A 288,358-nucleotide genomic window follows, 5' to 3' on the forward strand; every position below is an offset into this window, starting at 1 on the left:
GTGCCACATGGGTCAATGCTGGGGCCTCAACAATTTACAATTTATATAAATTATCTGGATGAAGGGACTGGAAGTATGCAAGCGAACTTTGCTGATGACACAAAGATAGGTAGGAAAGTTAGTTTTGAAGAGGACAGAAAGAACCTACAAAGGGATATAAATAAGCTATTGAGTAGGCCATGATCAGGACAATGGAGCAAAATGTGAGAAAGTATGTCAACTTTGGAAGAAAGAATAAAAAAGAACCATATTATCTAAATGGTGAGAGGTTACAGAACTCTGTGATACAGAGAGATATGTGTGTCCTAATGCATGAAACACAGGTTAGTATACAGGTACACCAAGTAATCAGAAAAATGATTAGAATGTTATGTTTTATTGAATGCAAGAGTATGGAGTTTATGCTTCAGTTATACAGGGCATTGATGAGACTGCATCTGGAGTACTGGTCACCATATATACAACAGAACGTTAAAGCACTCAAAGCAATTTAATAAAGGTTTACCGACAAATACTCAGAATGAGCATGATTTGGAGATGCCGGTGTTGGACTGGGGTGTACAAAGTTAAAAATCACACAACATCAGGTTATAGTCCAACAGGTTTAATTGGAAGCACACTAGCTTTCGGAGCGACGCTCCTGATGAAGTAACGTCGCTCCGAAAGCTAGTGTGCTTCCAATTAAACCTGTTGGACTATAACCCTGGTGTTGTGTGATTTTTAACTCAGAATGAGCAGATTGCCTTATGAGGATAGGCCTGTATCCTCTGGAATCTACAGGATCAGAGATGACTTAATTGAAACATCTATCTTGACTTTGTGGATGTGGAATGGATATTTCCTTTGGCGGAGTAATCGAGAATTAGGAAGAAAGCTTAAAAATAAGGGGTCACCCATTTAAAACAAAGATGAGGGAAAAGCAGAGGTTTGTGAGTCTCTGGAATTCCCTTTCTCAAATAATTTTTCACTATTATTGAGGCATGGGAAATAGATTCTTGATCTCCAAGAGGATGAAAGATCATCAAGGATGTGCAGGAATAGAGAGTTGTAGTTGTATTCAGATCAGCTATGATCTTATTAAACCGTGGAGCAGGCATGAAGGGCTGAGTGGCCTGCATTTGTTCCTTGTGTCCATGATCGTATTCACTCACTCAGATCTCAAGTCTATATTCGGTGTTAACTCAACACCATAATCATCCTTGTTTAAAATTCTGCGATAAATAATTGTGAAAAAATGTGTTCCCCTTTATTTACAATGCCATTTAAACATAGAGGAAATATTTTACTTCTGTTAATTGCTTTACCACATGGTAAAAATGGACATTCTTGCATGAATGCCATCATCTTTATGAATTTTATTGTTTATAGTGAGACAACAATTACCTGATTAACATTTTGAAGTGGCTTTCTTAAGCATTACATTGATGACAACTTTGACCCTGTTATCTTTAAAGGTTGAGTGGTAATGAAGGATTCAGGTTCTGGTGCATAAAGTGACAGAAGAGTCATATTCAACATGAAATTTCCTCATCCATTGCAGTGTAAATGCCATGGTGTTCACTCATGGTTATACATTTAAAATTATTGACTTAGTGGATAAAGTTTGCCTAATTATAATTCTATATTCAGAGCATATAGTTAATTGAAGAATTACTTCCAATTCATATGTGCATGCATTATACAATAAAGAATGAGTTGCTCAACTATAAAAAACAAAATAAAAGTCATACAATTCTTCATGGTGTCTCACAACTGAATTATATTGTAAATGTCCCTACTGGAATAGACAACAGGTTCCAGCTTAATATAATAATGGTACATTTCATATTTCTTTTAAGAGATACAGGGCAATGTGTAATTAGACCTGAATAAAGCTTTTTTTTAAATGACATAGGATAAGTAGAATTAAGTTTGCATAAATGAAAAGTCAACTGCTTTTCCACTCCAGACACAAAGTGGAAGTTGGCTGGGGATAAAAGTGGTGGTGAGGGTGTAAATCTAGCAATCTTTTTGTAGGGCTGAACATTAGCTGTGACATGGCAAAGAGGAATAATTGAGAGCCTGCATACACAGTTGGAAACAATTGGTATGCTATTAAGTTAGTTGCTAAAGCAGTAACTCCAAATTATGTAAGACCTAGAAAGTTTTCAAAATCATAGTGGCACAGTACAGTCAGCAAGGTTTGGGAGGCTACTTCCAAGGCAGACCTGCCCTGGATAGAGTCCAAGTAATCAGTACATTCTCTATTTAATATGGATTGGAAAAGGAAGTGTTGGAGCTGTACATGGAAGGTGAGCAAGGAGACAGGGTATACTCATTAGCAAGTTAGGGACAACTTAAAACTCTGATACCACTGGCATATTCAATCAGGGTCCCAAGAGGTATTCCAGAAGAAAGGAATGCAGCTACTAGATATATGTGAACTCCGGAGCACCTGGAAGCTCTCGAATCCGTTTGCAGCAGTTGTGTGAGACACGATGAGGATCACTGGGCAACAACGTCAAACCTTAGGATTGAAGGGCAAAGATGAGGAGCAGATAATGCCCTGGGTTGGGTAAGCAATAAGCTTTCCTACCTGGAGGTGTCCATGAAGCCCTTGCTGTCCAAGCAGATGGTGAACAATCTCTGTGCCTTTCTTAATGACCACAAACAGATTAACTCATTGACAGACTTTTCTGGTAACACTGAAGGTGCCTGGATTCAAGATTTGTGTGGTGCTGGAAAAGCACAGCAGGTCAGGCAGCATCTGAGGAGCAGGAAAATCTATGCTTCAGGCCCACTTCTGCCATGAAGGTGCCTGGAGCCCACACAGACTTCAGCTTATGGTGCTGCTGCTGACCTCCGCAGAATATCTCAGTTGTTTCTCACCACTGACTCCACGCCATCACAGATGCTCTCTTTGCACTTCATTGGCTTCCTTGCAGATGTACTTTGTGTTTGTGAGGCTGCAATGGGTTTTGCATCAATAGTTGCCTTACCCCAGGTCCTGGGTTGACAAACCTGAAATATTTCCTAACACCATTCCATCTGTCTCTCCAAATGGTGTGTGAATGCACAAAGACATTTCTGCACATCTATTCATGCTTTCCTGGTGGCTGCCACAATGCTGGTATACTGAAAAGGTCAAGTTTACCCAGATCTTATTAACAACCACCCAAAAGTACGTGATATATTCTGGGCAATAAGGGATATCAGATTACTCTCGGGTTGCACAACAAACTAATTTTTCTGCATTACTGAATTCTACATTTCTGCATTCTCCAAAATTCTGGTGATTCTCGGAAGAAAACTGTTTGAATATCTGTATGTGTGAAGCATGTGCAGCATGGATTATAGTGGACCAAAACTTCTTCAGAATTCAGCATGTCTTTGATTTTCTGGAAGGTTTCTTCTTACCTAAGTACAAACACAGATATAAATTAGAAGGGGGAGTAGACCATTCAGACCCTACCCTGCCATTCAATAAGATCATGTCTGGCCTGATCGTAAGACCAAATCCACATTTTCACATACCTCTGGTAATCTTTCAACCCCTGGCTTCACAAGAAATGATCTGCTCAAGGACCATGTTTTTACGACATTTTCATGAAAAGTGTTCCAAAGACTCAAAAGGAAAAACTGACTTCACCTCTGTTTGAAATGGGCAACCGTACTGGAAACAAAACCCCTCAGGACCATATGTCTTTCAATCAGGACACACCTTATGTTACGCATCAGAGATACAGAACAAGCCTGTCCAACCTTTCCTCATACAACATTGCACTCATTCTAGTCATTAGTTCAGTATGTATTCTCTGAACAGTCTCCAACACATTTACATCTTCTTTCAATATGGTGACAGATACAGTGAAAACTGCTATTGATGTAGTCTCACCAGTGTTGTCTTTAACTGAAGCATACTCTCCCTATTTTCATATTGAATTCCATGGTGATAAATGATGGCATTCTATTACCTAACCTAATTATTTGCCGTCTCTATTCTAACTGTTTGTAATTCATGCATGAGGACACCAGATATCTCTGCATCTCAGAGCTCTGCAATCTCTCACCACTGCAATAATATGCATCGTTTTATTTCTTCTGTAAAAATGGACAATTATACATTTTCTCACATTATTCTTAATTTGATACATTTTTGCCCACTCACCTAAACTATCTATATCGGTTTGTAGCCTCTTTATGTATTCTTTACAACTTAATTTCCTATCTATCTTGTATTGTTGGCAAATATGGCAGTCATTCCTTCCACCCCTTCATTAAATCATTGATGAAGTCACTCATAGATAAGTTGATATTCCAATACTGATACTATAGCATGTCATTCATTATAACTTTCCAGTTTGCAAAAGACTTAATTACACTTAATCTTTACTTGCTGTTCATCAACTAATCTTCTATCCATGCCAATGTGTTACCTTATCTATCGTGTGATTTTATTTTCTGCAACAATCTTTGATGTGGCACCTTATCAAATACCTTTCAAAATCAAAGTACAGTGCATCCATCAGTTCCCCTTTTATCACAGCATATAATGCCTTCTCAAAGAACACTAAGAGATTGGTCAAATATGATTTGTCTTCAACAGAATTATGTTGATTCTGCCTACTTACCTTGAGCTTATGCAAGTGTCTTGCTATAACTTACAAAGTTGACAAAGTCTGATGACATTCTAGCTAGGTTGGCTTCTACACCCATCATTCTCAGATGCTTTTTCAGACTTCAGGTTCTGTCACTACCTGGAAGTTTGCCAGGATGGGATCCACTTTTAGTTGTAACATTTCTGAAAGAAATTCTGATGACAATTTGTCTTGAATTAGTTCTGAATCTAAATCTCCATAATACAAAATTCTGCCAATGTGTAAAGATCATGAATAAAGCTGTCAATAGGTTCTTGTGACAGCTGTGTTCTTTTATTAAATCTTCCTCTTTCCATTATACAATAATAGGCCCTTCATGTAAAGTAATTTTCAAATATTCTTACAATATTATCAAAGATATTGGTTTCAGATTGGTAGGAGTGTGCAGCAAGTAAGCATCGCTGTAGAGTGGACTTAGAGGAGGGAGAAAAGGATGTGACTGTAAGTGAGGCAGGTTTTGGGATCTAGAATTCAGAGGTGTCTAAGCCAGTGCTTTTATTCCATAGAAATGTGGTTTTTGCCCCAGATTTGGACAAGGACACAGACTGCAGGCAGGTGATGAACTAGTGGTATTACTATTGGGCTATTATTCCAGATACTAGATAGTATTCTAGACACCCAGGATCAAAACCCACTATGGCTGCTCTTTAATATTTTAGTGCCTTTTGGTTATTTTCTGTTGTTCTTTATATTTTGACAAATCACCTGACCTGCTTCTCACCTGTGTGCTTTTCCTTCATTTGACGTTTTCCTGAACTTGTTTAGTAGTATGAATATGCTTATTCTGATTACTCTAAAATATCCCTTAAATAGCTGCCTCTGCTTCTTTATTGACCATGCTCCCAGCTCAAAACTTATCTGAGCTAGCTCAGCTTTCATGTCCATATTGTCGCCCTTATGCAAGATTAAAATATTTGTCTTACATCTACTGTTCTTTTAAATGGATGTAAAACTTAATTGTATTGTATTCACTGCTAACAAAAGATACCCTTCGTACTGAGAGGTAATTAAGTAATCCTGTCACATTACATAATACCAAGTCTAACATAACTTGCTCTCCAGTTGGATGTAGAATGTACTGCTCTATAAAACTGTTTTGAAAATAGTCTATGAACTTTTCATTAAGCTACTGTTGCCAGTCTTGTTGTCACAGTTCATTTGCAGTTTAAAATCAACTATGAGTAGTGTCATCCTTTTCTCACAGTTCCATGAAAATCTGGCCCATGATGTGAAGACAATGCTAGCCTGGTCTGAAGTCAGTGCTATCTCTGGGGTGCAGAGGAGTAGCCAACAATGCCGAAAGAAAGACAATGAACTCTCTTCTGCACCAGGTTGGGCGCTACACTCTTCTTTCAGCTCCTCATACTCACTCGATCCCTGTGAAAGTTGTAAATTTGGATTTAAAGTAATCTTCCTCTTCCATGATGTGAATAATAAAACCAAAAATGTACGTGAGACACTTTTATTTTAAAAAAAAAGGATTTCCAAGGAGAAACAGCTTCTCCAATTATTGCACACACAAATATGGAAATTTTATGAAAAATATACAAATATATAGAGGAGGCCACCGACCACCTTCATCCCCACCCTCACTCACCTACTTTCTCCCCACCCCCACCCCCTTCTCATTTATCTCTCCACCCTGGAGGCTCCCTCCCTCTATTCCTGATGATGGGTTTTTGCCCGAAACATCGATTTTCCTGCTCCTCGGATGCTGCCTGACCTGCTGTGCTTTTCCAGCACCATTCTAATCTAGACTCTGGTTTCCAGCATCTGCAGTCCTTGTTTTTACCTATTCGACCCTCAGGCCTATTCTGCCATACAATATGATCAAGGCACATCATCCAGCTGAATATCCTAGTCCCAACACTTCTCAATATTCCTTAATCTCTTTCGCCACAAGTGTTTGATTTACTTCCTTGAAAATATGTAATGTTTTGGCCTCAACTCACTTCCTGCATCTAACCTGTCTAGGTGAAAGTGAGGACTGCAGATGCTGGAAATTAGAGTTGAGAGTGTGGTGCTGGAAAAGCACAGCAGGGCAGGCAGCATCCAAGGAGCAGAAATTCCTGATGAAGGACCTTTGCCCGAAACATCAATTTTCCTGCTCTTCAGATGCTACCTGACCTGCTGTGCTTTTCCAGCACCACACTTCTGACTCTAACCTGTCTAGTCCTCTTTGAATTTTATGGGTTTCTATGAGATCACTCTTCATTCTAATAAATTGCAGTGAATACAGTCCTAACCAATTCATCTCTGCTCATACCTCCCATTCCCAGGAATCAACTTGGTAAACCTATGCTGCACTCACTGTACAGCAAGAACATGCTCAGTTAAGGAGACCAGAACTGTATATAATATTCCAGGTGTGGCCTCACAAAGACACTGCATAATTGCAGAAAGACATCCTTGTTTCTGAACTTGAATCCTTTCGCTATGAAAACAGCATACAGTTTGCCCTGCTACAAAATCTCACTGCTAAGTAAGTGCAGTTTAATTTGATGCAAAAACATGATTGAAATTGCTTCAGCATGTGACTTTGGCTGAATGAAACTTTTTAAGAGAATAAGTGCTTATTGAATTCCTGAAATAATCCTGAAATATGCTTAACGTATTATAAGCAGGACCTATAAATTTACTCTGCTGGCACTAATAAATGGTTGGGAGCATCCAAAGTTAGTGACTGACATAAGTGTGGACATTTTAGACAATGCAGACATATACTGGTGAAAACAAAGAGAGAAATGTGGTTTTAAAGTTCTAACACAACAATGTTTCACCCATTTAAAAACATTGTAAAGTAATACTTTGGAGAATATTGCAGTGATATAATTCTTGTTGAAAAATACTATTACAACCATCTATCACTTATATTGTAGAGCAATAAGATTCACGGCTCTTATTGACTTATTTATTTTCTCCCAAAACACTACTACTAATAATTCATCTGAAATTACTGAAATTGAGATTGATAGACCCTTTTTTTAGACAGGTTAAATGGATGGAGAATTAAGAAGTAAAAATGGAAGTTAAGGTATGGAATACAGTTCAGGCCTTATATTGTTGAATGATGGAATCAGCTTCAAAAGTTATAGGAGTGCTTCAATTCTTCCATTCTTGTATTTTAAAAAAATGGCATGTAGATCAGCTCTTTGGAATAGACATGTGGATGGTGAATCCAACTTGATTAAAATCAGCATAGTCATTTGAAGTAATCTCATTTGGTTTGACATAAAAACAGTTTTGCCATTGCAATACAACTTACAGTTAGTACCTCATTCCATAATCAGACACTCTCATACTCTAGGTGTACATGACACTTGAGAAACTTTAATAGGTTATTGGTTGAGAAAACGGATTATGATTCAAACATTTTTCTCCCCCTAGATTTGCAGCAACCATGATATTTTACTTTGGAATAGTATGTATTGTTTATAAAGCAACAAAACATTGTGTTAATTGTGAAATTGCAGAGTAGCTTAAAGTAATATCAGCATTTTGCTTAATTTTACTTAAATTATTCCATTTAGTAAAATATGTTTCATTATGAATACTTAATAATAACTTATCAACCGTGGCTGTCAAAAATGAAGTAATATTTCAAAGCAGTTATATTATTCATTGCTTTCTGAATACTGTCTTTAAAAGGAAAACTATTGGAAAGAGGCAAGCTCTCTACATGTATGAACCAATAACAAATATCACACAATATCAAGACAGAAGCTCAATTCTCAATTACAGATACTTTCCAGTTTTCCAAGAGAGTTTAATTCAAACAGTACAATACTTAATAACTGGGCAATATTGAACAAGCATTGCATTTGATGAGAATAGATTGGTTCAGGCAAAACACATTGACTTGTCAATTTGAATGTGCAGCTGTGGAATGCTGTTCAATTATGTCATAAGTGAGCATGGTAATTTTTTTAAAACAACTTTTTTACACCATTTTGGGAAAGGAAGAATCTTCATCTTTAACATTATTTAATAGTCTGTTGCCACATCTTTCCAATAATGCAAATCGATCATTCGGGATCCCTTTTCTACTAGAATTATTGAACTGAGGCAAACGTAGGACTACTCGTAAGAATTAGAATCACAGAATTGTTACATGTCTGCACTTATTCTTCACTTATTTCCTTCTCTCTGCAGAGCTTTATTTTCTCTCTAAGCCTTAATTGAGCCTTGTATCATATACATCAATGTTTAAGTCATGAATATATATCAAGAAAAGCAAGGGTCCCAACATTGGCTCCAGGGAGCTCCACTACAAACCATCCCAAAACAGCCGTTGACAATTATTTGTGGTTTCCTATTCCTCAGCCAACTTTGTATCTTTTTGATGCTTTTTGTTTATTCACTCGTGGGTCTTGGGCATCACTGACTGGTCAGCATTTATTGCCTGTCCCTAGCTGTCCTTGAACTAAGTGGCTTACTAGGCCATATTAGAGGACAGAGTCAAAAAGGGTGGTGGTGCTGCAAAAGCACAGCAGATCATGTAGAGTCTGAGGAGCAGGACAGATACGTTTTGGGCATAAGCCCTTCATCAGAATTGTGGAGAGGGAAGGGAGCTGAGAGATAAATGGGAAGATGGGGGTGGGGCTGGGGGGAAGGCAGCTGGGAAGGCGATAGGTGGATGCAGGGTGGGGGTGATGGTGATAGATCAGGGGGGAGGTTGGAGCAGATAGGTGGGAAGGATGATGGACAGGCAAGACAAGTCAAGAGGGTGGTGCTGAGTTGGAGGGTTGGATCTCGGATGAGCTGTGTGGGTAGCAGGAGTGCTTTGTCAGGGTGGAAGATTTGGAAACTGGTGAAGTCGATGTTGACGCTGTGTAGTTGAAGGATCCCAAGGCCAAAGATGACACAGTCTTCCTCCAATCGCTGGTTGGCTTGAATTTGGTGGTGGAGGAGGCCCAAGACTTGCATGTCGTTGGTGGAATGGGAGGGGGAGTTGAAGTGGTCAGCCACAGGGAACATCTCTGGGACACACACACCAAACAACCCTACTGCCCTGTGTCCAACCATTTCAATTCCCCCTCCCACTCCCTAAGGACGTGAATGTCCTGGGCCTCCTCCACCACCAAGTCCAACCCACCCATCAACTGGAGGAAGAACGTCTCATCTTCTGCCTTGGGACCCTTCAACCACATGGCATCAACACTGACTTAACTAGTTTCCAAATCTCCCCTCCCACCTCATCCCAGATCCAACTTTCCAACTCAGCACCACACTTTTGACCTGTCCTACCTGTACATCATCCTTCCCACCTATCCGTTCCACCCTTCCCACCGACCTATCACCATCACCCCCCACTTGCCTCTACCTATCACCTTCCTAGCTACCTTCTCCCCACCTCCAGCCCCATCCCCCCAATTCGGCTCTCAGCCCCGTTCCCCCTCCACATTCCTGATGAAGGATTTATGCCTGAAATGCACCTCCCCTGCTGCTCGGATATTGCATGACCTGCTGTGCTTTTCCAGTGCCACACTTTTCGAGTCTGATTCTCCAGCATCTGCAGTCCTTGCTTTCTCCATTTCGGAGGACAGCTGAGAATCAACCACATTGCTGTGGGCCTGGAATCATGTGTGGTGAGACCAGGTAAGGATGGCAGATTTCCATCCCTGAAGGACATTCGTGAGTCAGATGGGTTTTTCTAACATTCAACGATGGTTTCATGGTCATTAGTAGATTTTTAATTCCAGACTCTTAATTTCAGTGCTTACCCTTTTATTCTATGAGCCATTACTTTTCTTGCAAATGTGTTGTACATTACTGTATTGGACAATGGAAGACCATATATACCAAAGGCATCACCTTCATTTACCTTCACTGTTAACTCTCAAAAAACTCCAATAAGTTAGTGAATACAGATTTCCCTTAAGAAATCAGTCTGTGCAAATAATAATTAAAGGATATTTATGACATTGCTTTGCCTGCACTCAATGCAGAGGCATCACGTTATTTATTTTTGATGGGTTCACACCTCAACTGAAGTAGCAGATATAGCACATGAATATCCATAGTGTCATTTCAAAGATTTTACATCGAGCTGTTCTATCTCAAACTTTCGTGCATTAAAATGTTTAACACAGCTATGGTCAATTTTTCCAGCAGGAACCACTGAAGTACTCCAGTGACTCTGACTATGTGAGACAGCTGAACACTTCCTCCAATATAATCCTCAACACTGGTACCTCACAGAGCTGCATACTCATCCCCTTACTTTACTCCTTATACACTCACAAAAGTGTGGCCAAATTCATCCCTAATTCCATCTACAAATTTGCTGATAACACCTCCATAGTGGGTCGGTTCTCAAACAACAACAGAATATAGCAAAGTGGTAGACAGCTTAGTGGCATGATGTAAAGACAAAATTTTCTTCCTCAATATCAGCAAATGAAGGAGCTGGTCTTCGACTTCGGAAATGGAGAGAAGGACATGCCTCTGTCTGTATCCATGGAGATGGTCGAGAGCTTCATGTTCATAGGTGTAAATATCAATGACCATCTATCCTGGTCCATCCACACTCAAGAAAGCACACCAAAACCTCTACTTCCTCAGAAGGCTAAGGAAATTCAGCATGTCTACGATGCTTTACCAATTTTTATAGATACATCATAGAAAGCATCCAATCTGGATGCATCACAGCTTGGTTTGGCAACTTCTCTGCCCAAGACCGCAGAGAGTTATGAATGCAGCCCAGTCCATTATGGAAACCAGCCTTCCCTCCATTGACTCCATCTGTACTTCCTGCTGCCTTGGGAAACAGCCAACATAACCAAAGACACTTCCCACTTCGGGTATACTCTCTTTCAACCCCTTCTATTAGGCAGAAAATATAAAAGTTTGAAAATACATTCCAACAAATTCAAGAACAGCGTCTTCCACATTGTTACCAGACTTATGTTTTGACCTCTTTCATATACTAGAGTTGATCTTTCTCTGAACCTTCTCTGTAGCTGTAACGCTATACGCTGCATTCTGTTCTATCACTCTGATGTATTTATGTAATGTATGTCTGATTAGGAGGCAAACAATACTTTTTACTGTATCTCAGTACATGTGACAATAATATGTCAAATCAAATCAAAATTAAGTCAGTCAGCCTAAAAGAGTGCAATCTTAATGAACAAAATGTAATTTATTTTGCAATTACTTGCAAACAATGCTGTGGTATTCATATATTGGATTGTTTGGACATTGTCCCATTTGTAGTGGACTATTATGATGACAATGATGCAAAGTTCTTTATGTAGTACAGTTTTCCCTAACAAATAAAGGCTCAACAACCATAAAACCATAAGAAATATGAGCAGGAGAAGGCCATGTTATGCTGTGAGACTGGTTCAACTGGAACATAACTGATCTTTCACATTTTCTTAATTGCTTTAGCCATGTCCCTATATGGCTGGCTTTAGTTTCCAAACATCCACCCATCTTAGTCTTCAATATAAAATTCACAATGGAGTTCCTGAGAGTTTAGAATTCCAAAGATTCATAATCCTGTGAGTGAAGACATTATTCCGTTGACATTGCAAATCAGCTAAACCCTTAATCTGACATTGCAACCCTGTGTTCTAGACCTTCCAACCAATGAAACATCCCCTCAGTACCTATCTTGTCAAATCTTAATGAGATCAAAGTCCACAAACCTCCAGGTCACTTCAAAATAGTAGTCCTTAAATAAACCACATCTACATTTGAATTTATAAAACTTGTATTATAATCAGTCAGGAACAAATTTTGCTAATACTCCTTTAATTGGCAGGAGAGCATCAACAGCACATTTCATCCAGTCTTGCTTTAATGTGTAGGTTGTAATCATTTCTCTTCGACCATCTGAAATAAGTATGCAGTTTAATATTAATGATGCTAAATACTCATGCAATTACAATTTTTCACATGAATGTTAAGGTTAAAAAGATATGAATATGAGGTGTTGAATTTAATTCATTTTCCCTCTTTTATTTAGTTTTGGCACAATAATAACAGATGAAAATGAAGAGCTTATACCAATCAATCCACCCACAATCTGCCTCACAATGTGCTCTTATGTTTCCTACACAGTATACAGGCCTATGGTGCTACAGAACAAGGAGAGATTTGTATTTATATTCCTACTAATGATTGATCTGGGATTATAACAGCCAAGCAGTGCACCCTCTGGGGCCAAACCCCTCCTCTTTTGACATTTGACCTTATTAACAGACTCCGAAGATTCAGTCTGGAAAATGGATAATTGCTTTGAGAATGACCAGAGAAAATAAGGCACTCAATGCTTCGATACTAATTATCTGACTGAGGACTAACATGAACTAACTGCACTCATTTCCAGTAGATTAAAGGAGCTACAGAACATAGCAATGAGATTGAGAATTTTAATCAATTATAAACTGAGTCTGGCAAGTGGAGGTGAAACTGCAGACTCCAGCTTTAGCTCATCTGTATGTAAACCACAGAATTCTATCTGAGCCTCTCCTGATTATTACTTGCAGGGGAATGTAACTGTAGAACAAATGCAGAATACTGTGGCTGCCAGACATCTTAAATAAAAACAGCAAGTGCTGGAGAAATTCAACAGCTCCAGCAGCATCAGCAGAGGGAGAAACAGAAGTAACATTTCGAGTCCATTATGGCTCTACTTTGGACTAGGAAAATGAACTCTGGATGTAGTCATGTAAAGATTTTGACAGCAAATTTTATTTGGGCAGATTACCTGAGGGTGTTCATAACTCAGATAATGATTCCCAAGAAAAAAATGTCCTTCAAGGAAGAAACAAAAGGAGTAAAAATTATAAGTTAAATGTTAGTCAACATTAGATGGAGCATTCTTCATAACAATGCTATCAAACAATTAAAGTCAACTTGAAAACCAATCAATATTTTCTTCTTACATGAAAAATGTTACCTCTTACATTGGAATTCTTGCAAATTGTCCTGTAAGATGAAAAGCTTTGACCAAAAAGTGTGTTACATTTTGTACTACTTAACCATTAAACCCTAATAAAGCAAAACATTATGTTAATGATATGTTACTAAACAGCAATACAATAGAACCACATGCACAATGAAGTCTGTGCTCTCAGCTATAAGTGAGATCTTTGTCTGACATCATCTACTGGATGAATGGAAGCTTCTGCCAAGTAAATGTTAGGAAGATTAAGGCCATTGCCTTCTGTCTCTGTTGAAATCAATTCCCTAGCAATTAATTTACTCCCCACCTGCCAACTGTTTGAAATCAGACCAGACTGTTCGCAAATTCAGTCTTGTGTTTTATTCTAAGTTGAGATTCTGACCCCATATCTGTGTCATCAACAAGAATACTTAACACCAAAAGTCAAAGGTTCTGAATCAGTTATATTAAGTATTGCTGAGAAACGACACACTTCGTCACAATTTTACCTGTTGCACTCATCAGGACAATTCTCACAAACACAAATAAAGGGAAATCAACATTTATACAGTATGACAGGAGAGCGCTAATTGGGAGAATTTGATATGGCCAAGCATTGTTTTCGAGAATGTGGCAGTTAATGATTAATGGTTCATTTCCTAGTTTTGTTTAGATTTTGAACCAGGCAGATGAACTTTTCAAGACTGATGATTAGAGATTGCTCATTAATGATGACATTCTGTTTATAACTTCCTATGTGTATCAACTTACAAAGCTTTCACTCAAGACCACTGATGATAGAAAACGTTAAAATAATGTCTGTTTTCACAACAATTTTAATCTAAACCAAATATTGTATGTGAGCCTAATGTTTCATTATACTATAGTATCATTTCTTGGTGTGCTTAGCTTACTCTAAACAACCTAGTTGTAAATAATTGTACCTAAGAATTTGAAATATAAATGAAAAAGGACTTTCAGTCTTCCAAGTCATAACTCAATATTTTTTCAATAAAATTATTGAGTTCTCGGGTTACCTGTGATGGATTCTACACATTGCCTCATTTTTTCCCATTTGCAATTTGTGTCATGGTTTTATCTCACTGGCCCTTTGTTGAACTGCCTTCTCTTCCACACTGGACACTGAGACGCTTAAGGTGATATCAGGACTAATAGCCAAAAGCTTGCTTAAGTAAGTAGGCTTCAAGGAACCTCTTAAAGGAGGGAGAGATAGACAATGTGATAGAAGTTTAGAGAGGCAGGCTGAGTTTAGAGCTTAAAGAACAAAAAGAATAAAGAATAAAAACAGGAACCAGCCCTTCAGCCACCAGAATTGTGCTGATGTATGATACCTATCTAAGCTAAACAATTAATACCTCTACACTGTCTGTATTCCTCTATTCACTGCCTATTCATATATCTGACAAGATGCTTCTTAAAAGTTGCTATTGTATCCTCCTCCACCACCTCAACTGGCAGTGCATTCCAGGCACTTATCACAGTTTGTGTAAAAAAACTGCCTCTTACATCTCCTTGAGACATATCTCCTTTTACCTTCACCTATGTCCCCTAGTAATTGACATTTTTCCCTGGGAAAAAGACTCTGACTATCCATTCTATCAATGTGTCTCATTAAATTGCAAATTTCTATCAGAACACCCCTCATCCTTCAACATTCAAGTGAAACAGACTTAATTTGTCCAATCTCTCCTCATAGCTAATACAATTCAAACCAGGCAATCATGGCAAACCATTTCTATACCCTCTCCAAAGCCTCCACATCTTCCTGGTAGTGTAGTGACAAGATCCATACACATCATTCCAAATGTGGCCTCACTAAAGTTCTATACACCTGCAACATGATTTTCCAATTTTTAAACTCTATGCCCTGACCGGAGAAGACAAATGCCTTCATGACTACTTTATCCACGTGTGCTACTACTTTCAAGGAACTGTGGACCTATATTTCTCTATATGTTGGTAATATTAAGGGTTCTGTCATTTACTGTCTGTAAAGAATTGTGAAATCACTGCCATCAATGATGGAGTAAATGTGGTAAATGAGCAAGAGTCCAAAATTAGGAGAATACAGAAATCTTAGAGTATTTGCCGAGAGGTGCGAGGGAGGAGCAAAGGACTTCTGGGAAGGTGAGTCTAATGGTTTAAAAGACTTACTTTAGGCGTCAGGACCTCCATTTGCCAAGAGGTGCAAGGGAGGAGCGAAGGACTTCTGGGAAGGTTTTTAAGTGGGCGAGATCTAAACCCGAGACCCTACACCGTAGGGCGTCCCTCGCACCCACCTCCTCTAACCTTACTAAGCATCTGTAAACTAGGTAAGTTTTCAGGTTTCTCTTTTTTTTCTTCTCTTCCTTTGTTTAGTTCTGTGCGGGCTTACAGAGTAGCAGGATATGGATGTTAGGGCAGTTGCATGTTCCTCCTGCAGACTGTGGCAGGTGAGAGACACTTCACATGTCTCTGCCGACTACATCTGCGGGAAATGCACCCAACTCCAGCTCCTCGAAAACCAAGTTAAGGAATTGGAGCTGGAGCTGGATGAACTACGGATCATCCGAGAGGCTAAGGGGGAAAGTGAGAGGATGTACGGGGAGGTGGTCATGCCCCGGACACAGGATAAGGACAGCTGGGTAACTGTCAAGGGGAGGAAAGGGAACCCCAGTGGCCATTCCCCTCAGCAATAAGTATACCATTTTGGACACTACTGGTGTGAACGGCCTACCAGGGGAAAGCCATAGTTGTCAGGTCACTGGCACTGAGCCTGGCACTGTGGCTCAGAAGGGAAGGGGGGAAAATAGAAAAGCGCTAGTGGTAGGGGACTCAATAGTTGGATGGATTGACAGGAGTTTTTGTGTCAGGAACGGGACTCCCGGAAGGTATGTTGCCTCACTGGTGCCAGGGTCTGGGATGTCGCCGATCGGGTTTACAAGATTCTGAAGGGGGAGGTTGAGCAGCCAGAAATTGTGGTAAATATTGGCACCAATGATATAGCCAGGAAAGGGATTGAGGATCTGAAAAGTGGCTACAGAGAGTTAGGTTGGAAGCTGAAGAGCAGGACGAACAGTGTAGTGATCTCAGGTTTGATACCGGTGCCATGAGATAGTGAGATGAGTAACAGTCAGCGAATGCAGCTTAACACGTGGCTGTGAGGCTGGTGCAGGAGGGAGGGCTTCAGATATCTAGACCATTGGGATACCTTCTGGGGAAGGTGGGACCTGTATATGAAGGACAGGTTGCACCTGAACTGGAGGGGCACAAATGTCCTGGGTGGGAGATTTGCTTGTGTGATTCGGGAGGGTTTAAACTAGTTTGGCAGGGGTGTGGGAATAAGAACCACATGTCTGAGAGGGGGTCAGTTGCAGACGGAACAGTGACAGAATATATTGAATCTATCAGGGAGGTTTCTCACGCGAAGAAACAAAGGGATCGGTTAAAGTATGTCTGCTTTAATGCCAGGAGTGTCCAAAATAAGAGTGACGAACTTAGAGCATGGATCAGTACTTGGGGCTATGATATTGTGGCCATAACGGAGACGTGAGTTTCACAGGGGTAGGAATGGTTGCTTAATATCCAGGGTTTAGAACGTTTAAAAAGAACAGGGAGGGTGGAAAAAGAGGAGGGGATGTAGCATTGCTAATCAGAGAGTGCATCACAGCTACAGAAACGAAGATTTGTCTACTGAGTCAGTATGGGTGGAAGTTAGGAACAGCAAGGGAACAGCCACCACATTGGGAGTTTTCTACAGACCACCTAATAGCAGTAGAGAGATCGAAGAACTCATAGGCGGGCAGATTCTTGAAAAATGCAGAAGTAGCAGGTTTGTTGTTATGAGTGATTTCAACTTTCCCAATATCGACTGGAACCTCCTAAGTGCAGATGGTTTGGATAGAGCCGTTTTTGTCAGGTGTGTTCAGGAGGGTTTCCTTACTCAGTATGTAGACAGACCGACGAGGGGAGAGGCCATTTCGGATTTGGTTCTCGGCAACGAGCCAGGACAGGTGTCAGATCTCGCGGTGGGAGAGCAGTTTGGTGAAAGTGATCACAACTGCCTCACATTTAGCATAGCCTTGGAGAGTGAAAGGAGCAGTTACCGAGGGAAGATATTTAATTGGGGAAAAGGAAGTTATGATGCTATCAGACAGGAGTTGGGAAGTACAGACTGGGAGCAATTGTTCCTCAGAAAGGGCACAGCAGACCAGTGGAGACTATGTAAGGAGCAGTTGTTGCGAGTGATGCACAAATTTGTTCCTCTGAGACAGGTAAGAAGGGTTAAGGTTAAGGAATCTTGGATGACAAGAACAGAGGAACTTCTTGTCAAAAGGAAGAAGGCAGCTTACATAAGGTGGAGGAAGCAAGGATTTAACACAGCTTTAGAGGATTACAGGCTTGCTAGAAAGGAGACCAGAAATGGATTGAGGAGAGCCAGAAGGGGACACGAAAAAGGCTTGGCAAGATGGATTAGGGAGAAAGGCAGTCAGCATGGCTTTGAGAGAGGCAGGTCATGCCTCACAAATCTTACTGAGTTCTTTGAGGAGGTGTCAAGACAAATCAACGATGGTCAAGCAGTGGATGTGATGTATATGGACTTCAGCAAGGCATCTGATAGGGTTCCCCATGGTAGGCTCATTCATAAAGTCAGAAGGTATGGGATACAGGGAGATTTGGTTATCTGGATTCAGAATTGGCTGGCTGACAGAAGGCAGAGAGTGGTTGTAGATGGAATGTATTCTGCCTAAAGGACAGTGTTGAGTGGGGTCCCACAGGGCTCTTTTTTTTGGCCTCTGCTCTTTGTAGATTTTATAAATTACTTGGATGAGGAGGTTGAGGGGTGGGTTAGTAAATTTGCAGATGACACAAAGGTTGGAGGTGTCGTTGATAGTATAGAGGGTTACTGCAGGCTGCAGTGCGACATAGACAGGATGCAGAGCTGGGCTGAGAAATGGCAGATGGAGTTCAACCTGGATAAATGCAAAGTGATGCATTTTGGAAGGTCGAATCTGAAATGCTGAATATACGATTAAAGACAGGATTCTTGGCAGTGTGGAGGAACAGAGGGATCTGGGTGTGCAAGTACATAGATCCCTCAAAGTTGCCACCCAATTGGATAAGGTTGTTAAGAAAGCATATGGTGTTTTGGCTTTCATTAACAGGGGGATTGCGTTTAAGAGCCATGAGGTTTTGCTACAGCTCTACAAGTCCCTGGTGAGACCACACTTGGAAGATTGTGTCCAGTTCTGGTCTCCCTACTATAGGAAAGATACAGAGGCTTTGGAGAGGGTGCAAAGAAGGTTTACCAGGATGCTGCCAGGACTGGAGAGCTTGCCTTATGAAGAAAGGTTGAATAAGCTTGGACTTTTCTCTCTGGAGAGAAGGAGGAAGAGAGGAGACCTGCTCAAGGTGTACAAAATAATAAGATGAATGGATAGAGTCAATAGGCAGAAACTTTTCCCCTGGGCAGCATTGACTGGTATGAGAAGTCATAGTTTGAAAATATTAGGAAGAAGGTATAAAGGAGATGTCAGAGGTAGTTTTTTTATGCCGTGAGTTGTGAATGCATGGAATGCTTTGCCAGCTGTGGTGATGGAAGCAGAGTCATTGGGGACATTTAAGCGACTGCTGGACATGCACATGGATAGCAGTGAGTTGAGGGATGCGTAGGTTAAGTTACTATATTTTACATTAGGATTAAATCTTGGCACAACATCGTGGGCCAAAGGGCCTGTTCTGTGCTGTATTTTTCTATGTTCTATGTTCTAATGAAGGGCTAAAGACTGCTACTGAAATGGGGAGTGATAGGACCATGGAAGGACTGGAAATGAAGGATGAGAAGCTAAAAATTGAAACAATCTTGGACCTGCAGTCAATGAAGTTCAGCAACAAAAAGGTGATCAGTGAAAAAGGCTTCGTCTAAGTTAGTGATTGAGCAGCATAAATTTGATGAGCCAAGATGACTGAAAGATGAAATATCGGAGGAAAACCAGCCGAAAGGCAACTGGGATAGACAAGTCTAGAAGTGAAAATGGATGAGGGATACAGCAGCAGGATCTGATCTAGAGACATCGCATCTGGAAATGTAAACAGCTAGTCTTGTCGATGGTGTGTAATGTAATCTGGAGGTTCATTTTAGTTTCACATTCAGTGCCATGATTGTGAACTGTCCCAAACGTCAACCTGGGAGTGAGGGATAGAGAGAGACAAAGAGAGCGAAAGAGAGAAAGAGAGATTAATTTGCCATGGAGGGAACAGAGTTTGTCATGCATATTAACCCAAGATTTAGATAGAGAAAATGTCTGCACATCCTGCATTCTGCATGATTTTTGACAATGTCTCAATTTAAAATCAGTGGTGAGGTAGAGCTAGGTGCCAGCATATGTTTGGATATTGACACTATATTTTCAGATAATGCTGAGTGGCAACATATATATGAGAAACATAGGGGGAAACAAAAGATAGATCTTTGGAGGACACCAGATGTTCCCAGTGTGGGAGCAGGAAGGGAAAGTATTGTAGATGAATACCTTGCTATGACTGTTAGATAAGAATGGAATCAGGTGAGTTCAGATCCATAGAGCTGAATGGTAAATGTGTTGGAGGAAGATGGTTGTTTGTATTATTGTAACATGTTGCAGACTGGTCAAGAATGATGAAAATAATTATTATGTTGCTACGTAAACAGAAATCACTGGAAGATGTGGATGGTCTGGTGGTATCTGAGGAAAGAGAAACAGAATTAACATATTGGTCTGAATGTTTTATTTATTTGGCTAAGTCCAAATTACATCAGGTTTCTTGGATGTGTTCACAATGAGGCTTGGTGAGATTTCCCACCATATCTCACCAAACTCACCTCATTAATTAGCCACACCGGCCTGTGTTGTCCCTCTCAGCTCTGATGCTTTCCGCATCATACCACAGGCGAACAACTCACCACTCAGCGGATATCCACCAAAAGACTAGCATCTCTTGTGCACTTAAAAGACTGCTCTGCACCTAGACAAGGTGTTGGTAATGCAGTTTAGCTCAGTCCCAGGAAGTGTAATCAGGGGTGAAGACCTGTGTTGTTCTCTTGATTCCACACTGCAATGTCTGCCTGAACTGGATGCTCCTTGGCTTTGATGATGGCTTGTTTACATTCCAGGGCTTGCCATCAGTCCTGGTTCTCCTTGATCTGCCATTGTCTTCTTACGAAAGGAGCCTCATTAACCAACATCCAACAACTGGGCATATGACGTTTGCTGGCAATGACCTATGTTGGGAACATAAGGATCTTAGCTCTGAGAATAATCAGTGATGGCATGCTGTGCGGATGACAGATGCACACGCTCTTCCATGCAGTGAGAGATGCAGTACCCTTGTCTGCAACAATCAATCAACTTTCCATTATATTCAATAGACACCATTCTTAAAAGTACATGAAAACATTATAGTAGTTATTTCCACCTCCCACAGCCTTCTTGCAAATTTCAAAGATTATAGGTCACTTCTGGTCAGTATTTGCCTTTTTTGTCATTGTTGCGAACTTTGCATCATTGAAATACAAATGTTCAATTTGCAGGGAACAGTGGCATGGCTCAAATTGCTGTTGACCATCATTTGAACCCCAAACACCTCACTCTGCAAATATTGCAAATTGTTGATGAAATTATTGCAAATAAATTCGAGCTGGGGTCTGAAAATACCTGCTTCATGTATTCACCTCTTCAATGATCCAGCACCCAGTACATCTTGATCCCACCCTAGTCATTGTTCCAGCCACTTTCTCATTGCATTTCATACCTAAAAAATGGCACATGATGGTGGGGATGTGGTGGCACCATGATCACCCAGTGCCTCCAAGTCACATTTTACCTCACACTGTACCAACAGTCCATTTCCATACACTCACTGCCCGCACTCCATGCAGAGACCCATCACAATGAACTTTGCCCACACCTGTCCTTCCTGCCCCCTAAGCCTTGACATTACACCTTAATGATGCCCAACCCAGTCCTCCACACACTCTCTGTTGTGGTCACAGTAGTGACAGTTGCTAACCGTGCTAACCGTGGGCGGCACAGTGGCACAGTGGTTAGCACTGCTGCCTCACAGCGCCAGAGACCCGGGTTCAATACCCGCCTCAGGCGACTGACTGTGTGGAGTTTGCACGTTCTCCCCGTGTCTGCGTGGGTTTCCTCCGGGTGCTCCGGTTTCCTCCCACAGTCCAAAGATGTGCAGGTCAGGTGAATTGGCCATGCTAAATTGCCCGTAGTGTTAGGTAAGGGGTAAATGTAAATGTAGGGGTAGGGGTATGGGTGGGTTGCGCTTCGGCGGGGCGGTGTGGACTTGTTGGGCCGAAGGGCCTGTTTCCACATTGTAAGTAATCTAATCTAAAAAGTCCCCTCCTGTTATCTACTATGACCTCTAATGTCATTTTATCCACCTACATACATGGGAAAGTTGGTTTTGGTTTTGCAAGTTAATCACTTCAGATCAAGGAAAAAGGTACAGTTTTAGCAATAACTTTGCCTCCATCATATGGTCAGCAGTGAGAATGTTCACTGAAGATTACACAATGTTCACGACCATGCACTGCTCCTTAGATTCTGAAACAGTCTATATCTGAATGCAGCAAGATCAAGAAAATATTCAGGTTGGTCTGATAAGTGACAAGTATCATTGACACCACACGTGCACACCACAATGACTATTTACAACAATGGAGAATCCAATCATCTCCCTTGACATTTAGTAGTAGCAACTAAATCCTAATTATCAACATCCTGTTGGTTGTCATTGCACATAAACTGAACTAAACCAGCCATATATACACTGTGGCTACAAGAACAGGTCAGACGCTGTCACAGGTATTGCCGCAAAAGTACGTGCTCTGAAATAATCAACCAAAGGTGAAGAATTTGGGAGGTTCTGCTTCCACTAAGTTAACCGTCATCCTGAAAAAGTTAGAACATTGAAACCCTAGGACTGGATCTTAACAGAAATTGGCTAAGTTCCATTTTTTTGTCACGTTTGAAAGGTGCTTCTTTCCAGAAGGCCTGATGAGTATCTCACATTCTATTGTCCCAAACTTACTTCATTCACCATGTGCTCCAGCCCTATAACACCCAGGTCACTTGATTCTCCCAATCTCTGCAGGCAACTGCCAGGATCCCCCAGGATTCCTGGCACCGATGCCATCTTTAAAATGCCTTTAGACACCCAGTGAAGTTCTGAAAGTTCAGAGCTGCTCTTCACAGTCCCTGTGAATTCTTTTGAAGGTGGCAGATAAGGGTAAGTCGGCACCCCACTTTGCGGATAGGACCTTGAGGATGGAGTGGTGCAGAGGAGGGCTGTCTTTTCCCACAGAACCAGCAGATAAGGTCATGACAGCAGACAATACCAGCCTGTTCTAAGGTTGTCATCCAGGTAAGTGTGGTCTCAACCAGCCAGCAGTGAGGGTAGTGGAAATGCCCCAGTGACTGCCATGTTCTGAGTGGAGCTCCTGAGTAATACCAGGCAATGTTGACCACCATGGCACAAAACCATTCTTAGAAGACAGAAAAACATCATAACACAATATTAATGAGAAGTTCATAAGATAAACTGTTTTGAAAGGGTTAATAACATTAGTGGCACAGATATAAACCAGGTAGAAATGCACTTTTGGTACCAAAGAGAGAAAAATTCCATTAATTACAAGGGAGATTTTGGAGCCTTATTTATCGAAACCGCCTGTCAGAGAAAGACTAGAATCTCGAACTGCAAAGTTGGGAATTGCGCTTATTGTCGTCAGGTTAAGGGAGGTTAAGTCACAGTTACAGTCAGATCAGTACCTTTAAGGATAAAACATAATCAACGTCGCATGACACGCAACTATAATTGTCCTTTGTGGTTAATTTGTGATGCGTGAGTGTAGAGGTTGTCATACAATCTGGATAAAAGTAAACAAAGGAGCATTAAGATTCTCAAGTCAACTCAAAAATGACCTCAGATTCTTATGTTTTTGAGATCTCAACCAACACTTGTGTCTGTATCTCATCTTTTAAGTATAATGGCTAAGTACAATTTCTTGTACTATCATTATAAAATCACATGCTTCATCTCAATATATTTTTAAAAATTAGTTCTGAAGAATGGACAGAAAATCTAAATATAAATAAAAGTTTACCTACAAAAGATTGTTTTTGGCATGTCAATAATCAGCCTGGTAGAGCCTCAGTTACTGACATCTCCCTACTAACAGGGTCATGGCAGCTTATCAATATAAGTAGCAGAGAGACATCCACTTGGGAAAAGTGATTTCTGAGTAATTTTCTTGCTATTCCGTATGTGCACATTGGTCTGCATTCAGTATTCATAGAATCCCGACAGTGTGGAAGCAGGTAATTCAGCCCCTTGGGGACGCACCAATCCTCTGAAGAGCATCCCGCCCAAACCAACCTTATCCCTGGAACCCTGAATTCCTCATGGCTAATCCACCTAGCCTGCACATCCCTGGGCACAATGGGCAATTTGTCATGGCCGACCTACCTAAATGGCACTTCTTTGGTCTGTTGGAGGACACCAGAGCACCTGGAGAGAATGTGCAAACTCCACACAGTTGCCTGAGGGGTGGAATCAAACTTGGGTCCCTGGCACCATGAGGCAGCAGTGCTAACCACTGAGCCACCATACCACCCAGTTTAATTTATAGGTACTAAATGATGCAAGAATTGGTTAGACAAAACAATAGCTTTTCTCTCTATTCGAATACTCACATAAACACTGAAAGAATTTTACTTTAATATCATGAGATACAATAATGTTATTCCAAAAATTGTTGCAAATGTGCAATCTGTCTCACATTGCTTCTGTTTCTCTCTTCCTGTTAGTCTTGAGCTCTCTCTCTCTCCCAAAACCATCTCACTGATTCTTTGGGAGCAATTTTGACTTGGAGTGATATTGTAAAACAGGGAGTATCAATTTAATTGGGTATCTCTTGTTATTACTGTCTATTGACTTTTTCCTAGAAATCCAAATTATTAACAAAATTGCAAATCATTGTTATTGTTGCATTTTGAGTAATTTGATTGGTTTGTATTTTCTTATCTTTTTTATTGGGACTTTCTCTCCTTTGGATATTTAAAAACAGTTAATTTTCCAACAACTTTCTTGAGTTTTGATTTGCCCTTTCCTACTTCTTTAGATCAGAGTCACTGCTGTTTTGGAATGCACTGCCAGCAATTATAATGGAGATTCAGGCATTCAAGAGGATGTAAGGCAATTATTTAAAGATGAAAATATGCATGGTCAAGGAGAAAAGGCAGCATTGGCGCTAAGTTAAAATGTTCAGGAGGATGGTGCTGTCGCAATGTCGCAATTCTGTACTGTAATAATTCTGTGAATAAGATGAAGAAGGTCAATTATCTATTCTGCCAAGATAAGTGCCACCATTTTCTCTCTGCAACCTCACATGCTATCTCTACTACTTCATTCAGCTCCCACCAAGGCTCACACTTTACCACCCTCACTTTTGGATGTATTAATTCCCCGATTCTACTAAGCATTGTGCCCATGATCATTGCACTGCCTACTCACTCACTCAGAAGACTTTGTTACTTTTTCCTGACCTGAACCAGTCCTAAGAGCTCCAGCCACTTTCATCTAACTCAGTCTGACCCTTTCTCTCATTCCAGGAGAAAATGGACAAGTTGTGGTTCACCCAGCATTCAACATCTCACTCTCTATGATGCCAACAAGGACATGCCCTACTCCACCTCTGAGGAAGAGAGCATTGATGCCTCAAAGGAAACACTAGCAAAGTTGCCTTGTGTACTTCCACCGGCTCAGATACTGACACCTTGATGAATATATTATCCAGAATCATGTTGGAAGCACCTGCTGGTGAGCTCACTGCTGCTACATCTCTGCAACTGGTTGCAGGAGTAAAGCCCCAGGTTGCTGGCTCTCAGGAAACGGCCAGTGATTGGGCACCTACTCAGCCCCAAGCAGGAGAGGAGTCCACGATGCTGGCAATTAGTGATGTTATACGCAAGCAGATATGGGGCAGTGGGTAGGTTTGTCAGAGAAACTGGGAAAACTGATACAAAGGCTGCAGGATTTGCAGGATTCCTGCATAATGGTTAGGACTTTGCTTCCTCAGGCATGTGGTACTGTAGCAGCACAGTGTCTTAGTGGTTAGCATTTCTGCCTCACAGTGCCACAGACCTGGGTTCGATTCCAGCCTCGGGTGACTGTCTGTGTGGAGTTTACACATTTTCCCCGTATCTGCGTTGGTTTCCTACCACAGTCCAAAGATGTGCATGTTAGGTAAATTTACCATGCTAAGTTGTCCATTGTGTTCAGGGATGTGTAGTTTGGTTGGAAGAATCAGGAGAAAAGTAAAGGAATGGGTCTGGGTGGGATATTCTTTGGAGGGTTGGTGTGGACTTGTTGGACCGAATGGCCTGTTTCCACACTGTAGGGATTCTATGTGGGTGTCTGGCTACCTCCATTGGCATGCTCGTGCTTCCCATGAAGAGTCACGTTGAGCGGTGTCAGAGGCTGCTGAATGTACACACAGAACTGTAGTCCATCACTCTAGTCAGTTGATGTTTGTTGCCCATGTCAAGGCAGCCAAGAGATGAGGGATCTTGAGCTCATCCCAGGTACTGCTACCTCACAAGGTGTTAGTGTAGTGCCAATAGGCACCCAACCAGAGGACTCAGCAAGTAGACCCCCTTTCCAACCCCCTTGGAATCCCTTCTCACAATACTCAGATGTGTCCTTCCACCTGCCTATCACCCCTAGCCCTGCCGAAGGGTGCACCTTCTTTTTCTGGGCAGGACACACTCAGCATGTTTGGACCCTGTGGACAGAAAGTCCCTGTCGTCACCCACGAAAGCTCCAAGCCCAATGGTCTGCACTGTTAGGCAGGTGCACTTCACCCTAGCTGTAATCCCTAGAATGGGAGGATAAGAAATATAAAAGGTACATCATTGTTGTTGGAGGACTCATCATTGTAAATTTATAAACTCAACACCATTCCACTGCCAGACCTGACAAAACCCCTCACCAGACCTAACACTACCCTTTTTCTCTGCTGGTACTGACTCCATCCCACTCACTCCAGGATTTCCACATCTCCTATCAACCTCAGCATACTTGTGTCCTGCCAGCCTCACAGCAAAACTGCACTGGTCCTGAAAGCACCATCCCTCCCCTCACTAACGACAGACCCATCACATTGCATTCTTCACATTTTAGATGGAAGCTGAAGCCAAACTCCTGGCTATGTGGAGTTCAGTACTGATGGCAAAAATGGAGCAATGATTTGTATGAGAGGAGGGTGGTAATTGGTTGGCAAGTTGACTCTGATTGGTAGATGCTGTGCAATGGAGAGTACTGCAGTGAATGATAAATGACAATTAACTACCAAGGTTTATTTAGATTTTAAATCAGATCAGTTGACTCAGATTGGTCAGGACTGTGATAGCAAGTGCATCAAATGAACCACATGTACATGCACTGTGCCTGTTTCATCTTGACAAACTGGGTGACAGCCAGGAGCTGGTTCATTTATTGCCACTTGCTAACCAATCAGCACTCTCCTTTCATGCCATATCAATGTTGGTTTTCCCTTTTATTGGTAATTCTTCCTAACTGTCCTGATGAGGATAAAATAGAAGGCTTTGACAAATTGTGACTTTTTTTTCAGAAATACTCATTAACTTTAGAATAGAACATGATGTAATGTGTGGCTGAGTTCTCTAGTATATTCTGTGACTAAATTTTCTTGTAGGTTTCTACACTCCACTTTCATAACAGCAGAGCTGCAGAAACTGAGGGTATAAAGGTATTTCTGAGACAGTATGGTTACTTATAAGGGTAAGCAGGACATCCCGTGCAAAAATATGTTCCTTTATTGCCTTTGATTTCTAAATATTTATTTTGTATTTCATTCAAAGGTTAGGGTCAGGAGAATTAGGTTTCCGCAAAGGCTTTGTCTGTCATAGACATTCCTCAAAACATTCATTAAACTTCGCACAACTTTGAAAAATATTTAAATTATTCCATAGATTTAAGAGGATGCACTGAAAGATATGATTTTAAATCTGTTTAGCTGGCTGAAGAATTGATTATGTTTGTGAAAAGGCAGTTATGCATTGAGAGCTCAAGAATGAAATACATATACACTGAAATGTCAATATTCATCAATAATAAAAACAAAAAAAAGCCGTGGGTGCTGGAAATGAAAAACAAAACCTAAAAATGCTGCAAAAGTTCAGCAGGTCTGGCAGCATCTGTGGAGAGAAATCATTTCGGGTCCAATTGTTTCATCAATAATATTTTGGCAATGTGGAATTAGCACACACAGACAAGCAATTGGAATGCTGTTCACCAACTACCTATAATGAATCCAAGCAGTTTAGTATTGTTGGCAAACTTTATTGGGCAATCTCAGTAACACTGCAATGAATGTTAACGTAATAATTAATCATCAGCTCAAGTCTTAGCAAAACACTGAATGAATTTTTGTTTCCAGAAATAAATGCTCACTCAGGGGGCCTCTTGTGTTGCAATGGTAGTGACTGGGAGGCCTAGGTTCAAATCCCACTTGCTTCCCAAGGTGTGTAATTACATTACGGACAGGTTGTTTACAAAAATAGGTTAAATTTTTAAAAACTCACCAATTTCTATCATATTAACATGCTGATAGTTTTGCTGTTTTACCTTGAAATCCTTGACATAATAGAGGTATTTAAAATTATGAAGTGGATAGATAGAATCGGCTTGAGAAAAGACCAACAAAATAGGAATAGGAGTAGGCTATTCAAACCTTTGAATATGCTCTGCCATTCAATTGGATCATGGCTGATCTGATATTCCTCACCATACTTTCCTACCTGTCCCCATAATCCCTGATTCCCCGATTGATCAATAATCTATCTTCTTCTGCCTTAAATATTCACAAGGGCTCTACCCCGCAACCCTCAATGGCAAGGTGTCCAAAGATTTCTGAGAGGGAAATCCTCATCTCATTCATAAATTATCACCCCTTAATTCTGAGACTATGACATCTTGTCCTAGACTTTCCCATGAGGGGAAATGTCCTCTGAGCATTCATCCTAACAAACCCCTTAAGATTCCAAAGAGGTGCAGGTTAGGTGAATTGGCCAAGCTAAATTCGAAGGATTGTTGTGGACTTGTTGGGCCAAATGACCTGTTTCAACACTGTTGCGATTCTATGATTCTATGATTCCTATATGTTTCAATGAGGTCACCTCTTATTCTTCTAAACTCCATTGAATGAAATGTCAGCCCGTTTAACCTTTACTTACAAGACAATCCGTCCATACCTGGCATCATCCAAGTGAAACTTCTCTGAACTACCTCCAATGAAATAATATCTTTCCTATAAATAAGGGGACCAAACCTGTTCACAATATTCCAGGTGTGGTTACACTAGCACTTGCACAGTTGCATTAAGACTTCCCTACTCTTATACTCCAATCTCTTTGAAATAAGGGCTTATATTCCATTAGGCTTTCTGATTACTTGCTGCATCTGTGTGCTGGCTCTCTAAGTTTCAGGCACAAATACTCCCCAAGTCTCTTTGTGTTGTTGCTTTCTACAGTTTTTCTTCATTTAAATAATATGCTGTTCTTTGTACTCCCTTCCAAAATAAAAAAAACTTCTCATTGTTTCACATTATGCTCCATTTGCCAATTTCTTGCCCACTTATCTAATCTATCAATATCTCTCTGTAAACTACATCCCTCTCCCAAACTGCTTTTTCACTTATTTTTTGAGTCATCTGCAAAATTTGGCTACAGTACATTTGCTTTCTTCTTCCAAGTCATTAACAGATATTGTAAACAGATACTAAAAGTAGGGTTCATAAATGTAAGATGATCATTAATAATTGCAATCAAGATTGCAAAATCACTTTTGGAATGTGGAAATTATTACAATATGTAGTAAATGGGATAAATAGCCTAAATACATTGTAGAGATAGCTAGATAAGTACATGATAGAGAAAGTAGTCGAAAGATCGATAGGGTAAGTGGATTCTCTTTTTGAATATAGACATCAGAACAAGCCGAAAAATTATTTTTGTTGTTAAATATGTTTAACTGTGAAATTTGGAATATTGGATATTTATTGAAATTCGAGGTTTTCATCCAGTAAGTGATATGCCAACTATCAATATAAAATAAATATCCAACATTAGCTCTAACCCGGCAAATATTCTGTGTCTATCTTTATCATTTGGAGATTGGAGATTCCATGAAAGGTGTCAAAGCTTCTGTGTTTTACAGAAAGGTTCAAGTGAATAAATGATAAACATAGACATACTTGAATTATTGAATTTTCTATTGTTTTCAGTGATATTTATAGGCCTATTTTCTGACTTAGTGCTTCCAGTGAAGAACTTTGCCTGCTAAAATTGCATAGTTAGTATTCAACCATGAGGTGCTTGATTTCTCAGCAGTGTGATTGGAAAATTATTTGCTGAATTATTCTCAGATTGATCCGATGTACCTATCCATAGCAATTTGAAATGACATTGGCAGAGGCTGAGGATCAGGCCTGTTATTTCTTTCCATTATCAATATCGAGCAGCTCATCCCCATTGCAGAAAGGTGCAAAATATCTTTAGAGCGCGATTCACATATCAACATGTCACTTACCCCAGGAAGGTTAACACAGAACCTGGGAATCCTGTGAATGGTTTGTAGCTTGTGTATTATCTGTTATTAGTGTTCTAAATAATCATGTAGTGAAGATGTATTTAAATAGTTTGCAAGAACATATGAGAGTTTATGGTTTCTTTCACTTTATCGGTCGTGAGTTTTGTACCCTTTACATTAAGAAACACTTGCAAAAAATAAAAAAATATATAAACAAGAATAGAATCCCTATAGTATCGAAGCAGGCCATTTGTCCCATCAAATCCACACTGACTCTCTGAAGAACATCCCACCCAGACCTACCTCTTGCCTTATTTATGTAACCATGCATTTCCAATGGTTAATCCACCTAGCCTGCTCATCCCTGGACACTATAGGCAATTTAGCATGACCAATACCCCTAACCTGCACATCTTTGGACTGGGGGAGGAAACTGTAGGAAACCCACACAGACACAGGGAAAAGGTGCAAACTCCACACAGACAGTTGCCTGAGGGTGAACGCAAACCCATGTCCCTGGCACTGTAAGGCAGCAATGTTAACCACTGTATCACCATGCTGCCACAAGCATAATTTATTGAGATCCTGTCTGATTTAAAAAGGCCTTCACTCCGCTTGCCTATCTGCTACCCATAAACCTTTGATAATCTTGAGAAATGAGTCACTTTGTATTTCAGTCACAATATTAAAGTAAGAAAACAAAATAAAATGGAAAACAAGAAAAATGTGCAAGAACTACTGCACAGCTCTAAGGCTGGTCTGACCTGTCTTATGCCAAAATGTACGCTCCATGGGAACTTTCACACATCCTTCCTAATGCAATTCTCTCAGCACAACCTTCACCACATCCATTCCCTAAGGTTGTTACATGACGTTCTCACACTCTCTAGATTTATATTCTAAAATTCCCTATTTGATATGTTAGTTACTATCTCATTTTTATGCCCTCTGTTTTTTCTTTTCACAGGAAATAGATGTATTTTCTGTATCTAAAAATTTCTAAAATTTTAATGACCTCTTCTCAGTCACCTATGAACCAACTTCTTTCAGGATCTATTTGCAATTAGATAGTAACTCCTACCAATGATATGGATTAAATGTTTGCTGCTTTTTTATGTTGGGGCTATAAGAAATAACTTTCTAATAACTATGAAATATTAAGTAATATATTGTATATTGCAGAATTGGTTCTCTCCCTCTCTCTCTGTCTCATCCCCTCTCTCTTTTATGAAGAAATGTCCATAACAGATTGCAGGGCTAACAAACAAAGGGCAGCATAGGCCTATTATCACTGCCAAGGCCATTTCTATAGCACAAGATCTGAAACAGGACCTTCCTAAACCTGGTAAGGTTGAATCTCATGATATTGTGTAAACCACTGTCTAAGTTAATGTTAAACAATGGTATCCAACACAATGAGAACAGGAGACCTATAGCCTCCAGTTTCAGAGATCAAATGAATCTGACCATTTGGCTGATCCAAAACCAGTAAACTGCTCTCCTGTGATGGATCATATGCACTGAGTACTTATTTAACTAATGTAACATATCTGAACTATTGCTTTTGAATAAGACACTTTGAAATCACATTTTTCCACCCACCATCTCCCTTTTACGTATAATCCGTGAAACCTGTCTCAAATCGTAGAGAAGAAGAGTGTGGTGCTGGAAAAGCACAGCCGTCCAGGCAGCACCCGAGGAGGAAGAAGGGATAAGCCCTTCATCATTGGGTACGGCTTATGCCTAAAACGTCGATTCTCCTGCTCCTCAGATGCTGCCTGATTGGCTGTGCTTTTCCAACACTACAGTCTTCAACTTTGATCTCCAACATCTGCAGTCCTCACTTTCTCCTATTCAACTCTTAGAGAAGCCCGTCATTACATTTAAGAATGTTCATTGCGATTACATTGAAGGAATAATATCTTCCTCAGAACATTCTCAGTTTATCATTTGTTTTTGGTTGGACAGAGAAGTGCAAACAGCCCTGGAAGCTGATAATGCATCTCAAGAGACCTTGGCCATTCGGGAAACACACAGTCGCCATGATAATCAACCTCAGAAGCTCATTCCTTAGTTCTTTTACACAGCTGTGTATCTGATAACCTTTGTTTTTGTGTAAGATATGCAGAACTCCTGGAATTACTTCCCTCAGCAGAATGCTCTGCACAATAGAGAAGACCTATCTTTCCCTGTATTGGACACTGCCACCATGCTTGTCAACTCCTGCATAAAGTCGCTGTGGGGTGTTTTATGCTTCAGATAGTCAGCAAGTATTTCTCTTTGCATGTCAGCACCTTTGAAATTGTTCTCACAATGTTTACAATGCTTTAAATGTAGGCAGCTGATACCTCAAGGTTCAGCTGCGATAAATCAACTATTGGCTTTGAGTGTGAACAGTGCCTTAACCAATTGCCATTCCTCATCTAGGCTATACGCAATGACCTGAATTCACCTGTGCTGGCTGCAGTTATGAGTGATGGGTTTCATAATGGACTGGGTTGAGTATACTAGATGTTGAAACTTTTATCATTAACTCCTTCACTCTCCCTGCAGCATCCTTGTTTGCTTCCAATTTGTCTGGAAGAAAACCGGGAAATGTAGAGTTTACAGCTGTTGCTTTTTAATTTCTTTTTCTGTGAGGCCTTTGTAAGTCCAAAGTACCAGTCATCATAAACCATCTGTGAGCACTACCCTTTCCACATTGCCATCATGAGGGTTTGGCTGACTCAATCCCCAGGATTTTCATTATCTACTCCTCCTGCTGTGTCTCCTTCTTTAACTTGTCCTTTTCAGGAATTATACACAATCTTTCTCCGCATGATATGTTTGTTAATGTCAGTTAAAAACTACATAACTTGACAACTTTTTGTGAATTTCTATATTTTTTATGGAACTTGCATGAAGGTAATGAGGCTTCAGCAGGCTTGAATGTATTGCAGGATAATGTATCTACTTAATTGAAGTCTTTCTTGTGAAGGTGTTATTACAGTTCATTTAGTACACTGAGTGTTCCTTTGAGAAGATATACAAGTCTATATTTCGAAATCACATTCACACTTGCTGATGTTATGAGATCATTAAGCATTTTTTCCTCCATTGACGTTGAGTGCTAGGAATTAGATATCTGCCACCTCCTTTCACATGGTTTTGGTTGCTATGATTTTGTATAGTTTTCTTAACATACTCTCTCACAATTCTATTATTCTGTCCTCCCCCTGCAATTTCCCACTCCTACACCTCTAACCCACTGTCTCACCAGGTTTCTTCATTTATTCATGCCATGTTCTGAGAGATTTCTTATTATCTTCTTCCAACTTCCTTTCTACTTCTTGCTTTTTAAATTTTTGCATGCTGGTACTGTTTAAAGAACAGTATAAGTGCAACAGTTTTGACTTTACAAGGACCTTCTTCATTTTTCACTGCTCCAAGATTCTCTAGGTCTTCATATTTTAAGTAAGCAGTTATACACCTTTCCTCAGTTGCTCAACAATTGTTTATTAATGACCATGGATTTCTGATTTACAGTCTTGAGTCAAATGGGTGGATGAATGGAACTCCACTTATAAGCTAGTAATGGGTTTTTGAATTACAGGACTTATGTTCTGTTTATTCATCGTATGTGTGTATAATGAACGTATGCACAAAACTTGTTGGAACTAGGATGTTGACTAATCCATCTTTCAAAACATAGAAAACTTGTTGACATGTCCAAGATCCCAGTATCCTATCCATGCATTTGGCAAGGTGCCACATAAATGACTGATCCAGAAGGTTAGGTACCAGGGGGTTAAGGATACAGCATTGGCTTGAATAGAGGATTGGCTAACAGAAAGCAAAGAGATGAGGTAAATGGATCCTTCTCTGGATGGCAAACTAACTACTGGGTTGCTGCAGGGTTCAGTTCTTGGATCTCAACTATTTATATACATATATATAAATAGGGACAGAGTGTAATATAGCAAAATTTGTGGATGATACTCAAATAGTTGGGAAAGCAGGCTGTTATGAGAAGAGTTTACAGATGGATAGTGATAGGCTAGGAAAATGGGCCAGAATCTGGCGGATGGTGTATAATGTGGATACATGCAAGATTGTCCATTTTGGCTAGAAAAATAAAAGGATAGATTATTATCTAAATGGGTAGTAAATTCAAAGTGCATCAATACAGAGAGATCTGGACGTCTTTGTGCATGCAAGACAGCAAGTGGGTATACAGGTGCAGCAAATAATAAGTTCGGTCAATGAAATCCCGTTATTTGTTGAAAAGGGACTGGATTACACAAGTAAAAAAGTATTGTTACAATTATATAAGGCATTAGTGAGGCCTGGAGTATTGTGTCTAGTTTTCATCTCCTTACTTGAGGCAGGATGTGATGGCAGTGGAGGCAGTTCAGAGGAGGTTCGCCATGGTTGAAAGGGTTGTCATAGCTTGGGTTGTACTTGTTCGTGTTCAGAAGAATGATGGGGATCTGATTGATGTAAATAAAATGCTAAAGAAGATTGATTAGATGGACATTGAACAGAGACTCCCCTTGTGGACATTCTTGAAGTAGAGGTCATAGATATAGGGTGAGAGGAGGTAGGTTCAAACCTGAGGTGAGGAGAAACTACTTCTTTCAGTTGTGAATCTGTGGAATTCCTTGCCCCAGAGTGCAGTGGAGGTAGAATCAAATAACAGATTCAAGAAAGAAACAGATATGTTTCTGATGAAAAGTGATGTAGAAGGCTTGGGAGAGCAGGCAGGAAAGTAGAGTTGAGATTAGGATAGGATCAGCCACGATGAGGTTGCATGGTGGAGCTGTCTTGAAGGGTTGAATTGCTCACTCCCAATCCTAATTCCTCTGTTCCTGTGCTTCATTGGCATGTTTTATTGCTTTAGCACTGAGGCCACACTGCCATTCAGTGAGATTTTGGGTAGAAGATTTATACTTTGAAAATAGAGGATGTGAAATCTCCTTACTGAAATGACAGTAATGCAATATCTAGTACACAGCTGAAATTTGCAACAACTGCACAAAAGGGAAGGTTGGAAAGGTAAGAGGAGATTTCAGGAGGGAAGCTGATAATTATGGGAATTTGAGATTCTCTGCAATTTGCTTACAATTAGTTATACATTGATGGGGCACTTGAGATTTGGAAGCAGGAGAGGGATACAGATACCCACTGAAAGGATTTATAAAATATCTCCTTAGAGATAGCAAAGAAGATCAAAAATAAACATGTGTGCATGCAAGTGGAGACATAAATAAAATAAGCCCCCGTGTACTAGCATTACATGATTGAATAAATATCCCTTAAGTAAACATCATTTTTTAAAATTATTTAATGGATTGAGCCATACTGGCATTTGTTGCACATTCTTAATTGTCCTTGAATTAATTGGCTTGATAGTTCATTGCAGCAGAAACCAAACCAGGCCAGGTTGGCAGATTTCCTTCCCTAAAGGACATTAGTAAACCAGACAAGTGGTTAAGACAATTGTTACAAAATTTTGTAGTGACACTATCACTTTAATTCCAACTGTATTAACTGAATTTAAGTTCCACCAGGTACCACAGTGATATTTGAACCAATGATCCTAGAATGGCCTGGACCTCTGGATTTCCCTGCTGAGCTATTTTGTCACTGTGCCATTCATCTTCTACTTACCACAACCAATTGAGTATGTGGGATGTATACTAACAACTGGAGATTAACAAACAAAACATGTTTCAAAATTATATGCACTCACATCTCAAAGTGTGCTGTAACTAAGCTATCAAATATGTGATATGCAAGTTACATGTCTGAAGAACAACAGATAAAATTCACAAGATTAAAAAAAAAGGTGTTAATAGAAACTTCATTGTTTGACGCGTAAACTCCCATTAAAATAAGTTAGTGAGACTCTATTGAGTTTAAGTGTAAGGGAAACACAAAACTAGAAATACATAAAGTGCAAAATTAATTAAGTTTTAAAACATTTGTTATTGAAATAAGGTGCAATTTATTACCAAGTTCTAGACATACAGTTAATTTTGAGTGTAGTGGTACTCTCCTTTCATCTTCTTTCCCCTGACTAATTTTGACAGCCTGTAAGAGTTTTAATAAAGCAACACTTCCATTTTTTTCCTGTCTTGTCTTTATTAGAATTAATACTAAATAAATGTCAACTGATGATCACATCTACCAAGATGTTTTCTGATTTCCCTCCTAGACGCTTATAGATGCAGTTGTAAAGCAAAATGAAACATAGCTTCAGTACTGTTTTAATTTGTTCATGGGATATGAGTATTACTGACTAGACCAACATTTATTATTCATCCCTACTTGCCCTGGAAAGGTGGTGTTGAGCTGCTTTCTTGAACAGCTGCCATACTTAAGGTTCAGGTGTATTCTCGGGGCTGATAGGAAGAAAATTCCAAATTTTAACCCAGTGACTTTGAAGGAATATTGATATAATCCCAAGTTAGAGTGGTGTGTGACTTAGAGGAAACGTGGTGGTATTCCCAAGCAAGTGCTGCCTTTGTCCACCCAGCTGGTAGAAGCTGTGTGTTTTGAATGTGCTATCACAGGAGTTACTGCAGTATATCCTGTAGGTGGTACACATTGTTGACATTGCATGTCGGTGGGTAACAAAGAGAATTTTGAAGGTGGTGGTTTGGGGTGTGCCTATGAGGAGACCTGCTTTATCTTGGGTTGTGTCAAGCTACTTGAGTGTTGTTGGAGCTGCACTCCTCCAGCCGAATGGATCGTATCCCATCTCACATGTGCTTTGCCAATGGTGGACAGGCTTTGGGGAGTCAGGCAATGAGATATTTGCAGCACCATTCTTACCTCTAATCTTAAAAATCACACAACACCAGGTTATACCTCCGAATCATACCTCTAATCTGCTCTTGTAGCCATATAATTTGCATATTTGGTCTAGTTCAGTTTCTGGCCCATTATAACCCCTGGATGTTGATAGTTGGGGATTCAATGATAGTAATATTGTTGAAAATGATCATAGTCTGGCACTTGTGTGCAATTTTGTTTTGCCACTAATCAGCCCAAGCCTGGATATTATGCAAGTCTTGCTGCATAAAGGAATTGACATTGTTAAAGTCTATGATGGTACAAGTAGTGTGAAATATTGTGCAATCATCAGCAAACATCCCTATACATGAACTTGTGATGAAGGACATCATTGATGAAACAGCCGATGTCCTTCATCAATGAATGACTGACTGAGTCTCTGGTGTAGGTTGTTCAAACTACTGCCTTTCTTCTACTGTTTCTTTTGTTGACATTGCATTAATGTCTAGAAGTCAATATTTTGGAAAATTGTATGCAATTCTGGTCCCCCTCCTATTGGAAGGATGTTGTGAAACTTGAAAGGGTTCAGTAAAGATTTTCAAGGATGTTGCCAGGGTTGGAGGGTTTTGAGCCATAGGGAGAGGCTGAATATACTGGAGCTGTTTTCTCTGGAGCATTGGAAGCTGAGGGGTGATTTTATAGAGGTTTATAAAATCATGAGGAAAATGGATAGGGTAAATAGACAAGGTCTTTTGCCTGGGGCGGGGGAGTCCAGAATAGAGGGCATAGGTTTAGGGTGAGAGGGGAAAGATTTAAAAGGGACCTAAGGGGCAACTTTTTCATGCAGAGGTTGATCCGTGTATGGAAAGAGCTGCCAAAGGAAATGGTGGAGGCTGGTACAATTACAACATTTAAAAGGCATCTGGGTGGGTATACGAATAAGAAGGATTTAGAGGGATATGGGCCAAGTGCTGGCTAATGAGACTACATTAGGTTAGGATATCTGGTCAACATGGATGAGTTGGAACAAAGGGTCTGTTTCTATGTTGTACATCTCTATGACTCCAAGTCAAGACATTCATCTCAGATGATAGCACCAAGAAGGTGATAATGAATTGGCTGCTTATTTTGTTCTGTGCCTGATGTCCTTTTATAATCAATTCACTGAGAAAAGACAAAATATTGTGTTACATTGACTGTGGAATCACTCTTCCCTGCCTTGTGATGCTGTCCAATCTGGATTTGCCAATCTCATGAGAGCAGCTAACCTATAGTTGCCAATCTGGCTGGATTAAGACCTGCAGTAAGATAAAATTTGACCTTGCAAACAACAAACCTCTTTGCAGACAGATAAATATAAAGGATTAAATTCGACCTCATGCCGGAGCAGTCAAATCTCATCACATTCAGCAGCAATAATTTATGGTTTAATCTCACATGCAGGCATATTAAATTAATATTACTCATCAGAACAGACTTATTAATAAAACAAGCTGAATTAGTCACTGGAGAATCATATTGAGAAATTCAATGACAACTTTACATTTTTAATAAGGGGCACAAATATTATTGCAGAGCATGTGGTACACAAAAATGTTGACAAATTTGACATTCATTAATATTTAAACACTTGCATAATATGACAGTTTGAAAATTGATATTCTTTTCTTCTAATATTTGGAAGGGTTCTGAATAGTAAATAAAATGAGATAACAAGGTGTATCAAGTCTCACTTCAATCTTTGAGCATTTTAATCACGCTTTGAATTATTCAGAGTTTATGGGCTCTCCAGTCAAATTCATTAGAAAATGCATTAAACCACAGTTTCAATCATTTGAGGCTTTGGTTTGAATTTTTATTAAGGCTTATTCAATGCAAATCTATCTGGAGCTAACAATGTCAAAAGAAACAAACAGTCATGAAAAAAACTGAAGAGACAAGTGTCAACATTGTGGTAAATTCAAATACTAATACTAAAGGAAACTTTTTTGTTTCATTTGTATCAATATCAATCATCTTCTTGGTTTCTATTCAATTTTACAAGCTGATATTTCATAGTTTTGACAATATTGCCATGACCATATTAAAATGTAAATATCTATTCCACCCAGTAGAATTCTGTGCAACTAATTCATCAACTTTTCTGCACCAGGAATGCACCGGGGAAATTCATACTGCACTTGTACATCAAGTTATGACAGCAATTTTAATATTTTGTTTTCTACAGGTTTTAATAGGTGTCAGAGAAGCAAACGCTTCCACTCGAGTAGTCTAAATTGAACCTTGTATGCCATTATTTCTTGACGATGACTTCCTCCGGATATACTATTCACCTTCATTTTCTATTCATTTCTCAGCAATTGCCTAAGTTTGACTTACGCAGGAGTCATGTATGCCTCTAGGCTCTGTAGCACATTGTGCTAGCTGTATGACCTGCCAATTTCAATATTCACAGAACTGCTTGTAAACACCTAGTCATCACACTAATAATCCCAGCCTAGTTCTAGAAATACTGCTGTCTGAAGAAGCACAGTGACATCTTTGCTAGCAATGCTATCCTGCTGGCTGCAGCAGAAGTTCCCAAAAGGAATATCTCATGGGAGTAAAGCAATCATCTACTTGAAAACAAAAGCCTCCTACACAATTTTCTTTTCCATACTCAAAATGTATAATTGTCCTCTCTCTCCTATTTTTTCTTCCCTCCTGTTCTAAAACTAGAAAAATAGTTATGCTGTTTTTTAGCTCCTGTTCTATAATATTTTGTACAAAACTTTCACTGGTGTTAACTATGAGAATGGTATCAATTTTTAAGACTGGTCCAAACTAGCTCACAGAGAGGAAGTGAGGACTGCAGATGCTGGAGATGAGAGTTGAGAATGTGGTGCTGGAAAAGCACAGGAGGTCAGGCAGCATCCGAGGAGCAGGAGAATCAATGTTTGGGCATAAGCCCCTCATCAGGAACTAGCCCGCAACCTACTTAGTATTCCTTGGCAAATTTTGTTGGATCTGTTCAATTGAATAAAGCTTTGTTTTTTGTGCAATGTTTACCAAATGAAGGATGTAGGAAAAATAGCAGCAACTTCAATGTAAAAGAATGTCTGTACATAATGGTAATAGATGAGGAGAGTATTTGTTTTGATTTTGAAATGAATTTAAATATTTCTTAGTCTTGCTGTAAACTAAGGGAAAAAATGCCAAAGAAGAATGAAGATACATAATGAAGAGACATGAGAGTCCAAAGATGTGCAGGTTAGATGGATTGGCCATACTAAATTAACCATAGTGTACAGGCTAGATGGACTTTCATGGTAAATGCAAGGTTTGGGTGGCACAGTGGCTCAATGGTTAGCACTGCTGCCTCACAGCGACAGGAACCCAGGTTCAATTCCAGCTTCAGGCAACTGTCTGTGTGGAGTTTGCACATTCTCCCTGTGTCTGCAAGGGTTTCCTCTGGATTCCTCCCACAATCTAAAGATGTGCAGGTTAGGTGAATTGGCCATGCTAAATTGCCCATAGTGTTCAGGGATATGCAGGTTAGGTGCATTAGTCAGGGGCAGATCTAGGATAATAGGGTAGATTACTCTTCAGAGGGTTGGTATGGACTTGTTGGACCAAAGGGCCTGTTCACACTTTGTATGGATTCTATGATTCTGTAGAGGTTACAGGGATTTTCTTTCAGATATTTTCTAATCAACCTATTCAGAAATGTTAATACACACCTCTGGGAGCAGATAAAATCTCAACTCAGACCTCTTGGCTCAGAGATAGGGACACAACCACTACACTACAAGAGCCCTGCCTGCATTCTCTTTCACCCTGTTCCATATAAGCAGTTTTGCCATTGACCTTCTTGTTTTTCATAGGACCATTGATGGGAAACTTTGGATCTCTTGCTGGACTTCCATGGTAAATGCAGGGTTATAGAGTTACGGCTGGGGCTTTGTGGTTGGGTGGAATGCTCCTTAGAAGGATGATGTGGACATAATGGACCAAATGGCCTGCTTTTGCAGTGCAGGGATTCTATGATGATTCTGTGAAATTGTCTGGAGGCAAATGGCAAAACTGCCAAAACATCTGAGCCCCTGTCTGATACCTGTAAGACAGAAAAATGCTCCATGGTGTGAGATGAGGATGATGGTCTAGTTTGGTACTTTATGTATCCTCTTCAGAAGGTAGCAGAACACTTTTTTCTCCAAACTGCATCCAAGTGAAAATGTTTGAGAGTCTATGGTGTTATCTTCTAGGGATTATAATCCCAGGCAGCCACATACAAAAGGGATTTATTTTTCCTGTCTAGTCAATGCCTTCTTTCAATGACAGCAAAATTTAAAAAATTTATTCAATAACGTCTCACATTGTAAAGCAAATGAATGTGTTACACAAGAGACTTCTCAAACAGACTTTCACACCGAGCCATATGCAATATTAGAAACATGGTTAAAGAGGTTAATTTTAATGAGCTATTTAAAGAGGCAAGAGAGCTTGAGTAAATTAAGGAGAGTATTCCAGGGGTTAGAACCTAAGCAGCTGAAGACAATAGTGCTGAAATCAAAGATTAAAGGACGCCTGAATTCAATGAATACTGAGATCACAGTTTGTTGTACAAATAGATGAGATTACACATAACAAACACAGAGAGCATCAAGTACTTGAGAAATATCAAGAGATTTGAAACCAAGCGAAAAAAATTGTAATGTTGAGGTGTTGTCAGACCCATGTAGGCTAACAAGTGTGGGGGAAGGGTGATCAGGATTTGATGCAATTTAACATACAATCAGTACAGATTTGAGTGAGATGACAGAAGGTGAAAAATGGAAGCTAGACCAGGAAAACATTAGTATAATCCAGAAGTAACAATATTATAGATGAGTGTTTCAGCAGCAGATGCACTGACACAGGAACAGTAACATAAACATTTAGTTATGGTGATGGAGTGAATATCGGCATGGAAGCTTTTCTTAGGGTCCATTTGAATACTAAGGTTGGAAACAATCTGGTTTAGCTTCAAACAGTGGCTGTGAAAAAGCATGGGTTCAGTAAATAGGAAATGTAGTGAACGATGGACAGTCTTTGACAAAAGACAGTCGGAATGTGTTTTGTTAAAGGACCATTGTGATAATTAACAAGGTATTGTGCTGCAAGTTTAAAGTTCCCATTGCCCTTTTATAGTCTACACATGTGGTCAGATTCTTGGCAGCTGTCCATGACTGGCAGATGAATGGAATGAAAAGGGACTAGAAGAGCTAGACCTGAGGATGTGGAGGCAAGAGCAGCAGCAAACTCCATCTGAGATTCCAGTGAGAGGAGAAAGGTAAGGAGCTGCACTAAAGACTAAAACACTTAGTAGAAGACTCACGCCATTCCATCCACTCTACCCAAGAATTCCTTAAGACTATTAAAGACACCAAGATAGAAGAGGATTGAAATAATAGTCTCCTTTAACATAACAGCCCTATTCACATCCATCAACATCAACCTGGCCAAGGAAACACTGAATACACTATTAGAAGAATCAAAGACACATAGACCAAACACCACCAACTTCATCAGCAAGGACAGTATCGCCAAGCTAGTGGACCTACGCCATACCACCCACTTCACCTTCAACAACAAAACCTACAGACAAACCAAAGGAACACCCATGGGATCTCCAATATCAGGGTTCTTAGCAGAGGCAGTAATGCAGAGAGTCAAACAAACAGCTCTGCCAACCATCCAACTCAAACTTTAGATCTGCTACATGAATGACACCTTTGTCATCACTCAACAAAACAAATTAGAGGAAACCTTCGAGACCATCAATAATACCCTTACTGGCATAAATTTCACTAAAGAGGAGGAAAACAACAACAAATTGCCATTCCTAGATGTTGGAGTAGAATGAACAGCCAGTGGGGAACTTCAAACTAGCGTCTACAGGAAAACAACACATACGGACCAAATACCGAACTACAGAAGCAATCATCCCAACATCCACAAATGTAATTGCATTAGAACATTATTTCAACAAGCCACCACACACTGCAGAACAGAGGAACTACGAAGAGCAGAGAAAAATCACCTATACAGTGTATTCAAAAGAACGGGTCCTGAATGAACACAGTCTGCTGATTTCTTAGCAACAAATCCAAACAAGCAGACAAAATGCATCCAGAAACCTTAGCCATGCTCGCCTACATCAAGGACATCTTGGAAATGACTGCCAGACTACTCTTGGCATCATGGTAGCCCACAAACCCACGAATATACTAAAACAGCAACTAGTGAATTTGAAGGACCCTATACAGACAACAAGCAAAACTAATGTCATTTACTAAATACCCTGCAAGAACTGTAACAAACACTACATTAGACAAACAGGCAGAAATCTAGCCACCGGATACATTAACATCAACTAGCCACAAAAAGACATGACCTCCTATCACTAGTATGCTTACATAAAGGTGAGGAAGGATACCACTTCAATTGGGACAACATGCCAATACTAGGACAAGCCAAACACAGACACCTGCGAGAATTCCTAGAAGCATGGCATTCCAACCAGAACTCTATCAACAAACGCATTGACTGGGATCCCATTTACCACACCGAGAAAAAAAGCAGAAAATGACATCACCACAGGAAATGACATTACCAACCCAAGGAAAGCTAAACACATAAATAAAAAGTGGACCACATGACCAGTGCTTCATCTGGAGGATCACTGATGATGTTATCCAGTATGGTGATGAAACATCTGAAATTGAACCTTCCATATCAGCTGGCAAATCTACATCCAGATCCAAAGCTGTCTTTAGTTAAATGTGGTGCCACATCTTGACAGGTACACTATGGAGGATCTCTGGGTGAAGAGGTGAGCCAGTTAGGAAAAATTCAAAGGAAAGTGAGAAGGCTCTGATAGGAGTGACAGAATGCCAGAATCAAGGACATTGCATATTTGGAAGGGGTTCCCTCCAGCAAGAAGGAGAACAGGAGAAAGAAGGAAAGGCAGGACAATAACTAGGAATATTAGCATTCTACTGACCAGCTGTGGGTATTTGTTGAGGTGCTGGGGTCACCGCATCACTTCAGGAGCCATTATTACCCTTAGCAGAATCCTGAGGAGAGCTCCCAGAGGAAGCGTTTTTCCATCTGCTGTCCTCAGGCAGAACTGTACCAGCCTACTTTCTTCAGAGGGAAATGAGCAGAAAATAGGAACTGATCAAACATATCCAACAAAATGCCAAACATCAAACGCCAACTCCGCCAAACAGCCAACGCAAAAGTTCCATCTGGCCGAGTCATCTTCTATTTTTTCTGGAAATTTGATTCAAACCTGCCATCCAAGACATTAGAGCACATCTTGAGTACCCAGCAAATTGGGGAATCTGGAAAAAATAGCTGCAGATGACCCCTAGCAGATTTTAATGCCCCATGGACACAATGTTATGGTGACCCCAGTGACTCCACATTATGAGGGACTAAATTGTAAAATAAATTGAAAGAAAATGGAGCCTCTTCAGGGACAAAGCCCTGTTCTGAATTCCTAAGTTAACCCTATAACCACTCCAGTTCTTAATGTCTCTTCTATGTGACTAGATGGAACTACTTCTTCTAAGACCCCAAGGTCCACTATACCTCTTAATAAAAGCCATGTATGTGGTGGTCATTGAGAAAACCTCAGCAAATAGTTGTAACCTGGCATATCAAGGTCTTGACCCATTTCCTTGTTGGTTAAGTGTCCCCAGCGAAGATGCCATGAAAGGAGTGTGTAGATATGGATATGAATTTTTGGGGTCTAATTGCATTTCATCAATGTAATGTAGAGTAGCATTTGGAACGAACAAAACAGAAATAAATCCTATGTGGCCTACATTTCCGCAAGTATTTTGAGTGGATTTTTTCTCCATTTATGATATGAATAGTTACTTGCAAAAGTTCTCTGTCTTATAAAACTGACACAAACCTTTCATTATCTTGTTTCAAAAATAAAGATCTCTCCAGTGGTTTTTACTATTTTTCAGTGTTTTGATATTCCACCTGATTATCTTTTAATGATTTATTTTAATTGTCCTTAAATGACCAAATATGCAAACAAAACCATATATTATTCCTTTCTTATATTCACCCACATCCTCCTACTCATGTACTTGAAAAAGCATTTGTAATGATTTGTGTCATGTACTTATCTTCCAGCACTTAGAAAATTGTATTCTCTTTCAGATATTTTCAAATCAACCTGTTCAGAGATGTTATTACACACCTCTGGAGCAGATAGAGCTTAAACCCAGGTCTCCTGGCTTAGAGATAAGGACACTACCTCTGCACTACAACGGCCATGCCTGCATTTACTTTCACCTTGTTCCATGTAAGCAGTTCCTTCTTATTCTTCATGGGATCTTTAGTTTATATCTCTCATTGGTTACAAAGACACATTCAGAATGGTTATCTTTAGAGAAAGGTGATAGGACCATCCTATTCTATTGTTGGTTGGTTGCAAAAGGGTCTCCCAGGACCCTTTAAAAGGAAATTTTTAAGAAGACAAAGACACAATTAAAATGACAAAAGCATTTGTTATAGCAAATTCCGGACTGGCATCGATCCCTCTTTTCACAATGAAGCTTCAAATGATCATTTATTTTGTTTGATACAATATGCTAAAAGGTGGTTGTTTCTGCTGACTGAATTGAGATTGAGTTTATTTTGTCCCAGCATTTTGTGTAATGCTTTGAAATGAAGAGAATTAATGAAGTGATGCAATGACCTGGATATTATGAGTCACTAAACAGATCAATTTTTTGATACCATGTACAAAGAAACCTTGATTATCTGACATTCGATTGTCTGAATTTCAGATTATTAGGCAAGATCACAAGGTCCCAAAGCTTGGCTAAACTGTGTTATTCAGCATTTGATTATCAGAATAATCGATTATCCGAACAAAATACTCCCTGCCCGTGTCATTCGGATAATCGAGGTTCTTCTGCAATTATTTTAGGATGCCAATTTAGATGAAATTATCAAGCTTTATTAACTGGATGGCAGACAAATTATTAACGCTACAAATATTTTAAAATGTTTAAAATGTTAAATGTTGAAATATGAACCGAAAATGTGGTACTGTAATATCACATAGCATGGTTAAGAAATTTCATGTTCATGCACCATTTTTCACATGACAAACAGGCATGCAAGCCTCCAAAATGATGAGCAAGAAATACATTGCAAAATAAGGACAGCCGAGCCCCTCACTGCAAACAGGGGTTGGCTGCCCTACCAATAGTTGAGGAGAGACGCCTGGGCTTTCCCCTGTTCAGGATAATCAATCACTTGAGGATCGATCCAACATTTATGGAGATGAATTTGATTTGATTTGATTTATTGTCACGTGTACCTAAGTACAGTGAAAAGCTTTGATTGCGAGCAGTACAGGCAGATCACAGTAATCTAGGACATACAGATCATAGGATGAAAAGAACTTGGACAGAGTAAGGCATACAGGTTACACTGGACAGGAGGTACACAAGGCAACATTAGCAAAATCAGTACTATATGAAGTTACATAACCCATTCATTAGTCTAATAACGGCAGAGAAGAAGCTATTTTTGAACCTGCTGGTGTGTGTGTGTGTGTGTGTGTGTTCAAGCTTCTGTATCTTTTGCCTGACATAGGAAAGCACTGCCAGGATGGGAGGGGTCTTTGGTGATGTTGGAAGCCTTTCTGTGGCAACGAGATCTGTAAATGGACACCACCTTCTGTTGTTTCTTATGGTCCTGGGCAGTACAGTTGCTGTACCAGGACATTACGCACCTGGACAACACACGGTGCATCTGTAAAAGTTGATGAGGGTTCTTATGGACATGCCAAATTTTCGAGGCACCTGAAGAAGACGAGCTTTGTTGTACCTTCTTGACCGTTGCATCTACATGGCCAGTCCAGGATAGATTGTCAGTTATTGTCACTCTGAAGAACTTAACACTCTCAATCATCTCAACCTTCGCTCCATAGATATGGATGCAGGGATGCGTTCATCCTTTCTTTCTGAAGTCAATTATCAGCTCTTTAGTTTTGCTAATATTGAGAGAGAGGTTGTTATCATTGCACCACATCACCAAGCCTTCTCTCTCCTTTCTGTATTCTGACTCATTGTTGTTTGATATCCGTCGCAAACTTGTAGTTGGTGTTTGTTCAGAATTTGGCTACATAATCATGGGTCTATAGGGAGTTTTATCTGCCACTTGTCATCTCAAGACTGGACATTGCTCAGGCCCTGATGTAGACCAGCATGGACTGCTTCATAGAGTCATAAACATGCACAGCACAGAAACAAACCCTTTGGTTCAATTCGTCCATGCCAATCAGATACCATGAATTAATCTACTCCCATTTCCAGCATTTGACCCATATCCCTCTAAACTCTTCTTGTTCATGTACTCATTCAGATGCTTAATAAATGTTGTAATTGTACCAGCCTCCACCACTTCCTCTGGTAGTTCATTCCATACAGGCACTAGCCTCTGTGTGAAAACATTGCCTCTTAGATCCCTTCTCGCCTTAAACTGTGATATAACACATCAGAAGAATTGTGATTCTAGTTTAATACTAAACTTATGATGGAAGGAAGTTTTTTTTAAGGAGATGACTGAGTTAGTTGGAGTGAGAATTCACAGAGAGGTGGAGTTGCATAAATACTGCATTATTTGAAAGAAGTACCTTCATTGTTGAACCATTAAACACCGACATGACAAATAGTTTTGTTGAAGAAAAGATGTACTATTTCAAATATATTTTAAAAACTGCTGAAATTCTCATTACATCAACACTAACAAAGGATTTGATACATTAGAAAAAAAACTTAATTCAGCTTGTGGACAAAGGCATGTCATACAACTGCATTAATAATTTCATTATCAATATTCCACAGCGTGATATGATCCTCGTCCAGTTTTAACACTGATTTACCCTTCAGAGAGTGTGCAACCCCTGAGGGGGTTAATTTGGTCAGAACTGTAAGAACAGATCTTCTCCAGCCTTAATATTTTACACTCCATGGGCCACATCATCTTTAATCTTTTATTTATAATGATCCTCATATTAATTTCTCAATAGTCCCTGTGGCAGCAGGGGAATCGGGCATTGATCTTGTAATTTATACACTGCTCTTACATATCCTGAGGTTGAAGCAGCTGGGGAGAGATTGATGGGAAGCTGGCAAGGTGCCAGCCAATGTGTGTGGAACTTGTATGAAATCAACAACAGGAAGCTGAAATTTGACAACTCCTAGTAATATCAGCCCCCTTCTGTAATAAATATAACAGGATGCTCCTCAATAATTTAATGGGGAGGGGGGAATTGTATCTTTTCAGTTGGTAATGAAAAATTAAGCTGTTTGTGAAATGTAAGCAATCCACTGGCTGCTTCAGATTTTCCACAGTGTAATAAATTGGGATGACAGCAAAGAGCTTAGAAATGTGATTTTCCAGGAACCATCAAATAGGAAAGTGGGACAGCGATATATATTATAACTAATTTACATGATTAATTCTTGTGAGAAAAGTCCTTAGGATAATTTTTGTATGCCATTGTGTCAGCCATTTAATTTTTTGGTTAAATGTGTCTCTTGGTGAAACATTACACTAATGTTAATATATGGGGCTGTGGTGAAACGGTTAAAAATTATGTCCCAATACATGTGTGAATCTAACCGGAATGGAGGTGTTGCTTAGTCCCGTGTGAATCTTATTACACACCTCCCCGTGTGAATCTTCTTATCTGTATGTAACCAGAATGGAATGTGTTTTTTAGCCTTGCTCTGCTGTTCACATGAATGTTTATATCTGGAAAAGAGTATATCAGCTGGAAAAGTCTCCAGTTCGGTGAGTCTGCTCCGGGGTTACGTTTAACCGCCGAGCGTGGGTTGTTGGCAACCGCTCTACGAGAACTGACGGCTCCCAGTTCCGGTAACATGTAGAGTGAGTATAAGCCAGACCCGTTGTGGCGACGCTGCGGGGAATAAAACACTTATATTCTAGCAGACTCGCCTCTTGGCTATTTGTTCTGTGTCAGACTACTTTCCTGCGAGCCTGGTCCTTGACCTTGAGAATTTTTTAAAACAGGGGCCAAGTTATCTTTTTACTTGAACTCTGGATTAAGCTATATTTCTATGCTGGTATGACTGTGGTAAAAAATGGGCAATCAGTTTTCAATTTACATCGTCCGATTTTTAACACTTGCCACCCTTTCTGAAAAAAATATGCTGCAAAGAGGAAAAGAACCACTGACCTAAGATGGCAGAAATGATCACCTGACCAGTTTGAGCCAAGCTACATGAAATCATCAACAAAGAAGATGCCAGTCTGAACTGAAATGAACATGTTAACAAATGATTGAAACTAATCACTCTGTTACTCCTGCATGACTTCCACTTTTCTGGGTAAGTTTGATATAATGGAGATGAAAGTCACCTGCAGGCGGAAAAACTTGGAAAAACGATGGAGCCAAACATGGGAATATGCAAATGAACAGTATTTTAAGGAACTGCTCTTGGGCAATTGAACTGCTCTTGAGCAATCCATTGAACGACAAATTTGAAACAGCAGGAGTGGAGGAATCACTTTCTCTCCCTCTCTCTCTCTCCCTGTTTTATTTTTCAGCCGTTCAGAACGCAACACAAGGCAAATCAGAAAAGATCTCTGAGAACTCAAAGACATCTATAAATTTTGTTCCTGCTGAGGCTGCAATTCATCAATTAAACAATAGTAATCTCAGGTTCAAACCTAATACTTCACAACTCTAACGATATCTAAACTACATGATATTTTATCTTCCAGCCTATAATGTGCACTCATCCCCTTTTAAGTACTATACCTGTGCTTATGTGTATGCTTGATGTCATATTTAATTTTTTTCTCTTGATCAGTATGTAATAAAACCCTTATTTTCACTCAACAAAACCTTGTAAGTAAATTCTTAAATTTTGATTTGGCAAACTACATTTTAGTTGAAGTATGATATAGCTAGATGCTAAAAATAATTACAAGTCCAAAATGATGGGAACTAATTCATTTCTCTTCACCTGGTCAACATTTTGCACTTTAACACTTCACATTGATTTTCTATTTATCGAATTGTTCTGTGTGGAAACAAATTGTAACTCCAGTAGCGATGAGAAAACAAATGAAATGTTATCCTTTATTTTAAGGGAAATCAAAAACAAAATTAAGGAGGATATGTTCCAATTTTATTGGGGGGGGAACCACATCAAGAATACTGTGTACAGGACTATGTTCCTTATTTTAGGAGGGATATGAATATGTTGGAAGCCGTTCAGAGGAGATTTATTATACTAATAGCTGGAATAGGTAAGTCATCCTATGAGGAAAGTTTGGACAGACTAGGCTTGTATCCACCTGAGTTCGGAATAAAAGAGGTGGCATGATTGCAACTAGATCCTGAGCTGTCTTGTTCAGAAAGAACGTTGAACCTAGGGACACTGTCTGAAAATAAGGGTTTTCCCAATTAAGAAAGAGATAAAGAGAATGTTTTTCTTGCAGACGTTCATAAGTCTTTGGAACTCTTTTCCTGAAAAGGTGGTGAAAGCAAAGTCTTTGAATGTCTTAGGGCAGAAGTAGATAGGTTCTTAATAAGTAAGCATTATCAGGAATGGGTGGGAATGTGGAATAATTTGATCAGCCATGGTCTTATTCTATGTCTAAGCATACTCACAATGCCAAGTGGCCAACTCCTGCTCGTAATTTATATGTTTGTATTTTTGGCTGGCTTCGCTCAAGTCCAGGGGCTATTGAATGCACACATGTGGCTTTCAGAACTCGATGGTATCATCTAGCTGGTTTCTTGAACAGGAAGGGAATTCATTCCATCAATGTCCAGCTCCTTTTTGACATCGGGAACAATTCCTACAGCCCGTCTGCCCATTGTCCAGGAAGCTGTCACAAAGCTTACATTCTGCATAGCTTCCAGATTCTGGAAATGTTCATTCCTCTACATCATCTCATTGGAATATATGGAAACATAAGAACATAGGAACAGGATTAAGCCATTCAGCCTCTCAAGACTGTTCTGCCATTTGAAGAAATCATGGCTGATCTGCACCTAACTCCATATACCTGCCTTTAACCTATATCTCTTAATACATTTGCTTACCGAAAAAGAAAGATCTCAAATTTAAAATTAATGACTGATTTAGCATCAACTGCATTCGTGGAAGAGTTCCAAACCTCTACCACTCTGTGTGCCTCATATCAACAAATTGCTCATGGGTAACAAGGGGTGCCTCAGAAGTAGTGGCTAAAGAACTCAATGCATGACCTTCAGACTGATGCCAAACAGTGCTTTACATTGCCTGTGCATCCATTAGAACCATCATTGGACAAACAGTTTGTCTTCTCGAAACATGGTTCTGTTGCCTAGACCACTCAGGAGTAACATCCCAGTACTCAGTGGACAGGGTTTCCACAAAAGCACCCTGCACAACCGAGCTCAAAAATAGGATGATCACCCAGGGACCTATCTCCTCGGGTAATGTAGAAAGGGGTGTCTGATTAAAATGCTAAGTAGTGAGGCAAGTCAGCTTGAGAGAACATAACAAGCAGGAGACTAGAAGAACACAGCAAGCAGGCAACATCAGGAGGTGGAGAAATCTGCAGTTCACCCAACCCCAACCTACACTCCTGAAGAAGGGTTACACCCGAAATGTTTATTTCTCCATCTCCTGATACTGCCTGGCTTGCTGTGTCATTCCTGGCTCCTGCTCGTCCACTTTGGATTCAAGAATCTGCATTTTATTTTACCTCTAACTCAAGTGAACATGTTAGCAACTAGATTTGATGGCAAATGCCTTTACATTAACTTAGGTGAATAATCATAACTACAAGCCAAATATGCCATCAAAGGAATCCTTGTACAATACCTTTAAAAGATTGAGATACTTTGTTTACAATTAATTGTGATTTAATTTATTTTCCTTGGCACCAATGAATTTTTGTTCAGTTTAATAGTCAGAACATCTTTCTGCAGGATTACATTGGGACTGTACTTATGCCAACCAACCCAGTTTCAAAGGGGCACTCATCTATCACTCAGCACACTTACTCCTAAAACCCAAAAATCCAGGTGAGGGTTCTGCTTTCCTGGTGATGTTCTTTCCAGAGACCAGCAGATAATTACATCTTCAGCATTCTTTGTATTGTTCCACATGATATGTATGCAATGGTGTGCAATGATCAGTGACCCTCAAGGTAGTCTGTAATTAAAACATGAATAGTCAGAAGACTTAGTGGATTGAAAGAGACCAGATGGATGTTTGTAAAGTGCTACAGTTGTGTCATATCAGATTGCACACATAGTTGACACTCAAGTGTCCAAAGTGGCTTTAATGTTGTGTAATCTTTCTTTACCTCCAGCTACTTATTGGCAAAATTCGCCAGCTGCAGCTGAGCTAGGAGAAGCCTGCTGACTGTTTTGCTGGCTTGCTTCAGATGATTTTGCTGCATAACCTCGGGTAGCCTGGTGTCTAGAGAGTTCCAGCCTCCTGGTTTTCACTTATACGTGTGCACAAGTTGTTCCAGTACAGTTACAGCACTGGCATCTACACAAATGTCAGGCAATGAGTATATCCAATAAAAGACAATTTAAACACCACCCCTTGACATTCAATGGCATTTCCATCACTGAATCTCCACTATCAGCATCCTGGGGAATCCCATTGATCAGAAACTCAACTGGACTTGTCATATAAACACAGTGGCTAAAACAGCAGGTCAGAGGCGAAAAATATTGCAACTCATCTCCTTACTCCCCAAAGTCTACATGTCAAAAGTTAGGAGTCTGTTGGAATATTCCCTACTTGCCTTGGCGAGTGTAGCTCCAAAAATACTCAAGAAGCTTGACAACATCCAGAACTAAGCATCCCGCTTGATTGTCACCACATCCATAAACGTTCACTCCCTCTACTACCAACATTCAGTAGCAGCAGAAAGCAATATCGACAAGAAGTACAGCAGAAAGATGTACCAAAGACCCTTTGACAGCACCTTTCAAACTCATGACCACTTCCATCGAGAAAGACAAGGGCAGCAGATATAAGGGAACACCACCACCTTCAATTTTAAACCTCCAAGCGACTCAACATCCTGACCTGGAAACATATCGCTGTTCCTTTACGATTGCTGGATCAAAATAGTGAAATTCCTTCCCTCCCATCATTGTAGGTCTACCTACAGCACATGGGCGGCAGCATTTCATGAAGGCAGCTCACCACCACCTTTTCAAGGCAACTAGGGCATGCGATGAACGTTGGTTTAACCAGAGATGCCCACATTCCGTGAGTAAAGAAGAAAAGGTTACACCTTGAAAAAGGCATTTGATAAAGTGTCACATTAAAATTTTGACAAAAATATTCGAACCCATGGAATAACAAAGACAGGACCAACATGGATACAAAACTGGCTGAGTGACAGGAAACAAAGGGCTGTTGTAAATGATTGTGTTTTTGAACTTGAGGAGGTGTTACAGTGACGTTAGAAATATAGAAATTAGAAGCAGGAGGAGACTATTGTGCATGATCTGCTATTGGCTGATCCTCTATCTCAATGCCGTACTCCCGCATTCTCCCCAAATCCCTTGACACCTTGAGTATCTACAAATCTATCCATACTGTTATGGACTAGGCCAGACCACTCAAAACATTCTTAAAAATGCAGTGCAGCCCGTAAATTTGCAATTTGTTTCAGTAAGTGTACAGTGAAATTTATCTGGAGTCAGTTAATGAGGTTGACTACCAGGTGTTAAAACAGACAAAATTTAATTCACAAAATTACACAATGATACACAAAGAACACTTATAGAACTCAGTCTATCCAAACTAGACTTAATTATGCTGTTCTGAATAAACACAACAGTCCCCCAAAGTAACCCCCCTTAAAACACAGTGAAACAAAAAATGGAACAGAGGCATACAAGTTGAAGTTAGAAAGGTAGAACGAGAGACAGCCTGTTCACACAGTCCACTGCTGAACTCCCAACTATTTTAGGACTGAACTGCTCAGCTCGAGAGCAGACCACTCCCCTTCCATTATACAGGTCATTTCTAAAACATGACCACTTTGGCCTTAAGTCACATCTGTTTATATATAAACAAAATGGTCTCTCAATACCTTTTAATCTCTGTACCAAACTAGTCCAATGGGAGCTCGGCCCGTGTACAACCTCTCTGAAAAAAATCAAGGACACAGTATCCTTGAGAAAAGGAACAGTTGTTAGAAAAAAGGAACCTGCTTTGTGGCAATACCTTTCTTAAATATTTTATATATTAGCCTGAGCTGGAAGGTTCATTTCAGACATTTCATCACCATACTAGGTAACATCTTCAGTGAGCCTCCAGATGAAGCACTGCTGATGACTGATTTCTGCTTTCTATTTATATGTTTGGGTTTGTTTTGGGCTGGTGATGTCATTTCCTGTGGTGATGTAATTTCCTATGGTGATGCCATTTCCTGTTCTTTTTCTCAGGGGTGGTAAATCGGGTCCAAGTCAATTTGTTTGTTGATAAAGTTTGGTTGGAATGCCATGCTTCTAGGAATTCTCTTGCGTGTCTCTGTTTGGCTTGTCTTAGGATGGATGTGTTGTCTCAGTCGAAGTGGTGTCCTTCCTCATCTGCATGTAAGGATACTACTGAGAGAGGGTCATGTCATTTTGTGGCTAGTTGATGTTCATGTATCCTGGTGGCTAGTTTTCTGCCTGTTTGTCCAATGTAGTGTTTGTTACAGTCTTTGCATGATATTTTGTAAATGATATTAGTTTTGCTTGTTGTTTGTATAGGGTCTTTCAAGTTCATTAGCTGCTTTTTTAGTGTGTTGGTGGGTTTTGTGGGCTACCATGATGTCAAGAGGTCTGAGTAGTTGGGCAATCATTTCTGAGATGTCTTTGATGTAGGAGAGAGTGGCTAGTGTCTGGACATGTTTTGTCTGCTTGTTTGGGTTTGCTGCTGAGAAATCTGCGGACTGTGTCCATTGAGTATCCATTCTTTTTCCTCTGTGTTGCAGAGGTGGCTCGTTGGAATAATGTTCTGATGCAGCTTTGTTTGTGGATTTGGGGTGATTTATTCTGTAATTCAATATTTGATCCATATGTGTTGTTTTCCTGTATACGCTGGTTTGAAGTTCCCCATTGATTGTTCGCTCTATTGTGACACCCAGGAGTGGCAGTTTGCTGTTGTTTTCTTCCTCGTTAGTGAATTAGTTCACCATGGCTTGAATGAAGAAATGTTCCTCAATGGCTTGAAATGGCTTATCCTGTGTCCTGAGGTTGTGACCCTTATTGTGGAATCCCATCCTTGCATCCAGTCTGTCCCACTCTATCAGAATTTCTGATTCGGAGATGTCGGTGTTGGACTGGGGTGTACAAAGTTAAAAATTACACAACACCGTGCCGTTTGTGGGCAGCACGGTGGCACAGTGGTTAGCACTGCTGCCTCACAGCGCCAGAGACCCGGGTTCAATTCCTGCCTCAGGCGACTGACTGTGTGGAGTTTGCACGTTCTCCCCGTGTCTGCATGGGTTTCCTCCGGGTGCTCCAGTTTCCTCCCACATTCCAAAGATGTGCAGGTCAGGTGAATTGGCCATGCTAAATTGCCCGTAGTGTTAGGTAAGGGGTAAATGTAGGAGAATGGGTCTGGGTGGGTTGCGCTTCGGCGGGGTGGTGTGGACTTGTTGGGCCGAAGGGCCTGTTTCCACACTGTAAGTAATCTAATCTAAAAAAAAACAGGTTATAGTCCAACAGGTTTAATTGAAAGCACACTAGCTTTCGGAGCGACTCTCCTTCATCAGGTGATTGTGTAAGGAGCGTCGCTCCGAAAGCTAGTGTGCTTCCAATTAAACCTGTTGGACTATAACCTGGTGTTGTGTGATTTTTAACTTTATCAGAATTTCATATTTTTGAATTAGATACATAGAAAATGGGAGCAGGAGTAGGCCATTCAGCCCTTTGAGCCTTCTTCACCATTCAATAAGATCAAGGCTAATCATTCAACTCAACAACTCATTCCTACTTTCTCCCCATATGCTCCAATGCCTTCAGCCCTAAGAACTATATCTAACTCCTTCTTGCAAATATTCAAGTATTACCTTCAGCCTCATTCTGTGACAGAGAATTCCACAGGCTTACCACACTCTGCGTGAAGATTTTCCTCATCTCAATCCCTAACGGCCTACCTTATATCTTTAAGTTGTAACCCTTGGTTCGGGATGTTCAAATCATTGGGAATAACCTTCCAACATTTCACTTGTCATTCTTCTAAATATCAGGGAATGCAGGCCCAGTCAACACAATCTCTCCTCATACAATAAACCTGCCATCCCAGGAATCAGTCTGGTGGACCTTCACTGCACTCCTTTTATGGCAATTATACCTTTCCTTAGGTATGGAGACCAAAACTGCGCACAATACTCCATTTGGTTTACAACTACTAGTGAGTCTTAACCACATGAGTCTCTTATCTTAAACAAAATTTTGTTTATTGTATGGTAGCAGCCAGGTACAAGCTACATTAGTAAGTTAATATTGTTACTAAGCCAATGAACAGACCTGAGAATAAAAGTATGCACTCCATAAAATCCTCAAGTGTCCTGCCTTATCTCCACCAAGATAGTATGACCTCATCAGATTGAATCAAACTTAATGAAGTCTCCAGTACTTTCAATCCTTTCTCCAATACTTATCCTACATAATATTTTTCGCTTCCCCCAGATCTTTCCCTGTAATTAAGATTTATGCATTCATGTTTAATTTTTCTAATTCACTTGTGGGATGTGGGTATCATTGGCTGGCCGGCATTTACTGCCTGTCCCAAGTTGCCCTTGAGAAGGCGGTGGTGACCTGCTTCCTGATCCATTGCAGTTCACATTCTGTAGGTTGACCTACAAAGCCATTAGGAAGAGGATTCCAGGATTTTGATCTAATAAAACTGAAAGACTGGCAATATACTTCCAAGTCAGGATGGTGAGTGGCTTGGATGAGAAACTTGAGGGCGGTGGTGTTCCCATGTATCTGCTGCCCCTGATCTTCTAGATGGAAATAATTAAGAGTTTACACTTACAATTTCTCCATCTCTGACTTCACAAATTCAGGTGGTCTAGAGATTTCACAATTCATTTAGGATATATTCTGTTTGGACTTGGAAGATTGATAGGCTTTTAGCTTGAGTGCAGTTGAGCCATCTTCAGTTTTTGACATGGTGTGAGCCAAAAAATATCTCTTTAGTGGAGTAGCTTTGATTGTCTAGAAGTCCTTTGTGGAAGACATTAATACTGTTAAACTAGGCAGTCAGTCAGACATTTAAACTCCTGGTACTTGATCCCATATCAACATGGAAGAAACTTTTAGTGTCATGAATCTTCATCAAAGAAGATGGCTGTTTAGTTGATCGAAGTTTTATTCTCGTTTATGGCATTCCGGGTTTCTGCCTCCAGCACAACCTAAACAGTTTTATCCAAAGTCAGACTTTCTTTATATAATAAGCCTGACAAAGAATTACTAATAATTCTAACAATTGTCTCTTATCTGTGATCTGTAGAGATCCTTAAATAACTTATTTATGGATTCTTACAAGGCTAAAATCTTCTGTTAAATCTTACTTTTTCAAGAATTTTATTTATTCTCATATTAAAATAATTAACAGAAGTTGATAAAAGATCTTTCCAAGTATCTGTACTCGATGAAGTTTTAGAAGGATGCGGAGGGATTTCATTGAAACTAATAGAATACTGTGAAGCCTAGATAGAAGAGATGAGGGAAGGATGATTCCAATCATACAATAAAGACTGGAATCCAGGGCATAGCCTCAAAGTGACCCTTTAGAACTGAGATGATGAAGAATTTTTTTCAGAAAATGGGTGGTTAATTTATGAAATCCATTGTCGCAGAAGGCTGCAGAGACCAAGATAATGATAGATAGGTTCTTGGTTAGTAAGGGGATCAAAGGAAAGTATGAAGGCATTAAATAAAATGCAGATATGATTTATGAGAATTGCTGTAGGAATGAAGGGCATCAGTTACATGGATAGACTGTAGAGGTTTAGGAGGTAATTTGAGAGAAGTGTTCAAAATTATGGACACATTTGTTCTCTTTGACTAGAAGATCAAGAGCTAGTAGACACCAGTTTAAGATGACTCACAAAAGAAGCAACAGTCACATGAGGAAGCCTTTTTTTTTGCAGGAAAAGTATTTAAGTTCCAGAATGCACCCTCTGAGGGTACAATAGAGGTTGATTCAATTGTGGTTTTCAAAAAAACTTGCAGATCTATGGGTGAAAGTACATGGAGGGAGAGTAGGGTACAGGTAGACAAGTTGAGTTCTTGTGCATAAACTTGGCACAGGCATGATCGGTGGAATGGCTTCTTTTTGTGCTGTAACCATTCTACGATTCTTTAATTAAATGGTAGCATTAAAAAACTAGCGATCAGAAAATTTCAACCTTTCTTTTTGGGTGAAATGGTAATATTCATTGCCTATTCCTAGCTTTCTTGAGAGTATTAAGAATCATCACAAATTTTGGGACTGGGTCACCTGAGGCGAGATAAAAATTCCTTTCCTAAAGGACGTTCTTAATTTAGTTGGGCTTTTATAACAATCTGACAGTTTTCATGGTCTTTTTTTGATGTCAGCTCACAAATTACCAGATTTATTGAACTCAATTTGTGAAGTATCCACAGTGGGAACTGAACTCACAAGCCATCTCAGTTTACGAAAAATATGAATTGCAGGATGACATCTGTTTATTACTTTATGTATTTTAGGAGCGATAAACCTATTGTGTAGGCTGCTGTGATATGTTGTATCATCTTTGCCACTGCTTATAAATTATTAACAAACTTGTTCTGTATTTTGTAGCCTCAGCAGCATGGTCAGTTAACAATGCTTAGTATAATGCTTCCTGAAACCAAGTAGGCTACATGTGGAATTGTTATATTTCCAATGAAGCAAATGGAATGCTTCCAGGACGGATCTTTGGAACAGCTTATGATGGAGCCCACAAGGGAGCAGGCTATTCTGGACTTAGTGCTATGTAATGAGCCAGACTTTATAAAAGATCTTAAAGTAAGGGAACACTTAGGAAGCAGCGATCATAATATGGTAGAGTTCAGTCAGCAGTTTGAAAGAGAGAAGGCAAAATCGGATGTAATAAAGGTTAAATAAAGGTAATTACCGGGGCCTGAGAGAAGAACTGATGAAAATCAACTGGATGCAGAGCCTAGTGGGGAAGACAGTGGAGCAACAATGGCAGGAGTTCCTGGGTGTAATTGAGGACACAATACAGAGATTCATCCCAAAGAAAAGAAAGATTATCGGGCGGGGGGGTTTGGTGTGGGGGGTGGAATTAGACAGCCATGGCTGACAAAGGAAGTCAGGAAATGTATCATAGAAAAAGAGAGAACCTATAAAGTGGCCAAGACCACTGGGAAATCAGAAGATTGGGAAAACTACAAAAACAAAAGAGGATAACAAAGAGAGGAATAAGGAAGGAGAGGTTCAAATATGAAGGTAAGCTAGTCAGTAATATTAGAAATGATAGTAAAAGATTTTTTCAATACATAAGAAACACATGAGAGGCAAAAGTAGAAATTGGGATGCTCCAAATTGATGCTGGAAGGCTAGTGATGGGAGATAAGGAAATAGCTGAAGAACTTAATAAATACTTTGTGTTAGTCTTCACAGTGGAAGACATGAGTAATATCCCAACAATTAAGGAGAGTCAAGGGGCAGTTTTGAATTTGGTAGCCATCACAAAAGAGAAAGTACTAGAAAAGCTAAAAGGTCTAAAAATTGATTAAACTCCTGGCTCGGATGGGCTACATTCTAGAGTTCTGAGGGAGGTGGCTGAAGGAATAGTGGAGGTCTTGGTTGAAATCTTTCAAAAATCACTGAAGTCAGGGAAAGTCCCAGATGATTGGAAATCGCTGTTGTAACCCCCTTGTTCAAGAAAGGATCAAGACAAAAGAAGGAAAATTACAGGCTGATTAGCCTAACCTCAGTTGTAGGTAAAATTCTAGAATCCATTGTTAAGGATCAGATTTCTAAATTCTTGGAAGTGCAGGGTTGGATTAGAACATGTCAGCATGGATTTAGTAAGGGGGTATCGTGCCTGACAAACTTGTTAGAATTCTTTGAAGAGGTAACAAGTAGGCTAGACCAGGGAAACCCAGTAGATGTTATCTACCTGGACTTCCAAAGGCCCTTGATAAGGTGCCTCACGGGAGGCTGCTCAGTAAGGTGAGGGCCCATGGTGTTCGAGGTGAGCTGCTGGCATGGATTATTGGCATTGGCTGTCTGACAGAAGGCAGAGAGTTGAGATAAAAAGTTCTTTTTCGGAATGGCAGCTAGTGACAAGTGGTGTCCCACAGGGTTCAGTGTTGGGGCCACAGCTGTTCACTTTATATATTAATGATCTGGATGAAGGGACTGGGGGCATTCTGGCTAAATTTGCCGATGATATAAAGTTAGGCGGACAAGCAGGTAGTTCTGAGGACATGGGGAGGCTGCAAAAAGATTAGACAGTATAGGAGTGTGATTCAAGAAATGGCTGACGAAATTCAACATGAGCAAATGTGAGGTCTTGCACTTTGGAAAAAAGAATATAGGCATGGAATATTTTCTAAACGGTGAGAATATTCATAAAGCCAAAGTATAAAGGGATCTGGCAGTGCTAGTCCAGTATTCTCTAAAGGTTGACTTACAGGTTGAGTCCATGGTTAAGAAAGCAAATGTAATGTTGCCATTTATCTCAAGAGGGTTGGAATGTAAAAGCAGCGATGTACTACTGAGACTTTATAAAGCTCTGGTTAGGCTCCATTTAGAATATTGTGTCAAGTTTTGGGCCCTTCACCTCAGGAAGGACATACTGGCACTGGAGCGTGTCCAACGGAGATTCACACGGATGATCGGTGGAATGGTAGGCCTAACATACGATGAATGGCTGAGGATCCTGGGATTGTATTCATTAGCGTTTAGAAGGTTGAGGGGAGATCTAATAGAAACTTAAAAGATAATGCATGGCTTAGAAAGGCTGGATGCTGGGAATTTGTTTCAGTCAGGCGGGGATACTGGGACCCGTGGGCACAGGCTTAGAATTAGAGGAGGTCAATTTAAAACAGAAATGAGGAAACATTTCTTTAGCCAGAGAGTGGTGGGCCTGTGGGATTCATTGCCACGAATGCAGTGGAGGCCGGGATGTTAACTGTTTTCAAGGCAGGGATTAATAAATTCGTAATCTCACAAGGAATTAAGGGATATGAGGAGAGTGCGGGTAAATGGCGTTGAAATGCCCATCAGCCATGATTGAATGGCGGAGCCAGCTTGATGAGCTGAATGGACTTACTTTCACTCCTATTTCTTATGGTAAATGTTTCTATTCAACCTCTGGCTTACAATGTTATAGAATAACACAAAGTAGGTGAACTTCAATTTATAGGATGTTATGACTGGTTATGGAAGTCATCTCTGAAACACACCAGAAGAAATATATCAAGTCAAATCTAAAGACATAATAAGACATCCCTTTAAAAAACTAACTGAAAAGACATTCTCAAAGAATCACAGAATCTCGAAAGAGCAGATAGACCAACCTTCCAAAAAGCATCCCACCCAGATCAACTCCTTCAATCTATTCCTGTAACACCACATTTCCCATAGGTAATCCACAAGGCTGCATATCCCTGGAAACCATGGACAATTTAGCGTTGCCACCCACCTAACCTGCAAATCGTTGGACTGTGGGAAGAAACCACAGCACCTGGAGGAAACACATGCAGACACAGGGACAACATGCAAACTTCACACAGACAGTCTCTCAAGGCTGGAATTGAACCTGGGTCCTTCGCGATGTAAGGCAGCAGTGCTAACCACTGTGTAAAGATTTAGCTATGTCAAGGAATGTGTTCACAAATTTCCTAATCTTGTTAATGATTAGCAATTAAGACAATCTATAATAATGCATCAATTAGTTCAATGAACCGCTTGCCAAAAGTTGTCAGCTGTGAATTTATCACAAGAGAATAACTTCAGTAATGACAAATTGAGAATGTTGTATGTAATAATTCAAAACTTGGAATGCTCTCAAAGACAGTGGGCTGGGTATAAGCATGGAAGTGATGAGGAAATGAGGGCAGAATGGATCTCTTGAGAAATATTGGCTACTTTCAGGGATTTCTGATTTTAATGGCATGATATGAATATCATTTTATTTTTACATTTCCGTTTTCCCAACTGTAACCAACCAGTTTGAAAAGCTTATTGTCAATGAGGGGGAGTACCTCTTTGACACCAAACCTCATCCAGAGGGTCGAGGGAGGGGAGGATTGTAATGGTGAAGATGATTGGAGGCGCTTGTGAGAGTGAGGGAGGGGAACATCAAAGATTGGGTGGAGGTTTGGGATAAGATCAGCATGTGATGGGAAGACCTGAATTGTCAATAAGTAAATGCAGTATATGAAAAGGATCTTTGACTGTTTCCAATTCTGCTTTGTTTGAGTGATTTAGAGTACAGGTGAAAGCTAAGCAACAGTGACTTTTTGTATGAGTTTATCTGATGCATTATTTGAACATCAGTGAGACTGAGAGTGTTCAGGGAATTGTGAACATCCTGTGTAATAATGCATACTTGCACATCACCTTTCACCTCCTCCTATTCAAAACACAAGATTCTGTGCTTTGCACTCTTTTCCTCCTGCAGATGCAAACCCCATGGCAACACAATGTAGTGCAGAGTGGAAATCAAGATATTTGTGTGTAGTGAGGACCATTCAGATTAGTCTCAGCACATAAAACATGTTTTTATAAAGAAGATATAAAAGTTTAAATATTGTTACGAGCAGATTCAAGAACAGCTTCTTTCCTGCTGTTATCAGGCTTTTGAATGCACCTCCAAATGTTAATGTTGATCTCTCTCTTTATCTGCACCTTTTCTGCAGCTGTAACACTATATTCTGCACTCTGTTCTGCTACCTGATGCACTCTGTATGGTACAATTTGCCCATAGTGCATGCAAAACAATATTTTTCACTCTATTTTGGTGCATGTGGCAGCAATGAGTCAAATCAAATCAATCAAACAATGGCGTTTTCAGTGATCATCTAGTGCAATGTACATGTATTGTAGAGCTCCTAGACTTCATTCCTCAGATATCTGAAAGGTGTAATGATCCATCTTTTTAGTTGGGATTCATAACATGGAGCAGCCAACCGATAACTTTGCTTCCCAGTCCCAAGATGAAAGGGAGTGTGGACTGTTGCAGGATGAAAAGCATCCTAGGTTTCTCTCACAGAATCTTACACATTCTTGTGTAAAGATCCTTTTATGGTCACTCACCAGCTGTAAATTGGTGGGCTGGAAATCCTTGCTGCCGATGAGCTTTCCTGAGTGAACTATGAATCAGTTGGTACCTTCATTACCACACGTGTACAGTCAATGATACTCTTCACTTGTGGGAAGCCAGCCAGAGCTCCAAGCCTGAGTACCTGCTTATTCCAACTGGCTCCATTCCTGGTAATGTTCATACATTTGCCAGCCCTGGAAATAACTTACCTGTCGTATGCAAAACCAATGGCAAGATGCTACAAATACCTCCCACACAACAAATAATCCAAAGTTAGAATAGACACGGGCAAAACATGGCCACACAATCCAGTTGACAGCAGGCTTTAAATGATTGAGATTTCCTTAGTCTCCCAAAACACTGACATTCTGATATAATAAGGTAGTTTGTCCTCCACTTGTCGATTCTGAGTACCAGGTGTGGCTTTCTCAGCGCTGCTACTCTCAGCTGATCCTCTGTGTCCAATGGAATGGCAGCTTTGTAATTGGCAAATGCTATTGTGCTGCAGCGAGATGTCTTAATCCTCATCTGATGATCAATGATGACAATTGCAGTCGGACATTGCAATGTGGACTGTGAGATTATCGAACTTTTTAACTGCATTGCTTCCTGGCTTTGACTCCACAACTGCCTCTCCCACTGCCCTTTCAAACATCCTCATAAGTGGCACCTTTGCTGATCTGATAGATCAGAGCATTAAAGTGCAGATAGAACATAGAACATAGAATGTGATAGCGCAGTACAGGCTCTTCGGCCCTCAATGTTGTACCGACCTGTGAAATTAATCTGATGCCCATCTAACCTATTATTATCCATATGTATGTTCAATGCCCAGTTAACATCCTTAATGATGGTGAGTCTACCACTGTTGCAGGCAGGCCGTTCCACGCCCCTACTACTCTGAGTAAAGAAACTATACCTGATATCTGTCCTAAATCTATCACCTCTCAGTTTAAAGTTATGTCCTCTCGTGTTGGCCTTCACCATCCGAGGAAAAAGGCTCTCACTGTCCACCCTATCTAACCCTCTGATTGTCTTATATGTCTCGATTAAGTCACCTCTCAACTTTTTTCGTTCCAGTAAAAACAGCCTCAGTTCCCTCAGCCTTTACTCATCAGACCTTCCCTCCATATCAGGCAACATCCTGGTAAATCTCCCCTGAACCCTTTCCAAAGCTTCCACATCCTTCCTATAATGTGGTGACCAGAACTGGACACAATACTCCAGGTGCGGCCTTACCAGTGTCTTGTGCAGCTGAAGCATGACCTTGTGGCTCTGAAACTCAATCCCCCTACCAATAAATGCTACACACCATATGCATTCTTAACAACCCTATCAACCTGGGTGGCAACTTTCAGGGATATATGTACCCGGACATCGAGATCTCTCTGTTCATCTACACTGCTAAGAATTTTACCATTAGCCCAGTACTCTGCATTCCTGTTACTTCTTCCAAAGTGAACTACCCCTCACTTTTCCACATTAAAGTGCATTTGCCACTTCTCAGTCCAGCTCTACATCTTATCTATGTCCCTCTGTAACCCACAACATCCTTTGGCACTATTCACAACTCTGCCTACCTTAGTGTCATTCGCAAATTTACTAACCCGTTCTTCTATGCCCACATCCAGATCATTTATAAAAATGACAAACTGGAGTGGCCCCAAAACAGATCCTTGCGGCACACCACTGGTAACTGAACTCCAGGATGAACATTTCCCATCAACCACCACCCTCTGTCTTCTTTCAGCTTGCCAATTTCTGATTCAAACCACTAAATCACCCTCAATCCCACACCTCCATATTTTGTGCAATAGCCTACCATGTGGAACCTGATCAAACACTTTACTGAAATCCATATACACCAGATCAACACTTTACTTTCATCCACCTCTTTTGTCACCTTCTCGAAGAACTCAATAAGGTTAGTGAGGCACAACCTACCCTTCACAAAGCTGTGTTGACTATCCCTAATTAAATTATTCCTTTCTAGATGATTATAAATCCTAACTTTTATAACCTTTTTCCAACACCTTACCCACAACCGAAGTAAAGCTCACTGGCCTATAATTACTAGGGTTGTCCCGACTTGCCTTCTTGACCAAGGGGACAACATTTGCTAACCTCCAGTCTTCTGGCACTACTCCTATCGACAATGATGACATAAAGATCAAAGCCAAAGGCTCTGCAATCTCCTCCCTGGCTTCCCAGAGAATCCAAGGATAAATCCCATCCGGCCTAGGCTCTTACCTATTTTCAGATCTTCCAAAATTGCTAAAACCTCCTCTTTGTCAACCTCAATCCCATCTAATCTAGTAGCCTGTATCTCCAATATTCTCACAAACATTGCCCTTTTCTAATGTGAATACTGACGAAAAGTATTCATTAAGCGCTTCCCCATGTTCTCAGGTTCCACACACAACTGCAGATGAGATCTTAAAACTTTTAAAGTGTTCATGGCATCCCAGAACTATGTAAAATAAATTCTCAGCGTTAAGTACCATGAACAGATACTTTCCCAAAAGTGGTAAAAAAGGAGCTGAGGGAACAAACTGGCATTTCCTTGTTATGATAACCAATTCTCTCAATGCCCCCCTCTTTTCACCTTGCTTATATTCATGTGATCCAGGAAGCCTGGAAAACACAATGTTAAAGCTCCAAAAATCCACATCAAAATCGTTCTGATCGAGTGGTGATTATATGTTAAGATTACATGTTACTTTGCCAAGAATTTATTACACAATAGTGATGTGCAGAAGTTGGCAACTTTCAACCAGGCGAAAGTGAGGACTGCAGATGCTGGAGATCAGAGTCGAGAGTGTGGTGCTAGAAAAGCACAGCAGGTCAGGCAGCATCCGGGGAAAATCGACGTTTCAGGCAAAAGCCCTTAATCAGAAATGACTTTCAACCACCTTCCCAACTAACGGTCATTGTCATTGGTTTTAACATCCAAACCCCTGCAATCCGGCACATTATAAAATCAAAAAAAGCTACAGATGCTGGAAATCAGAAACAAAAACAAATTACTGGAAAGATCTGGCAGCATCTGTGGAGGGAAATCAGATATAATGTTTCAAATTTAATGGCCCTTCCTCAGAAGTTCTGGGGGAGACTGAACCCGAAACATTAACACTGACTTGCTGAGCCTTTCCAGCATTTTCAGTTTTTGTTCCTGCACATTATATTGCAGCCCAGTATATCAGTAAATGTTTAATAAATCCCATCAATCATCAGCCATGCTGCTTAACTGCAAAACTTCATTGGAAGTACTGTATAGGGTAAAATATTAAAATGCATTTTTGCACTTCCTTGCAAATGTGTCATCTGGGGTAAATTGGAATGCCAGCATTTTCTTTTGACCATTTGGTCTCACAGGTTATATGTTGACATAGGATGTACAGGACTAATGATGGCACAAGGCAGCAGTTGAATATTTCAATCTTTATAGGGATCCTGTTCCAGAATCAAAATGAACCTCTCCAGAAAACAGAAAAGATGAATTTGATAACAAAAGAGTACACCTTACTTGTTTAATAACTGTATCTTTATTTAAATAGATATAGCATCTATTTGCATTATAATTATACTCCCAGCAGGGTAGCTGTGTATTAAAATATGTTATCAGAACACAGTATGATGACAATGAGTGAAACTCATTTGATAATCTAATCTGAGTCTAATCTGTAGATACCAATTTATTCATTATGTCTATAGGTAGAAATGCAGAAGATTGCATTCAGAATTACAAAGGATTTCATCAGATCACTTAACTGAGGAAAGCCTTTCAGCCTGTGTATTTATGGTGATAACAACAACAGCTTGCATTTATATAGAGTCTGAAACTGTTAATCCGTACTTGTTGCTTTGCATGCTTGCAACACACAAGCATCCTGCTCCCTGCTAATTAAAAGGCTGCAACCAAAACCAAGTGCATTGCACATCCAAGTAGGGAACAAAATCATTAGGGGCTAGCACAAGTTAAAACTACTTTGCACTGAAAGCTGGCACCTCTTAAAGAAAATGAAAATTGTGGATGGAGCTGTAGCAAGAAGTTGTTCCAAAAGTGTCATGGGAAACACTCAATAATGACACGACATGGCAAAGAGCAGATTCTGAAATGTTCTGACTCTGCACAATATGGGAAGGAGGTGCAGAAGGTAGCAAGGTGCAAAGGGGTTGTCTCCTCACAGGGGTCCAAGAAGCCATCCAAACAAAGTTTGAAAGGACAGTGAGAGAGGCAGCTGTGGAGGTCAAAGTCAGGATTCCAGCCTGGAAGCAATGCAGTTAAAAAAGTTTGATAACTTCACACAAATTGTTAAGGTAACTGAATTAAATTTCAAATGGCATTCTACCAATTGAACCACTAACCTCACACTGCACATTGCAACAGCGGAAATGGTTGTCATCATTGGAGTTGTTACAGCTGAGGCTGGAGTAAAGTTGAAGTACCTCAAATATCCAACTGCTAACATTACACTTATCCCACATTGCAATCTTCTCTGATTTACAAATTATAACAGTAGGTATGCATCTCTTATTTTCCCCAACCCCTCATCATGAATTTATACTTGTAGTTTCATCCTTTCACTCAATAATTACAATGAGACAAAACAAACCAAAGAAGAACAAGCTTTGGAAGAGTTGTGTAAGAATAAAAACATCATGAATGTTCTTGTTCTTTTAGCTACAATCTCAGCTATTGACACTGCATGTACTTTAGAGAATGACATGGATGTGGGATCTTCATATGATGGGACACTGAGCTCACCTGACATGCATTCAGATCAGGAGTCAAGGGCAGTGCAATTCACACAGGGCCCTGCTGTATGGTACTCCGACAAAGTCATTGATAGGACAGCAAACAGTGGAGGCTGAAAGGTATGCAGAATGAACTGCTTGATGCATTGATGGATCTGCTAGAACATTTGTGCGCAATGTCATGAAGTGCCTGCATCAATGTAGAACCCAGGATTCACAGAACCCGGTGTCCAATCTTCTCAATGTTGCATACCACCTTTAATGAGCTCTTAGCCAATTACTCTATTTCTATTGAGTACTGGCAGAAGCCGGTGGTTCCAGTGTCTATAAGATCATAAGAATACAAAATCACATGAAATATGAACAGAAGCAGGCTGTATGACCCCTTGACCCTGCTTCACAATTCAATAGGATCATGACTGATCTGACATTCCTCATGTCCACTTCCCTGCCCATTCCCCTTGATTTCCCCTACTGATCAAGAATCTATCTAAGTCAGCCTTAAATATACACAAGGACTCTGTTCCCACAGCTCTCTCTGACAAGATATTCCAAAGATCCACAACCCTCTGAGAGAAGAAATTCCTCCAATTTTAATTGGCATCTCTTTATCCACTGGCCTTAGACTCTCCCATGATGAGAAACATCCTCTTAGCATTTATCCAGTCGAGCCACTTAAGAACTTGGTATGTTTCAATGAGGTCACATCTCATTCTTCTAAATCCAATGAGTGGAATCCAGACATGTTTAATCTTTACTCATAAAATAATCCCCCCCTCCCCCCCCCCCCGTATTATTAGTGAACCTAGGATGTTGCTGTGGAAACTCAGGCTGATGATATGCAATCTCTACATGCTATGCAAACACAACTTGCTGCCATGCAGACCCAGGCAGCTGCCATCACGTTTCTATTCCTTCACTGTTGCTGGGTTAAATTCCTTGTAATTTCAACAGCATTGTGGATGAAGCTACACTCCAAGGATTGCAGTGGTTCAAGTAGACAGCTTACTACTCCCTTCTATAGGGCAATTAGGGATAGTCAATAAATGCTGGCCTAGCCAGAGATGCCCACATCCCATGAATAAATAAAAATAACTTGGTCAAAATATTATGATAACATCTTTAAGGAAAAAAGAAGTGGAAAGATGAAGAGATTTAAGGAGAGAGTTCCAGAGCTTAGATCTGAGGCAGTCAATGCCTTTTGCTGAAAACTGGTAATGTAGCAGGTGGCTGAATTGAAGAAGTGCAGAGGTCACAGACAGGGGGAGGATTGGAGGAGATTAATGAGAGGGATGGAAAAGGCCATGGAGGGATTTCAAAACAAGGATGAGAATTTTGAAGTCATAGTTTTTCTGGATCCTCACTCATACATCCAAAGTTAAATGCAGGTTAGAAGTATAAATAGAACCAAAGTTTAGAAGCCCCGAAGAGACCATTTAATCTCAAGTTAGCTATCTAACACAAGATTTAAATACTAATCCCACGGCCCTACTCTTTCCCCATTGCCTAATCATGTCCTCTCCTTCAATGTTTGTCTGTGTTTCCTCAAGGACCACAATGTTTTTTGACTCATAAAGGTATGCTTTTATCAATTAATGATTTTTAATTCAATAGCTGGAAACCTGAACTTTAAAAAAGAGACATTTTAAAATGACAGTTGAAAAAGAAGTTACATCTATATTACTAAGCTGTCCACTTCATAGGGAAGGAGATGCTATGTCTGCAAAGGCCTTACTAGAGACAAGAAATCCCTGAGGAATATGAAAGACTCTTTCTCCTGTGCCACTAACATGACATCAAGACAAGCTTCTGAGATTTAACTGTCTCTTTGGTTTCAAATAGCAATCATATTGGATTAGAAACAGTGGACTGAGTCTAATGTTACTTCGGCTAAGTTGAGTTTGTAGAGCGATTTTTGCCATATTTCTGAACACAATTTCTTGCCGTATCTTACCAAACTCACCTCATTAACAATCTACCCTGCTCCAGTGGTGTTTCTCATTTTACCACCTGCCACTCCTAGAATTACTTGCCACAGCCTCGGATATTCTTGCATTGACAGGCATCCCTGGATGGGAGGTATCCTTAAGAGTGTATTGTGCAGCAGGACAAGTGCTGTTTATACAGAGCTGCCCTGCATTTGACCAGGATGTGGCAGACAGGGGAAATGTGGTACCCTGCTTTGTGGAACACAATCTGGAGGTCCTGCTGGATGGTGCCCCGGCAAGAAGTCCTCTTCCCACGGAGCCAGTACCAGACTATGCCAGCCTCGTCTGAATTTGGCACCCAGGTCAGTGCAATCTCAGATGTTTGGAAAAATGCACAGTAATGTGTGAAGAACATTAATGATGTTCTCAACTCTGCTGGTGTAAGTGCCATTAGCTTCTCTTTAATAGCTCAAACTCACTCTATCACTGCTACTGTACCCATCTCCCACCATGGCTCATGCTCTACCACTCTCACTATTGCTTGCAGCATCTTCCCTCACTCACTGTCTCCCATACCAAACCCAGACATCATTAACTCTGCAAGCCTTCTGCATTGCCTACTCTCACCCAGGACATCTCCCCACCTGCACCAGAAGTAATAACTGTGCCATCCATTTTTGTTTCCATCAATACTTGCCTACCTCTCATTCCAGGAAGAAAACAGTCCACAATGGGGCAGGAAGAGTCAGGATGGATGGTGTGCTGCATGACATTCAGCTTCTCACCCTTATCTGAAGAGAATCCTGACTCTGACCATTTCACATGGCTGACTGACCATGTCCAAGGCCCTGCAATGGTATTCCAGCCAGCTACTGACTTACTATACTGGAATATCTGAGCAAAAGCTGAACCTGAACCTGAACTGAGGCCAGCTGATGACCAGAGCAAACTTCCTGGCTTTGTGTCTGTACTAACCAACAGGCCTGGTATCGCTGGCAGGGGAGGTAAATTGTAAAACGGCAAGGCAATGCAATGCAGGGATGCTGTGAGCATGCAAGTGAACATAATGACAGCAAGTGAATAGACCAGAGGTGCAGCCTGCTCTAGTCTGAGCTGGAATGCAGAAGTGTTTATATATGGATCGGAGCTGTACCATAAGGATTGCTGAAGGCTGGAACATGTGGATGTTGGGTGGTGTAACTGGTGCCTACAGATCATGCCTGAGATGTTGGTGCCCAGTGACAACATCAATGCCCCTCAGACCAGCAACAAGCTATGGTTGTCAAGTATTCACACTGTTTCCCTTTCCCAGAAGATGATTATGGTAGATGGGAAGTGTCTAGACATGATAGTCCAACTATCATGAATCTTAAACAGTTTTAAGGGGCAAGTTGATCTTCCTCCAGCTATCATTTCTGAATGTTTGTATGTAAATCTTACCAGGCACATGTCTGCGTGGAACTGTTCAAGTTCATTTGCATGTCATTCAGGAACATTTGTGAATAGAGCTCGACACTGGAATTATTGACAACCCCACATCACAGCTTAATACAAAGGGAAAAAAGAGTTTGTATATTATTCATTATAGCATGAGCAGATTGCTGTTGCTAATCTTGAGTGTTGCTTGGTGATACAGGTAGCTAATGTATCCCCACTATTTAAAAAAGGAGTTAGAGAGAAAATTGGGAATTATAGACTGGTTAACTTAACATCAGTAAGGGGGAAAATGCTACAGTCCATTCTAAAAGATTTAACAGCACAGCACTTGTAACACAGTGGCTGGATCAGATAGAGTCAGCATGGATTTGAGAAAGGGAAATTATAGTTGACAAATTTATGGGAATTTTTCAAGGATGTAACTTGTTGAGTCGATAAGGGGGAGCCAGTGGATGTGGTCTACTTGGTCTTTCAGAAGACTTTCAACAAAGTCTCACAAAAGAGATTAGCTTGTGATATTAAAGCTCACAAGATTGCGGCAATGGACTGGCATGGATATAGAATTGGCTGATAGACAGGAAACAGAGATGAGGAATAAATGGGTAATTTTCTGTATGGCAGGCAGTGACATGGTTACTACAGGCATCAGTGCTTGCATCCATCTATTTGCAATATACATTAATAATATAAATGAGGGGATAAAATGCCATATCTGTGAGGCTGCAGTCAGTGGGAAGGTGAGCTGTGAGGATGATAAAAGATACTTCAGTGTGATTTGGACAAGTTGAGTGAATGGGCAAAAACATGGAAGATGAAGTATAATGTGGAGTAATGTGAGGTAATCTACTTTAAAAGCAAAAGCAGAAAGGCAGATTATTATCTGAATGGCAATGGATTGGGAAAGGGCAAATCCAATGAGATCTCAGCATCTTGTATAACTGTTGCTAAAAGTAAGCAGGCGATAAAGGCAGCAAATGACACGTTGACTTCATAGTGAGAAGATTCCAATACAGGAACAGGGACTCTTGCTGAAATTTTACACAGTTTTGGTGAAAACAAACTTGGATTATTGTTTACAATTTGTGTTTACTCGTCAAAGCAAGAACATTTTAGCTATGGAGGGATGGAGTGCAAAGAAAGTTGACTAGGCTGATTCCTGAGATAGGATTGGATTGGTGCTGGTAAAGCACAGGTCAGGCGGCATCTGAGAGGCAGGAAAATCAACATTTCAGGTAAAGCCTTTCATCAGGAATGTATGATGAAGGGCTTTTGACTGAAACATCGATTTTCCTGCCCCTCGGATGCTGTCTGATCTGCTGGGCTTTTCCAGCACCAGTCTAATCTTGACTCTGATCTTCAGCATCTGCAGTCCTCATTTTCGCACGGCTGGTTCCTGAGATAGCAGGACTGATGTATGAAGAGAGATTAGCTTGTCTAAGAAAATATTCACCTGACTTTTGAAGATTGAAGAGGATCTCACAGAAGTTGGGATGTCATGTTGTGGCTGGTGAGGAAATTGGTGAGGCCACTTTTAGAAAACAATTCTGGTCCCATTTCTATAGGATGGGTATTGTTAAACTTGATGAAAAGGTTAATAAGGATGTTACCGGGGCTGGGAATTTGAGTTATAGGGAGTTATAGAGCTAAATAGCCTGGTGTATTTTGCCTAGAGCTGCAGAGCCTGAAGGGTGACCTTATAGTGGTTTATAAGATCGTGAAGTGCATGGATAGGGTGAATAGCCAAAATCTTATTCCTTTGGTGGGGGAGTCCAAAACTAGAGGGCATTGGTTTAAGGTGAAAGGAGAAAGATTTAAAAAGGATTGGAAGGGTAATCTTTTCACACAGAGGGGATTACATGTATGGAATGAGCTGCCAGAGGAAGTGGTGGAGGTTTGTACAATTACAGTATGTAAAAGGCATCTGAAAAGGAGGCTTTTAGAAGGATATGGACCAAATGCGGGCAAATGGGAATGGGTCAGATAGAGCTGTCTGTTTGGTGCAGACCAGTTGGCTCCAAGGTTCTCTTTCCATGCTGTATGGTTCTAAAAGATTGGACAGGGCAAATGAGGGAAGGATGTTTCCAAGGAGTCTAGAACCAATGGTCACAGTCTAAGGATATAGAGTAAGCCATAGACTGAAATGGGAAGAAATTCCTTCACTTGGGGAGTGATGATCCTGTGGGATTCTCTGCCACAGAAAGTGGTCGAGATGAAAATATTGAATATTTTCAAAAGAGAGTCAAATAAACTCCAAGGGAAAAAGGAGTCAAAGGAAATGGTGAGAAAGAAGGAACAGGGTACAGACTTGGATGATCAGCAATAATCACATTGAATAGCACAGCTTGCTCAAAGGGCTGAATGGTCTACTTCTGCTCCTTTTCTCCTTCCTGAAGAAGGGCTTATGCCCGAAACATCGATTCTCCTGTTCCCTGGATGCGGCCTGACCTGCTGCGCTTTTCCAGCAACACATTTTCAATTCAATCTTATTGTTGTCTTATTAGATTCTGCTGCAAAAGTAACCCTGAATTTGTTCACTAATATATCTCACAATGAATTTCTCAACTTCAGCCTTCAGTTTTGTTCTTCTGATAATATACGAATACAGAGTTTTCAGTATCATAAATCTACAGCAATAAAATTAGCTCTACTTCAGGCCTAAGCAAAATATTCCATCATAGATTTATGAGTATTTATTGGTTTCTTGGCAGGTAGCATTGATTTGCTGGCACAGAGGTGCATTGCTTAAAGCCATACCCACAAAGTCAACAGCAGGATTCACAGTCCAGAATTAACAAGGAATTATCAGATGTCTTCAAATGAATGTGAATTTTCATGGTGTAAATAATCTGTGAATAAACTGACACAACACAGGAATTGGAGTAATCAACCGAAAATAGAACTTGAGTTCAAGTATATTAAATGCTTCCTTTTATCAGACACAATTCAATGTGTTGTTTAGAGAAATAGGAGAACTTTTGAACTTCTAGTTTTGGCAACGGTTAATTAATGGAGATTGCGAACGCACCAAATTATCCTCCACGTTAATAACTAACTTATAACTTTACAGATATTCTTCGCTAATTTACAAGCAACTTGGCTTAGAGCTGTGAACCTGTCAAAAGATCACTGGTTGTTGTAATATTTTCAAGGCTTGTGACACAAATGTGTACACAATGACAAATTTTCCATTTGCCATTCCTGCCACTGTTTGCTCTGAAGGAACAAGTGAGATCAGGAAACAAGGTAAAGGTAAAAGTCAGCAGAGTCTTGATAATTTTGCACAACATGTGATGTTTGTTTGGTGTTCCATAAAAATCTGGAAAAACTTCATTTAAATATTGATGTTTGTTGTGACATTTATAAGTAAGATACAACCTAATCTTCCATCCACTTAGAATAGGTTCAGGCCAGCAAATTAATGTTCACCAATTTTGAATGGATTTATAGAGAAATTCCACATGCAGTCTTTTTTAAAAAAAACTCCTTGAAACAGAAACTCCTTAAAAAAGACAGAAACTTTTTTGAGTATGTTTTAAAGTATATTTTCTGTTCTTTATTCCCAACTATTTGATGTATTTGCAGACTTCTACTCCAAGTTTAGCTATTTTTATCACTCATTCTTGATTTTTAATATGTCAGATCATCAGAACAGAGTAAATAGCACACCATCTGTCATCCATCACAGACAAGGTTGGCCAAGCTGTCTCTTCCCCGCAGCATCTATTTCCAATCTCCATTTTCCTCTTGCCTGTGAAGGATTTTGGCAGCCATTTTCTTTTCCCCAATGAGCTTTCAGAAAGACTGAAAAATACAGCAATAGCTGCAGAAATTGGCACATTTCAAAGTGGCGTGCATTCCTTTGAGGAATGGTAGTGATTGGGATTTCTTGCCTCTGTCTCTCTCTGGTGCCAGGGCTTGGTCCAATCAGGCCAACTGCTTCAGTGCTAGGCTGAGGAAAACTCTCCAGTGCTGGGCACTGATTCCAATAAGTTAATGCCAGGGTTGGCATGGAAAGAAGAAACAAAGAAGCTGCATTTAACTAGCACGTTTCATGACTTCAGGGCATCCTAAAGTACTCTGTAGTGAAAAATGTATTTTGAAGTCACTTTCCTCAGTGTAAGAAGCTCAGCATCCAATTTTACAAAGCAACCTCCCACAATAGCAATGTGATAATAACCAGATATTCTCAGCATAATTGTTTTGTTTGAGGGATAAATTTAGCTAGGCTCTGATGAGCACTTCCCTACCCTTTTTCGTAATGGGCCAATAGATGTTTTACACCCACCGGAAAGGATAGACAAAAGCCTTGACTCATCAGCGCATTGGAAATGTAAGAACATAAGAAGTAGGAGCAGAAGTAGACCTTCTGGCCTGATTAGCCTGCTCCGCCATTCAGTGAGATCATAGCTGATCTTTGCATGGACTTAGCTCCACTTACCCGTTCACTCACCATAACTTTAGCTCCTTTACTGTTCAAAAATCTACCTACCTTTGCCTTAGAAACATTCAACAAGCTAGTTTCAACTGCTTCACTGGGCAGAAACTTCCACAGATTCACAACCCTTTGAGTGAAGTAATTCTTCCTCAACTCAGTCCTAAGTCTGCTCCTCCTAATTTTGAGGCTATGCCCCCTAGTTCAGGTTTCACCCACCAGGGGAAACAACCTCCCTGCTTCTATCTTATCTATTCCCTTCATAATTTTATATGCTTCTATAAGATCTCCCCTCATTCTTCTAAATTCCAATGCATAGAATCCCTCCCTACTCAATCTCTCCTCATAAGCCAACCCTGTCAATTCCGGAATCAACCTAGTGAATTTCCTCTGCACCCACTCCAGTGCCAGTACATCCCTCCTTTAGTAAAGAGACCAAAATTGTACACAGTACTCTGTCTGTGGCCTCACCAGCACCTTATACAGCTGCATAGCCTCCCTATATTTAAACTCCATCCCTTTAAGCAATGAAGGACAATATCCCACTTGTGGCAGAAAAACAGCATAAATTACAATCCAGTGGTCAATTTTCTGAAACGGAACTTGAAATTACAGCCTACTGACTCAAGGGTGAAAATTTGATTTACCTCATATAATGTAGTGATAGGATACTGTGCTTCTCAAACCTTAATGGGGCTGAATTCATTAGCTCCTAAAAGTAGAATTGATTCTGATGCAACATCTAAAATTCACCGTCATCATCCCAAAATCAAGCGAGTTGTATAACAGAATGCAATTATCAGCAGAGTTTAGTCTGTTAGAGTTACTTAATCTGTCTGGTAGTAAATATAGTGAGTAGGCAAGCAGGAGGCTGGAAGAACACAGCAGGCCAGGCAGCATCTGGAGGTGAAGAAGTCGGCATTTTGGATACAACCCTTATTCAGGAATGGAAATGGGGGTTGAGAGAGTTGCAGATAAAAGTGAGGGTTTAAAGGTGGGGAGAGGGGCGGAGTGGTGAGTTGGTGATAGGTGAGTACAGGCAGTACGTACGACCTGGGGGGTAGGTCAATAGGAGGAATGAATCTGGTTGGTAGTCGGAAGGACAGGTTGGTCAGAGGGATGGAAGGGAGGACATGAAGCTGGAAAGGGAGTTGGGGGATGGGTGGGAAGGTTATTTAAAACTGGAGAACTCAATGTTAAGTCATCCAGGCTGTAGGCTGCCCAAGCGAAATATGAGATGTTGCTCCTCCAATTTGCGTTTGATTCGCTGTGGCCATGGAGAAGACCAAGTATGGACATGTCAGAGAGGGAGTGGGAAGGGGAATTGAAATGGGCAGTCACTGGGAGGTCAGGCTTGCCCTTATGGGTCTGGTTTAGATGCTCTGTGAAACGTGCCTTTGGTTTATGTTTGGTCTCATCAATGTAGAGAAGATCACATCAGGAGCACTGGATACAGTAAACTAGGTTAGAGAAGAGGCTGGTGAACTTCTGACTCACTTGGAAGGACTGTTTGGAGCTTTGGATGGAAGTGAGGGATATGGTGGTGCACTGGCAGGTTTTACATCTTTTATGGTTGCAGGACAAGGTACTGGGACGTGCGGGGGGATTGGTGAGGAGGGTGGTGTGAACCAGGGATTGGCAAAGGGGATGGTCCTTGCAGAAGGCAGAGAGGGTGGGGAGGGGAAGATGTTCTTGGTGGTGGGGTCTAGTTGGAGTTGTCAAAAGTGTTTGAGGATAATACATTGGATGTGTAGACTGGTGGGGTGGTAGGTGAGGACAAAAGCAACCTTGCCTTTATTATGTTTGGACTGGGTGGGGTTTAGAGCAGTGGAGCAGGGAATGCAGGAGGTGCAGTGAAGGACTACCTGGATGACGGAGTGGGAAAAACACATTGTTTAAAATAGGTGGACAACTGGAATGCTTTGGAGTAGAACATCTCATCACAGCAGATGCAACGGAGAGGGAGGAATTGAGAAAATGGGATGGAGTATTTGCAGGATACGGAGTCAGAGGAGGTATAGTCCCAGTTGTAATGGGAGTCTCTGGGAAAGACCAAGTGAATTTAAGGGCTGGGTGGAAATTGTTGGCATAGTTGATGAACTGCTTCAGTTCAGTCTGGGTGCAGGATGCAGCAGAGATGCAGTAATCGATGTAATGGTGGAAGAGTTGGAGAACAGTACCAGCGTCTGCAGTTTTGTTTTGTCTCTAAGTAAATATAGTGAGGCTGAGACCATAGCCTTCACTGCAAATCAATGAAATCTGCTAATATAATTTATTTACCATCCCATATAAAATATGTTAAGTAATTTGTTTTTGATCTCTTTTGTCTCAAAATCAATTAGATATTTTCTGACCTAATCTTATCCATCCAACATGCTTCCTCTTTCCTCAACCATATTGATTCATTAGGCTATGATCAAGCATAGCTTTTCTCTCTTGTTGGTTCCCTCAACATCTGCCACAGATTCAATCTAACAGACTCAAATAACATGGTCTAAAGTGCAGCCAGTACTGATGGTGGGCATTGAAAACCCCCATCCAGAGTACATTCTGTGCCCTTGTTTCCTCCAAGTGTTGCTCAATATGAGCGATTGCTGATTCATCAACTGACTGGTGGAGGTATGGAGGGCAATACACAGTAATCAGCAGAAGGTTTTATTGCCCATATTTGACTTGATGCTAGGAGACTCCATGGCATCTGGAGACAATGCTGAGGACTCTAAGGCAGCTTCTTGCTGGTTGTACACCATAATGCTATAACCTCTGCTGTGACTGACCTGCTGGTGGGACAGAACAAATGCAAGGACAAATCTAGGAAATCACATGTGTGGTACGATTCTGTGAGTATATGTATATGCGACTGTTAGAAGGGCTTTTGCCCGAAACAACAATTCTCCTGTTCCACGGATGCTGCCTGACCTGCTGTGCTTTTCCAGTTTTGACTCTAATCTCCAGCATCTGCAGTCCTCACTTTTGCCTAGTTTGCAAGACTGCTGTCCCAATTTTGGCACTAATCACCAGATGCTGGGAAGGAGGACTTTGCAGAGTCAACAGTACTGAGTTTGTCATTCTTGTTTCCAGTGTCATAGTCAGTTTGGCTTTACCACTTTTTTGAAATGTTGTTGCTGTCTGACACAATTGAAGGCCCATTTCAGAGGCAGTTAAGAGTCAACTACATCAATCTGGCTCTGGGTCACATCTAGGCCGGACTGTTAAGAATGACAATTCTCACCTATAAAGGATATAGTGAACCAGATGGGTGTTTGCAACCATCAGCAATGTTTTCATACTCATTACTAGACTTTTAATCCCAGATGTCCAGGACATTATGCTGGGCTTACTAGTCCAGTGCAATACCACTACATCATCACCTAACCTCTCACTGAAATCCCATACACACTTGGTAGGTTTCCTCATATTCTACTCGCCATAAACTTGAGGTTATTCCAATGTCTGCCACCCATGGCTTAAATCGCATTAAATCCCATTCAGCCAACATGCCCACATTAGCTCTTAGTCAAATTATATCTTCATTTTTAATCTCTTCTTTGTTTTCAAATTCACCCTTGATCTTACCCAAACCTACCTCTATTAGCATCCATAGCCCTCAAGCTCTCTTGTGCATATCTGTCTTAGAATCTCATTACCAAATCAAGTGTTAACTGTCCCATACACGTCGTTACATCCTATAGCTTCTGTATTTTGGATCCTAATTTTCTAAATGCATACCTGCCTAGGATATCGTAGGATTAGTTTGTTTTTTTTGTATTTAAGAAGTGAAAAGTCTAATAGTAAGATCTTTATGACACTTTCAAATAAAGCAATCTTATAATATTTGCTTATAAATTAAAATTATAATAACTTTGAAATGTATCAGATACTGCATAAAGGCAAGGAAAAATAAAGTACAACAGCTGTTTGTCAAAGCACAATGTTTAAAAATGTATCAGCCACATTAGACTTTAGTGGGGATGTGTCGAGTTCTACTAGAATTGGACCAGATCTGTGGGAGTTTAAAATGCTTGTTTCTTTTTTATATGAGATTAATATAACTTTGTTCAATATCAAAGACCAAGCTAAGGTACAGAGCAGCTATAAACCTCTTGGGTCATGGAATATATTTCGGATTTACTCCTGGTCAAAATACCGTTCATTCTCTATCAAAAACAATTATGATTTTAAAAAAAATTATAATACTTTTACTTATTTACTTGGACTGTTAGTCCAACAGCAATGACTATTGGTTCCTTACTCAATTAGTAGATTTTTCTCCTGACAATTTCCCTTCTAGTTCTCACTTTTCCCTCACTTTCCTGAAAGTGGGGACTGTACAAAAGAAAATTCAGTAGCCTTCAAATTTCTGTACTTGCGAATTTAAGCAATAAGTCTTAAGCAATTCAAGTATCGAGGCCACAGAGACTAGGCATTATCTTGTCCTTACATTATATTCAGACATATATTAAAATACCTTTTTCCCTTCGCCAAGATGAGACAAACTGCTATATTCAGATACAATTAGTGGGCGGCACGGTGGCACAGTGGTTAGCACTGCTGCCTCGCAGCGCCAGAGACCCGGGTTCAATTCCCGCCTCAGGCGACTCTCTGTGTGGAGTTTGCACATTCTCCCCGTGTCTGCGTGGGTTTCCTCCGGGTGCTCCGGTTTCCTCCCACAATCCAAAAAGGCGCAGGTCAGGTGAATTGGCCACATTAAATTGCCCTTAGTGTTAGGTGAAGGGGTAAATGTAGGAGAATGGGTCTGGGTGGGTTACGCTTCGGCGGGTTGGTGTGGACTTGTTGGGCCGAAGGGCCTGTTTCCACACTGTAGGGAATCTAATCTAAATCTAAAACATTCAACACTGTTACAACCAAGAAGCTTAGCTTATTCAGCACAAAATGGGATTCATGTCAGGAAGCTTCTTCGACTTTACAATTAAAAGTCACAACACACAGTGCACTAACATTGTGATGTATCAAAGATTTTACTACAGCGACTAATCATTTTGTAAGATGGCAAAGCCAAAGCTATCCCCTGTAAGATATCCATAGTGAAACTATGGGTTGGTTTCTGCCATGCAATTGTGCCTAACAAATTCACCTTAGAGGGTAACATGCTAATTGCTCAATGTGTCTCCACCCCCAAGTGATTTTTCCAGGGGCAGGATTTTGGGGAAGAATTGACAGCTGTTCACTGGGAAAGCTGTGGCACATCGATTAGGCTGATTATTTATCAGATTATGACAGAATTGTGCTTGGAGGAAGTGAGGACTGCAGATGCTTGAGATTCAGATTCAAAAGATGTGGCACTAGAAAAGCACAGCAGGCCAGGCAGCATCTGAGGAGCAGGAGAGCCAATGCTTCGGGCATAAGCCCTTTATTAGGAATGTGGAGGGAGAAGGGGACTGAGAGATAAATGGTGGGGGGGGGGGGGGGGGGGGGGGACTGGAATGAAGGTAGCTAGAAAGGCGATTTTATACAATCCCTTACTCCCAATGGATGTGATACCACATACTGCTATGTCACAGCCAGGGCTACCACTGAACAGACCTGAGGCTTTCTGAAACTGCAGTCCCAGTGCCTTGACCAGCCAGGTGTCACTTTTAGTATAGGGCACACTTTAGAAATAAGGGGTTTTGCTTCTCAAACAGAGTTGAAGATGAATTTCCTTTCTCAGGGGGTCATTAAACTTCGGAATTCCCCTCATCAAGCACAATTGGAAAGTACTGAATATATTCTAGGCTGAATTAGACAGCATATTTGGCAAAAGAGTCAAGGATTATGAGGGGCAAGCAGGAAACTGGCTTTAAGGTCACATTTAATTGGCCATAATCTTATTAACTGGTGAAGCTGGGTCCTATTGACTGGGGCTGAATGGCACACTTCTATTTCTTATGTTATTATTGAGAAGGACCATGGATAAGATAGTGATGTGTGATTGGATGTAGAAGATTTTAAAGATAATGAGACAGTGACAGACAAAGCCATCCAGAACTCGGTTTTTTATGTCAACATATTGACTAAAATAGCCCTGAGACAAGTGAATGTGACTCTGGAAAGGAGACATCAAGCTTGGTGTCCAGATCAGATGCTTCCATGCATGACAATCTGTCATACTCAGCACAACTGACCTGGAGATCTGATGTTTTTGATCTCAGGTTGATTCTCCTGAGCATGACCGATTGACCAATGGAAATATCTGGGCATCAAGCTTGATGGATCCTTTGCAGAGTCACATTCACTTCTCCTAGGGCTTTGCAAAGATGATTCAACATGTCTTCGGTGAGTTCACATTGCCCAAGTTCACACTGCCCAGGCACGCCCTTGTGGTAAGTTCACAATTGCAAATCACATTGCTAACAGGCCTTTATATGACATTGTGAGCATTGAATTCATTCATAATCTGCCTCTGGATATAACTACTGGCCTCTTGGGATAGCTCCTATATGGAGCTCCAATTGTAACTGGAGCAGATGTGGATACAAGCTACTTGAGAGGATTTCCTGGCAGTGGAGATACCAGTGTACCCTGCCTGAGGGTTGCAGGGCATGTGATACAAATGACAGGCAGTGCCAGCTGCATTTGTGCACAAAGTCCTCAATCATGGGGTTATGAAGCTTATCATGTGCTTCAGTCAGATGGGTAACTGAAGACTTAGTCCCTTGAGTGGTATCAACATCACTTTGTTGCCTTAGCTCTTCCATGGCACACCTGTATAACTGAGAAATGATTCTGGCATGGAATCCCAATGGCTGTGTTACAATCCTCTTGGTGCAATTCTTTATAAATCTGCTGATGACTTTGCTGTAAAGAGTCCGAAGATAAATCACAGCTGACAGTTTGCCCCTCTGCAAGCTGCCTTACATATTTGGAGTAATGCGACAGAATTTTATCTGGCTTCACCAATTTCTGTAATGAATAGACTGAGAACAATACTCGACCCAGTCTCCATGTTGACCTGGTCGTCAGAAACACTGGGATCAATATGCTGTTATTTTGCAATGAGACTGTAGGTCAGCAAGGACAAAGTGTCAGCATTGTTCAAATACACCTGCTTTGCTAATTCACGATGCAGTCAGCCAGAGACGAAATGGAGGTGAAATAGAAGGCCACAGATGAAGTTTAACATGTCCACAGAGGAATGGAGAGAAGCAAAAGCTGTCATTCTCCGGCCAAAATCTCCTGTGTGATGAGAGATTGTTATGGCAGCTGACTGAGCAAGCAACATTGTAGGGCTGAGATAGCTGCCAGGCCAAGGGAAAAAAAAATCTGTGTAACTAATTCAATTTTGCTCACATCTAATGATGTAGTGAGCTAGAAATGCTGTCAGTTGTCCTTTCCCTGTGTTGACTCCTTTTTCTCCCCCTCTGAACATTGAATTATTCTTGATATGCAAATCTGTTACTGTAAGATCATTGGCTTTTCTGCTAATGAGATTTTTGTGCTTTTACAGTGGCATGTGCTAACCGTCCTGTTAAATAATTCATGAATGTAATTAATTTGGAAGAATCAGATAAAGTGCCAGGAAAAAACACACTTCAAGCTGAATTTGAGTTGTCTGAGGCCTGCAGCAGTATCTCTGAAACCAGACGCTAACGTCTTTATTTAAAGTGTTTGTAACTAATTATAAACCTCACAGCACTGTGGCTCTTGTTTCATCAGAGTCAGAGCTACAGGGAATGTATTGCAGGTTTGAGCACCATGAGAATGAGATAATGAGATAACTGCGCACAGAACGATTTCATAAGTCAGCTTTAAGTTGCTGACTCATGAGTTAAAATGTGTTTACTCTTACAATAACATGCCCCTCAAAGTGCAATACTGTAAATGATTCACTTTTATCTGTTGGCACAAGCTGTGACTTTGATTGCATTTTCATGTAAAGGCTTCCCGTCAAAATCCAGTAATGTTTTGCAAACATATTTCCCATTTATAGCAAGAAAGTATAATAAGATCAGATGCAATGTCAGATGCTAAAGCTGTCTGTCATTGCAATTTTTTTTTATTGCTGTGTATCTGTACATTGAGGCAGCATCTTGTCATCTCATCAGCTGTGAAGGTGAAATGGTGTGAGTGATAGACTTTCTCCAGGTCTGCAGCATTTGAGCCCTGATTTGAACTCTAGCCTTGACCCCTATACTAATGGAATGGGGCATGTAAAGGATTACAGTTGGGCAGAGTGTGTATTTCCCAGTTTAGCAGACAAATTTAGTACCTGCTATTTGAACATTTTTTTAAGGAGCTCTGTCAAGTCCTTTAGGCCATGTCGAGTAATGCCTGTGCAGGAAGGTTTCCTACCACGTGGCTTTAGATCTAGCAGAAGCCCACTCAACACATTGATTTTACACATTTAATAGAGTCCTTGTAGTTAGAAGAAGCAAGCTTTCACAAGGAAACCTTGTTTTCCCAATCTCTCCTCTGAAAATAATCTCTTGACACAACCTCTCAACACCTCTATAATTCTAATGCACTTAACTACCTGGGTGACAAGGTGGCTCAGTGATTAGCAATGCTGCCTCACAGTGCCAGGGACCTGCGTTCGATTCTACCCTCAGCTGACCGTCTGTGTGGAGCTTGTACCTTCTCCCGGTGTCTGTGTGGGTCGCCTCTGGGTGCTTTGGTTTCCTCCCACGGTCCAAAGAGGAGCAGTTTAGATGGATTCGCCATGCCAAATTGCCCATGGTATGCAGGCTAGGTGAATTAGCCATGGAGAATGCAGGGTGACAGGGAAAGGGTAAGGGCTTTATCTGGGTGGGATGCTGTACAGAGGGCTGGTGTGGACTCAGTGGGCCATATGGCCTGCTTGTACACTGCAGGGATTCTCTAATACTTGTTGGGGATCCCTGATTAGCAATGTCTTACTATCTGAAACTTCTCCTGCCCACTTGCCAAGTAGGTTTGGGCATGGTATCATGGTGTTGCTTAGGCATGGGGATCAAAATAGCCTGAGTTCTCAGAATTTGTAGCCGAACCCAATTTTGACACCCCAGGACTCGGATGCTAATAAGTATTACATTTAGCATTGTCCATGATTTATTTTCACTTTAGTGCCGTTTTTATCGTAATTGGACTTCACCTGCAACACAATACAGGCTGAGAGATTCAGTGTCATCTGCAAAATTAATATTACACCAACAATTCCTGTGTCCAAATGATTTATAAAGAACAACTGATATGACTTTGAAGATCAACTATCAGCCTAAGAAAATTCACTTCACACTATGTCAAATTCATAATGTGAATAAATGCATCTCAAGTCCTCATAAATACTTTTCACACTGCTTGTTAACACCACACTCCCATTACACATGCAGCAACACTCCCTGGCACTCAGGACATAAACCAAACATTCACAGGCTCCACCTAACCCTTGCATAGCTTCTAAAGATACTCACCTTCACATATACAGTTCACTACCTATAATGGAGCTTCTTGAAGTGCAGGTCATTCTGCTCAATTGTGCATTTTGTTAACGTGAATTCGCTGTACTGCGATTGATGAATTGGGGACACTGTTTCTAAAGCACGAACATTTAAAATAATCGTTGGCTGTAACGCAATTACTTCATCAATACTTTGAGCACTGTTTCTAAAGCGTGGTTTTTCTATAATGCAGGATTGCACAAAAACGCAGCCATCACGTTATAGAAGATCTACCTGTATGGTTCATGACCATGACATGGTCTGGGGGACAATGGTTGCTGTGGAGCTTGCACTAATTTCTGATAGTTGTGAAGACCCTAAATATTCTCACATTTTATTCTAATAGAGGGTGTAGTCCAATGGACTGTTTACTGAGGTTTAATTGCTGCAGAAAGAGGCTTGTGAATAGGGATGTGTTTTATTTTGTAGGAACCCTGTCTTGCATTCAACCACACACACTGCTCAGCAACTGAAACCCCTCACAGCTCTGAACAACCAAAGCCTCCCACACTGCTCAGCAACTGGACCTTCCTCTAACAGCCTCTGTTCAATAACCGGTGCCTCTACCATTCCCCCACCCAATTCCCCCACTCAACAGCTTTCTAACAGCCATCCACGGCTAAATTTTGATTCATGGTCACATGAAGTCTAATGGGGTCACACCAGGAAGACTTTTGGAAAGTATTGACTTTCACATGCTTCCAACTATTCAGACATTGCAGGCAAATCTCAACCACTGTCAATCACACACACACTGACAATCTGCATCCTTCCTTTCAGGTCAGGATTGCCCATGACAGAATGCAGCAACAACAAACCAGCAAGGGGGAAGGCATGCCATCATTCACTGAACTCAGTGACAAAGGTTATTATCAATCTCATGCCACCAGCTGCTGCAACTGAGTTTGCAGCACCAAGACCATTCAATATGACCCCATCTTGCTCTGTATACAGCTTCTCGCCATTCATGTTACCTGGCAAGTGAGAACGCTGCAGATGGTGCGAACATGGTCCTCTTACAATCCTTCTCATTTTCCAACCATCTACTTCTGATTTTTCCTTCAGGTGCCCACAAATAGCTATCTGCTCTGGCAAAGCTTCAGGAGGCAGACAGAGCAAATTCACACCAGTGATGAGAAAGGACACTGATAACTGAACTGACAGCGATAACTGCCACAGCTAGTGCTGACACTACACATAGCTTAGAGTTTAGAGATGGCATCACCAGTGGTGAACCATTCAAAGTGAATGTACTGCCATCAGACCAAGGGGTCTGGTGCACGTCCTCACCCTCCAGTGGACAAGGTCACAAATACATCCTGCTACAGGAGACCCAGCTGAGGACTTAAGGCCTACAGGACAACTCTGATAATAATGCACACTGAGGTGCTTGCTGGTTTGTCAGGTACTGTCCTGTCATTACCCAGAAGCATGCAGAATTCAGTTCCAAAGCAGCAGAAGGGTTTGTACAAAGCTGGGAGCCTATTCTGCCAGTGAGGAAGTGGTGGCCAATTCCATTGAAACACTTGCCATTTGATGCCATCATGATGGAGCACTCAATAGCTGATGTGTCAGCTTCTGTTACAGTACAGGTGGAAGCCATTCAACACCTCACAGAAATCATCATTAGACAAAAAAAATGTGCTTATAACATGTGTAAGGTGGAAAATACAATTAAGAACCAACAGGAATACTGAAGATTTAGAAGGGAGTTGTAAAAGCAAATAAATGAAGCAAAGAGGACTTACAAGAAAAGACCAGCTAACATAAAGGGGAATCCCAAAGACTTCAATAGTCATTTAAATAGTAAAAGGGTGGTTAAAGGAGAGGTACGGTCAATCAGAGAGCAAAAAGAAGAATTTACACACAATAACAAGGGTCATGGCTAAGATATTAAATTAGTATTATGTATCTATCTTTACATGATAAGAGGTTGCTGTCAAGGCCATAGTGACAGTGGAGGAAAATCTGCCCCAGAAATGTTTGAAATTAATAAGAAAGAAGTCTTGAATTGATTGCTTGCTGTTAAAGATGACTGATGCAATATATCCAAGGTTTTTAAAGGGAGTGAGGATAGAAATGGTGGGAGCACTGTCCATAATCTTTCAGTCTTCTCTGGACTTCAGGGAATTGTTAAGAGACCGGAGGATTGCAAACATTATGGTCTTATTCAAGAAAGTAATTACAAACCAGTTAGTTTACCTTTGGTGCTGAGATCACTATCTTTGAGGTCCTGGTTTTCAGTTTATTTCCTAGCTCTCTGACTTGGAGGATCCATCTCTCTTTTCATCAATGTCATTGATATCAACATGGATCACAAACTGCTTTTTTCCCCTTTCCCTTTAAAATGACAAAAGTTAGAGGGCCCAGCACCGATCCTTGTGGCACTCCACTGGTCACAGGCTTCCAGTCTGAAAAACAACCCTCCACCACCACCCTCTGTCTTCTACCTTTGCATAGTTCTCCCTGTATTCCATGAGATCTAACCTTGCTAATCAGTCTCCCATGGGGAACTTTGTCGGATGCCTTACTGAAGTTCATATAGATCACATCTACTGCTCTGCACTCATCAATCTTCTTTGTTACTTCTTCAAAAAACTCAGTCAAGTTTGTGAGATATGATTTCCCACGCACAAAGCCATGGTGACTATCCCGAATCAGTCCTTGCCTTTCCAAATACATGTACATCCTGTCCCTCAGGATTCCCTCCAACAACTTGCCCACCACCGAGGTCAGGCTCACCGTCTATAGTTCACTGGCTTGTCTTTACCGTCCTTCTTAAACAGTGGCACTACGTTTGCCAACCTCCAGTCTTCCGGCACCTCAACTGTGACTATCAATGATACAAATATCTCAGCAAGAAGCCCAGCAATCACTTCTCTAGCTTCCCACAGAGTTCTCGGGTACACCTGATCAGGTCCTGGGGTTTATCCACTTTTAACCATTTCAAGACATCCAGCACTTCCTCCTCTGTAATCCGGACATTTTGCAAGATGTCACCATCTATTTGCCTACAGTCTATATCTTCCATATCCTTTTCCACAGTAAATAGTGATGCAAAATATTCATTTAGTCCTCTCAAAATAAATGCCAACATTTTATTTGCTTTCCTAACTAGCAATTCAACCTGCAAGTTTACCTTAAGAGAATCCTGGACTAGGACTCCCAGGTCCCTTTGCACTTCAGATTTCTGAATTTTCTCCCCATTTAGAAAATAGTCCGTGCCTCTAATCATCCTACCAAAGTGCATGACCTCATACTTCCCCACATTATATTCCATCTGCCACTTCTTTACCCACTCTCTTAACCTGTCCAAATGCTTTTGCAGCCTCTCTGCTTCTTCAATATGACCTGCCCCTCCACTTATCTTCGAATCATCTGTAGATTTAGCCAGAATGCCCTCAGTTCCTTCATCTAGATAATTAATGCATAAAGTAAAAGTTTATGGTCCCAACACTGACCTTTGTGGAATAGCACTTGTCACCGGTTTCCATGCTGAAAAGGTGCCTTTTACCCCCAGTTTCTGATTTCTGCCAATCTTCTATCCATGTTCCATCTTTGCCTCTAACACCATGGGCTCTGGTCTTACTAAGCAGCTTATAGTGAGGCACTTTATCAAAAGACTTCTGCAAGTCCAGATAGATAACATCCATTGGTTCTCCTTGGTCTAACCTGCTCATTACCTTTTCAAAGAATTGTAACAGATTTGTCAGGCATGACCTCCCCATGATGAAACCATGCTGACTTTGCCTTAATTTACCATGCATTTCCAAGTATTCAGAAATCTCATATTTCACAATGGACTCCAGAATCTTACTAACAACCAAGGTCAGGCTAATCAGCCTGTAATTTCCCATCTTTTGCCTTACTCACTTCTTAAAGGGGGGTGGGCTTATATTAGCAATTTTCCAGTCCTCTGGGACCCTCCCTGACTACAATGTTTTCTGAAAGATCACCATTAATGCCTTCAATATCTCTTCAGCTATCTTCTTCAGAACTCTGGGGTGTCACCCATCTGGTCCAGATGATTTATCCACGTTCAGATCTCTCAGTTTTTCTAGCACCTTCTCCTTGGTGATGGCCACCATACTCACCTCTACCCCACGACTCTCTTCAATTTTTGGGATATTACTTGTGTCTTCCACCTTGAAGACTGAAACAAAGTACTTATTCAGTTCCTCAGCCATTTCTTTGTTCCCCACTACTACTCCTCCAGCATCATATTCCAATAGCCCGATGTCCACTTTTGCCTCTCTTTTGCCTTTATATATCAAAAGAAACTCTTGCATTTTTTTATATTACTGGTTAGCTTACCCTCATATTTAATCTTCTCCCTCCTTACTTCTTTTCTCATTGTCCTCTGTTTGTCTTTGTAGGCTTTTCAATCTTCTGACTTCTCACTGCCCTTTACCACATTACATGTTTTCTCTTTTACTTTTATGCTATCCCTGACTTCCTTAGTCAGCCATGGTTGGCTCATCCTCTCTTTAGTATGCTTCTTTTCCTTAGGGATGAATTTTTGCTGTGTCTCCTGAATTACTCCCAGAAACTCCTGTCATTGTTGTTCCACTGTCTTTCCTGCTTAACTCCCCTCCCAGTCAATTCTGGTCAGCTCCTCCGTCATGGTTCTGTAGTTGCCTTTTCTCAGCTGTCATACTGTTACCTCTGATTCTATCTTCTCCCTCTCAAATTGCAGAGTAAATTCAATCATATTATGATCACGGCCTCCTCAGGGATCCTTCACCTTATGCTCGCTTATCAAGTCTACCTCATTGCACAACATCAAATCCAGTATTGCTTGCTCCCTAGTGGGCTCCACCACAAGTTGCTCCAAAAAGCCATCTCAGTGACCTTCTACAAATTCCTTTTCTTGTGGTCCACTACCAATCTGATTTTCCAGTCAACCTGCATATGCCTCATAGCTTCTTATGAATGTGGTCATCTAAAGCAGTTATTTGTTGTTGATCATCCATTATTGCTTCATACACACTTCCATCATCACTGCAGGGCTCCATTTCTTTTCCCAAGAGCTTCCATTCCAAAGGCTTCAACTGGTATAGAGGTCATCATTAATTGAAGTCTTCCTGGTATTTCCTCTTCAAAAAAGTCACATTCATGCTCTTTCCTGTGGTACCTGCTGACTAATTTGTCAATCAGCTGTTAACTTTGTTTTCTGTATGACATGAGTAGAAGTCTATTAATCCTGAAACTACTTTTTACCTTGAACCGGTCTTCAAAAGCTTTCCAAATCCTTTCTGGAACTTTATGATTATTAATGGAAATTGCAAATTTGTTATTTCTGCAAATCCCAGCATTGCCAACAATAATCAATACTTTCAGAGTTCTTTTCTCAGGATGATCTATCACTTGATCTGTAAACCAAAACTGTATATGTTGTTTGTAATTCAATGAAGATTTCATTATATACCTAGTCCATAAATAAATGTTTGCCTTCCATTTCTTTATGGAGGTATTTATGTTATTTTAGAAGCAGAGTTCATTTCTTTGTTTCTTTTACTGGGTTTGCTTCTTTCTCATTTTATTTTCTCTTTTCTGTTTCTGTTCCCCTTTATTTTTCTAATTGATGCTCCTTTACTGCCCTTTGTTCTTTTAAGAGATTTGTTTTAAGAACTACAGACTTTTTGTTTAAAATTGCAGACTTGTAGTCTGCACACCAAATAAGGAGTGATGCAGTCATAATTTATATTTGCTTTGATGCCAATTTGAAGAAAGACAATTATAGAAACAACTGACTTCTGAAAACAGGTAAGCCTTTTTAGTGTAGAACACCACTTTCTGGTGTTTTAAAACTGTGTTTTTCTTTCTTCTGGCACAAAAATAGGATCATTTTAACTGCAGATTTTGTTCACAAACATCAATGCAGAAACTCATTTATTTGAAATAGACACCAGGAGAGAGGTAGAGTATCGCTGTCTCAGGAAAGGTATGTCGCCTTCAAACTTGCTTGTATTTTGAATGTCAACCCTTTTATTTTTAGGTAAGGCACTGTTAGAAATTTCTCCCAACTTAAAGGACCGGATTAAATTCTGTGTCTTCCAAATGGTCAGTGCCATATTTACACACCTGTATTGCTGTCTGTAGTCACCGAAGCTAATATTGCTGACTATGCAAAATCATTTATGTCCAGTGCAATTATAACATAGAACATAGAAAGCTACAGCACAGAACAGGCCTTAGGCCCATGATGTTGTGCTGAGACTTAATCCTAATGTAAAATATAGTAACTTAACCTATGCACCCCTCAACTCAGTGCTATCCATGTGCATGTCCAGTAGTCGGTTAAATGTCCCCAATGACTTCGATTCTGCCACTTCAACTGGTAATGCATTCCATGCATTCACAACTCTCTGCGTAAAGAACCTACCTCTGACATCTCCTTTATACCTTCTTCCTAATATCTTCAAACTATGACTTCTCGTACCAGTCAATGCTGCCCAGGGGAAAAGTCTTTGGTTATTGACTCTATCTATTCCTCTCATTATTTTGTACACCTTGATCAAGTCTCCTCTCTTCCCCCTTCTCTCCAGAGAGAAAAGTCCGAGCTTATTCAACCTTTCTTCATACGGCAAGCCCTTCAGTCCAGGCAGCATCCTGGTAAACCTTTTTTGCACCCTCTCCAAAGCCTCTGTATCTTTCCTATAGTAGGGTGACCAGGATTGGACACAATCTTCCAAGTGTGGTCTCACCAGGGACTTGTAGAGCTGTAGCAAAACCTCGCGGCTCTTAAATTCGATCCCTCTGTTAATGAAAGCCAAAACATCATATGCTTTCTTACCAACCCTATCCAATTGGGTGGCAACTTTAAGAGATCTATGTACATGCACACCCAGATCCCTCTGTTCTTCCACACTGCCAAGAACCTTGTCTTTAATCCTATATTCAGCATTCAAATTCAACCTTCCAAAATAAATCACTTTGCATTTATCCAGGTTAAACACCATCGCCATTTCTCAGCCCAGCTCTGCATCCTGTCTATATCACGCTGCAGCCTGCAGTAGCCCTCCATATTATCGACAACACCTCCAACCTTTGTGTCATCTGCAAATTTACAAACTCACCCCATAATCTCCTCATCCAAGTCATTTATAAAAACTACAAAGAGCAGAGGTCCAAGAACAGAGCCTGCGGGACCCCACTCAACACTGACCTCCAGACAGAATACTTGCTATCTACAACCACTCTCTGCCTTCTGTCAGCCAGCCAATTCTGAATCCAGATAGCCAAATCTCCCTGTATCCCATACTTCCTGACTTTATGAATGAGCCTACCATGGGGAACACTAGCGGATGCCTTGCTGAAGTCCATATACACCACATCCACTGCTTGACCATCATCAACCTGTCTTGACACCTCCTCAAAGAACTCAGTAAGATTTGTGAGACATGACCTGTCTCTCTCAAAACCATGCTGACTGCCTTTGATCACATTATGCTTTGCCAAATAGTCATAAATCCTATCCCTCAGAATTCTTTCCAAAACTTTGCTGACTAGGAGAAAGTGAGGACTGCAGATGCTGGAGATCAGAGCTGAAAAATGTGTTGCTGGAAAAGCACAGCAGGTCAGGCAGCATCTAAGGAGCAGAAGAATTGATGTTTCGGGCTTAAGCTTATGCCCAAAATGTCAATTCTCCTACTCCTTGGATGCTGCCTGACCTGCTGCGCTTTTCCAGCAACACATTTTTCAAAACTTTGCTGACCACAGACATAAGACTGACTGGTCTATAATTGCCAGGCATTTCCCTAATAACCTTCTTGAAAAGAGGAACAACATTTGCCTCCTTCCAATCCTCTGGTACGACCCCTGTGGAGAGTGAGGAGGCAAATATCCTCGCCAGCTGCTTAGCAACCTCCTTCCTCACTTCCCGGAGCAGGCTCGGATAAATCTGGTCTGGCCCTGGAGACTTATCAATCTTAATGTTTTCCAAAATTTCTAGCACAATTGTTCTAGCATCAATTGTTCAATTGATCTTCAATTTGTTTTCTGCAACTGAGATTGTGAAGTATTTTTCTTTTTTTTAATGGAAGGCTCTGCTGCTAACTATTATATTGGTTTGTCTCCATCAGGGTATTTTACCTGATGCAATAATACTAATGTTATCCCTCAAAACATGAGAAACTGGGTGTCATTGATACAATATTAAAAGATTCAACATATCTTTATCACAGTTGGATGCTACGTACACTTACAACATTCACATACACATGGTCAGTTTTAAACAGTTTGGTTACTAAGAGCAGTATGCTTCTATTAGTACGTCATGCTTCAAGTCATCCGAGTTAATATGGAGCCTGAAATCTTTATACTGTCAGGCCACATGCAATAATACAGAGATGATTTCATGAGCATGGCTATTAAATATATAATTTATGCAGATTCTTTAAAATATATACTACCATACAGTGTCTCAAAAAGGTCTACTGACATAGTGATTATGAAACAAAAACTCAATATTCACCAGAGTTACTTGGTTAGTGTCCCTAACATAAGAATGTAGGAAAGAGGAGATGGCTATTTGCCACTTGCTAAGGCATTCAGCGAGATCATGACTGTTGTTCCACTTTGAACCATTTTCCCATGCTATCTCCATACTCCTTGGTGGCTTTGAACCATCTAGAAATTCATCAATATTGTATCTTCAACATATACAATGATGGATCCTCTGGTGCCCTGTGAGATAGAAAATTCCAGAGATTCACCACCTCTGTGTGAAGAAGTTCCTTCTTATTTCAATCTTACATGGCTTGGCTCTTGTTCTGAGGCTGTTCCCTCTACTCACCAACCAAGAGAAACATTTTTACTATATCTACCCTGCTGTCCTTTGAAAAAATTTTGTATGTTTGAATGAGATCACCTTTTGTGTTTCAGTTTGTCACTCACACCAAGGTGACGTAGTTCAAAGTCAGACTTTTAAGGCCCAGAATCGCTTAGGGATATCCTGCAAGGTCATCTGCAGTCTCTCTCAATGAAAGTCACACAGTTGCCATGGTGCAGCCAGTACAGCATCTCAATGCAGGAGAACTTGGACTGGAAAAAGCATCTGCCAACAGGCACGAAGTGACCACAGAAGTGTGCATGGTTCATTTCTGTTTCTCTCTTAGTTGTGACTTCTGATAAAGATATTAGTGAAGATATTTTGCAGGGACTTTTATGTTTGGATGACGGTAATACTGCCAGATGGATGCAACGCTGAAGAATGCTGGTGTCACGCTGGTAAAGAAGTAGTTTTCTTGAAGCTGGAGGCTGAGAAGCCATCTCTTGACAACCCTGTCAGGTGTCTGCTCTGGGCCTTTCCCTTGAGTTGGCAATATAGTTAAACAATTGCTTGAACAAGCTGTTCCAACTAGATCATGTGGGCTCTGTAGATTTCAATATGTGCATGCATTACTCCTGTGGTAGGCAGTAGAGAAATGTCATCAGTCATGTGTACATTAAATAGCCTTTTTCCTGACCAGCCAGCCTCAGACTTTCAATAGACAACCCTACAATAGTAGGAGAGAGGACTCCAATGCTGGAGATCAGAGTCAAGAGTGTGTTGTTGGAAAAGCACAGCAGATCAGGCAGCATCCAAGGAGCAGGAGAATTGACATTTTGGGCAGAAGCCCCTTCATCAGGAACCCTACAATAGTACACTAACAAACATGGTATAATTGTATAGTGGATTGTCACTGATAAGATGTATTGGCATGGTCACATCTTTCAAGAATCTTAGGTCTTGCATTTCTTGTGGTGCAATGGTATCGTCCCTACCCCAGACCAGGAGGCCTGTGTGATAAAACCTCTGAATAGGTTGATTTAAAAAAAGGTTAAATTAAGAAGAAACAAATATCACTATAATCATGGGAGTCATTAGAAATATGTGTGTTTAATTGATGTGCTCTGGGAATCCTGCTGACTTGGCTGAATTGCATGCCTACTCCTTTGTTTGTCCCTGCTAATTTATTAAATGAAGTATTTCCCTTTTCTGGGATATATGACTTCCTTGACATCCCAAATGCTCCCATGGATGGCATATGTTCAAGATATCACTTGTAAATAACCTGTAAATATCCAGACACAAAGTTCAATGCTACTGAGAATGACACTTCAACATTGTGTTGAAGTTGGAAAATGTCCTTCCCTGCAGTGATATTATATGGGCCATACCAGAAGTGACCATTTTCATGTATCTGGGCTTTTTTACTCAAGCACCAACATCATTATGAAGCTAATTTGAAGTTGTTAGGATTGAGTCAGAGCAGAGTCAGAATGCAGCCCTATCATTATGATATACACTAGACCTAAATGTCCCTGAGGGAATATTAATACATATTGAGTTCAATCCTTGACTATGGTGGACCCCAGAGTTTCTTTCTGGAGTGAGGCTTTTTGAGAAATATGTAATCTCTCATGTTTATTGCTTCTATGCTGACATGTATTTTCAATTAATGAATTTAATTTATTTTTATTTATCCCCCTAGATCCTATCATTCCCACAAGAGATCGTAATTCTAAGAAAGTAGACCCTGCTGAGAACTTTTGACTCTTTCAGAATCCCATGATTTCTAAAGTTGGATAACTGGAATTCCTCCAAGTTAAAAACAAGAGACTGACAAACACTGTATTAAGACAAAACTATATAACTGAATCGATATAATATACATACTTTTAATGTCAAAGGTACCAATGTTTTCTAATGGGGAATGATTTAAGGTCTGATAATCTGTTATTTTGAACATGCAAGTCATATCAGGGTGACATTTTCAGTTTTGTAATGGCTGTCATCATTTTTGCTGATTTGCTGGTTATCCAAAATGTTCTCACATAAGCAGTGACAGCTTAGTGTGGACATTCTAATGCTCATTAGAGTAGCTGATGTTGTTACCATATTTTCTGGACTAAGTATTAATGCAACAGAAAAATCTAAAAACATAAGACTTATGTTGAGTCTTTCAAAACATTGCAAACTTTTAAAGGTTAGATCATTCTTCTAATGTAGGAATTGTGGACATTTATAGACATTAAGGCCTCACAAATAATGGCCAGATCATTTTTGTTAAATAGGCGTTACTTGAGAATGGATATTAGTGAAGGCAAAGGAAAGAACTCATATTCTCTTCTTTCAGGTAGTTCCATCTTTTCTGTCCACTGAGAGAACATATTACGCTTCAGTTTAATAGTTTATCCAAAATACAGCACTTTAATATTACATTACTCCCTCAGTACTTCACTGAAGTGTCAGTTTAAATTGGTTCTCAAATTTCTGGAGTGGGACTTGAAGTTACAACCTTCTAACTTAGAGGTTTGAGTGCTATCACTGAGTCACGAAAAGCACTCTTAACAACAGAAACTTAAATATTTGTAAATAAAATTCTGTGACAGCTGGAGTCTCCTCCCCAGCCAGGAATATTATCAACATGGAAACTTATGATAGTTAGGATTCCAGCTTTATACTCACTTTATTGCTAGTCAATTTTAATACTGGGTTAGATGTCTCCACTTTGTTTTTGTATGGTTGATATTCTTCAGATTTGTCATGAACAGACACAAATACTTTTAAGTAATTAAAATATTTACATTGTCTTCATACTGGCAATTAACTGACATTAATTGACATTAAAAAATATATATTTTATCGATTCAGTTATATAGTTTTGTCTCAAGTAATTTCTTTCAGCAGAAGACTATTCGATGTCAGTCAGAAAAGTCTCACCTTCTTCTTCCTATTTAAGTTTTAAAACAAAATCTGGTTTTAAAGAAAATATACTTAGTCTGTTTGTTATTTGTTTTTATTAAAAGATGGTCATCATTAGATTAGATTACTTACAGTGTGGAAACAGGCCCTTTGGCCCAACAAGTCCACACCGACCCGCGTAACCCACCCAGACCCATTACCCCTACACCTAACACTACGGGCAATTTAGCATGGCCAATTTGCCTAACCTGCACATTTTTTGGATTGTGGGAGGAAACCGGAGCACCTGAAGGAAACCCTTGCAGATACGGGGAGAATGTGCTAACCACTGTGCTGCAACAATGCTAACCACTGTGCCACCGTGACGCCCACTATTAGTGACTGGATTCAACTGAAAGTAAAAATAGAAGATCACTAGAAGAATGCGTCCTGTGCTTTTATGAATTTATTTTCTCTTGGTATGTTTGATTGGGTTTATGAAGAAAGATTGCACAATCGTACCAACATTCTTTTCGTTATATGCACCTCATTTAGTTGCTAAATGTAGACCTCTTCTCTGAGAAGTTGTTGTTCAATATTTCTCCTCCTGTTTTCATTGCTCCATGTCAGCAAGTGGCTAATTAATCTAGTATCAATCCTTCAGTCAAAAATATGGGACATCCGCAGTATTATCATTAATATCTGAGAAGAAAAATAGTCAATATTATGCCTGATAAATCCCAAGTTCAAAATAATCACTCTATTTTACATAGATACAGCAGCAAACATCAAATGTACTTCTCAGATCTTACCACCTGTTATAGATTGACATAGACTTTAGTAATTTACTAAGTGACATGGCATTTTGGATAATTATGTAGAGGATGACATTGTTCCTAACTATCTTTGAATAACGCAACAGTGTATCAGTTGATTAGCATTTTCAACAAAGGGAAATTAGTCAAATCACAGCCAACCTAAATCTGACAAAGAAGGCAAATCCCTATAGAGCACTGACCAAACTGAATGATTGACCAAACATTAATGGTCTTAAGTAGAGAAATACTGATTGTTCCAAGTACAGTGTTTCGCAAAAGTTCTCCTCCCAGGTTCTCATGGCAGATCTGTAAAAATCGTCAGCAATCACATTCTCCCACTGCCCAGCCCCTACCCTCCACCCCAACAATCAATTAACCCTCCCTGTGATCATTTCCCCTGTGGTTACCAAGCCCCAGTCACTAACTGTTCCTATCTTTCCATTTAATATCACTTAACTTTTTCTCATCTCTCTCACTGTTTGTTTTTAGAGATGGTAGAAAGACTAGCAAGATGCTGCTCATTGACTTGTTTATTTACTTGCTGATTAAAAGTTGGTTAATGATTTCTTAATCATGGCATTAGAACAATTAATCCAACCTGCCGATTATTCTCCTTTAATCAGAGCACAACACATTCTTAAAACACATTAACAACAGTCAGAAACTTGCGTTCAAAGTGCCTGAACAAGTATATCAGTATTGGAACATTTCCCACCGCATACCATTCACAGGAATAGGTATTGACATTATTTATTATTCTCTGCAGTGCTATTTCTTCATTTTAGTTTGCACGCCACCCAAAGTATATCAAAAGGAACTAAATTTGAAGTCTTCCAAATAATTTGAAGCAGCATGGATTCATTGCTGATCCATTATTGATATTTATTGCACCTTAATGGAAGATCAAATTCAGTTCTGAGATATTGATTCAGGCTCACTCTTCGGCCCTGTTTACATGGAAGTTTTCCAAAGCAGGTCATAGGTCAAACTGTATCAAATCACTGTCAGATGCACATCCTGTGATCTAGCAGCCAGGCAGTAAACCAGCAGGGAATTCAAATAACCCTTTACAATGGGCCTGATTCAATGGACTGTGATTCCCAGCTGCTTTTGCAAAAGCAGTAGAATCAGGTGTCTATTTCTGCTTTGTGGTAAATGGAGCTGAACATTTGCACAGTACAGCTCACATGATGGGAAATTGAGCCTTGCCTCGGGTCAAAAGCTAAGTGGTATTCAAAACTTCAAGTGTGCTGAATTAAGGAATATATGTGCTTTCAACTTGGAGATTCAATTAGGTCTAACTCTTGAAAGAATGGCCCCATTTTTGTGGAGGGAAGCAAACATTCCTCTGATCATTGCTTGCTGCCCTTTTATACATTTTATCACTTTTCCTATTGTCTTGAGCAGCAACAGCAACTTTGATTCATATTGTGGAAAAATGAGGCACGTTCACAATGGTTTTCATCTTGCATTGAACAGGACAGGTGCAAGAATGCCAAATTTCAAAGCAATCTACAATTTCTAATGAATGGAAAAGGGGATTGAATTGTTTGGCAAGTTGAGGTCCTGCCTATTGCGAACCAATTTCAATTGGGTGCTGACATCAAACCAGAACAACATTCTGCCTACTGCAGAAATGAATGATGAGTTTGAACCTGGTGCAATGCTAGGTCGATAGTTTGTATCATCCAGTGAATTGTACACCATATCTAACATTGGTTGAAAATCACAATGACCAATATCTTAGAGAAGATATAAATGTGGGTGACCACCCAGGAGTGCTTTGAAACTTTAAAGTCTACATGTAACATAGGCATGGGTGATGGTTTCAACAGTAGATATGGCTGAAGTGAACTGATGCTATAGAAGTGGTGAACATGCCATTAAGATTCTGAATAGACTGGCTAAATCTCAAACTGTTGTCAGGAAGAGCAATAGAGTTCTTGATTAGGGAATGAAGTTTGAAAAAGAAATGGAAAACAATGATGCCAGTCTTCCCAAAATTTAATTGGAGGAAACTTCTGCTCATGCACTCATTGATGAATTTGATATATAAAGTTGTCAGATAGAAAAGGCAATATGCGAATACTCAGATTTGAACGTCTCTGAATTTAAAGTGCACTTACAACAAATAATACTAAAGTAATACCAATACTAAATAGATAAGCTGCGATAACTCCCTCGATATTGGGTCTGAGTTTGTGGAGCATCCAGTACTTATTCCATTATGATGGAATACCATTGTGCCATTACTTTGTCCACAAACCTGAAACTATTTATTTCAGATAAATGTAAATAACTGTGATGCTGGAACACGATGGAAGTACTCAGCAGCATCTGTGGAGAAAGAAACCGAATTACCATTTATTGTTGATGTCTGATCATTAAAACTGGAAGAACTCAGAAGTGTGACGGGACTTTCACAGAGACAGGATGCTTTGAGAATGTGAGGGAGAAGAACTAAAGGAATGGCCTATGATGGGGTAAAAGAGAGAAGAAATTAAATAACAAAAAGAATGAAAGTGCAAGGCTAAATCAGTTGGCAATCAGACAAGCGAAGAATCAAACATTGGGACCAGAGGAGAAGTAATTGGGAATGTTAGACACATCACTGTTAGTTGTATCCTCCTGCCCTAACCACAGCATCCCACACCACCCCGCCCCCCCCACCCCAGCAGCCAAACAGTAAGGTTACAGTCTCAAATTATTAAGATGAATGCTAACTCCAGAAGGTTCATTCACTGAAAATGGGAGTTGGTGGAATGGATGATGATAACAAGGCAGACTCTAACATGGTTGTGACAGGGAGGCAAGAGGATGAGAACAGAAGTGCAGTAAAAGCCAATGTCAGCCATAATGACAGGAAGTTTTGTTTGAGGAAAAACGAAGGCAAATCAGGTGCGATGATATTGTTTATGAGGCCCATACAATCAAGGACAAAGAAGCAGAATCAGGCCATTTAGCCCATTGGGTCTGCTCCAAAGTTCAATTAAATCATGGCTGATCTAATAATCCTCATCTCCATTTTGCTATCTTTTCCCTTAATCTTTGATTCCCACATGGATTAAATGTCTATCTCAGCCTTGAATATACTAAATAACCCAGCCTCAACAGCCTACTAGTAGTAAAGAATTCCATGGATTCAATACCCTCTGAGAGAAGAAATTCCTCCTTACTTCTGTCTTAAAGGGGAATCCTCCTATTCTGAGATTATGTCTTTTTCCTAGATTGTCCCACAAAGGTAAATAACATTTCCACATCTAATGGGTCAAATCCCATAAGAATCTTATATGTTTCAATAAGGTTGCCTCTCGCTCATCTAAACTTTAATGAGTCAGTCCCTCCATTCCCCGAATGACCCTCATGAAACCTCTCTGGACTACCTCCAATGCCAATATATCTTTCCTTAGTTAAAGGGACCAAAACTGTTCATAGTATTCCAGCTGTCGACTGACTTCTGCCTCGTATAGTTTTAGCAATACTTTCATATTTTTGTACTCCAGTCCCTTTGAAATAAAGATCAAAATCCAATATGCTTTCCCTATTACCTACTGAAATTGAATGCTTGCTTCTTGAGATTAATGAACAAGGACCTCTAAATCCTTCTATTTTGTAGCTCTCTATAGTGTTTATCCATTTCAATAACATTCAGCTCCTCTATTCTTCCTGCCAAAGTGCGTAATCTCACATTGTTCTATATTATATTCCATCTGCCAAGTTTTCCCCACTCATTTAACTTGTCAATATTCCTCTGTAGACTCTTTGTGTCATATTCAGCACTCGCCCTCCCACCTCTTTTTGTGTCATCTACAAACTTGGCTGTAATAATTCCTTCATCTAAGTCATTAGCATATATTGAAAATATTTATGGCCCCAGCACTGATCCCTGTGATACTCTCTTTGTTATAGATTGCCATCCTGAAAGCTTCCCCTTCTACCAACTCTCTGTCTTCTATTAGTCAATTATTGCCATAATAAATGTGACATTGGTAGCGAAACTGGAAAAATGTAATTGAGTTCCTACACAGCAAACACAAGATAGCTATGGAAGTCAGTGAGTATTTGAGAACTCAGAGCTTGGGGTTGTCTGTCCTCTTAATTCACCATCCTGATCTGACCTCTCTCTCTTCAATTTTCTAACCTGTTGGATTAAAACTACAATGTTGACTCTAGGAAAAACACCTCATCTTTCAATTAAGCACTGTTAAGCATTCTCGCTTCAGCAGTCAGTTCGCTTATCTCTGATGGTAACATCTATCCCATTTTTACAGAGAGTGTTATAAAACGCAACTTATCGCTTTGAAGATAATCAAATTTCACTCACTGTTAAAATCAAGATAACATTACAGAGCATTATATGACATGTGGGTTAATGTCATTTTATTGTATCACCAGATATCTGGGAAGTCTCTGCCCATCCTATTGTCACAGATTTAAAAAACTCCCCTAATTTACATTTCTTTTTCCACTTTAGTTCATAATTGAGAAATCTATGGAGAATGATGCTTGATACCCTCCCTTTCTCTGATGTTGCAACCACCCAGGCATGTCCAGGATTGGTTCATGAGCTGCAAATTCACATAGGCCATTCCCAGTCCCATTTTAAGTTTGAGAGTTTCAACTTTGAAAAAAAAAAGAACCAGCAGGAAAGCTTTAGTTAATTTTATTAATTTATCACAAAACCGGTGCTATAGTAATTCAAATAAAAAAATTATAAGGTTATTAACTAAAATATAAATTTATAAAGATTGACTGTAAGTATGGATAAATGATGTTTAAAAACATTAAAAATTCAGTCTCTAAGACCACTTCTGTCCTAGTACCTTCTTGAAGATTCTATTTTCAAAGTGAAGATGTTAAAGTCATGTTTAGTAGCTATGACAGCTTTTACAGTCAAATAGTTAGAGGTTATTCCCACAGCTGGACTAAGCAGAATGGTTATTGGAAGGGAGTAATTTTCTTTTACACAATGCAGGTTGTGGTCAATGTTCCCTCTGAGCAACTTAGCCACTCAGAGAGTATACGGATACAGGATCATCTGTGAATGCATAGACCTCCAGTCTAGAAATTTCTGCTGTGTATGGAGTTTAGAGATCTATGCAGTGGCTCACAAAATTAGAGGGAATAAACATTATGGCCTTGATCGCCTTATTCAATACAGCAGGACCTTAGCTAGTTTATCTTCTTCCATCTATTTTTGGAGAATTTATCACTGCTAGTGCCTCTGTCTTCTCATACAAGCCAAAGCTTAAAAAGATTGCCAATCCAAGACTGGCAAACCTTGTTCCCATAATAGATATTGGGTCGGTCTAGGTGCAAGGCAATCACTCTTTTAACTTCTTAATGTATTAGCTTGGATGCTCTTGTGTAAAACGGTGGTGAGAAAGAATTGCCAAAGTGAACCATTGCCAAACAGTTTAAAGTTTATCTTTGGAAATGGTCACTGATTTCCAAAAGTCCTCTTGCTGAGGAAAAAAATCTAAATCCAATGCCAGCTGAAATCCACAAGGTTAGTCATGTGATTTCTGAGAGCCACATTGTGGGAATTACTGTCTATTTTAAAGAGAGATAAGATTTCTTAATAAATAATGTAACATAATTCCCCAGTTGTGACAATAACCTTTATGTTTTCTTCTCTGTCAGTGTGGGAAAGAGCAGCCCTATGATTTATAATTGAATGTCTTCTTCCAATAAATGCAGTATATTTTATGGAGAGGTATGAAGTGACATAAAACTTACAGTGATTAACTAGTGGATAGATTGATGGAGGTGAGAAGAAGAGCCTGGAAAGAGAATGGTGGCTGCACTATGTGGGTGTGAGGAATACAGTAATGAAGTTGTCTTGACAAAGAAATGTGAGGGGTTGAGGTGATATGTACACCAAAAAATAGGCAAACGTGCAACTATATTCATCTTTCCTGATGTGATGAGAATGTTAAAGAGTTCCTTGCTCTGAATCCATGAGCATGGCACAATGCTCCTACTGCTCTCCTCTTGGGTCACCACCATCAATACTTGATATGTAGCAGCAGGAAGACTCTGCCTCACATTGCTGAACAAAAATATCTCTCCTTGACTCCTCATAATTTCCAGCAGCATATCAAGTATGACAGCATTGAAACTGAACACACATTTTAAGTGTTCAGAAATCATTGTAAAAGTTCCTTCTCTTTTGCTTTCAAATCCAAAGTACTCCAAATTTTACGTTTGGAGTGTCCCTTTAAACACCGGAGTTGAGATTTGGATCTTCATCCTACTTGGTGTCATGCAATCAAACCAAGCCTGATTATAAATGATATTAAGTTGACTCCATTAAATGCTTTGACAGGGGGTTCTGATTGTATGCCTGGCCACTTTCATGCATATCCAACATACCTTTCTTAGTTATACATAATTTCATTGAAGACGCTTATAATACTGAGAAGTTCTCAACTGTTTTCTTTTTTTTCTATTCATTCGTAGAAAGTGGTTATCATTGGCTAGGCCAATATTTGTTGCCAATCCTTAACTACTCAAGAGTTATCGATGGGGCAAGGGCAATTATAATGCGATTAGGCAAAAATTAGGATGCATAGAATGGGGCAGCAAAATGCAGGGGATGCAGACAATGGAAATGTGGAGCTGGTTTAAGGAACAGATATTGTGTGTCCTTGATAGGTATGTCCCTGTCAGGCAGGGAGGAAGTGATAAGGTAAGGGAACCGCGGTTTACAAAGAAAATTGCATCTCTTGTTACAAAGAAGAAGGAGGCTTATGTGTTGATGAGGCAAGATGGTTCAGATGAGGCGATGGAGAATTACAGATCAGCTAGGAAGGATTTAAAGAGAGAGTTAAGAAGAGCAAAGAGAGGACACGAGCAGTCTTTAGCAAATAGAATAAAGGAGAACCCTAAAGCTTTCTATGGGTATGTGAGGAGTAAAACGATGATTAGGGTAGGAATAGGGCCAATCAAAGACAGAAGTGTGGACCCTGTGGAGATCGGAGAGGTGCTAAATGAACATTTCTCATTAGTTTTCACTCAGGAAAAGGAGAATATTGTAGAGGAGAAGAATGGGTACGAGATATTAGACTAGAAAGGATCGAGGTTAGTTATGAACAGGTGTTATCAATTCTAGAAGTGAAAGTAGACAAGTCCCCTGGGCAAGATGGGATTTATCTGAGGATTCTCTGGGAAACTAGGAAGGAGATAGCAGAGCCTTTGGCTTTGATATTTGAGTCGTCATTGTCTACAGGTTTGGTACCAGATGATTGGAGGATCGCAAATGTTGTGCCCTTGTTCAAAAAGGGCAGTAGAGATGACCCAGGTAATTATAGACTAGTGAGCCTTACTTCTGTTATAGGAAAGGTTTTGGAAAGGATTATAAGAGATAAGATTTATAAACATCTAGCAAGCAACAATTTGATTTCAGATAGTCAATGTGGTTTCGTCAAGGACAGGTCATGTCTCACAAACTTCAATGAGTTTTTGAGAAGGTGACCAAGCATGTAGGTGAGGGTAGGGCAGTTGATGTGGTGCACATGGACTTCTGTAAAGCCTTTGATAAGGTTCCACATGGTAAGCTGTTGGAGAAAATGCAGTGGCATGGAATTGAGGGTGATTTAGCAGCTTGGATTAGAAACTGGCTTTCTGAAAGAAGGCAGCGAGTGGTGGTTGATGGAAAATATTCAGCCTGGAGTCCGGTTGCTAGTGGTGTGCCACAAGGATCTGTTTTGGGACCACTGCTGTTTGTCATTCTTATAAATGACTTAGACGCAGGCATAGGTGGATGGATTAGTAAATTTGCAGACGACACTAAAGTCGGTGGAGTAGTGGACAGTGTTGAAGCATGTTACAGGTTGCAGGGGGACTTGGATAAACTGCAGAATTGGGCTGAGAGATGGCAAATGGAGTTAAATGCAGCTAAATGTGAGGTGATGCACTTTGGGAAGAATAACAGGAAGGCAGAGTACTGGGTTGATGGAAAGATTCTTGGTAGTGTGGATGTGCAGAGGGATCTTGGAGTCCATGTACATAGATCCCTAAAAGTTGGCACCCAGGTGGATAGTGCTGTTTAGAAGGCGTACTGTATGTTAGGTTTCATTCGTAGGGGGATTGAGTTCCGGAGTCGCAATATCGTGCTGCAAATATACAAAATGCTGGTGTGGCCACACTTGGAATATTGTGTTCAGTTCTGGTCCCCATATTTCAGGAAGAATGTAGAAGCATTGGAAAATGTGCAAAGGAGATTTACCAGAATGTTGCCTGGTCTGGAGGGAAGGTCTTATGAGGAAAGCCTGAGAGATTTGAACCTGTGAGGAGGGGATTTGAAAGAGACATACAAGATGATCAAAGGATTAGATAGGGTAGACAGTGAAAGTCTTTTTACTAGGATGATGATGTCAGCATGTATGAGGGTGCATAACTACAAATTGAGGGGTGATAGATTTAAGACAGATATCAGAGGCAGAGAGTGGTAAGGGCGTGGAATGCCCCACCTGCTAATGTAGTCAACTCAGCCACATTAGGGAGATTTAAACAATCCTTAGATAAGCACATGGATGATTTTGGGATAGTGTAGGGGAACGAGCTAAGAATAGTTCACAGATCTGCGCAACATTAAAGGCCGAAGGGCCTGTTCTGCACTGTATTGTTCTATGTTCTATGTTCTACTCTTGAACTGAATGGCTTGCTAGACTATTTCAAAGGAAGGTCATCAGTGAGCCACACCACAGCCATGCCCAAGGGTCAGTCACATGCCATCCAACACCATTTGGATTTAACCCTCTCCCTCTCTTTCTACCTTGCCCTCTCCCTTGGTGCTATTTTTTAGATTAGATTAGATTACTTACAGTGTGGAAACAGGCCCTTCGGCCCAACAAGTCCACACCGACCCGCCGAAGCGTATACCACCCAGACCCATACTCCTACATTTACCCCTTCACCTAACACTGCGGACAATTTAGCATGGTCAATTCACCTAACCCGCACATTTTTGGATTGTGGGAGGAAACCGGAGCACCCGGAGGAAACCCACGCAGACACGGGGAGAATGTGCAAACTCCACACAGAGAGTCGCCTGAGGCGGGAATTGAACCCGGGTCTCTGGCGCTGTGAGGCAGCAGTGCTAACCACTGTGCCACCGTGTCGCCCACAAATGGATTTCTTTGCCCTTAATGGATTCTGTAAGTAAATTAAACAATTGGAAACATGGATGATTGACTGGTGGTGGTTAATAGATGAAAAACACCATGTCCAGGGTTTTTTTATGAAGAAAGGTTGAGACAGAGGTGTGGAACAGTCTGCTCCAAAACCAATAAAGGAAACTGCTTGTGGGGCCTTGGGGTTTTTTTAAGTTGAAGAGAAGCAGCATTAATAGGTGGCTCAGGCTACCATAGAATCAGGATTTTTAGTTTTAGCTTTCTGCAGTTGCTGGAGTCTTGAAGCTGGATATGGAAATCTTATTCCGTCTCTCTCTCTCTCTCTTACAACTAAAAGCCGGGGTTCTCATCCTGCTGCTAGAATTGCATGTGATACAATCTATTTTATTGATTTTGCCTTTTCCAAGGGTGTGTTTATGGGGTGTTGTTATATTGGAACAGTTAATTAATAGTAGCTAATATATATGTTTGTTAAGTATTTTGTTGGAGTTACAGTTAAGGCATTTTTTTGTTTTTAATTTATCTCTATTTTAACTGTAGTGTAAAAATAAAGTGTATTTTACTTAAAGTTGACAGTTTGACAAATTGAATTACACTTGGAATGCAATGTCTTACACTTAACCTTAAAATAAAAAAAGGTTAAGGTCTAGACTATATTCTTAATATAATTTGAGGGGGTCTGGTCTGCTGCATAACAACATATTGGAGATCGCTACTGCAATGTTATCAAGGAGTTTAAAGCCAAAAGGATTTGAAATTCATACCTTTGTCCAAAGGGGTTTCAAAGCACAACCCAAACTGTTTTCCAGGTCATTGTTGAAGCCAATATCAAACTGCAGAATTCAGATCTCATAAAACAAACCTTGAAATGGTGAAACAAATGCAAAGAAAATTCTAGATTATGATTGGAAAAAAAAGTGTCATAGATACCAAAATGATTACCTGCTAGCTCCAAATAAACATTAAATAAGGAGATAAGCAATAATGCTATCAATACCTTTAGTTCATTCAGCATTTGTCAAAACATGTCTGAATACCCAAGCTTTTGTATCCACTTCAGAATAATACTTAGACCCTTCAAAGTACAAATGAAGTCCTTCCAACATTTGATCAACAGATCAAGTCTAATCCTACAGCTTCCACAAACTACTTTGGGCTGGTAGAATCATTACAGTGAAAAGAATAGAAGTATAGGTCTAAGCATAAATGCAGAGACTGGTGTTTTATGACTGTACATTAGTGGGAATTTTTTTTCCTTAAATGACACAAGGACTCTGGACATTGTGAGCGTGAGAAGGTGGGACTGTAATAATAATTCCAAAGGCATTTGAAAATGAAAGGAATTGTAAGGTGATAAATCAGGAGGGATGAAATATTCCAGAGGCAAGTTGATTAAATATAGCACTGTAGAAATCAAGGGTAAAAATCAAAATCATGCTAGAATGATAACTCCTTGCAGTTTAAAATGTGAAACAGATTTAAATAATTAAATTGCATGTTAGATTGTATTTCTAGAGGCCTATTGCAAATATGAATTAAACTGTAAGTAAGTGAAACCTTAAGGGCTATAATAAAGTTGATATTACCGTAAGACCATAACATGGAGGAGCAGTAAACCACTTAGCCCATTGAGTCTGCTCCATCATGAAAGGAGATTATGGTTAATTTGATAATGCTCAACTCCACTTTCCTGCCTTTCCTTCATACTGCTCAATATCGCAAACTAAAACAGAAAGTGCTGGAAAAACTCAGCAGATCTGGCAGCATTTGTGGGAAGCAAAACAGAGTTAATGTTTCAAGTCCAGTGACCATTCATCAGATCTGGACTCAAAATGTAAACTATGTCTTGTTCTCCACAGAAGGTACCAGATCTGCTGAGTTTCTGCAGCATTTTCTGTTTTTGTTTTCGATCTCTATAGCATCCACAGTTCTTTGTTTTATTATGTACCCTCAATCTCCTTACTGATAAAATAGCTGTCAATTTCAACCTTAAATATACTTGAAGACCCATCCTTTGTGGCCCTGTGCAGTAAAGAATTCCAGTGATTCGTCACCTTCTGATAGAAGAAATTCCTCCTTATCTCTGTCCTAACTGGATGACCCCTTGCTCTGAAATTATGCACTCTGGTCTTATATTCCCCCACAAGAGGAAACAACTTCTTTGTATTTACCTTGTCAAGTCTCTGATGAACCTTATATGTTTCAGTAAGGTCATCTCTCATTCTTCTATACTTCAATGAGTACAGGCCAAACCTACTCAACTTCTCCTCATAAGACAATCTCGCCGTACCGAAGATCAATCATGAGAACTTCCTCGGTCAGCCTCCAATGGCAGTATAATTTTCCTTAGGTAAAGGGCCCAAACCTCTTCACAGTATTCCAGTTGTGGCCTGGCTAGCACTTTTTATGGCTTTAGCAATGTTTTTGTACTTCATACTCTTTGAAATAAAGTCTAACATTTCATTTGTCTTCCCTATTATCCGCTAACTTGGGATGACAGCTTTTTGTGATGTATGAATGAGTTCTCCCAAACTCTCTGTGTTGCTGTTTTCTACAATTTTTCTCCAAATCAATAATATTTAGTTCCTCTAAACTTCCTGCCAAAGTCCATAACTGCAGATTTTCCGACATCATATTTTTCATAGTTATATTTTTTTGCCCTATCACTTAACCTGTCTACATCCCTTTTTAGTCTGTTCTGTCTGTATCCTTTTGCAGAGTTATCTTCTCACTTGTCATCCCACCTATTTTTGTGTCATCCGTAGCATGACTAGAGTACGTTCACTTTCCTCATCCAAGTCATGAATATTATATTGTAAATAACTGTGGCCCTCGCACTGATCCCCTTGACACTTTATTGCTTAGAGATTGCCATCCTGAAAGAGCCTCTGTTATCCAACTCTCTGTCATATCAGTTAGTCTATCCTCTATTCATGCTACCTCTAATGGGTTGTCATCCAGAATATGAACCTAGTACCTCTAACATACCATTGTATGATACATCCCAAAGGGGACATTATAGCCCTATTACCAATGAGCCAACATATTGGGATAAATACAATGGCGAGTGAACTTTTAGAAGAGTAAATGTTAAGGCATGTGTCCAATTTGTTTCTGAGGACTTCTGCATTAATTCCTAAAAGTTAGTGTCAATTGCCTGGAGAACAACAATCCCATCACTCATGAAAACAGACATTATTTGAATAATAAAGCAACTGGAATAGTCCACTGGTGTGGTCATAAATACAGACGATCACAGAAAGCAATCTTCTTATCTGGGTCAAACCCTACAATCACCTTGTGTGTTCTCCGATATTAGAACCCCAGTTTGAAAGCTGATGCTTAAGAGCTATGAAAATAGTATAAATAGGAAGAAGAGCTAAATAATACAAAACCAGTTGAAGAAGTTATTATTTATTCAGATACGATATAATGGAAAATGCATCTAGTAGCAACCTGAAAAAAGAGAAACTCTCACTTGCGGTTTACTTGCAGTTTGTTGAAATAATTGCATATAACCCAACATGCAAACCAATGTGAAAATCTATGTTGCACTCTGTGAAAGTCAAAAAATTACCACTAAAATTTCATAACTGAAGGAGCAGAACTTAGACAAAATCAGTGCTTGAAAATAGGACGGTGTAAGGGAATGCTTTATAACGTGGCCTTTTGAGAAAATGAATAGAACCAAGGCTACTATGGATGAAAAAGCAAGTTGAAAATGACCTAAGGGTTTAGTAAAGTTACTTTAGAAAATATAAGGAAGCAAAACGTAATGAGAATAGGGACTAAAACAAAAGTCAGATGCAAATTTAAGTGAACATTAACTGTCTGGATGGTGGCTGGTGAAATGTTTTCAGTATTTGATGAATAAATATTGAAGAACTAGAGAAGATGGACAGAAGTCAATCCTGTGGTTGAACACATGGCTGTACAGAACTTTGAGCTCCCTGCTGGTAAGGTCATTGAAGTCATCCCTCATGGACTGCTTGAGGAATATCCATAAAAATGTAATCAAGGTGCCAACAGGACAGAACTGGAAAAACATTGTGGAACTCTATTGTGCAAATGTGGGGACCCAGAGGCCCTTAAAAGAATCAAAAACAGATATTGGATAATAGTGATAATAGTATTTATAGGAATTATATGAAATAAAATTTGGCACAAACCCACATAAGGAGGTATTCAGGCCAATGTGGGTTTTAAAGCATGTATTAAAAGACCAAACAAGGTACAGAATTCCAAAACTTAGTCCCTTGACAATTGAAGACACTGCTGCCAAAGATGAAGTGATTAAAATCAGGATTGCTCACCCAGAATTGGAGAAATACAGATATCTCCATATGACTGGAGATGAGAAATAACAAGTGTCAAAAAGCTTTGGTTGGAGCGATTCATAGACACCGGATGGAGCATTAAACTAAAAATCTTTGTAGCTTATAACAAAAGTAATGTGATAGTTTTAGAGGTTTAAATCTTCATTTAGACTGGAATAATCAAATTCACAAAAGTATTCTGAAAGATAAGTTTGTAGAATGCTTTTGTGACAAAATGTGGAAAAATATGTTACGGAACCAACTAGAGATAAAGCAATTTCAGATAAAAAGGTAAGGTCACCATAGTCTTACCAGTGCGTAGAGATGTACTCTCATTAGAGAGGGATAATTGGTAGTGATTTAATCTGAAGGTCACCATGCCACAGGTGAGGGGTAAGATTGAGAAGGAGAGACCTTCATTGTAATCTCAGCCAGTAAAGGAATCAAACCCACACTACTGGTATCACCCTGCATTGGGATCCAGCTGTCCAGCTAACTGAGCTACATATTCAGATCCGCTATTGTACAACATGTCACTTAGTAATGCCATTCCAAGAGATCCTTGTAAAAATAGAATTTAATTCCACGTTAAGTTTGTAAATGGCATAGTTCCATCAGGGGAAAACAGTTCTATTAAAAATCAGTGGTTGCTGTTAATGAAACACCCTCCCGATGCATAACATTACTGCTGCTCCCTGGCCACAGGTTAGTGTTGCTGCTAGGGGCTCATGGGGGAAAATGGGAAAGGTGTTGACAACTAAGGCAGACTGCACGATATTGACCCTTCCTGATGCCGAGATCCACAATCAGCATGCGAGTGCTATTGAATTAGAGAAACTCCTGCCAACCTCGCATCCATTGCCCCACCAGAATACAGTCAATCCCACCCATGTTCCCTTGTCATGCTCCCTGCATGACAAGTCCCTGCCTGCTCCTATGTTAACACCAGTGGCAGTGGGGATGACATCCTTATCCAGGCATCAATGGCCCAATTAAGAGTCTTAATTGCCAGCAATGTAGGAAAGGCACCCAAAAGCCTCCCTGCTATGGACTTAATTGGGGAGGAGGCGGCAACGTGGCAGTGTCCTCACACATAATCCCAATCTGATTAAACATCCCGACATCATCAAACTTGCCATGAGGAGAGTATTACATTGTGCCCAATATTTGCAGTTGATTACTTAAAATATCTGAGTGCTAAAATTCCTGGAGTGGAGAAGGGCATGCAATGACTAGTTCCCTACCAAAATGTTATCTTCTCCCCTGAGCACTCTTAAATACTGTCTAGTTAGGTTTGGGTTAAGGTTAACCTTCTGAAAACTTAAGTATACATCTGCAGGCTCCTCATTATCTACCTTTCTTGTTACTTCCTCAAAGAACTCTAATAATTTAGTGAAACACAATTTCCCTGTAATAAAACCACAATGACTCAGCCTGATCCCATTATGATGTTCTAAGTATCTTGCATAACCACCTTCATATCAATCTTGAACTTACTCTATGATAGATGTTGGGGAACTGGTTATATAATTTCTTGCTTTCTCTCTTTATTTCTTGAATAAAGGTGTTACATTTGCTATATTCCAATCTGTTGGGGTCCTTTAAGAATCTGAAGAGTTTTATTTAGTTAATAACGAATGCCTCCAATATGTCAAACATGGAAATAAAAATTGGATGAGGAACAGAAGTAAACTACACAGCCCCTCAAACCAGCTCTGCCATATACTATGAACATGGCTGAACTAAATACACCACATTCATAGAGTCATAGAGATGTACAGGATGGAAACAGACCCTTTGGTGCAACCCGTCCATGCCGACCTGATATCCCAACCCAATCTAGTCCCACCTGCCAGCACCTGGCCCATATCCCTCCAAACCCTTCTTATTCATGTACCCATCCAAATGCCTCTTAAATGTTGCAATTGTACCAGCCTCCACAACTTCCTCTGGCAACTCATTCCATACACGTACCACTCACTATGTGAAAAGGTTGCCCATAGGTCTCTTTTATATCTTTCCCCTCTCACCCTAAACCTATACCCTCTAGTTCTGGACTCCCCGATCCCAGGGAAAAGACTTTGTCTATTTATCGTTGCCATGCCCCTCATAATTTTGTAAACCTCTATAAGGTCACCCCTCAGCCTCCGACGTTCCAGGGAAAACAGCCCCAGCCTGTTCAGCCTCTCCCTATAGCTCAAATCCTCCAACCGTGGCAACATCCTTGTAAATCTTGTCTGAACTCTTTCAAGTTTCACAACATCCTTCTGATAGGAAGGAGACCAGAATTGCATGCAATATTCCAATGTCCTGTACAGCCGAAACATGACTTCCCAACTCCTGTACTCAATACTCTGATCAGTTAAGGAAAGCATACCAAACACCTTCTTCACTATCCTATCTACCTGTGACTCCACTTTCAAGGAGCTATGAACCTGCACTCCAAGGTCTCTTTGTCCTGCTTACCCTGATCACCTTTAACATTTCACTATCAAGAATATATCTTTCTCGGCCTTAAAATTATTCAAAGGGTCTATTTCAGCTCATGTTTTTGAGGAAGAGACTTCCAAAGACTCTCACTGACTGATTAAAAGAAAACTTTGTATCTCTTCCTTTAATAAATATCTCCTAATTTTGCACCCTAGATCAAGATTCATCTACAAGTAGAAACATCCTCTCCTCGCCCACTGTCAAGGTCCCTCAGGAGTACTCATGTTTCAATCAGATTGCCTCTTACTCTTCTAAAGTCTGGTTAATACAAGCCAAGCCTGCCCAACTATTCTTCACAAGACAACCCACCTATTCCAGATATTAGTCTGGTAAACTTTCTTTGAATTACTTTTAACACAATTGCATCCTTCCTTAGATAAGATAACAAATACTGTGTACAACATCCCAAGTGCAGCCTCAGCAGTGCCTTGTATAACTGAAGCATACCCTCACTACTTTTAGATTCAATCCTCCTTACAATAAATAATAGCATTCTATTAGCTTTCCTGATTACTTGCTGTACCTGAATACCTTTGTGATACATACATCAGTGCCACACATTGGACAGCACTGTGGCTCAATGGTTAGCGCTGTTGCCTCACAGTGCCAGGGACCTGGGTTCAATTCCATCCTTGGACGACTGTCTCTGTGAAAGTTGCACATTCTGCCTGTGTCTGCATGGGTTTCCTCTGGGTGCTCTACCTTCCTCCCACAGTCCAAAAATGTGCAGTTTAGGTGGATTAGACGTGCTGAATTGCCCATAGTGTGCAGGCTAGATGGATTATCAATAGGAAATGCAGGGTTATAGAGATAGGGTAGGGTGGGGATGGTTGTTAGAGGGTTGAAGTGGACTTGATGGGCCAAATAGCCTGCTTTCACACTGTAGAAAATCTACAATTCTATGATACACAAGAACATTCTAGATCTTGGGTGGCACCAATCAACCCCACTGCCCTGTGGCCCAATATTTCAACTCCCCCTCCCACTCTGCCAAGAACATGCAGGTCCTGGGCCTCCTCCACCGCCACTCCCTTACCACCCAATGCCTTGGGGAAGAACGCCTCATCTTCCACCTCGGAACACTTCAACCTCATGGCATCAATGTGGATTTCACCAGTTTCCTCATTTCCCCTTACCCCACCTCACCCCAGTTCCAACCTTCCAACTCAGCACCACCCTCATGACCTGTCCTACATGCCTATCTTCCTTTCCACCTATCCACTCCACCCTCCTCTCTGACCTATCACTTTCATCCCCACCCCCATTCACCCATTGTACTCTTTGCTACCTCTCCCCACCCTCCTCTCTGACCTATCACCATTATCCTCACCCCATTCACCTATTGTACTCTATGCTACTTTCTCCCCACCCCCCTCTCATTTATCTCTCCACTCTGCAGGCATCCTGCCTCTATTCCTGATGAAGGACTTTTGCCCGAAATGTCGATTTTCCTGCTCCTCGGATGCTGCCTGACCTGCTGTGCTTTTCCAGCACCACTCTAAACCATACATATTTATTTGTCTGTGCTAACAATTAATTGTTTTTTTATAAATGCTGTGTAAATTCAGGTACAAAGAATGTAATTCTGAGTTTTTACCATTTTTGCAATTTCTGGCCTTTTCTTATTGTGCATTTCTCAGTTTATGTCTGCTGTCACTTTCTGGATATCATTACCTATTTCACTACCCTGGTCTATTGCTTGTCTGTTTACTTTAACTTTCCAAATCCCTCCTCGTGGGAACCCTTCCCCTCACAATGTAGTTTTAAAGCCCACTCTGTTGCTCTAGTTATACAACATCTGTTTCAATGCTGTTCAACAGAACTTAATCGGACAATATTGAGCCCTCAGTGATACTTTCTCTAGCTTAGCTGGTAAATCACTAAGACTGAGGGAGGGTATTGTGGACAGATGTTAATACTTCAACTCAGCAATTACAGCTTCCCAGGGTAGATTTTTTTCTTTAATCATGCATAGAGAGGAAAATCAGATAAGAATTTTATGCTTGTATTAGAACCTACCCAAGTTTCTTTCTATTCATCAAAATCTACCACCATGATTCTTCAATCATCCATGCTCACTGCCTTAATTTAAACTGGGTCCTGAAGATTACAATCTGAAACAGTTGATATATTTTAATGATTTATCAATTGAAATTTACTTGTGCAGTTGCATTGGACTTGCTCAACAGAAATTACACATTACTTGGTTCTGTGTATGCCCATGTGCTGTCTAATTCCATTGCCATTTTTGAATTGCCTCCTAGGAGTAATGTAAAATGTTCAGCTGTACGTTCTCTCTCATGTCACCCTCTTGATCCCACACAAGTAACTGCAGAAATGAATTGCCAGACTGCTGCAGAAAATACAAAAGAGCTAACATGATACTTGAATTTTCATATTCTGAAATTGCATAACACAATTTTATTTGTTCATTCAACAACTTAATTTGTTTGTTCATTAATATTCAAAAATAATGTCCATGAAATAATGTTGAATTTGTGTGAGACAGTGATTATGTTTGAGATATAGCGAAATGTATAGCTTTTGGTACTCTATCAGAGGACATTGTGGCATTTTGCTATTATTTTTTACTCATGTTAAAATCTATGAAACATAGATACTTGCTGTTTGAAAAAAAATAAACTCCATCTTCTTTCATTCTGATAGTCACATGGTATAATGACAATGGAGTAGTTGACAAACCATAACTGTTAACTTTGATTCATTAGTCCAGAACAGAAGACTTGACATGAGAAACGTTCTAGTTCTTGAGTACTTTGAGAACCATAGCTCAACAATTATCTGCTTCTTCAAAGCATTCTACACTTAGCACATGCCATGTCAGAAATTCCTTGTTTGCCTTTGTTACTTTTGTTTGTTACTTTTTTTTGTCTGTCCATTCTGAAGGTGATAAGGCATAAATGTGTACAGATTGATAGATGGTGGCAATAGCTATTTGACTCCTAGACTAAGTAATATTTGGTAATCAGGATACTTGACCATACTAAATGTAGGACATTCAGCCCCTCAAGCCTGCTGTGACATTTGATAAAATCATGGCTGATCTGTTTGTTTTAAATTTCACATTCTCATCTATCACAATAACCTTTGATCCCCTTGCCTAACAAGAACCTATCTACCTCTGGCTTAAAAATATTCAATGACCCCCTTCCATTGCCTTCTGAGGCTTAGAGTTCCAAAGTCACACAATCCTTTAGAGAAAAGGATGTTGAGTGCACGTATACTATATGTCTGTCAAAGATGAATGATGAATGGTTTTATTGCACAAGATAGCACAAAGCTATCGAATACAGTGTTCACTCCCAGGGTAGTATTTGAAAATGTGTGTGAATTTTTTTGATATCCTGTTGAGCATTTATCCTTACTCCAAAAAAGATTAACTGCTTACTCATGCTGTTTTTTTCCTTCTGGGAGCTTTTGCTGCCTAAACACTAACTCTTGTACTTGCCTGCATAACAACAGTAGCTACACTTCCAAAATACATCACTGGATCAGAATGATTTTGATACATCCAGAGTACATGAGAGGTAGTAAATTAATACAAATTCTTCTTGCATAACTTTTACATAATTTTGAAACCTCCACTAGATCATCTTTTAATCTACTTGGTTATAGCATTACAATAATCTTTCATTCCTGCTATTATGTTACAGAACCTTTACAGCACAATTTCCAATATCTGGCCAACAATGATTCCTGAACTGCACCCAACTGTGGGCTAAGAGACCCAACATTGACACCAGCTTATTATTGTGACATTAGTAAACTAAAACATTCATTTATAGTATTAAAGAAGATGATTTTGAAATCAAGAAAATGGATTGTTTTACAAAATCAAAAACATTGAGAGTGGTTATTGATTTTCTAAAAATATGTGATGTTAATTTTTGAAAGGCTACAAAAGACACTTTTCAGATTGGGTGTGACTGGTAAATTGCTGGTTATAGATTGGCTGATTGCTGTACTCAATGTTTCTATCCATTGTCTGAACTCTCCATTAATCACAGCTAAGCAGATACTAATTTCACAAAACATTATACAATTTATTTTCATATATGCTGATTCTCTAACAATTGTTCTACTTCAAGTGCTCTATAACGTTAAGCAAGGTCAAAAGATGTTGAAAATACATCTTTTGATAGCTTCTATGTATATTTCATATCACATAATTGAACTGAAACGTTTCTCTTGTTGTTGAAGGCTACATATCCAAATTTTATACCTTGTCTTTTCTCTTCATAGGTGAAGACTGAACTGCTGTGTATATCCAAAGCTTCTTGTTCTACATACGTATTGCATTTATCTGGTGGTTTGAAAGTTTCATTCTAATTGCTCACTGATACCGCTATGAAATAATTCCAAAATGTGTGCAAGATTGTATCAGGAGCATTTATCACTGATTTTGTACTGCATACTGCCTGGGTCCCACTAAGGATGCCCCCACATGTAGCTCCTGGTAGCTGGAACTCAGTCATGTGGATGATGGATTGCCTTTGATTGAGCCATGCTTAACTTGCTTTTCATCATCATATACTCTGATCCTGTAAACTGAGAGGATGGCACCTTGATGGAAAGTACTTACAGCTAATAGGTGGAAGTCAATAACACAGATTTTAAAAAGAAATTCTGTTCATTAACTTAACTATTCAGATTCATAACAGATGTGTAATGTATGACACTGCTTTGATTCCAAAATATTTTGAAATATGTATTAGAGACAAGCTAGCTGAAAGGAAATATGGGCTGTTTAAGCCTAAACAGATAAGCATTACCATATGAGTCAACTATAAAAGGCACACAGTCCCACAGCAAAAGAAGTACAAGCAAACCTTGATTAAATTCCCACTGATGATGACAAATTGTTCAAGTAGTTTATTTTGGGTAAGAATGAAAAAAAATCCAAAAGAAAAAATTATGTGGCAGCCACATGTGCCCAAGGTAGAGCAGAACATGCAATTATGGGATGGATGATGGTTTATGCAGTGTGCCGCCCACTGGCAGCAGATTATTAGTTTCCTTAATAGCCTGAGGCAAAATGCTGGCTTCTTACGCAGTACTTAAGAGCTCTGAGGATATAAATGACAAACGTTCGATTCAGTCATTTCAAAAGCCATGCAGTGTGTTATTGTGTGCTGTAGGACCATTTCAAATTTGAAAAGATTTCAAAAGATTTTAACTCTTCACTCTCTAACAGTCGAATGAGCAAAGAATTACTGAAAAGAGTCAGTGGTAGCTATAACACGCTTTACACAAAAATCACCCAATCTGGAGACATTTTTCACACTCTGTAAAACCTCTGAATGCTGGATATCTGTAACATATATTTTTCTTCTTATATCATTTGATCAATTATACCAAAAGGGTAATGAAACATTTGCTTGTGCAATGCAGACCACTGGCAAGCTTTCATCACCTCCTTCATGATGAAACAGCATGGCAAGACCCAAGACAACAATCCCCCATCTCCCCGCCTCAAAACACAACTCCAAAAGCATAGGACTTCCACGTACTATGTCATCTGTTCTCTAATGAGTTCTCTGTGTGAGACTGCATGGTACTTTTGCATGATGGACAGTTTGAAAACTGGAGATTCAATTGAAATGACTTTGAACTTATTTCACACAGGAATTTTAAAGAAGAACTCAGTGTGACCCCATTGTTAATCAGATTAATCTGCCCCTTCTAAATTATGCACCTCTACCACTTCTCTTCTGATTCTCTCACTGTGAAATTAGTTACAAAATTCCCAGCACATCAGCTGCTGTTTCATGACATCTCATCAACTTTACACAATGCATCTCTTGTAATTTTTTTTTTCTCTCACTTTTCTCTCAGTTTTCTGTTGCTCATTAGCTTCCTTACTGGCTGGGTATTGATATCCCATTGCAATTCAATGCCCATGCTGTTATCTTCTCTGGAGTGTCACTTTTTAGATAACCAGGAGGAGACAGAATCACAAATCCAGTAGATGGTCATTGTATTCTGCTCAAAAGTAAATGGACAGCTGATGCCCTTTCACTTAAAATATTGAGAATTCTAAGATCTCGAAACAATGCAAAAGTGGTGAGGGAAATATGTGTGATATTTTCCAGGATGCTCAGTGCTTGACACCACATAGTATTTGCCATGTCTACCAGTATATGGCACCAGCAAAGGGTTGTTTGAGGTAATTTGCTCCTATGTCTTTAGGCTTTGTCTTGGTCATATTTAATGATTAGTGGTAGGTGATACCTCTTTGCACAGAATCCACAGGAGAGGCACAGTTCTGAGAGAATAAGAGGCTTATTGCATGGATTGCAATAAGTACAACCATATTTGGTACAATTACTCAGACATTAGGGAGTTAGTGCAGATGCTCCCTCTGAAAGCTATTCTAGAACTTCCTGTCCCCACCCAAAATCTTAATAATTGTGTGAAGCCAATAAACATAAACATCAACACTCTTCAGAACAATTACCTTATACAACAGCACAAATCCAGAAGTACCAGTTCTCAACCCAGCCCCCACCATTTTTGGGGCAGGTTGAATAAGCTCTTATTTCCTCATCTGTAAATAGCAAAGGGTTGATCTAATTTGTACTAGTGGGATGTTCAAACTACAAATGGTAAGCTTTAACCCTGCTAGATGTAGGTCTAAACTGACCAGAGTTCTTTGAAAAGGCTTGGAAGGAGGAGAGGAATATGTAGTGAAATAAGAGGGAGTAAGGGAAAAGGGTTTGATGGCTCTTTGTGGCTTCATTTTCCAGTGTTTTGACAGGCACTTCCAGTCAACCCACCTCCACACCTGGCAACCTCTAAACTCCTTCTAGAGTTGCTTGCCATGACTCCCATTATTACCCATTTCTCTCACTACTGTAAGCTCCTTCCAATGTACTATGTACTTCCTTAAATAAGTAGTAATAACAGTACTCCAGATGTGGTTTCAGTTGTGCCCTGTTTAACTGAACCATAAATTCACTACTTCTGTATTCATTTCTCCTTGCAGTAAATGATAACATTCGATGAGATTTCCTAATTGCTTTCTCTACCTGCATAACAATCTTTTGTGATTCATGAACTACATTACCCAGACCCCTCTACAGCTTAGAGATTTGAAATCACTACTATTTACACAATATGCATTCAGTGCCACACATAATATAAACGGAAGGGTTTTAATGTGAAAGATGCGTGAAGCTTTGAGAAGCAGAGTTTTAGGCATTTCTTGAATAAGCCTCAATGATAAATCAACCACTGATTTCAGCTACTTTCTTTGCTGAACCTTCCTTCACCACAGTGTCACTGATTTTTCCCATTCCTCCTGCAGCATATCTAATTCAATGTCTTTGCAGATTTTAAAGTTATATAGGACAGAATAGTCTATCACAATCACAAAAAAAATTTGAAATACACGAACCTCAGTTATTTATGTAGCTGAATCTATTTTTCCATATTCATTCATGTGATGGGAGTTTAGCTGGCTGGGCCAGCATTTATTAGAACCCCCAAATTACCCTGAAGAAGGTAATGGTGAGCTATCTTCTTGAATTGCTGCAATTTCTTGGGTGACCACAGATCCAAAACTTGGACATTCTAAATTGACCCACGGCTGGAGAAATTGGGCCTGATAGAAAATTAAATAAACTGAATTAAACAGCACCTATCAGTAAAGAGGACAGTGAAAACCAAGATCAAAGTGATTGCACAGCTTCAAGGAAAGCCACTTGTGACCAGCCTGAGTTTTGTGCATTAGAGTATCAATCAGATGTTTTTTCACCTTGACTGCCTGAGTAGCAGCACTTTATACCTCCCTGACATGATTAAAGTGAATGCTGTTAGTGTGATCCGATTGGATGATTTGAACCCAGCTCATTATCCCATTGGCCAAGCGCCTCAGACATTCTGGAAGGTAGGATAAAAAGGCTCGCACCTAAAAGCAAAGACTTGCCGCGAAGATTTGATGTGGTCCAGCACGAGAGCTCTGACCACGCAAGGGACCAGAAATGAGAGTGAGAAACCGACAGAAAGAAAATCTTCCCTGACCTGTGAGACCCACCTTTGTGGAAGAGAGCTAGTCTGATGTCAGAGATGAAGGAGATGCTAACAACCCAGTTCAAACACCTGGATTGTTGTGGGTAACATCCTTTCACAGACAGATGGAGCTCGATGTAGAGTAAATATTGTGGGGATTTAGAAAATGTTCACATGGTGTTTTTAATCAGGAATATTTTGTTAATAAAACTGAGTTGAAACACAGATCATACTGTGTCCTTTCATCCAGCTCCCAAGCAAGAACACTTGAGACAAGTGTTTTGAATACATAAACTAGTTGGAGTGTACAAAGCACGGATAACAAGGGACTCCCACAGTGATGTTAGAAAGAGAGTTCAGGATTTTGATCCAGCAACAGGGAAGAAATGATAACATAGTTCCAAGTCATGATGATCTGTGGTGGTCATGGTGAGGTCAGGAGGTTGGCGCATTTCAATGTAGCTACTATCCTAGTCCTTCTAGATGTTATGGGTCACAGATTTTGAAGGTGCTGTTGGTAGAGTCTTGGTGAGTTACTGCAATGTATATTGTAAATGATACGCATTGCTGCTACTGTACATCAGTGATGAATTGAGTGAATATTGAAGGTGGGCTTCCAATTAAAGAGAGCTGGGTGGTGTCAAGCTTCTTATTGGAGTTGCACTCATCCAGGCAAGTGGGGAGTATTCCATGACATTCCAGACTTGAGCCTTATAGATGGTGGACAAGCTTTGAGGAACCAGGAGATAATCTACGCGCTACAAAATTCCTAGCCTCTGACCCGCTCTTAGAGCCACAGTATTTATATGATTTTTCCTTTATGACTGGTATTGCGTTCTCATACAAAATCAACTGTTGTGAAGTTCTATTTGGTAGTGCCCTACTTCACACCCACATCTCACAACTTAACTAGAAATCCATGACAGACACATTAACCAAACACATTGCACCACATCACAGACACACTTCCCTCTTCTCTCCAGCACATGACGCCTAATAATTGGAACCAATACTATCTAATTGACAGGGGATCACACTAGGCTACGTTTTCTTAACCCTATGGAGGAAACAATGCACATTATCACTGGCACAGCCAAGACTGAGACTGTGTCCAAATTAGAATGGAATAACTATATCCTCATCTCACAATCTCTTCATGTTTAAGTAGATTGTTCTTGCTTTCCACCATCCCTGTCACAGTGAATTTCTCCTTTCTGCAATCTGGCAAGATAATGTTGAAAGACTAAGAGGGGGAAAGAATTGAAAGTAATGAAGAAGAACATTTTCGCCACTTTTGCACCAGCAGCCATCAAAACAGATACTGATAAGGGAAGTAATTTAAAGGATAGTGTAGAAGTGTGATCTGTTCTGCCAACAAACTGGGTACAAAGGTCCATGGAAAGGATAGTGCTGGTGCCAAATTGCCTGAAGGAGAGGGGGCACAGAGTTCTATTTCAGAAGAAACAGATGTAAATTCTTTTGGTTGCCTAGAAAAAGGAATAATAAAAATGCTTTGGGCATTAGGAAGCTTGCCAGTAAGCCTGCATGCAATGTTCAGGAGGGAGGAATCCAATAACAGTTAGACACAGAGCTTTGAAAGGAACTTAGTGCCCCCGAAGTCCAGCATTGGAATTAGACATAAACTCCATCAACAATCTTACGAATTCAAACATGATGAGAATATCTCAACTTCTTTTGCAGCGCAAGCAGCTTCCACTAGACATCGACTGTTATACCAAAGACTTTGAAGGTCAGCCTGCAACCATCCAGACTTCTATCATCGTGTCTATGTTCTCAGAGTCTTTCAGCATTTCAGAGTGGTCAAGCAATCTTTCCTGCAACATGTTGTTAGCATTGCCCTGGGGATTGTCTGTGGCTCCACAGAACTGACACTTTTGTCCTTGTTGAGGAATACAGCATTCACCCTCTTATCCCTGTCAGTTTGTCAATGCAATTGCTCTTGCCTAACAGCCTGTCAACCCAGATTGCTGCTGCCATGTCGAAGTGGTGCAGTCTATAAATGAGTTAAGGCTGAGCAGCACAAGGTTATCCTTCGAAGCCATCCACAGTCTGCTGTATTGAAAATCAACATCCATCCAACATCTACACTACAGTCACTGAGATCAACTTGGGTAGCAAAATTCAAGCAGGAAAAGGCACAGAGAGGCTGGATATTAAGGGAATGGACAAGGGTGATTAACTCGTATTTTATTCAATCGTTTGGCTTCTCAATTTGGTTTAGCATGTATATTTTAGCAGACTTTTATTTTTTCATTGTGACCAAGTGAAGATTGTGCTAGGTAGAAAGCGATTCACAGATTCTTGTTAGGCAGGGGTATGAGAGTTTGCTCGGAGTAGATAGACATGTGGAATTCAAAATACTAACAGATCAGTTGTGATCTTATTGAATGACATGGCAGGCTCAAGGGGCCAAATGACCTATTCCTGAACCTAGTTCAAATCTTTGTATGATTTATGATGAAAATGTAATTAGAGTTGCAGTTATTGGTGCTACAGTTAGAGGTTCTTTCTCAGGAAGCCCAGTCAGAAACCAGTGCCTAAGCAGCCTCTTCTCTTCATCCTCATTTTTCTCTTCTTTTTGTCCTGCTCCTGAGTTGCCCCCATAACTTTGTCATGGATCGTCATGCAAATGAACTCATCATTCACTCTGCTGAGTACTGCAGCACTCCACCACAACAGCCCAAGTAGTGGGTGAAATAACTTCACACAGACTGGCATCCTGTCACAAAGTCACCCATTATTCACACATGGAAAGTCCTTGACACTGATCTGGCTTCCTCAGAGTCAGTTTTTAGAGTGAACAGAACCTGTGATACTCCTGTTTATGTCTGTCAGCCAGGCCTTCCTGACTGGACCAGATTAACAGTCCCAATGAGGAAACTCATATTCTATGCAGTCCTCACTTTCTCCTCATATTCAAGAGGTCCACTTGGCTGACATTGTTACAATCACTACAGTGGGCCCATTATTTCAGCATGTCAGTGGTCTATGTTATCATACTTTACATGACAAAATAGCTTTCATTGCACGTGTCCTGTATATGCATCAATGGATGCTGCTTTGGGACTCATTAGCAGTGTTGTCACAAAGGTAAAGGCAGCCGAACTGCTGCAGAGTCTGTCAGACTGACTGAAGGATGTCAGGGAATTAGACCCACCACTGCATGTTGCGGCTGTACAGGACATTGGTTGGGCCACTGTTGGAATATTGTGTGCAATTCTGGTCTCCTTCCTATCAGAAAGATGCTGTGAAACTTGAAAGGGTTCAGAAAAGATTTACAAGAATGTTGCCAGGATTGGAGGAGTTGAGCTGTAGGGAGAGGCTGAACAGGCTGGGGCTGTTTTCTCTGGAGCATCGGAGGCTGAGGGATGACCTTACAGAGGTTTATAAAATCATGAGGGGCATGGATTGGATAAATAGACAAAGTCTATGGGGTGTGGGAGTCCAGAACTAGAGGACATAAGTTTAGGGTGAGAGGGGAAAGATATAAAAAGAGACCTAAGGGGGAACTTTTTCATGCAGAGGGTGGTATGTATGTGGAATGAGCTGCCAGAGGAAGTGGTGGAGTACAATTGCAACATTTAAGAGGCATTTGGATGGGTATGTGAATAGGAAGGGTTTGGAGGCATATGGGCTGGGTGCTGGAAGGTGGGACTAGGTTGGGTTGGGATTTCTGGTTGGCATGAATGGGTTGGACTGAAGGGTTAGGTTGAAACAGGGAAAAGGGGTGCCATACAGGTTGGGTGGGCAGTTTAGTAAGATACAGTGAGAGATCTTGCAAAGTCTCAGAGCGGGAAACTCTTCATGAAACTCACGAAAACACCCAAAATATGTAAACTTCAGCCCTAGATATTGTAACTTTTGATTGTCACTGCCTTTTCAGATCTTTTTAGGTAACCAGTTGTCACACTAACTACAAAATACAACGCAAATAATGGGAGTTTCATTAGTAAGTCCATTTTACATTCTTCAATGAGATGTTAAATTATCCATGTATCTTCACAAGGACCAAGGAGTTAAATTTCAGATGAAAAAGGCAAAGAACATCTTTTGCAAATGGGCAAGTAAAGTAATTATTACCCCAGAACTGTGCAGTGCTCTTTGAAAAAGTTGATTAGTAATTTATCACTTGGTCCCAGGTGACAAGCCTTCTTTCAATTACTTTTCTTAAAAGCGGAGAGGACATGACAAAATATCACACATTTGAAGTTTTTCACTTCCACGTTTGCAGTTCTTATTAGTCAAAGTTCCTCCTCTTGTCTTCTTACTGTGGCCAATTTGGGACAAAGTTTACATGGAAAATTCACATCCTGTCATTCTGTCACACACAAAAAAGTCCTGAAATCACTGACCCTCACAGAGTCCAATTAAAAGCATTTTTAAAAACTTATTCATTCATGGAATGTGGGCATCGCTGGCTGGCCAGCATTTACTGATTGTCCGTATTTGTCTCTGAGAAGGTAATGATGGTGAACTGCCTTCATGAACTGCTGTGGGTTGACCCACCATGCACTTGGGCATGAAATTCCAAGATTTTGACCAAGCGATAGCGAAAGAATAGAGAGATATTTCTAAGTCTGGATGGTGATTGGCTTGGAGGGGAACTTGAAGGTGATGGTGTTCCTGTATATCTGCTGCCCCTGTCCTTTTAAGATGGAAGCGGCCGTGGGTTTGGAAAGTGCTGCCTGAGGATCTTTACTGTATTTCTGCTGTGCATCTTGTAGATAGTACACACTGCTGCTACTGAACATCAGTGGTGGAGGGAGTGGATGCTTGTGGGTGTGGTGCCAATTAAGAGGGCTGCTTTGTCCTGGATGGTGTCAAGCTTCTTGAGTGTTCATGAAGCCGCAACTGCCCAGGCAAGTGGGGGTATTCCATCATACTCTTGACTTATGCCTTGGACAAGCTTTGCTGAATCAAGAAGTGAGTTACTTGTTGTAATTTTCCTAGCTCTGGCCTGCTCTTGTAGTCTGTTTTTATGTGGTGAGTCTAGTTGAGTCTCTGCTCAATTGTAACCCCCAGAACGTTGATAGTGGGGGATTCAGTCATAGTAATGCATTGAATGTCAAGGGACAGTGGTTAGATTGTCTGTTATTGGTGGTGGTCATAGCCTGGCTTTTGTGTGGCATAAATGTTTGTTGCCACTGGTCAGCCTAAGCCTGGGATATTGTCCAAATCTTATTGCATTTGAACATGGATTGCTTCAGTGTCTGAGGAATCATGAATGGTGCTGAACATTGTGCAATCATTGGTGACCCCACTCCTGACCTTATGATGGAGGAAACATCATTGATGAAGCAGCTGAAGATAGTTGGGCCTAGGACACTATCCTGAGGAAAGCATGGAGCTGAGATGACTGACCTCCAACAACCACAACCATCTTCCTCTGTTCCAGGTATGACTCCAACCATCAAAGAGTTTTCCCCGATACCCATTGATTCCAGTTTTGCTAGGACTCCTTGATGCCACACTCGGTTGAATGTAACCTTGATGTCAAGGACTATTACTCCCACCTTTTTCCCACCTGCTGCTTGATAGCGTTGTCCTTGACACCTTCCATTACTTTACTGATGAGTGGCATATTTATGACACATTTCATAAAATAATTCAAGTTTCTGGGAGTAATTCTCTCAGCTTTTCTATTACTGGTATGAAACCTTGCGGTGAATTCAGTCAATTTAGGGGACATTGGCCCAGCACTTTCTCTCTCACACTTTGGTATCAAAATTCAACTTTGTGTTCAATTATATTGTATAATGTACAACACATAGCTTGTACTTAATGGGGTGAGATTTTGTATTCATAAAACAGTGACAAGTTGCAGCTAAGCAGTTACAAAATAAACCAATCAGCACATAGAAATTGAAAATGAAGAATATTCCAACAATAATTTCAAACAGTTTCCAGTCAAAAATCAGCAGTAAGTAGCTATATATAGCAAATAGCTAGAAACGGAAAAGAATCCAATCATTCTAAATAGTTCAGAACCATTGTCTGTCTCCCAGCAAACTGAAAACTGAGTACAGAAATTAATGACTTTAAGACAGGCAGCACATTAAAAAAAACAAAAATCCATGTCACCAATAAATTTACTTATACAAAGCAATTTTCTGAGCTTATAATGCCAGTGGGGAGTCTTGCCTGGCAGCCATGCAAAACTGGAAACTGTAGCACACTGCTCATGGCTTCATATCCATTAATTTTAATGATGAATAATCGAGGATATTGTACTCCAAATTTCGTCATCTGTGCAGTCAGAGTGCAAGGCTTCCTACCGGTAATAGAAACACTGAGCAAATTAGTCCCAAAACCTTGTAATATTTAATGAAATGTACCATAAATGCTTTTTTATTTGGAAGCCTATGTCTGTTTGAGAGAGTTGAAGCTTAGGTTAGTAGTATCTGCAGAATTCTCCTAGATATTTCTAAATCTGATAAAGCTACTCTGCATGCAAGCTCATTATTAGTGAATAAGTGGTCACATTATACCTTTCATATGTCCTTTCTCTTTCTCATGTAATTTTCTCATTGGTCTTTTAAGGATCATTGAAACCATTCCTGTTTTGAACTGCAGGCTGCCATTACATGTGATACAAAATCATTCTTCGCATTTTTGATCACATTTTAAAGTTTTTTTTTAATAGGTTCTTAATTTTCTTTCTATTTTTAACTTTTGAAGTGGAATCTTCCCAGGACTGAAGGGTGTGGGCATTGGCAGAAAAATTAGGAAAATCACATGAGATTGGTGATGAGCCATTTTTCTACATTGGGAGCAATAAGTCCTATTTTCCAACAAGTGTTGAATCGAGAGACAAGATGCTTTCTAGCGAGTGCAGCAGACCTATTTGCAGGCATTAGCATGTATTAATGTCTTACAATTAGTTAATCCCACCTCATCTACATACAGTTTTCCATTTGCTTATAATGGCAAAAGTTCCCATCTTGAATGTCAGAGTAGTAACCTTCAGCTTGCCACTTGCTCCTTCAGCTGTCCATTTGGAAACCACTCACCAACATCTCAGGGCATAAGCTATGAGCAGTGATCATCCACAGACCTGTCCACAGATGTTGGCATTGAACTCATAGTAGCTGCGCCATATGCTCTCATCTCTGATCCACACTCAATACAGTTCTGCCCTTTAACAAAACATTTTGGTGCATACTAAGACCTTTCGTTGCAATGCTGCTGTCAGGACACATTTTGAGCAAGGAAAAAGGATTTCTGATGAAGAGCTTTTGCCTGAAACATCGACTGTCCTGCTCATCAGATGCTACCTGATCTGCTGTGCTTTGACTCCACTCATAGAACTATCCTGGGTGCATCTCAGAGCTCTGCGCTTCTTCTCTTCACATTTACTCACTCTGGGCCTACCTGGATGCACACTGAATCTATTCCTTATTTTGCTTTGCCTTTTTGTGCTCTTCAACCAGAACTTCTAGGTTCACAGTACTTCTAGTATTTCAACAAAGAGACAAAGCCAGGCGGCTTGTCACCATTGTCAACAGCCATCGGTCATGAGGCAGGAAGTGTTCCTTTCCAGCACTGTGCTATATCAATCTCACATCAGCACCATGTGCTAACCTTGTATGTCCCTCAAGCAAATGGTCGTGTTTCAAAGTTTAAAGACAGTACTTCTTAGTCAGCAGGACCTGGCACAGTAATTTACAGGCAGCCTCCAGTATCAGTCCAGGGCCTAGAACATGGTCAGTCAGACATTTAGTGTGGTCAGGGCCAGGATCAGAATCCTCTCCTCCTAGGGGGCAAGGAGGTGAATGTCAGGCACCCCACCACCTCTTTCTGTCCTATTGTGGGCTATTATGTCCTGGAAAGAGACAAAGGGAGGGATTTAGTGAGATGAAAGTAGTTGGCAGAGTTGTTAGTGCTGGTTCCAGTGGGGGAAAAAGGTGAGGTGTTCCGGGTGAGGGGATAGGCAGCCCAGAGGTTGTGCAGGGAGGATTTGGTGGGTGAGAATGAGTGAGGGAAGACATTCTCTGAGATAGTGAGAGTGGTAGGGCCAGGACTTTGGTGGGAGATGGGTGCAGAAGACAGAGAAACCATGGGAGTGAGCAGAAAAACAATGCTATCACTTTCCTTATGGATTGGATAAGTTCATCAACCTTCTTTCTGCATTACTGGGCATTCCTCTGTTCCATGGAAACAGCAGTGAGCTGGGTGGTGACCTCAGACCAGGCTGGCAGCATCTGGTGGCATGGTCCCCTCTGCTAGTCCTGAGGAGAGAAGACGTGCCACTCACCATAATCTATCATCCACCATAACTGTCAGCCAGAGTGAGTACCAATATCTCTTTGTCCAACATTGTCTGGGGAAATTGACTGTAACTAAACAGAGCAGCTCCAAAGTGACAGCACTTTATACTGTTAGGTTTTAAAGCTGGTGCCGAACCCAGGAATCCTGGGTGATGCCAGCAGTGTGGTGTAGTTCCGCCTGTGGAGTTTGGAGAGCTGCAATGTGCAGGGCACTGTAGGTTGTTTTGTTCGAACATAGTGCAAGAAAACTTGCCAGACCTCACCTCCATGCACAGACAGGACGGAGAGTTTGTATTTTGGGGTTTGAATGGTTGAGATCCACAACAGGAAGGTACTGCATTCATCTTGGGAAACCATGAGCTTTGCTGGGAAGTCAGGGTTGCAGTTGCATGGTTACATGAGGTAGCAGAGAGAAGATAGTGGCCCCTTCCCTTATGGATTTCAGAAGGTCATTAATCATCTTCCAGCATTGCTGCATGTTCCTCTAGACCATGGACACTACACTGATCTGGGTGTCTACCTGCCAGTGTTTGAGACAGTACTCAGCTGAGATTTAAATCTGGCATACCCAGTACAAACGCCAAAAGGTCCCATCACTGATGAGCATTTTGTTGGCGGTGTGGTGCGTATTTAATGAAGTGAGCAGCGGAGAACTGTAAGCTAACTCACTAGAGCTCATTGACAGAAAAACTTCAGCAAACTCCCTGAAATTGACCCTTATGTTGATTTTTTGGTAAAATTCAGCCCCACTCTGTCAGTATAGTAATCAACAATGCATTGCGTGTCACATGGCAGAATCATCCATTTCGTATAAAGCAGCATAACCTCTAAATCATTGGGAACAAAGCCTGAGAGATCTACTAATGTTAAATTAAAAATGTGGACTTACATCAAGGGGAAAGTTTTGATGCATTTTCCATTTTCTGTTTCTCTCTGCAGTATGAGGAGTCACAATGTGAAAACATATATGTTATTCAGTTACTTTGATAATACATCCCATCTCATTATAACATACCCTGTAGGAGTCAAACGTTGTGCATGTTGCAAAAGTTAGATGCAGTATTAGAAGTACTAAAATATACCATAACAAGAAAAAGATTGCTGGAAGCCAAGGTTTGACAGCCTTATAATAGAGATAGTGAAAGATTTATAATGGGAATGAAATACATATGAACAGCCTTCCCAGGCACACAGAATAAAATGCTAATTATAATAAACACAAAATAAATAACAATAAGAATGAAAGATGCATTATCATTACCTCTGAAAAAAGTTACAATATCTTATGGTCCTCTTAAACAGATTAAAAAGTCATGAATAAAGTACACAACGAATCTTATGCATATAAATGATAAATGCAAACAATTAACCTGTAAAAATGCAAGAAAGAGTTGATAACCTTTCAAATGAGGAATGCAGCTACAGTCAAATGTATTGAATATAATTCAAACCAAAAAATTCAGGTTGTATTATGAATATTGATTATTGAATATTGACCATTCATAAATCATCAATGAAATGTCAAAATGTAAATGTTGTATAGCATCGGATTTTGTCATTATCGGGAAAATGGTTTCACGAAAAGACAAAGAAATGTCATAGCCTCTTTATTTGCTTAGCAAGACTTTGAGAATACAATCCCATCCAACCTAAGATCTGCTGCTGGTCAGAAGAATAATGGAGCACTTTAGCAGACAATGTCAAGTTCAACATTATTACAGAAATTCACTGCACTAATTGATAGATATTGAATTCCCCATCCATCAGTGCAGTCTTCTCCTAGGGCACAGTAATCTGTGTACTCATTCGGAGTTTGCACCTTGGTCTCATCAGCATGCACAAATATCTGAATGCAGAAAACAACCTCAGATAAACAACCTGTGGAATAGTTCTATTTACATCAATGTTTATCCGAGACTCAGCAAATAAAGTATTCTAAAATAACTTGGATGCAGAATGCTATTTAATTATAGCTTTTGATTAATTAGTTTTACATTTTACATTCCTTGGAGAACAACAGTCATATATTATTGTTATAACCTTTTTCATCAATTGATTAATTATAACCTTCTTCACACTTACTGTCAGTAATTAGACTGGGAACGAAGGTTGTTCTTTTATCTCAAGAGACTTGCTGACTGAATCCTTGGAGACAGAAGGCCTTTGGCTCTGACATCATTAAGATCTTGCACATTTACAACATTTACATAGTCAGCGCTCAGCAAGGTCTGTGTGTTTCGATGTGTGAAATGCAAAGATATTACATGCACAAAGACATGCCACACCACCAATGATGTCACCTCCAGCCTGAAATGTTGACAATGAGCTATGAAGGGCAATATTCCTTTGGGATACTATCAGGAGAAGAAATTTGTTTGCACCCTGGTTTTAAGACCATTTTAAAAAAATTGCACAATTACATTTGTCTAGACAAATCCAAAGCTATGGAAAGATATTAACTTGTGGCTAATGGGGTCTACTTCATTAACACTAACAGCTTAAATAATGCACCATATCCTTTATGCTCATTTCAATTATGAAGGAATATTGCTTCCATTAATATTTGAGTCATGAACCATTTTCCACAAACAAAATGTTCCTTAAGCATGCCTGATTTATTTACACTCTGGATCATTAAAATGCAAAATGTATTCAAATTTGATTCCAACACATTAATGTGGAAATGTACAACATTAATTTGTGATTTTTTTTCTGCTCTATGCTGCATTTGTTGTGCTGGCCCTAAGGCTGTTTATATTATGCAGGCTGAAATTGAACATCCTAACACACAGCAAAGGAAGAACAGCGATGCATTAAGACGTTGGCCTCGAAATTAGTCCAAGTCCACTTTTGTGCATTTTAAATCAGTAAACTGAGAATTGAATGGAAGGAGGAAGCTGGCCTCATCAGTATGCTCAGTGAGAGTTTGCAATGGTCATACCTTCACAAGTGAAGATATCAATGGTTTGAGGGGAAAGCTTTGGAATGGGCAGACTCCATCGTGACTGTTACTTCTCCTGGCTCCTTAGGATTACAGTGTAGCACAAGTATTTGTTAAATTTACCTGGAGTTGGGACCACAGAGTGATTAAACAAGCCTGAGTGGGGCAGACATCCATCTGAGAAGTATATGAAAAGCTATGTGACCGAAACTTAATTTACTTTGAATGGTGGCCATCTCACTGCTAAGTTCAATATACAGTGCACTTGGAGAAACAGGCACAGCACTTACCAGTTTCTACTCCAATGTGTTCAAATCAACAGAGTCAATCACTTTCAATCTTTTTCATCATCAACCACCAGCAGCACACTCCAACTATTCTGGTTGCATCAATTAACTCTCCTGAGGCCTTTGCAATCAGGAGAAACATTAAAGAATTTCCCTGATGTGAGACGCAACAATAGATCAATTTTCCTTACAATTCTCACAGCAAGAAAATGATTCTGTCGCTGGAATGTTAAATGGAGACATTGGACTCAGAGTCCCATTCCAACTCTGCAGGGCAGAACAAAAATGTTCAATTTGGTGAGCTCTCCTTTGAGAACAGGGTGGTTAACCAGGGCGGGGGGGGGGGGTGATAAATTCACCATCAGCCCTCAAATAAGCAGCTAGGTTTTATTAGACAATCTCACAACGTGGTGTAGACAGCTCCCACAGTGGATGAAATCGCTGTGGCAGCAGAAAGGGAACTTTAAGGTCTCCTATCATGGGTAAAATGTCAGAAGCAGATAGGCAACAGGCCCAATGTCATCACTATGGCATTCAATTTTACAATCCAGCTCCTTATCCTTTCAGCAGGGGTGGATTGTAAAATTTTACTCCATCTGAAATATCTTAGAAGATTAGAACTTCTAGCTGATTTCAACATACGGAAGAAAATACTCAAAATATCAGAGCAGTTTCCATGAACCTTTCCATTAAGTGGCAGTAACACAAAATAACAATTGATGTGTGGAATAATTTATCCCTGGTAGGACAAGATCTTCCCAATTTAGGATCAAGTAACATTATAAGCTTTCGGTCATAGCATTATCTGACCATAAATTGTGTTGCATGGTTTGTCTCCATTTTATTCAGTAATTATTTTGAGCTATAGTAAAAATCTACTGCAATAGACTTGATTATTGTATGATAAAGCTTTTTTTATATAATTTAAAGTTATAAAACCTTATCAGACAGCTTTCAAAATGTTTTTCTCAGAATGAAATTTCAGGCATTGCAAATGTTGTCTTTGCAGTCTTATATTTACAATAGATTCTATCATCACTGATTGAACTGGAGTCTGCTGGTTCAATTGTTCTATTATAAAATATGTCAGATGTTCATTTTGACTGAAATCAATTTAATCAAAGTCAGGAACCTTCCATAATGGAAGGATAATCTGCTCTGACAGATTACTAGCCCAGGGGTGAAAGCCAAAATAAAGGTTCCAACAAAGCATTTTTATGAAGAGCACATGTGAAGTTTCCAATATATATGCAATGAGTCCAGACTTCTCTAATAGTGCTTGCAATGGTCAGTTTACTTTTTGAGGAAGTGCAATTTATATGCTACTGGTGTGGTTGTTACCAAACCATTCAACAATTCTTCAACAATTTTGATTTTGCTTTAAAGTGTAATGGGAACACACTTCCCATAAAAGTATTAAATGAGCCTGAAAACTGATGAAAGCAATTTTAAGACTCTAACTTATGGTTTAGCAGTTAGTGTTGGTAGCGACCCACACTCATTGTCTGTTACTCAGATTCTGGGCATTTTATATAATGAAGAAAGCACAGAGAAATACTTAAGATTTATATAAAACTTCCTGTAACTTTAGAACATTTCAAATTACTAATACATCAAACTGAATCATTCAACCTTCGCATGCACTATAAATTTCCTGAATAACAACTTATGTTGTGGGTTGATTATAAGTGTATTCAGTTTTGTAAAATCTCAAGGAAGCCAATGAGAAATAAGCATCCATTATGAAACTGCATATTTTCTCATTTACTGTAAGATATTATAGTCAATCTTGTGATTACTGAAATCTACACCAGAAGAAATACAGCACGGAAGATTGTTCACAGAAGGATACAAGTTCAGAAAAATGCAACTTTTTTTGTTCTTTTAAAGCTATAACCCAATTTAATAACTGCCAATAAAAATAATTTATTTTCCATCAGGAATAGCTGTTTGAGATTTTTGTCTCACAGAAAATGATTGTGAAGTGATATCAAGTCCAAAGAAAGCATAAATCCTAAAGGAAAGATGTCTTCATGACACTTTCATAAACAATTCCAAAAATAATGGAAAATTGTTTCATAGTTTATGACAGATTATTTATATTGTTGTTATAAATTTGATGCACATTTCTCTATTGTCAACAATGCCATAGAAAGGTTGAGACATAAGTTCACATGATTTACTCTTAGATTAGAATTTAAGAGCAGTTGCCTTGAAAAGGTACGTTCCCTGATTGACAACGTATGCCCTGGCATTTCTTTAAACATCAGTGCTTATGTACAGGAGGCATTATAACATTTTTAAGAGAAGAAACCCATTTAAAACTGGATAACATTTGTATATTTTATAGGACAAGGAATTAGAGTATCATTTCCCCAAGCTTTTATTTAGAGCTTCACTCTCATTAATACAATATGTAATTCTAGTTCGGTATCAGTATCATTGGAGGGTACTGACATCTTATTTTTAATTCAGTGATTTGCAGTGTAATTTGAAGTATATAGTCCCAAATCATCTTCACTGCCTTATCAATGACTTTTTCTCCACTGTAAGTTCAGAAGTTAGGACGTTTGTTGATGATGGTATAGTTTTCAGTACATCATCTGATACTGAAGCAGTTCATATCCATGTGCAACAAAACAAGGACAATATTTAGGCTTGGACTGATAACTGACAAGTAGCATTTGCAAATGCCAGGCAATAACCATCTCTAAGAACAAAGTATCTAACTGTCTTTTTTGAAGTTCAATGGGATCACCATTGACAACCAATGAAATCCTAGTATTTAACATTGATCAGAAACTTGACTAGCCAAGGGTCATTCAAGGGAACATTCAAAGTCATAACTTCTAGCACATAAAGGACAATAAGCACTTGATTCATGGGGACCATTTACAAGTTCCCTCCCACATCACACACTATCTGAACAAGGAAGTATTGTTGTATTCTTTCATTGTCTCTGGGGTCAAAGCCTTGGAACTCCCACATAACAGCACTTTAGTTTTTTTTGGGTTTTTTTTATGTAACCTATTTTTCTAATCAACCTGTTCAGATTGTTACAACACACTTCTGGAGTAGGTGGGACTTGAACCTGATTATCTCAGTTCAGGGGTTTACCACACTACCACTCCTTCACAAGAGGATCCCAAAGAAAGAGCATGGCAAGAACGGAAGGAGTGCCATGTATTGGTCAGGAATCAAACCTAATCCTTCTGCATAGCAGGCAAGAATTCGACTACTGAACCATCAATACAAGTACAGTCAGCACCTCCATCAGATGGATTGCGGATGTTCAATAAGGAAGCTTACCACTACTTTCTCAAGGACTGTTAGGGATAGATAACAAATGTCAGTCTATCATGCTTACGTTCCTAGAATGATTTTTTTTCAGAAAGGTGGACGTTACTCTGACTCCTGAATGCTTAAATATTAGAACTATGAAATTTCACCAAAACATTATCTTGCACTGCTTTCCTAACTTTCTTCAATTCTGATGAAATTTCACTTGACCTGAAACATTAACTCTGGTTCTATCCACAGATATTGTCAGACCTGCTGTGTATTTTTAACATTCTCATTTCTTTTTTTATTGTCTTATACTATTTGAATTTCATTCCACGCTATAATGGGAAGTTGGAAATTAGGTTGTCTGCTATACCTCTCAGGCCCTCATACACTTACTGTTATTCGATGTTGTGAGAAAGTAAATGCTCCTACCATCTCTGTAAACATTGTGAAACAGACACCAGGGAAGCAGAACCATTGCACATGTATGTGAGCATGTCTGTGTTGACATTTTTCCTGAAAAACAATTGTGATGTACAATCAGTACAGCCTACAACATAATTCACATGTTAATAGATGTATTTCACACTCCACAGTTAGTAATTTCAAATCAGTAACACAGTATAACTGCAACTTTAGTTGATGGTAGAATGAGATTTGTTATACTCAGTGGATTCTAAAGTACAATAATTTCATATTTTATATCATTGCTATGGCACGTAATCTGTCGAATTAAAGTGGTAACCTCTGAATTGATTTTTCCACATGGGACAATTGTAATTTGGAGCAAGAATTTCATTGACGTTTCACACAGCTAAAAAACCATGATCACTTGGTAACTGAAAGTTCAATAAAGTTATTGTTGAGGAATATTGATACAAATCACCTTCACTGAAGAGATTTTCCATTTGGAGCAAAGGGACATTCATCTACTCTGCTATCTTTTTATATTGACAGATTATTTTGAAAGCACTGAAAATTCTTGTTGCGGTGGTACAAATGTGCTATTCTGAAATCTGGAACTTAAAGTACACCTCAAATATATCAGTTACATAGAACATAGAACAATACAACACAGAACAGGTCCTTCGTCCCTCGATGTTGCACCAACCTGTGAACTATTCTAAGCTCATCCCCCTACACTATCCCATCATCATCCATGTGCATATCCAAGGATAGGTAGGGCATTCCCCTTACCACTCTCTGAGTGAAGAACCTGCCTCTGACTTCCACACTGTAATGTAATCTAATCTGTCTTAAATCTATCACCCTTCAATTTGCAGTTATGCCTCCTCATACAAGCTGACATCATCATCCGAGAAAAAAGACTTTCACTGTTGCATGTTTTTACCCCCTGCAGTTTGGGAATCAGAAAAACTTGTGATATAAGGTGAAGTGGGATGTGTGAAGATGGATTAGATAGAAACATTTAGTCAACTTTGGAACTTTTCAACTCTACTTTAGGCCTACATTATGACTATATCAATCATGGTGAGTGCATCAGAGGGTGAGATGCGTCAGTTTGTCCTGCAACAGAAATGAAACTACGACTGTTGTGTGATACAATGTATCACCTATTCTAAATTTCCAAAGGAATTGGCTGTGAGCTAAAGCCTTAAAATGGTACACATTGTGCAAAACTAGTAAACAGTTTTGTTTCTGAGATTCAAACAAATTCAAACAGGAAGGGTAATTTACCACAAAACTTGTCAAATTGGAAGTTACAAAGGATTACTTTGAATATACATTCAATCCAAACAATCTGTATGCCAAAATTTATGTTCTGCTTCAGCCTCTTCCCTGTGCATCTTCAACAACTCAAGCACCATAACTTTCTAGTTTCCTTTATGCCCAGCTTCCCTTTTAATGCAAATAAATCTATTTAACTTGCTTGTTCTCTACATAAAAGAAGTCTCTTCTGCCTACCCTATTTGATTTCTTGGTAACTACCTTGCCTTGATGATCTCTAGTTTTGTTTTTTTTTCTGTGGAAGTAGCAACAGTACTCAGTTAAAACCTTTTATTATTTAAAATTTGTATGAGGCTACACTTCACCCTTCACTTCCTAAGAGGAAACAGACCCAACCTATTCCTACTTCATGACAAGTATAACCTTGCAGTTTAGATATCACACATTTCAATCTTTTTTGCTAATACCCATTTTATAAAATGGCTACCAGAAATATACAGGGTACTCCAAGTGTGGTTTCCCTGAGGTTTGACATGGTAGGTATATTTTCTCTACTTCTTAGTTCTATTCCTCAGGAAAAAAACCCTGTTTGGTAAACCTTAGTCATGTTTTAGTGATCAGAATCTTTTAGCAACTTGTATATTTGTATTCCCAACTTCCTTGGCTACTTATCCTCATTTAGATTCTTAATTTCTAAGTAATATATGCTCTCCTTCATTTTCAATCAACAGGCAATATCTATCAAACTTAGCAACTGAAGGTTGCAGACATATTCATTTGACTTGCACATTGTAGCCATACTGCCACAAAAATGGTAGAAGTTCAGCAAGAACTCTATTTCTATACCAAAGTAAGGTTTCTGCTACATATTTGTGAAAAATACAAATTTCAAGCAGTAGTAGGCCCAAGAAATGTCCCATTGACTGTCAAAAATTTAAGAAGAGGTTTGATAGTGATGGTGGGGTTGCAGAGCTGGGGGAGGGACTGTAAGTAATGTGAATAAATAGGAATGGAAATTGAATGGCACATTTTGTAGAGGTTGCATAAAAAATACAACATGGGTAGTTTAGACCTCAAAAATGGATCTGGTGAGTTAAATTTCAAAAGTGAATTCCAAACTTGAAACGTATTCACCTCAAACCTATGTACTTTTGGGAGGTGGGCCATGGAAAGGATATCCAACTCACTTCCATGTTATCTAATTAAATATTAAAGTGAGGTGGAAAAGCTCAAATCTACCTTCATTTTACAGCACTGCTTGTGAGCTAAGAGAAACAGGCACACTTCCATCTCGTTCTCCAAGCTAATGTTTTCCTGCTTTCATATCTGCCAATGTGCACTGCTGGTGCCAGTCCTAATAATAGAGACCAGAGTATTGCACATTCTACAGGGGTGAAACCAACTCAGGATTTATGAAAGAGGAACGAGAATCTGTTATTTATTAGGAGCTTAAGAATTAGAAGTAGTTACAGTTCAGTAGCTTGCAGATAGTTATTACTATTATTCTGAGCCATTTAGAAGCTATCTTGTTAGTGCAGAATGGCAGCTAAACATTGCAGCTTTGCATCTGATCCCTAACAATCCATAAGCAATGTCATGGGGTTGCAATACAGCACTGTAGAGGTTTGGAAGAAAGCAGAATTTGAGGGGCTTGGGAACAAATTGCTGTGATTCTCTACAGAGAAATATTCTAAATCAAACACTGTCTCATATCTATCAAACCCTGATTCATCTCTCAAAACAATTCTCAGCAGTCTTCCATTCTCCATGATCATCCACTTCTCCAGTTTGCATTAATCCATTCAGCCATGAAGTTGCCATTTAGATCAGTACTCTACCAATGGTCCCAATTGATGTGCAGTAGTACAGGAAGAAGATTAATGATCTGTTGAATTCTACAAGAATAAATGCCATTATCATCAAAACATCATTCTGCGTCAACTTGCCACCAAAACTTATTGACTACCATTCTCAAAACGTTTTTTTAAAAGAAGATCACTTAAGGAATTTAGGCTATGCTGGTGAGGTCAGCATTTATCACCAGAGGGCAATTAAGAGTCAATCATATTTCTCTAGGTCTGGAGTCACATGTAGGCCAGACTAGGTGAGGATGGCAGTTTCCTTCCCTAAAGGCCATTAAAGAACCAGATGGGGTTTTCCAACAATCAACAACAATCTCGTGGTCATCATTAGGCTTTAAATTTCAGACTCATTTTTATTGAAATCACATTCCAGTCTCTGGCATGACAGGATTCCTAGAACCTTAGCTGGGTCTCTGGATTTACAGGCTAACACCTCCCCAAGAAGGCAGGCAGCACCCTCCTCAATGACAGTCACTCCATCTGCCACACTGCCAACACTTCCTGCTGTCTGCTTCCAACTTACTCACTCAGAGACCTCACCACCTTTCACCCAGCAGCGCTAACACCTGTGACAGCCACTTTCATCTCACTCAATCCCTGCTTTTTTAAAAAATTACTTACAGTGTGGAAACAGGCCCTTCGGCCCAACAAGTCCACACCGACCCGCCGAAGTGCAACCCACCCATACCCCTACATTTACCCCTTCACTTAACACTACGGGCAATTTAGCATGGCTAATTCATCTGACCTGTACATCTTTAGGCTGTGAGAGGAAACCAGAGCACCCAGGAAACCCACGCAGACACGGGGAGAAGGTGCAAACTCCACACAGTCAGTTGCCTGAGGTGGGAATTGAACTCGGGTCTCTGGTGCTGTGAGGCAGCAGTGTTAACCACTGTGCCACCATGCCGCCCACTGCTTTCATCCCATTGCAGGAAAAAATGGCTCACAATTGGACTGAAAGAGCCAATATTGGTGGTGGGTGTCTGACATATGTCTTACTACCCCCACAAGGAGAGAATTATTTCATGTGATGATAGCTCCTTATCCCAGCAAACAATAAGGATTCATTGAGCTGTGCTGTGCTGTGCTACTCGCCTTGTCACTGTGAATGTATTCCTAACATCCTGAAACTACCACACCAATCACAAAACTCATTCCATCTCTTCACTTCTGCTGGGACAAGCAGCCTCCAAGGAACTAGGCCCTCAGTCACGAACACATCTTCTACCTTGGATGAAAAAGCCACAGACCCCTCAAAGAAAGCATTCGCAAATATTTCTCCTACACCCTCCATCAATTCAAATACCAACACCTTGGAAAATACTTTAAATAGGTTAAGGTCAGGAGGACATTCTGGTGAGCACATTAATGGCGCAGCTCTGCAGATAGCCAGAAAGAAATTTCTCAGGTCGCAATCACTCAGGGCAGGCAGGCACTTGGCCAGGCCCAAGCAAGAAAGGACCCCATGGTGTTCAGTCTTTATGCCAATACATAACAGACAGAGGAGTAGGAGGTTGTTTCATTAGATACTTGGAAAAATGGTTGAAGGAGTCACCAATGCTATCAGAACTGGGTTGCCTCAGTGTGAATCAGCATGCATCTGATGTGCATCTGGCTGTTTTGCTGGGCAGGTTGAAGGATGCCAAGGAGAACCAGGACCAGCAGAATACCCAGCAGCCACCAGAGATGCATGCCCTTGTTCGAACCTCTTCCACCTCCTTGGTCACTGAGAATCTATCAACCACTGTCTTAAAAATATTTAAAGATTCTGCATCGACTGCCATTTGAGCAAGGTAATTCCAAAGACTCACAACTTTGAGAGGAAAAATGTTCTCTGCTTTAAATAGGAAATGCCTGATTTTTAAACTATGACTCCTAGTTCTAGACTTTCTGATAAGAGGATACATGCTTTCACGATCCATCTGGTCAAGTCTCCTCAAGACCTTATGTGTTTCAATTAATTCATGTCCAAGCTTCCAAACCACAGAGGATACAGGCCTAGCTTGTCGAGCTTTTCCTTACAAAGTACAGTGCTACAATCCACTATAGCCCTCCATCGCTGTAGTCAAAGTTGCTCAGCACTAAATAAATCAAAAGGGGGAAAAGAAAGGAAAAAAATGGCCTTGACTTCACTCCAGGTGACTCCTCTTCTCAAGGAGTCAAGGATGATGCCATCAAGTACCCAGCTTAAGGAAAAGAAAACAGCTTCAAGAAGTCTCCTCTCAGGGCATTGCCTTTCCCATTCTGCCTGCAACCCACAATCCTTTGGAAGTTCAAGCCAGTAAAGGTGACCGTTGATCTGGGCAGGACACTGTCAGCATATTTGGGCCATTTGGTTGAAACAAATGTAGTGTGTTTGCCACGTAGGCTTCTTGCACATAGTGTAGGGTGTGACACTGATATAGCATAGTGCCAGAAAACATTATATCCACACCTTAACTGTTCATTACTGATGATTATGAACAAGCTGCCTGGCTTCCTGCCTGCTCTAAAAGGAAATGCAAGACTGAAGTACTGTGAGCCTGTAAATTCTGAATGAAGTGGCAACGTGCAGAAAGGTAAGGCAAGGCAGGGATGCTGTGAACATCCAAATAGGCACAAGGTCAGTGAGCACACAGGAAATGAGTCAAAGCCTTCTAATGCATGAGATGGATCTATATTCCTGCATCCAAAGCATCCTTGCAGCAGCATCATGATGCAAGAGGTCAGTCAGAACTAAAGTGCAGTACTGAAGTGTTGAACTGTATTATAAGTAAATATTATAAGTGAGGTGTGCTTTGATGATCTGGTGAGACTGGTGTTTTGCTATTGATAATCTATATCAATGGAAAATACAAGCCATTACTGCCTATGAAAAACGTCTTGAGAAGTTAAGGAATGCTGGCCAAGATGGAGGTCTGAAGAGGATACCAGTGAGCTGTAGCCATCAGGTACCTGCTCAGACTTCCACATAGAGAATTGTCACTGTCTAGTTTCTCACCACTACCTGTGAATGTAACAACCTGCATATAAATGAGGTAAGATTACCCAATGTTGAAATATTAATGTATCCGAATAGGTCCCTTTCTGTTCATTGGCAAGATTGTCATCTAGCCATTATAACCTGGTGCAGAAATTGGACATTCCTGTCAAAGTTGAGAATCTAATTTTTTTCATTCTCATCATATTTTCTCACTTGTCTTGCCTTTATCCACATCATTCAAGTTCTGCTCATCAAGTCTATGGAGCTTAACATGTCAACATGCTTAACAGAACTGCAATAATATATTCAAATTCAACCAAACTATGGCACTGTTGTTCAAGTTCTGAAGTTAGTAACAGTGGTGAATAAAGTGAAGCAGAAGAAAGTACATTCAATTCTTCTTTTCAGGAGAAGTTTGAGCAGAGAATTGGAAATAGTCTGATGGAGATAAGGGAAAGATGTGGTGTTGAATGGCTTTACTTGGAATAAGGGATGTTACAAAGACTCTTACCTTAGTGATCCTGATATGACCATTAAAAGTTTCCACAGCTCTACAATTAGGATGTTGAAATAATGCAACTGGCACTACCCTCTCCATTATTATTGATATTTTTTAATATAGCACTGGTCTTCTGTCTAAGGAAAATATTGACCTTCTATCTGGCCCTGATTTTCAGTAAGTCAGCTCCATGGTAGCACCTGAAAGTCAAAGTAACTTCACCATCCACATTATGCCCTCCTCATCTGAAAAGCATTAATGGTGCAACTCTTTATCCAAAAGAACATCAGTTTGGTTTTAAGAAATAGATACTTTCCAATTAACCCGCTTAGAGATATTACACGCCTCTGGAGTAGGTGGAACTTGAACCTGAGCCTCCTGGATCAGAGGTAGGAGCACCACCATGGCACCACATGAGACCCTGGCTTTAAGAAATAATAGACCTCCCCAAGTTTCCTCTCTTCCAAAAACCACTAAATAACTCAACCCTCTAATTTAATTCAACTAATAATCTCACCAGCAGCCCAGTATCCCATGTGGGAGGGGTAATGTTGTCTTCTATTCTGCTGTAAGTGTAATTTATTATTGATTGGTTACTGTTATGTTATATCTCATGGTCCATTTGTCAGTATACCTTTAAGTATCATGATCATGATATTATCCTGTAACAGGATGTGGGAATAAAGGCCCCTCATACCCTGTCCTAACTCAGGTTCACTTAACGTTTGACATGTTACCAAAAGCATGCTCATCTGTTGTAACCTAATAGTTTAATGATAGCCCATACACTAATATTCCTGAAGAATGCATATAACTGGAATAATAAACATGTGTTGAACACATCAGTATCTGTGCCTAGTTTCTTCTGTTATGAAAGAATGATCACATTAGATAAAACATCCTGCAGAAGGCAAACATACACCAGTCACTGACATTGTATGTAGTTGCAGAGAAAGCCAAGGTTCAAACTTTTAGCCTGTCAAGGAGAACAGGAAAAAGACTGCTTAGAAATAGTCACATTGGTTACAACCAAACGCATTATGCCCTGCAGTCCTGCTGGGGTTAATTTCTTGGCTTCTTAGTGCTCTCCTGCTGTGGAGCTACTTGCCCCGCACACTGGAGTAGGCACTGCTCAAACGAACAGAACAAATTGTTAGATAATGCATCTTATTCTGTTGGAGAGGCAGGTGCGTTTTGGGATAAGTGGTGTAATGACACTGATGCGCTCTGACAGGCAAGCTGATATAAAATTACTGAGTTAGTAGGCAGTGATTGGGAGTGCATCTCAAAGGAACCTCTGCAAAACCTTCTGGTCCCCAGGGTACTAATTAAAATTTTGTGGATACTATTTGCAATACTCAATGGTCCTACTTACAGCAATTATCAGTTACTAAATGTTAGAGGCAGCAATGGCACCTAATGATTGGCTCATTTACATAGATTTTCAAGTAGCTGAATTGCCTGAATGTCTCTATTGGATTTAGCTCGAAATTACTTTGGTCGAGGTCCAATTATCTTATTGAGACCCCTTGCCAAAAAAATAGAAGTATTTATATCACCATCCACCTGCTCTTTTTCAATGAAAGCACTGGAAGGGAACAGGCTGCCCATTCATTTGCTTTGGAATATAGATCAGCACAGTGTTTACATTCTGTTAGTGAACTAGGTTAATGTTCATGATTAGCTCTTTACAAATCACTCATTAATTTGGTTAGCAAATATGCAATTTATCAAAACATGAGCTTTGGTGCATGAAGATGTGACGTGGGCTAAGTCATGCTTAAACATTAGAGGTAAATTCTTTTAAAATCCGGCATTTTGTTCTCTTGTATTATCAAGTTCAATTTCATTTCAAACACTGTCAGTAAACAGACTTTGTTTTTGTACATCAATGTTGGGAGAAAAATGCAAATGCTGGAACCCAGAATTAAAAATAAACAGAACATTTGTGTTGTCTCTCTGCTTCAAGAAGTGTGTTAGGAGGTTTTCTCTATGCTAATAGCTTTATATGGATAAATCAGTCTTGTTGACATCTATGATGCCTCTGATTTTTCACTGGAATTGCATCAGCTTTTCAGACAGGAAACAGAGTAGAAGCCAATCACTGGCCCTGTCCAAACATCACCACTTACAGGGCTCATCAATACAAGTGGCAAGTAAACGTGTAACAATAAAATCTATACCAGCAGCATAGACCTGACAGGTAGGTCATAACTTAGTGCACTTAATCCGAGACAGAAATATGGGAATCTGTCCCAAGTATTAAAGATTAAAGATATATCTCATCTGGGAGGATAAAGCTGAACTGTGAGGTGGATATCAGTAAAACTACGTTCAACCGATGGAGCCACAGGACAACTGAGAGCATGAACAAGTTATGGGTATGTCTTCCTTGTGGTCACAGATACCACCATGTCAAAGATACTTTGCAGGTTAATAGGTCAGCATTGGTAAAGAGACAGATTACTGACATGTCAGTGTGAACATATGAAATGTTTTTGTGTAGACTGCTAAAGCCACAATATTGACCATGGTAGATTACAGGGCTGGATCTGAAAAGCATGTAAAATTTTTGCCGACTGGGGTCTTTCCTCGAAGTTGCTCCTGCCCTACCACCATTATCAGTATCAATCAGAGAGAGGTTAAGCAATTAACAGTTTCCCCAGTCCGGTCTTTAATTAAATGCAGCATGTGCCTGAGATCCCTGCCATTGGACAATGGAATATTTATACCAATTTATAACAACTGGAATTGGGTAGTAGACCTTTCCCCACCTCAAATCGGTTAGTGTAACTGTGGAAAACACAGGTATACAATTCTAAAGATGAAGACAACCTATTGTAATTCACTTTACATTTGCAATAATTGGGGTTTGTGGAGACATAGGATTCTAACCTATGTTGGGTAGAAGAGAGTCAACGGGTTAAAAATCAAATTAAGAACTGAGTAAATTAAATGGAGATGCAGGGCTAGGTGATAATTGGGAATGGTATAAACACTGTTCTCTGTGCCTGAGTCAAGAGTCCAAAAGGCTGTGTTGCCTACGTGGTGCCCGGGTTCAGGATATCTCATCTGGGCTGCAGAGGAACTTGAAGTAGGAGGGCAAAGGTCCTGTTGTGATCCACATAGGTGCCAATGAAATAGATAGAAAGAGGAAAAAGGTTCTGCTGAGGAAATATGAGCAATGAGGGGCTAAATTAAAAAGCAGATGATAATTTCTGGATTATACCTGAGTCTTGCACAAACTGGCACAGGATTAACAAGACAAAAGAAGTAAATGTATGCCTCAAAGACTGATGTGGGAGAAACAGGTTTAAGTTCATGGGAGGGTTCAGCAGTATTTATGCCAGTTTCCAGAGCAAGTAAGAGGACAGACAGTATGGAAAGTGTCAGGAATCTCAATTCAGCCTCAGCAAATGAGGGAACAACCATAAGAAGGGGTCAGTCAATGCAGGACTGAGGGTGTTGTACTTACATGCGTTCTGTATATGAAACAAGGTACATGAGTATGTAGTGCAGAGTGAAATTGAAAAGTACAGGTGGTTCTTCGATAATGCAATGGTCGCGTTCTTGTGCAACCCCATATTATGGAAAAATTGCGCTTTAGAAACAGCGCTTAAAGTATTGGTGATGTAATCGCACTACAGCCAACATACATTTTAAAAGTTCACATTTTAGAAACGATGTTCCCAATTTGTCAATCATGTTACAGCAAATTCACTTTAATGAAATGTGCGTTATAGCAGAATGACCTGTACGATTGTTGTGGGTATTCCAGAGACGTGGCTGGAAGGGGTTCAGGGCTGGGAACTAAATATTCAAGGATGCACATTTTATCAACATGACAGGTAGATGTGCAGAGGAGGTGGGGTTGCCTTGTTCGTAAGAAATGAAATGAGATCAATAGCATGAAGTGATTTAGAGTCAGAAGGCTTGGAATCTGTGTGGGTAGAGTTGAGGAACCATAATGGAAAAAAGACCCTGAGGGGACTTAGGTACAGGCCTCCAAGCAGTAGTCAGAATGTGGGGAGGAAATTAATCAGGAGAGAAAAAAGGCACATAAGAAAGTTACTTTTACATTAATCATGGTGGACTTTAGTATGCAGGTGGATTGGCAAAATCAGGTTGGTAGTAGATCCCAAGAAAAGGGATTTTAGAGTGTGTACAAAATATTTTTTTTGGAGCAGCTTGTGATAGAGCCCATTAGGGAACAGGCAATTCTAGGTTTGGTGATGTGTAATGAGGTACACTTAATTAGGGAACTTAAAGTGAAGGAACTCCTTCGGAAGCAGTGACCACAATATGATAGAATTCAGTTTGAGAGGGAGTAGCTGGAATCAGATGTAATGACATTACAATTGAGTCAACAAAGACATGACGGGGGAGCTGACCAGAGTTGATAGGAAGGCCAGCCTAGTAGGGAAGTTGGTGGAGCAACAATGACAGGAGTTTCTGGGGGTAATTCAGAGACACAGCAGAAATTCATCTGAGGAAGAAGAAATTTACTAAGAGGTGGGCAAGGCAACCATGACTGACAATGGAAGTCAGGACAACATAAAAGCAAAAGAAAAAGCATGCAATGTGGTGAAGATTAATGGGAAACTAGAGAATCGGGAAGCCTTTAAAAACCAGCAGACAATAACTAAAAAAAAACAGTAAGGGGAGAGAAGATGAAGTGTGAAAGTAAGCTAGCTAGTATATAAAAGAAGATTGCAAGGGTTTTTTTGATATATAAAAGAGAGGCAAAAGTAAACATTGGACTGCTGGAAGATGAAGGCTGGAGAAGTAGTAATGAGGAACAAAGAAATGGCAGAGAAATTGAATACGTATTTTGCATCCATTTTCGCAGTGAAAAACACCAGCAGCATATCAGGACTTCAAGAGAGTCAGGGGTCAGAGGTGAGTGTAGTAGTCACCACTAAGGAGAAGGTGCTGGGGAAGCTCAAAAGTCTAAAGGTGTATAAATCATCTGGACCAAATGGACTACACTCAGGAGTTCTGAAAGAGACAGCTGAGGAGATTGCAGAGGCATTGGTGGTGATCTTTCAGGAATCACTGGAGTCAGGGAGGGTCCCGCAGAACTGGAAAATGGCTAACATAACCCCTGTTTAAAAAGGGAAAGAGACAGAAGACAGGAAACTAAAGAAGTTAGCCCAACCTTAGTTGTTCCTAAAATTTTAGAGTCCATTATTAATGATGAGATTGCAGAGTAATTGGAGGTGCATGGTAAAATTGGACTGAGTCAGCATGGCTTCATCAGGGGAGGACATGCCTGGCAAACCTGTTAAAATTCTTTGAAGAGGTACCAAGCAGGTTAGTCAAAGGAGATCCAGTGGATGTGATCTATTTGGATTTCCAGCAGGCCTTTGACGAGATGCCTGTGTAGGAGGCTATTAAATATGATTAGAGACTGTAAGGTCTAGGTACTGGCATGGGGAGAGAATTGGCTGACTGGCAGAAGGCAGAGGATAGGGATAAAAAGGTCTTTCTCAAGATGGCAGCTGGTGACTAGTGGGTTCCACAGGGGTCAGTGTCAGGACAACAACTATTCACATTATACATGAACGATCTGGATGATGGAACTGAGGACATTGTTGCAAAGTTTGCAGATGACACAAAGATAGGGAAAGGGACATTTAGTGTTAAGGAAACAGGAAAGCTGCAGAAGAATGTGAACAGGCTAGGAGAGTGAGCAATTGATTGGCAAATGGAAAATAATGTGGAAAACTGTGAAGTTATGCACTTTGGTAGGAAGAATAGAAGCATACACTATTTTCTAAATAGGGAATGACTGGAAATCTGAAGCATCAAGGTACTTGAGAGTAATGTTCAGGATTCTCTTCAGGTTCACATGTAGGATCAGTGGCAGTTAGGAAGGCAAATGTAAGGTTTGCCTTCATTTCAAGAGGGCTATAATTTAAGAGTAGAAATGTACTGTTGAGGCTGTGTAAGTCTCTGGCATTTGGAATATTGTGAACAGTTTTGGGCACCTATGACATGCTGTATTGGAGGGGGTCCAGAGGAGGTTTATAAGAATGATTCTTGGAATAAAGGGCTTGTCAAATAAGGAGTGGCTGAGGACTCTAAGTCTGTACATGTAGAGTTTAGAAAGATGAGGGGGTATCTGGTTGAAACTTACCGAATAGAGAGAAGCCTGAAAATAGTGGACATGGGGAAGATGTTTCCACTGGTAGGAGAGATGAGAACTAGAGGGCACAGCCTCAGAGTCTGTTTTTAATATTTCAACAGTTAATAATGATATACCTATGTAATCTATTCTGGACAGTAGAGTCTAGACCTATAATATTTAAATAGGTATGGATTGTGCTACCAGAAGAAGTGGTAGAGGCTGGTACAAATACAGCATTTAAAAGGCATCTGGATGGGTATATGAGTAGGAAGGGTTTAGAGGGATGTATGCCAAGTGCTGCAAATGGGACTAGATTAGACTAGGATATCTGATCATTATGAACAAGTTGGACCGAAGGGTCTGTTTCCATGCTGTACACCTCTATGATTCTATAGTCTCTGAACCTGAGATTTTTCACAGAGTTTTTAAAGGAACACTTCTTGTACAGCTTTCCAAGGTTGCAGAAAACACAATAAAATAGACGCACGCCTGAATGGCAAAGTCTGTGCATCTGATTATCAATTTGCATCTGCTTTACAACAGATTGCCAAGAGTAAAACTAAGGCTGTTTCAGTTTGGAGCTGAGGTTAGGAGCATGGTCACCAACAACATTAAGAGCAGGTGCAGTAGTTGTAAGAGATGTACACTCTTGTGAACAATCAGCAACAGGTATATGAACATAAATATATACAGAAGATAAGTGAGGACATCCTATTTGAAGCTGTACAGGTCCAGGCTCCAGATTCTAAGTGATCTGACATCACTAAGACAGTGCCCTTTCACTCATGCTCAGTAAAGGTTTTGCTCTTGGCATGTCTTCATACACAAAGATTTTGGAAGGTTATATGCATCAATTGCAGGCCTGTTAATGGTTAATCAGGTCTAGCTATAACCTGCAGATTCTCCCACATTGGTTGCTTGTGAAGATGTAGTTGTTGTTTGGGATACTTGGGACTATCCTTCTCCTCCATTTTTCTTTCATGCTGATTCTTTGGGCAGTCTGAAAAGGTGTTTGTAGTGATAGTACTATCAGTCATCCCGGTGTAGGGCCTGCACTTGTGACTGAGATATTGAATAGACAATGCTAATATTTCTCAGGTTTGGAGAATTGAGTAATGATCTCATTAAAATGATAAAAGGGACATGACAGGCGAATCTAGTACATGGAGCTCAGAAAGATGAGGGGGGATCTATTACAAGGCATTATAGTATCAGAATTAGGAAATTTAAGCCTGAGATGAAGAGAATTTTCAAAATAATGACCAGAATTTCCTATCCCAGTGCTGAAGGTACTGTGCAGGAATGCTGAAGAGTTGAGATTATTCAATATGGATATAACTAGTTCATTGGCTACAAAGGGAAGCAAAGGATATTTGAATATATGAGTAGGTAGAGTTAAAATAGAAGTTTTGCTCTGATCTTATCAAACAGTGCAGCAGGCTGGAGGGGTTGTATAGAGCTGGAAATGCACAGGAGGACAGACAGCATCTGAGGAACAGGAAAATCAACGTTTCAGGCAGGAGCCCTTCATCAGGAATGAGGTGGACAGACCCTCCGAGAACCCCTTCACCTGCCTCCAACACACTCCATCCACCTGGACACCCTGTGCTGGTCTATTACCCGCCCTTGATCTCTTCATTTCCAACTGCCACCGAGACATTAACCGCCTCAAACTATTTACCCCCCTCCCCCACTCCAACCTCTCACCCTCACAACATGCAGCCCTCTGCTCCAATCCCGAACTCACCATCAAACCCGAGGAAAAAGGGGGTGCCGTGGTAGTTTGGTACACCAACTTCTAGACTGCTGATGCCAAGCGCCAACTCGAAGACACCTCCTCCTACCACCCCCTCAACATGACCTCAACCCCCATCACCAAACCATCATCTCCAAGACCATACACAACCTCATCACCTCAGGGGATTTCCCACCCAGAGCTTCCAACCTCATAATTCGGGAACCCTGCACCGCCCGATTCCACTTCCTTCCCAAGATCCACAAAACTAACTACCCCGGCCGACCCATTGTCTCAGCATGCTCCTGCCCCACCGAATTCACCTCCACCTACCTCGATACTGTCCTATTGTTCCCCGGTCCAAGAACCCCACACATATGTTCGGGACACCATCAAGCCCTCCACCTCCTCCAAGACTTCCATTTCCCCAGCCCCCAATGCCTCATCTTCACCCTGGATATCCAGTTCCTCTACACCTCCATCTGTCATGACTAGGGCTTCCAAGCCCACCGTTTCTTCCTCTCCCGACGGGTCCCACCAGTACCCTTCCACTGACACTCTCATTCGTTTGGCTGAACTGGTCCTCACCTTTAACAATTTCTCCTTCGAATCCTCCCACTTCCTCCAGATGAAAGGGTTAGCCATGGGCACCCGTATGGGCTCCAGCTATGCCTGTCTCTTCGTTGGCTATGTAGAACAGTCCATCTTCCGTAGTTACACCAACATCACTCCCCATCTTTTCCTCCGCTACATTGATGACTACATCGGTGCCACCTTGTGCTGCCACGAGGAGGTTGAGCAGTTCATCAGTTTCACCAACATATTCCACCCTGACCTTAAATTCACATGACCATCTCTGACACCTCCTTCCCCTTCCTAGACCTCTCCATCTCCATCAACGACAACCGACTCAACACCGACATTTTTTTTTACAAACCCACCTCCTCCCACAGCTATCTGGATTACACCTCCTCCCACCCTACCTCCTGTAAAAATGCTATCCCCTATTCCCAATTCCTCCGCCTCTGCCATATCTGCTCCCATGAGGACCAGTTCCACCACAGAACACACCAGATGGCCTCCTTCTTTAAAGAACATAATTTCCTCTCCCACGTGGTTGAAGATGCCCTCCAATGCATCTCATCCACGTTCCGCACCTCTGCCCTCAAACCCCACCCCTCCAACCACAACAAGGACAGAGCCCACCAGTCCTCACCTTCCACCCTACCAACCTCTGCATAAACCGCATTATCCGCCGACATTTTCACTACCTACGAACGGATTCCACCATCAGGGATATTTTTCCCTCCCCACTCCTATCCGCTTTCCGCAAAGATCGTTCCCTCCATCACTACCTGGTCAGGTCCACGACCCCAACAACCCACCTTCCCCTCCTGGCACCTTTCCCTGCCACCACAGTATTTGCAAAACCTGCGCCCACATCTCCCCGCTCACCTCCACCCAAGGCCCCAAAGGAACCTTCCACATCCATCAAAGTTTCACCTATACTTCCACAAATGTCATTTATTGCATCCGTTGTTCCCGATGCAGTCTCCTTTACATTGGGGAGACTGGACGCCTTCTCACAGAGCGCTTGAGGGAATACCTCAGTGATACTTGCACCAAATAACCCCACCGCCCCGTGGCCGAACATTTCAACTCCCCCTCCCACTCTGCCGAGGATATGCAGGTCCTGGGCCTCCTCCACCACCACTCCCTTACCACCCGACGCCTGGAGGGAGAACGCCTCATCTTCTGCCTCAGAACCCTTCAACCCCAGGGCATCAATGTGGACTTCACCAGTTTCCTCATTTCCCCTCCCCCCCACCTTACCCCAGTTCCAAAATTCCAGCTCAGCATCATCCTCATGACCTGTACCCCCTGTCAATCCTCGTTCCTACCTATCCACTCCACCCTCCTTTCCGACCTATCACCTTTACCCCTTCCTCCATCAATCTATTGCATTCCCAGCTACCTTCTCCCCAGCCCCACCCCCTCCCATTTATCTCTCCACCCCCGAGGCTTCCAGCCTCATTTCTGATGAAGGGCTCCTGCCCGAAACGTCAATTTTCTTGCTCCTCGGATGCTGTCTGACCTGCTGTGCTTTTCCAGCACCACTCTAATCTTGACTCTAATCTCCAGCATCTGCAGTCCTCACTTTCACCTGGAGGAGTTATATAGCCGACTCCACTTCTTTTTTTATGTTCTTAATGCAGACATTTTTTCAAGGTGGTTTCAATTGCTCTGGGTGTAGAAGTGGAATGAAGAAATCATCAGAATGATTGTCATTTAGCGGAGTCCTCAGTGACTGCAACAAGGGGCATCAGAGAACAAATGATCACTCAAGACTACCCTTACCACGAGTGTCTTAATGCCACCTTCTGGACCTTCTAGTGAAGAAGTAATCCTTGAATTCTTGAGGGTAGTGATATCCTGGTGAGTATCTCAATGCTGTAGTTCTGTTCGCCGAGCTGGAAGTTTTTGTTGCAAACGTTTCGTCCCCTGGCTAGGCGGCATCATCAGTGCTTGGGAGCCTCCTGCGAAGTGCTTCTTAGATGTTTCCTCCGGTGTTTATAGTGGTCTGTCCCTGCCGCTTCCGGTTGTCAGTTTCAGCTGTCCGCTGTAGTGGTTGGTATATTGGGTCCAGGTCGATGTGTTTGTTGATGGAGTTTGTGGATGAATGCCATGCCTCTAGGAATTCCCTGGCTGTTCTCTGTCTGGCTTGCCCTATGATAGTAGTGTTGTCCCAGTTGAATTCATGTTGTTTGTTGTCTGCGTGTGTGGCTACTAAGGATAGCTAGTCATGTCGTTTTGTGGCTAGTTGATGTTCATTTATGCGGATTGTTAGCTGTCTTCCTGTTTGTCCTATATAGTGTTTTGTGCAGTCCTTGCATGGTATTTTGTACACTACATTAGTTTTGCTCATGGGTCCTTCGTTCTGGTGAGTTGTTGTCTGAGCGTGCCTGTTGGTTTGTGTGCCGTTATGAGTCCTAGGGGTCGCAGTAGTCTGGCTGTCAGTTCTGAGATGCTCCTGATGTATGGTAGTGTGGCTAGTCCTTTTGGTTGTGGTATGTCCTCGTTCCGTGGTCTTTCTCTTAGGCATCTGTTGATGAAGTTGCGCGGGTATCCGTTTTTGGCGAATACCTTGTATAGGTGTTCCTCTTCTTCTTTTTGCAGTTCTGGTGTACTGCAGTGTGTTGTGGCCCTTTTGAATAGTGTCCTGATGCAGCTTCATTTGTGTGTGTTGGGGTGGTTACTTTCATAGTTTAGGACTTGGTCTGTGTGTGTGGCTTTCCTGTATACCCTTGTAGTGAATTCTCCGTCTGGTGTTCTCTGTACCATCACGTCTAGGAATGGGAGTTGGCTATCCTTTTCTTCTTCTCTCGTGAATCGGATTCCTGTGAGTGTGGCGTTGATGATCCGGTGTGTTTTTTCTATTTCCATGTTTTTAATGATTACAAACGTGTCATCGACATACCTGACCCAGAGTTTGGGTTGCATTTGTGGTAGGACTGTTTGTTCTAACCTTTGTATAACTGCCTCTGCTATGAGTCCCGAGATTGGTGATCTCATGGGTGTTTCGTTGATTTGTTCGTATATCTGGTTGTTGAAGTTCCTAGACGTGATGGTACAGAGAACACCGAACGGAGAATTCACTACAAGGGTATACAGGAAAGCCACACACACAGACCAAGTCCTAAACTATGAAAGTAACCACCCCAACAAACACATCGACCTGGACCCAATATACCAACCACTACAGCGGACAGCTGAAACTGACAACTGGAAGCGGCAGGGACAGACCACTATAAACACCGGAGGAAACATCAAAGAAGCGCTTCGCAGGAGGCTCCCAAGCACTGATGATGTCGCCTAGCCAGGGGACGAAACGTTTGCAACAAAAACTTCCAGCTCGGCGAACAGAACCACAGCAACGAGCACCCGAGCTACAAATCTTCGCACAAACTTTGAAGTATCTCAATAATGTGGTACAAATGCCTCATGGAGGCAGCTATAATTTGCTAAATCTTTGCAACTTGTGGTAAAACAATTAAATATTACTTTCTGTATGACAGTGGTGACATGCTGAGGGGGAAGGCTGGAGGTCTGGTGTATTGGGAAATGTCAGCCTCAGACAAGTTCACTCCAACTGTCATAATTACTAAACTTGTCTCTTTAAATGCAGAGCTTTAATTTCCAAGCATTCCAGCACAATGTTCTGATCCACTAAGGGATTTGATCTGCATGATTGTTGGTGAATGTTTAAATGAGCCAACCCAATGAATTTGACAAATCAGAACTGCCTCATAAAATGCAATTCCAGACTCCACTCTGCAAATTCAGATGATCTTAGACTGGAATATTGGGATGAGCTGCATCTAGGTCTAATAAGTTACCTATTAAGTTAATCTTCTTAGTAATACAATTTTCTTAAATGAACTGCAATTCTGACTTAATTGACAAGATTTTTGGAAAAGCTGAGTTCAATCTTCCCATACTTAAGCTGTTATATTTCATCAGGTTTCACAGAGGGTTTGTCTTCATTGGTCTAAACGTGTTTTCTCATGCGATCATCCTAAATGTGCCTCATTCTTGACCTGTGCAGCTCCCAGAGCACCCCTCATGACCAATGCTTCACTGATTCTCCTGCTCACCATAGCTGGAAGTATTCCAACTATTGCTGCATGGTCCCAAGATCCCTGGTATCAGTACCATCTTTCATCCCCACCAAACATGCACCCAGTTAATTAGTGGCAGTCCAGATTTTCCTTTCACCATCTTCACAGTAGTACACAAACCAATGTATGTGGCACAGCTGACACTTCCTAAGCACCAGGCAACATAGCTTTAGCTGTCCTTAGCCATAATCCCTCTTTATAATCTTGGCATCATAGAGTTTGACAGGAAATAGACACTTCGGTCCAATTCGTCCATGCCAACCAGATATCCTAAATTTGTTTCATCCCATTTGCTAGCATTTGGCCCATATTTTTCTAAACCCCTCCTATTCATGTACCCATTCAAATAACTTTTAAGTGTTGTAATTGTACCAGCCTCCACTATATCCTCTGACAGCTCATTCCATACACATACCACGTTCTTCGTAAAGGTATTGCCCCTTAGGTCCCTTTCAAATCTTTCCCCTCTCATTTAAACCTTTGTTGTCCAGTTTTGGACTCCCCCACCCTGGGAAAAAAAACCTTGGCTATTCACCCTACCTATGCCTCACATGACTTTATAGGCCTCTAAAAGGTCACCCCTCAGCCTCCAATGCTCCAGGGAAAACAGCTCCAGCCTATTCAGCCTTTCCCTATAGCTCAAACCCTCCAGCCCTGGCAACGTCCTTGTAAATCTTTTCCAAATCACTACTACTTTTTCCCCCAATGTCTACTGTAGTCTAGTATCTTGTCATTATTCAATATAGTACCATTAGAAGTAGGGAGACTTGAAAGAGTTCAAAACATTCACCTTTTATCAATAACACCAAAAGCAAGCACCAAAAGCAAGCAATGAATGATCAATGAGCCAAGGTCACATTTTGGGGCAGCACGGTAGTTCAGTGGTTAGCACTGCTGCCTCACAGCTCCAGGTTCGGTTCCAGCCTCAGGCGATTCACTGTGTGGAGTTTGCACATTCTGCCTTTGTCTGCATGGGTTTCCTCTAAGTGCTCTGGTTTCCTCCCACAGTCCAAAGATGTGCCGGTTAGGTGAACTGGCTGTGCTAAATTGCCCATAGTGTTCAGGGATGTGTAGGTTAGGTGCATTAGTTAAGGGTAAATATAGGATGGGTTACTCTTTGGAGGGTCGGTGTGGACTTTGTTGGGCCGAAGGGCCTGTTTCCACACTGTAGGGATTCCATGATTCACATCTACTGGAGCTGGGTGTCCATTAAATCCTGTCTGACATGCAGCACCCGATGAAGCTGCACTTTACAATGCAGAAGATAATATTTCTCCTGCTCAGTTTCCTCTTCACCTCTTTCCTCCTGCTTGCCCAACTCCACCACCCCCCTCTTACCTGCTCCAATTGTGCAGATCACATGTTCCAATTATATGGCACCTCCTGTCTAGTGAGTAGTGTAAGCAGCCCCACCCCTGGACTGACCCAGATAGTGGAATTCTAATCTTATTGACTGCTTCACCATGACCCTTGTGAAAGAATGGGTGGCATAGTTCTCTCTAATCTGTGAAGCAGTATGGTCACTTGAAGGGTCGGTACACACCAATTGAAGTGCAGATGCATTGACTTTTAGTTTCAGAGCCCACTGCTGAGTATAGATCTCAGAGGTATGCACTGTGGCAGGAAAAATGAGAGGAAATGTAACCCAGGGTTACATCCTCAGTCTGTGCTGACAATATGCCTTGCTCATCTGGGGGGAAATGTCATTGTGGATGATTGTCTCTCGCCCTCATATGCACCCTGAGGGAACCTCGAGCTAAGGCAGCTTCATGTGCAAGCTGTTTGGCATCCGCAACAGTTTTCTGTTGGTCTTGGGATTGCTGTCACATCCTTTCCTCTTCCATTTCTCTGCACAGTAACCATGATAATAATCCCTGCTGTGGCTGGATCCATTTATCATGTCTGCAATGAATCTGTGTGAGGAATATAAGAAACAGAACAGCTCCCCTAGTAATATGAGCAGTCAGCATTCACATCACTCCAGAATGATATGGATTGCCATAAATATCCATACAGTGGGACATGGAGCACTCTGACCAGGATGGTCTTAAAATTACTTCACACAAAACTTTGACATTGGACCTTATTCCAATGAAAACACCACCACTCATGTCACAAAGAGACAGTAGGCCTTTACAAGTGTTTTGTGCTGAACTGCAACTTCACCCCTTTTCTATCCAGCCTCTTCATTAGCTGTTTGACCTGCAAATGCCATTTTTTAAGGTCACCTGTGTCACAAAGCTGGTCTCTTTTTTCCTAAAAGCTGTTCCTTTTCCCAAGGCTACTGTTTCCTTCTTTTTTTTCAGAGGGGTCATAAAACTCTCCAAGTTCCAATTAGACTGATTTGGTACAGAGATTAAAGGGTACTGAGAGGCCTTTTTGTTTATATGTAGACATTTGAGACTTCAGGCCAAAGTGGTCATGTTTTAGAAGTGACCTGTATAATGAAAGGGGAGTAATCAGCTCTCTAGCTGAACAGTTCAGTATAGAACTAGTTAGAAGTCCAGCTGTGTGGAAACAGGCTCTCTCTCTCTCTCTCTTTTACCCTTCTAACTTCAACCCTAAGCAAGTATTGCATTTATACTTTTTTTAAGAGGGTTTGTTTATTGGGGACTTTAAGTCTAGTTTGGATAAAATAATTTGGAGTTCTGTTGGGGTTCTTTATTCTGTTCTTTGTGTTTCATTGCATAATTTTGTGAATAAATTTCTGTCTGTTTTAAAAACTAGTAGTCAACCTAGCTAACTTACTCCAGGCAAATTGTCATTGTACACTTACTGAAACAATTTGCAAAGTTATGGTCTGGGTTGCCTGCTCAAGAATGTTTGGAGTGCTCGGGCCTAGTTCATAACACCTGGGATTACTCTTGCTGCACAAAGACGTATATCTTTAATCTGCAAGGATCAAGGATATGGTCAAAATTGCTGTAACCAGTATTTATATTACACAGCTGAACACTGTGTGTATTTCACAGGTGCAGAGGTATGGTTGCAAAACATTTTAACTCGCACTCTGGAAGTGCATTATGATGAAGGGCCACCCATCATCCAAATGTGGAGCTCACGTTGTGGCCCAGAGAAATAAGACCACTCTGGCTGTGTTCACTGCCATTTTCCTTTTATAGGGATCATTTAGAAATCAAGAGATCATGGAAGGCAATGTAGGTAGCAGTTGACACGTGAGTCCCACATTCAGCCCGGCCATCAGCAACTTGTCCTCTCCAAAATCTCACATCCCATATCTACTTAGGACTCCCTGGAAGGCCCATTTAATGATCCCACATACCACTTAGAGTTCCAACTGCAACTCTCATCTTTACCCCCGAACTCTATCTCGACAGATTAGCTCTGCCTACCATGGTGATGCATCCTCCCTCATTGAGGTTAATTTAGTAATGAGTATCGTAATACCTTTTCCACAGCATCCCATTTTCCCCGAAGGCACTACTGGCTCCCCCCTTTTAGATGTTAAGTCCCTCCTCCACCCCCCACCCTCCTTCACCATTCTTGTTCTCTTGGCATCCCAGGATGTAATGTCCAATCAGCACCATTGATGGCACTTTCCCTGTTCCTAATATTGACACCTCCCTTGACGCTCATTGAACGGACACTGAAAACTGACCATGGCCCAATCCCCTGACAGATGTGGATGTTACCTATCCAGACCCCAACACTGAGGATCTGTGAATCCTCTGACTGCTTTCACTGGACATGCTGGACTGACTGTGGTCCATTCCCTGACGGTAGTGAAATAGAGCTCTTGGTTGATTTCCTGAAGAAGGGCCTGTGCCCGAAACGTCGAATCTCCTGTTCCCTGGATGCTGCCTGACCTGCTGTGCTGTTCCAGCAATAAAGTTCAACTTTGATCTCCAGCATCTGCAGACCTCACTTTCTCCTCTTCCCAAATAGAGCTCTTGCACTTACTGCCTGAGTAGATGACTGACTGTGCCCAGGCCCTTGGTCTGTTGGCGAACACTGGCCTTGACTGGCTGTTCTGGCACCTTCTGATACACAGCAGGCCTCCTTGTCTCGATTACTCCCCTTCAACTTTAAGACATGGACAGTTGGTAGATACACACACAGGGTGTTTGTTGCATGGGTGGCTAGAACATGCTTTGGTGTGACATTGACTTACAGTTATCATACAACAACATGTTCAACCCCACTGACTGATAAACTCTGAGAATCATGACAAGCTTCCTTACTCTACTTCTCTGCTAAAAGACAAGCGAAGATAGAAGTACTGTGAGTCTTTAAAGGTCTGACAAAAGGGTCAAAGACAAAAAGGCAAGGAAAGGTAGGGATACTGAGAACACCCAGGGAAGTGCAAAGTGAATGTGCACCAACAGAATGAATACACAGCCTTGAGATGGAGTCATAGCCAATCTATCAGTTGGGTGCCTGCCCCTCTGTGCTAAGTGTCCTGGCAACATCATTGCATTGAGAGGTACCGATGGACTCCAAACTGCATCATTAAACTGCAGAAGAATTCTTTTAAGTGGCCTTGTGATGAGCCATGATGATGCAGTGAGACTGATACAAATCAGGTTCCAACATCCATGGGCATGGGACACAGGCAGTTATTATCCATGGCATGTGCCCTGGGATGTTGGCATCCGGTATCCAAGAAGGAGGCCCAGAGGAGCAAGTGGTGCTGGCAGGTGGGACTCGTTTGGGTTGGGATACCTGGTCAGCATGGATGAGTTGGACTGAAGGGTCTGTTTCTCTGCTTTACATCTCTGTGACTCTATGTTGAGCTGGAGTTGCTACACATCCGTTCTGACTTTCAAGTCAGGAAATCTAGGTGTCTAGTTTCTTTTGAGCAGGTGAGAGAATGGGAGTTTGCATCTTACTGAGACAGAACCAGGCAGTAAGGTGGGCAATAATGAACAATAACCCTGTTGAATTGACTTCTCTCTGCTCACTGGCAAGTATCTCATCTGAGCATCAGGGACATGGTTGAGGAAAAGGATTTGTCTTACTCTTGACATTGAGTAAGGCCTTGCTCGCCATCTCACATGATTTTCCCAGATCTTTGCCATAATCTACATTGTTCAGAGCCTGAAAAGACTCCTCCCATTGCATTTATTTACAAAAGGAGGAACTATGATATAAGCTTAAATTTCATTGAGGGGCTGACCACAAAACAATCACTAAATTTCCACTCTCGTTTGTTTAAATGAGTTTGCAAGCTACCTATTGCTAATCGTAAACTTGCACCCAATATTTCCATAGTATTAACAGCCCAGTTAACTATAGTATATTTAAGCATACCAGGTACAATTTAAATTTTTCAAAGTGGAAACATCATCACAAATTATGCATTTGAGCTTCAAATTGAATTTTTGTATAAAATCATTCACAAAATGATTTAAGACTGATGTTTCTCTGATCCTATAGCCTACAATTGAATTTTCATACCAAGCAATTTAGAACCTCTCAAAAGCTTCAGAATATGGAAAATTTATTATTTTGCTATATAGTTGGTCCACTTTATAGTACCAAATAATAGATTTAATGTAAGAAGGTGTCAAATGATAACACCCCATCAACAGCAGGACCAATATCATTTTCCAGCAATGATGTCATTGTGGCATATGTCTGAAATCATAGACAATATTTTGTATGGATACACAAAACAAAGTGCAAAAATTTAGATATGCAAAGAAAGGTGAGGTCTATATATATAAAAGGAACTTACTAATAACCATAAAAATTTTGTTTTTATAATTCTCTGAATATCAGGCTGCAAGGTTGCTGCTAGCATTTAAGATAAGATTAGTTGGTGTTCCACTATCATCAGCTCCACATTTTCCCTGCAGGGAATCCTTTTGACAGGCTTTAGCCAGAGGCTTGTCTGCGGATTAACACTAGATAAAAATTATACACTAAATCTTTGGAACTGGGTGACTAATAGGATTAAACAACACCAGCTGCAGGCTCCTGCACAGGTTAAAAATGAAAATTTTACATTACAAAGTCACAGGATCCCTTTGAATATGCAATGAATATGGATGATTTCAATTATCACAGTCTGCCAGGGATATATGATATATCAAATTAATCATTTTAGAACATCCACTACAGCAAAGAAAAACACTTTTTTTTTTAAAATGTTTAGTTCACATTTATTTTTTTAAAACATGTAGGTGTTTGGAAACATAGTGTGAGTGTGAAGTAGGCAAAATAGCCTTTATATCAAGAAATGATTGGAAATAATCTTAAAATGCTGAGTTAAGTTAGGACAGTGGAAAAAGGCTATTAAGATTATAAAATGTTGGAGAGACCTGCCTCTCCTCCATCACCCAAGCCACCCAGTTTGGTTAACAGTTCAAGAAAGACCAATTTTGACATAACTTGTAAATTATTTAACAAGTTTAATTGAATAACCACAATTCTTGTGCTACCTTTTTATCTTTTGTGTACATTTTGAGAAAACTTGTCCTTATGATAATAATGAAGATTGATTATAACTTAGATGGTAGCAATTCTGTAGCCAATTCCACATCACACTCAATATTTTTTCCACTGACATACACAAAGCACAGAATCAGGAGAGTGAGTGAATCTCTCTTGCCCCTTTCATCATCGTTCGTGCCTATTCCTTCAGATACCTGTAACCCAACTTTAGAACTGCCTTCAATTCTGCAGATTTCTATCCTGCTTAGAAAATTTCCTTCAGATGCTTTTGTCACCCCTTCTATTAGTAGTTTGTGCAGTTTTGTCAACATTTTTACGTTATGCCTCTGTCACAAGAAAAGTGGATCCTTTAAATGTGGTGTTCTTAGATTCCAAAACATGTTTAAAAAAGGTACCACATCAAAGGTTACTACATCCGATAAGAACACACTGGGAGAGGGTTAACATATTCTCACAGATAAAGGATTGTTTAGTTAACAGAAAACGGAAAGCAAATTGTCACAAGTGGAGTGCTTAGGAATCAGGTGCTGACTCCATGATTATGTACCATCAATAGGAAGGGACCAAATTCTTGGTAGCTAAATTTGCCAATGACATCAGGATAGGCAGGAAAGTAAGAAGAGGCAGAGAATGTACAAAAAAAAATGACCTGTTAATTAATTGGGTGAATGTTTGGCTGATGGAGGCTTATATAAAAAAATGAACTTGTCTATTTTGGCAGGAAAACCAGAAAATCTGTATATTCCTTAAGTGGAGAGAGTTTGCAAAGTTAGACAAAGAATGCCACATCCCTGCCCTTGCCTCCAATAACCTTGTCTTCCTGTGACCTCCAACCCAGCAGTGTCCTGAAAGGAATTACTGACTTTTCCAAGGGTCTTCAGTGCCACTGAGCAGTCAGCAGTCTTGGCCTTTGAAACAGCAATGGCTGTGCATTGAGGCTACTGACTTCTGACTGGCTGGTAGCCTCAAGCAAGGCAAGACATTGCCATATCCTGAGGTGATCCATTGAAAAGCCTGGTGAGTGACCAATTCAATTTCGATTACGCAGGCTTGGACCCTGAAATCATTTAGATAAGAAGGCAGCACAAAGTTAATGTGTTTTCTGCCCTGACTCAATGGGCTAGGGCAAATGGCAATCTTTGTGCCTTAAAATGGGCTTCATTCATTCATGCTTGCTGTTATAGAGTTAGAGATGTTGCAGCACAGAAATAACCCTTCAGTCCCATCAGCCAGATGTAAAAAAATTAATCTAGTCCCATTTACCATTATTTGGCCCATATCCCTCTCAACCCTTCCTATTCATATAACCATCCAGATGCCTGTTAAATGTTGTATTTGTACCAGCCTCCACCACTTCCTCTGGCAGCTCATTCCATACATGCACCGCCCTCTGCATGGAAAAAGTTGCCCTTAGTACTCTTTTTTATCTTTCCCCTCTCAACTTAAACCTACACCCTCTAGTTTTGGACTCCCCCACCCCAGGGAAAAGGCCTCATTTATTTATCCTATCCATGCCCGCATGATTTTATAAACCTCTATAAGGTCACCCCTCAGCCTCTGACGCTCCAGGGAAAACAGCCCCAGCCTATTCAGCCTTTCCCAATAGCTCAAATCCTCCAACCCTGGCAACATCCTTGTAAATCATTTCTGAACCCTTTCAAGTTTCACAACATCCTTCCAATAGGAGGGAGACCAGAATTGCACACAATATTCCAAAAGTGGCCTAACCAATGTCCTGTACAGCTGCAACATGACCGTCTAACTCCCATACTCAATGCTCTGACAATAAAGGAAAGCATACCAAACACCTTCTTCACTATCCTATCTACCCTGCAACTTCACTTTTAAGGGACTATGACCCTGCACGCCAAGGTCTCTTTGCTCAGCAACACATTAAGTGTATAAGTCCTACTCTGATTTTTTTCCAAAATGCAACATATCACATTTATTTAAATTAAACTCTATCTACCACCCCTTGGCCGATCGGTCCTTCTGATCAAGATCCCGTTGTACGCTGAGGTAACCTTCTTTGCTGACCACTATTCCTCTAATTTTGGTGCAATCTGCAAACTTACTGTCTGTATCTCCTATGTTCACATCCAAATCATTCATATAAATGAAAAGCAGTGGACTCAGCATCAATCCTTATGGCACATCACTGGTCACAGGCCTCCAGTGTGAAAAGCAACCCTCCACCACCACCCTCCGTCTTCTACCTTTGAGCAAGTTCTATATCTAAATGGCTAGTTCTCCCTGTATTCCATGTGATCTACCCTTGTTAACCAGCCTACTATGAGGAACCTTGTCGAATGCCTTACTGAAGTTCATGTAGATTATGTCTACCACTCTGCCTTCATCAATCCTGTTCATTACTTCTTCAAAAAACTTTATCAAGTTCGTGAGACATGATTTCCTATGCACAAAGCCATGTTAACTATCCCTAATCAGTCCTTGCCTTTCCAAATACATGTACATCCTGTCCCTCAGGATTCCCTCCAACAACCTGCCCACCACCGATGTCAGGCTCACCGTCTATAGTTCCCCAGCTTTTCCTTGCCACCCTTCTTAAATAGTGGCACCACATTAGCCAACGCCCCCCTTCCTCCCCTCCCCCAGAGTACACCTGATCATTTTCTGGGATTTATCATTTATGTGTTTTAAGACAACCAACACTTCCTCCTCTGTAATATGGACATTTTTCAAGATGTCACCATTTTTTCCCCACATTCTATATCTTCTATGTCCTACTCCACAGTAAACACTGATGCAAAGTATTTGTTTAGCATCTCCCCAATCCTGTTCTTTGCTCCTTTAACAGCTCCAGTAATTGTGAGAGTTTGAATTTATCCTAAATTGATAACAAGATTACTCTTGTATTAATTTTCTCAGAATCAAACTAAAGATTCTGACTGGAGGCAATTTCACATTTCTTTGAAACATTCTTCCTTTTTTTTATCTGACCAGTTTCCTCCATTTTTTTATCAGTTTTAGCTGATAATTATTTAGTAATTTTATGTATACTAACAGTTAATCCTTCTGTCAAGGCAAGCATACTTGGCAGTATTTGTGTAGAATAGACTGTAGGATGAAGAATTGCCTGTGCAGATTCTGGTTGTCTTCTGGTCACTATTCATATTCGAGTGAATCACTATGAATATCACTTTTGCAAGCTTTATATTCCAATTACCGGTGCTCAATAGTTCAGAAGAATAACTGGAAATCTGATAGTAATAAGGACGTAACAATTAGGAGCAGGGGAAGGCAATTCAGCCCCTAAAGCCTGCTCCACCATTTGATATGATGGGTGATCTCATCTCGGCTCATCTCCACTTTCCTGCCCACTCTCCATAACCCTTCAACCCATTACTAATTAAAAATCTGTTTATCACCTTCTTAAATTTACTTAATGTCCCTCCATCCACCGCACTTTGGGGCAATGAGTTCCACAGATTCACAACCTTTTGAGAGAAGCATTTTTTCTCATCTCCAATTTTAAATCTGCTACCTCTTATCCTAAAACTATTACCTCTCATCTGGATAGCCTTTCTACATCTGCTTTGTCACTCCCCTTTACTATTATGTGAACCTCAATTTGATCTTCTCTCATTCTTCAAAGCTTCAGACAGGATAGGCCTAAACTGCTAAATCTCTCCTTATAATAAAACCTCTCTTCTGTGGAATCAATTAGTCAACATCCTCTGAACTGCTCCCATGTAAGGGGATAAACTTAGTAATACTTCAGGTGTGGTCTTATTAGTACCTTGTATAGTTGCAACAACGCTTTCCTACTTTTTAATACTCTATTCCTCCAGCAATAAATACTAAGGATTTCCTATCACTTCATGATGAAAACTGCTGCAAGAACACCACAAATTATTACTAAAGGAAAAATAATTCCTTTGAGTCCTTCAGTGCAGATATGGATGTAATCAATTCAAAGAACCTGGTAACTTGAAGTGACTACAATATAATTCCTTGGTATTAGCAGACCCTTGATTATTGATGATGACATGGAGGCATTGTCTTTTTCTATTGCCACAGTCAAATAAATAATAACTTTTATCATCAATTGAAGATGAAATTTCATCTGATATATCTAAATTCAACCTCCAAGGGCCACAGTGAACACCGCACCACCTAGCTTAAGCAAAAAGATTTCACTTTGTGGTCAATTTACTGGCCGTATAATACAAATTCTATCCCATCTCAAGAAAACCTTTACTTGGTCCAGTACTCTGAATGGGAGACAGTGAAGTCTGCACTTGCTGGAGATCAGAGTTGAGAGTGTGTTGCTGGAAAAGCACAGCAGGTCAGGCAGCATCCGAGAAGCAGGAAAATCGACATTTTGGGGCGGAGCCCTCATCATCGATTTTCCTGCTCCTTGGATGCTGCCTGACCTGCTGTGCTTTTCCAGCAACACACTCTCAACCCAGTACTCTGCATGGCTTTTATTTTTCAAACTTCATTATTCTAGCCTTTAATATTGCTATCATTAACACCTCCCTCACAAAGCATATCCTTGACCCTCTGCTTGTCTTGTACAATTTCCATTTATTCTCTCCAAGGCACTCTATGAATCAATATTAATCAACTTAGTACTCTCTGTTTAATCACTTCAAATCCCTTCTCTCAGCTCTAAGTGTGACATGGCCAAAGTCACCTGCTATTACCATGGTATGTCATACCTCTTTCTGTTTAAATTCTCTGCAACTTTCATCATTGTCAACCATTCCATCTTCCTCCTTCATATGAATCTGAGGATGCTGGAACTCTAAAATAAAAAAAAAATACTCAGCAATTCTGACTGCCTGTGGAGATAGAAACTGAGCTAACATTTTGAATCTGTTACGACTTTTCTTCAGACTTCTGCCTCCTTCATATTTGTGGTTTATATCTGTGTCCCTGTGCTTTCTTGGTTTGACTGATTTGGCAAAATCAACTCCGCTAACTTTTTTTTAAACACTAAGGCAATGCTGAAATATTTGCCAAACCAAAATATTTTCAGTTACATTAGCTCAAGTCCAGTTGTGGAATATTTAAACCAACACATAAAATAGGGATATTTGTTCACATGCAGCTTTTATTTACATCGGTAGGAAGATAATCTCTATCGGTAAACCAGGAAACTTCTCCACCAATTCAGAATTTCAAGCAGTTTCTATACTAATTGTGTTATAATCGTTGTTCTCCCTGCAACAGGACTAATACTTCTAAGAATCATAGAATCTCTGCAGTGCAGAAAGAGGCCATTCAGTCCATTGTGTCTGCACCAACCATCTGAAGAGCCTCCCACCTAAACCCAGATTCCTATCCTATTCCCGTAATTCTGCATTTCACGTGGCTGATTCCTCTGACCTGCATGTGTTTGGATTGTGGGAGGAAACCAAAGCACCCAGCAAACAGGGGAAAATGTGTAAAGTCCACACAGACAGTCAGCCGAGTGCTGGAATCGAACCAGAGTTCCTGTGAGACAGCAGTGCTAACCACTGAACAATCATGCTGGAGAACTGGAGAAAAAGACTGGAATTTAGGACATTGCCACACAGGATAACTACCATCATGTAATCTAACTGAGAAATTGAGGATCTGGATCAGTGGTGCTGGAAGAGCACAGCAATTCAGGCAGCATCCGATTTTATTCCTGATGAAGGGCTTTTGCCCGAAACGTCGATTTTGCCTGTCCTCGGATGCTGCCTGAATTGCTGTGCTCTTCCAGCATCACTAATCCAGAATCTGGTTTCCAGCATCTGCAGTCATTGTTTTTACCCCCTGAGAAATTGAGGAGGCCATTTTCACAACCAAATGGCCCCAGACAATATCAATTTATCTCTGCCACAGAAGGAGAGAAAATAGTTTAAGATCAGCTTGGGAACCAAGGATACATCGCCTTGATGGAATGCGTTGTTTTCAGTTGTAGAAATAATATCATACCATCGAATGACTGCCCAGGACAGGCCAGCAGGGTCAAAATGGGCCCTAAGCACCAATTATTCAGCAGGACGTCCACAGGGAATGTGTTTGTGACATTGTTTACTGGTAAAAACCGTGTGACTCACATGTTTGCAATGAAGTCACTTTGTTGCTTTTGCACTTTGTGAACTTAGCATCCAAGAATCATGTTAACCACATAATAGCTGTTCAGCTCCAAAAGTCCCACTTCAGTCCTGCCTCAACAATTTAATTAAATCTGGCTTTTTTGGGCAGTCTTGGCCTCCTCTTTCACATCTACGTGATGTTCATTGATGACATCTTTTATAAGTATGGGGTCAAATTATACTACAGAGCACCATTAACAAACAAATCTCTGTTCTACCATCCCCTGTTCCATGTAGCTACTCTATATTACCCACAACAAAATGGATTACGAAGAATCTTATTCAATCTAACGTTTGTGGGAATGGAAGAAAAATTGAAATTGTTGGAGAAATTCAGCAGGTCCGGCAGCATCTGTGGAGAGAAAACAGAGTAACTGTTCGGATCCTGTGACTTTTCTTCAGAATTGATGGTAGATAGGAAGAGATGGTACATATACTGAAGACCGTGGGTGGGCAGGGAGGGGGGAGGGAGTGAATGATAGGAGGAGATGGACCCCAGAAAGAGAGAACAGCAGTTGGGCAGACAACATAATGGATGATGGTGAGCCAGGGAGAAAGAAAAGTTGATCATGGGAATCCTCACTTGGTGAAAATAGCTTAAAAATCACATAACACCAGATTATAATCCAACAGGTTTATTTGGAAGTACTAGCTTTCAGAGCACTGCTTCTTCATTAGGTAACTAGTGGGGCAGGATCATACATGCACTCTTACATACTCACACACTCATGCAGACCCTTTCTCATACACATACAATTTCTCTCAGACACATTCACCCCCACACTCACATTCACACACACGCACTTTCTCTCTCTCCCTCACACGTACACACACACATATAAGTCTATGGGGTGAATTTGCATTTGCAGAAAATTCTGTTTTTGCTCAAAGAGCACACAATCTGCAGGCAGCCAATCCATATCACATTTTATAAATTACTTTGGAAATAGAACCAGTCTGACTCTTGATTGGGATACAGACAGACTCTAACCTCACACGTTTAATATATTACCTGAGCTCAGATGTCACTTTTTTTATATAAAACCTTAAGTTATCTCAATAATGTGACTTAAAAGAAGTTCTGGGATTTATATATTAATGAATGAAAACCTGCAACCCATTCTAAAAGATGAAAGATGTAGCAGCAATCTAGGCTTGCTCAATATATCATTTTAATTGAATGACACTGTGATCTTTTGCTATAAATTCTGTGTCTTATGATCCTGCCCACTAGTTACGTGATGAAGGAGGAGCTGTCTGAAAGCTAGTACTTCCAAATAAACCTGTTGGACTATAACCTGGTGTTGTGTGATTTTTAACTTTGTCCACCCCAGTCCAACACCAGCACCTCCACATCATGAAAATAGCAACTCATGTGATGACAGGTTCTACCTGCTCCCTAAAATCCACAAACCTAACTACCCTAGCTGACCCATCATCTCCACATGCTCCTGCCCCACCGAACTCATCTCGTCCTATCTCGACTCTATCGACTTCCCCTTAGTTCAGGCACTTCCCACCTACATCTGCGACACCAACCACACCCTCCACCTCTTCAGTAACTTCCAGTTCCCCGGGCCCCCAGTGCTTTATCTTCACTATGGTCGTACAGTCCTTATACATGTCCATACGCCTTCAGGCTCTCAGCTTCTTCCTCTCCAACAGACTCATCCAGTCCCCCTCCACCAATACACTCCTCCACCTCACCAAACTAGTCCTCACCCTTAATAACTTTTCATTTAACTCCTCCCATTTCTTCCAATTTCAGGGGGTGGCCACGAGCATTTGGTTGGGCCCCAGCTACTTGTGCCTCTTTGTCGGCTGACCACTCCACCTCCTGATGATGCCTGGCTTGCTGTGTTCTTCAAAGTTTGTGAGAAGATTTGTACCTCGGGTGCTCGTTGTTGTGGTTCTGTCCGCCGAGCTGGGAATTTGTGTTGCAGACGTTTCGTCCCCTGTCTAGGTGACATCCTCAGTGCTTGGGAGCCTCCTGTGAAGCGCTTCTGTGATCTTTCCTCCGGCATTTGTAGTGGTTTGAATCTGCCGTTTCTGGTTGTCAGTTCCAGCTGTCTGCTGCAGTGGTCAGTATATTGGGTCCAGGTTGATGTGCTTATTGATTGAATCTGTGGATGAGTGCCATGCCTCAAGGAATTCCCTGGCTGTTCTCTGTTTGGCTTGTCCTATAATAGTAGTGTTGTCCCAGTCGAATTTATGTTGCTTGTCATCTGCGTGTGTGGCTACTAAGGATAACTGGTCGTGTCGTTTCGTGGCTAGTTGGTGTTCATGGATGCGGATCGTTAGCTGTCTTCCTGTTTGTCCTACTACATAGGACAAACAGGAAGACAGCTAACGATCCGCATCCATGAACACCAACTAGCCACGAAACGACACAACCAGCTATCCTTAGTAGCCACACACGCAGATAGCAAGCAACATGAATTTAACTGGGACAACACTACTATAATAGGACAAGCCAAACAGAGAACAGCCAGGGAATTCCTAGAGGCATGGTACTCATCCACAGATTCAATCAATAAGCACATCGACCTGGACCCAATATACTGACCACTGCAGCAGACAGCTGGAACTGACAACCGGAAGCGGCAGATTCAAACCACTACAAATGCCGGAGGAAAGATCACAGAAGCGCTTCACAGGAGGCTCCCAAGCACTGAAGATGTCACTTAGATGGGGGACGAAATGTCTGCAACACAAATTCCCTTGCTGTCTTCTTCCAGCCTCCTGCTTGTCTAAATGTGATAACAAAGCTTGGGATGTAGGGTTGGGATAAGGACATGGGAAAAGGTGGTCAGGCCTTAAAATTAGTCAACTCAATATTGAGTCCAGAAGGATGCAGGGTCCCAAAGTGGACAATGAGTTATTGTTCTTCCAGGTTCCGCTGAACCTCATTGGAGAACTGCAGCAAGCCCAAGATTCCATGAAGTGCAGGTAAATCACTGCTTCACCTGGAATGTGTATCTGAGGCTTTTGATGGTGAATAGGAAGGAGGTAAACATGTAGTTGGTACACCTTCTGCATGGGATTGTGCCCTAAGGGTGTGGGGAGATGTTGGGAGTGGAGGAGTCGTCGGCCTTGGTGTACCAGAGGGAATGATCCTTGCAAAAGACTGACAAGGGAGGGGAGGAGAATATGGGTCTGGTGATGGCATCCCATTGGACATGTTGGAAATGTTGGCTAATGATCCTTTGGATGTGGATGTTGGTGGGGAGATAAGTGAGGACTGGGGTACCTTATTGCTGTTGTGGGAGGTGAGGGTTGAGGGGAAATGGTTTGAACATGGCTGAAGACCCTGTCAGCCATGGTGGTGGGGAATCCTGCATTGAGGAAAAAGGTGGCTATTCTGAGGCCCCCTGTGGAAGGTGGCATCATTAGAACAAATGTGGCAGAGACAGACGAACTGTGATTCGATAAAATGTGGAGCTGATCAAGGAGCAGGTCAGAGGAGCAGGAGAGTCAATGTTTCAAGTAGGACCCTTCATCAGGACTTCACAGACAAACTGGGAGAATGGATTCAAGTCTTTACAGGAGGCAGAGTATGAGAATGTATAGTCAAGGTAACTGTGGTAGCCAGTGAGTTTGTACTGGATATTGATGGCCAGCCTATTTCTGGAAATGGAAGCAAAGATGTCGAGGAAGGGAAGGGAGGAGTCAGAGGTGGACTAGCTGAAGGTGGAAATTGGAAGCAAACAGGTCAACCTTTCCAATCAAGATCAGAGAGAAACAGCACAAATGGTGTTATTGATGCACTAGAGAATGGGGGCCAGAACAGGACAGGATCAAGGAATATACCTCACAAAGAGACAGGAATAACTGGGCCTTGCAGGCACTCACGGCCTCACCTTTGATCTGAAGAAAGCAAGCAGAGTTAGAGTAGAATTCGGTCAAAGTGAGGATGAGCTTGGCTAAGCAGACGAGGATGGTGCTGGATGGGGACCTTTCAGGCATTTTGTTCCAGGAAGTAGCAGAGAGCCCTGAGACCATCCTGATGGGGGAATGGATGTGTAAATGGATTGCATATCCATGGTGAAGAGGAGACAGGTGACGCCCGCAAACTGGAAATCCTGAAACTGACGTAAAGCATCTGAAGAATCACTGATGGAAGTGGGAAGGGACTGGACAAGGGGAGAGAAAAATAGACTTGAGGTAGGAAGAAATGAGTTCCATATGACAGGAGCAGGAAGAAACAATGCATCTACCTGGACAGTCCTGTTGTGGAGCTTGGGAAGGAGGTAGAAGCAAGCTGCACAGGGCTGGGGTCTACGAGCCTGGAAGCTTATGGAGATCACCAGATAAAATTAGATTAGTGAGTGTTGTGGACACGCTAAACCTGATGTTCAATGGGGGGGTCATGGTCTGGAAGAGATAAGAGGAGGTATCTGAGAGCTGGTGGTCACCGTCCGCAATGTTGAATTCAGTCCACCAGACAACAACAGCGGCTTGATTACAAAGTCAGGCTGGGATATGAGAGCACATTGTCAGGTAGATGTCAGTGTTGTCGCTGTACCAGAACATCTAAGCAAGGGATGCAGCAAGTTCTGGAGGACTATTATTGAGTACTATTGCCAGAGTGTTGTCTCTGGCCCATAGCCTTTGTAGTATCCAGTGCCACCAACCATTTCTTGCTATCACTTGGAGTGGATTGAATTGGCTGAAGACTGGTATTTGTGATGCAAGGTATCTCTGGAGGAGGCCAAGATGGATCACCCACTCAGCAGTTTTAACTAAAGATTGTTGCAAATGTTATCTTTTGCAATGATGGGGCTCCCCCATCATTGGGGATGAAGATATTTGTGGAGCTTCATCCTCCAATGACTATTCATGAACAGATGTGGCAGGACTGCAGAGCTTCGATATGATCTGTTTGTTGTGGAATCACTTCACATGAAGGCCAGACCAGGTAAGGACAGCAGTTCGCCTCCCTAAAGGACATTAGCAAACCAGTTGGAATTTTCCAGACAATCAACAATGGCTCACGGTCATCAGTAGACTTTTAAATTCCAGACATATTCTCAATTCAAATTCCAACAACCACTCAAGTGGGTTCAAACCCAGGTCCCCAGAACATTGTCTGAGAGTCTGGATTACTAGTCCAGTGATAATACTACTGCAGATAGTTCCTCAATAATGCAATAGTTGCTTTCTTGTGCAACCTCGCATCATAGAAAAATTGCACTTTAGAAACAGTGCTTTAAGGATAGGCAACACAATCACGTTGCAGCCAACACATGATTTAAAAGTTCATGCTTTAGAAACAGAATCTCCAATCTGTCAATCGCATTACAGCAATTTTGCGTTAAAGAAATGCATGTAATAGCAGACCAACTGTATACCAATGCCTCCTCCCAAAACTTTGCTCTCCTATTAATTGTATTGTCACACATCTTTACTGACTATGCACCTGCCAGAAGACTAATTTCAGAATCCAAAGTCACATCCATTAGCTCCTACATCACCTGCCTTTCCCCAAGATTAATATGCAAGTTAAGGGCATATACGCAGTTGTGGAATGAGATAATAACATGGATAATGACAGTTGCCAAGCCTCAGGGGATGACTGGTTGCTCTCTCTCATTGGAGAAACTACAATTGATGGTGAGTTTAATCTTGGTCACCATGTCTTCAATTGACAAAATATGACCTTCATGGTGACAGCAATCATTACAGGAATTAAAACTGTGTTATTGGCATCACTCTCTGTCACAAATCAGCTGTCCAGCCAACTAAACCAACAAACATCCATTATGCCAAAGTAACCAATGAACAAAGGCTATCGCCCTTCCCTCATTTGACATAGGCCTTAGTTGTATCCTTTACATCACAGAGCTTTCAGCTTTGGCTACTCCAGAATGCCTTCCCTAAAATCTCTGTGTCTTGCTACTCCATCATCAAAAGCCTACTCGCTCTCCGATCATGACTTCAGCTATCTCCTCTAGCTCATCGCATTTTACTGCTGAATATAACTTCTAAGCTTATATATTGCATTCCCTGAAAAAGAGGAGGAAGGAGGTTTTTAAAATAGCACTGACCCCAGGAGTGGTAACATGATAGTGGAGATCATGGTTATGTATGAATATGACAAGATATAATTCACTACTAGATACTACAGTCAAGTCATATTAGGACTATCCATTAAATCACTTCTAAAAAGCAGAATCATCATTCATCTGACATTTTCTCTTCCTGAAGGGAATTATTCAAGTTCCCTTCACCTGTCTTAATAGTACAGTGTTTGGAAATGATAATTGTTGCAACTCTCTGTACTTTTTGGAATGCACCAATGACTTTACGTCCCCTGAAGGGAAAAGAAGAAATCATTGAATATTTCTCTTTTCTAGTTAATGCTTAGGTTCCTTTCTGCAGATTTATGATGTATTTGTATCAATATACCTGAATGTTAACCTATCCTTGTCATTGAAATACTATCTAACCTGCTGGACAATTCTATTTCTTACTGTTTCATTTACAATTATTATTTATCCCTCACTTTCTTCTTCATCTGAACACCATTAGACTGATCTGAATGATGGATTTTAAGTACTTTCTATTTTGTTTTGTTTACATATTCACAAGATATCACTGTTTAGTCAGTAAATATAGATGCTTTGGAGTGAATCTAAGAAAGGAACAGGACCATGATGCAAATGACAAGGATCAATTTGTTTTTAAAATACAAGAATGGTTATGACCAAAGGATTAAATAAGTCTATGAATGTACATTTTTCAATGATGAGTTCATAATGTGGCTCATTGATATTTGCTAGAAGTGGCATCCATTTGCACACTGGGACACATTCCCATCAAACAACACGGTGGTTCAGTGGTTAGCACTGCTGCCTCACAATGCCTAGGACCTGGGTTTGATTTCGCCCTTGGATGATGGCCTGCATGGAGTTTGTACATTCTCCACATGCCTAAGGGGGTTTCCTCCCACAGTCCAAAAATGCGCAGGCTAGGTGGATTGGCCATACTAAATTACCCATAGTGTCCAGAGGTGTGCAGGTTAGGTGGATTAGCCATGTAAAATACAGGGTTACACAGATATGGTGGGTTTGGGTAGGATGCTCTTCGTTAGAATTTATGTGGACTCAATGGGCTGAATGACCTGCTTCCATAGCACAGAAATTCTGTGAAAAGTAAAATGTTCACATTTTGTGTCCTTTTTGTATTATCAAGGAGCTTGTGGAGCATATAGGGTCCCCTGTTGCTTTCTCCAAGGAAGTGCCTAGGCCAGTCAAAACCAACTTGCTAAGCATTCAGTACCCTTTTCTTCTGTCATATATATTGTTCAGGTTGTTGAAACTGGTATTCTTGCATTTGTCCTGATTAGTGCAAAAGCATCATGTCTACCTTTTCAGCAATATTCAAGTTCTTTACTATCAAATGATATATAATAGTTTATTTATAGTGGGGGATTCTTAACCTATGAAGAAGTATAGATGCAATTATATAACATCAGTGAAAACGTATTCAGTTTTATCAGTAAAGTAAATGCAATTAACATCTTCTGTGGCAAATGTCAGTATTCGGCAAAATGTTCTTCACTCCTCATTCAAAGTGTTGGAAAAGAGCTTTTATGCTCTTTGAAGTGTGACTGCTACAGAAATTCAGCCTGCATTTTTCATGTAAATTTTTATTGAAAAGGAAATTACCAGGAACCTATTCAAACCTTTCATCTTGTCACAGTCTACCCTAAGGACTTGTTGTCATCCTTCTGCAAAGCCTGTTGTTGTAACCTGTCTTAACTCCTCGAACACTTCTGCACTGTCTAATTATAGCCTGTAACACTTTCAGACATTGACAGTACTCAACCCCTACTTCTTTCGTCTTTCTAAGTGCTTTATTATCTTCTCCTACAAGTGCCTATTCCAGATCTGTCAACTTGCCTGCATTATGCATGAGAGAGTTACATATTCATACTCTAAATATTTATATGTATTGTAGTCTGCCCTGTGCTCTCTAGACAAAGGATCAGTGTATCTAAAAAGACTCAGTAGTGCTCTCAGTTGTATTTCACAGCTAATGTCGCAACGTTGAGAGACATGTACCCAAAGATTCTATAGGCGGCAAGACAATTTGTGAGAAATTGCTTAAAATTTAGGGATTTTAAATTATGAAGAAGCATCCAATTGGACTTAATAAAAACCTATACAGTAAGTAATTGTACTGGAAAGGTGTGTATGTGAAATATGTAGCAGAAATACAGCTCTTAGAAAGCTCAAATAAAAATAATTTCTCTTGATTTGGATACAAAGAATGAAGCAAAGAAACACTTGCATTTATATAGCATCAATCACAGTACCAGGCTCTTCCAAACATCCAGCTAATGAGATAGTTTTGAAGTGCAGTCACTGTTGTGTTGTAGGAGACATGACAGTCAATTTGCACACAGCAAAATTTCCAGTTTTTGTGTTGTCAATTCAAGGAGAGGTATTGGTCAGAACACCAGGGTTGAAACGACTGTTCCTTTTCAAAAGAAAGGACTTTTATAGCTATTTGACAAGGCTTTGTTTTGACATGCTAATCAGAGATGATACATCAGAAAATGCAGCACTCCCTCAGGAAAGCATTGGAATATCAGCCTGGAGTTTTGTGCTCAAGTCTTGGAAAGGGATTTAAATGCTCAACCTTCTGATTCACAATTTGTGTTGCAGACGTTTCGTCCCCTGTCTAGGTGACATCTTCAGTGCTTGGGAGCCTCCTGTGAAGCGCTTCTGTGATGTTTCCTCTGGCATTTATAATGATTTGTACCTGCTGCTTCCGGTTGTCAGTTCCAGCTGTCCGCTGCAGTGGCCGGTATATTGGGTCCAGGTCGATGTGCTTATTGATTGAATCTGTGGATGAGTGCCATGCCTCTAGGAATTCCCTGGCTGTTCTCTGTTTGGCTTGTCCTATTATAGTAGTATTGTCCCAGTCGAATTCATGTTGCTTGCTATCTGCGTGTGTGGCTACTAAGGATAGCTGGTTGTGTCGTTTCGTGGCTAGTTGGTGTTCATGGATGCGGATCGTTAGCTGTCTTCCTGTTTGCTCTATGTTGTGTTTTGTGCAGTCCTTGCATGGGATTTTGTACACTACATTGGTTTTGCTCATTCTAGGTATCGGGTCCTTCGTCCTGGTGAGTTGTTGTCTGAGAGTGGCTGTTGGTTTGTGTGCTGTTATGAGTCCTAGTGGTCGCAGTAGTCTGACTGTCAGTTCAGAAATGTTTTTGATGTGTGGTAGTGTGGCACTCATCCACAGATTCAATCAATAAGCACATCGACCTGGACCCAATATATCGGCCACTGCAGCAGACAGCTGGAACTGACAACCGGAAGCGGTAGGTACAAATCATTATAAATGCCGGAGGAAACATCACGGAAGCGATTCACAGGAGGCTCCCAAGCACTGAGGGTGTCACCTAGACAGGGGATGAAATGTCTGCAACACAAATTCCCAGCTCAGCGAACAGAACCACAACAACGAGCACCCGAGCTACAAATCTTCTCCCAAGCTTTGAACTTCTGATTCAGAATCAAGAAATGTTACCAACTGAACCACAATTGAAACATAAAAAAACAGGATGGTGTATGCTTAGTAGTAGCAACCCACTGAACCAGCAGGCAAAGATCCATAATTAGGAGGATTTTTTTTACCAATATTAAGTTACTATGAACTTACCAGCAGACAAATCTATTTAATCACATTGGACCATATTCATGCCAGTCCACAAAACCTGACAAATGTTTAATTATAAGATATAAACCATTGTTACTACTGTAGTCAAATGGAGACAGCTCTGTGGCTTGGATTCAACTAACTTTATCTATGTCATGCATCTTTTGTACATGATCAATTTTCTTCACCTTTCATGGTGGTCATGCCTTCAGCTGCTGAATAATAACATTCAGAATTCCATTCCTAAGCCTTTTTGCCTTATAATATTGCTCTCTGTCTTTAATACACCCTTTTGAAACCTACCACTTTGAGCAAACATTTGGGCATCTGTCTTAAAATTTGTATGGCTCAGTGTCAAGTTTGTTTATAGTGGTCTTGTGTGAAGCACCTTGGGAAATTGTACATGTAGATTGTTATTGTGGGACAGAATAAACCTTTTTGATATTTAGTCGAACTGTGTCAATCCTTACGTTTGGACAATTTTTACTTGAAATTTATAATTTAAAGTTGTCATGTGACCAAATAAGCTGGAACCAAACAAACTCATGGAGTAAAGTCGTGCCCCCCCCCCCCCCCCCCCGTACCCCGTACCTGCGGGGGATATGTTCCAAGGCCTATCGTGGAAGCCTGAAACCACAGATAGTCATTAACCTGTTCATTTAAATGGGAAATTTACCTTCCTGGCAGCCCTCAGTCCCTGGTTCTGGAACATTCCTTGTAATCCACAGGTAACCAAAACTGCAGAAAATGGACCTGCAAATATGATGTTCAGCCTATACAAAAAAAAAAATCAATTTCTGAAAAAAAACTCTGTCTTGAACATTTCAGAGAAAATTGTGCTTGGTGTCCTGATAGCATTAGGAGGCATCAACCACAAAAATAGTTGAGCCTAGTCTTTCTGCTGTTGACTGGGAATGGGACCTGAGATTTTGTTCATTAACCCAATAGACAAAATTTCTTTGTAGACTTTCTTCTAAACGAGACTAGAAATCGCGGCTGACTGCTACAGATTCTTTTGAAGTAGATATTGACAGGTTAGATCTGGTGCAGCTACGAAATATTTTCATAAGGTCTTTCTGCGTGACAGTAGGATTTACAAATTGCTATTGACATCCTACTTAAAATAACCATATGTTTTGTGATAATAGGAAACAATGCAACAGAGAATATTGTATTACATATTGAATAAGCAATGTGATGCTGGATTTGGGGATTCTTTCTTGACAGCTAACTTGTATATAGCTTAGCTATCATTTTCCCTAATCATATGATTTAATGCAATGTTTGCAGTTCTGAGAGATTCATTGCTTCTTAAATATTTGATTAATCTTTGGCTGTTAAGCTTTGGAAACTGAATATATTTATTAGCGATGAGGCTAAAGGAAAATATTCAGTGCCTTATGACTGACTTCTGACTTTATCCTACACAAATAAAAATTACACGCTCCTTTAGAATGGATCTGTAAATTGAAGTCTTGCATAATTTGCTTAATAGTATTGATAAACATCCTTAGGAGATACTGCTACAGTTGCCTTGCACTTTACATCCAGATATATAGGAGAGGATGCTAGCCAAAATGAAGGTTTGAACAACTTTTCCAATTTTCTTTCCTTGATTGTTCTGATGAAAAGGCATCTCACCACTGGCTAGACTGAAAATCTTCAAGAGTGCAGTAAGTGCAATACCAGAATATCTGAAACTAGAAATTTCCATTAAGATCCTATTATTTTGTTTGATTTTCAAAAGCATGCTCAATTACATAAAAGCCCATTGAGTCATTTTGATTCATTATATCATTTATTTTGATATCAGAAACTCTCATTGGTTTAAATTTACACAGACATTTGGGTAAAATTAAAAAATTGTGTTTGTCATCTATATATATGGCAATATTTTAGCTAACAATGATAAATATTACAAATCATACTGAGGATACCAGGAATTTAGACTCTTCTGAAATCTGGCAATATAAGTCAATTTAATCTTTGAGAATTTGTTACTGAAATGTAAACATTTATGGCTCATGATTAATCAATCATTTGTTACATCTTTGTGATTGAGCAGTTAATTGCTGAATTCTAATAAGATTTCAGTAGTTCATTTGTAGTTAATTTTACAAGTTTTTCATGCGATTGATTGCAAACAACATTACTATGCTAAAACAATGTTACATTAGTCTTCAAAATTTTATGTTCCTATTTAATTTGTATACAACATTGATGAAACATAGCAATTTAGTCAGAAAAGAAAGGTTTGGTAATGTTAATATGTTCTGATCTTTTCTCTCACTTGTACAAATATGGAAAACACATTTTGTTTTTATCCAATAACCTTCAGACCATTGTGCTTTGAATCACATAGAGTCATAGTCATAAAGATATACAGCACGGAAACAGACCCTTCAGTCCAACTCATCCATGCTGACCAGATGTCCTAACCTAATCAAGTCCCATTTGCCAGCACTTGGCCAATATCCCTCTGAACCCTTCCTATTCATATACCCATCCAGATGCTTTTTAAATGTTGTAAATGTGCCAACCTCACCACTTCATCTGGCAGTTCATTGTGTACACTCACCAATAAAAGTTCATTGAAACCTCCACCCTGCACTACCCCCCCCCCCCCTCCCCCCCTGCCCCACCCACAACAACTCCTATGATAGTGTGTTGGCTTTAGTTGTTCAAATGTCCAGGTTGTGTTAAGTTGCAAAGGAAAGTCAGGCAAAGCAAACTATAAACTTATAAGCAGTTTCAAATTAAAATGATTTACAGAAGATTTGTCAGTAAAGTACTATAAAAAGCTGAAAGTTGGCATCCAGAGCAAGACTTACTGTGTTGCCAATTTACTTCATTTTTTAAATATAGTGTCGCACTCTGAAATTAGCAGTTAAGATGCAGAAGCACAAAGCGATAGGTATTCAGGAAGATCAATTTGAACATTTAGCTACTACCACTGAAAATCATACCATCCAACTAAATAGGAATATTTTTGTGAGTTGGGTGATTGGCACTGACAGTAATTACAGGTTCCCCCGCCCCGCCCCGCTCCGCCCCGGGGCTTTGCTGTTCTCCTGTACTTCTCAATGTCAGCCACTAGATGGTGATGATTGACATGCTAATGACATCTAGTGGCAGTAATTAAACAATATAATAATTACCATGAAGATTAAATATTAAGTTAAGTCTTAATTCAAATCAGTTACCCAAAATTTTGGAGCTTTGTACCATTAACTAGAGGTGTTACATATGCATCCATACTTAACTGTGCCATCATCAAGATGATTGATTGCCATATCCCAACAATGCCTGATTCTGCTCCTGTCACAGTTCATCTGTTCTTCTAACATTTATTCATGTCTTTGATGTCTTTAGATTTTATTATTTTAATTGTCAGCTTGTTGGTCTTTCATGTTCTACCTTCCATAAATTTGAGTTTTTCCAAAATCCTGCTGCACAAGTTCCATTCACCCATATGATGGCTGATCTATATTGACTCCCAGTTAAGTGAAGCTTCCATTTAAATAATTTCATGCTAGTTTTTAAAACCTCTTATGGCCTTGTGCTTCCTATGCCTGCAAACTCCTCCAGTCTCACCATTTTCTCAAATTATCTATACTCACCTAATTCTGGCCACTTGTTCATTCCCCATTTTACTAGCTGTGTCTTCAGCTGCCATGGCCCTGGAATCTTGCATTTCCTTCTTACACCTCTCTATGCATCAACTTTACTTCCTTTAAGATGATACTTTTTGATCAAGTTTTCTTGTGTCTGTTCGAATATTACTTTGAATAACACTTTCTAATGTCAATTTTTGTTTCATAATTAATCCTCCTATAAAGTCACTTGGATCACCTTATTACATTAAAGCAGTGACTCTTAAAGTCTGGTCTGGGAGAATCATTCATGGAGGTGTGTTGGCTGGTCCAAGATGCAAGTCACTGAGACACAACAACATTACTGATGCCACATGAAGGACAAAACCACACCCCACAATGTGGATTGTGTTGACTGGTGTGTCAACACAAGCTCAGGCAGCAGGAATGTGCTATTTTCAGTGTAATTAATGTCACTGTTACAACACACAAATGTCAGATTGTTTTCAACCGTATGGCTTTGGAAATCCAAAGAGAAGAAATCACTTGAAGTTGATCCTTGACAAGAAACTGAAGCTCACCAACCTGGAGCCAGAAATCACCTCACCAAAAGCTGTGTTTCCTCCTCCACACCAACCACCATTCCCCCCACCCCGGCATTAATTGTGATAAGAATCTTTTGCATTGGCAAGTTAAAGCAGTCTCATAAGTGGGCTGTGGCATCTTTTGTTGCACCCAGGTAGTCCAGGGATGAAAATTAATGCACCACAATGCACATGTTTCTTTTCACCAGATTCCCCACCAATCTGCAGGTTACGTCTTTGTCCAGCAGGAAATCCAACAAGGAAGGCTCCAGGAAAGGCCTCAGCTGAGGATCCAATAAGATTCATGGAGGTAGAGCAGAGTGATTAGAGGTGAGGGAGTGGGGGAAATGAGTGGGGTGTGGCTGGGGGAGCTGGGACAAATCACAGGGTAGTCGTGGAAGCTGACAGAGTGCAATGGTAGAGATTGTGGGAGAAGTCAGAGTGCAGATCTAAGTGAGGTGGTTAGCAGGGTTAGATTTGTAGGCCTGAAGAGAACTGTTCCTTGGTCCACAGGTAGTGCTGCAGAAGAAAAACACTTTGCTGATGGATCCAGCACCTCTCACCTCCCATACCTACATTTTCTTTTATAATAGGCTTTTTCCACCATGCGATTAGTACAAAGTAAACTACTTCTTTCTAATTTTCACCCTTTCTATCACTTTCTCTTCAAGGTAAGAATCATCATGGATTATTGTTCCACAGGTAATAGCAATTGTAGCACCTCACCCTGGAGATTATTCCTTAAGTGTGAACTTTGACCAATTGAAAATGAGGAAGTCTAAAGCCATTCCCATTGGTACCCTTCACAAATTCAGTCTCAGACACTGACTACATCCCTGTCACTCTGGTAACTGTCTGATATTGAACCAGATAATTTGTAAAATGACTTGATGTTGTAATTAATGAAAATAAATACTTCAATCACATACTTACATCCACCTCCTTAACATTGCTGAACTGCACTTCTGACATCGCTCATTTGCTGTGGAAACCCTTACCCCTGCCTTTCCAGCTTCTAAACTTTGTATTCTCAAAACTGTGCTGCATCCTGAATGTCCCCACACAGAATGCACACAACTCAGCTCTTGTAAATTAGTTCATGTGTGCTGCCTTGAAAAAAAATTAAAGGGGCAAAGCATTCCTTAAAAAAAAGGAAGGCATGTAACTCTACACTTAATTATTCCAACACAATGATGGCTAGCCTTCCCTTTTCCCCTCTTCACAAACTTAACAAACTAAGTTTTGGTTGAACTTGCACCAAATTATGGTCAGTTAGCTCAGTTGACTGAACGGCTGGTGATTGATGCTAACAATGCGTGTTCAATTCCTGCACCAGCTGAGGTGACCATGAAGGTCCCATCTTCTCAACTGACCCCTCATCTGAAATATGGTGACTCTTAGATTAAACTCAGCAATAATCTTCTCCATCTGATGAGGCATGGGACAATGGAAGGCATCTTCACTACCTGCAGGGCGAAAGAAGATGTACCACCAAGAACAGGTCATATGAAAAATATGATGAAAGATATATTCAGAAAGAATTTGAATATGTTTATTTGGAAACCCCAGTGGTGATGTATTAAACAAACTAATTGATTTTTATTTATTGCTGAGAAGCGAAGTTTTCACTAAAATCTAATACTCTTCAATTTAAAGCACAAACCGAGAGACGCCTTTGTACTAATGACCCCAAGGAACAAATGAAGTCATGCAATGCAAAAGGTACAAACATCAGAAAGGCTGAAGATAATTTTTGTCTAATTAAATGTTCAATTTGTATGTCTGTATATTTGTATATTGGTTAGGCCACTGTTGGAATATTGCGTGCAATTCTGGTCTCCTTCCTATCGGAAAGATGTTGTGAAACTTGAAAGGGTTCAGAAAAGATTTACAAGAAAGTTGCCAGGGTTGGAGGATATGAGCTACAGGGAGAGGCTGAACAGGCCAGGGCTGTTTTCCCTGGAGCGCCGAAGGCTGAGGGGTGACCTTACAGAGGTTTACAAAATTTCTCTCACACCAATTCAACCGGTCACTGGGTAAAAAAACAGAAGGAAAGATTTACATTGAAACCTTGCCATCAGAAGGACAGTAAATTGTTATTAGACTGTTTACTGTGCATGATTTACAGCCAGGAGATGGGAGTCCAATTAGTTCCCATCTTAGTAGCTGAACAGAGCTTGACATACAGTGGAAAGGAACCAGGAAATATGGAAGATTTTTTTAAAATTTGAACCACTGGATTTTATGAACATCAAAATTCCAAGAGTGTAAATACAACTGAAGCTGCATATATTTGAGGAACAGCCCAAATCATTGATGAACCATCCTATAGCATTGCTATTCGATGGATGTTGCATGGTGGGAGGGTGTGCAGAAACACAATGGAAAGTTGGCAAGGCAGGAATATAGAGAATGGGACAAACCTAATGGCAAGGTTTCAATGTAAATCTTTCCTTCTGTTTTTTACCCAGTGACCGGTTGAATTGGTGTGAGAGAAAGAAGGGACTGGAAACAACTGCTGAAAGACCGTTGTAAACAGTTCCTGGTGATCTTGATCATAGACCAAGCTATAACTCAGGAATTGGGGATTAGAGGTGCTCACTGTCACAACCTGGGAAAGAGAGGTCAGGATCCACAGTGGGGAGACCACAGACTTGCTGGGGAAACACTCCTACATCTAATGTAGAAGGCATGCTTAAAATAGAAAAGGAGTCAACAGCTCCCATCTCCATTTTCCTGTTCTTTTCTTGAACTACAAGGAACCAATTCAGTGAAGACAACATATTTAAAAGATTTATAAGGATGCTATCAGGGTTGGAGGGCTTGATTGACAGGGAGAGGCTGAATAGACTGGGCTGCTTTCCCTTCAGCGTCAGAGGCTGAAGGGTGACCTTACAGAGGCTTATAAAATCATGAGGGACATGGATAGGGTAAATAGACAAGGTCTTTTCCCTGGTTTGGGGGAGACTAGAACTAGTGAGCATAGGTTTAGGGTCAAAGGGGAAGAATTTAAAAGAGACCGAAGGGGCAACCTTTCCTTGCAGAGGGTAGAATGAGCTGCCATAGGAAGTGGTGGACATTGGTACAATTACAATATTCAAAAGGCATTTGGATGGGTATATGAATAGGAAGGATTTAGAGGGATATGAGCCAAGTGTTGGAAAATGGGACTAGACTAATCTAGGATATCTGGTCAGTCTGGACGAGTTGGACCGAAGGGTCTGTTTCCATGCTGTACATCTATACGACTCTAAATCAGGCCCCCATCTCCACTGAAAATGGCTACCTGCATATGTGCAATGGGTCAAAGAGTCACAGAACCATACAATGTTGAAACAGGTCCTTCGGCCTATCATGTTTATGCTGTCCAACAAACACCTAACTTCATTAACCCCATTTATCTGCGTTTGGTCTATTGCCTACTGCACCCTGGCATTTAAAGTGTTTATCCAGGTGCATCTGAATAGTTGCAAGATTTGCTCTATCACCCTCTCAGGCAGTATTCACCCTTGAGGTGAAAAAATTTTGCTCTGATCTCTTCTAAATCATTTATCTCTGATCTTAACTTTATGGTCTCTGGTCTTAGACACGTCTGCCATGGGGAAGATATTCTCATAAACCACCCTGTCCATGCGGCTCATAATTTTGTGTACCTCAATCAGATCCCTCCACTACTCAAAGGAATACAAACCCAGCTTATTTAGCCTCTCCTCATTACTGAAACATTTCAACTCAAGCAACACCCTGATGAACCTCTTCTGCGCCATTTACAGTGTAATCTTGTCCTTCCGATAGTGTGGTGACCAGAACTGCACACGGTATTCTATCTGTGGCCTAATCAAAGTTATATAATGTTGCAATAAGACATCCTTGCACGTATTTACTACACCTCAACTAATGAAAGCAAGCTAGGTGTTTGCCTTCTTTACTACCCTGTCAACCCGTGCTGACACCTTTATGAATCTATGGACTCATACATTAACATCACTTTATTCCTCAGTAAGGGACCTATCATTCATTTTGTATATCCTTCTCTATAAAATGCATCACCTCCTGCTCATCAGAATTAAATTCCATCTGTCATTGCTCTGCCCAATTTACCAACTGATCAATACTAGACTGTAACCTGTGATCATCCTCCTCACTATCAACAAAACTCCCAATATACATGTTGTCTGAAAACTTACTAATTAAACTTCTCCATTCACATCCAAGTCATTAATGACAAGCAAGGATTAGCATATTGTCAGTAACAGGCTTCCAATCATGAAAACATCCCTCCACCATCATCCTTTGCCTCCTGTTTTAAGTCAATATTGGATCCAATTTGCCAACTTACCTTTTGGACCAGCCTTCCATGCGGGATCTTGTCAAAGGCCTTACCAAATTCCATGTAAACCACATCAACTGTACTACCCTCAATGTATTTAATCATCTTTTCAAAAAACTCATTAAATTGATCAGACAGGATCTCCTTCTCACAAATTCATGATGACTATCCCTGATCAATCCCTACCTCTTCAAATGTTGACTAATCTTGTCCCTCAGAATTTTTTCCAATTGTTTCACTACCATTGATGTCAGATTAACTTGTCTGTAATTTCCTAGCCTATCCTTGTTGCCCTTCTTGAAGAAAGGGACCACATTAGCTATCCTCCAGTCATATGGCACGTCACTTGTGGCAGCAACTATTAAATATCTCCACCTGGGCACCAGCAATCTCTTCTCTTGTCTTCCATCACAGCCTGGGATATATCTCATCAGATTCTAGGGATTTATGCACCTTTAACTTCTCTGAAGTATCTAATACCTCCTCCTTACTAATCTTAACATGTTCTTGAATGTCACCATCAATGGAAGATCAATATACTGAACCTTGTTTTGGCTATTTTGTGCTGTTCATTGTCATCTCTATACAATCACGTCTTTTCCTTGCTTCACTGTCACTAATGCGGAACTTTTAGCCTAGCCTTTACATTGACCAGGTTTCAAAATCCAACACTTTCCTCACTGGCTTCAAAGTATCACCTTCATTCATAACAATCCGGGTCTAGGCTTTATTTCCTAATTATTTTTCCTCTCTTTCCCAATCTTCACTATTGCTCTCATAGTGCAGTAACCTTGTCATCTATTCTTCTCTCATTCAATTTTTATTCTTATGCAAAAAATCCATTGTTCCCTCATATCTCTCTGCTGTCACCTCTCCCCATCCCCCATGCAATAGGCTCTCTGTTCCTTTTGCCTCTGGCTCTCATTTCTTCACCATCTCTGCTCAATCATCACTTACAGATCCGACAACATCTAACCCTATACTATAGAACATTTGATCAAAAAATCTGTTCTTCATGTTACCTCTGCTCCTGAAATCAAAGTACTCATCAAAATCCACTCTTGTGCAAACATCCTCAAGTCCTCCTTTTAACATTTCTCCGTTACTGCTGGATGTCTATTCAGCTTCTGTGAAGTCTGCTAAGATGTTTATGACATGAATAGTGCTTGTTGTCTCAAGCTGTGTTATTCTGTGGCACGTGTCCTATTATCTTGAAAATGTATGAAGCACTAATACTTTGTGGGTCCACAATCTCATATTGTCTCAAATACAGTTAGTGAAGTATATCTAACATGGTATTGAAAATAAAACTTCCCTGCTGTACCATAAAAAATGTAAGCAATTATACAGGTTATTCTGAACATTTTTAAGACCGCATGCACAATAATATAATGCATACCTCTGGAGGTATAAAACAGAAGAATATAAAACTGTAAGAAATAGGAGCAGGAGTGAGTCACGTGAGTCTCTTCAGTTTTAGTTAAGCATGAGCCAGGGACCCCATAAGACTCTGGGCATCTTCAAGGAGACTTTTTGTTGTGTTTTTTGATGTGAGCATCACTGTCTAGGTCAGCATTTATTGCCCATCCCTAATTACCCAGAAAGTAGTTAACCAACCACGTTGTTCTAGGTCTGGAGTCACATGTAGGCCAGACCAAATATGGATGCCAGTTTCCTTTCCTAAAGGGCATTAGCAAACCAGATAGGTTTTTCCCGACAATCAGCAATGAATTCATCGTCATCAAAGTCTTAATTCAACATTTTTATTGGATATCAATTCCACCATCTGCCACAGTGGATTTGGAACCTGGGTCCCCGGAGCATTCCCTAGGTCTCTAGATTAACAGTCCAGTGATAATACCACTAAGCTATTGCCTCCCCTTGAGTCTGGTGATTCTTCATCAGAACTGGACTCAAACCATTAACTCTGCTTTCTCCCTACAGGTGCTGCCAGACCTGCAGAGTTTTTGCCAGCAATTTCTGTTTTTGTTTGATCTCCTTGATCCATGGGTTTCAGGATTCCAAACATCTTGTATTTTATTCCAGCCTCTGATATTTTGATCTTGGAGAAATACCCTAAAGCTGATTGAAAGATCTGCCCTGTCAGCCTCATGATCAGTAAACATCCTTCTCCTCAGTGCCTCTCTCTCAATTCTCTTGGATGCCATCTCAAACAAATGGCTTACCTTTGTGTGATGCTCAGCAATCCATTCATTAACTTGATGACCCCCTCCGATGGTATGATGAGCCCAAGGGAAGTACTTGGGGTCTCATCCAAAGAAGAGATGTAATAGAGAATAGCCCATGGATAATTGTGGGGTGCTATTATAAACATAAACTGGCTCCTGAAGGTAAATCACTTTTGTGTACTCTCAGGAGGGAAGGTGCACAGTCATGCAGAGTTAGAAGAATTAGTCACAGTATCCATTCATCTCTGGATTGTAGGAGGTGATGCAACCCTTGGTAATGTCATTGACCTTAGAAAACTCCTGTAGGACTTTGCTGTTAAATGTTGCACAGAATCCTAGGACACCTGGATATCTCTTCAATCCTCACTTTCTCCTATCTCTTAAGATGGTCAACCACAATGCCATGAATATTTGCAACTTTCGTATTTCCTATGGAACATTGGGTCACAAACTACTAGACATCCCTGTCTATGTAAAATGTGACTGAGGACAGGTAGGAGGAGCTTTTCTTTGCCATGACAGGGGATGTCCAACTCCTGTGGAGCAGTGAACTGAATGAGAGAAGAGACATCAATCGACTCATACCACTAAGCCGAAAGGAAACACTGGTGAGGAATGATTGCCACCTCTCGTCCTGTGAAAATTAGGCATGATGCTTCTACCTTGTCAATTCCGTGCTCTCTGTAGGCATATTCCTATTGCTCTAAGATTGAGTTCCTTCCTGAAGGACCTTGCCCCCTGCTCCTCTCAGTGGGAGGCTCAACTAATTTCACATTGGTGAGAAAAGAAGACTATTTCACCAGACTGGGTATCTGCTTGTGATGGCAGTGGTGGCTGTGGCATAGAGGACAGTCTCTTATGAGATGCTTAGTTCAGTCATAATTCTAATATCTCTTTGGAGCATCGTTGGGCACAATCAGCTGTGAGGTTTACTATGGAGATAGGACAGCAACGACTAGACCTGTGTATGCTGTGAACAATGTCTTCCAGCTTCTTCTTCTGCCTGATGTCTACATCCTCATCTGCAATGGCACTGACCTACCTCATTGTAGCCTCTTTCCTGGTCTTAGGAGTCTAATCTTACCCCATCATCTGGATGATGTGATCCCACACTCCAAAGGAAAGATAATTGAGATTTATCATTATTAAATCTCTTCAGCTCATCTGGATGTTCCCATCCATCGCTGCTTCTACTGGACAGTCCTTCAGAGTGCTCTCTCTGGTCAACTAGAAGGAGGAATTCGGGTGAATCTTGTACCAGCTCAGAGACCTGGTCCTCCCCTTCAGCTTGCATGTATTCTTGAAATCTGTGCAGCCCTGCTGTCCACAAAATGTCTCAAACCCTCAAAAATTTGCTGTAGATGTCTTTCGACATCTGTACCTCTTACTAGTATTTTCCCATGTGCTTTCCCACATAGAGGTTCCATCATAAATGCAGCCTGTTGACTTGGATTGAGGCCCCAGATGCCAGTACCAGTTGTTCATCCTGAAGTCAGTCTTCACTCATTGAGTTATTGGATGTTTCTAATCATCTCCCAAATCTGTCCAACGTCCTACTTATTGGGAAATGGAATATCTGACCACTTCTTTCTTCCATAACGTTATGGGGAGCCTCTACCTGGGACTAGCCTGAAGGTCCAATTCCCTCTGCCAATACCTGAGCCTCCAATAATCCTGGAACAGCTTCAGCCCCCTATGCAGACATCACCAGTTTCAGCTCCTCCATCATTAACTCCATTTCAGATGGACTTTTTATCAAGCTTGTCCACCATGATTTGATGCCAGTCCTCTGGAATCGCATTGATTGAGCAAGAAATGCAATGTGACTTTGGAGCATACAGATTACTCAAAGATTATGAAGCAGGGATCAGGATGATAGGAAATTAACATTAAACAAGATGTTATTGACAATACATACATGAAACAAAGCCTACTGATTAGAATGACTGAAGGAATTCTTTGTCTGTCTTTTCCCTTTTCCTGTTAACCCTCCTTCCACCAAAGAAAACTCCTTTCCAGTCAGAGTCCACTTGACTGCTCCAGCTGCCCTCCCTCACCACCACCACCACAACAAACTGATCTTGGAGGTCTCAACAAACTGATCTTGTTCAGTATGCTCCCTCACCATCAGTATCTATTGTTGGAGGTCCCATTACAGAAGGATATTCTTCACTGCTACTTGATAAATCATGACCTTAGCCTCTTGTTTGAGAACCTGGTCCTCAAATACTCTTTCCCTCAACTGGCTGAATACCAAGTTGGCACATTGGAGGTAATGATGCATTTTGTCATCTATGCCTGCATTTGTCTGGAGGAGGCTTCCAAGATGTGGAAAATGCCAATATTTTCTTCAATCTCACCACAAAAATTAATCGACTGAGGAGGACTTTTTCTGTGGGAGCTCATTGCAAGACAACCTTTGTTTTCTGGGTGTTTCATAAAAGGCCCATCTTTTCATATGTTTTAAAGGAAGAATCAACAATTTGGTTTCTGAGTAAGAACACAAGTGTTATCTGTATATGGAAGCTCTATGAGTTGAAGGTTTTTGAATTGAGAACAGTGCACGTTGAGTACTTTCCTGTCTATTTTGTAGATTATCTCCATGCTTGTGGTTAACTTTCTGGAGGTAAGATGTAACATAGCAGCAAAGAAAATGGAGAAGCAAACTGATAAATGTAAGGTATAACTGACAGACTCATGAGAAAACAACAAAAAAAAAATTGTTTTTCTAACCTGCCCTGAATAATGAACTATGCTTCAATTCAGTTGAATGTGGCACAATCTGGCTGAAAAATAAAGGGACAGATTTAAGGGTTAAAGCTAATTCTACAGATCAAGATGCACAGAATAAGGAACAGTACAAGGGTGCAGTAAAATCTGAGTTATGGAGTAGTAAGACAGGGGAATAATGAACATCTGGTAGGCAATCAATCTCAGGCAATACTATTAGCGTATCCAAAGGAAGGTATTAAACCTGAAAGAACCAAGATAAGAATGAGTCTGAATAATCATAAGGTCTGATATATAGAAGCTGTCATATTCATGCTTCAATTCTGATGCCAAAGTAAGTTACAAGTGGCCACAGAGTTTGCTTGAGTATCTCATTATGCTTAACTTGAACAGATCTAGTAACTTGCTGCAATTGCAACACAAAGGAAAGTAATGATCCTGATTGAGAACCAGCACAGTAGATCAAAGAGAGCAGAACCTAGATGATGCAGCTGAGAAAGATTGAAGACTGATTAGAATTATTCACAAATGCAGCTGAAAATTACAGTGCACTCATCCAGGGCTCAAACATTCTCCAAGGCTTTCTGAAGGTAAGGCACTTTATATTCAGATGCATGAAGACATAAATACTCAGTGGAACATTTTTGTTCATCCGATGCATCTTTAACAACTCTTCACAGAAGAAGGCCACTTTCAATTCAATGGAGCAGATCATGAACTGATGGTGGGACTCAGGGCACCAGTCTTCCACCTCCCTCAAAAGTGAAATCATGTGGTCTTTGTCTGCAAAGGTATGCTGCTACGAAGATGGATGGAAATATATCCACAAGCTTTGTAATTGTAAATTGTAAAACATATATATATAAATATATATTTCAATAAGTGTAAAATCAAATACCATCAGTATGAGTCCAAATAGTGAGATACCATGAGTTATTTTCTGGTGACAAATATGTTAAAACTGTGGGAGCAGTAACATGCCTTTTTGCAGTGCTCAGCATTAACACTAATTGGGATATATAAGAGCCCAGATGCACTCTCTAGAAGGTTTAAGTGATTTTGAAGAGGAGCGATAGGGTGAGACACTTATCGGCATGAAATAAGTAGAGCTCATGGCAGAAGGTTGGCTACATGAGGTTATGATGCAGCTCAAGAGCTAATTCCTTCAGGGTACTGCCAGCATGAAAGTCACCCTTGAAAGGAACATGTCAGGGATGGATTAGAACAACAAAACTCAATTTCAATTCATATTCCTATTGAGCACAGCTTCCTGCTGGCATTGCATAATAATGGAATCATTCAACAGCGTTACCACTGGTCCTACTGAGTTGTTTTCAAGTTTAATCCCAGAAAATTGTGGAATGAAGAATATGTCTACAGTGCAAATATGTAGGATATCTGGTCATTACACAGCAACTGTGAATTTGATTTATCCTTAAACAATTGTACACTGTCATAAAGCATAACTTACCTGTTCTGTGGATTATCATTAGGCAGCATGTTAGATCAATGGAAAGCCAAGAATAACTTCAGGGACAACAGGCTGAGCTCAGTATTCTGCCACTCATGGCATGGAGGACCACGTTCCATAACGCAATTATCCAGCGAAACAAGAATGAGTGCTTCAAAGGCATCATGGCGGTGCCTCACCTGGTTCTTAAACAAAGCAGGAACCAATGTAAGGAACAGCTTCTGAGAAGAAGAGGTGCCCCAAAGTAAAGGAATGTGTCACTAATGGCCCCTTGACTGCAACCTGTCTTTGAACAAGTTCCAGGAAGCAAGTAAGTTCCCGCAGCTGTCGTAACACATGGATAGGAAGGGTTTGGAGGGATATGGGCTGGATGCTGGCAGGTGGGATTAGATTGGGTTGGGATTTCTGGTCGGCATGGACGGGTTGGACCAAGGATCTGTTTCCATGCTGTACATCTCTATGGCTCTATAACACAGGCAGTGATAGAGTGATAGAGAAGATTTACCAGGATGATGCCTGGAATGGAGAATATGTCATACGAGGATAGGTTGAGAGTGCTAGGCCTTTTCTCATTGGAACGGTGAAGGATGAGGGGTGACTTGATAGAGGTTTATAAGATGATCAGGGGAATAGATAGAGTAGACAGAGACTTTTTCCCTGGGTACAACAGAATGTTACAAGGGGACATAAATTTAAGGTGAAGGGTGGAAGGTATGGGGGGATGTCAGGGGCAGGTTCTTTACCCAGAGAGTGGTGGGGGCATGGAATGCGCTGCCTGTGGGAGTGGCAGAGTCAGAATCGTTGGCGACCTTTAAGCGGCAATTGGATAGATACATGGATAGGTGCTTAAGCTAGGACAAATGTTCGGCACAACATCATGGGCCGAAGGGCCTGTTCTGTGCTGTATTGTTCTATGTTCTATGTTCTCTATGTTCTATTTACCAGCACTTGGCCAATATCTCTCTAAACCCTTCCTATTCATATGCCCATCTAGATGCCTTTTAAATGCTGTAATTGTACCAACCTCCACCACTTCCTATGGCAGCTCATTTCATACATTCACCACCCTCTACGTGAAAAGGTTGCCCCTTAGGTCCCTTTTATATTTTTCTCCATTCACCCTAAACCTATGCCCTCCAGTTCTGGACTCCCCCATCCCAGGGAAAAGACCCATCCATTCCCCTTGTGATTTTATAAACCTCAATAAGGACACCCCTCATGCCTCCTAGGCTCCAGGGAAAACAGCCCAGCCTATACAGCCTCTCCTGATAGCTCAAATTCTCCAACCCTGGCAACATCCGTGTAAATCTTTTCTGAACCCTTTCAAGTTTCATAACATCCTTCTGATAGGAAGGAGACCAGAATTGCACACAATATTCCAAAAGTGGCCTTACCAATGTCCTGTACAGCTGCAACATGACCACCCCACTCCTTTACTCAATGGTCTGACCAATAAAAGAAAGCATACCAAATGCGTTCTTCACTATTCTATCTACGTGCAACTCTACTTTCAAGGAACTATGAACCTGCACTTCAAGGTCTCTTTGTTCAGCAATGCTCCCTGGGACCTTACCATTAAGTGCATAAAGATTTGCTTTTCCAAAATGCAGCACCTCGCGTTTATCTAAATTAAACTCCATCTGCCACTCAGTCCATTGGCCCATCTGATCAAGATCCCGTTGTTCTCTGAGGTAACCTTCTTTGCTGTCCACTACACCTCCAATCTGACTAACTATGCCTCCTATGTTCACATCAAAATCTGGCACATTGACAGTACTTTTTAGATCTAGTACATCACCATTAAGTTTGCATGTCACTCATAAAATCTTTACACTTACTCTTTCCATTCGGGTGAGAAACTAAATGATGTGGACATTAATAAGACAAAAAAAAAGAACTGCGGGTGCAGGAAATCTGAAACAAAAGCAGAAATTGCTGGAGAAACTCATTGATTAAAATTTGTCTCTTTCAGTCTTGAAAATTTTTAATGACCCAACATCTTCCTTCCAATATGGTAAAGAATTATACAGATTCACCATTCTCTGGGAGAAGCAATTCTTCTTCATCTCTGTCCTAAATTGGCAACCAGCTTTTCTGAGATCAGGGTCTATATTTCTACAAGGGGAGCAACTTCTCAACATCTCCTCTCAAGACCAAGAAGAATCTTCTATCATTCAGTAATGTCACCTCTCATTCTTCTAAACTCCAATGAGAACAATCTCAACCTACACAACTTCTCCTTATAAGCAAATCTCTCCATATCTGAGATTAACGTAATAAACCTTCTCTGGACTGTATCCAATATTACCATACCTTTCCTTACATAAGGGGATCAAAACTGTTCACATTATTCCAGCTGTAATCTAATTAGCATTTTATAGATTTTGCAAGGTTTCCCTGTTTTTATACTCCACATCAGTTCTTTGGTGGTAACTGGACTGCTGGCCATCTCCTCAGGTTTTTCTTAATTACTTATCAATGTTTCCTGGGTCTACTCACAACCTGTTTGTTGCCTGTGGAAATATTGTTAGCAGTTTATAGAACTTTGAAATATATGAGAACTGAGTACAAAGCTAGTAGAAACTAGAACACTTGTTAACTATAGAACATATAAAGAAGCAAGGTAGAGCACGTAGAACCAGTATATTTTTCCATCAGGTGTCAGTCCCTTGCAATCTGACATCATCTAAATGTAGTTCCTTACACATATGCTCAGTAGCTACTGTTAAAGCATTGGCAGTTAACCCTTTACACCACAGTGTTCCCTTCAATGATCTTCAACTAAATTCTCCAAACTACTGTATTTTCCACATCAATCCATTAGTGTCCTTGAAGCAAAGCAATGGTATGTTTATTAGCTTGCTCTCCATGTTAGTACACACTAATTCAATCAATCAATATACAGGAAACATAGCAGAAGTATCACCAGGAGAAAGAGCAATTGTCAGCAAATTCTTTCAACCTAATTGCTTTTAGAGTGAATAAAGAAAATTATATCACTCCACAAGCTTGCCAATTTATTTTTATTTAAAAAGAAAGCACAGCTTCAAGTACAGTATATGTCCTTGACAATAAATACAAGATATTATTGTCTGAAAAGAAAAGCTAGCTGCTTTTGACCCGCTCTGTGATAAGCTTTGTGTATGCAGCAAAGGCTCGAGAAGCAATATTTTTCATCAGTCTAACCTTTAGGAGGAATCCTGTAACGTCGGGTGATGGCCTGAACATAGATCCTGTATGAGCCAGAACTTGTCATCAGCTTTCTCAAATTATTTCCTCAGTTGAAAGACCTGATCGAAATCTCAGCAGTCTCTTAGATGCCTCAAATACATTGTTGCTATGGCAACAGGTGTTACCACCTTATGAATTCCAGGTCATATAGATATTCTACACATCATATTCTGCATTGATGGCCTGTTTCTCTGCACACTGACCCACTCCACTGGCACCAGCAAATGATTAACAGCAAACCTTCATGTAGGACCCTATTTACTACTAATGGAGTTCTTCCCCACAATTTGAGCCATTTTAATTCATTTGTATGTGTACTTCATAACTGTGGAAATGTATTTGAAACATAACTCTTGTTCCAGACAAGGCAGCTAAAAATATAATTAAAGTAAATTGAACACTCTGTGATCAAAGAAACATCAGCGGTCAGTGAAATTATGTCACAATTAAGCTATAGTTTAGTAAAATAAAGTAGATTCTGAAAGACATGCCTGAGTCAAAATTAGAATGCATATTGCAATTCTAAAAATATAGGTAGAGCAACCTATTAGCCCAGAGACTCCCTATTAGGTTCACAAAAAAAATGACAATTCTTAATTAATAGTAGGGAGTAAACCAATTTTATATATTTATCCCCATTATAGATTCATGGTCCAGCATATTATTAGTTCACACTATACGTGTACTGGATATGAAAGTTCACAAGCTTCAAAATGTTAGGCTGAATCTTAATCATCACTATCACCTTTCAAACATGTGACTTTGGAGGTCAGGTGCCAGGTTAAGAACATAAATTTCACAGTAGCTGGACAAAGGATCAAGAGGTTGGATTGATCATTTAAATATTTTAATGCACTGGCAGGATATCCTCGCCATTCCAAATCCAACAGAGATGTACTTCTATATCCTCAAACCTCATTTACTGCATCTGTTGCTCTAGATATGGTCTCCTCTACATTGGAGATACCGAGTGCAAACTCGTGGTATGGTTCAGGGAACATCTCTGGTCCGTATGCACCAACCAACCCCAACTTATTGTAGCCATCCATTTCAACTCTCTGCCCTACTCCCCCAATGACATGCCCATCCTGGACCTCCTCCACCACCTACACAAGGCAACCCACAAACGGGAGGAGGAACAGCGCATCATCCCCCTGGGGACCCTACAACCACATAGCCTCAGCACTAAATTCACCAATTTCCAACTCTCCCCTCCCCATACCGCATTCCCAGATCCAACCCTCTGACTTGCTACCGCCCTCTTGACCTGACCTACCTGTCCATCCTCCTTCCCAGCTTTCTGCTCCACACTTCCAACAACCTAAAACTATCACCTCTTACCTTCATCCACCTATTGCCATCCCCCCTACCTTTCCTTAGCCCCATCCCACGATTTATTCCTCAACCCCAATTTCCCTCCCCAGTCCTGAAGAAAGGCTATGCCCAAAAGGTCAACTCTCTTGCTCCTCAGATGCTGCCTGACCTGCTGTGCTTTTTCCAGCGCCACACTTTATCAACTCTGTCTCTGCAGTCTTTACTTTCTCCTAGTTCCACCAGCCCCAGAAAACTTTCCTTAACAGATCACATCTCCACCCATCTCTCCCCCACCTTGCCTCCAGATTAGGATTAGAATCCACCCCAACCTGTGTTAAGGATCAGACACACCCTAACCCTATCCCCACTCTGGTGTCGAGGATCAGATGCTATCCCCTGTTCTTGACCCCCCTTCAGCTTCTACATAGTAAGGCATGACACACAATGAAAAGATTTGCCTGTCGATGAAGTCGGTTTCCACAGCACGTCTCAAATTAAAACAATGCCCTCTTAGGAATCTGTAATGGATATAGGAGAGATGGCAGGATCTTCCCAGTTTTAGCACCTTTCAACTGACCACAATGAGATGGCTTTTAAAGAAGTGGTGCTTTAACTTGCTTGAGTGCTGTGACTCACAAGTAAGGCACAACACGGGTTTGCTTATAAATTTAAATTACAATAAATGTTTGTTTCTCAACACGCAAAATCTGCATAAATGCACCAACTCACTTATTCAGACAAGAAACACATCCAAGAAAAGGTGATTTGGAATTCCATTTTTGTTCATTGAAGAATAATGGGGGTGGGGTTGATGTTTTTGGCAATGAATTCACAGTGACATGCTTCTTGTTTCTGGCTTTGTTTTAGTTAAAGTTTCATTAACTGTCAGTAGCTGCGATATTACTCAGTTCTAAAAAGCTGCCGGTAAAAGGATGACTCCACTTTCTTATCTGATAGGTTTTATACAATGGGGCTATTTTCCCTGGAGCTTTGGAGGCTGAGGGGTGACCTTGTGGAGGTTTATAAAATCATGAGGTGCATGGATGGAGTACATAGCCTCAGTCTTTTCCCCAGGGCAGGGGTGTCCAAAACTAGAGGACATAGGTTTAAGGTGAGGGGGAAAGATTTACAAGGGACCTAAGGGTCAATTTTCTTATGCAGAAGGTGGTGCGTGTATGAAATGAGCTGCCAGAGGAAGCGGTGGAAGCAGACACAATAGTAGAATTAAAGAAACGCCTTGATGAATACATGGAAGGGAATAGAGGGATACAGATCCTGTAAATGAAGACAGTTTTAGCATACAAGGGCAAAATGGATCAGCACAGGGTTGGTGGTATGTGGCAAAAGGGCATGTTGCTGTGCTATATTTTTCTTGTTCCTTGTATAACATTTAAAAGGTGTCTGCATAGATATATGAATAGGAAGGGTTTTGAGGGATATGGGCCAAATGCTGGCAAATGGGACTAGATTAATCTAGCATATGTGGTTGACATGGCCACGTTGAAGCAAAGGGTCTGTTTCCATGCTGTACATCTCTTTGACTTTATGACTCTATGATTCAATGCAGGGAGCTCTCCTTTGTTGGATGGGATTGCCTCTTACTAGAAATATAGAAAATAGCAACAGGCATTGCCATTCAGCCCTCGAGCCTGCTTCACCATTGGATATGATCATGGCAGATCATCCGATCGCTTTTATCACATACCATTTGATCCTTCTGGCCTTAGAACTATTTCTATACCTTCCTTGAAAATATTTAAATGTATTGGCCTCAAACCATTTCCTGTGACAAAGAATTCTGCAGACTTACCACTTTCTGAGTGAAGAAATTTCTCGTTTTCTCTGTCCTAAATGGCCTGGCCTGTATCCTTAGATTATGACCCTCAGTTCTGAACTCACTGGTCATCAAGACCATCTTTCCCACATTTACCATATTTAGTCCTGTTAGAACGTTTCTCTCAAAAAGAGGTTCAAGAGCACCATGGTTGACAGGGCCCTTAGCTGTGTCCAACCCATCTCCCACACTTCCGCGCTCACCCCTTACCTCCCCTACAATGAGTCACCCATTACTCACTTACCACCCCACCAACTTCCGTATCCAAAGGATCATTAGCCACCATTCCCTTCACCTCAAACAGGATGCCACCACCAGACATACCTCCCCTCCCTTGTCAGCCTTCTGCAGCGATTGTTCTCTCTGGGACACCCTGATCCACTCCTCCTCCATTCCCAAACCCTTCCCAAACCCACACAGCATCTTTCCATGCAATTGCAGAAGATACAACACTGCATGTTTGTTTCCTCTCTCCTCACTATCCAAGGCCCCAGTCACACCTTTCAGGTGATTTACCTGCACTTCATTCAATCTATTCACTCCTCACAATGTGGACCACTTTACATTGTGGAAATGAAACATAGATTGGGTGACCATTTTGCTGAACACTCATGGTCTGTCTGTAAAAGTGACACTGAGTTTCCAATTGCCTACCACTTCTACACACTATGTGATTCCACACCAACATTTCTACCTCAGGCTTTGTGCAGATTTCCAGCCATGTTCAGCACAAGCTGGAAGAACAATATGTCATCTTCTGCCTAGGTACCTTACAGCCCTCAGGACTCAATAACAATTTCAGAACATGAACACCTACTCACCCACCTGCCCCACTCTGTCATCAGTGTAAATACCACCCTTTCCCATCTTTTTTGCTATTTTCACTTCCGACCAAGCGTCATGGGACTCGAAACATTAACTTTGTTTTTCATCTGCAGATGCTGCCAGACCTGAGTTTCTCCAGCACTTTATGTTTTCATTTTGTAAGAACCAACTCAATGACTCTTTCATTAACTTGGTAGAAAAGCAGAAGTTGCTGGAAAAACTCAACAGGTCTGCCAGCAAATGTGGGATGAAAGCAGAGTTACCTTCTGACTCCAGTGACTCTTCATGCTCTACAGCTTCTGCAGTTTTTTGGTCTCTTCTATTTGGTGCTTATTTTATTTCCCTTATATTCTACGGCGCAACCTGAAATATTTATCCACTCTGAAGACACTATATAAATGATGGTTGTTTTCTTTGATCACATAGAGCTGCTTTCTATAGAAAAATAAACCTCTCTTAGCTCTTATTTCACAGCAGCTTGTTCAACAGAGCAAGACTGTAATGCTGCTGACCTCTATTTTCAAACAGGCTTCATATGAGAAGATTAAAGGAATCTAGAAACACAAGTAGAGAGAAACCTTTTAATATGTGGTCATAGCCACACTGCCTAAATTTACAGATAGCTATATCTTTTTTCCTAAACTAACACAAATGACTAATATATATTTAAATTAGCACATCCTTATATCACAGTGTGAGTAGACAATTGGTGCACAAAGTGTTAATAGTATCCGAAGTGTTAACCTTTCGTCCTTCCATTTTTCTTTCCTGTTCAAGGATGAAAAAGCCGTTGCTAAGCACCTCTAGATGACAGCACTGAGGTTCATTAAAAAATATGGCAAACATTTGCTAAGCTCATTAAATGCAATTTTGTGTATCAAATTCCTTCTCCACATGCTATGCGTGACAACACATCTATTAACCTTAATCCCATTGTCAAGTGTAATACATTAAAACTAACAATTAGACAAAGCAAATGGGATCTGAGGAAGTCACAAATGGGTTTTGCAATGCTATTAGATTTGAAAGAATCGTGAAAAGATTATTAAATTATTGGAACATTAAACCTTGTTCCTGGTGATTGCAATTAAATAAATAATCAGAAAATTAATTTATTGGATTTCTTTTAAAACACTTTTTGGTTATAATATAGAGTTTATATATTATTGATATTATCTTGCCAATATCAACTGCAAGAGAAAGATATCTTACTGGCATGTTATTGAATAATACTTTGGAGTACTTGGGAAGCAAATTGCACTTGACTATAGGTTATGTTTTTGTATTAAAGTATTCATCACTTTCCTTATTAGGATGATATGTACTTTTAGTGCTTGAGACAATTTCGATAGTGTTGAGTAATGGCCTGATCTTCAGGAAAGTAGTGCACACTCTAGGTTGCTGTTGTTGGTCTCCCTTGCTTGGGGGTGCATGTCATCGGCATTTGGTTCCCATATATATGTGTATGCACAATCTAAAAATCTACCTCTTGCCAGTCAACCATAGCAGAATGTGAAGTATGTGTGAAAAATTTTAAAGCTTCAAAGATTTCCTGCCTGAAACAGGGCATATAATTCTGAAATACTTTAAAGGAGACATAAGGAGATTAAAAAGGTACACAGCTACCAGTTACAAAAGAAAAGATTTGTATTTGACTTTCTCTTTTCAACTATTTTGTGATAATTGTTGCCTATGTTTCAAATAGTGGAAATAATATAAGCATTGAAATGTAAAAATATTTACAATGTATTAATGTGTTTCAATTTTAAATGATGATTGTATATTAGTGGAATCTTATAGCTGATAAATGATCACATCAATGTTAACCATATTCATATGACACACCATGCAACGGCACCATGTTAGAGGTAGTAACCTATTTAAAATAATCTGGATAAAGCCCACAGTAAAAATGGCAGTCAGAAAAAAAATAATGTGCAAAATAAACATGTCACCCCTAATGAAATATCAATATTTATACACATCAATTTTTACTGAAAAAAAAGATTCCTGCAGTCCCTTAATCTTCTCAAATTTTGTCCTTTTGTTATGTTGAAAAGCCTTTACTAAAATCCTCCCAGTTTTGTTCATATTATCAAATATTTCTGTTATCTCAAATGCATCCAAGTTGTGCACACACAATGGCTTTATGGTATTTATAAATGGGGTACTGAAAATGCCAACAGTATCCCAAATTGTAAGTGAGCTAATGTTTTGTATAAGTTCATCATCACCTCTTTATTCTTTTGCTCGATGTCCCAATTTCCAAAGCCCCAAACTCAACAGAACTCCTTTATGGGTTTATCCATCTACAGTTCACAGATCGAGGATTCTTTTCTTTTGCATTCCTTGTTCTTTGTTGATCTCACCCAACCTTACTCACCCAATCAGCAGTTTCATTTCATCCCACTTCACCATTTGACAATCTTCCCAGACTGCTTCACAGCACTGCTTTAATTTGATAGTCCGTCTCATCATTCTGCTAGCCTTCCATGTTTCTGTCATCAGTAAATAAAGAGGTTACATACCCCTTAATGCAATTATAAAGATTTATATACTTTAAACTCAAAATTGATCCCGGTCCTAGCATTGATATTCAGGGAATACAATTTCCAAACCTCTCCAGGTGACACTGTTATCCCAGAATCCTTCCTTCCCTCTCAGTCAATCAATGAAATGTGTAGCATGTGACCCCAACACGATATCCACTGTTGTTTCTACACCGCTGATATCAATGTATACATATTCTGGTTACCCAGTCTACCTTTCTCTGCCTTCTTAATAATTATATTGGTCTTGCTCAGTGTCGTGGGATGTTTTGCATTTTTAAAGAAGAAAATTAAAATGATGCAAAGGCTCTGCTAACTTCTCTCTGACTTCTTTCATTGTGTTGCATTGTGATACAAGACATGCAAATTCAGATTTGCTATCTTTCAGAATGAATTATTTTTCCACAACTAACTCCAACAATGATTTGGAGATGCCGGTGTTGGACTGGGGTGTACAAAGTTAAAAATCACACAACACCAGGTTATAGTCCAACAGGTTTAATTGGAAGCACACTAGCTTTCGGAGCGACGCTCCTTCATCAGGTGATTTTTAACTTTGTAACTCCAACAAATTAGAGTCATAGAATCCGAACAATGTGGAAACAGGCCATTTGGCCTCTTGAGTCTGTACCAACCCCCAGGTCCCTGGCACTGTGAGGCAGCAGTGCTAACCACTGACCCATCATATTACCCTGTTGTTCCACAACCTCATTTCCACCATCATTTGTAAAACTAAGCAATATTTCACCCTCCTCAATTAACTGTCAAATCTTTCATGCACCAGTGGGCCTACAATTCAACCTTTTTTTTAACCGTTTATACTTTGTATAAGCCGTTACTATTTATTTTCATATTGTCAGCTTCGTTTTTGTTATATTCCCAGCAGGTTGCTCTAATTTTCATTTTCTCTTGTATCAAGTAAGAATAATCTTGAAGAATATAGAAGTGTAAAGCTCAATATTATCAGGTTGCCATGACATCTGTGCCTAAATAGGTCACACTCCCAGCTTTGGTTCAGAGGGTTGTAACCTCAGGTTCCATGGCAAGTCTAAGACAGAAAATCAAGGCTGACGCTCGAGTAAGCACTGACGGAGTGCTCTGCTGTCTCTCAGATGGGGATTTAAATCAAGACCCTGTCGGATCTATAGAGTGCACATATATAATCCCATGTCACTATTTTGAAAAAAAAGAGCAATGTTCTCCCTGGCTTCCTAGCCAATATTTATCCCTCAATCAACAACAGAAACAAATTACACAGTCATTATTACATTACAGTTTGTGGGTGCTTGCTCTGTGCAAGCTGTGTTTTCTGTCTTATAGTACAATCCAAAATTACTTCATTAGCTGTAATGTGTTTCAACATAATCTATGGTTGTGAGTCAGACATTATAAATGCAAGTTATTGTTGATTTCTTTAAAGTTTAGTTTTTAATCTCTTCATTTATCCATTGACCTCCATATTTTGATGTACATTGATTTAATTTTCCACATTCTATTGTCTTATTTACTAGCTTTTACACACAGATTCACTTTCAATCGACTCAATTTTAAGTTTCTGGTACAGAACTCTTATCACTGACTTCTCATTTCTTTTTCCTGTTCTTATTGTTTCCCTATTCTCAGATGGATCATTGGTCCCAACTAAATCTACCATGATAATCATCTATTCCCTTCTCCCCAAACAATTATCTTTACCTAGAAGGAGGACGCAATGGCTGAGTGGTATTATCGCTGGACTGTTAATCTAGAGATCCAGGTCACACTCTGAGGACCTGGGTTCGAATCCCGCCATGGCAGATGGTGGAATTTGTATTCAGTAAAATTCTGGAATTAAGAATCTAATGATGATTAAGAGTCATTTGCCAATTGTTGGGAAAAAACCCATCAGTTCACAGCCTTTGGGGCAACACGTTGGCTCAGTGGTTAGCACTGCTGCCTCACAGCGCCAGGGAGCTAGGTTCAATTCCAGCCTCGGGCGACTGTCTGTGTGGAGGTTGCATGTTCTCCCCGTATCTGTGTGGGTTTCCTTTGGATGCTCCAGTTTCCTCCCACAATCCAAAGATGTGCAAAAAGCTGAATTGGCCATGCTAAATTGCCAATAGTGTTAGGTCCATTAGTCAGAGGGAAATGGGTCTGGGTGGGTTACTCTTAGGAGGGTCAGTGAGGACTGGTTGGGCCAAAGGGCCTGTTTCCACACTGTAGGGAATCTAGTCAAATCCAAATGCATCCACAATACTCACTTCAACCATCCCTGCACCAGCCGAATTAGAGTTGTACAGCATGGAAATAGATCCTTTGGTTGAACTCATCCATGCCAACTGATCTAGATTCATTTGCAAGCATGTGACCATATCCTTCTAAACCCTTCCTATTCATGTATCAATCCAGATACTTTTGAACTGTTGTAAATTACATTTACTACTCTGGGTAAAGAGCTTTCATCTGACCTTGCTGGCTATCTGATATTGATGGCCTCTGGTTAGGCTTTTCCCAACAAGAGGATATATCCTCTCTGTATTCGCTCGATCAAAACATTTCATAATTTTTAAGACCTTTATAAGGTTACTTTTCAGCCATCCTTTTTCAAGAGGAAAGCGAGCCAGTCTGTCAAATCTTTTTTGATATGTTTTTCCAAAATATTTCAGATATCAACCTTGTAAGTCTTCTCTGCACTCTCTCTAATACCACTATATCCTCTTTATCATACAGAAATCTGAACTGCACAGAATATTCTAGGCAGTGTTCGAACTAAGGTTCAAATCAATCTTAATATGACTTCACTATTACTTAGGTCTTTCTCTAGAAGTAAAGTCAAATGGTTTTTTTGTTATTTTTTATGGCCTTTCTCACCTATCACACAACACTTAGTGACCTGTCTCTGAAATCCCTTTGCTTCTTTCTCCACTGGGACTGACATTATCCAAATAACAAATGGCCTTTCGATTCTTCCTACAAAAATGCATCACCATCAAGAATTTTGGTGAGTACATATCCAAATTTATCGATGAAACAAAGTCAAGTGGAAAAGTAAGCAGTGAGGATGATGCAGAGAGGCTACATAGCTAGATAGGAAAGTAAGGTCTTTTATGGAAGGAAACATGTAGGATGTGCAAAAAAGGTTCTGTAGACCAGTACATCTGGCAGCATCTGTGCAGAGAAAACAGACTTAATGTTTCAAGGCCAGTGACCCTTCTTGAGAACATTGTTCAGAAGGGTCTCTGGACTCAACATTAAATCTATTTTATCTCCACAGGTGCTTCCAGAGTTGCTGAGTTTCTCCAGACATTTCTGTTTTTGTATGTTTCAGATCTCCAGGATCCTCAGTTCTTTGTTGTATTCTGTAGATAACTCCTTAGGAAGAAGTGATTGTTCTATGAGCAGAGATCTTATTATGGTCTTGATGGACAAAGAGCTGAGCTCCAGAGGTGAGATGAGAGTAAAAGCCCTTGACATCAAGGCAGCATTTGACTGAGTGTAGTATCAAGGAACCCTAGCAAATTTGGAGACAATTGGAACTCGGGGTAAACTGTCTAACGATTGGAGTCAAACTAAACAAAAAGGAAATTAGTGGTGGTTTTGGAAATCAATACTTTCAGTTCCTGAGCATCAGGTGAATTGGCCATACTAAATTGCCCGTAGTGTTAGGTAAGGGGTAAATGTAGGGGTATGGGTGGGTTTCGCTTCGGCGGGTCGGTGTGGACTTGTTGGGCCGAAGGGCCTGTTTCCACACTGTAATCTAATCTAATCTAATCTAATCTAATCATGACAGAAGGAAATCAGGGTATTGTCCTTCAGCTGCTTCATTCAATCCCGCATCATAAGATCCAATGTAGGAATGTTCACTGATGACTGTGTGGTGTTCAAGACCACTTATAACTCCTTGGATGATGAAACCACCCATGCCAGAATGCAGCAAGATCTCAAACTTCACCAGTTTCCTCACTTCCCCTTCCCCCACCTCACCCCAGCTCCAAACCTCCAACTCAGCACTGTCCCATGACCTGTCTTATCTGCCTATCTTCCTTTCCACCTACCCACTCCACCCTCCTCTCTCACCTATCACCTCCATCCCCACCCCCACTCACCTATTGTACTCTATGCTACTTTCTCCCCACCCTCACCATCACCCTCCTCTCATTTATCTCTCCACCCTGCAGGCACTCTGCCTCTATTCCTGATGAAGGGCTTTTGCCCAAAACGTCTATTTTCCTGCTCCTCGGATCCTGCCTGAACTGCTGTGCTTTTCCAGCACCACTCTCTTCTAGAATCAAGTTTCCAGCATCTGCAGCCCTTGTTTTTCCCTCTATAAGATTAAGGCTTGACTACCAAATGGTAGATAGTTAACAACACATAAGGGCCAGATAATCACCATCTCCAACAAGACATGGCTTAACAATTTCCCCTTATTGTTCAATGATAGCATCTTTACTAAAATACTCAGCCATCAATAACTTGGGGATTACTATTAACCAGACACTAAATTGGACCAGCATATAAAGATTGTAGCTACAAGAGTAAGTCAGACACTGGAAATTCTCTTGTGAGTAATGGGTTTTCGGACTCTCCAATACCTGTGCAACTTCTATCAGGAAGAAGTCAGCAAAGTAATGGAATACTCTCCACTTGCTTGGATGACTGCAGTTCCTACACTCAAGCAGCCAACATCTTCCAGGACAAAGCGCCAATTATTGGTGCCCCGTTTCAGACCTTAAAAATACTTGCCAGCAATGCCAAAATCCCATAAATTAACAGAAAATCCTAAATTCATATTCCCTAACATTTTAAATAATTATATAAAATTTCTTGCAACATAAAATATTCCGAAAAAAAACAAATAGAGCAGATGCTGAGAATATGTTATGAATCTTGATTACTAAGGGAATTAGCTAAGGAGAACATCTGTCCTGATCTTGATGAATTTTAAAGCAGGCTTCAAAAAGGGTGAATGGTCCAGTCCAGCTTTTATTTCTGTAGGCTTTTATTCCATTTTCCCTGGTCCATTGGGTTTACTCTGGATATCAAGAACTTAAGGAAGTTCTAAGAATGGAACATGCCAAATGTTCTTTGTCAAAGTAAAGCACACTCCAAAAAGTATTACATAAATCTTACTCATGCAATTCTTACAATCACAAGTGAAAAGTTTCACATGGGTTTGTCTGAAGAACAGACCAGATATGGTGATCACCCAGGCCCATCCTAACTTCCCACTATTGTTCAGCCAACGCCCCAGAGCTAGCTAAATGTTACTATGAGACAAACCGCTTTATATGCTTTCCTTACAAAGAAGCTATTTATTTTACACTTAATACTACCCAGTGTCCAGAAAATTATCAGTTTGACCACTAACAACATCACAAGCATGTGTTCCACATCAATTTGATCAATTAACTCATTAAGACTTGCCTGTGTCTCCTTGGAAAAACACTTATCTTTTGCCCTTAATGAACTTTGATATAAAACTTCAGCTTGAACTCGCTGTTCACCACTTGTATGTCATCTAATATTTACATAACACAACTCCATGATAATCACAATTTCAGCTGATAAACAGTCCATATTATCAGATCTGATTCACTGCTTTAAACACAACTTCAGGTAATCCAGTGCAACTGTGATCATCCTGTCTATGACTGTTGACTTACAAGGCTTGATGTAAACAAATACTCACATTTCTGTAGCCTAAACACAAACACTTTAAAAACCTGTTGTTATCATTCTAATTACCAAGTAATCACCAAATTTCACATATTTTCTCCTTCACCTCTCATTCTCACCCTGCATATGGGGAATGTATGCTTTCTCAAACAATGTCATCACATTCATTTAATGCTTCAAAATGGGTTGGAGAGTCAGAAGATGCATTACTCACAACATAATTTCCAGTATCTGACCTATTGGAGACTGTGTGGAGTTTTTGCATTCTCCCAGTGTCTGCGTGGGTTTCCTCCGAGTGCTCCAGTTTCCTCACACAGTCCAAAGATGTGCAGGTCAGGTGGATTGGCCGTGCTAAATTACTCATAGTGTTAGGTGCATTAGTCAGAAGGAAGTGGGTTACTCTTCGGAGGGTCGGTGTGGACATGTTGGGCCACATGGTAGGGAATCTAATCTAATCTAAACGTCCTGCTCTTCACTCAGATAGACATCCCATCACAAAGATCTTCCCACTAATCTGATTGGATGACAACTATGTCGTCACAGCAACACCAGAGATAAAATGGCTAGGTATAGAACTACAAGCAGTCCCCATCTTTTATGTTAAAAATCACACAACACCAGGTTATAGTCCAACAGGTTTAATTGGAAGCACTAGCTTTCAGAGCGCTGCTCCATCATCAGGTAGTCACCGAAAGCTAGTGCTTCCTATTAAACCTGTTGGACTATAACCTGGTGTTGTGTGATTTTTAATTTTATACACCCCAGTGCAACACTGGCATCTCCAAATCATGCCCATCTTTTAAATCCCAGTAAAACTCAACAGGTCAAACAGCATCTGTGGAGTGAAAGAAAGCTTAAGTTTCATCTGAACTGAAGAGAAACACAGAGTTAAGAAGCTTTTTTTCTTAAGCCAGTGCAAGAAGAACAAGAACATATTGAAAGGGAGATTAAGTAACATAAGATTATATGATGTAACTGTCAAAAAAGTGCAAATGGATAGAGTAAATAACCAAAGGTTGTGTCTAATTGATGCAAAAATGCAACATAAAAATAATCTGATTGCAACATGAAGGAGTAAAGGAAAATACAAATCAAAGATCAACACAATAAATCAAAGGGGAAGAAGAAATGACTAATTTAACATGAGGTAAAGGTTATGATCTAAAGATGTTGAATTCAACGTTGAGTTCAGAGGACTGTAGAATTTTGAGTCAAAAGATAAGTTTTATTTCTCAAGAGTAAATGCAAGGCCAACATGGCTGCCATATTTTCACCTTTTCAAAATATGATGCTCAGCTGTTTGGATAAAATTTAACTCATTGTTTGTAAATAATCCTGCAGGTTTGAGACAATCACTATTACTTTCAGAATGATCCATTCAAAATCAGGAAATATCCTTTTTGATGGTTTTTATAAGTGGATATTAACAGTTCTAGTCTGGAGTGCATGTCTTACTGTCCTTTTGAGGTAGTGGGACAATTTCTGAATCCTCACAGATGTTCCGGTGATGTTCAGCAGCTATCCTGTGTAGCATTTTAGTGTCAATTGTAAATGGAAAGGTCAGTGCCAGAAGATTCCACCTTGGTACAGTTTTTGTTTCAAAATGTATGAATATGTGATATGCCTTTATTGGCTTGAGTGTACTTTCAATTAAGCTATCATCTCAATTCATATATTGATCCTTCTTTTTAATAGTGTACACAAACAAAAAAGAAACTTAACTCATTTTGTTAGACACAGTCAACAAACTCTCACACAAACCAAATAAACACAGAATAAATAACTTCCTAACATGTTTGTTCTTCTTTGAGTCAGGCTGATTAATTAATTACCACAACCATCAAGTCAGACTCAATTATATTGAAATGAGTTCAAATTTATGAGCTAAGATTGTTAACTGAGCTATTGGAGTCTCGTTCACTTCAACGCTGATAATTAAACAAAGCAAATGAGATCTTTAACAGCATTTGTAATAGTTTGAGATACTAAAATAAGGCAACTATTAGTAACTTAGCGTAATAAATAAGAGAGTGAGGACTGAGATGGAGATCAAAGTCGAAAATGTGGCATGAGATTAGCTGCAAGACTAGGTCATTTCACCAATTGAGCCTGGCTGAGTTTATTCTAGGGAATCTGAGGGTTCTCAGTAGTTACTCTGCGTCTATTAGTTATTGTTACAACTTCCACGAGTGACTATTAGATACTGTCAAATGAAAGTTGCTCCCAACACTGCTTGTGCCTTTATGAATCATTCCCTCAATCTCAGTTATTTTGCATAGGATGGACTCCTGGTTCATGTCTCATCCAGCTGTTGGCATAAAACCACAAGCAAAGCTGTGCAATAACTGGAATACAGTACTGTATTGAAAGTAAATTTTGTAACATTTGCAGACATTGTAACATCGTCTAGGAAAAACTCCAGGAAAACATATCTAAAGTTAACAACTTTATATAAAATGACTTAACAGGGAAACTATAATCAATTCTCAATTCAGTCCCCCAGCTAAAATAGTTTTCTGATGAATGGGCAGGGTTAAAAATGCCTTCAAAACTTCTGGATTTTCACAAACTCTTGATGCAAGATAGCAATGTACAAACAAGTGAGGCAAAAAAATGTACGTTCGGGATACTGAATATATTTTTAATATGTGCAATTGAAATTCAAGAAGCATTGCTTTTATGCATTGCACTGTGTGAGATCATTGAGCAAAACTGGTTCATTCTTTCATCTACCTGATGACTACACACAGCTCAGAACTGTCATGAGTTGGATCTAAGTGGAGCCTTCTGACAAACAGTATAGTAAAGAAGCCTTTCTCACTCTCTCTATGGGCTACTAACTTCAGAATGTCCCATTGTGCACACTGTTGGCTCTGAACAGAGACTATCTTCTATTGCTACTGTATTATCAAAAATGAATTAGCTTTTAACTATCTCTCCTTACATAATTTTAAAAATGTTCCAAAGATACTTCCCCACTTCCTTCAATCCATCAAAATGGTGGCAACTTCAAAACAAAATATTAAAAAGTGTGAAACAAAAACAGGAATTACTGGATAAGCTGTTCAGAGGGTCGGTATAAACTTGATAAGCCAAATGGCCTGCTTTCACACTGTAGGGTTGCTATGATTCGACAAAACTCAGCAAATTTGGAAACATTTGTTGGAAGAGAGCAGAGTTAACATTTTCAGTCCGGTGACTCCTCCTTGGAACTGATCAGTATGTAATATATGTGTTGGCTTATATATATTTCAGTATTTACACTGGTCATATGTGTTTATATTCAGACTCGGTAGTAACATTTATTCACACGGGGTAGTAACAAGTTCTGGTAAAACTCACAGTTACTCAAATCTCATGAGAGATTATGAAAGCCTTGAAACTCCATATTTATGAAAAGTAATTAATTTTGGTTGTATAAGGTACTGTTCCAGGGAAACTCAGTAAAGAACAAAATAAAATTGATTAGTTTAACCTTTTGCCAAGTTTTATTTTCTGCTGTTTACTTCTGAAATCCCACACTCCAAGAGCAGTTAAGATAAAGAACAGACATCACATCTCAACACTTGTACACAGAACTATGTTTACTTAAGTTTAATGTGCACAATTTAATCAGAAAAGTACAAATCCAATTAGTGAGATTAGAAGTGGGCACTATTTCCGCTCATATGTTGGGAGCTGTAACAAAGACAAAGTGGAAAAAGTTTGCAGAATCCTTACAGCATCCCTTTAGCCCATCCAATGAAAGCATCCACTCAACCCATCAAGTCTGCACCAATCCTCCAAAAAACATCCTGTCTAGACCCTATCTCTGAAACCTAACATTTCCTATGGCTAATCCACCTGGCCTGCACATCCATGGACACTATAGGGCAATTTAGCTTGGCCAATCCATCTAAGCTGCATATGTTTGGATTAAGGGAGGAAACTGGAGCAGACAAAGGAAACCCATGCAGACACAGGGTGAATGTCCAAACTTCACATAGACAGTCATCCAAGGCTTGGATTGAACCTGGGTCCCTGGCACTGTGAAGCAGCAATGCTAACCACTAAGCCACCATGCCACCTGACCCTGTAGATCATAAGTGCATGGAGTGAGCATGTGCATCATCGGTAATCATGCAAAAGAGGCAGAAAGGAAGCATTTATCCACCATTTCCTGACTCAATTTAGTTTAGAAGTGGGCTATAAAAAGGCCTGCCTCTGCAAACTTTCAAGTTCTGTAAGTAGGCAGAATTTAGAAGAATAGAATTTGCATCATATTGGACTCAAAATGTTAAATTTGTTTCTATTGCCACAGAGAATGGCAGACCAGCTGAGTTTTTTTTCCAGCACTTCCAGTTGTTTTATTTCACATTTCCAATATCTGCGCTTTTATCTGAGACTGTATAAAAAGTCAAAAACAAAATATTCTGGTTGACGGGCCAGTGCATGAACCTCTATTTTTCTGAACCATTGCTCCTTTCCCCCTTAACAGACTTCACTTTCGCTCTGTTTGGGAGTTCTTCTGCACAGTAATTCTGGGAAAAGATCCATGGATCCCTCACAAAAATTGTATTACTGTTGTTGTGTGGGATCTAGCACACAGATTCATATCTATATTTCCCACCCCAAGTAACAATCCTTGTAGATATATAATATGTCTGTTTTATGATTTTTGTATTTTTTTCTAAAATGGTTGCCCAAAACTGCAGAGTACCCTTAACTGCTGACTAACTATTTTCTACAAATTTATCAAAGATTTTGTTTGCAAAGCTGAAACTGGGGGAAATGCATTCATATTTAAAAAGAATTACACCTCTACATTAAAATCGAGGGTCATTTTCATTCTTTGTATGGATGTATCATTCAAACATGCTCTGTCTGTATCTGTTTACTAACAAATTCTGCAGCTTATATTAAGATGATCCAATGACCAGACATGTTTGAACTCTTTTACAAGTGATGCAAAATGCCAATCATCTCTCAATGGGTAAGTTTGTGATATCATCTTCTGCGAATTGCAACGCACGACTCAACAAGATGAAATATACAAGGGGCACATTTCTGGAAAATATAGCAAAGTAAGCAATTTGAAGAAATGAAGTAGACTCGACAAAGGTCAGCTTTCCATTTATAAATATAATTAATTCGTGATAATTAATTTGTGAGCATCACATTTACTTTTCAATCTCAAACACCACTGAGATTTTGTTGTAGATAATTTAGATAACTTGCAATTATTTAAATCACCGTTTCTTTTTATATACAAGAAGTTAAAAGATAAAGGACTGTGGTTTTCTACAAATTGAGATGTATACTTAATTAGATTTGCTTTGTTGAGATGTGATCCCAATATTAATTTTAAAAGATTATACAACATGTACAAATATATCTGACCTATTAATGACACTTTGGTTACAACAGCAATAATGTTGCATATGCAAAGAGTAGACAGTTCAGCTGGAGCCAGAGAATACACTTGAGTAAATGTGACTTTTAAAATTACAGCCATTTCTTTGCACAGTCTCCTTGGTTTAAAGCAATATCCTTCTTTTCAGTCCATCAAGATAAAGAAAATGAAAAAGTGTGGTTTTTCACAATTACTTGGCAAAATACTTTAAAGTTAAAGCAGAGATTTGTTAAAAAATTTTAAAAATCTTTATGAAAGGGAGCCAGCCCCCCTTATCTCCCAGTGTAAAATCACATTTAACATACTCCAGGATCCAGATCGCATCTTTGTTAAAATCTATTCACTTCTTCCTTACACCATATCCCATGTATCATGTTTCATTGAAATCTGTCAATCCTTTCAAAGTTTAGCAACCATCTTTTTTCCAAGGTCAGTGTTACAAAATTTTAAAAATGCAAATAATCTCACAATGATTCTTTAATGTTATTTAACTCCTAAGTCTTCTGTGAATTTCCAGTCAACTTGCTTTAAAACATATCAAAATTAAAATATTTATTTCTTGTACCTTAAAATAAAATCAGCAGTTTAGCCCAGTGACACCTCTGATAGTTGGAAAGTTGAAATAAAAAAATACTTTCAGCAGCAAATAAAGCAAAAGAAGTCGCAACAAGTCACCCACCTATGGAAATTCTCAAAAATAGTTCACACCAATCTGTGCAATATTCTATCCATGCCAAAGCAGCCCTCTTGACTGATAACCCTTCAGCATTCACTCCCTTCACCATTGATACGCAGTGGCAGCATTGTGTAGCATCTACAAGATGAACTATAGTAATTCATCAAGGCTTCTTTCACTGCATCTTCCAATACCTGCTTGAAAGAGAAGGGCAGCAGATACATTGGAAGACAATTGTCTGCAAGTTCCCTTCCAGTAAAACATAATCGTGTTGGAACAGTATGGCCTTTCCTCCACTGTCACTGTGTCAGAGTTCTGGAAATCCCACTTCACAGCACTGTGTGCTGAGGATTGGCAAATACAGTTTAATTTAGGTCAATGTGAGGTGTTGTATTTTGGTAAAGTAAACTTATAAGTTATTGGTCTGGCCCTGGGGAATGTTGCAGAACAAAGAGACCAAGGAGCGCAGGTGCACATTTCCTTGAAAGTGGAGACAGGATGGTGAAGAAGGCATACTGGCATGCTTGCTGTCGTTGGGATGTCTTGTTGCAGGTATACAGGATATTGGTGAGGCTACTTTTAGAATATTGCTTACAATTCTGGTTGCCCATCTGTAGGAAGGATGTTGTTAAACTTGAGAGAATGCAGAAAAGATTTACAAGGAAGTTGCCAGGACTGGAGGCTTTCGCTATAGGGAGGGGCTGATAGGCTGGGGCATTTTTCATAGAACATAGAAGATTACAGCGCATTACAGGCCCTTTGGCCCTCGATGTTGCGCCGATCCAAGCCCACCTAACTTACACTAGCCCACTATCCACCATATGCCTATCCAATGCCCGCTTAAATGCCCATAAAAAGGGAGAGTCCACCACTGCTACTGGCAGGGCATTCCATGAACTCACGACTCGCTGACTAAAGAACCTACCCCTAACATCTGTCCTATACCTACCACCCATTAATTTAAAGCTATGCCGTCTCGTAATAGCTGACTCCATACGTGGAAAAAGGTTCTCACGGTCAACCCTATCTAAACCCCTAAACATCTTGTACACCTCTATCAAGTCACCCCTATACCTTCTTTTCTCCAATGAAAACAACCCCAAGTGCCTCAGCCTTTCCTCATACAATCTTCCTACCATACCAGGCAACATCCTGGTAAACCTCCTCTGCACCCGTTCCAGTGCCTCCACATCCTTCCTATAGTATGGCAACCAAAACTGCACACAATACTCCAGATGCGGCCGCACCAGAGTCTTATACAACTGCAACCATGATCTCAGGACTCTGGAACTCAATTCCTCTACCAATAAAAGCCAGTACGCCATATGCCTTCTTCACCGCACTCTTTACCTGGGTGGCAACTTTCAGAGATCTGTGTACATGGACACCAAGATCCCTCTGCTCATCCACACATGAGGCATGACCTGCCCTTCACAAAACCATACTGACTATCCTTGATCACATTATTCCTATCCAGATGTTCATAAATCCTAGCCCTTACAATTCTGTCTAAGACTTTGTCCACAACAGAAGTGAGACTCACCGGCCTTTCGTTACTAGGGTTATCCCTACTCCCCTTCTTGAACAAGGGAACTACATTTGCTAGCCTCCAGTCTTCTGGCACTACTCCTGTAGCATTGGAGGCTGAGGGGTGACCTTGTGGAGGTTTATAAAATCATGAGGGGCATGGATAAGATGGATAGCCAACGTCTTTTTCCTAGGGTGGGGGAGTCCAAATGTAGAGGACATAGGTTTAAGGTGAGAGGGGTAAATTTTGCACAGATGCTGGTGCATGTATGGAGCGAGCTGCCAGAGGAAGTGGTAAAGGCAGGTGCAATTACAACATTTAAAAGACATTTGGATGGGTACATGAATAGGAAAGGTTTAGAGAGCTAAGGGCTAAATGTTGGTAAATGGGACTAAGTCAGATTGGGATGTCTGGTCGATGCGGATGAGTTGGAATGAAGAATTAATTTACTTACTGTATGACTCTATGACACTTTATGTGTTCCTTTACCCCAAGGTTCATAAAACCAGCTCATGACCAGTTTCACCTGGACAATTAGAAATGAGTAAGGAAACAAACGGTGCCCACATCCATGAATTAATAAATAAAACCATATTCAAACAGCCCAGGTTGAGTGTATTATTTTCATTACTTTGGTGGAAGTATGTAAATTTTATCATGGGGTGGGGGGAATGACATTCTAGAAATAAAAATGTAGTTTTTTTTATCTATAATGTTCAGTAATTATCATAACTGGGAAACTCAATTGAAAACATATCTGTCATCAAAATGCAGCTTTTTAAAATGGTTTTCACAGTGAGAATGGTGCCAGCTTTTCCTGTGAATACCTGGAAAATGTGCAATGGTTTAGTTTGTCATCTCTATCCACTGTTTTTAAAAGCTGCATTCAGGATCCTCCAATAAGTTGGCAATTCTGATTTACATTGTTAAACAGCCTCTTGTTTTCTTTGGGAATTGTGCTGTTTTAATGAGCAGCCTAAAAATTGACTCAAAGATCCTCCATGGACTTTCAATCAACAAATTTTCCATTAACATACAAATATATGATCGTCAAGTTTGCTTCACCCCAACAGTGTTTGGAACATCATGCATATATACCTCTTACAGCATATGACAATGAAAACTATAAGAGAAAAAATATCTCAAGGTTTCTCTTTAACCCCCTCAGGTGATATAACAGAGAAAAACAGATGGCCAGCTTGTGAAGATCTCCTCTGAGATATTTTGAATAAAGCTTTTTAATCAAGGGGCTAGCTAGCTTTTAACTGGACCATGAAAATTCTGCAATTACACAAAAATAGAAACAACTCATAGACCACCATTTGGTAACGCAGCATCTTCATGACTGGCCTTTACTGCTACCACTTCCCGTGGATTCACGGAACCAGGTCATTCAGTCCCAAATGGTCTGAGGCAGTTGCATGTGAATAGTACTGTATCTGACTCTGCATTTTTACAGTTAGATAAATCAATGCTTGTAGTGATTGAATATTGCTTGATATGATTTGTGCTGCCACTTACCAAAGCGTTAAATAGTTTTCTTACACCGTTCATCATTTCACAGTTGTATCTGAAAATGAGAAAATATATTCTGAAGTTCACCCAAGTGTTTATTATGCTGCAGATAACCACAATGTTTAATCCATGTCAACCAGACATGGTACTGTGGCAAAGAAAGTCAACAAGGAGTGTTGGATAGACTTATATTGCAGTAAGGATACCTTAGAGTATCCTGTGAAACACAATAAGAGAAGTTGAACCTTTGAACTCCTCAGCATTGAAGTTTCTTATATTACATCCTACAATAGAATGCAATCAGTGGAAGGGTGGAAGCACTATCTAAGACAGAATGTTCTCCAAATAACTTAAATAATTCTGGTTAAAATGTTGGAAATCTGAAACAAACTCCAAAAATGCAGGAGATAGTTCGAAGCCCCATCTGAAATGCTAATCATTTCTTAAGAAACCATATCTTTCTGTTTCAGATGATGTCTAACCTGCTTTCATTTCCAACATTTTCTGCTTTAATATGGTCAACTATTTAGATCAATTCTTAAAGAGTTAATCAAAAAATATAATTGCTTATGTATGCTCAAAAATATTTCATTGCAGCCAAGAGAATGATTTAAAATGCATAATTCATTCCTACAATACACCTTTCTCGTTTAGTAATGTTTGAGTGTTTAATGGCACACCAGACCTCACATTTATTAACTTACATGAAAAATGCTGCCATTAGGACCAATGCCATTTGTAATGACTGGCTGCTTAATTATCCGTATCTCTGAAGCTGATTGCTTCTCCCGCTGGTCCATAATTCCCAGTCTTTTCACACAGTGCAACCTTAACAGACTACGTGGACTACAGGTTATTAAGTAACCACTGAAAGATTGTTTTAAGAATACCTAAAGGACACATTTAGCTTTGGAGAAATATGCATCTTGACACCTCATGTGTTTAACAGGTGTTTGGCATTATAGTCCATAACAAAGGATTAGCTTGCACAGGTTTCAAATCCTTCCTCATTATGACTGAGTGCTGATGTGAACCATTGTAATTTTATTCCACTTACACTGATACCACTATGACATTACACAATAAATTTGTACATTTTTGCATAATTCTTTCCAGTTGCATTGATGGCTTTTAAAACACTGAGTGATTGTAGACCACTTCAGCATAAAATTATTCTAACCACACTGCCTTCATGAGCACTTCAATGAGTGTTATTCTTCTTCTGTCGTGAAGCAGGATTTGCAAATGAGCTAATTTCTCTGCAGTAAAGTAATTGTTCTCCCCTCTTTTTATGCAAAAGCTTTCAGCTGGATAAAAGGTCCTATGCCCATCAAAGTGTTTTTTGTCTGCCTTGTCATGATCCCTTAAAAGAGAAGATCTCATTTGCCGAATGGATGCATAATTACATAAATGAGAATGTAACAAGCAAAGAGCTAATTAGATAAATGGTGATTGAGCAGAGTTGTAGAGAGAAGATAATGGGGAGAGCAATAATTCCAATTTAATAACTGGATATCATGTTGTCTGTTCTTCTATGTTAAAAAACAGATTTTTTCAAAGTCTACTCATACTCTATCAAACAATCTGGCATAGAAAATGTTTCATTGTAATAGCAACACACACAAATCAGCCAAGAAGATTGAAGTTTAGTAGCACAAATAGTGTTTTCTGATCAATTTTCTAAAAAAAAGACAAAAGGTGTCATTTGTAATAGATAGTTATGTAGGTGTTTAAATATGTTTCAAATTTCTATGTGGGATAAGAAGAGTTAATGAAGAGTCAATGAGGCATTTGCAGAGGCAAGCTGGGTATAATGAGAAAATGTTGGGAACGCTCTGCAAGTCAGGCCCTGCATCCATTTTAACGTTATCATAATTCTGCATCTCAGAATTCGTCTTTTGAGTTCTGTAATCAGTGGAGTTGGAATCTTGCAATCTTGGAACCTGCCAAATCTCCCATGAAGAGTTCTTCCTGCCCTTCTGTACCTTCTGACTGCTTGGATACCAATTGACTACTGTGGTCAGTGTTTAGTTTTCTGTACTGCGGCTGTAGCTCTGACATAGTCTCTATTTTGGCAATGGAGGTTCCCTACAAATTTGGCTAATTATATTCTTCCAGGAAGGACTCATTAATAGCATTGTACATACCTTGCTTCTTCATGTATTTGCTGTTGGTGAATTTTCTGAGTGCTTGTTTCTTCCTCATCGCTGGAAGTACATTCAAAATTATTGGAACTGTTTTGGATTCATTTCTGTTTGTTACTTGTCACATACCCTTTTGTTGGATGTTAGCCACACTTCCATTTTTTCCATGTTGCAGAACCACAGTGAGCTTTGAAATTCATCAATCACTAGTTCTTGTCAGATTAGATTAGATTCCCTACAGTATGGAAACAGGCTCTTCAGCCCAACAAGTCTACTCTGACACTCCGAAGAGCAACCCACCCAGACCCACTGATTTACCCCTGATTAATGCATCTAATGCTACAGGCAATTTACCATGGCCAATTCACGTGATTTACACATCTTTGGATTGAGGGAGGAAACCAGATCACCCGGAGGAAACCCACGCAGACACGGGGAGAATGTGCAAACTCCACACAGACAGTTGCCCGAGGTGGGAATAGAACCCAGGTCTCTGGCAGCAGTGCTAACCACTTAGCCACTGTGCAGCCTGTGTCACTTTGAATGTTTCTTCAGGGACTTTCCCCACTTATGAGGTTAGATTACTGAATTGACGTTGTGGCTTTCTTCATAACAATATATTGTGATTGGGCTTCACTTAATGCCACTTGCTCCTGGTTACATGGGTCTGATCACTCCTGCTCCTATATAGAAATATGATGTCAACACTTAAGGCTATAAGACATTGGAGCAGAAATTAGGGCATTAAGCCCATCGAGACTGCTCCATCATTCAATCATGGGTGGTAAGTTTCTCAACCTTACTCTCCCGCTTTCTCACCATAACCTTTGATGCCCTTGACAATTAAGCACCTATCTATTAGATTGCTTACAGTGTGGAAACAGGCCCTTCGGCCCAACAAGTCCACACCGACCCGCCGAAGCGTAACCCACCCAGACCCATTCTCCTACATTTACCCCTTCACCTAACACTACGGGCAATTTAGCATGGCCAATTCACCTAACCTGCACAATTTTGGATTGTGGGAGGAAAGCAGAGCACCCGGAGGAAACCCACGCAGACACGGGGAGAATGTGCAAACTCCACACAGAGAGTCGCCTGAGGCGGGAATTGAACCCGGGTCTCTGGCACTGTGAAGCAGCAGTGCTAACCACCGTGCTACCGTGCCGCCCACTAATCTAATCTATCTCTGTCTTAAATATAGTCAATGACCTGGCCTCCATAGCCTTGTGTGGCAACAAACTCCATAGATTCACCACTCGCTGATTGAACAAGTTTCTCCTTATTCCATTCTAAAGGGTCTTTCCTTTATTCTAAATCTGTGGCCTCACATTCAGACTCTCCTGCCAATGGAAACATCTTGGAGGAGAAAGTGAGGACTGCAGATGCTGGAGTACCAGAGTTGAAAAATGTGGTGCTGGAAAAACACAGCAGGCCAGGCAGCATTCGAGGAGCAGGAGAATCGACGTTTCGGGCATAAGCCCTTCTTCATGGAAACATCTTCCCAACATCCATTCTGCCCAGGTCATTCAGTATTCTATAAGTTGCAATTAGATACACCCCATCCTTCTAAGCTCCATCAAGTATAAACCCAAATTCCTCAAACACTCCTCATATGTTAAGCCTTTTATTCCTGGGATCATTCTTGTGAACCTCCTCTGAGCATGCTCCAAGGCCAGTACATCCTTCCTGAGATATGGGACCCAAAATTGCTCACAATACTCTAAATGTTTTCTGACCAGAACCTTATAAAGCCTCAGAAGTGCATCCCTGCTTTTACACTCTGGTCCTCTCAAAATAAATGCCAACTTTGTATTTGCCTTCCTAACTACTGACTCAAACTATAAGTTTACCTTGACAGAATCCTGGACTAGGTTACAGAAGACCTTAGCACTTCAGACTTCTGAATTTTCTCCCCATCTAGAAAATACCATTTTTTCCGACCAAAGTGCATGACCTGATAATTTCCCACATTCTATTCCATTTACCACTTCTTTGCCCACCCACCTAAACTGTCTAAATCCTTTTGCATCTTCCCCACCTCCTCGACACTACCTGTCTCTCTACCTATCATTATGTCATCTGCAAACTTAGCCAGAATGCCCTCAATTCCTTCTTCTAGATCACTAATGTATAAAGTGACAAGTTGAAGTCCCAACAATGATCCTTGTGGAAGAACACTAGTCACCAGCTGTCTTCCTGAGAAGGATCCTTTTATCCCCATTCCCTGCCTTCTACCTGACAGCAAATATTCTATCCATGTTAGTGAGACCATGGGCCCTTATCTTACTCAGCAGCCTCTTTGCAGCACCTTGTCAAAGGCCTTTTTGAAGACAAGGTAGATAACATCCATTGGTTCTTCTTGGTCTTAACTGCTCATTACCTCCTCAAAGAATTCTAACAGATTTGTCAAGCATGACTTCCGTTGAGAAAACCATGCTGACTTTGCCGTATTTTACCATGCATTTCCAAGTTTTCAAAAATGTAATCTTTCACAGTGGACTGCAAAATCTTACAAACAACCAAGGTCAGGCTAATTAGCCTGCAATTTCCTGTCTTTAGCCTTACTCCATTCTTAATTGGTGGCAGGGGGGTTACTCTAGTGATTTTCCAGTCCTCAGGGACCCTCCCTGATTCCATTGATTCCTCAAAGATCACGACCATCAACTCCATTATAAATTCAGCTATCTCCTTCAGAACTCTGGGGTGTAGTTCATCTGGTCCAGGTGATTCATGCACCTTCAGACCTTTCAGTTTTTCTAGCACCTTTTCCTTGGTGATGGCCATCATACTCATCTCTGCCCCCTCACTCCCTTGAATTTTTAGGATATTACCCATGTCTTCTACAATGAAGACCAACACAAAAGTTTTAATCAGTTCCTCGGCCATTTCGTTGTTCCCCACTATTTCTTCTCCAGTGTCATTTTCCAGTGGCCCAATGTCCACTTTTGCCTCTCTCTTGCTATTTATATATCTAAAGAAATTCTTCTATTCTTCCTTTATGTTATTGGTTAGCTTACCCTCATATTTAATCTTCTCTCTTCTTATTTCTTTATTTCGTTGTCATCTAATGGTATTTGCAAGCTTCCCAATTCCCTGGCTTCCCACTGCCATTCTCCACTTTATATGCATTCTCTCTTGGTTTTTTGCTGTTCCTGCCTTCCCTTGTCTGCCACGCTGACCTCATCTTCCCTTACATGTGCTTCTTTTGCCTAAGGATGAATTTTGTTGTGCCTTCTGAATCACTCCCAGAGTCTCCTGCCATTGATGTTCAACTGTCTTTCCTGCTAGGCTCCTTTCCCAGTCAATTCTGGTCAGCTCCTCCCTCATGCGTCAGCACTTGCCTTTATTAAACTGTAATACTGTTACACCTGATTCCACTTTCTCCCTCTCAAATTGCAGAGTAAATTCCATCATAGTATGGTCACTGCTTCCTAAGGGTTCCTTCACCATAAGCTCCCTTATCAAGTCTGCCTCATTTCACAACACTAAATCCAGTATTGCCTGTTCCCTACTGGACTCTACCACAAGCCGCTCCAAATAGCCATCTTGTAGACATTCCACAAATTCCTTTCCTTGCAATCCACTATCAACCTAATTTTCCCAGGCCACCTCAAACTGAAATCCCCCATGATCACTGTAGCCTTGCCTTTCTTACATGCCTTTTCTATCTCCTAGTGTATCTTATGCCCAGCTCCTGACTACTGTTGGAGGCCTGTACATAGCTCCCATTATGCTTTTTTCACCTTTGCCATTCCTCAACTCTATCCACACAGTTTATACACCATCTGACCCTACATTGTTTCTTGCTATTGACTTCATTTCTTACTAATAAGGAAACCCACCCCCACTGCCCACCTGATTGTCTTTTCAATAGGATGCATATCCTTGGATATTTAGCTCCCAGTCCTGATCCCCTTGCAGCCATGTCTCCGTGATGCCCACCATATCATATCTGCCAGTTTCGAACTCTACTTCTCTACTTTATTATTTTATTCGTTATTTAATTATTTATTAATTAGTTTTGCAGGCTTTTTCAAATTTAGGATGGATTTCCTCCCAGCCAATCAGGTCACAGCCCTCCCATGAGGTCACTTTTATCAGTTTGTTTTCAGTTACTTCAGGTGCTCCTCCCTCTGACTCCACTCCCTGGAAACAAGGCCACAAATCACTGAGGCAAGTTAGATTTCTATTCATTGTGCCCTGGGTGTTCCTCCCTCTGACTGTGGTCCCTAGAAAGAAGGCCACAAATCCCCAAGGAGCTTTGGAGGTTGAATGGTGATCTATAGAGGTTTATAAAATCATGAGATGCATAGCTAAAATAAATAGCAAAGGTCCTTTTACTAGGGTAGGCAAGTTCAAAACTAGTGGACAAAGGTTTAAGGCAAGAGGGGAAAGATTTAAAAGGGACATGAAGGACAAGTTTTTCACAGGAGCTGGTGCATATGTGGATGAACAACCAGAGCAAATAGTAAAAGTAGGTACAATTACAGCATTTGAAAGAAATTTGGACCCCATGTACATGATTAGAAAAGACTTAGAGGGCTATGGGCCAAACACACGCAAATGGGGAAACAGCATTGGCATGGATGAGTCTGACTCCATGACTCTCAGCTTCTGTCATAGGTATTGATTGTGTCTTAATTGTATGTGCACAGCAACCTCTATTATCCGAAGGACACAGGTAGGGAATATTTTGTCTGATTAATCGAATGCCAGGTAATCAATGCCAGATAACATAGTTAGCCACGCAATGGGACTGTGTGATCTTGTTCGGATCATCTGAAATTCGGTTAATTGAATGCTGGATAATCGAGGTTCCTCTGTCGTTGTATTCAGGTGTTGAATATTAATCATGGATACACAGAATGGGAGCCGGCTGAAGCTGTGGTAATTGGGTTAGGCCATGCATGATAATAAAGTGTATGTCCCTAAAAATATTTTAAGAATGTGCAAAGGTTAGTTTCGGTTCTATCCTTCACCTAGTTTTCCAGAGGAAAATATAGTTGATCAGGGAACTGAAGCTTACAACTGATGTCACAAACTGATGTTGTCTCTTTTATCATAGATATCCTGCTCATTCCAATTCTCCAGTTCACTAAAGATTATCCATTATTGCTGAAGTACATATCATGTTGATCACTTGAACGTTGTTGTTAATTTGTCAATCATGCCATTAAAAGCATTTCCTTCCTGTTTTGTTGCAGATTCATGTCTACTGATGATGTATAAACACCAACCTATAAATTCTGCATCTGCTACAATAACATTGTTTTTAAGTGACTAAGAAATAAACAATCTTAATGCCAGAGCATAGATGGCAAAACTTGCACAATAAATGAGAAGGATAACAATATGCACATTTAGAACACCATCACGCAAACACCAATCATAGAAGGATCAATAACAGACCATTTATCCCCTCAAGTCTGATCCAACATTTATTAAAGTCACAACAAACGTGAGACTCAACTCCATTTAACCACCTTTGATTACTATCCTTTAATAATGTTAATGAAGATATGTTAATGATCTTTATGGTCCAAATTCTGGGAATAGAGTCTTAGATTTCCAAATGAAAAAATGATTCTTGATTTAATTTCTGAATGGTTTAGCTCCAATTTCAAGGTATCTTCCCTTTTTCTGGTTTCTTCCACCAGAGGAATTAACTTCTCTTTATCTATTCTATCAAATAAATTTAACATCCAATTGCAAATTAAAATTATTCCTCAACCTTCTCAACACAGCGAAATACTTATCAACTTTTTGCAAGTTGTCCTCATACTTTAATCCTTTAAGCCGTGGTGTCATTCTAACCAATGAGCTCTATCTCTCCTTTAAGACCGATATACTCCCCCTGCGAGGCAGTATCCAAAATTGATTACAATACTCCATTGTGAATTTGACCATGGCATCTAAAGCACAACTCTCTCTCTGGAAGCTAGAGAAGTGATTGCTGGGCCTCTTGCTAAGATATTTGTATCACCGATAGTCACAGGTGAGGTGTCAGAAGACTGGAGGTTGGCAAATGTAATGCCATTGTTTAAGAAGGGCGGTAAAGATAAGCCAGAGAACTATAGACCGGTGAGCCTGACCTTGGTGGTGGGCAAGTTGTTGGAGGGAATCCTGAGGGACAAGATGAACATGTATTTGGAAAGGCAAGGACTGATTCGGGATAGTCAACATGGCTTTGTGAGTGGGAAATCATGTCTCACAAACTTGATTGAGTTTTTTGAAGAAGTAACAAAGAAGATTGATGAGGGCAGAGCAGTAGATGTGATCTAAATGGACTTCAGAAAGGCTTTCGACAAGGTTCCCCATGGGAGACTGATTAGCAAGGTTAGATCTCATGGAATACAGGGAGAACTAGCCATTTGGATACAGAACTGGCTCAAAGGTAGAAGACAGAGGGTGGTGGTGGACGGTTGTTTTTCAGAGTGGAGGCCTGTGACCAGTGGAGAGCCACAAGGATCGGTGCTGGATCCTCTACTTTTTGTCATTTACATAAATGATTTGGATGCGAGCATAAGAGGTACAGTTAGTAAGTTTGCAGATGACACCAAAATTGGAAGTGTAGTGGACAGCGAAGAGGGTTACCTCAGATTACAATAGGATCTGGACCAGATGGGCCAATGGGCTGAGAAGTGGCTGATGGAGTTTAATTCAGATAAATGCAAGATGCTGCATTTTGGGAAAGCAAATCTTAGCAGGACATATACACTTAATAGTAAGGTCCTAGGGAGTGTTGCTGAACAAAGAGACCTTGGAGTGCATGTTCATAGCTCCTTGTAAGTGGAGTCGCAGGTAAATAGGATAGTGAGGAAGGCATTTGGTATGCTTTCCTTTATTGGTCAGAGTATTGAGTATAGGAGTTGGGAGGTCATGTTGCGGCTGTACAGGACATTGGTTAGGCCACTGTTGGAATATTGCGTGCAATTCTGGTCTCCTTCCTATCGGAAAGATGTTGTGAAACTTGAAAGGGTTCAGAAAAGATTAACAAGAATGATGCCAGGGTTGGAGGATCTGAGCTACAAGGAGAGGCTGTACAAGCTGGGGCTGTTTTCCCTGGAGCGTCGAGGCTGAGGCGTGACCTTATAGAGGTTTACAAAATTATGAGGGGCATTGCTAGGGTAAATAGGCAAAGTCTTTTCCCTGGGGTCAGGGAGTCCAGAACTAGAGGGCATAGGTTTAGGGTGAGAGGGGCAAGATATAAAAGAGACCTAAGGGGCAACTTTTTCACGCAGAGGTTGGTACGTGTATGGAATGAGCTGCCAGAGGATGTGGTGAAGGCTGGTACAATTGCAACATTTAAGAGGCATTTGGATGGGTATATGAATAGGAAGGTTTTGGAGGGATATGGGCCGGGTGCTGGCAGGTGGGACTAGATTGGGTTGGGATATCTGGTCAGCATGGACAGGTTGGACCGACTGGTCTGTTTCCATGCTGTGCATCTCTATGACTCTATGACTCTTTGTATCCTCTTGAGATGCAGGCCAATATTACTGGTGCTTTTTTTTTCATTACTTTCTCTACCTGTGCACTAGCTTTTAGGGACATGTGTGCTGAGCACTAATAATGTTTTTGTTGCTCTACAGTTTCTAGTCTCTCACCATTAAGAAAATATTGGTCCAAATCTTCTAGTGTCAGAACTGTTGTCAGAATGATTCCCACTTCACTGGTTATGTTTAAACACCTCTGATGTGCAATGCAGCATCCCTCTCAGCACCGAAATCCTACTAAGAGGATGAGCGCAAATGGCACATTTCCTTTTTATGGCACTGGCTGCAACATGGGAAGTTTAAATATCCATTGTGAATGTTAGTGAATGGGTGAGTGCATATGTGAGAAAATAAATTGGGTGAGTAGGTAATTGAGATAATCAGGTAGGATGGATGAGAAAAGTGGGTAGGGTAAGAACTGGGTGAGTGTTTAAGTGAGTCAGGAGTTGGATCAGAAGTGCGAATCAGATCAGGGACTGGTCAGGTTGGATGGGAGTGTATTCAGGGAGGCGAAGGGTAAGTTCAGGTCTGGTTGGTGCTCATCAGCTTTGGTCAGAATGGACAGTTAAGAGGGAGTTTCCCAAGTCAGTTTGAGGGGCATTTGGTTAGTGAGGGTAGTCAGATACTGTTGGAATGTAGCTGTAAGTTCATATTGGGAGGGGAGGTAATTAGTTCAAGTCTAGGACAGTTAGAAGCTCAATCAGAGGTTGAAGGGGATTAGGGGATGGGTGAATGTGAGTGGTGGAGGGGGAGGAAGTTCTGTAGTCAACCAGCAGTTAGATGATAGTTTTTCTGTCCAACAGTTCCTGGGTATGTATAAGTGTTACAAAACTGTTTGAAATTCCCAACCCTGTGATAGTGTTGGAGACTTTTGCAGCAGGTCACAGGAAGCATGGAAATCGCTCATGGGAAGCTCAATCTTCCCAGGCTGTTCCCATGGAGGTCAGGGCGGCACGGTGGCACAGTGGTTAGCACTGCTGCCTCACAGCGCCAGAGACCCAAGTTCAATTCCTGACTCAGGCGACTGACTGTGTGGAGTTTGGACATTCTCCCCGTGTCTGCGTGGGTTTCCTCCGGGTGCTCCGGTTTCCTCCCACAGTCCATGCTAAATTGCCTGTAGTGTTAAGTGAAGGGGTAAATGTAGGGGAATGGGTGGGTTGCGATTCAGCGGGTCAGTGTGGACTTGTGGAAATAGGCCCTTCGGCCCAACACTAAGTAATCTAATCTAATCTAAAAAAACTTCCACAGACTGAAACCAAAAGTGCTGGAGATCACAGTGGGTCAGGCAGCATCCATGGAGAGAAAGCAAGCTCACTTTTCACTCTATTGGCTTCTGCATTCAAAGGATCATTCTCCTCCATTTCAGGCAACTCCAGCAGAATTTCACTACATCTTCCCCTCATTTTCCCCATCTGAATTTTGGAGGGATTGCTTCTGAGATACCCTAGTCCATTCCTCGACTACCTACACAACTCTCCCTTCCCATAGCACCTTCCCATTTAACCGCAGAAGATGCAACAGCTGACCTTACACCATCTCCTTATTCACCGTCCAAGCAGTCTTTCCGGGTGCAGCACTTCACCTTTACCTCCTCCAGTCTTGTGTAATGTATTCACTGCGCCCAATGTGGCCAACTCTACATCCTGCTCACATGTCCACCATTATATCCTCGGCAGGCTGCAATGCTCCAGTGAATCACAATGGAAACTGAAGGAGCAACATCTCACCTTCAAACTAGACAGTTTACATCCTTCTGTGCTCAACACCTTCCAATTGTTTTAGCTTTGCTTGTTACATTCACTGCTACCCTCTTCTCCCACCGCAGTGGGACTGTCTGTTCTTTCCAGTCTGGTAGTTTGACACACCATTGTTCTGCCATTCTCACATTCTATTCATTTAATCTAAACTATCACGTATGCTGCACGTATGGAGTGAAGTCAGAGTGACTGCCATTGACATCAAGGCATTATTTGACAAAGTGTAACTTCAGTAGCCTTAGCAAAACTGACATGAATATGAATCAGGGCCAAAATTCCCAACTGGTTGGAATTATACCAGTTACATTGGAAAATGATTATGGTTGTTGGACATCAATCATCTCAGCCATAGGTCATCACTGTGGGAGTTCCTCAAGGCTGTGACTTTGATCCAATCATCTTCAGCTGCTTCATCAATGACCTTTCCTCCTCTATTAATTCAGAAGTTGGGATAACGATTGCATAATGATCAGAAGTATTCAAAATTCCTCATGTACTGAAGCAGTTGCTGTCCAAATGCAGCATTGCCTGGACAATATCCAGGTTTAGACAATTGGCAAGTAATATTCATGCCACACAAGTACCAGGCAATGGCTATCTCCTACAAGAGAGAATCTAATCATCAACCCTTGACACTCAATGGCATTATCAGCATTGAATCCCCCAAGATCAACATCCCGGGTTTACCAATGAACTGGACCAGCCATTTAAGAGCCATATATGTGGCTATAAGAGTATGTCAGATGCTAGGGACCCTGTTATGAGTAATCCATGTCATATCTCTCCATTTTGTGTTAACTGTCCACTGTTAGGAAACACTTGCTTAGGTGGGTCCAGGAATAATGAGAACAGAGCAGTCAGCTTTAGACACATCCCAAACATTACAGTTATCTAGTGCTCACAGCAGGCATGGAAACTAACCAAAGGTTAGTACAAGTGTCTGGGCGGGTTACTCTTCGGAGGGTTGGTGTGGAATTATTTGATCATAGGGCCTGTTGCCACACTGTAGGGAATCTAATCTAATCTGTACAACAATAAAAAAAATTGCCACCAATTTATTTTGCTGTTTCCACTACTAACGTACTTAATTTAGGGAAGATTAGTAGAGGAAAAAATGTCCTAAAGTGTGGCATTTAAAAAATGTAATTGTGAAAGGTTGTATTTACAGCACTAATGAGAACATTTTGATGCAACTGCAAATTAGAAAAGTTCCCGCCTCAGGCGACTCTCTGTGTGGAGTTTGCACGTTCTCCCCGTGTCTGCGTGGGTTTCCTCCGGATGCTCTGGTTTCCTTCCACAGTCCAAAAATGTGCAGGTTAGGTGAATTGGCCATCCTAAATTGCCCGTACTGTTAGGTTAAGGGGTAAATGTAGGGGAATGGGTCTGGGTGGGTTGTGCTTCGGCGGGTCGGTGTGGACTTATTGGGCTGAAGGGCCTGTTTCCACACTGTAAATAATCTAATCTACAAATTGATAAAACGTACTCAAAAAAAGGCTGAGAAAATGGAGAACTAAGTCATTCAAACACTGAAGTAATGAGAAATCTGTGAAATTGCACAACCAGAATTTAGCCATGGTGAAGAGCAGCACAGTGGCTCAGTGTTTAGCATAGCTGCCCCTCAGCACCAGGGAACTTTGGGTATATTCCCACCTCATACGTTCACAGCCAAATTTATTTTCTCTAAGTGCAATTGTGATATTCTTTCTTTTGCACATCTGTTCCTTCTTGAACAGCAATAGCACAATAGATATAAAACAAAGAATTGCATTTGCTGGAGACGTGAAACAAGCAAAAACAAGCTGGAGGATCTCTTCAGGCCCGGCAGTATTTGTGAAGAGAAACAGAATTAATGTTTCAAATTCAGTGTCTAGATATGCTGTATTTCACAATTAATACATGCTAAATGAAGTTTAGGGCCATCAATTAAAGCTGTTCCAAATGAATACATAATAGTTGTTTTTTTTCTCTCAAGCTGTAATGCACTAATAAACAAAAGAGAAATAATATAATATTATGGACTATTATTCATGATAGCATTGTGCAAAAAGAGATCAGGTTTTTTTGATGCTCTTGACGTCACCTATATTTTCTGCCTTTAAAGTAGAGGTGCACTGTCTCTCAGATTTATGTTGTTCAGTTGTACAGCTATCTTTATTGTATCTGTCTTCCAGTCTGCAAAATATCATGAACTTGATTGACTGGATACCTTTGCTGAGTGACTATCTTGTGTTAAGATTGCAAATGTAAGCTTTTTTTCCCCCTCAATCTCCAGCTTCTTGAGCAAGGCGTCAATCTAAAAATAACCTTTGAACTGTAATCACAATCAAGCTACAGATTTGACTTCCACTTTCCTCTTCCGTTTCAAAGCCACCAATTTAATGAAATGGATCTACTGTTCTCTGCGTAAAGGCTTAGTGCTGAAGCTCATTATTGAGATCTGATATCGTCTGATGGATGAAAGGTTCGTTTTTTCTTGCAAGATCTATAGAACCTTAGCCTCAGAACAAATAACCTAAGTTTCTAAAACTCTAACAGCCCTTTGGCCCTTGAATTCTTTAAGACTAGCAAGAGTTAGTGTTGAGTTTAATAGATTGTCTGATTTATCCTTTTCATGTGGAGGTTACATTTCTTTAACTACATCTGAGAAAAAATGCAGTAGAATAAAATGATTCTGTCGAAGTCAACTGTCATTGGAATACAATTCCTTAACTTCACTTGACTTCAACATTTCACAAGGAATCCAGAATTCACAGCTTCTCCTCCTCTGCTCCCATAACATCAATGCAGGATCAGTGATATGTCCGTTTGATGCATATACCGGGCTTCTACCAAAGTTATGGTGGCTGAGCTGAAGCTCTAAGGAGGGCTAGAAAAGACATTCCATATCTTCAGTACAGATAGGTTTCAAGCTATTTGAACAGGAATTAAGCAATTAGAATGATCACAAATCATTACGTTCTGTCACAAGGACCATTTGTAATAATTTTCAAGACAGACACATGATAAAATTATCTGATCAAAGTTCAATGCCCACTGGATTAGGAAAAACTTGATCTACAGACTTCAAGTTTAAAAAAAACCTTGGTTAGATTATAACATGCATTTTTTCTACCATTCAGTTATCAACGGTTTCCAGATTATATTTCATGTTTATTTCAAAATAATATTTGATATTTACACAGTAGACTATTCATTACTATTGCAGAGCTATCCGCCAAGGATTAGTATTATCCAGAAGTAGGAGCTCAGGACAGGCTTCTTGTTATTGCATACAATAAGCAAGCTTAGTCGAGAGTGTGGTGCTGGAAAAGCACAACAAGTCAAGCAGCATCCGAGGAGCAGGAGAATTGACATTTTGGTTATAAGCCCTTCATCAGGAAAAACAAACGGCAGTCTTCACTTTCTCCCTAATAAGCAAGCTTACAAATACTTACTGTTTTAAACTCTGAGCACAATATTAATTCAAGTGCTTTTTGTTAAAGGGACTTGAACCCACTTTGGTTCATGACTGAAAATACTGAAGGGTATCAAAGCAGAAACAAAATATCCCAATCAGGTAAATCTCTCATGACTCATTAATTACTCTCTCAGCTTCTATGTATTGCTTGTTTGTTATTTTTTTTCCCTATTTTCCTTCATAAATGCAGTCAGCAGCATGATTATTATCTTTTTGTATTATAAATAGAGCGCGTGGTTCAGACTCCTTGACATATGCATAGATAACAATTATACTCTTCAGTGATTGACCTGTTTTAGCTGTGCAGGAAAGGACGACTGATGTAAAATTCATACCGATGAACAGGTTGTTAACTTTGCTATTCAGGTAGCACAATAATGAGTGAACCATTTAGAAACATATGATTTTATAACCATTCGAGTGCATTAACTTAATGTTAAGAAATCAAATATCTTTCTCTGTTATGAACAGGGGGCTGAATGCATGATCACCCTGATTTCAGGTGTTGGTGCACTCTAAACTAACACATGTCAGTCTGGATTTTTAAAATGGGTATGTTGGAGGGGTGGGGAGGGAGGATGCCGGGGAGGTGTATTGACACTATTAACCTGAATGACCTCAAATGAATTACTATTCAGCTTGTTGAAGAGCTTGGAAACAAGTTACATGGCAGGGTCAAATTTTCAAAGTTAATTATGGGAAGAGTGAATGGCCTGGGATATGTTAATGAACGTTAAGTTATTGGGAGAACAACTGAGAGGTATTATTGATTGATTGTGGCTGACGAAAAAGCTTGTAGAATAAAGATATAGTCAAACTGTTTGCCTGCCTTGACATGTAACTGTAGTAAAAATGTCACAGATATTTGTGAATATTCAGCAAGGATCTGCCTTCACTCAGAGAACTGAAGAAGAAGGCAAATTGAGATGTTCATTCAGAGGCATAAAGTTAGCATCACAGAACACTGAGTTTTGGAGGAGTGAGTGTTACAACAGTTTTGTGGCCTGCAAACTGGTCTGCAGTTTCATCTGCTCTATTCCTTCAGGCACTGGCAAACCCAGTAATGGCAGCCAGTTACCTCTTAAAATGACAGTAACAGGTTCTGCATTCTATGGAATGGACAACAATTGCACACCAGTCGACTTAGAGCCTTAAAAGAAATTTTGAGGTCAAGATACAATTCTGGCCTTGGGTGACTGCCTGTGCAAAGTTTGCACGTTAACCCCATATCTGCAAGGGTTTCCACTGGGTTCTCCAGTCTCCTTACACAGTCCAACGATGTGCAGGTTAGGTGGATTGGCCGTACTAACTTGCTCCATAGTGTCCAGGGACGTGCAAGCTAGTTGGATTAGCCAAATGAAATGCTGAATTGCAGGGATTGGGTAGGGGGTTATGTCTGGGTGGGATACTCTTCAGAGAGTCAGTGTGGTCTTGATCAACAGAATTTGTGCACTGTAAGATTCTCTGATTCTATGGCTCTATGACGGAGAAATGATTCAGCCATCAAGTTCCCAATTTCAGATTGGAAATAAAATCCATGGTGTCACCAATCACTCAAAGAAAGGGAAAAAGTTATCCAAATGCACTATAATCGAAAACCCCAAAATTACCAAAGCATATCCTATGGGGGAAATTATATAGGATGGGAATTCTGCAGTGTATAACTCATTTCCTTATTCAACAAAGCCTATCCACCCTATTCTGGTTACAAGTCAGAAGTGTAATAGAATACTCCTCATGTGACTGGATAAGTGCCATTCCAATGGCATTTGAAAGGTTAACACAATTTAGCATAAAGCAGGATAGGCACCCCATGTGCCATCTTAAATAGTTACTTCATCCATCGATAATGTCCAGTGGCAGCATTGTGTACCGTATACAAGATTTGTTTGAATTATTCCAAACATGCCTATCTTTTTTCAGGACTAGAGCAACAAAATATGGGAACACCACCACGTGCAACTTCCCCTCTAAGTCATATACCATTTTGACATGGAAACATGTCATTGTTTTTTGTCTACTATTGGGTCAAAATCCTAGAGTTCCTTTCCTGTGTATTATCAACACTGCACAACTACAGTAGATCAAGAAAATGGCAAACCAAGTGCAATTAGTGTAAGGAATAAATTCTGATCAAGCTAGTAATGTTCACAATCGATAACTGAGTACTTTTTTTTCCTTTATGTTCAGAATGTGGGCATCGCTGACTAGGCCAGTATTTATTGTCCATCACTAATTACCCATCGGCCCTTAAGAGTCACACACATTGCTATGGATCTGGAGTCATGTGTAGGCCAGACTAGATAAGGATAGCAGTTTCCTTCCTTAAAGGACAGTAGCGAACCAGAATGGGTTTTTCCATCAATGGCTTGATGGTAATCATTAGATTATTAAATGCCGAAGAAACAAACAAACATTTATATCTGTCTGTCATAAGATTTATGCATAAGAAAAGAATGGACATACATTTGGTGACTTGTGCCTTTCACAACCTCAGGACCTCAATTGAAACCATAGGACATAGGAGCAGAAGTTAGCCATTCAGCCCCACTGAATCTGTTCTGCCCTTTAATGAGGAGAAAGTGAGGTCTGCAGACGCTGGAGATCAAAGCTGAAACTTTATTGCTGGAACAGCACAGCAGGTCAGGCAGCATCTAGGGAACAGAAGATTCGACGTTTCGGGCACATGCCCTTCTTCATGCCCTTTAATGAGCTCATGGTTGATCTGATAATCCTCATCTCTTTTCCCTATAATCTTTGATTCCCTTACTGATTAAAAATCTATCTCCGTCTTGAATGTACTTGATAGCCTTTAGTAGTGAAACAAAATCCATAGGTTTACTACCTCTGAGAGAAGAGATTCCTCATTGATGTCTTAAGTGGTTGGCCCTTCATTCTCAGATTACAACACTTTTGGATAAGGGGAAATCCTCTTTCCGCATCTACCAGATCAACTGTACTAAGACTCTTGTATGTTTCAATTATTCTGAATTCCATTGAGTTTAGTGCAAAAATACTCAACCTTTCCTCATTAGATAGCCCTTCCATACCCAGGTATCAACCAAGTGAACCTTCTCTGGGCTGCCTTCAATGTCACCTTGTTGTTCCTTAGATAAGGGGCCCAAACCTCTTCATGTGATTCATGGATGAAGACCCCCAAATCCCTCTATTCTGCAGATTTTTGCGGTCTTTCTCCATATAAATAATATTCAGCTCTTCTATTCTTCTTGCGAAAGTGTATAATTCACTTTTTCCCTGGTATCTAGGCAGTTTTATCGTATACACCAAGTTTTTGCCCAGTCACCATAATCTGACTGTTTGAGACATCCTTACCACTTGCCTTCCCACCTGTTTTTACATCATCCACAAGTTTGGCTATAGTACATTCACTTTCATCATTTATGCTATTATATTATAAATAATTGTGGCCTCAGAACTGATCCCTGTGGCAGTCTAATAGTTGCAGATTGCAATCTGGAAAAAGCCCTTCTCACCCCAATCCATGCTAATATACTATATCCATCACTGCCTTGATTATCCATTATCTCTGGTGCTACTTCCTGTAGTATCCTAGGATGAATCCCATCATGTCAAGGAAATTTATTGATCCTACTCTCAATTAGTTGCATTTGCACTTTTTTCTAGTGGTAGTCATTGTATATATTTCCTCTTCTTCTTTTGAACCTTGATTATTTAGGAATTTTGGAATGCTATTAGTGTCTTTGACTATGAAGACTGATGTCAAGTATTTACTCAACTCCTTTGCCATTTACTGATTTCCCCATTATTATTTCACCAGACTCATTGTCAAGATTCCTGATGAAGGGCTTTTACCCAAAATGTCGATTTTCTGTTCCTTAGATGCTGCTTGACCTGCTGTGCTTTTCCAGCACCACTCTAATCTTGACTCTGATCTCTAGCATCTGCAGTCCTCACTTTCGCCTCATTGTCTAAGGGGCCAATGTTCACTTTAATGTCTCCATTCCTTTTTATACATTTATACAGAAGTTGTACTATTGTAATGTAAGAAACAGAACAACCAATTTTTACATGGCAAGGTTGCACAAATAGCAAAATGACAATGACTAGATAACCTGTTCTAGTGATTCTTGTTGAAGGGTAAATAACCAGTTGACTCTTCATTTCAGATTGACACCTGTACACTGTTGGGGGCTTCTGCCATGGATCTTCATGTAACTGACCTGGCAGAGTTTTGATCCATATATCTAGTGGGACAGGACTTGTCACAACACAGTTGGATTCAGTATGCAGGATTTATTTCCTTTTCTTTCCTCTCTGCCATTCACTCTATCCCATCACTATAATATTGGGAGTTGAAGTATGACACAAATTAATCAACTAGTTATCATATTCTAAGCCATTGGTAGCCAGTTCGTCCTGTCATGAAGGTCATTGTTGCCAGGTATATTAGCTAATTGAGATTGAAGAAAACAGAACTTGGTGAAAGAAGAGCTTTTTGGCCAACCAATAGGACAGTATTATGGCCATCAAAGTTGCTTTTACAGGTGGTTTTGCTGAATGCTTGAAGAGCTGACTTCAAGATGGCGGCTGGCAACGGCAATGTGACTAGAGAGAGAAACACCAGCATTGTGGCTGACAAGCCTAGGCAGGACTTCACCCAGCATGGGGGGAGACCGTGTTCAGCGTGGGGGAAGAGCATGTCTGGCGTAGTGGGGGAGGGGAGCATGCCCAGCGCGGGAGGAAGAGCGTGACCCATGGGGAAAGACCAGCATAGACTGACTGCAGGCTCAAGGTTTAAGAAAAGACATTAATGTTTAACTTATAATTTTATTTGTTTACTTTTCTACTTTACACTAAAATGAACTATGGTGACGTACTTTTTAACTTGTTTCTTTACTTTTCCAATTTTGTACCTAAGATTTTTTACCTCAGTACCCTTGTACCTCAGATAGTGCTGGGAATGGTGAGGTTGTACACTTGCACTGTACTTCCATACCCGAATACATGTGAAAATAAAACCTAAATCATTAGAAGCTAAATCACCTGAATCCATCTAAAATTATTGGTTTCATTTGAATTGATCAAATTCAGAATTATTCAAGTTGTTACATTGGTTAAAATCCATTCCAACAGTGGATCTCCATATTTTCTTTCTACAGTGCATTCCAAATATGATAACTTGTTGTTCACAAGCCTGGCCAACATTTCACATAAGTATGGTATTTTTATTCACAAAGCAAAATGTGATCATACTTAAACCTAAATGTTCTTCGAGGGTTAGCAATTTACAAATGCAGAATAGATTTTCAATGTGAAAGACATTGTATTTTCTTTTTCTCCTGAGCACTGAATGGAGCATTCTTCTACCTACAGTTAATTGTTTTTTATAGCCAGTTTATTCAGGAAACCAGCATCAAATTGTCAGCTCTCAGCAAAGTCAAGTAAGGTGGAATATGGGGAGTTTGTACAAATGTAAAATGAAGCCCGGTTTCATAGTGCTATCAATGATAAATAGGAGTTTTTACTTTGAAGTCTGATTCATTGGAGCAGCCAACTGCATAGGCTGTGTTACACTTCAATAATTAATAATAATGTAGCTGTAATACAAAATGGGGTTACAATAAAAGATTTTTTAAAATTCACATGAAGTGACAATTATGTGTGAGTGTCATAATTGTATGCAGTATCTCCTACATTACAACCTACATGAACTTCTCCTTCACTGTTCGATCACTCTCCGATTATATAAATGTGAAAAAGTCAGCTGTTATTGAAAGATGATGCTGATTTGATGAAATCCATCCCAGAAGGGCAATGCAATCGAAATAAAATAATAAACACTAACTTTAGACATTTACAAGCCAAGGTATTTATAGGACCTTTATTGTACATTTGATACTTTAGTAAATCGTAGATAAAGAAATCAAAACTGGTTGGCTAACACAACAATGAAACTACAACTCTTAAATGCATATGGGTATTATTTGAGTCCACTTATTTTACAGGTAACATTTTCACATGGTGCCAATGTGTGTAACCTAATGCAGTTTATGAAAAACAGTCTTAGTTTGAAGAATTCTAACAGGACTTTTGGCTTGTTCTGCAATGCTTTGAAAAATACAATGAAGGTTTGAAATACAAGGATTCTAGGTGATCCAAGATTGAGATGAAAAAGGTTGTGGCTGAAAGATGCTCCTTTATTGTGATATTTTCCGTGCTGGAGCTGATCTCCTCAAATTCCAGGAGCAGTAATTACTGTTTTTTAAAGCTATTGTATTGTTTTGGAACTTCAGGGGGAAAAGAATCAAAACAGTGTCACTTTAAAAAAGAGGAAGAGAGAACAAACCAATGACTGTGTGGGAAGTGAATCAAATGGAAAAGTAAACCTGCATAGCTGTCTGACTCAGCAGTAAACCTGCACAGCTCTCCGACTCAGCAGTAAATCTACACAGATCTCTGCCTCTGCTGTTTGGTTTCAACTATCTTTGGACATCATAGTTCATCAACAAAATAAAAATTAAATTCACCACTGACCTTGGAGAAACCAATGTGGGGGAGCTCATAGTAGGGGAACAGCTAAGTGGATGGCTTTTGAGTGTAACCTTACTTCTCTTTTTTAAGTCTACAATTGTGTGCAGAGAGCAGTTTTTAATTTTTTTTTATTGAGATCTGTCTCTTGATTAAACTTTAAAAATATGAAACAAAGGTACTAAGTTAGTCTGGAGCAGTGTTTTTAGATCAATAAGGCTACGCTATATTCTAGGTCTGTAGATACTAAAGGTTCAGAGACAGCCTTTAGTAGAGTGATGAGCTCTTCCTGTCGGATTGGGAAGAGTTTCCATGTTACCGATGATTATGTCTGCAGTAAGTGTGTTTGGTTGCGATATTTATTGCATCGCATGGATCTGTTTGAGCAGCAGTTAGAGGCAATGAGGAATTTACAGAAACTAGGGACTGTGATGGAGGGCAGTTGCAGGAAGAGAGAAAACAGCAGATACAGCCAGGTGGGTTACCTCCAGGAAAGGTAGGAGGGGTAGGCAGGTCATGCAGGAGTCTCTTGGAGCTATCCCCATCTCAAGCAGTTATGCTGTTTTGGAAATTGTAGGAGGGCAATGTACTCTTGGGGGAATGTAACACTGGCAGCCAGGTTTTTGGTACTGAGACTGGCTCTAATGTAACAAGGGGTATATCAGGTTCCAAGCGATAGGGCTCTCTCAAATCAGAGGCACAGACAGACGCTTCTGTGGCTGACAAAAATCTTACATCAGAATGGTGTGTTACTGTCCTATTGCCAGGATCAAAGATATCTCCAAGAGGGTGCAGAACATTCTCAATGGGAGAAAGACCAGCTGGAGGCCATTGTATATATTGGAACTAACAACATAGAAAGAGAAAAGGATGAGATTCTGAGGACAAAATATAATAGGTCCTCAAAGGGAGTCATTTCTGGATTATTTCCAGTGCCATGATCTAGTGAGGTTAGGAATAAGAGAATACAGCAGATGAATGTATGGCTGAGGAACTGGTGCAGGGGGGGAGGATTCACATTTTTGGATCATTGGAATCTCTTCTGGGGTAGAAGTGACCTGTACAAGAAGGACAGATTGCACCTGAATTGGAAGGGGACTAATATACTGGCAGGGTGATTTGCTAAGCTACTCAGGAGGATTTAAACAAGAAAGGGGCAGGGTGAGGACCCAGGGAGACAGTGAGAAAAATGATCAGTCTGAGACTGGTGCAGTTAGGAAAAGGAGCTGATCAAACAGGAACAAAGTGGAGAACGAGGTCCGACTGATCAATTAAATTGTATTTATTTCAATGCAAGAAACCGAACAGGGAAAGTAGGGCATGTTTGGAAACATGGACCTGGGATATCATAGTGATTACAGAAACTTGGCTCCTGGATGGACAAGGCTGGCAGCTTAATGTTCCAGTGCTACAGGAAGGATAGAAAGGGGCAAGAGAGGAGGAATAGTAGTGTTTTTGATTAAGGATAACATTTGGCTGTATTTAGGGAGGATATTCCTGGGAAAACATCCAATGAAGTTATTTGGGTGGAACTGAGAAATAGGAAAGGGATGATCACCTTATTGGGATTATACTATAGACAACCCCCTCCTGCCGCCCCAATAATCAGCAGGAATTTGAGAAATTAATTTGTAAGGAGATTTCAGTTATCTGAAAGAATAATAGGGTGGTTAATCTAGGTCATATTAACTTTCCAAACATCAACTGGGCCTGCCATAGTGTTAAGGGTTTCGATGGAAAGAAATTTGTTAAGCGTGTACAAGAAAAACTTGTGATTCAGTATGTCGACGTACCCTCCAGAGAAGGTGCAAAACTTGACCTACTCTTTGGAAATAAGGCAGGGCAGGGGACTGAGGAGTTAGTAGGGGAACACTTTGGGGATAGTGATGATTAGTTTTAAAATAGTGATTGAAAAGGATAGACCAGATCTAAAACTTAAAATTCTAAATTGAAGGGAGGCCAATTTTGATGGTATTAGGCAAGAACTTTCAAATGATGATTGGATAAAGATATTTGCGGGTAAATAGATGACTGAAAAATAGGAAGCCTTCAAAAATGAGATGACAAGATTCCAGAGACAGTATATTCCTGTTAGGGTGAAGGCCAAGACTTGTAGGTATAGGGAATGCTGGATGACGATTGAAATTGAGGTTTTGGTCAAGAAAAAGAAGTGAGTATATGTCAAGTATAGACAACCGTGGGTGGCACGGTGGCACAGTGGTTAGCACTGCTGCCTCATAGCACCAGAGACCCGGGTTCAATTCCCGACTCAGACGACTGACTGTGCGGAGTTTGCACATTCTCCCCGTGTCTGCGTGGGTTTCCTCCGGGTGCTCCGGTTTCCTCCCACAGTCACAAAGATGTGCAGGTCAGGTGAATTGGCCATGCTAAATTGCCCGTAGTGTTAGGTTAAAGGGGTAAATGTAGGGGTATGGGTGGGTTGTGCTTCGGTGGGTCGGTGTGGACTTGTTGGGCCGAAGGGCCTGTTTCCACACTGTAAGTAATCTAAACAATGATTGAATGAATCCTTAGAGTATAAAGACAGTAGGAGTATACATAGGAGAGAAATCCGGAGGGCAAAAAGGGGACATGAGCTAGCTTTGGCAAATAGGGTTAAGGAGCATCCAAACAAATTCAACAAATATATTAAGGACATAGTGGTCTGACAGACCACTATGAACACCGGAGGAAACATCAAAGAAGCGCTTTGCAGGAGGCTCCCAAGCACTGATGATGTCACCTAGCCAGGGGACGAAACGTTTGCAACAAAAACTTCCAGCTCGGCGAACAGAACCACAATAACGAGCACCTGAACTACAAATCTTCGCACAAACTTTGAATATTAAGGACAAAAAAGTAATAAGGGGGAGAATAGGGTCAACTAAAGATCAGCAAGGCCTATGTATGGAACCACAGGAGATGGGGGAAGATACTAAACAAGTATTTTGCATCAGTGTTTACTGTGGAGAAGGATATGGAAACTAGAGAACTTGGGGAAATAAATAGCGACATCTTGAAAAACATCCATATTACAGAGGAGGTGGTGCTGGATGTCTTAAAACACATAAAGGTGGATAATTCTTTGGGACCTGATCAGGTGTACCCTACAACTCTGTGGGAATCTAAGAAATGATTGCTGGGCCCCTAGCTGAGATATTTGCATTGTCAATAACCATAGGCGAGGTGCTGGAAGGCTAGAGGTTCGCTAAGGTGGTGACTCTGTTTAAGAAACATGATAATGAAAAACCAAAGAATTATAAACAACTATAGAGCTTAATATTGGTGGTGGGCAAGTTACTGGGGGAGTCTTGAAGGACAGGATTTACATGTGTTTGGAAAGGCAGGGACTGATAAGGAGAGTCAACATGGCTTTGTGCATGTGAAATTGTGTCTCATTAGCTTGATTGAGTTTTTGAAGAAGTAACAAAGAGGATTGATGAAGACAGAGTATGGACTTCAGTAAGGCGTTTAATAAGGCTCCTCATGGTAGACTGGTTAGTGAGCTTAGGTCACATGGAATACAGAGAGAACTAACCATTTGGATATAGACTGGCTCAAAGTTAGAAGACACATGATGGTGATGGAACGTTGATTTTCAGACTGGAGGCCTGTGACCAGTGGTGTGCCTCAAAGATCACTGCCATAGCCACTGATTTTCATCATTTATATAAATGATTTAGATGTGAACACAGGAATTATGGTTGGTGTGGTTGCAGATGGCACCAAAATTGGAGGCATAGTGGTCAGCGAAGAAGATTACCTCCTAGTACAATAGGTACTCGATCAGATGGGCCAATGGGATAAGGAATAGCAGATAGAGTTTAATTTAAATAAATGTGAAGTGCTGCATTTTGGAAGGGCAAATCAGGGCAGGACTTATACACTTAACGATAAGGTCATGGGGAGTGTTGCTGAACAAAGCGATCTTGGAGTGCAGGTTCATATTTTCTTGAAAGTGGAGTCCCAGTTAGACAGGATTTTGAAGAAGGCATTTAGTACACTTGCTTTTACTGGTCAGTGCATTGAATCTAGGAGTTGGGAGGTTATGTTGTGGCTGTACAGGACATGGGATGGGCCAATTTTTGAACATTGTGTTCAATTCTTGTCTCCCTCCTATAGGAAGGATGTTGTGAAACTTGAAAAGGTTCAGAAAATATTTACAAGGATGTTGCCAGGATTGGAGTATTTGAGCTAGTGGGAGAGGCTGAATAGGCTGGGGCTGTTTTCCCTGGAACGTCGGAGGCTGAGGGGTGAATTATAGAGGTTTATAAAATCACGAAGGGCATGGATAGGAGAAATAGACAAGATATTTTCCCTGGAGTTGGGGAGTCCAGAACTAGAGGACATAGGTTTAGGGTGAGAGGGCAAAGATTTAAAAGGTACCTAAGGGGCAACTTTTTCACGCAGAGGGTGGTGCATGTATGGAATGAGCTGCCAGAGGAGGTGGCAGAGGCTAGTACAATTACAGCATTTAAAAGACATCTGGATGAGTATATGAATGGGAAGGTTGCGCCAAATGCTAGTAAATGGGACTAGATGAATTTAGGATATCTGATCAGCATGGGCAAGTTGGACTGAAGGGTCTGCTTCCATGCTGTACATCTCTATGAGTCTATAATTGGGCTACATGTCATGTGTGAAACTTTCTGTAGTGATTGGATTAAAGCAAAGGCACTCTATCCTTTTGTTTACTTGTTCCACATTTTATCATGGTCAATTCTTAATTACAGGATATGATATTATTGTCTCTGTATAAACTCTTCTTCACTACTGTCTTCTCAGAGTCATTTTAACTATAACCTATTTACCAGGAAAATGATAGCCTTTCATATCAAATGACAATGTTACCACCCATCATGATCAGTGGCCTTTTAATGATTGAACTGTTGAAGAAGAGACTGGAATAGATTTCCTCTTTGACCACAACCGAGGGAGAAAAAGCAACACTGTCCTCAAGCTTCAGTTCATGGCTGAAAATTAGCTGCCAGACTTGTTTAAGCAGATACTTGTTTATGTTTTAATCCAGCAAGAGGAATGGTTTGTAAAGAAAAAAATTGATTATCAGTATACGTATATAAGTAAATATTTAGAGGTTAGATACTTTACAAATTATTCAAACATTATTTTGGACTAATTCGCTCTTGATTCAGCTTATAGCCTTCTGATCCAAGATGAATATTGTAAGATAATTATACAATGTCTCACAAACTTTGAAGAATGTCTCCAAATTTGATTTTGCAGTGCATGGGAAAAGGATGAGGCAGCTGGGGGGGGGGGGGGGGGGGGGAAGGGAGATTCTCGTCAGTGAATATAAAACTCGGGCATACGTACAGCATCATAAACATTTCAACTCTACTATTCCACATTCAGATTCATTTACCAAACAATGGCAGCGGCTGTGACTTGGATGATGCAAAGTCAATTCCAGTATTGAAAACATCAATCCAAAAATGCAGTTTGAAGGAGTTTGGATTCAGGAAGGAAAAAGAAGCAAAATGGAGCGTTGAACTAAGCATCCAAATTTTAGATAAGTTTTTCCAATTTAGAGGATATTTAACAAGTAGAGAATAAAGACACAGTTTTCCCTTTTTTTTCATAGGACAGTCTCACCATCCCAGGAACAAGTCTGGTGAACAGTTGCTGAACTCCCTTTATGGCAAATATATTCTTTGGAATACACGGAGACCGAGACTGAACACAGTACTCTAAGTGCAGTCTAGTTAAGCTTCCACATAACTGAAGCAAGGCTTCACTAATACTGTACTTGAATTTTCTTACAATAAGGGCTAACATTCTATCCATCTTCCCAATAGCTTTCTGTACCAGTTTATTCAGTGACTTATTGGCGAGGACACTCATGTCCCTTTGTATATCTACAATTTCTAACCTCTTACTATTTTGAAATACTTTACACATCTGTTCTTCGACTGTTATGGACTAGACTAGACCACTCAAAACATTCTTGAGCAGGCAACCCAGATCATAACTTTGCAATTTGTTTTGGTAAATGTACTGTGAAAATAACCCAGAGTAAGTTAGTCACGTTGACTACTAGGTTTGAAAACAGACAGACAGAAATTTATTCACAAAATTACACTATGAAACACAATGAACAGACTAAAGAACCTGTACAGAACTCAGTCTATCCAAACTAGATTTAATTATACTGTTCTGAATATACACAACAGTCACAATAAGCAAACACCTTTAAAAAAAAAACAGAACAAATGGAACAGGTTTAAGTTAGGGGAGAGACACCAAGAGACACAGCTGAACCTCTATCTAGTTCTGTACTGAACCGCTCAGCTACAGAGCTGATCAATCCCCTTTCACTACATAAAACATGACCACCTTTGCCTGAAGTCTCATCCTTTTTACATATAAACAAAAAGGTCTCTCAATACCCTTTAATCTCTATACCAAACCAGTCTAATTGAAACCGGGAGAGAACTATGACCCCTCTGGAAAAAAATCAAGGACACAGTATCGAGAAAAGGAACAGCTTTCAGAAAAATGGGGCCAGCTTTGTGACATCTCACCCCTTTAAAATAAAACCATCGACAGCAAAAGATGGCTTCATTTTTAAAACCCTTCAAAAACAAATTGGTAAGTAGTCTAAAACACACATATACACTATACTAACTATCCACATGCAAACATGCACACCCACATGCAAATTCAGGCCGTGGCATATCTGCCACCGAACACCTCTATATTTCATTCGAGTCTCATTAACACGTTTTCGCGACCTGCCACATACACAATTGTTAAACTGAATGGCTGCAACAACAAGCTCCATCTAAACAGTCTGGCATTTTTGTCCTTAAATTTTTCCACAAATGTCAATGGGTTGTGATCAGTGTATACGATTGTCTCAGATGCATTGCTGGTAATATAAACACGCAAATGTTGTAACGCCAACGCCAAGCTTAAAGTCGCTTTCTCCACCATTGAATATTTCTGTTGATGAATGTTCAACTTCCTGGAAAAATTCTCGATGGGTTTTTCTATTCCCTCGTCATCCTCCTGCAGGAGCACCACACCCACACCCACACCCACATCACTGGCATCGATAGCCATCCTAAAAGGCTTCATGTAATCTGGTGTGGTTAATACTGGGGCAGTGGTTAACACAGTTTTTAGGCTGTCAAATGCTTTTTGACAGTCTGCTGTCCACTGAAACTTCTTGCCTTTTTTAACAATTCGGTGAGTGAAGCAGCCACACTGCTAAGGTTTGGCATAAACTTTCGGTAAAATTCACTCAACCCCGGTAACCATAGTACTACTTTTCTCGTTGATGATATGGGAAATTCCCCAATTACTTTTGTTTTTGCATCCCATTGGGCCATTTGTCCATGTCCAATGACATGGCCCAGGAAGGTGACTTGGGCTTTGGCAAATTCACTTTTAGCTAGGTTTACCACCAAGCCTGCCTTCTGAAGTTGATTGAACAATCTGATTAATGCTGTAAATGTTCCTTCCATGAGTGACTAAAAATCCCCAGGTCATTAATATACACCACACAGTTGGCTAATCTGGCAATGACCTTATTAGTCAATCTCTGAAATGTGGCCGGAGCATTTTTCACACCAAATGGCATGACTTTGAACTGATAGAGTCCCTTTGGCGGTACAAAAGTCGAAATTGCCTTTGCTCTCTCTGACAGAAATACTTGCTAGTTGCCTCTGAGCAAGTCCAACTTACAAATGTAAGTTGCTTGTCCCACGTTTTTGACACAGTCCTTCAACCATACAATTGGATATGCATCAGTCTTTGTAACGGCGCTGACATTGCGATAGTCCACTCACAACCGTTGGGTACCATCTGGCTTTGGCACCATAACTAAGGGTGAGCTCCAGTCACCATAGCTCATTCCAATTTTGCCATCTTGGAGCATGCACTCTATCTCCTTCTGAACCTGTGCCAACTTTAGGGTTATGTCTACAAGGATGTTGCTTAATCGTAACAGCATTTCCTATCTCTACATCATGCACAATTAGGTTAGTACTTCCCAGTTTATTTCCACATATCTCTCCACGTGATAGCAATAACTCTTTCAGGTTATTTTGATTTTCTTGTGGAAGGTAACTCAATAATTCATCCCAATTTTGGACAATTTCCTCATTGTTCAGTTTGATTTGGGGAATGTCCAATTCAGAATCCTCTGAACTTGATTCTTCCTTCTATGCTGTAATCATTAACACTTTCCCCTCTTGCTTTCCTTCCCTATCAAAATACCTTTTGAGCATATTCACATGACACACTCTGTGAAATTTCTTCCAGTCTGGAGTCCTTACCAAGTAGTTCACCTCACTCAATCTTTGATCACAAAAAGAAAAATGGAATTCCCTTATCCTAATCATCTGGATAATCCTGACCACACATGGTCTTTAGTGTTTGATGCCATCTCTCTAGTGCTCCCTTTGATTCCGGAATGTATGCAGTAGATTTGAATTGCTTTATTTACAAGTTATACATAACCTCCTTGAATAGTTGGATGTGAAGTTTGATCCTTGATCTGACTGGATCTCTATTGGTAGTCCATTTCCAGTTAAAAAACATTAAGTAGATCTTGTACAACCCTTGTGGCTGTGATGTTATGCAATGGGATTGCCTCTGGAAATCTAGTCGACACATCCATTATTGTTAATAAATACTTATTCCCACTTTTTGTTTGAGGTAGGGGACCTACGCAATCAATCAAGATGCTTGTGAAAGTTTCCTCAAATGCTGGAATAGATAATAAAGGTACAGGTTTTATTATTGCCTGTGGTTTTCTGATGAGCTGACATCTATGACATGTCTGGCAAAATTCAACTACATCCTTGTGTAGTTCAGGCCAGTAAAAATGTCATTGTATTTTAGCCTGTGTTTTCCTCACCCCTAAATGACTTCCAAGTGGTAGCTCATGCGCCACTTGCAGTACCTCCTTTCTATACCCTACTGGCAAAACAATTTGATGAATCTCTGTCTATTTCTCATCTGCTTAAGTGTGTGACGGTCTCTATTTCCTCATTAAGACATCATTTGTTAAGTAATAACACACAGGAATGCATTCATTCTCCTTTTCTGTAAATATATTTTGATACAACTGTTTTAAGTTCTCATCTTTCTTCTGTAACTCAATAAGCTTAGCAGAGCTAAAGATACTTGCATGCTTATCTAGTTGGCCCTGCTCTGTCCCACTTACCTGATTTTTTTAAAAAAAGTCTCGGATAATACTATGTCAGCTTCCTTATCTGTACTTTTTGATCTCTCCTGCTTCAACTTGTGCCTCTATGATCTTGTGATCACACAATCAGGGAAAATTCCTGAATAAAACACTTCATTTCTTCAGTTGCCTGTGTCCCCATTGGCTTTTCAACTACAGTAGGCAGCACGCCTATTGGTGAATCAGCTATATTATTTGCAAGGATACATTGTATTCCTGGAGCTGAGAGTTTGTCCAGCACTCCCACCACAAATTCTCCACTCTTTTCTGGACTCTCTAGCCTCGCTTTACATAATTTGTGCTTTTTGTCTCACTATGAATTCCTGTTATCAGTACCTTTTCTGACAATAATCCCTCAGGAATACATATCTCCTCATCCTTCAGCATCACAGACTGAGAGGATCCTGTGTCCATATACATTGTAAACTTGTGTGTTACTCCTGGCCTATGTGGATAAGCTTTACCCTTGCACGTATATTTTTTAAGCAGATCTAGCACTTCCTCCTTATTCAAGCTCTAATCATCTTGTACACTCTGAGGCAGTTGTCTAACTTCCCTTGTGCTTTTTGTTACTAGTCCAACAAAACTCCCAGGCTTGTCTGTTTTTCCTACAGCTGGCTTTCCCCTCGCCCACCAACACTGTGATTTCATGTGGCCCACTTCATTATAATGAAAACACCAAAGCTTTTTAACTTCTTTGTCCCCCTCAAGGATTTCTTTTTTACCCTGTGGTAAGTTATCTTTATGATCTTCACTGAGATCTACCTTTCCCTTTCCATGTGAGGATCTTTCTTTGTTCCAAATTCTGTCCCTCATGGACTGAAATTAGTTCTGGAAGCCAAACCGTGTTTTATGGACCAGCTCATAATCATCAGCCACTTCAGCTGCTAACCTTGCTGTTTTAACTCTCTGCTCTTCCACATGAGTTCACATTATTTCCTCGCTAAGGTTACCTTCTGCCTTTATCTCCAGCCTTTTAAGCTGACTTTCCTTTTTAAGTATCAGTTTTTGAAGTTCAAAAGGTCTCTCTTTTTCTGTCTATTCTGTTGCTCTCTCTTTTTCCCCCTCCTGCTTTTAATCATAACTCAAACTATTTCATTTCTGCTGTCCTTTCCTTATCTCTCACTTCTAACTCAAGCTGTTTAATTTGTAATTGAATTCTTGCCATCTCTATAGATTCTGATGGTTTCTTCAGCAAGTTTAAATGCTGAGCTACTGCTGTCATTATCTCTCCTTTCCTCACAGAAGCAGGCAGTTCCAATTCCAACTTCTCTGCTAATTCCTGCAAACCTTCCAAAGTCACTGCATCCACTTCCAGAAAACCTTTGGTGACTGAAAAAGCCATTACTACCCCAAGCTTTGCCTACCCAACCAAACCAAGACTCGAAATAAAGACACCAGCTGTTTAAAATCCCGCAACAAACCCCCAATCTGTTATGGACTAGGCCAGACCACTCAAAACGTTCTCGAGCAGGCAACGTAGACCATAACTTTACAATTTAGTTCGGTAAGTATACAGTGAAAATTACCCGGAGTAAGCTGGCTAAGTTGGCTACTATGTTTTAAAACAGATAGAATTACACAATGAAGCACAAAGAACAGAATAAAGAACCCCTACAGAACTCAGTCTATCCAAACTAGACTTAATTATGCTGTTTCCAAATATACACAACAGTCCCAATAAGAAACCCCCCCACCCCCCTTAAAAACAGTAAAACATAAAACAGATGCTTAGAGGGTGAAGTTAGAAGGCAGAAAGAGAGAGAGAGGTTCCACACTGCTGAACTTCTAACTAGTTTTGAACTGAACTGCTCAGCTAGAGACTGACCACTCCCTTTTCATTATAAAGGTCACTTCTAAAACATAAGCACTTTGGCCTGAAGTCTGATCTGTTTACCTATGAACAAAAAGGCTTCTCAATACCCTTTAACCTCTGTACCAAACCAGTCTAATCAGAACTGGGAGCGGTTTACAGCCCTTCTGAAAAAAACAAGGACACAGTCTTCTTGAGAAAAGGAACACCTTTTAGAAAAAAGGGACCAGCTTTGTGACACTACCAAACTGGATAACTTCTTATTTTTCCATATCGTACCTGCTATTTTCTTTCCCACACACTAGGCCAGTTTAAATCTTCCTGAAACCTCTTTATATTTTCCTCACAATGCACATTCCCACTTAACTTTGCATCCTTCACAATTATGGTCCCCACATACAACCAGAGGAGATGATGGCCTAGTGATGTTATTGCTGGACTGTTAATCCAGAAACCGAGGCAATGTTCTGGGGACCTGGGTTTGAATCCTTCAATCACAGATAGTGAAAATTGAATTCATTAAAATATCTGGAATTAATGATGACTGTGAATCCATTGTCAATCCATTTGCTTCACTAATGTCCTTTAGGAAGGAAGCTGCCATCCTTAACTAGTTGGCATACATGTGACCCCAGACCCACAGCAATGTGGTTGACTCTTACATGCACTCTGGCCAGTTAGGAATGGGCAATAAATGCTGGGCTCGTCAATGATGACCTCATCCTGTGAATGAATTTTTAAAAATACTATGAATCCAAGTATTGATCCTTGTGGTACTACAATAGTCACTGCCTAACAATTTGAGGATGACCTATTTAACACTACTCTCTGATTTCTGTCAATCCTTAATCCATTCCGGCACACCACCTTCCATCTAAAGTGTTCTAATTTTGCTAACCAACCTCCTGTTGCACACCTTATCAGAGGTCTTGACAGAATCTAAGTGCACTAAGTTGATCTTCTACTCTTTATCAATTATATTAGTACCATCCCCAGAAAATACAAAAAAGCTCAACAAACACAATTTTGCAATCACAAATCCATGCTGGCAATGCCCAATCAGATCATTACTATCCAAGTATCCCCACTATTGATGTAAGGGCTAATGGATCTGTAGTTCCTTGATTTCTCTCTCACTCAATTCCTAAATAGTGGAGTGACATTTGCTAGCTTCCAATATGCCAGAATCATTCTAGAATATTTTGCATTTTGGAAGATGATCAGCAGTGCATCAACTGTTTCAGTAGCCACCTCCTTCAACACTCAAGGATGTAAAATGTCAGGTCCTGGAGACCTATTAACTCTCAGTCTCATTAATTCCTTCAATACAACCTCCTTACTAATACTAATTTTCTTCAACTCGAGTTCTCCCTAGTCACTTGGATCTCCAATTTTCGGCAATTTATTGTATCTTCCTCAGTGGAAAAAAACAAAGTAATGATTTAGCTTTTCTATCATTTCGCTATATACAATTAAATGGAGCCACATTTACCTTAGCCAAACACTTCTTGTTTATCTACTTACAAATGCTTTATGTAGGTTGCATTCATTTTCTATTTTTCTTTATCAGTGTCTTGGATCTCCACCCTTCAGGCTCTCTGCCTGTATCCCTGATGAAGGGCTTTTGCCCGAAACATCGATTTTACTGCTCCTCGGATGCTGCCTGAACTGCTGTGCTTTTCCAGCACCACTCTAATCTAGACTCTGGTTTCCAGCATCTGCAGTCATTGTTTTTGCCTGTCTGTGTTCTTACACATACCACTGGATTTGTACACTATGTGGCCCAGCTGACCTGCCATCCATAACTCTTTAAATTATTTGTTACCCTCAACAAGTATAAGCACACTATGAAAATGTATTAGTAACAAATCAACTTTAGTTAGACTAGCTTTATTTTCCTTTGGTTTACGTTATCATTTTATTTGAGTTGATTTAAGTTTACTTTTCTCTGACTCGTGATTCTGACTAAAATCCCAGTAGCCACTACTTCTTTATAAATGATGTGTTTTCCAGTTTTAAGTTACCTGAACTCACTGCAAATAGCAGCTTCACCTCATTCTTAGATATTTGGCCATAATCAACTAAGTTAATCTTCTACCCTTTATCAATTATATTAGTACCATTCCCAGAAAATACAAGTAGACCCCGTGGAGGTGTCTTCCACAGGTAGAGCTGTCTCTGCTCCAAGAAGACAAGTACAGATCCAAATCCCACCCACCCTTTTTCAGCTCCTCATATAGAAGTGTCTCCAATAGGTCCAACTAAATGTGGTCCTGGAATATTCACAATCTCCAGATCGTCATCTCTGCTTTGCTCCCAAGCACAGGGCAAGATAAGTTTCAAGCCTGTATGATCTATAAATCTAGTCATGATGTGGAGATGCCAGTGTTGGGATGGGGTGGACAAAGTTTAAAAATCACACAACACCAGGTTATACTCCATCAGGTTTATTTGGAAGTACTAGCTTTCGGCGCATTGGTCCTTCAGCGGGTACCTGTGGAGCAGGATCATAAGACACAGAATTTATAGCAAAAGATCACAGTGTCATGCAATTAAAACAATATATAGAACAAACCTAGATTGCTGTTAAGTCCTTCATCTTCTAGAATGGATTGTAGGTTTCGGTTCACTAATATGTAAATTCCAGAACTTCTTTCCAGTCACATTCTCGAGATAACTTAAGGTTTTATAAAAAGAAAGTGATGTCTCAGCTTAGACAATGTATTAAATGTATGAAGTTAGAGTCTGTCTGTATCCCAATCTTGAGTCAGAACTGGTTCTATTTCCAAAGTAGGAATTTATAAAATGTTACATGGATGGACTGCCTGCATTTACTGCCTGCAGATTGTGTGCTTTTTGAGCAAAATGGAATGTATCTATAAAAACAATTCCGCAAATACAAATTATGTGACTTGTGTGTGTATGTGTGTGTGCATGCATGTGAGGGTGTGTGTGTATGCCCGTGTGCTTGAGTGTGAATACGCGTGAGAGTGTGTGTGTTTGCATGTGTACATGTTTGGTAGAGTGTGTCATGTGTGTGATGGAGTATAACTTGAGAGAGTGAGTGTGGGGGGGTGTATGTGTTTGTGTGTGTCTGAGAGAGAACGTAAGTGTGAGAGAGAATCTGCGTGAGTGTGTGAGTATGTATGTGTATGTGAGAGAGTGTATAGCCTAGTGGGGTCACTTATAGCGTGACATGAATACGAGGTCCTGGTTGAGGCCATCCTCATGGGTGCTGAACTTGGGCTAGTCTGCGTTGTTGCATATCCCAAAGTCCACCTTGGAGGATGGTCACCCAAAGATCTGAGGCCAAATGTCCCCGACTGCTGAAGTGTTTCCCGACTGGGAGGGAACATTTCTGACTGACAATTATTGTGTGGTGTGCATTCATCTGTTATTGTAGCGTCTGTTTGGTCTCACCAACGTCCCATGCCTCAAGACATCCTTGCCTGGAACATATGTGATGGACAATGTTGGCTGAGTCACATGAGTAGGTAAAAACAATGACTGCAGATGCTGGAAACCAGATTCTGGATTAGTGGTGCTGGAAGAGCACAGCAGTTCAGGCAGCATCCGAGGAGCAGTAAAATCGACGTTTCGGGCAAAAGCCCTTCATCACGAATAAAGGGAAGGGCTTTTGCCCGAAACGTCGATTTTACTGCTGAGTCACATGAGTACCTGTCACATACATAGGGTGAGCAGCAAATTTACATTGTTGGTATCATTCTACATCACATAACATCACTAACCATCTAAACAACTGGGCTAACTGACCCATCTTAATAACAAGGCAGGCTGCAGTAAAAGATAATAACAAGAATTGCAGAATTGCCATACGTATAGCAAGTTGATATAGGTGAAGCTCAGCATCATCCCAGAGAATTGCTCTCTTAGTAGAAAGAGAAATTGGTGAAACAGTTCACCTTAAGGGTCACACACCTCACGCAAAAGGCAACTTGAGAAGCAAGGATCTATCATGGTAATCTCAGCCACTACAGGAATTGAACACACTCTGTCAGCAGCTTTTTGCATTACAAACCAGCCATCTAAGCCAACTGACTCGAAGTACAATGAGTAATGTGAAATTATGCATTCTGTTAGGGAGAATAAGGCAGGCACATATTCCACATAGAAAATTAATGAACTGGGGTTTATTTGCAGAGAAATAGAATTGAAAATCAGGAAGTTAAATTAATTAAATTTAATGCATTCAATCCTACTTATTTTATTCATTCATGGGATGTGAGTGATGCTGCCTGGCTAGCACTTATTGTCCATCCCTAGTTGCCCTTGAAAAGTTGACAGTGAGTTGTTTTCTCAAACTGCTGCAATCCATTTGGTGTAAATACATATACCAACAGCGCTGTAAGGGAGGGAGTTCTATTCAATTGCAGGAATTCTGCTTTTCATATTACAAAAAGGTTAAGCATCAAAAAACAGTAGCAAGAGAGTTGATTTCATATCAGGAGTTAAAATTCCATAATTCTGAAGCCAGAATCCAATCTCCTCACATCCATTTATGGTTTTAAACAGAGAGGAGACCAATCACAAGGGAACGGCAAATTAGTTATTTAATTATCATTGTTAAGAAAATCTTGCATTTAAATAGCACCATTACCACAGGCTATCCTAAAGTATTTTATATCCAATGAACTATTCTTACTGCTGTAATGTAAGAAACAATACTGATAATTTGCACACAGCAAATACATACAAATACCAGTAAGAACATCTATTTTTGATGTGAATGGGTGGTGAATATTAGCCAGAGCAGCATGGATAATTCTTCCAATTATACACTACAGAGACATCAGCATAATGTATAATTATGATACCAGTGACATATGATTATTTAGAGAGAATTGGAAGGGAATAGAATCTCGAGCAGTTTTGGAAGAAAGTTTGATTTCACTAAGATATATGTAAAGAGTTTATACAAAAAAGGTAATGGACTTAAGAAGAAATATTTGGGAGACTGATTAGAGTTACATCCTATTCACATGACAAAAACTGGTGCAGCAAAAAAGTCAGCAGAAAACCTAAAAGAGAGATCTACTTCAGCAGTGAAGTAAATCTTGTGGTCGAGGAGGGAAAGAGAAAATTTGTGTGGCAGGTACAGCAGCGTACTGAAATATGGACAAAAAGATCAGCCAGAAATGGGCACCAACCCAAAACAAAAGGCAGTGGGGTCTCCCCTCCCCTCCCGGCATCTTCCCCTGTCACCACAGGAATTGCAAAACCTGCGCCCATACCTCTCCTCCTCACCTCCATCCAAGAACCCAAAGGAGCCTTCCACATCCATCAGAGTTTTACCTGCACTTCCACGCATGTCATTTACTTTACCTGTTGTTCCCGATGTGGTCTCCTCTACATTGGGGAGGCAGGGCGACTACTTGCATCATCTCTGGGACACCAGCACCTATCAACCTCACTGCCCCATGGCTGAACACTTCAACTCTCCCTCCCACTCCACCAAGGACATGCAGGTGCTCGGCCTCCTCCATCGCCACACCATAACCATCCAATGCCAGGCGGAAGAATGCCTCATCTTCCGCCTTGGGGCCCTCCAACCACACAGCATCAGTATGGACTTCACTAGTTTCTTCATTTCCCCTCTCCCCATCTTATTCCAGTTCCAACCCTCCAATTCAGCACCGCCCTCATGACCTGTCTTACCTATCCATCTTCCTCCCTACCTATCCGCTCCATCCTCCTCTCTGACCAACACCATTACCCCCACCTCCATCTACCTATTGTACTCAGCTACCTTTCCACAAGCCCCACCCCCTTCCCATTTATCTCTCTACCTCCTCGGCTCACATGCCTCATTCCTGATTAAGGGCTCTTGCCTGCAACGTTGACTCACCTGCTCATTGGATGCTATCTGACCTGCTGTGTTTTTCCAACACCACACTCTCGACTCTGATCTCCAGCATCTGCAGTCTTCACTTTTTCCAGAAAATCAAGCCCATTAAAGGTTTTCCATCATAAAGACACATTACTGAACTTCAAGGATTCCTTGGGTTGGTTAATAAGATACGAACGTTTCATTCAAACTTAGCCGAGGCATATAGGAATATAGAAACAGAGTTGGGCCTTTGAGACCCCTCCAGGCTGTCCTCTATTCAATGAAGTCATGGCCCGCCTGTGCCTTAACTCCATTTACCTGCTTTTGGCTCATATCCCTTCGTACCTTTGATGAACAAAAATGTTTCTATCTCTGATTTGAAAGGAACAACTGATTCAGAATCCATTGCCATTTATGTAAGCAAGTTCCAAACATCTACCACCTGGTTGTGTATAGAAGAGCATTGTAACATCTCTCCTGAATGGTCTGCCCCTAATTCTCAGATTATGCCCAGGAAAATGAATCTCTGAGACATGTACCATGCTAGGGTCAACAGTATTGCTATGTAAACTAGGGAAAAGCATTTGACAGAATTAAGCAATCAGATCTCATCATAAATATCATTATAATCTACATTTTAAAAATATTGTAGGAGCTCAAGTATCTTCAACAAGTTATGGGCTGTGATTTCTCAGATGCAGAATAATGGATGCCTTCACCAGTCTTGATAACTTACTGGTATGAAATAAAAATATGGCATGGTTGAAACAGAGACCTTTGCAGTAATGTGACTGTGCAAAAAAAAAAGTTGGAGTATTTAATGGTCTCACTGTTTAAAATAGAAGTAGACCATAAACAATTGATTTCTCTTACGAATGTAAAAGAAGTAGCCAAGATACCATTCAAAATTCAACAGTTCAGATTGAGGCTAATGAGGTATGGTTCAACAACTGATTATATGCAGTGGAAGAAAACATCAGCAAACATTATGATCAGCAAAGAAAACAGATTTAAACTTTTTGAATTCCTGTCTGAAGGGCTGGCCTGATGATACACCTAACAATGGCATACTAAGCAGTATTTTGAGCAGCAAAGACATTTTACTGTGATCAACAACTTGCTGGTCCTCAATGTGAGATTAATGGCATCAAAAGCAGTTAGAATGAAAATTCATCAAGGTCATTGGGTAAAAGTACAACAGTCAGCCTGGTGGCCAGGGATTATACACTCAATACAAGTAATCATCAAAATGTGTCTTTCATGTCCAGCGAACAGCCAAGGGAGAAAATAATCACAATTACTACCATTAAAGCCATGGAATCATTTGACAATTGATTTTTTTTCACCTTCAAAGGAAAGATCTTCATCATCATCATAGGGTACTACTTGAAATAGGTGGTTTACCTCAATCCACACAAGATTATAGCAGAAGTTCTAATAGAACCACTCAAAGAAATCTTTTCAATACATCACATTCCAGACATCACTATCCCAGATACACTAGCTGTAACTAAATGAGTTCAAGAGCTTTTCATACAAATATGATCTTATTCATGTCAGATTCACCACACCATTCTTCAGTGAATGAAACTGAGCAAGGAGTTTCTACAATGAAACCATTGTTGAAAAAGAAAAAATATTTTAATTTTGCAGTACTGCGCTGCAGATCATCACCACTGCAGAGTGGATTATCTACATCAAAGGTACTAATGGTAGGACATTTACAACACAATTTCCATTTCTGTCTCAGAAGCTATTGATAAATATTATGGGGAGTGATCTTAACAGAACTAAACAGGATGAGAAACAGAAAACAACCTTGCTAGGCATTTTTCATAAAAGTAACAGAACATCAGATACATAAGTATTACCAGAGCTGTAACCCGAGAAGATAGTATGAATAAGAGATCAACAGAAATAAGAAATGATCATAAGTATAACACAGCAAATAGAAGATCACAAACAAAAACAGAAACTGCAGGGGAAATTCAGCAGGTCTGGCAGTAGGTGTGGAAAGTCCAGTGACTGTTCTTCCAGAATAGGATCATACAGGGTTCCAACATATCAAGGGATAAGACAAATTGTATCACAATGAGCAAGAAACCAATAGATAAAAGGAATTCTTTCTCTGAAGAAGAGGAACAAGAGATCTTCACAAAAACTCAGAAGAGAAACATTCAAACTGAGGAAAGCATCCAAAAGCTCAGAATGCGACCTCAACACCTGAGGGAAAACAACACCTGAGGGAAAACAACACCTGAGGGAAAACATCACAAAGACTAACTTTGTGAAGTCTAAGACTTTCGTGGTAGATTTCCATATAATGATAACGTTTTGGAGGGGGATGTGGAATAATGAGATGTCAGCAGAATATATTATATAATGACAATTCCAATATCACATGACTATGTGGAATTAGATGGACAGTTTAACCAAGGCCACAAGAGAATATTTGTCCCTCGTAAACAGTGAATAAACAGTTCCATGGACTAAGAAGCAGTGCTTGGGAGAGTAATTAAAGTTCAACTCCATGCATATAATACCACTCTTCTCCTAAATGGTGCAATGGGATCACTTATATCCATTTCCGAGGGTGTACAGGGCTTTGATTAAGAGTCTCATTTATAAGCACCACTGTGATTATGCAGCATTCCCTCAGCCCATATTTTTATGCTCAGGTCATCGTATGGAACTTAAACCCACAGCTCAAAGGCAAGAGTGCTAGCTTCTTGCTTTCATTTCAACTGTTGTATTAGTTTCTTCTTTTCTAGGCTATATTTCCTAGTCTTCAGGGCACCCAATTAGTGAAAGCAGGGAAGAAGGGCTGAAACTGCAAAGTAAGGTGCTTTGAAGAACTGCTTGTAGGCTATGAAGGACAAGAGGACCTCCCCCAGGCCTAACAATATTCCTGCTAAATCCCATCCTTCAGTCTATTGTCTCAACCCTTCTACCATCATACTATTTTCATGCTCACCATAAAGCCCCCCAAAAGAGACCACTATCAAAATCCACCCCACTGGTAACCATCAGACCACCCCACAACATAGACAACAATCAGACCTTTCCCGACTGACTACCATTCCACATCAGCAGATCCAATCCTCTTCCTCCACAATAATCACAATACCTCTGAACACCATAGGGGCAGCATGGTGGCTCAGTGGTTAGTACTGCTGCCTGACACCATCAGGAACCTGAGTTTGATTCCATCCTCAGGTGACAGTCTGTGTGGAGTTTGCACATTCTCCCAAAGTCTGCATGGGTTTCCTTCGAGTGCTCCGGTTTCTTCCCACAGTCCAAAGATGCACAAGTTTGGTGGATTGGCAATGCTAAATTGCCCATATGCAGGCTAGATGAATTAGCCATGGGAAAATATTGTGGAGGTGGGTCTGGGTGGGATTCTCTTCAGAGGGTTGGTGTGTACTCAATGGACCAAATGGCCAGCCTCCACACTGTAGGGATTCTACAATTCCATGATACAATAAAAACCCAAGACCATCATCAGACCAACCATTCCTATGATCAGAAACCAAACTCACTTCCCCCATCATTAGAATTACCTGCTCTCCTCAATTGTAATCTTGTAGCCAGAAAACCTGCCGCCTGTCAATTGAATAACCAATGAGCAGGAAATCAACAGAAAAAAAAGTTAAAGGAAGCTTGCCATTGATCTCTATGTCACTGAGACATAGGAATGCTTTCAAATTATGGATTTCTAAACTGGGATAGATGGAAAGCAAGAAAATCTGTGATAGACTAACTGAGAGAGATCCAGCAGCAAAGTACTTGAGCAGAACAAGAGGAGAGCAATAGTTTCCTATGGCGCAACAAAAATTATCAGATTATATAGCCTGGCAAGGATTCTAGCCAAACCCTTTAGCCACCTGAAGCAAAAAATCTGTGTTTGTATAATCAAGTATCTAAAGCTGCAAAGCAAATCTCCTTCATGTTTATCCACCTTCTCATCTGCGAAAAATTACCTTGACCCTGCTCCAGTCGCAGGCAGCCTGTGAAAAATGAAATCATCACATTCTTTAAACTTTATTAACACTCCCAACTGATAATTATTCAACTATTTACTTAAGGAATCAATCAAGATAACACCATGTGCTTTGTTGGAAAGCTATTGCACCAATACAATGTGCTCTTTTTGGGGACAGGGATATTGCTTCTTTTATCTCATTGTGCTTGAGACAAGTTAATTTGAAACCTTTGCCTCAGATTTTATGTTCTTAGTTCCCAGCAAATTGTTCATTCATATATGCACAGTAATAAACTTGAAATGAATAGGTCATTGTCCCTTATCGATCTGTTTGTATTCCTCAGTGAAAACAATCATTAGATAAAAATGACAAAAAGAATCAAGGCACAAGGACACTTGTAGGTTTGAGCTGTTCATTGTGACTTTAACCAAGAGTCAGATTCTAGAGTATTTTTCTGCATGGTTAATGTTTCATTATTTTGAAGAGCCCTACGTCCCCAGTCATCCTTATTATCCTTCTCTGTATACTAACCAAGGCACAAAAGCCATTATAAATTGAGTAAGTAGCCAGATCAATTCCAGCTGTAGATTTTCTCAGCCTTTTCCCCATGGCAGATTCAAGACATTTAAAATGTTGATTTTAATACTGAAACTGAAATATTTTTAATTTTACTGTTTATAATGAAACAATCTGCTGATGATTTACAGGATCTTACAGGATTGATGTAAAAGATTTCCCCCATTTATTTGCAGCAGTACACATTAATGTTTTGCTAACTGGGTGAAAAATGGCATTGACTTATTTATACATTTATTTGTTTATAGTCAGCCAACAGGAACTCTAATATCAATATTTCTTAATGATCATCAATAAATAATACCCAGCTAATGTTAGATCTGGCCTCAACTTCATAAAAATAGCGAGACTACATTCACAACACCACAGTTTATTGATTCACTGAGTGCTTGCGAGCCACAAGTCTCCATGACGGTTATGTTAAAGGCGTCAAAGATATTGGTGGTTAAAAGTTTGTTGGTCTAATCAAAATGTAAAACTTATCCACAAATTAGTGCATGAAATTCATTTACAGAGGCAAAGAAGTGGAAGGTTCAAAGCTGAAAAGTCAGATCCAAAATTAAAGCACAGCTACTTATTTGTTTTTTACATGGAACACCCATTTCTGCTGCTGTCCTAAACATTCCTTTTCTCTCTCTCTCCTCCCTTCCCACTTTTGGAATACCTTTTTTTAAAATTAACACATTTTGACATTTTACCACACACGTCTGGAGCAGTTGGTCTTGAATCTGGGCCCCCTGGTCACTAGTACTACCATTGTACCGCAAGAGCCCTCAATCCTTTTGGACATATGTTTTGAATCAACCTGTTCAGCCATGTTGTCAGACATTTCCAGCGTAGGTGGGACTTGAACCTGGACCTTCTTGCCCAGAGGCAGAGACACCACTATTGTGCCACAAGGTTTATATGTCTCAATAAGGTAATCTCCCATTCTTTAAACTCAAATACATTCAAAAATTAAAATTTGAAGGTGATAATTGTGTAGAACATACTTTCCAGTGGTGAAATGGGACCATCTGATATTTTGATGGTGAAAAGTTTTGGTAATATATTGATGAAGCTCAGTTTTGGATGGAACAGAACCTTGGAAACATCCAGGAGTGGGGATGATTAAAGCATGAAATGTCTGGTAGGGGACAAATAAAATAACTTCAGTGTTGCCAGATGCAGTCCTTTCTGGCTCCGCCACAGTTTGTCTCCATGATTGTCACTGTTTTGTTAAAGTGCCTTCCCAGAATCAAAGACGGTGATAAAGAGCTAAAAGTCCTGGTAGGTAGTTATTGGTAAAGAATGGAAGGTAAGATATTCCTAACACCCCCCTTCCCCATTTTTACAATAGGCCCATATTTCTTTGGGGTCAGTGCTACAATCTTAGCATAAGTCACCAGAGAATGCAATGGTAATGGAACAATCGTACCAGATCTGTTAGCACAGCTAGTTCAGATTGTCAGTCGCATTTGATCTAAACATGTGCATAATGTCTCACTGGAAAACAGTAGGGACTAATTACAATGTCAAGCATTTCCTTTACCTTGGCCTACCTATCACTCTGAACAGTTACTTTACCCGGTGCATGGGTAAGCTAAGAGGTTCCAATCTGCAGACAAGAAAAAGACGCAATATATTCTATGATGGATGAAATTGTGTACTCTTCCTTTTATTAAGAGGGGCATTCAATGGTCCTTTGAAATGGTCATGCAGTGCTGAAGTTCTCACCTCTCCTCTAGTGGATTCATAGGTATTGGTAAAATGATGCAGTGCAGTGTCATTGGCACGCAATTATGTTGATGGCCCCAACTCTAGCTATTCCTTCACACGATAAGCTGAGGTCCTTCATTCGTAGAGCAGGGTGGAGGCAGTAGAAAGACACAGAACAGGAGGTGAACAAGGATAGAACTTTGATGCATACCAGAAGTGGCCAAGTGGACACAGAAAGACAAGCCATTGTATGAAATGGTCTGATGAAAATCAATGGTATTGCTGAAATAAATGGTACAAAAATTCAATTTATTATTTTCATAATGAGAGATTACTAAATTAACATAAACTGGGTAGTTGGCTCACCACTAACGCCACTTTCTGACTGTTGACTCAGGTTACCATATCATATGAAGGATGATATGGTAACCTTTTCTCTCTTAAATTTCAAACAATTGTTGGCATTATCCAGGTAAGGATTATCCCATATTACCATCTCAAGTGCACCCCACATCAGCAGTTTAACAAACCAGTACATCCGATTTCAGTGTACCAGGCTACTAATGTTTCACCAGGCACCGGCAGAGACAACTTTCAGACTGGGAGTCCCTTCCTGAGTCTTCTACACCCCTTTCTATGCTGCTAATCAACTTTGAAACAAGAAACTGCTTTCTCTTTAACAACATCTGACAGAAGCAGCCTGGGGAAATTCAGGACAATGCGTATCCTGGACTAAGGAATCCTCCGTATTCTGCAAACTCCTTCTGAACTTGAGGCAGAACTGGAACAAGAAGTTCACAAATACCTTGCCTTGGATTCTCTTGACAGTCATCTTCCATGTGAGATCTCCCTGTCATCTGAGATTGACATGTTTTATAGTTGGTTGGACCTCTGTGGGCACAGCAAGAGGGGCAGTAACTGCAAAAGCAGTAGCTTGTCTTCTCCATAGCTGGATGTATCCAGTCAGAACAGGAGATTGGACACAAGCCTATACCAAGCAACAATTGCACAGGAGTAACTGCAATAATTTAAGTTAATATTCTATTCATTATATGAAGTTTTGAGCAAAATAATATTAAACTGCAAGAAGGCTGCAAGTACACATTTATAACATGCTTAACACTTGACATTTGCTTAGACAACTGTCTATTAGCATAGAATCAATGTTTGTTATTAACATATTTGCAAAAGTAAGCCAATGCTGTACACTTGGTGATCTTGTCCAGGTCATCAGTTCACCTTAAACTTATCATTCTAAGTTGAGTACTTAGCAATTTTAGGCCAAACTTCCCAGAGCACTTTGCATTTAGCTACGTTAGTAAATGTGCCCTGACAATTCTATACGTTTATCAACATCAGATTGGCTCTTCTAGCCTCCAGTAAGTCTGAATGCACCATCAAAAAGCAATTGTGAGCCTCATATTTTCCTGTATTTGCAAAAGGCTTTCTCAATTCAATTGCCTTTTTATTCTATTTGAAATGGAGGAGCTGCCCACTGTGAATGACAGTAGAGCATATAGTCAGGAGTGCTCTGCAGAATGCTTGGTGGAGTAGCTTAGTGAGAGTGATGGCAGCTGAGACTTAGAAACCCTATATGTTGCAAGCAGATCATTTAGCCCATTCAGTCGATATTGACTTTGCAATGTACATCCAGCCTAGATCCACCCCCATTACCCTATAGCCTTGCATTTCCCCATGGCTAATCCACCTAGCCGGTATATCCCTGGACACTATGGGCAATTTAGCAAGGCCGATCCACCTTACCTGCACATCTTTGGATTTTGGGAGGAAACTGGAGGAAATCCATGCAGATACAGGGAGAATGTGCAAACTCCACAGAGACAGTTGCCCGAGGGTGGAATCGAACCCAGGTCGCTGCCATTATGAGGCAGCAGGGCTAACCACCGAGTCGCCATCCCCTATTTTGAGGACAGTCACATTGCTGAACTTAATGAAACTATTGTTTCTTGTCCTCTGCACAATGCTATAGCTACTGTCAACTTCTTCTATTTGTACCCATTCACTGTCTGTCACCCTTCTCCCATTCCGAGGGAACATGGCTTCCATTTGTGCCCTCACTGCTTGAATCATCATTCCTCAGCATGAATCTGTGAACTGAACTGCAGCCTTTCCCTTCACACTTGCTACACTTGCACCTCCCTCACACTGGATTGTTTCCTGCTATCACTGCTGCCATTATGAGTCTTTCTGGCACTCTTTAAATAATGATCTTTCATTGCTGGTTAAGGTGTGTCATTGTAAACACCCTCCCTAATTGATCAAGAAACTCAGAGATAGAATGATACTTGCAATAAACAGGAAAAGAAGCAATGACAAAACTCAAAAAACAGCAGTCAGGTTCCTGACTTGAAATGGTCCCTTCACTCCAGTGGAATCTTGGTGATAAAATGTCCATCCATCAGTTCTTGTTCTCCAACCGTTGGTATCTGTCCATCTGAGTATTTCTACCTTTTCTGGTTTTTATTTCAACTTTTTGGCATCCTAAGTTATTTGCTTTTGTTATACAATTTATCACCATATAAATGAAGAAAATATGATAGTATTACAATTAGTTTTGTGATTACAGTCAGTACCACGCTTGACTCAACAATTATATTAACAGTTAACATTTGGTCAGGTTGTCACAGTATTGAGAACCAAGCAACATTGGCTTTGAGAAAAAGAATGAATAAAAGCGGAAGAATAAAAAAGAAATGAGAGAGATAGAGATACTGAGATGTCAACTATTTATCAATTTTGGAGGAGTGACTGTGAATGAAGAACTAGTTGAATGAGTTATGGAGTGTGTGGGAGTGTAATTGTTAAGTGCACCAGTAAGTGGGTTGCAGCAGTGCTGGGAACTGTGGGTGGGTTTCTGCAATTGCAAATTGAACAGATATTAAAAGGCTATTAAGCTCCTTCCTAAACCAGCTATGCTTGAATCAGTTTCCCATTTGTATACAAATTAATAAATAGCATAATCTCAAGCCACATTTAGACTGAATCTATATTTTACAATAAAAGTTTACTGAGATCAAGTTTATTGCAGAATCTTATAAGATTCTTATCAACATGAAAAGGTCAGATTGGCCTTCTCAAATGACCTTCTTGTGGAGACACTTTGTTCCACAGTTACTGTGGCAAGATTTTATATCTGTATTTTGCTTCTTGTGTTTGTTGTTTTTATATGATAGAATACTATGTTTGATTTTGTTCGGTTCCCTATTCTTGCTTGCTGCAACTATTTAGTTTGTCTTAACTTCTCTCCAAAACGTCTTCCTCATTTGTGATCAAGGGTACCTGCATTGACTTGATACCTGCATTGACTCAGTTGATAAGCTCCGTCCTTACAGAATTTGCTAAGAGGGTGGATTGCAACTTCAAATAAAAACACCCTGGTTTGTGCACCTCCTGTAACATAGCTTCTAAATCTTCTGGATGTAAAGAAATTGTTCAGCCCATATTAATTTGTGCTATTCTGAGTAATTAATTGCTTCTCTTACACAAGCACGTCCGCCAATTTAACTGCAAGCAACATCTTTTTTAAGCACTTCTGCCTAACCACGCTTTTCAACTGCATGTCTCCTGCAACCGGGACTCCAGCCCCCACCAATGAAAACAAATACGTGACAGCTTAGTTCTTTGGGCAGATTGTCCTGTGGTAGTGATCTAGTCATACTCTATTTAAAGAAGGAAGAGCAAGTAGCTTTGAAAATAAACCAGGTTAATATTGCCTGTGTCAATGGGCTGTGCAAATCCCAAATTGCCAGTATTGTTCATTTAGAGTTTGCAAATGCATTTATACTGTTTGTTGTCACCTCTATTGAATATAAATAGTAACAAGCCACCTTAAACTACTGTTACAACATGGTCTGAGTTTTATGAGATGCCATTTTCCCCATCCCCAACCTGATTAAAAAAACAGTCTGGAGTTGCCCATCAAAAAGACATCTATCTACAGCCATTTTAAGTTGGTATCAGCATTAATTGCCTCCAAATGTGAAAGCAGTCCCACCTTGGAGAGCTGGCCACTAATCCAACTGTTTGGTAGCAAGAACTAGACCACTTAAAACAACTGGCTAGGAGGTCCATCATTCCCCATTGTGGCATGGTTAAGCCAGGGCTATTGCTAAGGCTATGGGTCATTCTTGAACAAATGGGGCGCAACTCAAAGTAAATGCAGGTAGTTCTTTTATAGCGTGATTGTTACATTCTTTTGCAATCCGGCATTATAGAAAGATTGCGCTTTAGAAACAGCACTTATTTGCGTTGACGATGTAATCGCATCATTGCCAACGCACGTTGTAAACGTTTGCCTTTAGAAAGTGTCCCCAATTTGGCATTACAACGAATTAGTGTTAATGAAATACACATTATGGCAGAACAATGTGTAAGCAAATCTGGGGTTTTGTAGGCCCCATTGTGGGAGTGTAGACAATGGGGAAGGTTGAGTTTGAGAAGTCAGAGAGAAGGGCATGATGTTTGGTGGAGGGTATCTCTAATGATCTGATAGGCAAAAGGGAGCCCCAATGTAAGTTCCTCTCCTTGCCTGAGACCAATCTGCACTAAAAGCTTTAGGCTGTACCTTGGTATTGACTTCTCCCTGCCATTGGTAAAGTAGATGTATTAAAGTCTTATGTTAGTCACTTAAGAGCCTCAATAGGCTTGCTTGAAGGAGCTGCCAGAGGCCTCCCTGTCTCCTGTCCATTTGAGGTGTTTGTTTAAGGTGAGTGGGAAGGTGATAGGAAGAGAGCCAACTGTCTTCAACCAGGCCGTAAAGGCAGTGGGACATGAAATCAAGCCACATAAGTGGTTAAAACATAAACTATCTCAGCAACAAGCCTTGCCACAAGCTGATACAAGCATTAGACACAGGGTTAGACAATGAATTTTGCACTGTTTTGGATTTTCCTTTCAGTTGATCTTTCTCACTGATATAGAAAGCTACTACAATATAATAGTGTGGATTTCCAGTTAATCACATCTTTCCACTTCATGATAGTCATGTTAAAGGTTTTCAAGACCTGCTGAGAAAGCACAGAAAATCTGAACCTTAATTAGCTTAGTCAGTTTTCAGAATCTGCAAATTTTGTAAAATACTTTCGTTTCAACATTTCCATTTTCCCACTGATGCAGATGAGCAAAATCCAAGATAGGTCTGTGCGTCAGAAAAGTAATTAAACACTCAACTTATTCTTCTTCACGGACTTATCTTCTTCAAGGAACATTGTTTTCCCACTCGGTATTTAGAAAATTATGGAGACAAAGGGTGTTCAATGAGTTTACTTTGAAACAAGTCTGTTATAAGTGGTCTAGATTTTGCTGCTAAACAGTGTCAAATTCAGAATGCAGAATGTACCTGGACATAAAAGGAAATTTCCTATTATTCCTTACTTAATAATAAATTGCATTTTATCTCCATTCAACACTGATGAATGCACAATCTAATTGAAAATATATCCTTGTGACATAAACGTGACTTGGAGGTGGCGATGTTGGACTGGGTTAGACAAAGTTAAAAATCACACAACACCAGGTTATAATCCAATGGGTTTAATTGGAAGCACTAGCTTTCGGAGCGACACTCCTTCACCAGGTGGGTGTGGAAAATAAGATCATGATTACAGAATTTATAATCAAAGGAGTCCAGTGTCATGGAGATGTGTACATTAAACAATCTAAAATTGTTTGCTGTGTCACATCGCCATGACACAGGACTCCTTTGACTATTGTTATGAAGGTGTCGGTGTGTACTGTACCTTTAAGAGAGACTGGAAGCTGGCACAGACTTAGAGAAGCACAGAGTGTCCTGAACAAGGTAAAAATGTAACATTTGGTTGACACAAATAGCTGGTACTGTGTTGCCATGGAACAAAAACAAATTCAAATCCGGCCAATCAGTTTAACTTATGTCCCAGGTACCAAAATCCAATCGAATTTGAATTTCATTGTTTCAGAGGACATCAAACCTATGAAATGATCCAATGTTTAGAGGTATAAAACTGGACATTTTGAACAGGTAGGTAGAGAACTGCCAAATTCCTGACAAACAGACTGCCACCTGGTCAGCTTTCTGAAAGGTACCTGTTGATAAGAAATTTGTGCAGCAGAACACCAAAGTCGAACTAAAAGAATCTACAGAGAAAGTTCAACATCTGAAGACTATACCTGGGTTTGAAAATGATTTTGCCGTAAATTTAAGAGGGAATTTATCGGACAAGTATTGTAGAGTGGGAAGTAAAAGATTAGTTTAAGAGAAAAGAGTTGTAAGTAGTTGTTGGTTTTACGTATTCTCTGTTGGACTTAAAGAATAAAATTGTTAATTTTTACTTTAAATAGTGACCTCTGGGATAACTCTTTGCCTCTCGAAATGTAATAGATTGCAACATAAGGTGAGCTTCTCTGGGTGTCGGGTTTAAATTAGCAGAGAGTTTTACCCTATGTCATAACACTATAAATTCTGTGCTCATGATCTTATTCTCTACAACTACCTGATGGAGTGGTACTCTGAAAATTAGTGCTTCCAAATAAATCTGTTGGACTATGACCTGGTGTTGTATGATTTTTAAATAGGTAAACATGGATTAACTTTTGTTCTTAATTCTATATTGAGTAAACTGGGAAGCAAAAGGTACTAATGCTGGTTTGATTTCTCTTCAAACTCTGAAGAAGCTATTTGAGCATCCCCACGTGTCAGAGAAAATGTTGTTGCACAATTAGGTAAATATAATTGTTGTGATATTGATGTTGAGACTACATGTATAAAATAATCAGAAAGGCATTGACTATAATTCAGGTAATATGGACTACAGATTGCAGTTTAGGTCATGATATAAATTCATTCAAAACAGCCTCTGAGACAGCAGATTCCAGCAAATGGTTTTCTGAAAGAGTAAGCAAGCATACAGAGAATAGGCAATTTATTCAAAGACAGCATAGTTTTATTCATTACAACGCGCTTTCAAATTATCATTTGGCAGAAGTGATGTCTCTTGTGAAGATAAATTAATAGATTTTAATTGAACCATGATGCCGATGGCTCCTATTTTCTTGGCTCACCATCTATCCTGAAAACATACCTTGTATTAATTATTAATTGTGTATAAGGCAGTTGGCTTGAACAGGTTAACTCAAAAGCTTTTTTTTTGAGATATCAAAGAGATATCAAAAATGCTTTAAGAGAAGCTGTTTGTTCTTCTAATTTATTGTAAGTTGCTCATCAGTTCTACAGTCATATAGCATAGCTCCTTAGGAGATAGCATGATGTAATAAACTATTTCTTGTTAGTCATGTAAGTTCCTCTGTCTGACCGACTGTGCTTTTTCACACCACACTTTCCGACTCTGATCTCCAGTATCTGCAGTCCTCATTCTTTCCTTTACCCTTAAAACTGGTAAGGCTTATAGACTAGTATTGCAAGAAGGGTTTGTGACAATAAAACTTCCCAAAGAAGGTTCAGTTAGAACCAAGTACCAGTTACTTATTAAGTCCTGTATACATATTCCTAAATTATCAGATGTGTATAAGTGTACAAGTGGGTAGTGTTATAGAACAAAGGGACCTAAGGATTCAGGTATATAATTCTTTGAAATTTGCATCACATGTTGATAGGATGGTTAAAAAGGCATTTAGAATGCTTGTCTTCATTACTCAGTGCTGTGAGTATAAGAGTTGCGAAGTCATGTTGAGGTTGTACAAGATATTGGCGAGGTGTCTTCTGGAGTACTGTATCGAGTTCTGATTGCCTTGTTGTAAGGGGGATATTTTTCATCTCGAGGGGGATCAGAAGGGATTTACCAGGAAGTTGCCAGGTACGGAAGGTTTGTATAAAGGAAGGCTGGATAGATTAGGACTTTTTCAATATAACATACGAGGTTGAGAGGAGACCTTACGGAGATTTATAAAATCATGAGGGGTATCACTATGATTAACGGTTTAGTAATTAGTGGTTTCCTTCCCTAGAATTAGGGATTTCAAGACTAGGAGGCATATATCTAATGTGAGAAGAGAGAGATTTAAAAAAGGCATGTGGGCAATTATTTTATAGAAAGGGTGGTTCACATGTGGAATGAATGTCCTGAGGAAGTGGTGGATACAGGCATAGTTACAACATTTAATAGACACTTAAGTAAGTACACGAATAGGAACGGTTTAGAGGGATAAGGGCCAGGAACAAGTTGGTGGGGCTAGTTTAGTTTGGGATTATGTTTGGCATGGACCGGTTGGACTGAAGGGTCTGTTTCCATACTGTATGAGTCTATGACTCTAAGTAGTTTGTATTGATTAGTTGGTTGCAATTGGAAGAAAGGTAATTGCAATGCAGATTTGACAGCCATGCGCAAAATTGTAACAGGTTTAAATAAAATAAACAAATAAAACCTGTTCCTATTAGTTGATGATACAAGAATTGGAAAACGCAGATTTAGGATTCTGGACAAAAGGTACTAGGGAAATATAAGGAGGTTTAATTTTTTAACACAACAAATAGCAATGACCTGGAACTTGCTGCTTATGAGTGGAGTGAAAATATAACTGATAATGATTAGTAAAAGAAATTTCAAGGGCAAAAAGGAAATAGCTTGCAGGGCGACAGGATTATTACAGGGAATGAGACAGACTGAATTGTCCTACAGAGACCCAGCATGGATTGATAGACTGAATGGGCTCTGTGACATTCAGACTCTTATACGCAGACAAATTCTTTAGCCTGTTGGTGTTTTCAGGATTTGGTGTTGATGTTGATATTTGTCGCACGGTGTTGTTCTGGTCAGAGACAGCAAGACTTAGAAGCTGAAGTGCAGAGAGATTAATTAGGCAAGCAGACGGGTGACTGGTCAATGAGTCTTAAGCTTTTTTTTCATTTCCTCTCATCGAGGGCAGCAATTCAAACTAGAATTGGGTATAGTATTAAAGGTCTGGTATCAGAAAGATGTATTCCTTTTCATGAGACAAGAGCAACAGTTCAGGGATAACAAGGAGCTGTACTATTGGGGTAGGATCCACCTTAGACCAAACAATTATAAACAGATAGGAGCAGGATTAGGCTGTTCAGCCCCTCGAGTCTGCTCCACCATTCAATAAGAACATGGCTGATCCGACATTCCTCACATCCACTTTCCTGCCCTTTCCCCATAAACTTTGGTTTACCCACTGATCAAGAAATAATCCTTCTCAGCCTTAACTAGACATAAGGACTCTGCCCCCACAGCTGTCGGTGGCAAGGAACTCCAAAGACTCACAACCCTATGAGAGAAGAAATTCCTGCTCATCTCAGTCTTAAATTGGTGTTGCTTTCTTCTGAGACTATGCTTTCTGATCCTAGAATCTCCAGTGAGGGTAAACATTCTATCGTAATTTACCCAGAAGGTCCCTTAGGAATCCTTTATATGTTTCAATGAGACCAGCTCTCATTCTTCTAAACTCCAGTGAGTAGAGTCCCAACCTGTTTAGTCTTTGCTCATAAGATAATCCCTCCATACTAGTGAACCTTCTCTGAACTGCCTCCAATGAAATTATATCTTTCCTTAAATAAGGGAACCAAAATTGCTCACACTACTCCAGATGTGATTTCACAAGCACCTTACATAGTTGCTACTCTTATCCTCTAATCACCTTGAAATAAGGGCCACATTTCATTAGCCTTCCTGATTACCTGCTATACTTGTGTGCTAACTTTCTGTATTTCATGCACAGGTATCCCTAAATTTCTTTGTGTTGCAGCTTTCTGCAGTTTTTCTCCATTTAAATAATAATCTGTTCTTTGTTCACCCTTCCCAAATGAATAATTTTGCATTTCCCTAAATAATTTGCCACTTCTTTGCCCACTTACATAATCTATCAATAGCTCTCTGTAAACTGTTTGTATCCTTCTCATAACCTGCCTTTCCTTTTTTTTGTGTACAATTTAGCTACAGAACTTTTGCTCTCTCGCTCCAACTCATTAATATATATTGTAAACAGTTGCAGTATCAGCACTGATCCCTGAGGAATTCCTGGGGAATCCCTGAGGAATTGGCCTTACCCCCACTAACTGCTTTCTGCCCATGAGTCAATTCTCTTTCCATGTCAATGTACTATCTCTAACATCATGGGCGCTTATCCTATGACTTAACCTTTTATGAAGTAAATTGGCATATGACCCATGTAATAGCAGAAAAGATAAACAGGAAGGCGGCAATGGCTTTAAACTGGTAAAACAGGGGCAGAATCCACAAGAAACAGAAATGGCCACAGTGTAACCAAAACAGGGCAAATGAAAAAATAAAGTAAGGAGAAACAAGGAACTAAATAGAATGAAAGAAAATAGGAATTTAAAAAGCTGGCTCAACATGAAATGGGAGGAAATCCTTCTTTTGGCGCATTAAATGTCTGGATAGAAATATGCACAATGTCCATAATGGAAAATGATAGCCGAAGACAATGGGAGGAACCAAACATTGTAGGGACTACTGAGCATGGTTGCAACAAGATCAGGACTGGAAATTAAACATCATGTGGTGTAACACATGTTGGAAAAGATAAAGCAGGCAAGTCATATAAAGGGTGGGACTCAGATATCAACAAGATTAAAAATAGAATCCACATGGGACCCTCTCTATGAGACATGGGGTTATATCGGTTGGATGGTTGGCATGTAAACAAAGCTGGGACTGAGTTTCTTGTGGGATATCTTAATAGTGGAGGATTTAAAATATATCAGAAGGGGTATGGGAATCAGGAGGTGACATCAGACTGGAATACAAAGATTCAAAAGTGAGACAAAGAGCAGTAAGCTAATAGATGAAGTCAGAGTAAGGCAAAAAATAATAAAGTCTGAATCAAGATAATGTATCTGAATGTAAAGAATGTGGTAAATAAGACATTATGAATTCCAGGGAGAGGTTATCAAGGTAAATATGAAGTTGTGGCTATAATTGAAATGTGGAGCAAAGAAGAGCAGGGACAGGTGTTAAATATTCCTGGGTAAAAGGTGTTCAAGAAAGATAGGAAAGGACAAAAATGGGGAGAAGTAACAGATTCATAACAGCATTTCAGTACTGGAAAAAGTGGGCTAAGAATTGCTCAAGGCTCGAAACAAATAAAAGTGCAATGGCATTGCTTAATGTTGCATTTGGGTGCAAACTAACAGGAAGGGATATAGAGAATCAAATTTGAAAGGAGTTTACAAAGAAGTGGAAGAATTATTGAGTAGTTCTAATGGAGGACTTTTTAAAAATCAAATATAAACTAGAATAGTAGTAGTACACAAAGCAGAGAAAGGAAAGGATTCTGACAACATGCTGAAGACAATTTTCTCCAGTAATATGCTTTCATTTCAATAATAAATGGTAATGATAAGTTGATAAAGAATAATCACAAACCATAAGGCTTAGAGTGACTATAGAATAGGTTTGTGTAAAGATCTGTAGCTCAGGTGCTGGTTGTTATGGGTATGTTCGCCGAGCTAGGAAGTTGGTTTGCTGGTTTCTTCCTCTTTCTAGGTGACATGCTCAGAGCTGCGGAGCCTCCTATGAAGCACTGCTGTACTGTGTCAGTGGAATTTATTTGGGCTCTTCCCGTTGCTTCCAGTTGCTAGTTCCAATTCACAGGAGGCTCCATAGCACTGAAGATGTCACCTAGAAAGGGGAAGAAACTGACAAACCAACTTCCCAGTTTGGTGAACATTCCCACAACAACTGTGACTATGGAAAAGGTAATAAACAATCTAGCATTAGAATAATTAATTGTGGGAAAGCCAAATCCCTTCAGGCAAGAATGAATCTGTGTTGAATAAATTGAAATCAAAGATTAAAGGAGAAATGTATCCAAATGATGGGCTACATTCAAAGAATTGTTCAGGTATAGCCAAGTTTTTTTTCCCTCAAAAAGGAAAAGTAAGGCAAACAAACCTAGAGCTGCTTAGATGAGAAAAAGGATCAAATTTATGATAAAGAGGTGTGCTCATAACAAATATCAGATAGAAAATACAATTGAGGACAAGCCTGAATACAGAGGGTTCAGAAGGGCAGTGGAAAAGCAAATAAGAGAAATTATGAAAGAGGAATTATGAAAAGATACTGGCAGATAATATAAAAGGAAGTCCCAACGTTTTCTGTAAAAGGGTAGGAAAGGAAGCATGTGACTGCTTAAGGACCAAAGGAAGAGATTTATACACAGAGACAGAGGGCATGGCTGAAGTATTAAATAAAGATATTGACCTGTCTTTATCAAGGAAGAAGATGCTACCCAAGTTATGGTGATAGAGGATGAAATACAGTCAGTAGAAGAGTTCAAAATTTATAAGGAGGAAGTATTGGAAAAGCTGCCTTTACTTAAATCTGATGCCAGGACTAAATGAGACGCATTTAAAGAAAGTGAGGGAAATGAAAATGAAAATTGCAGATATACTTATTGCTGCATGTGCATCTGAAAGAGGTTAAAAAGATTAATATTTGATGAACTACAGTAAGTTCCAACCCACTTAATGATAACATGGGCACTTGAGCAGAGTAAAGAAGTAGCTTGTAAGAGAGAGACATGACCCTCGTGTGCTTTATCCTGTGTAGGAACAGAAGCTAGATTCATGTAAATAGCAAATAGTTGCAGAAATTCAATAAGCATCAAGTTATTTACTCAAGACACGTCAAGCTAGACCAGAAAAATGCATTTTTTAAATGCAGACCAAATCACTTCAGGCTTTGAGTAACTCACACACACAGTGCTTGCAACAATTCTTTTAGCTTTCTTTAGACTCAGGGGTGGTACCAGAGATCTGAAAATACTACAAATATTCTAAACTTGTTGAAAAAGGGTGTAAGGACAAACTGAGCAGTTACCAGTTGATTTAACTTTAGTGATGGAAAACCTTTGAGACAACATTAATAGTTGCATTGATTAATTTAGGTTTATTAAGAAGAACCAGCATAGATGTCATAAAGAAAAATCATATTTAAGAAATTTACTAGAGTTTTTTGATGAGATAACAGAGGGTTGGTCAGGGCAATGCTGTTGATGTGATATGGATGGATACCTAGAAGGCATTTGATACAATACTGCACAACAGAAAAAAATTGTATGAAAAATTAGATCCCATGAAATAAAAGGGACAGTAAGAACATTGATGTAAAATTGGCTGAGTGACAGGAAACAGACAATATAGGTTAATGGGGGTTGTTTGTAGTGGAACTCCCAGGGGGTCAGTGTTTATCCTGAGTTATGTTAATGATTTAGACCTTGGTGAACAGGGAACAATATCAAAACTTGTGGATGATACAAAACTTGTGAGCATTGTAAACTGTAAGAACAGTACAACACTTTAAAACAACACAGACAAGTTGGTGGATTAGATGGATAGGTGGAGAATTGAATTCAATTTGGTCAGAATAACATGTAGAGACAGCATAACATAAAGCATACAACTCTAAAGAGGTTACAGGAGCAGAGGACTTGAGTGTGTGTGCGCATAAGTCATTAAAGGTGGCAGGACAGTTCAAGAGAGCATTTAATAAAGTACGCAGTAATCTAGGTTTCATTAATAGTGCAATAGAATAAAAGAGCAAGGAATTATGGTGAACTTATATCTCACTAGTTCTGCCTTGGTTGGAGTACTGTGTCCAGTTCTGTGTGCTGCACATCAGGAAGGATGTGAAGACATTAGAGACAAAGCAGAAGATTTTCGCAAGCATGATTCCAGGGATGAGGAAATTCCATTATGAAGATAGATTAGAACAGTTGGATTGTTTTTATTGGGAAAGAGAAGCCTGGGAGGAGATCTCATTAAAGTGTTGAAAATCATGGAAGGGCTGGACAGAGTTACAAGAATAAAGCATTCATACTTGTGAAAGGAGAAAGCATGAGAGGGTACCGATTATAAATGATTTGTAAAATGAGCACAAATGATATAAGGAAAATCTTTCCACATTTAACGAGTGGTTAGGGTCTGAAATACATTACCTGGTAGTAAGGTGAAAGCAGGTTCCACCAAGGCATTCAAAAAGGAATCAGATGCTTATTTGAAAATGAACAATGTGCCAAGTTAAGGGAACAAGATAGTCAAATGGCTCGAGGTTAGATGCTTACTTGAAGAGGTAGCACATTGAGCTATAACATGGATAGGGATAAAATATAATAAATGGTCAATCAAATGAATAGGATTTTCAATTCTGTGTTGGAACACAGCCTCAAGTTCAGTTCTGAGTCCTGACATTGCACAGTGTGTTCCAAACATGACCATTGGTATTTTCGTAGGGCTAGGCCAATTAATGATAAGGAGGAGGCTCAATGGTCAAATAAAGAAGCTGGGCAGGCTCCTGAGATAAAAGGGATAATGTGAGACCCTTCAGCACTGAGATATCAGCAGCCCCACTCAAGGATGTGAGAACTACAGATTCATAATAAAGAAGGAGATGTTTCCTCCATGTGGAGGCAACCTCTGAAGAAGGAAAAAAAGTTTTTTTTATTTAAACCAAGCACAAGCTGCTTAGCCATGATGGTGGAAGGACAACCCCTACACAGGAAGGAAACAGACAAAAATGGTGCCCAGCAGCTGTTTTGGGTCAAGAGTGTTTTCTCATTTGATCCATTACCATGCCCATCTCCCAACCTTGCACGCTGCCATAAGCCCATCTTGTTAGCCTGAAGATGAGATCTTCATTATTCTGGGAATGTGACGTTGAAAGGGTCGAAGAGTAACATTAATTGGCCTGATGGGAAGTAATTTAACCTTGATCTGCCATCACTGAAAATTCTTGGGATTGGACGATATCAGGCAATTAGCATGGGGCCTGGTGATGTGATGCTGCATGTTTGACTGCCTACAGTGTCAGCCTCAAAACCATTTTAAAAAACAGTTGTCACGGCCTAGACTCCACCTAATAGTGGACAAGAACTCAAGGAAGGAATATTGGTATTTTCCTCTGGGAATTGAGGAAGAAAAGGGAAAGAAGAAGGGAAGCTTTCAATACAGGTAAACTGTCTCAAATCCAGCTGTCCAAAAGCCTTTGGAATCAAATTTTGTAACACTTAATTATTATTTAATACTTAAAACTAAATTAATTTAAACTAACACTTACCCAGGACAATCTGGCTGGGAATTGAACTAGCATCAGATTTCTTATTGGCTTTGCTGCTTTGCACAGCACTCCAATTGATCCTTGGCTCCACCTGACCTGGTTTGACTGAAGGTGGCCCCAGTGCAATCTGCAAACCCAAAATCCAGCACTGCCTTGGCCCTGACATTACCAGATTTAAGGTAATGTACCTGCACTTCGAAATTAAGTTGATAGAAGACATAGTTAAAATTGATAATGGAATAAAAGGGGACCCCTTTGTAACCTAATATGCAAAAAGCCCAATAAGGCGGGGTTCATCTTTGAATTTGGTAATAGGGAATGATCAAGAGAAGGCAAGAGAGTGAGGATAGGGCAGCATCTAGCCAATTGTGACCACAATACAATACACTTTAAAGAGAAGATAGATAAATACGCAAACATCAAGAAAAAGTCAATACTTTGGATAAAAGTAAATTTAGAGGGGGTCGGGGAATAAAACTTGCAAAAATAAAGTGGACCATCATATTGGTAAATAATGATGTCAAACAACAATAAGAAACACTTAAAACAGTATTCAGGAGGGTACTGAGTAAAAGTAACCTGCTAAACTGAAAGGACAAACTAAACAATAATGGAAATCCATAGACGAATAAAGACATAAGTGAAGAATTGAGGGTTGGAAAGAGACATACATTAATTGCATTGACAGCAAAAGAGTGCTGGATAAGAATGATATAAAAGTATTAGGCGAGAAGGAAAGTGAGAAGGAGAGCAAAGAGAAACAAGCAATTAAAAATGATCAAGGAGCATGAAACAAAATGGTGAAATAATTTACAGACATGTACTTCATACTTGTCAGAAAAAGGTATACTTCTAAAGGACTGTTGGACAGCTAATGAAATTCATCCATTTAACAAGGATAACAGCATGCGTAGAGTTCTGGATTAGTCAGCTTAACATCATGGGAGGAAATATAATGGAATCATACTTAAGGAAAGAATAGAAGAACATCTTGAAATAAAATAATCATAATTGATTTCAAAAGGAAAATGTTGCTTAATTAGCCTTATTGAATTTTCTAAGGTGTTACTAGGATAGACAATAATAATGCACTAGATGTAATTTATTTTTATTTTCAAAAGACCTTTGCCAAAGTGACCCATTATAGTGTGTGGAGTCAAAGGACAAGTAGAAGAATAAATTGCTAATTAGCTTCAGGCCAGAAAATAAGGTCTGGCCATAATGGGTGTTTATTCAAAGAGACAGAGAGTAGGAAGTTGTGTCCCACCAGGAAAAATTCTGGGATCACTGCAGTTCACAATTTACATTAATTATTTGCACTTTGGAATCAAAAACACAAGTTCTAAATTTCAGAATGATATCAAATGGCAGAGTGACTTTAACAATTTCAGGATGACTTATAAATGAAACTCAATGCGAATTTAGGTAGAAAAATCAGGAAGGTCACTTATTACAGTACTTGGAAGTTACAAGTTGAGGTAGTGGAGAGGAAGAAAGGGATTTTAAGTTTCAAGTAAAGCCATCACTAAAAGACAAACTACCAAGACTACCATAGGCTACCAAGACCACAAAAAGCAAACCGTATATCAGCTTTATTTCTAAAGTTATGCCATTGAACCTTGGTTTAGACTACACTTAGAGTTCTGTCTGCAGCCATGTTGTAATATTATATGAAGAAAGGAATAGAGGCGTGGAGAGAATACAGAGATGATTCACATTGGGAATGCATGGGTAAACCTATCAGGAAAGTCTTGACAGGCTGGGGCTTCTTTCTTTTGAAGAAGGCTAAGGAGAATCTAATACAGTCTTATAAATTATGAATGATTTTGTCAGATTGGCTATAGAATGTTTCCTCTTGTAGCAAAGAGCGTCTTGCTATACTATTACAATGAATCTTTTTCAATGCTTCCAATAAACAATCTGGAGGTCAAAGAAAAATCTGATGCAATGCAGCATGGAATAAGCATATATATGCTTCCATATTGTGCCCCTAGAAGTCTGTTTTGCTTACAAAACAAAAAATTGAAAGTAAGTTAACAGTCCTTTGGTTTAGAGTACTTTGACCACTTTTGTTGTCCATACTATAAACAGGATATAGAGGAGAAGGACAAAACAACAATTTGCCAGAAATTATGCCAAAATTGAGAGGCTAGTGCTATACCTGATAGAAAAGGTAAGGCTGAGGGTGATGGAACATAGAACATAGAACATTACAGCACAGTAAAGGGCCTTCAGCCCTTGATGTTGTGCCAACCTGTGAAACCAATCTGAACCGCATCTAACCTACACTATTTCATTTTCATCCATAAGTCTATACAATGACCATTTAAATGCCCTTAAAGTTGGCGAGTCTACATCTGTTGCAGGCAGTGTATTCCATGCCTCTACTATTCTCTGAATAAAGAAAATGCCTCTGACACCTGTCCTGTATCTATCACCCTTCAATTTAAAGCTATGCCCCTCGTTCTAGCTATTGCCATCCGAGGAAAATGGCTCTTACTGTCCAACCTATCTAACCCTCTGCTTATCTTATCTGTCTCAATTAACTCACCTCTCGATCTTCTTCTCTCCAAAGAAAATAGCCTCAAGTCATTCAGCCTTTCCTCATAAGACCTTCCCTCCAAACCAGGCAACATCCTCGTAAATCTGCTCTGAACTCTTTCCAAAGCTTCCACATCCTTTCTATAATGCAGTGACCAGAACTGTATGCAATACTGCAAGTGCAGTCGCACCAGAGTTTTATACAGCTGCAGCATGACCTCATGGTTCTGAAACTCAATCCCTCAATCAATAAAAACTAACACGCCGTGTGCCTTCTTAACAACCCTATCATCCTGGATGGCAACTTTCAGGGATCTATATACATGGACACTGAGATCTCTCTGCTCATCTACACTACCAAGAATCTTACTATTAGCCCAGTACTCTTCATTCCTGTTGCTCCTTCCAAAGTGAATCATCTCACACTTTTCCACATTAAAGTCCATTTGCCACCTCTCAGCCCAGCTCTGCAGCTTATCTATGTCCCTCTGTAACCTACAACATCTTTCCTCACTATCCAAAACTCTACTGACTTTAGTGTCATCCGCAAATTTACTAACCCATCCTTCTATGCCCTCATCCACGTCATTTACAACAATGACAAACAACAGTGGCCCCAAAATAGATCCTTGTGGTACACCACTAGTAACTGAACTCCAGGATGAACATTTCCCATCAACCACCACCCTCTGTCTTCTTTCAGCTAGCCAATTTCTGATCCAAACCACTAAATCACCCTCAATCCCACGCCTCTGTATTTTGTGCAATACCCAACCGTAATGAACCTTATCAAACACCTTGCTGAAATCCATACACACCACATCAACCGCTTTACCCTCATCCACCTGTTTGGTCACCTTCTCAAAGAATTCAATAAGGTTTATGAGACATGACCTCCCCTTCACAAAACTGTGTCGACTATCCCTAATCAACTTCTTTCTTTCTAGATAATTAAAAATCCAATCTCCTATAACCCTTTCAAACACTTTACTCACAACCAAAGTAAGGGTCACTGGTCTATAATTACCAGGGTTGCCTCTATTCCCCTTTTTGAACAAGTCCAGTCTTCTGGCACTATTCCTGTAGACAATGATAACATAAAGGTCAAAGCCAAAGGCTCGGCAATCTCCTCCCTGGCTTCCCAGAGAATCCTAGGATAAATCCCATCCAGTCCAGAGGACTTACCTACTTTTACACCTTCCAGAATTGCTAACACCTCACCTTGTGAATCTCAGTCCCATCTAATCTAGTAGCCTGTATCTTAGTATTCTCTTCAACAACATTACCTTTTTCTAGTGTGAATACTGATGAAAAATATTCATTTAGTGCTTCCCCTATTTCTCCAACTCCATGCACAATTTCCCACTATTATCCTTGACTGGCCCTAATCTTACTCCAGTCATTCTTTTATTCCTGATATACCTATAGAAACCTTAGCGTTTTCCTTGATCCTATCCGCCAACAACTTCTCATGTTCCCTCCTGGATTCTTAACTTTTTCTTTTGGTCCTTCTTGGCTAACCTGTAACTCTCAACCACCCTAATTGAGCCTTCACACCTCATCCTAACATAAGCCACCTTCTTCCTCTTGACAAGTGATTCAACTTCCTTAGTAAACTATGGCTCCCGCACTCAACATCTTCCTCCCTACCTGACAGGTACATACTTATCAAGGACCTGCAGTAGCTGTTCCTTGAGTAAACTCCACATTTCAACTGTGCCTATCTCCTGCAGTTTCCTTCTCCATCCTATGCATCCTGAATCTTATCTAATCACATCAAAATTGCCTTTCTCCCAGCTGTAATTCTTGCCCTGCAGTATATACCTATCCATTTCCATCACTAAAGTAAACATAACCAAATTGTGGTCACTATCACACACATCCCAACTCCTTTGCTGAATTCCTAGTGGTGACCCATCATACTGACAACATTGCTGACATCTGAAGGCCATTCGTCATCCAATTGGATGGCTGCTTTCCAAAACTGGATTTGGGTTGATAGAGCAAGCTCTTGGGCTGTTTAGTTACCGCAAGATGAGGTGGCCAAGTGGAGCTGGGTTCTTTCACTTTGACATGTTGGGAGGAGGGGAAATGTATCCAAAGCCTTGTACATAAAAACTAAGTCCTATGTCTCTTTAACTGTCTAAACCACAAGGAGTGGATCTGCAGTTTGCCAACCAGCTAATCTGGTAATGCTTACACCCCTTTGGCTTCTGAAAAACATGTGGAATAGTAACCAAGTGGATTAATTGCATTGTTTCCATTGTTAAATATTCAGGTTAATAGAATGACAAAAAAGAAAAGGAAATTTCAAAAAACTACTTTAATGAAATTATCTGTTTTGCCTTCACCTTCCATTTGAAGTTAATGACTGGAGTCTATCTTCAATTGCAATGCTCAAACTTTAGGATCGATTATATTCAACACTGACTGTTGATTTCCCATTCTTTAGCTGTTCAGTTCTGATACATTATTGCTGCGTTATGAAGATGGACTTCAGGCTAAAAAGCTGCAAGTGTAACTTTTTTGCAAATAGCTGCCATGACCCCCAAAATGTTAAAAACTTTATACACTTTAAATAGTTTCACTTTCTAAGACCAAACCGTTCCCCTGGTTGTTAAATGCTGCTTTCTTATACGAGTGATGTCTGTCATGGAATACGCAATGGCCCAAAATTCTCAGAAAAAGTGATGCATCTGACAGCATATTTCATCCCTTTAACCTAGCATTTAAGGAAATTAAACTGATTCATACAGCATTTATATTGCACCGAAATTACCAGGGCCACTTGTACTGTTCTACCGGAACACTCAACCAAACAGTTAAGTAACTAATATAGCTAGATCCTCTCATCAAAGTGACAGTGGTGGTAAATGTTTGTGATTCCCACCAGCTTTGGCAAACCCACACTTTGATCTTCAAGACTGCAACTGACAATCCTTTGGAACTCGCTGACCTGCTTGAAAACTGAATGCAGCCACAGGGCCATCTGTATCTGCTTCACTGTAATGGGCTGCCGTGTCTGATATTCTCTCAACCTGGCTGTGATAACGAATGAATCATTTCAGTTGAACGCAAACATTACAAACACTTCACTGACTCTGAGCCATAGATAGCAACAATCAGCAAAATACCTGAAGCTCAAGCAACAACAGTGCAGTGTTCCAGGGAAAATTAAACAACCAGAAAACACCAACAAGTCAGATTTGGCAACTGTTGTGCATTTATCAACAGACTATATTACAGTTTGTGGATTAGAGTGGTGCTGGAAAAGCACAGCAGGTCAGGCAGCATCCAAGGAGCAGGAAAATCGACGTTTCGGGCAAAAGCCCTTCATCAGGAATAGAGGCAGGGTGCCTGCAGAGTGGAGAGATAAATGAGAGGGGAATGGGGCTGGAGAGAAAGTAGCTTAGAGTACAATAGGTGAATTGGGGTGGGGATGGAGATGATAGGTCAGAGAGGAGGGAGGGGGAAGGTAGCAAAGAGTACAATAGGTGAATGGGGGGGTGGGGATGGAGATGATAGGTCAGAGAGGAGGGTGGGGGAAGGTAGCAAAGAGTACAATGGGTGAATGGGGTGGGGATGAAGGTGATAGATCAGAGAGGAGGGTGGAGTGGATAGGTGGAAAGGAGGATAGGCAGGTACGACAGGTCATAGGGATGATGCTGAGCTGGAAGGTTGGAACTGGGGTGAGGTGGGGGAAGGGGAAATGAGGAAACTGGTGAGGTCCACATTGGTGCCCTGGGGTTGAAGTGTTCTGTGGCGGAAGATGAGGTGCTCTTCCTCCAGGCGTCAGGTGGTGAGGGAGCGGCGGTGGCGGCGGCCCAGGACCTGCGTGTCCTTGGCATGGTAGGAGGGGGAGTTGAAATGTTGCGCCACAGGGTGATGAGGTTGATTGGTGCGGGTGTCCCGGAGATGTTCCCTAAAGTGCTCTGCTAGGAGGCGTCCAGTCTCCCCAATGTACCCCAATGCTACCTTCCCCCAGCCTCCTCTCTGACCTATCACCTCCATCCCACCCCCATTCACCTATTGTACTCTATGCTACTTTCTCCCCACCCCCACCCCCCTCTCATTATCTCTCCACTCTGCAGGCACCCTGCCTCTATTCCTGATGATGGGCTTTTGCCCGAAACATCGATTTTCCTGCTCCTCGGATGCTGCCTGACCTGCTGTGCTTTTCCAACACCACTCTAATCCACAAACTGTAATATAGCCTGTTGCTCCTTTATAATAGTTGAAACTTTCTTAAGGGCCGCTGCTGGTTTTACAACATTTTAATACACAAGTAACCTTCTCCGGTCAGCTGACTGTAGAGACATATTAGGGTGGGGATCTACAGGCCCGGAGGAAATAGGATCATGGGGACAGGCAGAAAAATCGGGAGCAATTGCATCAGACTGGAAATCCGTTCATGTGCCATTGTTAAGTTTAATTGTGGAGGGGTCCTCAAGTTTCACTGTAATCACAGTTTGATTTTTTTAATGTGTTTTTTTTTCCCAGTTCAGCATGTATTTGGCCTTGCGTGAAGCGATATGAAGAAGCAAGCTGAACAAATCTCAAGTTAGCACGAGTGAGAAATTAGCTTTCACTCACTCAAATAAAGTAAAACATTATTTTAAAAGATAATTTCAGCCAAAATCTTGTGATATACACACACATACAAAATAACAGTCCCCTCAGTTCACCCGGAGATTTTAGGAAGACTGGCAGAAGGCAAAAAGAAGTCTTAAGGCTCTTAGGTTTTGGAATCTTTCAAGCAGATCAGCATTCCAACCTTAATCATTGGGATCATCTTTTGCCTTCATTAACAGGCCATGAATACTCATCAACACTCCAGGTCACTGGAACTCAGAACAGTACAGTACAGGAACATGCCCTTCAGCCGAACATATCTGTGCTGACCAAATTGCCATTCTGAACTAATCCCATCTGCTTGCACATGGCCCCTATTCCTCTATTCCTTATCTGTCCACGTGTCTGTCTAACTGCCTCTTAAACTTTTCTAATATATCTGCTTCTACCTCCTTCTCTGGAAGCACTTTCTGGGCACCTATCATTCTCTGTAAAAAAACTTTCCATGCACACTCCCTTAAACCTTTCCCTTGTCATCTTAAACCTATTCCCCTTAGCATTTGATATTTCCACCCTGGGAAAAAAAAGACTTCAAATATCCATCCTATCCATGCTTCTCATAATTTTATATACTTCTATCAGTTCGCCACACAGCCTCTAGCAAAAACAATCCATGTTTGCCTAACCTCTCCTTATAACTAATACACTCCAATCCAGGAAACATCCTGGTAAAACTCTTTTGCACTCTCTCCAAAGCCTCCACATCCATCCTCTTTCTGGTGACCAGAACTGGATACAATGCTCCATACGTGTCTAATTACAGTTGCAACATGACTTGCCAACTTTTATACTCACTACCCTGACTGATGAAGGCATGCATGCCATATGCCTTCTTTACCACCTTATTCAGTTGTCTTGCCACTTTCAGGAAGCTATGGACTTGAACCCCAAGATCTCTCTGTATATCGATGCACCTAAGGGTCCTACCATTAACTGTATGCTTCTTCGTCTGTATGTATTTGACCCTCTCCAAAATAAATCACCTCATACTTGTCTGAATTAAACTCCATTTCCCTGCCCAACTTTCCAACTGATCTCCAGCCTGCCGTAAATTTTGATAACCTTTCTCACTATCTACAAATTCACTGATTTTTGTGTCATCTGCAAACTTACTCATCAGACCACCTACATTTTCGTCTAAGTCAGTTATATATATTATACACAAAAGAGGTCTCAACACTGATTCTTGTAGAATCAGACCTCCAGTCAGAAAATCGCTCCTCCACAACTACCCTCTGTTCCCAACGACAAAACCAAATTTGTATACAAATTGCCGATTTATCAAGACTCCCATGTGACTTAATATTCTGCAATCTTCCGCAACTACACTGGCCCCACCGCCCATCTTTTCCTCCACTACATCGATGACTATATCGGCGCCGCCTCGTGCTCCCACGAGGAGGTTGAACAGTTCATCCACTTCACCAACACCTTCCACCCTGACCTCAAATTCACCTGGACAGTCTCAGATTCCTCCCTCCCCTTCCTCGACCTTTCTACTTCTATCTCAGACGACCGAATCAACACGGACACCTACTACAAACCGACCGACTCCCACAGCTACCTGGACTACACCTCCTCCCACCCTGCCCCCTGTAAAAACGCCATCCCATTCTCCCAATTCCTTCGACTCCGCCGCATCTGCTCCCAGGAGGACCAGTTCCAAAAACGTACAACCCAGATGGCCTCCTTCTTCAAGGACCGCAATTTCCCCCCCGACGTGGTCGACGATGCCCTCCACCGCATCTCTTCCACTTCCCGCTCCTCCGCCCTTGAGCCCCGCCCCTCCAACCGCCACCAGGACAGAACCCTACTGATCCTCACCTACCACCCCACCAATCTCCATGTACAGCGCATCATCCGCCGTCATTTCCGCCACCTCCAAATGGACCCCACCACCAAGGATATATTTCCCTCCCCTCCCCTATCAGCATTCCGTAAAGACCACTCCCTCCGTGACTCCCTCGTCAGATCCACACCCCCCCACCAACCCAACCTCCACTCCTGGCACCTTCCCCTGCAACCGCAGGAGGTGCAAGACTTGCGCCCACACCTCCCCCCTCACCTCCCTCCAAGGCCCCAAAGGAAACTTCCATATCCGCCACAGATTCACCTGCACCTCCACACACATCATCTATTGCATCCTCCGCACCCGATGTGGCCTCCTCTATATTGGGGAGACAGGCCACCTACTTGCGGAGCGTTTCAGAGAACACCTCTGGGACACCCGGACCAACCAACCCAACCACCCTGTGGCTCAACACTTCAACTCCCCCTCCCACTCCACCAAGGATATGCAGGTCTTTGGACTCCTCCATCGCCAGAGCACAACACGACGGTTGGAGGAAGAGCGCCTCATCTTCGGCCTAGGAACCCTCCAACCACAAGGGATGAACTCGGATTTCACCAGTTTCCTCATTTCCCCTCCCCCCACCTTGTCTCAGTCAAATCCATCGAATTCAGCACCGCCTTCCTAACCTGCAATCTTCTTCCTGACCTCTCCGCCCCCACCCCAGTCTGACCTATCAACCTCACCTTGACCTCTTTCCACCTATCACATTTCCGACGCCCCTCCCCCAAGTCCCACCTCCCTACCTTTTATCTTAGCCTGCTGGACAAACTTTCCTCATTCCTGAAGAAGGGCTTATACCCGAAACGTCAATTCTCCTGTTCCTTGGATGCTGCCTGACCTGCTGCGCTTTTCCAGCAACACATTTTCAGCACTTAATATTCTGGACCAATCTTCCATGAAGGACCTTGTCAAATGCTTCAGCACAGTCTATATAGACATCTACAGCACTACAAACAATCAATTATCTTTGTCACCTCTACAAAAACTCAATCAGGTGTGTGTGCGATGACTTCTCCCATATAAAGCAAAGCTGACTATCCCACCACCTCATGCTCCCACGAGGAGGTTGAACTTTACCATCAACTTTATCATCACCTTCCACCCCAACCTCAAATTCACCTGGACCATTTCAGACACCTCCCTCCCTTCCTGGACCTCTCCATCACCATCTCCAGTGACTAACTAACCACAGACATCTATTACAAGCCCACGGCTTTCACAGCTACCTAGACTACACCTCCTCCTACTTCCTGTAAAAACGCCATCCCTTATTTCCAAATCCTCTGCCTCTGCCACATCTGTTCCCAGGATGACCAATTCCACATCAGGAAGTCCCAGATGGCCTTCTTCTTCCAAGATCGCAACTTCCCTTCCCATATGGTTGACGATGCCCTCCAGCTCATCTCCTCTACTTCACGTATCACTGCCCTTGGACCCCATCCAATGTAACGAGGACAGAACACCCCCTGGTCCTCAGCTTCCACCCCACAAATCTCTGCACACATCACATTGTCCTCCGCCACTTCTACCACCTCCAAACCGACCCCACAAAAGATGTACTTCCCTCCCCACCCCTATCAACGTTCCTCAGGGACCATTCCCTCCACAACTCCCTCATCAGTTCCACACCGTCCACCCACCCACACCCCATTCCTGGCACCATTCCCTGCCACCACAGATAGTGCAAAACCTGCTCCCACACCAGTCCCCTCACCTCCATCCAAGGCCCCAAGGGATCCTTCCACATCCAACACAAATTTACCTGTACCTCTACCAATGTCATGTACTGCATCCATTGCACCTGATGTGGTCTCCTCTATATCAGGGAGACAGGATGCCTTCTTGCAGATCATTTCAGAGAGCATCAATGAGTCACCCGCACCCACCAACCCCACCGTCCCGTGGCTGAACACTTTAACTCCCCCTCCCACTCCATCAAGGACATGCAGGTCCTGGACCTCCTCCACTGACAAACCGTTACCACCCAATGCCTGGAGGAAGAACGCCTCCCTCATATTCCGTCTTTGGACCCTGCAACCACACAGGATAAA

This window comes from Chiloscyllium plagiosum, unplaced genomic scaffold, assembly GCF_037043375.1.
Source record: "Chiloscyllium plagiosum isolate Xiang-an unplaced genomic scaffold, Cpla_swu_hap1 HiC_scaffold_2, whole genome shotgun sequence".
NCBI classification, from domain to species: Eukaryota; Metazoa; Chordata; class Chondrichthyes; order Orectolobiformes; family Hemiscylliidae; genus Chiloscyllium; species Chiloscyllium plagiosum.